Below are 240,561 nucleotides of genomic sequence, written 5' to 3' on the forward strand. Positions count from 1 at the left end.
GTTTGAGATCTCAAATAGCCGGTGCAACTATGAAATGCATTAAGTTGCATTTCTTCAGCAAAGGAGAGACGCAAACCTGCTTCCTGACAATACTCGAGGTGCCCTTTAGCTTACAGCAATTAGGAGATATACAGACCTATAAAATGATGCATTTTATAGCTCAACGTGGTTCCATCTTACTGTATTCTACCCTGTGCTTTTCTCTCGACATAAAAGGTCAACTGGTGAAGCCTCACTCTTTTACAGCCACCTACCCTTGTGGAGATGGACTTAATATCACCCCCCCCCCTCGCAAAGGGGGAAAAAATGTAAATTGGAAGTCTTCCTATAGGGGAGAAATAAACCAAGACAATCCTCAATAGACTTAGCGTGGTGAGCCACCAGATTTTAGATTAATTTCTCTGCAGGTTTGAGACATAATACACACTCAGATTCGGAAAACAGATGGGTGAATGGAACAAATGCAAATGCAAGCAATTGTCAGTGAGACAAACCCCAGAATAACAAGAAAGTGGGAACGAAAGTATACATGATGACTGGAATAAAATGCTTATAAGAGTGTAAAAAATTGAGGGCACATGCACGCATCACAGTGTCTGTCAGCTGGAAATGCTACATACTTGGAAGGACAACAGGGGTCGGGATTTGGCCATCAAGGGTACAAGCTGTCAGTGTCCTCTTTATCCTGTCTCTTGGTACCCCGCGCGTAATCCCCGATTTAGACCTCAAGGCCATTGTGATCTATGTCAGTCCTGTTTATCTATTTCAGCATATCCATGAAAAATGGGAAAAAAGATTTAACTGGTTCAGATTGACTTTTATATTTTAGGTCCTTTACATCGTTTTGAGTCATACTCCTCAAATTGATGAATGGAAAAGTTTACTTTTTTTTTTCCTGCATCTCTATATTTCGAAAGTAAGTGACAATTTTACACAACACCGGGGCCTGAAAAAATAATTCCCACTTTTCATGAGTGTTCAATGAATTTTTCAGACAATTATTGAAGCATCTGTAATTGCCGCCCCTATACTGTAATCCGGTTTCCTCCCACATTCTATAAACATGCATGGTAGGCTGATTGAACACTCCAAATTGTCCCGAGGTGTGATCGAGAGTGCGGATGGTTGTTCGTCTCTGTGTGCCCTGTGATTGGCTGGCAACCAGTTCAAGGTGTCCCCCGCCTAGTGCCCGGAGACGGGCGGGACAGCCTCCAGCACCCCCCACACAAACCTTGTTAGGATAAGCGGATCGTAAAATGAATGAATGAATGGAGTAATAAACAAGTGCAATTACTGGTAGTTAAATTGTACCTCAATATGTCCTTTTGACAGTAAATACATATTATTGCATGGGAGTTCTGAAAAGAAAAGGCACATTCATTACATATTTAAGTGTGAAAGTACACCTACAGTTGAAAATGATTTGAATTATGAACTCCAAATTGCAGTTGTTGATTAATTCACTTCATGCAAAAAACGAGTAGCTTAACATTGAACAAATCCACGGCATTTGTATCATCCATGCTTGAGCAGTTTTTGCAGTTTGGGGTGCAAACGTACGTTACGACAGCTCAATTCAAATTATGTCAAATGTCGACATGTCATGAAGAGTTTGGGGGCAGTGCTTGTGGTGTTTCATTTGTGCAACCATTGTGTCAGTGAGGTTTACACAGATGTGTGAACAAGTCTACCCAAAGACATTGTGAGCTGCCCTTTGCCATTTTGCAAATGGCTTGAGCTAAAAAGTAACACATTTTAGCTTTTTAGAAAAACAACAAAAACAAGACATTAATTGTCATTGTCAATCAATGGATAAAAGACAACAGTCACGCAACCTTAAAATGCAAAATTTAAAAAAATAAAAAAACATTTGGGCGGCCCGGTGGTTCATGTTTCGACCTCACTGTGCAGAGGTACCGGGTTTAATTCCAGCTCCGGCCTCCCTGTGTGAAGTTTGTTCTCCCCGGCCCTGCGTGGGTTTTCTCCGGGTACTCCGGTTTCCACCCACATTCCAAAAACACATCCAAATTGTCCCTAGGTGTGAGTGTCAGCATGGATGGTTGTTCGTCTCTGTGTCCCCTGTGATTGGCTGGTAACCGGACCAGGGTGTCCCCCGCCTACTGCCCGAAGACAGCTGGGATAGGCTCCAGCCCCCCCCCCCTCCCCCGCGACCCTCGGAGCGGGGTGTGCTGGATCGGAAAATGAATGAATGAATAAAAAAATAATTCTCAAATATAGTATTTGATAACAACGTTGTCATACAAAAAACAGTATCTTCTGACGTAGTTCAGCACACAATCTTCCTTTTAATAAATCAAGCCTCCACCACCCTAGTAATTTGTGCCACGGTTTCCACCTAACAGCCCTGCCCTCTGAACACCCACATCAACAAAATGCAAAGCACCTCGGCTAGCTAGTGGATTGTTGTCACTTGACTTGGAATTACAAAAAAAAAAGACTTGAAGCAGTGATGTGTATATGTATGTATGTGTATATATATATATATATACAGTATATATACACGCACACACCCGTATATATATTTTTTTGTTCCACATCACTGCTTCAATAGTCTTCTACCAGAGGCCAGGAAGCTTGAGGGTTCTGTGCAGTATCCTTGCTGTTCCCAGCACTGCGCTTTTCTGGACTGAGATGTCCGATGTTATTCCCGGGATCTGTTGCAACCACTCATCTAGTTTGGGTGTCACTGCCCCGAGTGCTCCGACCACCACAGGCACGACTGTCACCTTTACCTTCCAGGCTCTCTTCAGCTCCTCTCTGAGCCCTTGGTATTTCTCGAGTTTCTCGTATTCCTTCTTTCTGATGTTTCCATCACTTGGGACCGCTACATCCACTACAATGGCTTTCCTCTACCCGTTATCTATGATCACGATATCTGGTTGGTTCGCCATTACCATCTTGTCAGCCTGGATTTGGAAGTCCCACGGGATCTTCGCTCAGTCATTCTCCACCACCTTCGGAGGTGTTTCCCATTTTGACCTTGGGGTTTCCAGTCCATACTCTGCACAGATGTTTCGGTAGAATATGCCAGCCACCTGGTTATGACGTTCCATGTAGGCTTTCCCTGCCAGCATCTTACACCCTGCAGTTATGTGTTGGATCGTCTCAGGTGCCTCTTTGCACAACCTACACCTTGGGTCGTGGTACATCCCGTGTAGGGGCTTGTCCTCACATGATGGTCCCTCTTCAAGCGCCTCATCCTCTGTTCCCCATTGTCTGAGACATTCTCTGAGTACGTATTCATGGAGCTTGGATGTTTCATCCTGGACAGTGGCTCTCACACTCACTAGTCCCCGGCCTCCTTCCGTTCAGATTTGGGATGGAACCCTCCATGCATGGTTAGGAGTTTTCGGGTCTTAACGTCCGTGGTCTGAATCTCTTCCTTTGGCCACCTTATTATTCCTGCAGGGTATCTGATCACTGGCAGGGCATAGCTGTTTATTGCCCGGGTCTTATTCTTGCCATTGAGCTGGCTTCTTAGGACTTGCCTCACTCGCTGGAGGTATTTGGCCGTAGCCGCTTTCCTTGTTGCCAGTTTGAGGTTGCCATTGGCTTGTGGTATACCGAGGTACTTGTAGCTGTCCTCAATGTCTGCTATTGTTCCTTCAGGAAGTGAGACCCCTTCAGTGCGGACTACCTTTCCTCTCTTAGTCACCATCCGACTACATTTCTCAAGCCCGAATGACATCCCGATGTCGCTGCTGTAGATCCTGGTTGTGTGGATCAGGGAGTCTATGTCCCTTTCGCTCTTAGCATACAGCTTTATGTCATCCATGTAGAGGAGGTGACTGATCGTAGCTCCATTTCTGAGGCGGTATCCATAGCCTGTCTTGGTGATTACTTGGCTTCGGGGGTTCAGTCCTATGCAGAACAGCAGTGGGGAGAGTGCATCACCTTGGTATATGCCACATTTGATGGACACTTGGGTCAGTGGCTTGCCATTGGCTTCCACTGTGGTTTTCCACATCCTCATCGAGTTCGCAACGAAGGCTCTTAGGGTCCTGTTCACCTTATACAAATCCAAGCATTCAGTGGTCCATGTATGTGGCATCGAGTCATAGGCTTTCTTGTAATCAATCCAGGCTGTGCACAGGTTGGTATGTCTGCAGTCTTGTGCGACTGTTCTGTCAACCAGGAGCTGATGTTTGGCTCCTCTGGTATCTCTTCCAATGCCCTTCTGTGCTTCGCTCATGTATTGATCCATGTGTCCACTTATCTTAACCGCAATGATGCCTGACATGAGCTTCCATGTTGTGGAGAGACAGGTTATTGGCCGATAGTTGGATGGGACTGCACCCTTGATCTTAGCCTCCAACCGTCTTTTCCCTGGTGGGTAATGTATCTCATGGCTCCCATGGTTGCTCTTATAGCCAAGCATCTCTAGGATCAATGATGCTGAAGCGTATATCAGCTCATTGGTTTCCGTGATCGTTATGGTAGGGATCGCCCTCAGTCCTGCATTTACACTTTCCATGAGACTTTCAGGTGGTACTTCACATAGCCGTTGTAATCGGTTTCTAGGTTGCCCAGCTTTCATTCTCGCCATGAGCTTAGCTTTCAGGTCAGTTGCTGCCTCGCTCAGCATTTCATTTCATATATATATATAAACATATGAGATACAAAATTTGCTTAAAGTACATTTGAGCATGTGTTGTTTTATGTTTCTATCAGGGGTGGAGGAAAAAAAATCGCTCGAGTTTGGGGAGGTGAGGGGCTGACTTTCCGACTCATCAATTCTAAAGGGAATTGTTGGTGGCAGCTCTAGTTATTAATAATGATATATGTTGCTATGAATGTTGCGTCAGAGCAGATAACTCTAGGCACAGCTAAGCTTGTTTACCTTCAATGCAATCATTATATTAATTGAAAGTTTGTTTATTTTTGGTTTCAGTGGCTATGCCTGGAGACTGGAGAGGTACAGGAGGACGTCGTCACAACATCGCTCGTCAATGCACCTTGTCACAAGCGCAATCAATCATTAAAATATTCGGGGGAAACACAAGCTAGCTAAACAAACATGAAAATGTGAATCTCACCTCACAGCAAGCTAGAATCCATCCATCCATCCATCCATCTTCTTGATTCTTGGGGTAATTTGATGAAAGCATGCCATCGACATGTGAAGAACTACGTCACCTTTAAAATTGTACATGGAGATATGAAACAACTAATGATTTAAAAAAAAAGAGTCAAAGCCACCAGAGTCACTTTGAATCGGCATTGTTGCAGTGGACATGTAAATGTGACGTTGAAGGGCTCCGATCAGCCTCTAATGGTATTCATAGTTGCCAGGGGTCTTTTCATAGCAATATTATTGAGATCATTTTTTATTCATGACTTACCCTAAATTGTCCTTGGGAAATCTGCAGATTATGGGAGGCGGCTGACCCATGGGTTGTGAATAAACATGAACAACAATCAAAAATAATCGGTGTTCCATATAAAGGCAGAATTGTGTTCAGTCATATGCCACCAGGGTAGTAAGAAGTGAGAAGAAGCTCAACGGAAAAATAATGATATCATGAGCTCGAGGTGAAAATGAAGGTGGATATCCTCTTATTTTTTGCCCCCAATTGTAAGTCATTTTTGAGTTCATATAAAACAGAACAAGTACAGTAACTTGCATCATAGACAAACTCATGCTCACAATTCCATCAGCAAAAAATTGTCTCATTCTACATTAATTAAATAAATCCAGAAATGGGTTAATCGAATTCAGTATTCCAGAGATAGCCAATCTGTGTTTAAATAGAAATGATCAGTTTTGGACCACAACACATCAACTGCATAAAATCGGCATTCAATTACTGTGCTCTCACACTGACTGTCGTAAGCACGTTACATCTGTGGCCCACTTCTTTCAGTCTAAAAGCACATCGTCGAAAGTGGCACAGTGTTAGGAATGATGAGGGTTCAGGTGCTTCAATTTAGGCCGGCCCCTGTAGCCTCCCTGAACATTCTACCGCTGGGTGTTATTGAAGAAGAGCTACAGATGTGGCTTTGAAAAACACTTTGGAAATACACAAGATCTCATTTGGAAACATCTTTTCAGTAAATATTAAATATCTTCATCATCCTTGGATGACAAATTGTTTTGCTAATAAAATTATTTCGGATTTATTGTTATATTGTTTTGCAAAGACCAAAACATTGATGATTTTCCACATTGAAATGAGTACGGTATTGTACTAGTATGACTTGAAATGAGTAAATCGCTTGATGAGTTCAAAAACAAATTCAAAAGATAGTCCAAAAAAACTACACAAATCAGAGTTAAGCTGATAAATTTGATATATTTATAAAATACAGTAATACATCAGAATTACATTGATCAACTTATTAAATGTATTAATGAAATATAGTATTCATTATGAATATGAGAAAATTGATATATAAATGTGCAAGAATGAGTATGTATATACAAACCGAAAGTTGTATAAATAGATAAGTACAGTACACATAAGGGTAAAAGCATTTGATGATATGTATTTTTCCTTTCTTTTTTGTCTTGAAAAAAGATCAATTCATATCTTACTACATAACAAGGGATAGGACTCGATAAGTTTTTTTACTTCTTCCTACTCCTTTGAACATAAAATTGTGATGATGACTGTTTTTTCTTTTCCTTTTTACAATTTTTACTTACCGGTACCTTCACTTTTGTCAATTTATTATTGTATTGTATGTTTTATATGTTCAATAAACAAACACACAAACAAACTTCTGCAATGCTGTGATCTTGTGACAATTCACATTTAACCCTCAAAATGTCTTGTCATGTCGAGGTGTTTGAATACCAGGTCCAAAGTCACGGCAAGTTATTCAGATTTTTTTTTTTCCAAGCGAGACTCAAGTCCTAAAAATGGCAACTCGGGTCGGACTGTAGACATATTCCCGATCTCATTTTAATCTCATTTACAATCAACAATACACTCTGCTGCAAATCAGACTTGACTTTCTCTGAAACAACTTTGAAAAAAATCGAAAAAAAAATAGACACAACCAGTGACAAATGACTACCCTCCAAAAGTTCACTGTCCACTGTGGCTAAATTGAATGCATTCATCTTCAATTTATCCTAGAATTGTACAGGGACTGGAATGGCCCATAATAGCAGGTCCTGACATCATTTATCATCGATTCAGATCATGTTTACTTGTGGATCATCATGTAATTTTCTCGTGTAGTTTAGCAGGGAAACTATCCCTCGAATTTGAGGCTGTCAAACGCATTGATGCATGTCAGGACAAAAACACTGCTTATAAGAATGTGTCATTAAACACCGCTATTGCCTCGTTAAAAGGGACTATACTCAGTTACATTTGAGGATTTTGTGCATGACAGTTATCATGTTAGGCCAGCTGCAAGAAGACTATTTGAATAATTTCTCCCAATTTATTTCTTCCCATTTATGAAGTCATTTGTAGCCCCTCGTAATCATGAGTGCATGATTGTGAAAGGACTCTTCCAAATTTATGGCTTTACTTCAAGATCCATTAGTTATACCAAGAATAAGGACAAAATTATTGCCTGATGAATTTGACCTCTGTGTTAATAAGATTCTTTTCGACAGACAGCCCTCCTCTGTGCTCCCTAATTGACACGGCACTCCGGCATCTGCCACACCATTTACCTGTGTCAATCTGTGTCCATTTCTCTGAGCCATGTGTTGCAGTCATTATTACAAATGACGGAGCAGCATTTTCTCCCTTTTGCATTTACGCTCTCATTGGATGCACTTTTTTTTTCTTTAGCTTTGACACAGATCACTTTTTGCTGTAAGTCTAGTACGCATACGCATTGTTTCTGTCGCTAAACTACACTTGCAGAGAAGCTGTGACGTTATGTAAAACGTACAGGAAATAAAAACTGAATACAATGGTTTGCAAAACCTTTTCAAGCTGTATTTAATTAAGTACGCTACAAAGACAACATTATTTAATGTTGAATCTGTTGAACAATATTGCATTTTTCTAAATAGTCTCTATTTTAACCTTGAAACATGCAACCCACCACCCCCCAAAAAGAGACAGGAAACAAAAAAAAACCAAAAAAACAAAAAAAAACCCCACCTGTTTGGAACATTCCATGATTGAACTGGTTAATAGGAAACAGGTGAGTATCTCGATTGGCTTTAAAAGGAGAAAGCGCCTCATCCAGCATTCCACCATCACCTGTGACAGAATTATTTCAGCTTCCCACAGCAACACAAAACAAGCAGTCAAAACCCATGCTTACAGAACCACGAGTATATGGCGTTGCCTGTATTTGAAATCCCAAAATGGAAGCGGAAAAGTAATTCATGTGTAAATAAAATGTTGGCTCTCTGAGCCTTTGCTCGAGCGGCACAGGAAAATGTTTTAGCTCAGGCTGTCAGGTGAGCATTTCCTGCCAGGAAACTTCACCAACAGCAGAAATTCGACTTCGGGGACCACCTTTAAGTGGTGTTGGGCAAAACAAAGAGTCCCTGATGACAGCTATGCAAAGGTTTTTTTTTTGTTTCTTTCTTCTTTAACTCTCCCAATTCTATTTCTACCCAACGCCAATTTACTCAACGACAACAACCATCAGTAGAAAGGAAGTACGTAGCAAACTTTTCTCGCACAGGAAGGAGTTCTTCTTCATGGTTTGAGCTGATCTGTTTGAGGTCTGCCTGCCTTGTGGAGTTCCACCTCTGAAAATTGTGAAGGGTCACGGTGACGTTTAAAAACAAATCTACATTTTGTGATTCCACTCCAATCACCCGGTGATGGATCCTCCACTGGGCAGTAAGGATCCCGAAGGCATGCTCAACTACTTTGCAGGTTCTGAAGAGGTGGTTGATGAAAATCATTCCTGAGCATGAGCTGTTTCTTTCAGGGTAGGGCAGAAGCAAACTTGTCTCCCATTGAAAATGCGTGGCACATTATGAAGCGCAAAATACAAAAACAAAGACCCGGACTGTTGACCAAGTGAAGTTGTACATTAAGCAGGAACGTAAGAATTCCACCTACAAATATTAGTGTCCTCAGTTCCCAAACACTTATTGAGTGTTCTCTAAAGCAGCGGTCCCCAACCCCCGGGCCGCGGACCGGTACTGGTCCATGGGTCATTTGATGCCGGGCTGCACAGAAAGAATGCATAATTTACGTTGCTTCCGTTTTATTCATTTCGGAATATGAAAGATGTTTTATTTTGAAAAATTACCGGATCCTCAGTTACATCTGTCGACAATATGTCACTCTTGACACAGGTGAAGGTGCGCTTCTCAGTCACGTGATAGGTTACCGCTAAAATGAAACCCAGGTGCTAGCAAAATGAGGAAAAAACAAAGGTCTTTAGAAAGTTTCTTTGGGAAGGGGGAAAGGCCCAGCCAGGAGGCAGAGGAGGAGCCTACGACTTTCAAGAAAAAGAAGGCTACTACATTTTAGACAGTGTCAGGAGTCCTACTTAAAATACGGATTGATCACAACAGGGGATTCCTACGAACCAAGCCCAGTCTGCATAATATGCGGTGACGGTGAGTCATATTTTTCATGCACTTTGTATTTGCAGTCTCTCTTATTTTGAAGCCACATGTAAATGTAACCCAGCCTTGATAAGGCTGTTATTTTATTGTTTGTTCTGGAGGGTGATATTTGTTTGTGATACTGCTGTTTCCGAGGGACAATGAACGCACCGCAGCGCTCGGAGCGAGGACCCGTTAGCGAGAGAGACAGAAACATTCTCGCACTTTTCCCAGGCGGGTCGAAACGAAAGAACGATAAATGAAAACTAGTCCTTGAACCTCTACCTGTACAAGATAGTAAGTTAAATCCTGTGGCAATCTTTCTTTTTTTTTTTCTTCTCAAGGCAAGAGAAGGGTTTAGAAGAGATAACGTTCCTGGTGAGTGTTTTTTGTTGAATATGTCCGATTAGCATTTCTAGCATTCGATTTGTAACATAAAAAAACAGTCAGGAATGAAGTTGGTGAAAATGGAGATTGTTGTTCTGTTGATATAAGATATAACTGTGCCGTTATAAAAGAAAGAAAAAGGGATAAACCATTGTACCGACACGTGCGCTCCATAGCAAGTGTATTAGCATCGAGCTAAGCTAACGTGCTCACGGCGAATAGCGCTGTGGCCTTCGTTCGAGCCAATTTTAGAAAATCGTTATTTTCCCTAGCCGATTATTGCCACGTTTAGTGAATGCCTTGCGCACTTTGTGCAGGCTGTTTTTTTTTGGGACTCATAGACCATCAGAAGATTGGACTACGTAGTCTGGAGATTGGATGCCACGTGGGACGTTGGTGAAGGACATCTTGGACTTCAAAGCCACCCGTCCGCTGGAGGGTGGTAGGACAGTTGAAAGGATTTCCCTCTTTTTTTGTTGAATCTGAGATCTCAGTCATTTTTTTTATGGGTCAGATCTGATACCAAAAAAACAATTGATAAGAACTGATAACAATTTAACTTACTGTATGTTTTTTTTCCTTGTTCATCTTTATGCATTCTGGTTCAGTTTCCCATCTACTCCTATTGTAAATATTCACCCAATATATTTTTTTATAAAAACCTCAGTCAGTGTGTCTTCTTCCTGTTGGAGGTTTCCCCTTGACTCTAACTAGAGTCTGCTGTTGCCAATCTCGCTGTGACCTTAAGTAGTGCACCCTAACTCAAATAGATTTCATAGATTGACACACTTCCCCTTGACTGACAACTTAATAGAAGGGTGCCACTAGTAGCTGCACCTAGGGTGGCTACACAATTTGGCGAGCTAGCCAGGAGATTGGCATAGCAGCTTAGTTACCTCCAACGCAACCCCAAAGACACAAGAAATGTGTTAGTATTGACGGATCATTTTACGAAATTTGCCATAGCAGTGCCTACGAGAGACCAGAGAGCTAAGACGGTAGCTAAAGCTCTTTGGGATAATTTGATCATTCCATATGGCTTCCCTTGTCGCCTGCTCAGTGATCAAGGCAGAGACTTCGAATCTAAGTTAGTCAAGGAGCTTTGTGAGTTCGTCGGGGTAAAAAAGATTCGTACCACTCCATATCATCCCCGGGCAAACCCAGTAGAACGCTATAATCGGACCCTGCTCGACATGTTGGGCACATTAGAGGAAAAGGACAAATCCCATTGGCGAGACTTTGTGAAGCCCTTGACACATGCCTACAATTGTACAAAAAATGACACAACAGGTTATTCCCCATATGAACTAATGTTCGGCAGGCAGCCTCGATTGCCCATTGATCTTGTCCTTGGTACTTACCCCGGTAAAAGTGGCCCCAAATCACATGCAGATTATGTCAGAACTCTTCGTGACAACCTCCAGGAGAGCTACGCTCTTGCTTCCGAACACTCGAAGAAGATGGGTGAGAAGAATAAAACACGGTTTGACAAAAAGGTAAGGGCTGCTGAGCTCTATGTCGGTGACAGAGTCCTGGTAAGGAATGTTAACATCAGAGGAAAACACAAACTTGCAGACCGTTGGGAACGAACCATTCACACAGTTGTAAGACGCATCAGAGACAGTCCTGTTTATGTTGTTAAACCAGAAACCGGAGATGGCCCTCACCGCACTTTACACAGGGATTTACTTCTCCCTTGTGGGTTCTTACCTGTTGTGGACCAAAGTGAATCAGATCCTCAAGGAGGAAATTTGAGAAAGATTTGGACACGAAGCAAAAGAAGCAAGATGAAAACCATCGACGGTGATGCTGAAGCAGTGTACAGTGACATAGAAGAGAGTGATGAAGAGGACACTTATATTGGCTCGTGGGAGCCACAGATAATCACGAAGGGCCCCTATGTCCAAACTGAAAAGTTTCCCCCAAAATCTCAAGCTCCTACACATATTCAACCCAGAGCGTCACCTTCTGATATTGCAGTGCCAGACAGATCGACACTTGACTTTGAAAAATCTGACAAGGCCTCACAACATGAGATTCCTGGTTTGGGTAGTGGTGAGTTATCATCCACAGACGCTAGATGTCCAGACCAGGTTGAAGTTGATATCCAAAAACCTCACATGACAAACACCCTGACTGACAGGGTTTCCATTCCATCAGACTCTAGACCTATTGCTGAGGCTATCGAACTTGATGATGTTGACGTAGAGACGGTAGGCTTGCGACGCTCTGGTAGAGAAAGACGTCGACCTAAAAAGTTTACCTATGATGAGTTGGGAGAGCCACTGAGCTTAGCCATTAATTCTTTTATACAAGCTTTATGTGTTGCGTTCTCGAAGGCTGCGGCATTGCCTTCATAATGTCCAGGATGGGTAACGGGGCATGAAGGGACTCATGCCGTTTAGAGGGGGAGAGTGTAACCCAGCCTTGATAAGGCTGTTATTTTATTGTTTGTTCTGGAGGGTGATATTTGTTTGTGATACTGCTGTTTCCGAGGGACAATGAACGCACCGCAGCGCTCGGAGCGAGGACCCGTTAGCGAGAGAGACAGAAACATTCTCGCACTTTTCCCAGGCGGGTCGAAACGAAAGAACGATAAATGAAAACTAGTCCTTGAACCTCTACCTGTACAAGATAGTAAGTTAAATCCTGTGGCAATCTTTCTTTTTTTTTTCTTCTCAAGGCAAGAGAAGGGTTTAGAAGAGATAACGTTCCTGGTGAGTGTTTTTTGTTGAATATGTCCGATTAGCATTTCTAGCATTCGATTTGTAACATAAAAAAACAGTCAGGAATGAAGTTGGTGAAAATGGAGATTGTTGTTCTGTTGATATAAGATATAACTGTGCCGTTATAAAAGAAAGAAAAAGGGATAAACCATTGTACCGACACGTGCGCTCCATAGCAAGTGTATTAGCATCGAGCTAAGCTAACGTGCTCACGGCGAATAGCGCTGTGGCCTTCGTTCGAGCCAATTTTAGAAAATCGTTATTTTCCCTAGCCGATTATTGCCACGTTTAGTGAATGCCTTGCGCACTTTGTGCAGGCTGTTTTTTTTTTGGGACTCATAGACCATCAGAAGATTGGACTACGTAGTCTGGAGATTGGATGCCACGTGGGACGTTGGTGAAGGACATCTTGGACTTCAAAGCCACCCGTCCGCTGGAGGGTGGTAGGACAGTTGAAAGGATTTCCCTCTTTTTTTGTTGAATCTGAGATCTCAGTCATTTTTTTTATGGGTCAGATCTGATACCAAAAAAACAATTGATAAGAACTGATAACAATTTAACTTACTGTATGTTTTTTTTCCTTGTTCATCTTTATGCATTCTGGTTCAGTTTCCCATCTACTCCTATTGTAAATATTCACCCAATATATTTTTTTATAAAAACCTCAGTCAGTGTGTCTTCTTCCTGTTGGAGGTTTCCCCTTGACTCTAACTAGAGTCTGCTGTTGCCAATCTCGCTGTGACCTTAAGTAGTGCACCCTAACTCAAATAGATTTCATAGATTGACACACTTCCCCTTGACTGACAACTTAATAGAAGGGTGCCACTAGTAGCTGCACCTAGGGTGGCTACATAAACATTACCATAGCGACCAGAGAGTGTTGCGGCCAGATAGGATGTTCCTCGTGTTGTGATTCGCGTTTATTATTATGTTTCGAAAATATCACACTTTTCATTCCGGTCATATCATAATATTTTGTTGTATTTATCCGGCCTTTAAAGGCCGGTCCCTGAAAATATTGTCTGACATTAAAATGGTCCCTGAGGCAAAAAAGGTCGGAGACCCCTGCTCAAAAGGAAGGGTGAAGTGACACAGTGGTAAGCATGCCAGATTTTTTGAAACACATTGCAAGCATCAAATTTAAAATGAGTAAATATTTCCAAAAAAAAAAAGTTCATCAGTTCCAAAACCAAATACCTTGTTCTTGTAGTCTATTCAATTATACTGTTGGTTGAAAAGGATTGGCGAATCAGCATATTCTGTTTTTTTTTTACATTTTACACAAAGTCACAACTGCATTGGTATTGGGGTTTGTACAATGTCAAATGTTTATGTTTGATTACCGCAACAATTGTCTTGCCCATCTGACAGCTTCACGCATAAGCCGGTGTTTACATGATGTTCGGTCTCTGTGCATGAGACGCACGAATGTACGTACACAAAGGAGGGCTTGTGAAGCCAGTAGGATAATTCATATTTTATAGACAGAACAAGTGAACTGTGTAAAGTTCAAAAGGAACATCAAAGAAAATGAACAGAGGCAGTGACATTTTAATCGAGACGACCAACCATGTAAAAACAGCATTGTTGACAGAGGAATTTCATTTTACCTGAACACATTTTGTACTACTGCAAGCACTCAATTGAGACAGGGAAGATGTAAATGTTTTTCCATGAAGGTCAAACAAGAGCAATAAATAATAGAACTAAGGCCTCGTGAATTGCATCCCACATTTTACATTTTTTTAATGCTTAATATATGAGAAAAATGAATGAATATACTGTACATTGATGTAATTTGTCTTAGTATGAACAATGGTGTCACAACATATATTCTATATCTAAACCAAAAAAGAAACAACCTACAAATACAAGACATTTTACACAAGACTAAAAATTGTACAGCAATCTTCGAAAACTCAGTCACTTCTTTTATTTGGATGGCAAAGGAACTTTAATTCATGCTGTACCCATTTAAACAGAGTAAAGTATAATGGCATAGCAATTTCATACACACACACACACACACACACACATATACGGTATCTCCATATGGGGTTTAATGAGCTGGTCCAAGAGTTTGAGAACATTTTCTCTTTTCAAATCATTGATTTCCTGTAATGTTTCACCCATGCCCACATCTAGTGTCACATTGGAGCTGTCAGGATGAGAGGGTAAATGGAGAGTAGACAGGAGTTCTTCAGATAGTGTCACTGCATTACTGTGAGTGATAAGATCACTTTTCACCATAGAACATACTTGCCTTAAAGAACTAATTCATTCTTGTTTGGTCGTGCCCCCAGTCTGAGTAGACATCAATGACAGTTTTCAATGTACGTTCATCATAACAATCCACGTCACCTTCTAAATTGCCAGCAATGTAATCTTTCAAGATGAAAGACGAAGGTTGATTTTTAATGTCGTTTATTTACAGTACTTCAAGGAAACCTTTCCATGCAGCAACGTGTTTACACTCAACCATATTTTTAAAATAATGCGGTGTGATATTATGAACGGATCTTTTTTTTTTCGCCATCTAATTGATCGGACTCGTGCCTAATAAAAGTGGAAAACACATAATTCTCAGTCTTGTTTTGTGCTGTTGTCAGGTCCACATTAGCCATAGTACTCCTGTTCATGAACCCAGAGTTAGAAAAATTGAGCATTACGATGGAGCTCCAGCAACCTTCAACGCCGCACTCTGCAACATGGCATCTATTTTGCTCATCTCACCATCGTACTCACTTGAAAACAATCCGTGTGGCGGAGAGGACTGTTGCACCTTCCAGGCTTACTCTGAGCTGATGGCCAGAGGATTTCAGATAACTGCTAGTCGGCCCAGTGGAGCAGATCAACCATGGACTACGGCCTAGAGTCTAGGACAGGGGTGCCCATCACGTCGATCGCGATCGACCGGTAGCTCGCGGACTGGTCCCAAGTCGATCACCGGGGGTGTAGAGGAGAAAAAAAAACAACCAACCATTTGTGTGTCTTTGTGCATGTTCGTAATTTATTTTTTGTGTTCATGTACACTGCACCCTAACCATCCTGTCAGTCTCATTTTCACAAAAAGTATTCCAAAAATAAAATAAAGCAGGTAAATCTTTAACCTGCGGTGGCGCGTGACCTGCGTCACCGTAAGTTGCTAGCGCTCAGCAGTCTGCAATTGCAGCTTGTGATCGGAGCTGTTGCGCTATATCTTTTATCGTTATGATTATTCTCATTCAGTTTGTTTCGTGTACAATTCACCGAGGGCACGGGCAAAGAATAGGAATCTGGAGGGCCGAGGGAAGCATTTTCAAACGGTATGCGTGAGCTATGATAGTTAACAGGCTGCCAAAGTGCCTCGCATGCCTCCAGGTCAGGCTGTTCCTCATCATGGCATGTGTTTATGCGTGCGTGTGCGCGGTGACGGGTCGATCGCAGGAGGTTGGTTGATCGAAAAATAGATCTTCGGTCAAAAAGGTCTGGGCACACCTAGTCTAGGACATATTTCAAGAGTGAAAAATACTGAAAACGGGACCTTTGCTTTCGCACCTAGAACAGGGCTCGGCAGCCTTAAATATTCAGATCCGAATTCAAAAAAGGATTGGTTGGTGCTAACCAGTAAACATGGAACAAACAGATAACATCCTTCGTTCAAAAGTGCGAGGGATTCTTCAACACTTTTTTACTTATTCTTTTAACGTATGCCAATTGTGTCATGGATTCCAATATGATTGATAAATGCTATTCACTTTCTAGAATGCACTTTGTTCAATTGTTCACATCCATATAACACCTTTGCTGTCTGTCTCTCTCACATACACACACACACACGCATACGCATACGCACACGCACACACCATTGAAGCTTGCCAGTCAGTGCTGTGTTTGCCCCTGCTTAACACCTGCCTCTGAGTTGTCTCCCTGGTGTCATTTCTCTGACAGTACAATCTGGACACAGTTGGGCCCAGCAGAGCCATGTGGCTGCAGCCACTTGTTCTCTTAGACTGAGATGTTTTTGGAATTTTTAATATTTGGATTTTGCCAAAGTTTGGATTTGGATAAGATTGGCTTGTAGCAGAATCAGAACCAACAAGAACTGATACATTGGTATGGAGAATTCAGTTGTATCGCTTCAGTTCTGTTTGGTTTTGAAATTTTGATTCATTCTATACAAGGACAGACATGCTTCTTGTCAGACTGCTAGTCTCTGTTGTGATATGTTCACCAGCATATATTTTCTTTTCCTTTCACAAGGAACAGAATTGTCTTCACGAAAAAAAATAATTCCATGGGAATTTCTAATTACAAACTGCTTGCACTTGGGGGATTTAGATGAGATGCAGTTTTGTATCTTGGCAGCATATTTGTTCTTCGTGAGCTTTTCATTTTTTAAATTATTTTTTGATTCAGTCTATGCTTCTGCTTACTCGACACAACCGATATATGGCTCTGGATTCCCCCATATGGAAAGGGGCACAGCAGTTCTTCCATTCAATGCGCACAAGGGATCTCCAATTTTGATATAAATTGGAAAGGTCTTTAGGATCAAGGGAAGATAAAGTATTAACACACAGGCGGTGGGAAAATAAAAGCCAGTACCATTAAAAGGGACAAAATGCAGGCCATCCACACTGAGGAGACCGCTGAGAGCGCATTACAGTTATATACTGTATGAGGCCGTGGTTCTCCCTTTGTTTCCAACGCTGTACCTGCAAATATCTGATGTGCCAAAACCCAATGAAGCTGTAGGGTAGAACTCATCTGGCATATTTCAAACCATTTTTTATTGTGTTACTGCACAAAAATCTGCATTTTTCCTTCCTTGTTTGTTTTTATCTGCTTTAATAATTTCCCTCTTCGGCTTCCTCTGTGCGTTGCTCCCTGTGGCCGTTTGTAGCAGTGCAAAAGACTGGCGAAATGATCGAAAAGCTGTCCTGTACATCAGGGTGGTTTGTGGGGCCTGTCCATGCTTTAATCCATTGTGCTGCGCTGGCACACAGGTAGAATATCAAACAGGCAATCCCCGAGGAGCTGAAGAGCGAAAGATGTGGTCGGAAAAAAAACAGAATGAGATACGACACAATTCGTGACTTGAGAATTGAGAAGGAGGCTCATGATCAGATCTTAAAGCAAACAGTATAAAATGAGGAAATGAGAGGTTGAAATAAGTAAGACAGGAAAGCTCTGTGAGGCTTTAACACAGTTTGCCTGGCTGCTTTGCATGGCAGCCCTGCAAAGAGGGGCAGGAAGGTGCTTACTGCAATCTCATTCCACTCCTTTTCTTGATTTATTTGGCTCTGATTAGCTCTGATGTTGTATCTCTGCGTTATTCCCTGAAATGAAAGTTGTCGGTGTGGTGCATTCCGAAACTCCCTTCTAAAATAAAGTGACAGGTCTGTATAAACAGGGCAATTTCTTTGCATCTGTGATGTGAGGTTCACAACACAGATTTAAAGAGTTCTCCAGTTTGCCACTTTTGGGTGTATTCACACCTGAAAAATCTTTGGCCTGCATTTTTGGTCTGGTCTGGACCAAAAGCGGATTTATTTTTATTTTATTTAAAAATGGAACACAGTGCAGGTGTGAATATGTACAGTACTTAGATGGTGTTTACAGCCACACCATCACCTTCTATTATTTAGTCATGTTGCATTAGCTACTGTGTCCCTGTGTAAACAAATGAAGAACAACAAAGTGGAGAAGACAAACAAACAAGACAACAGCATTGGACAAAGGAAAGCAAGACACAACATGAAACAAAACTAAGTCTAATCCAAACAAAGTCAACAAAAACCCTGATCGTGTTTCTGAGAAAAGAATGATCATTTTTGTTTGTTGAGCAACAAGGTCACTACAAATGGAAGACACACAAACATTCTCCTCCAAAAGTCCAAGACAGGACAGCAGGGGTATACTGCTGTAAAATTAAAACATTAAAATTTGCCCAAAGCGACGGCGATGCAACAAGCAATAATGTGAATAATGGCGTTACGAACTGCATGTCTTTTTGTTGACCGTCAAATCTCATTAATTCTTTTTTCAATCAAGGTAACACCAGTGTGGTTATTGTCCAAAAAAAAAAATGTGGCGCATTACGTTAATTATCATTGAAGCTGTTTTCATGAGACCAGCGAGAAAAAGTGAGAGCCACATTTTTATGTTTTGTTTTTTAACTACTGGTACTTTGTGAAGGAGAATGAGACAACTGCAAAAGTGATAATGTTTGACTGAAGTAGAGTCAAATTTCACTGTAAGCATTTGGTAGACTTGGAGACGTACCGATACAAGGATGGTTGCACATATGCGCACACGGCAAGTTGACACACAAAATCAAAAAGAGCCATCCATCCATCCATTTTCCGAACCGCTTGATCCTCACTAGGGTCGCGGGGGGTGCTGGAGCCTATCCCAGCCATCTCCGGGCAGTAGGCGGGGGACACCCTGAATCAGTTGCCAGCCAATCGCAGGGCACACAGAGACGAACAACCATCCACGCCCACACTCACACCTAGGGACAATTTAGAGCGTCCAATCAGCCTGACATGCATGTTTTTGGAATGTGGGAGGAAACCGGAGCACCCGGAGAAAACCCACGCAGGCCCGGGGAGAACATGCAAACTCCACACAGGGAGGCCGGAGCTGGAATCGAACCCGGTACCTCTGCACTGTGAAGCCGACGTGCTAACCACTCGACTACCGGGCCGCCCAAAAAGAGCCAACTTAAATAAATCTATAACAAAATCAGACACCTTTCACTGGAAGTATAAACGTTACTTTTTGTTTCCGTAAACGAAATTAAAGGAAAGAATATACATGACAAATATACATGATACCATGGACAGTGATGCATCTCCGCATCAGAGTCGATCCAACCTGATGAAACATCTTTCACCAGCAAAGGCCGTTTAACGCCAAAGAAGAAAAATACCCCACAACCAAAACAAATGAGGATTAATTTTCTAAGACAAAGCTTCACAAATTGGCATCCGCGGTTTTCCTGGAGGGCATGCTGGCATTGCTCACCAGTGTGTCGGACTCATTCAAAGGACCCGTTGCCAAAATATTGAAATAATGATGTTCTCAAAATATATAAATGCTCAATCAGTTGCTATTCATTTCAAAAATTCTAAAACATCATCTGTCTTATTTATTGATTGATCCTCTTTATAATTATATGTCACTGAATACATAACATTTTTTTGGTGGCAAAACTCACTTCCTCCCACAGAAACAATGAAATAACATGTCGACTGTTTCTGTTTGTAATTTATTGTATTCAAGCGCCCATTTCAGTATTTCACCACTGAGGACCCCATGTGAGTGACTCAAACCTCACGACACATCTCTCACTGATGCACGCAGGTTCAACTTATTGAAATGACAGTATTTTGACTTCAAAACACTTTTAATTTTGGAACCTTTTTTCATACTTGGAAAGTATGTAGCAATTGTCTGGAAGCTACCTGACACCGTTTAGTCAAGTCCAGTGGTTCTTAACCTTGTTAGAGGTACTGAACCCGACCAATTTATATGCACATTAATGAAACCCTTAATTAGTGAAAAATAAAAATATGATTTTTTTTATAAAGTCAACGCAATGTAAGGTGATCATCTGCAGCCAGTGATGGCCAAGCAGGTGTGTCACAACTGATTGACATGTTGAGTCGGGTGTGTCTTAACCTCCATGGCAGAGGCTCTGTCGAAACACTCAGACCGATTCACAGAACCCTGGGGGTTTGATCGAACCCAGGTTAAGAACCACTGCTCTAGTGTAAACTGTTTGTTTTGCCTGTCTTCTGAGCCAGTGTTTGTGCATCTCACACAGAAGGAATTTTAGGTTCCACCACTTGCTGGGTCTTATGCATCGTATCTTATTTCTGTGTAGAGGAGACAGAGAGGATAATGACAATATGATAGAAACAGCAACGTGGAGCTTAATATTACTCAGTTGTTTCCCATGTAGTAATGTACCACATTCAACATCCAATCTTGAGCAAAATCAGTCCTATCTTTGAGTTTTTGAATTTAAAAAAAAAAAAAAGTTTCTCACGCCGGCCTCATCCAAACCATCATCACACATCACTGAAGTGCAGCTCAACTCAAACTTGCCCAAGGCATCATCAGGAAGTTCACAGAGGACACTGCAGATATTTAGTAGACTGCGCATGTTTCCGCTTTAAGTTCATACTGCCAGAACTAATACTGAGCTTAATATGTGTGTCTTGCAGCAAGAGGTTTGCCTTGTATGAATAATGTTTGCAACTGCGTATTTTATGTACACAGTTCTATATTTTAACTAAGTTAAGTGCTGTGTGAGTTCTTTCAATGGGAAGGATTCGATATAAACAAAAGTAGAGATGTTAACATCAACTCAAGATTTCTGCTAGGCTGAAGTACGCTTTAGGCTTCATTTTCACCTCAATGCTGTGCTGTTGCAGTCATCTTTACAGGACAGCCACTTCTCGGGAATATAGCCACCGGGTTGAAGTAAAGTAAGTTAACCTTCCAAACTTGTTGACAAAGAAAGACACAGTGACTGGCAAACTATTGTGTGGACAGATTAATCAAAATATAAGTGTTTGGAAGAAACAGTGCTTTATGTGGAAAAAACAAAGACACCACACTGCCATCAAAACCTTGTCCCAACTGTTTAGTATGGTGGGAATCGCCCTTGAATTTGGACCCATGTAAGGGGCTGGATACACTGCTGTCATAAATGAATAAATCATCCCACGTTCATCAAGACCCTTTTCCAACAAGGTTTAACACAATCTGTCTGCCAGTTGAATCAATCAATAACAGAATTGCTTAAACAGACCAAAATACGCCCCCTGCTGTAGCCCGATCAGAGTGTTGACCTTAAACCTATTTAAAATGCTGTGGCATGACCTCAAGAGGGTATTTTTCACCCGATCCTGAGAACACTGTTGAACTGAAATAGCTTGTAAAGAGGAATGGTCGGAAATTCTCCCTGGCCGTTGAGAGCAGATGGGATCTGCAGCTCCAAAAAAATGTTTGGCTGAGGTTTATGCTGCCAAAGGCGGCTTACTGTATACAGTTATGAAAATCCAAAGAGTCAACATCACATTTTCAAGGTGTGTTCTAGTTGAAGTCATCTTTTGGCATATAAATGTGGGGATTTTTTTTTAAACTGTCATCTTCATCAAGTGTGGCCAGGGATAGCTGGAGAGGATTTGGCAATGGACCATTCACCATCAACATTCCTCCGGGAGCATGACTGCGGAGTCCTAGAACAAGAAATACATACCCTGAACTGTTCCTCCCTTGTGCCATGTGTTCCACTTATGTGGAAAATGGTGTTGAAAGAGCTGCAGGCAGTGCTTAACAATTCAATAGATTGGTAAATATGTGGATGTGAAGTGTATGTTTGTGTAAAGCTCTTTTGGGCAATCATGCTGTATACACACACACACACACACACACACACATTGTACTGTATTTACAAAAAGTTCGGAATATTTGGATTTTGAGTGAAATTTCAGAATGAGCCTAAAATACATTCAAACCTATACAGGTGAAATTAATGTGACCTTCCCTAAGCACGTGTCGAACTGTTACATGTTTCAGTACTTTTTGCATAAGTTGCTGTTCTCTAACGAGGAGCTTAAAATTCACTGCAGGTGTTTGATCCTTGACTCAACCAATAAATGTCCTGGTTCAATTAGAGTTGGTGTTGAAACAGTCATCCTCATCATGCGAACCAACATGGATGGATCAAGAGTGCCGTGCCATTGTGATGCTTCAAATAGGATGCTCTCAAACAGAAGTGGCCAGTGAGTTGAGAGAGCCAGAGCAGGTTGCAACACAGATATCAATAGGACTGGAAGAGTTACAGAAAGATGTAGAAATGGACATCCTTTGGCCACATCCCATGCTGATGACCGCTGTATTGTGAAAAATGCCCTGAGAAACGATGATGATGAGGAATGCCACTTAACTTCAGGCACTTTTCAGGGAGGTGAGAGGCACTCAGGTGTAGCATCAGACCATTTGAAACCGTTAACATCAGCGTGGTCTGCATGCTTGATGACCTGCGAGGGTACCTTATCACATCACCAGGCACAGGCGTCATCGTCTTGCATGGGCTAAGGGAGCATTTACGCTGGATGAGGGACCAGTGGGCCTCAGTGCTGTTCTCTGATGAAAGTCGATTCACGTTGAACAGAAATTATGGCAGCCGACCATGTTGGAGACGTCAAGGAGAGTGCTATGCATCAGTCACTGTTGTCACTAGACGAGCTTTTGGTGCTGCCGGTGTTACAGTGTGGGCAGCTGGTTCTAGTCAGTACAGAACTGCCGTACACTGCCCATACTACCTGAAGATTATGAATCCAGTGATTGTGACCCTGCATGAACAACGCAGGCCTAATTTCATCTTCTTTGGCATTTGACTCAGCATGACTCAGATTTGATCTTAGTTTTACTGTTTGGTGCCCTCTTGTTTCTGATTTATTGCTTTATTGTTGTATATGTTAGTTACTCCATGTACAGCACTTTGTATGCAGCGATGGCTGTTTGAAAGTGCTTTATAAATACAGTTGAGTTGAGTTCATGGATGACAATGCTCGAGCTCATTAAGGTCGCATCATCAGAGAAGGGAAGTTGGAGACTGGTGCACCTCAAATGGAATGGCCTGCACTTTCTCCAAACCTGAATTGAGATATTTTTTGATGTGGTGTACCCACCATTGCCGTTAACGTTTGTTTCAATGAATTGTTTGAGATGAGGAAATCACCAATGCATCCTTCTACAGTCAAACCTCGGTTTTCGAACGTCTCTGTTCTCGACCAAATCGGTTTTCGACCAAAAATTTCGAGTTTTTTATGCCTCGGATGACGACCGAATTTCGGTTCTCGAACAAACTGAGCGCCCTTGAATGCGTCACTTGACTCCTCTTGCCTTCCTTACACGAGGTAGTGACGCTTCCTCGTGTAGCGTTCCATTGTGAACAGACGTGTTCAATAAAGATTTTTTTTAAAAAGAGCGTGGTTTCGTTTTTCGAACAAATCGGTTTTCGAACAGCCTTCTGGAACAGATTATGGTTGAAAACCAAGGTATGACTGTACTTAAATGTCCTACTTTCATGATATGATATCACAATACAAAAGTGTGAAATTTTTACATTTTTCATAACAAATATATACTGTATATATAGTTGCTCCATGTACAGCACTTTGTGCGCAGCAATGGCTCTTTGAAAGTGGTCTATAAATACAATTGAGTTGAGTTGATATATACAGTATATGCTGCATGATAGACTGACCAGCAATCTGGTGAAATTTACAAACGGAAGCGATGACCAAGGCACGGTTAAAATAACCTGAAGGACTGACCTACTGACGATTAGTTTGGTTCATCTTGAAATAACGGCGGATTGACGATGACAAATGGATGCAAAGGCCACTGATGAAGGACGAATGAGTGACCGGCAAAATTTTGAAAATTGCATCGACGATAACTATCTGTATGATGCTCCTGACCGTGATATAATACAGAAACACCGTTTTTAAAATCAATCCTCTTCTGAAGCCATGTTTCTACCAAGACTAAAACCAACCTCACAGAGAAAGAGAGAGCTCTATGCAACAGCCATGATCTTTTTATAGATGGAATCACTCAAAAGGAACACTCGGCATAAGTACAGAGCCCAGTGCAATGAAGGCTGACTCCAGATGGGAATTGGCAAGTGACCCTTGAGACGGGTCAGTCACAATTCACAGACAGCAAATTGTGTGGACGGCATTGATTAATGGGCAAGACACAGCTCGTTATGGCCTTTCGGTGTCAGCCTCCACCTTCTCCTTACTATCGTCTCTTATTGTTCAAATCGGGCTGCTGGCAACGATAACTTTTCACCGATTGACTTTAGACTTTAATGGCACTACAGGTCTTATTTGTGAGCTCTAAATGACCTGATTAAGAAGAACTCTCAAAGAGTACGTACGACGTACATCAGTGTTACAGACAGCATACCATATTGCGATGAGCCATCACTTTTGTATCATAACCATCACGTCCTTGCCTTTCTATGACAGTTGATGAGACATTTGGAGAAGAGAATGTCATTGCTGTTTGGTCAGTGAAGCAAGCAGGAATATACATCCATCCATCCATCCATTACATACAACGTTGATTCTGTTCAGGGTCACCGGGAGCTGCAGCCTATCTCGGCTGACGTCAGGTGAAAGGTGGACTCCATTGTGGATTGGTCGACAATCAATCACAGGGCAGTTATAGAGACAGACAAGCCATGCTCACATTTACACAGTTACTGAATGAAAACTGAAGTCAAGGCAAGTGAACCAGGGCAAGGCACAAGTATTATAGGCATTGGTCAAATACTCTTTTACTTCAGAAATGCAAATGATTAAAATCTCCATTTTTAACTATAATTCATTCTTTTTATTTTCATTCAGGGTGGAGTTTGCCTTTCCCCTGATGCCAAATGGGTAGGCTCCAACTCCCTGCGATCATGAGCATGATAAGGATAGAAAATAGATGGATAGAATAATATTTTTGTTTAGTTTTACTATAATGAACACATTTGATTTTCTGAATGTTTGGTTACAGAATTATATGTCATAAAATGCCTCTTAATGTACATCGCACAAATTCATGGCCACACTTTCAAATGTTCATGTTTCATAGTATCTATAACGTGGACGTCATTGAAAAATATGTCTGGACTAACAAGTCTCTCCTCTTTATTAGATTACTGTATTGTCTCTCCCAACAGCTAAGACAGATCCAGCAATGATTGAGTTTACCTTGTTTTTTACAACATCCCCTGCAAACTCTGAGACCTGATTTCATTGCAAGAGATTGGATTTGAAAGATGGAGGACACGGTTCACCAAGCACTCCTCTTCACATTGTCCATTGAACTATATCTAAAGATCTGGTTCAGATTTTTTTGTTTTTATGCACACAAACTACTCATTTGTGCCCACGAACTACTAATTTTCAGATGCTTCAATCTTTATCCCACTACATGAAATGAAGATGAATTAAATACATCTATACAGTCATGGTAATGGACAACTAAAGTGTTGGCATCCAACTGAATAGTGAGCAGATTTTTTTTAAAGTGAACAGTATGCCCATCTATCAAAAGAAAAAAAGAAATAAAAATCTTTCACGAATTAAGTTTACAGATTCCATAACCGCTGTACTTGGCTTCCCAGGTATCTTTCAGATGTCCCCCTAATTGGACCAGAATATTCCGTAACCCTGTGAACACTGTGCACATCTCATTAAAATCGAAATGTAATATAAATACATTGCTTCTACGTGAACTTGACTGAATATCCCGTGATATTTAATCTTTTGGACAATTGGGGCTCAGGCAAGATGCTCAACTGGGGGTGCGATACACCCATCCAGAAATGTGTGTAACCCTGGTGTCATGTTTTGGCTCTGTCCGTATTTGTTTTCCGCAGCAGCTGAAGTAGAGGGTGTGGCTCTTGTTACCAATCAAGCCAGCCATGTACAGTATTTAAGGACTGCCAAGCTGCCGAGTCACTGTTCGATTATTGACCTTGCTTGCTGTTGACCTTGCATGCTCAAGAGTCAGTTTGTAGACTTTTTGTTCATGTTCATAGCCGTTCCTATTCTGATAAATTCTCATTTTACAAGTATTTTGGTTTGTTTGTAAACAGCTTCTGATTGAAGCTTTCGTCTATTTGGATCCGCATATAACCTGGTTCGTTGTTGAACATTGTCACCTGGTAGATCTCTTCCAGCATTTTATTTTACATTTCAAAGTATTTATGTATTTAATGAAGTTTAACAACATGAAGATGTTCACAAGTAGCCACTCTGTTCCGGTCCGATCCTTGCTTCCCTGTTTGTACCACGCCTGTACACCATGGCGGTGTTATTGTCCACGTAAGGGGGCAAAATCGTGACAAAAACAGCCTATGTGTCAGGTTCATCAATTTGACACTTAGGAATAAAACACAACGAGGAGACAGGAGACTCAATTCTGGTACCAGGAGGGAATGAGGAGAAACGTTAGGTTTCAGTTCTCTGTACGTCACCCTCACGATCTCCCCCTTCACTCCCTCATTTATTGGGAAATCTACTACATAATTGTGTCCAACCTAAAGGGTGGGGGCTGTTGAAGACACACTGAACTTGTTTGACTATGTGTGTGTATGTGAGTGTAAATTACGTACATGTGTGCAATCACTACAAAAACACCCAAGTTGCAGCTGGTGTTGATGGCTCCATCCACTGTTCAACCTTGCTATTGTTTAGTCTTAACACTTATCTCTTCCCAACCACGTCCTCGGAAAGGTGGTTGCGTCCCTAAACTGCCGCACAGTGCACTAAACATTCTTGATTATAAATGTGAGTATATAATGATTAAAAAGGATTATAAATGTGAGTATATAATGATTAATATATAATGATTAAGAAGCATTATATCTTTATTAAAAGCATAAGCGTTCTTCATTGCAGGCATAGTCAATTAATGATTGCAGGCATAAGCGTTCTTCTTTGCAAGCACAATCAATTTATCATTTCAGGCATAAGCGTTCTTCTCTGCGAGCATAATCAATCAATCAATGTCAATATAACATGAATAATAAGATTAATAATAAGACAATGTATGATAACTAAAAATAATCAATCTATCACTATGTCTTTGTTTCTTTTTGTGTGTACCTGGCCTAAGGGAATAAGGCCCAATATAATCTGGCCAATAGAGTTTCGGACGCAAGAAGTGTGGCTAACACGCCATTATTTCACCACCGGGACACAGTTGAGACAATTCCCACAGGAGCAGTTGTCAACAGGCACTTTCAGCTCTCAACCTGTTTTCCCAGTGGGATGTGGTCTCTGAAGGGCCATTTTCCTCACTGCTGCTTTCTCTGTTTTCATCGACTAATTGAGAAAATAACCCCAAAACGGTTTGTCCAGGCAGAGTAAGGCTGTTTTGTGCAGACAAATTGTGTTTGTGCATTGCTTTGCGAAGTACGGAGCCGCAGACATGACATTTTGGGGCGGTGGGAAAAAAAACACAACTTTTTTTGGTTTGTGCACACAAACTACTCATTTGTGCCCACAAACTACTAATTTGTACACAAGTAATTATTTGTGCACAGTAATGACTATTTTGTGCATGCCAATTACAATTTCGTGTGCACGAAATAGCTACAGCATGCACATGAAGTAGTGCTGATGCCTTATTGGACAAGAAGGTAAACAAGTGGTGTGCACCTTCACAGAGTCACTTTTCAGTGACCTAATCAGTTCCTTCAAAAACCCAGTTAATCCAAGTTATTGCATCTGACGTTTTTATTTTGGACCAACATTAAATAGTGATATCATGACAAAAAAACTGCATTTCATATACATCCACCGGTAACAACCCGGAGCGCTGCAGTTGCTGAACAATAAAATCGACCGTCCAAGTCGCACTGGTGTTGGATGGCGGGATCTCAACAGCCTATTCAAATGTCTATCGTGATAATGTTTCTTTGCAATGCCACATTTTTAATGATGTCCTTGTAACTCATCCCAAGCCTAAAATAAAACTTGATCAGATTCTCCCTGTCTATTATGGAGCTTTCCTTTGACTTTTCAACTTTGAAAGAATGTGTGTTTGATTCTCTTTTTCAAGTGACCCAGAAGGAACCACGACTACTTTGTGCGCACGCTCTAACTACTTCATGCACGTTTTAACTATTTTGTACACACGATGTAGCCGTCCATGTGCACGAAGTAGTAGTTCGTGCCCACAAAGTAGTTATATATATATATATATATATATCAGGTATTTTTTTTCAAATGTCATGTCTGACGCTCCGCAGCTCAGACCATGATGTATTGTACCGCAATGAAATTACCACAAAATGAATTGTTATCTATCAAGTGTGTATACACACACACACACACATGCAAGATAACAGGTGCTCCAAAGAAAATAAAACTTTGTTGTTAGGTAAGTGTTTATGTATCATCAGAAAAACCCATAGTACAGCTATATTGTGACATGCAGGGATAAAAATCAGTGCAATTCTTTCTTTGTAGATAATCATCAAAATAAAAACACAAATGTCCTCTCGTCTCAGCTTCTGATTGGATATCAGTGATTTGGTATTAATGGCAGAGATTCAGTTTGATATTACTGATCCATCCCTTTTTCTGCAAGCTCCCTGTGTCTTTTATTTTAAACCTTTAAGATCTATCACCCTCAAAAAATTAACCAACAAAGATTATTTTGTCATTGGTGAAGGTTTTAATATGGTACTATGCACACGTCGTGTGAGAGACTGAGTGTGTGTGTGTGTGTGTGTGTGTGTGTGTGTGTGTGTGTGTGTGTGTGTGTGTGTGTGTGTGTGTGTGTGTGTGTGTGTGTGTGTGTGTGTGTGTGTGAAATTGCTGGGTTTGTGTGGTGGGTTGAGAAGGCAAGATGTGGACACAAATGCGGGGAATCAGGAGCATATATTTTCAAACATACAAAAGACAAACAAGATGTGTGGAAGAATCAAAATGGGAAATTAACAAATTCCAAACTCATCAAACTTTCCAAGTATCAAAGAAGCACAAATATATCAAAGGCAGCAACATCAACATGACTGCAACAGCAGTAATGAACTGATGAAGAATGAAAGATACCAGATTATGCATGTTAATTCACATTCATGCACATAATAATCATAATGTCATGTTTAGAATAGTGTGGCCGCTTAGAACATCCATCCATCCATCCATCCATTTTCCGAACCGCTTTATCCCCGCAAGGGTCGCAGGGTTGTTGGAGCCAATCCCAGCTGTCTTCGGGCAGTAGGCGGGGGACACCCTGAACCGGTTGCCAGCCAATCGCAGGGCACACAGAGACGAACAACCATCTGCGCCTAACACTCACACTCACACTGAGGGACAATTTTGAGTGTTCAACCACCATGCCAAGCACGTTTTTGGAATGTGGGAGGAAACCGGAATACCTGGGGAAAACCCATGCGGGCACGGGGAGAGCATGCAAACTACCGTACACACAGGAAAGCTGGAACTGGAATCGAACCTGGTGCCTCTGCACTGTGAGGTCGACACGCTCGTACCGTTCCACCGGGCTGCCATGAGGTATTAAATTATGATTTATTGGGAATTTTAAACCAGATTAACACTTTTTTGAAGTCTATATTTTATTTCATTTTTGTGTATGATGCATTTCAATGTCATGTAGTTTCATTGTGTCACTTAATAAATTAATGGTATGCGTGTGTATATGATAATTGTCGTAAAACATAGCGCCAACATGAATTTGAATATATTTTCTTCTTTTTTCTTTAATTCTCTTGCACTTCATGGCGCGTAGAGCCAACCATAGCAACCAGGTCTCTCCATCTGGATCTGTTCTGGGCAAGGTGTTGATTTTGTTCCAGGGTAACATTGCAGGCCCCAAATGTCTGGGTAATCTCCAGCCAGCTTGCTAGGGGTTGAAGGCCAAGATGGTGCTGATTGGGTGTTCCTGGGGCATGCGGATGACATGGCCATACCATTTGAATATCACCACTCTCAAAAATTAGGACAGCAGCAACACCAGCAGTTTATTTTCTCATCAATTAAAACCTGCAGACATACAGTATATTGTAAGGAAACTATGCTGTGAAGACATACAGTCGGTTCATCAACGGAAGACACACAGAAAATCATTTGAATGTGTCTGAGTTTTTCTGACTCTTGAGAATCAAAGGATCACAGTCCACAAGGAACCAGCTTAATGCAACAGTGACACACTTTAAAGGCTGTCCTTTTGTTATTTACTTTATGTGCACACTGCACAGCATTATTAAATTACAGTTACCCTCCATAAACCACAAGTGCATCTAATTCACTAATCTATATGCAACATTCTTTTATAAGGGATATCCGTTCGATGCAGTAAAACAGTACGATTGTTTGGGTTCCGCTCCGAACCTGCATGGGCCAGTGGAAGCAGTCTCATTAACTAGTTTCTCATGGTCTGTTGATGCAATTTACGGTAAGTGGAGAATTGCTACTAAAGGTAGTAGAGATCAATATAAATGTCATATCCCACATTCCCAAAACATGCATGGCAGGCTGATTGAACACTCAAAATTGTCCCTAGGTGTGAGTTTGAGCGCGGATGGTTGTTTGTCTCTGTGTGCCCTGCGAATGTCTGGCAACCGGTTCAGGGTGTCCCCCGCCTACTGCCCGAAGACAGCTGGGATAGGCTCCAGCACTCCGCGACCCTTGTGAGGATAAGCGAATCGGAAAATGGATGGATGGATATTATAAACACAAGACCAGGTATTTATTTTTACCTTTGACCAGTTGTTCAATAAAGACACCTCAATGGTCAGTGTCAATCTATGATTCCGCTTGAAGGCAATGAGATAAAATAACTAGAGAATGCAATTTATGGAGAAATTGTGAGTGAAAAGGGAGGCTCAATTAATATTTGTGGAATGATAACATTCAGGCTGAGAAAAATTGTACCGAGGACATTTTTGGATTATGTTGAAGTTGGAACTATTTGAGTTCAATGGACCAAATGGGTACGTTTATTATGTTAAATTAATTAGTTTTATAACATGATATTCAAACATCAAGTATTAAATACTTGATGGACAACCCCCCAAACGGTGCACAACTCCGATGTAGTAACCTCCAATCAACTTCGGGTAACTACTTGTTATGTAGGCATTGAGCCACATTATTTTCCTTGAAAAACCATCAATAGCCCCATTGATACAAATTCCAAATGGCTTCAGTTTGTCATAGGAGTCCATGTGCCATATAAAATTTGGCCCTTTGGAGAAGTAGTTTCGCCGTCTCAGACGTCTTGCTTGCCTTAACGACACTCCTCTCGGATCCAACTCTTTCAGGACCAGACGAACGTCCTCTTTCCTGACAAGAAGTCCATATTCTCTGCACTTACTGTAACCGTGTAGTTGTCCGGAATGCTGCAATTGGTTGCGAATTAAGTCAACCAGGACTCCCAAGTCATTGAACGTTTTCCGACGAAATAGTCCTCTTCGGTTCAGCACTCGCGTCAAATGTCTTTCGCTTATTTGGAAACCGTACTTAACATCAAGAACAGATTTAATGTATTTGTATTGCAAGCCAATTTCAAAGTAAAATTCTATTAAACTCACGAACGGTTGACCACGCTCCATAACTGTTGTTTGCGGTTACATGTACGATGACCCGGAAGCACCCGGAAGCACGTCAACGAGCATTAAAAATAAATAAATAAAGATTGCGAGATCTCGCAATACTTTGGAAGACTTTGCGCAATACTTTGGAAGACTTTGCGAGATCTCGCAAAGGTTTTTTTTTCCTTCCATGTCCCCTTAGGGGCTCCGTATCAGACACAACGAGGGATTAGAGCCTCTAATCCTTCGTCCACAGGTATAAAGTGGGCCAGAGGACCGCATAAATCATAAAGTAATCAAGCAAATCCATCCAGGGAAACCCACGTTGATGACCTTATCTGGCGCTTTAAGAGGGGCGGGGTTGCCACTGACAGTCAGTACAACGTGTAAAGAGCGGCATCACAGTTAGTTTCAATCACGGTTCGTTCCGTTCGCGATCGGCAGTTTAAATAGCGTGTAAAGCCTTTCTGTAACAGTGGTGTCTTTTATTTAGTTATTTTTGCACAGTCGTCACGTTTGTGCGGTGGCACGAGAATGTTTGTTTGAACCAAGTAATTTGCGTTACAGCTGGAGTCAATAATGTCGGCATTTCACTTCTGGGTTTGGCCGTTGGGATTTCCAGTTATGTTTGCTGAATGCTTTCTCATGTTTGGAATAATGAGTATTGATAATACATAGTTTAAAATCATGGTTGATTTAATTATTTATTATTATTGTGAACTTGAAGGTATTAATTAATGTAGTATTAGTGGTAGTGGTCATAATAGTAGTACTCAGAGAATGGTTAGAGATTCAGCCATCTCATTACCTCTGCGTCCCGCGTCCTAGACGCATAATTTTCCCACGGGACGCACAGTTCCAAATAATGTGCGTTTTTGGGACGCAAGGAAATTTCTCAGTCAAAACAAATAAACAAACAAAAAAAAAAAAACTACGGCAAGCCTGAGGATTTCACGTAACAATCGTTATCGGTAGCGTGTTGTTTCCGTGGCGTCATTTTAACAGTACCGAAAAATAGTTTAACCATAAAAGTCACCGCACACGAGTTGACTGTGTGATCAACGCGATTTCACTGTTTCCCATTGGGTAATCCGACAGAACCGAAAAACGGTTAACATGAATTTCCAAAATCCTCAGGCCTGATCCTGAATTATTTAAATTTTTGCAGCATTTGTTTATAATTATATGTATATGTTGTTGTTTGTGTTATTATCGTATGCAATTGAATAAGTAGACCATTTCAGAATTCGAAATTTGGGACTCTCTCAATGCATAATGGGACTCATACTTTTCTGATCAGCGAGTCCCAGGGACTCGCTGCCGGTAAACTGTAAAATTATCACTGAGAGATTACTGCTTTTTCTGCAGTCAGTGATTGACTTCTATGCAAAGTCATTTCTCAACTTGTCTTCCGTGCCATGTCATGCCTGTTGAGTGTTGATTTACTTCATATTAAGAAACTACTGCACTAAAACATTAATTCATAAATGTATATCATATGCTTTTATTTTTGTTTTTCTCAGTATAAATAACACGTACCCTGACTGTTCTACTCTTTCAATAAAAACACTTCATTCAAGCGTTAGGGAGTGCAAGGGGTTATGATGGAGGGGTGTTGCAAATCATGAAGACCTGCCAAGTGGTATGATAGCATTGTTTTATACATGTCCTCGGCTAGGCCTCACCTTAAAACTCAGTCCTTGGTCCTTGGCCTTGGCCTCGGAGGCAAGTCCTTGGTCCTTGGTCCTTGGCCTTGGCCTCGGAAAATTTCTCAAGTCCTTGGCCTTGGCCTTGCCTCGGAAAATTTTCCAAGTCCTTGTCCTTGGCCTTGGCCTCGGAGTCAAGTCCTTGGCCTTGGCCTTGGCCTCGGGTTGCCGGTCCTTGGACACAACACTGGTGCCGGGGCACATTAGTGTGCCGTGAGACCTCAAATGGTGTGCCATGGGAAGTTATCACATTTCACTTGATTGATGAGAAAATTACTTATTAATCACAAATAATGTATCTTTGTCCACCTATCTATGCCCGCAACTTACAAACAAAACAAATAAATGATCTTCCATTAGATGGCAAAAAGTATGAAATGGATATGTGTATCTTCTTTTTGTGACAATTTTGTGCCGTGGGATTCTCGAACTTAAAAAAATGTGCCTTCGATCAACAAAGGTTGAGAACCAATATTATCAATACCCTACAGATGACTTACTTTGCACCATATATTGGATGCTACTGTAGTCTCTTTGCGCAGCTCTGATGTTCCCAGTCAATAGTCTTGAATGTTGCCCTTTGTGACAGCCACTGGCAAGGATTATAGACAACATTTACAGAACTCGTACGCCATCTTGAGTACGTCGATGCAGCAGCCATACTGGACACGGTCAGGTTGCAGCTATCGAATATTTTGGTGTTTGGATATCCTCCAGAAAATTTTATGAAATTAAAAAAATATATGGTTTACAAAAGAACAATTACAAATACAGAATGACCATTTTTTTTCATTTTAAGATTATCAATATTTTATACTTCACTTTAAACTGTGTATAGGAACACACGAGTTTCCTCTCTAAAATCGTTGGTGTAATTTTAGACACATCTCTCCAGATTATTTTTGGTTTATGAGACCAAAGTGGCATAACTGCCATCTATAATAACTAACTTCAGTACCCCCGGTTTGTTAAAAGTACTGTATTTTCCGCACTATAAGGCGCTTTGGAGTATAAGGCGCACCTTCAATGAATGGCCTATTTTAAAACTTTCATAAACAGGGCTCACCACATTATAAGGATATTTTTAGAGGTTTTTGTGAACATAAAAGATGCCCACATATATTTTGGTGAGGAGTGATTGCAGTTTTCTGGCATATAGTATGAAGTGACAAAAGTTTTTTTTTTTTTTAAACTTCTTATGTTGAATTTTATTCTGTGCACCTGTTTCCCAGTCAAATGATACTTTGGACTGGGGGGAACATTAGGAGGTGGTGGCTGGCGAATGCCTCATGAACACATTTGCAGAGTTTTCTACACAGGGACTGTGAAACTTGCTTGACCCCTACAAGGCTTGTCAGCAAAAAATGATCCTAATTTCAGTATGTTAAATGTTTTAAATGTTAGGTTTTTTAAGTGATGTGATTACAGGCATATGCAGTCAGGGGTGGCAAGTGAGTCAGGCCTCACTAGCACCATCGCTGGATGTACTCTGCCATATTATTGTACAGCCCTATATCAGCAAAATGAAGCAAAATTCAAAAAAGGCCATCTCACAGACAAATTTGGAAATGTCACAAATAAATTATTTTCCAAGGTTCACCTGGTAGCACATGTAAATGGATGTTGAAAGTGTGGACTGAAGAAGAAATGGCTAAAAGAAACATGATAGCCAAAGAGATTACATTTTGTATGTCCAGTCTTTGAATCTGCATGTTCTGGTGAAGAAGGCGGTTGCACACATTCCTTCAGGAAAGCACAGCGAGTGTGTTCTCAATGTGTAGGATGACTCTCATACCCCAAGGAAACTAACCCTGTACACCACCTCCTCTACCCTGATCCCCACCTAGTTACTATCTAAATGTTGGCACCTACCCTGTGAACAACAATCTTCTAATGGGTCCTGAGAAAGGAAGTGTCTTCACAACTTCTCTTTTAACACGAGCCCCGGTTTTCCTACACATCACTCTTTATGCTGGCCTGAGTAATAACTTTGACAGCCATGCAAATCCTCTGTGACACCAAAGTAACCTTGCCCCCGTGCACAGTGACCCCACATCATTGCCTTGGTGCAACTTCCTGCCACTAATCCTCCTTCGCCCACAGCACTAAGGCCAAGGGTACCAGTAACATATTGCAGCACAAAAGACTGCTAATGGTAAAGCGGAGTCATGGTTCAGGCACTCTCTTGGAGAGTGCCAAATGTCAGTTGTCCTCTGTCCAGTTCAAGGTCTTCTGTAGTCTTACTCTAAATCTCTGTGGTGAATTATTCCCTCATAAATTTCATCTTCTCTTCAGGTTTCCAGTGGTCATTTGCCCCAGTCATGGTGCATTTGCAGGCCTTTATCCTGTATCCTGTACTAGTCATAGAGTCCAAGACCATTTAAAAGGATCCCCCGTGTACAAGAAGGTCATACAGATAAAACAAGGTAAGATGCATTCGCTATGCCTTTTCTTTATAATTCTTTCAAGGGTTAACATTACAAAGGGCCATGAACATGAACAGGGCCAAAAGTAAGCGTCCTGAACTGCCAGTGTCCTGGATTTGTACAACAGTAGGAAAAGCTGGCACAAAAAGCAGGAAAATTTGGATCCAGGGTAACTGACAAGCTCCACTGTGAAGGTTCAGCACTGAGAACCAGAAGATTCCACCACCAAGTCCAAAGACCCCACATCATAGACAGGTAATAACAGCCAATCTTTGTGAATTCACTTAGTGGCCTGCATTGCATGCAGAAGAATGTCCACTCACTATCCTGTCAGATGGCAGTTGCTTCTTTTCAGAAATTGTGTTCAGTCAGTCAGCTTATACAAATTCATCAAACGTTCACTGAATAAATTATAGTCAACAGAACATTAAAATGCTAAAAACTTTCCAAATGTTTAGCATTTCCTGATATAAACCTGGACCCATGTGCTGCTAAACAATTACACTCACACAGGGTTATTACATATACCGTATTTTCACGACCATTCGACGCACCGTATGGTTGGGCGCAGTCTCATTAATGGGTGCTATTTCTGTATTTTACACATAGACAAAACGCACTGTATTATTGGGCGCGATTTTAAAGTGGTAAAACATACGGCAGCTTAAACATACGGCATGCATGCGCGCACGCTAAAAACACGTTAGCTTGTAGCATACGGTAGCATGCCAAGACATACAGATACAAGCTAAAAACACGTTTTTAAAAAGGCAACGAAGCAAAACGGAGTTCCGTTGTATTTTATTTAGCCATCGTACAATGTACTCACGTTTTTCGATCAATCATCACCCAGAAATCCATCAAAGTCCTCATCCTCTGTATCAGAATTGAACAATTGTGCAAGTACCGGTAATCCATCAAAAACGCCGTGTTCCCTCTCGTTGTCAGTCACTCTCATTGCACAGAAATGATGCCGGCTTTGCCAAAAACTCGAACAACAGTGCAAGCAGACACGTTCGTCCAAGCAGCCACAATCCATTCGCAAATTATAATTCGCTGCCTCTCACTCTTTGTAAAGTTGTGTTTGCCATCGATCATTCATTGTTCCCATGCCGCTCGCAACTTTACTTTGAACGCCCGGTTGATGCCGATGTCCAGCGGTTGGAGTTCTTTAGTCAAGCCTCCGGGAATAACGGCAAGCTCAGAGTTCATTTGCTTGACTTGGTTTTTCACCGCTGCTGTGAGATGGGCACGCATGCCAAAAGCATAACCGATGGCTTGAAGTTTGAACTGAGCTTCGTAGGCGTGTCTCTTTGTAGAATTTATTTTCGGGGGTTCTTAGAAACCAAAACCGAAGTTGTTTTGCAACAATGCACATAGCCACACTCTATACAGGTGTTGGTACCTGCTTGTAGCGTCGCTTTAGCATCCACTTACACGCCCACCCTTCACTCATTGGCGGCCTGCTTCCCCGCATGCCTGTCACTCACGTCTGCCTTTTCTCTCTCTTTCTCTCCATATATGTATATATACACGCCCACCCTTCACTGATTGGCCGACTTCTTTGCCGCATGCCTGTCCACAGTCACTTCCGCCTTTTCTCTATATAAACAGCGTCGGCTGTCAGTCAGGTTTTGGAACTCAGCGCATACACAAGACGCCCCGCATCATAAGGCGTCCTGTCCATTTTGGAGAAAATTTTAGACTTTTAATGGCGCCTTATAGTCGTGAAAATACGGTAATTCTCTGAAAACATGAAATATTGATGACTTTGTATTAACACACAGCTCAAATGCAAAGAGAACAAATATTAACCACATGCTGGCATCTCAACAAACTTTATTACACTTTTATTGTATGCAAAAAGATAACTCAGCGTTCTCAAGAACTCCTGTTCCATCCATTCTCATTAATTTAAATTTTAAGGTGTTATATTTCTTATTTTAATCAATTCTGATTTTGCAGAACCCGATTAACTATTTATTGGCAGACAAACGACGAGGTGGGCAATTCTTCCCACTGTTTAGTATTAAATGAATATTGATGGCTTTCTGGTAAAACATTTAAAGCTCATCACAACTCGTCTCCTTTGGCAAGCATTAAAACTCTGTTGACATTTTTGTACGTAGGAAGGGATTTGAGGAATGTCACTATAATGTATGTTGAACAATTTCATGAAAATGTTCTTTTTAGAAAAGTTCAAAATGTTGCTGTATTAAAATTTGATTGGGACTGTTTAGGGAATAGTTGGAGAAACAGTAACACTTAAAACAATAGTTATTAGCTTTTTGTTGTTTTTGGTACATTTCTGCACAGCTGATGACCTGGCCTCGCTAAGCTCTTCCGTCTAGTCTGAAGCAGTGAAGATGGATGACTGCTGCATAGAGTAGATACTAATTTGCCTCCCCCTGGATGACTTCTCATAGAGCAACAATAAATGTCACACGAGAGATGTTTCCCAACCTTGATTGAGCTAAGGCACCCATATTACATTTAAAAGCTCCCCCCTGCTAAAAAAAAAAAAAAAAAAGTCTTAATAATGAAATAATGGTGATCTTGTTTCAATGTATCCATCCATTCTCTACCGGAGTCGGGTCATGAGGGAAACAGCTTTAGCAGGGAAGCCCAAACTTCCTTCTCCCCACCACTTCATCCAGCTCTTCCTGGGGGATCCCGAGGCGTTCCCAGGCCTTAGGTGAGGGTGGGAACATAGAACGACCAGTAAATTGAGATCTTCACCTTTTGGCTCAGCTCCTGTCTACGATAAACAGGTTAAACCTTCCGCTACGTAAAAGAAGAACATTTATTTGCTCTGCCTGTCATGGTATGTCTCTGACATAGATGATGAAATACAGTGATTCCTCGCTATTTCGCGGTTCGTTGATCGCGGCTTCAGTGCATCGCGGGTTTTTTCAAACATATTCCTTAAAAAAAAATATATATATATATATATATATATACACCTGTATATATATTATATATTTTTTTTTTAAGTCCGCAAAAAGTCCGCAAAAGGTCCGCGAGAAGCAACGAAAGTCAGCAAAACAACAGTGAGTTACATAGAGCAACTTAGACAGTACTACATGCATATGTTTACTGTATTTTGTTATTCATAAACTAACCTCAACTCAAGTCAACTGTATTTATAGAGCACTTTCAAACAGCCATCGCTGCGTACAAATGCTGTACATGGAGCAATTAACATATACAACAGTAAAGCAACCTAATTTATACATGTTTAAATCTATTAGTATACAGCATTAAGTCATGTTAATTACATCAAAATTTACTTCTACATGCATGTATACCATTAAATTTGGCCTTATAAATATTATGTACATAAGAAAAGGTACATGTACCTATATGGAGGGGGGCGGGCGCTACTTCGCAGATTTTCATTTATCGGGGGTGGTTTTGGTCCCCATTAACCGCGATAAACGAGGGATTACTGTATATACAATATTTGTAATTAACAAATTATGTTCGCCTTGTTCAGGCATATGAAGTGAAATTGGATAATTTTCCATGGCACCCCCTGAGGATGTCTCATGGAACACTAGTGTGCCATGGTACCCTGTGTGCGAGTCACTGCACGAGAGTATAAGTGCCTCATAACTTTTCTAAAGTAATTTGTAAAAATAAAAACAGTTTATGCTCATTTTATGTAATCGTTGTGAGAATGCCTACTTTTCCCCCCATGGGGCATCAAGTAAATTGATGTTATGGTGATATTTTGAACAGAACCTTTTTAGGTGTGACATTTAAGAGTCCTCCTATGGTATGTAGCTGTAGTTAGCCTTAAGAGCCGATTAAAGTAACAGCAATCACTCTGGAGGACACATGTTTGTTTGGATTGTTTATCATCATCCTGCTGTAAATGGCCACTCTGTCGAGTGAGGTGAGTTGCAGAGAGTAATCGCCACATGCGGGACATAATCAAATACAAGGTTAATGAGAGGTTGATGGAAGCATATGCCGCACCCACAGCAGTTGTTTTGCTGCACCACAATAGCTGCGACCATGAGTTAATGGTGCAGGACCAAAGACAGCATAAAAAAAAACGCAATCAAGAGAACTGTTGCAACAATATCAATTTAGTTAAGCATGCTCAGCTAACAATATCATCAGCTCAAATGTTCGCCCAGTAACCATTCCACTGCTATTGTCCCTTGATGCCATTCTTACTTAAGGACAAACACAGGGCCTTAGTGAGCCGTGATGACTTTTTGTCACACCCGGTGTAATACATGAACATTTGGTAGAATAAGTGTTACCAATCTCAAAAGATGGCAGATGACAGTAAATCAAGTTTGACAGCAAAGGGCCCTTCAGGAGAATGGGATGTTTGACACTTCACTTCCCTCCTTCCTCATTCCCCATCATTCTGAGGGTTGTCGTCTACCTAAAGCCCAGCTGTGAGGATGCAATGCTTGTCCAAGCATAAATTTAACAACTTAACACTCCAGATGGATCCTGTGCAATGGTGTGCAACACCCACAACCACATGTATTTGGATTATGTACTGCTATTATTTTTGTCACCTGTGCTATATAACCATGATTTTGAGGTTTTGACTTTTTGATCAATATTTTAAATTTAAAGATGTGGAAAGTGTTTGCCACTCTCCATGTTGTTCTTATAAGATCATTTTCTTACATATGGTAATACCAGAAAACTAAAAAATCTCGTTTGCTTTGCTTGAAGCATCAACATCCTGAATTTCACATCACATCACGTATATCTTGGTACCATTTTTTTGTCATTATCCTCAACTCTGAACCACAGTGAGGAACGAACTGAGCACTACATTTGTATTATTCAGCGGATAACTTACTTCTTGGTCCGCTGACAAAGACAGAAATTATTTTGCAGTGGCACTCAACCATGGATACAGTTGTTGGCATTTCCGGCTTCCATGGCCTGTCACTCCAAAGGCCCTGATACTCATTTGCCATCATAACTGCAAGACACCATTCACTTTTTTCTTACCACAACTGTACACTTCACAAAAAGGTCAAAGGTCCCACCATATAGCTGTCCCAGGCTAGCCTGGTAAGCCACACGCACAAAGAAAGTTGGTATGGAGACCAAGCCCTTCACTGCAACTGGGCCTCGGTTCAAGACCAACCATCTAATCAAATTCCTTTACCTGCTGCGGTGTATCTTTCATGAGCAACGTCACTCCTCATAATATTCAAAATGGCGCGTGAGAAAGAAATGCGCTCGATGTGACGAGTCCCCAGACTCAATCGCTGGTACAACAATGAGTCTGTATTTCCAGTCTAGCCCCAAGGTATGCTGATAACAATTTGACAAATATGACAGTCATGCAAGTAAAAGTGACTAAAAGTTTGTAATATTCTCTATGTGTATGTTCTTTGTACAGTAAAGTGAATACCAGCACTGATGCTCAACATTAAAAAGTTGATAAGTCTGCATCAAAAATGAGATTCAGGTTTTATTCCAAAAATGTATTTATAATATCCACTTTTGTCATTTATTGTTGTAAGCTGATTTAACATTCTGCATTTGAATTTATGTTCCATGACTGGCAACCAGTTAGGGTAAACTCCACCGATACAGTGAATGGATGGACATTTAATTGAATCCTGACTTAAGTCCTGCTATTATATATATATATATATATATATATATATATATATACATTCACACACTAAAGGACAATTTAGAGTTTTCAATGAACCTACCATGCATGCTTTTGGAATGTGGAAGTAAACCGGAGTACCCAGAAAAAATCCACATGAGGAGAACATGTAAAGTTCACGTAGGAAGGTCGGAATAAGATATGCTAACTACTCGGCAAGGGATTTGTGCCCCCAAATGTTTTGTGCAGAAACATGAACTCAAAATTGGAATGAACTGAAAGGTCTGTGCAAAAGAGTTATCATTATAAGGTACGTATGGTTGCAAAAAAATAATTGATGACTGCTGACATGAAATTAATCAATGACAAAAACATGTTGCGTATTTTTCTTTCATTATTTTTCCTCTTTGAGCTCTTGCTTGGTTTTTGTTTTGTTTTGCAGAGGCTGTGGAAGTAACCCACTTCTTTATAGATGGACCTTCCATACAAAACCAACATTTCCACATGACATGGCTCGAACTACAATATCCGAGGTCCCAGGTTAGTCCAAGGAGATGCTTATTCACGATTTGAACGGATGCAGAGAAGGAATGCAACAAAGGTGTGTATGCGGCAGAATGAAAATGCAAGAGGCTTGAATTGCAGAAGCCAAGCACTCCCCGATGTCAGAGAAAGTAGCAAAGTTGTTGAGCCTTTCTTAAGTGGACATGAAGTGTTACCATTCCTCGGAAAGAGGGACAGCAAGGTACTTGTAGCTGGGGACCACTTACACCACTGCGTCTCTGATGTGCGCAGCGAAGGGGGCATCTGTTCTTTCCTAAGTCAAGTTCTCTTGCTACATGTAAAAGGATATGTCAACCTGTTTGGTTGCATCTTTGTTTAAATGGCAAACAAAATGCTTGTGTTGACTTCTGAGCTCGTTTTGCTGCTACCATCCATTATAGAGATCGTCCAAGTCAAAGCCATGACATTCACTTTAGTTTCATATACTGTATGAGCTTGTTCTTTGGGTATCTTGACCAAACCCTTTCTTTTTTGAAGCTTTAGCATTTCGATGACTTTTTGGTAATGTGCCATTTCTGGTTTAAAAAAAAAAAGGTACTATCGACAGGGTTACGTAGAAGATGCAGATGTAAATAGAGTGTCCCTGAGAAATAAAACTCTCAATTGTTGATCGGCTATCTCTGATTCTTCTTTATATCCGGCCCAAATGGTCCCAGTCAATAGCAAAAATAAAGTAATTGGGCTCACACTTTTTATTGATCTCAAATCTCATCAAACCCTAAAGGTATTCAAGCAGAAATCAACCATGTTTAAAGGAGACTTACATTTTCTTTTATATGTCATTGCTGTAACTCGTGTTCCTGTTGTGAAACAGTAATTATCTTTCCCCCCGTTGTACGATTGTTGAAGAGTCAGAAGACAAATAGCCCACAGGAGCCGTTTCAAGGCTTTACCTCTAAAGTCATGTCAATAGTAATTACTGACATAGACATGGCCTGGAGATAAACTATGTTCCTCACAGGAATAAATGTTAGCTGTCTCACTGCCAATTTATAGAAGCTGATAGTAACATCAGTTATCAAATGGTATCTTCTGAGTAACAATCCTGTTTTCACACACACACACACACACACACACACGATTTCATCTGGCTTGAAAGAGAAATACGCATTGCCACAGATTTATTCACATCTTCTCTTTCTTCAGAAAGAATACAGGCCACCATAATAAACATGTCTCCACCCCCTGTACATACAATACCTTGAGATATAATATTCAATATCTAAAAAGTCATATGCTTTACATTGTTGGAAGAAAAGGATGATGAGCCTGATAAATTGAAGCACTTATTCAGGTTGGCCACAACTAAATAACCATGTGGAACATTTCAAAGTCAGCACACCTCTATATCAGCATTCATTTTGCCAATAAACGCTGATGGGTGTTACTTCTTGGCTGTCACAGTAGTGCTGACCTGGGATCATGAATTTTATTAGGTCGGAAGAAACAAGAAATTCATACATCGAGCTGTGAGGCTCAACTGATATTTGGGGCAAGACTGAGTCAGCCATTTTATCATCGTGTTTTTAAAAGAAGAAAATTCAACATGGAATTCCCAGCATGACATCAAGGCAAGTCAGCGCCTTTCACCATAGTTGGCCTGTTTGTATATAATTAAAGAAACTCTGTTTGATTGCCTTGTACTCCTCTGTGGCCAGTGTTAATCTTAGAGATCAATGTTTTCAACCAAATACTTGTATATGCTGAGCACAGCAATCCATCTGTCTGCTTGCCCCCATTTCATTCTAGTGGGGAAGCAACCATAAATAGTCTTTTCTATCCACCAACATAATACTGACTTTTTCTCATAAATTGGGAGATTGCTTGTACATTTTGACACTGCCAGGTAGATCATGTGGCTGTTACCATTAAGAAGGCAGTAAAGTTGGTCACACCGGCAGGATTCGAAATGAACTTTAGAAGTGGCCATTGTGGCTGGTGACTCTCCAAAGTTACCAGCCAATAAGAATTTCCACGAGTCTTTTTTCTTTTTTTTATTGCTTTGGTTTTTCTTTAGTTTTTAATCTACGCCCCCCCCCCCCACACACACACACACACGCACACACACACTGTTTCCTGTGTTGGCTGCCCTGTAGAAATATCGGTATTCGCGCAGCCAGTTTGGGATTTTGGGAAAGTTCATTTTCTACACAAGTAATTCAAAGTTCATTTCACCTTCCAATTCTAAACCAGTTCAGTTCATTGTTAATAATTCAAAATTTTAAACGAATTTCACTGTTCCAAAAATAAACCAGGTCCTATTTTTTTTGTGTGTTTTGAAATCAGTATGTTGCTGTGAGTCATTACCCTCGAAGTACTGGCATTTTCCCAGTACTGTACCTGTAAATGACTGTGCTAACGTGGTCAATAACCCTTTCAAAACTCGGGGTTATTGACACTAGCGGACAGCTGGAAGTTTCACCCAACAATCTCATGAGGAAAAATGTGTTACTTGAATGCTTTTTTTTTTTAATGAGGAATTAAAACAAAAAAATGGGACTGTAGTCTTTAATGTGCAAGCACACGTACAATAAAGGGACCAGGCTGAGGTGGAAAATGGAAATGAACTGCCGGACACACTCATTAAACTTGCTTGCACGTATACAGTGTGTATGTGTGTGTGTGTGTGTGTGTGTGTGTGTGTGTGTGTGTGTGTGTGTGTGTGTGTGTGTGTGTGTGTGTGTGTGTGTGTGTGTGTGTGTGCGCGCTAAGCAGTCATTTTTGGGATGAAATTGTATGAATTTCAAATTTTCTTGGGGGCCAGGGGGGACTTTAAGGAGTTATATAAATAGTTATTTTTAGCCAGGACATTAATATCAAATCTATGAATTTGAATTTGTCACGAGAGCTTTATTTTGGGGAACCTCAACAAAATACAATAATTCAGTAGGTACTTCAAGCATGACGGTTGACCCCACAAAGGGCAACCGTTGTCACTACGGGGTCCCAGCAGGCGCCGACAGACCCGCCTTGACCAACGGGCTTATAGTACCATGGGCTGCAAGCCCAGGGAACTACGCTATTCAAGGGCCGATCAGATTTTAAATCCCAATTTTTGGATTTTCTTTCATTCACTTTACATTCTTGGCACGAGTTCACCAACGCACGCACAGGTGATTCTATGCAGCGCTGTGGCCGTAATGCGAGTGTCATAACCTCTTTATAGTTTCATATTATTCTGCTACTTGTTGAACCTTCTGTCAGTCACTTTGCTGACGCAAAAATTCACAAAGAACTCCATTGACCTAGAATTTAATGCCAAAGGGTCTATCGGACTTGTGTACGCTTGGCAGGCTAAACCACATAACCTTCTTCCATGTCTCATATATAACCAGATGGTCACTGGCAAACTTCAGAGCTGTGTGGACACATGTGGTCTTGGGGAGAGAGACCCATCTTGGACTGCAGGATTTTAATCCATGACGGCGTGGTGTCACACACAGAAATACTGTACTAACAGCAATAAGTGTAATAATATTTATGTCCCACACCTCCCTCCACGATATAGTGTTGTAGGGGTTTACTCTAAACACATATAATGTATATGTACCGTATATGTTTAGAGTAAACCCCTACTACACTATATTGTGGTTCACAATTCATGGTCCCTTCTATAACTTTCAATTTGAAATGCTTAGAAGGGCAGAAGTGTTTTGTCAGTTCTTCCATGCGCCCTGTAGTTTCACAAACACAATTGTAATTTAATGCTCCCAGAGATGGGGTGACTCACACATTTTCTGTATTCAAGCTGATGTGGCACTTCTGAAAATTATTTTAAGAAATGTGGCTTCCAGACAAGTATTATGATCTGGATCATGAAAAGGAACGGGAGTTTTTCCTGAGTAGGACATACAGTATATTCTCGCGTTTGTGCTCTGTTATGCAGGGAGCTAGATGAAGACACAATAATAGCAGACATTGAAATGGCGTATCTGCAAAGCATTATTTTTCCAAGATTTGAAATGGAACGGAATAACTATTTTTTTGTCATCGGTAAATTTAAATATATATATATATATATATATTTTTTTTTTTTTTTTTAATGTCCTGTGCAGCGACATTATTAGATGTGATTGTAAATATCAACATTGTTGATTGTATTAGTATAGTATATATATTTATCTTTGGTAAAATGTTTGAAATGTTATGCTTTGCTGAGAATAATACTTATTTTCCTATTTATCATCTGTTCCACGGTGCTAATTGAGGAATTACAGTCTGCTAAAGTTTATCACCTAATATATAAATGTAATTGCTAGCAGTTCATTCGTTTAATAACTCAATAACTTTGGTGTAAAAAATCAGCAGTTTTATCAACTAATCAACTAAATCTTACAATCAAAACACACGCACGCACGCACGCACGCACGCACACACACACACACACACTCACACACATATATTTATATTTATTGGAATGATATGAAAGCGATGCCCTGTTTCATTTAACTAATTCTAACTGTGTGGCAATTGGTTGTACGGCCCACACTGCATGATACTAGATTAAAAACATGGGACACCATGAATGGAAATCTGCTCTGGGAGAGCACAACAACAATTTTCACCATAGAATGAAATAACGCAGATGTGCAGAAATGCAGGATTGAAATGTGTTTTGTCAAAGGTGACATCACTCCATCTTGTGAGTGGCACCATGTCAGTACTTCGATCATTCAGAATCTCCAAAACTACATTGCTGAGTAAATTACATTTTGCCATACTTTTATAGTCAGTTTATTTTTATTTTTATTTATCTTTTTAAATTATTCTAATTGGATTAAAAACCCGAAATCAGCCATCACAATTTGTCCAGGTTTGCTAAACCACACAAATAAATTAATTTGAAATTAAGATTAAGATATCCTTTATTTGTCCCGCAATGGGGAAATTACAGTCGGAATTCAGAAAGGAAAACACTGGGTAGGGAGAGGGAAAAAAAACACGCTCGAACTATCCTCTTCTGAGGATAATTTAAATCCAGGATAAAAAAGACCCTAGCACATGCAGCATATGACAGTTACAACAAGTCACAAGACATAACATGTAATAAGGGGGGGTGGGGGTGAATGGGAAGGGGGGGATGGGGGGGGGTGACCGCGACGCGGCAGCTCTGGCCAGCTGCACGGACCACCTTGCGCTCCGCAGATCGTACCACGTCACGGGGGAAAAGAATCGGAGCGATGAAGACGGTGATAATAAGGATGTGTATGCGCGTGTGATTGTCTAGTTGTGTATGTGTATGCGTGTACAGGTCATAGCTACTTCGTCGAGGTCTGCTCATGAAGTCAGTCCCGGCTTATCAGTCCATGGCCGAGAAGGAGGGGGGTGATGGTGGGGGGGCACTAGCTTCCATGCATACTTCCATCCAGGGGAAAGGGTCCAGATAGCGTTGTTTGTTTTGGAGGGAACCTGCTAACACCAAACAGCAGCATACCTGCTATCAGAAGGTCGATAATGTAGATGTCTTCCACATCCTCAACGGACAGTATTGACAGGCACACCATTCTCCACTTTCTCCATGGATCAAGGGCGTATCCGGCAGCAAATGTCCCCGAGGGGCAAGCAGGCTCCCCACTGCCTGCTCTTTTCGTCGAAAAAATTTTGTTGATTGCATCGAGAGACCAGCCAACTAATTCCATGGTTAGTTCTTCGGATGGAAATACGGAAGGAGGCTAGGAAAAGTTAGACAAAGACAGCACAAAGACTAAGTGGCGAGCAAGGAGAGGGTGGGGGTGGAGGGCAGGAGCTGAGCAAAAAGCGTCCGCCTTCGTCGAGAGCCAAGCAGGAAAAGAAAAAAAAAATTAATTAGCATTAAATTAATCTCTTTGAATATACACCTCCCAGAACGTGCAAAATTAACTGTGTGGCAATTTACAGGTACATTTACATGTACAGGAAAGCGAGTGATTAGCGAATAAAAAGAAACACCAAATTTGGAAAACACATTATTACACATTTATCTGGAATGTTAAAATACAGGAGCACCTAGAAATGTGCCCTTTAAAAGAATATAAAAATAAAAAGCTCAATGTTTCTAAATAGTAATTTGGAAAAGTTTGGGCAAATGGGTTGTTTGAAAGTGATCCCACAAATGTATCTTAATTTTAACTCTCAAAGCCTTTATTTCATTGTAGAGGTGACAACTAAGTGGATGTATTTGTTTGTTTTCAGGCCACAGAAGAGCCAGCGTGTGGGTGGGTCCCAGTGACCCTGTCCCCACAGAATGCTCTGGCCTGGATTCTAACTCCTGTCCTTTAAAATAGGGAGAAGGGTAATGGCCTCCCCAAGGCTTCCTCTTTCACCCTGACTGTGCTGCTTGCATCAAACCAGTCACACTTGATTTTCCAATTAGCCCCGCTTATCAACTTTCCATCTCACCTGGAGAGGAGAAAATAAATTAGCAGAATAAATTACAGACAGTTGCATTATATTTTTTTCATTTAATTTTCCTTTTTCTTCTTCTTCTTTTTTTTTAGTTAAAGGTAAAAAGAAAAAAAAAGTCTGTATTAAATAATCCAAAATTAAAATCACCGGGCAAGTCCCCTTTTTTAGTGAACTAAAAGCATTTCACTATGATGTTCATTCACACACACGTCATGTTACTTGGCCCACGCCCAGGGGCGGTTCTGGATCAATTTCACTGAGGGGGCCGGGCTGGGGCTAGGGGTTTTGATGGGGGGGCGCATTCAACCCAGGGCTAAAAAGACAAATTCGAAATCTTATTTGACTTTTTATTTCTTCAGACTTTGAAATTGTAGTCATAACATTACAGTGATGAGAAAAAAAACGTAAATTACAAAATTAAAATTAAAATGTAAATTACCTTCTTCATCCATCCATCCATCCATCCATCTTCTACCGCTTATCCGGGGCCGGGTCGCGGGGGCAACAGCTTTAGCAGGGAAGCCCAGACTTCCCTCTCCCTAGCTACTTCTTCCAGCTCTCCCCGGGGGATCCCGAGGCGTTCCCAGGCCAGCTGGGTGACATAGTCACTCCAGCGTGTCCTGGGTCTTCCTCGGGGTCTCCTCCCGGTGGGACATGCCCGGAACACCTCACCAGGGAGGCGTTCAGGAGGCATCCGAATCAGATGCCCAAGCCACCTCATCTGGCTCCTCTCGATGTGGAGGAGAAGCGGCTCGACTCTGAGCCCCTCCCGGATGACCGAGCTTCTCACCTTATCTCTAAGGGAGAGCCCGGACACCCTGCGGAGAAAACTCATTTCGGCCGCTTGTATCCGGGATCTCGTTCTTTCGGTCACGACCCATAGCTCGTGCCCATAGATGAGGGTTGGAACGTAGATCGACCGGTAAATTGAGAGCTTCGCCCTTTGGCTCAGCTCCTTCTTCACCACGACAGACCGATACAACGTCCGCATCACAGCAGACGCTGCACCGATCCGCCTGTCGATCTCTCGCTCCCTCCTGCCCTCACTCGTGAACAAGACCCCAAGATACTTAAACTCCTCCACTTGGGGCAAGATCTCTCCCCCGACCCGGAGGGGGCACTCCACCCTTTTCCGACTGAGGACCATGGTTTCAGATTTGGAGGTGCTGATTTTCATCCCAACCGCTTCACACTCAGCTGCGAAACGCTCCAGTGAGAGTTGGAGAGCCCCGTTTGAAGGAGCCAACAGCACCACATCATCTGCAAAAAGCAGGGATGCAATACTGAGGCCACCAAAACGGACGCCCTCAACGCTTCGGCTGCGCCTAGAAATTCTGTCCATAAAGATTATGAACAGAATCGGCGACAAAGGGCAGCCTTGGCGGAGTCCTACCCTCACTGGAAACGATTCCGACTTACTGCCGGCAATGCGAACCAAACTCTGACATCGGTGGTATAGTGACCGAATAGCCCGTATCAGGGGGTTCGGTACCCCATACCCACGAAGCACCCCCCACAGAACTCCCCGAGGGACACGGTCAAACGCCTTCTCCAAGTCCACAAAACACATGTAGACTGGTTGGGCGAATTCCCACATACCCTCGAGGACCCTGCTAAGGGTGTAGAGCTGGTCCACTGTTCCACGGCCGGGACGAAAACCACACTGCTCCTCCTCAATCTGAGGCTCGACTTCCTGACGGACCCTCCTCTCCAGCACCCCTGAATAGACCTTACCAGGGAGGCTGAGGAGTGTGATCCCTCTGTAGTTGGAACACACCCTCCGGTCCCCCTTTTTAAAAAGAGGGACTACCACCCCGGTCTGCCAATCCAGAGGCACTCTCCCCGTTGACCACGCGATGTTGCAGAGGCGTGTCAACCAGGACAGCCCCACAACATCCAGAGCCTTGAGGAACTCCGGGCGGATCTCATCCACCCCTGGGGCCCTGCCACCGAGGAGCTTTTTAACCACATCGGTGACTTCAACCACAGAGATAGGAGAGCCCACCTCAGGGTCCTCAGACTCTGCTTCCTCCAAGGAAGACGTGTTGGTGGAGTTGAGGAGGTCTTCGAAGTACTCTGCCCACCGGTTCACAACGTCCCGAGTCGAAGTCAGCAGTGCCCCATCCCCACTGTACACAGTGTTAGTGGTGCACTGCTTCCCCCTCCTGAGACGTCGGATGGTGGACCAGAATTTCCTCGAAGCCGTCCGGAAGTCGGCTTCCATGGCCTCACCGAACTCTTCCCACGCTCGGGTTTTTGCCTCGGCGACCACCGAAGCTGCGTTCCGCTTGGCCAGTCGATACCCGTCAGCTGCCTCTGGGGTCCCACAGGCCATAAAGGCTCGATAGGACTCCTTCTTCAGCTTGACGGCATCCCTTACTGCTGGTGTCCACCAGCGAGTACGAGGGTTGCCGCCACGACAGGCACCAACCACCTTACGGCCACAACTCAGATTGGCCGCCTCAACAATAGAGGCACGGAACATGGTCCACTCGGACTCAATGTCCCCCGTCTCCCCCGGAACATGGGAAAAGCTCTGTCGGAGGTGGGAGTTGAAACTCCTTCTGACAGGGGATTCCGCCAGACGCTCCCAACAAACCCTCACAATACGTTTGGGTCTGCCAGGACGGACCGGCATCTTCCCCCACCATCGGAGCCTACTCACCACCAGGTGGTGATCAGTTGACAGCTCCGCCCCTCTCTTCACCCGAGTGTCCAAAACATGCGGCCGCAAACCCGATGATACAACCACAAGGTCGATCATCGAACTACGGCCTAGGGTGTCCTGGTGCCAAGTGCACATATGGACACCCTTATGTTTGAACAAGGTGTTCGTTATGGACAATCCGTGGCGAGCACAGAAGTCCAATAACATATACTTCATATACTGTATATTCATCATGCCACAAACCAAACACATTAGCATATGGAAAACATTCATTTAGACAGATCATCATGTTACCATTTGTTTTCTTAACCTAAAAAGGTAGTAAAAGAATTGATAATACAGTGATAGTTCTCTTTGAATAGTGCCAACACAGTTTTGAAAAAATTTCAATTCTTAAAACAAATATAAACTCTGAGGAACTTTTAGCCCAAAACAACACAAATATTTACTAATCTATCACCCAACCCTCAAAGGAAGAAACATTCTACTGTATGACACACATTTTACACCAAGTAACACCTAAAGAAATACTTTGCGCTCCAATTACTACCATTAAAATACAGTAATGTAGCAGGCCTAAGTGTTATTAAAAAAAGTAATGTTTTATTCCTGAAAAGTACATTTCATATTGTTTTAACATTGTATGTAAAATGATACAGTCTGTACATTAAGACTGTACTTAAGTATACGACATAAAAGTAGTGCTTGAATAATTGTTCACATAAAATCGCATGTCCATACTTTTTCTGGACAGCTTTTTCTGACTAGGTCCCGCGGGTGTGCTTGATCCGATTCCAGCTGATTTTTGTGGGTTACACCCTGAACACATCGACAGGCCATCGCAGAGCACATATACTGTAGACCAGTATTTTTTTAAATTTTTTGAGTCAAGGCACACTTTTTTCATTGAAAAAATCTCACGGCACACCACGAGCTGAAAATGTGAAGAAAAAACCCCGCTTATTTTCACAATTAACATGTTATATTGTTACTATAAACGTTTTTAAAATTGAAGAATGACGTTATAACAGCTTGAATTGGAATCAAATGAACACAAAGAAAAAAGTATTTTATCATCTTTCATATTTATTGTTTCACCATCGTCCTGCATTTATGCGTCACAAATTCGCTTGTCGCTCATCGAAACACAAGGCAATTGGCTAGCTGTTGCTGCTCCTTAGCGGTATGGGAGGGTCCTACACGATTACTTTCTGGGCAATAGACTGCACAGGCATACAAATTGGATATTTTCCCGCGGCATACCTGGCAAAGTCTCGCGGCACACACAGGTTTTGAAAAACACTGCCTGAGACAAATCATTCACACTCGCAGTCTCACCGATGGATAATTTAGAGCCTTCAATTATCTGCGGGAGGCAACCAGAGTACCGGCAGAAAACCCATGCAGTCAAGAGCATAACATGCAATCTTCACACCGGAAGACCCAAGGTCAGATTTTACACAACCTCTGATCTGTGAAGCAAATGCGCTAACTAGTCATATCCCATATCAGTTAAGAAAACAAAAATTAATTTGTACTTTAAAAGTTCTCCAAGATGCAAATGCAAATGTTTTAGTTCCTAATAGTGAAATACAACTGAACTGTACTTGGGCCGTGATTCTGCGTACAACTCGTGGCATTAGTGACACACTTTGAAAGTCAATGCGGTACACAAACCAATTAATTCAAATCCACTGAGGCTGCTTTGTTCGGAATCATTCACTCATTCCCTACTATTGTTTTTTTTTTTTTAATATTGTGGACGATGAAGTTCACTCAGTAGTTTACAAAAAAAGTTTTCAAATACGACTCAATCATTCGGTTCTGACATCATCATAATTACAACCCACTGATCAATGTCAGTTGGTCGATCGTCCAAAATAAATATTGAACAAACGAATGAATTACAAGAATATTATATTGTTTTAAGACGAGGGTAATATAAATACAATCAGAACACTTAATGGCCATGCTTGTTGCTCTATTTACAGTATATGAAAAATATTTTCAGGACACAATTCAAGAATTTGTCTCGTACAGAAAATCAAACCATATACCCAGAATCTTTTTTAGTGCAATAAATTGGGATGTACTCGATTTTCCAGAGACCATTGCTGTCCACTACTTTGTAAGAAGCATTATGGGATTATATCAAAGTCATAGGGAATTACCAATACTACACATTCAAACAACACAGCCTCTCATCAACTCCCTGAGAGGCACTTACCGGAAATATTTGTGGGCCATTTCAAACCGGATCAACAAGGCACAGAGAAAGGGTTCAATGTGAAGACTCATCCTGAGTCAGCACGAATGCAAATTAGAGGTGACAAATTACCTTCCTTTTTGGTTCACATCTTCTGCCCAAGTTTACTTAGGCAGGAACTCCATCAAAATAAGAGCAAATAAAAATTATATATTCACGAGTAGGGCTGCCCGGTATTCCAGTGCTTAGCACATAGACTTCACAGTGCAGAGGTACCGGGTTCAATTCCAGCTCCGGCCTCCCTGTGTGGAGTTTGCATGTTCTCCCCGGGCCTGCGTGGGTTTTCTCCGGGTGCTCCGGTTTCCTCACACATTCCAAAAACATGCATGGCAGGCTGATTGAACACTCTAAATTGTCCCGAGGTGTGAGTGTGGGCGTGGATGGTTGTTTGTCTCTGTGTGCCCTGCGATTGGCTGGCGACCGATTCAGGGTGTCCCCGGCCTACTGCCCGAAGACAGCTGGGATAGGCTCCAGCACCCCCCGCAACCCTAGTGAGGATCAAGCGGTTCGGAAGATGAATGAATAAATATTCATGAGTCACTCCTTTCAGGACACCTGAATCTAATAAAACCTAATACAAGTTCAGTAGTAACATTCTGTCTCTATAAAGAAAATAATGCCCACTTTTGAAGGACAGCCATTATTCAGTCCTCATGTGTTTCGCTAATTGAAAGGATTGACTGGAACAAGCTTTGCTCTAACCAATCAGAGGACAGAAAAAAAATCCTATCACCAGATGGCGAGGAGATGAATTTGAAATCTGATAAGTTAAAGAGACTGTCTCATTGCTAACTGGGCATATTAGCCTGACATAACTCCACATAAAAGTTGAAATCAGATTAGACAACAACCAAAAAAAAAAAAGCATCCACATGAACTGGAAGCAGTGCGGCTTTGGCAGCCGTTTTAATACCTAAATGCTCGTAGACTGGATAGCTGTTAAGAAATGTGTAATTCAGTTTTGAAGCAAAAAGAAGGTTTTAGATATTAATCATTTCGTTTGGACTGGGCAACACCGAGTTGCAGATACCTCTTTCTGTTGTTTCAACTCATCACAATTACATTACACACATATTGAAAGCAGGGGTGGTTCTGGATCAATTTCACTGAGGGGGCCGGGCTGGGGCCAGGGGTTTTGATGGGGGGGCACATTCAACCCAGGGCTAAAAAGACAGATTTGAAATCTTATTTGACTTTTTATTTCTTCAGACTTTGAAATTGTAGTCATACCATTACAGTGATGAGAAAAAAACAGTATTAGGAGGGCTAAAATGTCTGCAAGCGTAACAATACGTCTGTTGAGAATATTCAAGCCAGGGGATGATATGGTACCAGCCTGCCGGGGACAAAAATTGCAAATACACTGAAGCTAGATGTTTTACATGCATATAATTATCCAAATTTTAAAAGGCAATGTCTTATATATTGATCCTGTTAAATAAAAATTTAAATAAAAAGGGAGACTAAAAAAGTTACACACACACACACACACACACGCGCACACACACACGCGCACACACGCACGCACACACAAACACGCGCGCACACACACGCGCGCGCAAATAGCACTCGTGTCGTGGTAATTTCCTTCTCTGCGGACTGCTTCTCATTTTCCCGCTCATTTTTAAATGGCGCAGCGCACTAAAGGGTCCGACTAGAATGTTAAATCACGCACTTTGGTTCCACCTTTCGCGTCGGCGACTCGGCACGACTGCGTAATCTGCGCTCGGGGGGGGGGGCCACAGGGGGGGCCAGAATCGGTGCTACAGGGGCACTGGCCCCCATTGTCCCCCCCCCCCCCAGAACCGCCACTGCCCACGCCATCATAAATATGTGGAATATGTAAAGTAAAAAAACGGGCACATTCCCAAAGTATGCAATGTAGTTTAAATGAAGACTTTAAATTGCCCGCCCGCGTATTTGTGAGTGTGAATGGTTGTTTTTTTGCATTGTAGTTCGGCTATCTGTGTCAGAACCTCAGAAGTGTGAGGCGGATGTCGTAACCAGTCATCCATGGCTAAAGCGACAACAACATATATCACAATAATACAGTGGAACCTTGTTTCAACACACCTCGTTGACGTTTTCACCCCATTTCACCATTTCAAAGTCCCGATTTCACGTAATTCATTTTCCATTTGACAATGTTGTTTCCATGTAACACCTTTATAACTAAACTAAACTTCATTATCACGACCAGATTTTTCCCACAAGATAGTGCAACGGCCTTTGTTATGACGAAGTTTGGGAAGCTACCTGCCACCGCGAGCTTGCTCATGAACAAAATGTACAGTGCGGGATTCTCCTATGTTACTTCGCAACGCTCCTGATCGATTCAGTACATTGTTGTACTTCCTGCCGTAACTCGGCATTTCACATGATGTGAAAACGTAAGCGAATCTCGCTGTCTGTGAAAGCTGAAATTGTATCTCACTTTCGAAAGGGAGTTTCACAGTTGCTGGCAGTTGCCTCTGACGGGTAACATTTGCTGTCTGAATGTTTTCAGAGATGAACGCTGCAGTTGTTTGATTCATGTCTTATGAAATCATTTTTTCTTCATCGACGCATATTTGTAATTGACAAGTTTATACTGTATTACACGTTCATGTTTTTGCATCTTTAGATGTTCATACTGTATGATACATTGTAGTTGGTGGCTATTTTAAAGTACATATTCTTTATGTCCCACGAGGTATGTTGTAACGAGGTTCGACTCTACAAGGAAACCGAAGGAACACAGTAAAGGAAGTTGCTTTTTGGGGCTGCAGGGTTAATGTGTAGTCTTACTCTGTTCCCTCTGCTTGCTTGCTAGCATGAGTAATGGATGTCTGTTGGTCACACATCATCGAATGGTGACACATTTTATTCAGTTTGAGTTTTTTCATTGTCCACTTTTCATACTAAAGTCAAACTTCAATCAATGGCTAGACAGTTAATAGAGCTTTTGTAATTAAATATTGACATTGAAGCAAATTATATTTAATTTAGAATCATTTGTGAGTTGACCAGTGTGAAGAACGTCTAATGGTCAGCTTTGGAGCTTTGATTCTATGGTGTCAGTAATCAACTCAGATTTGGGAATGGATTATATTCTCCCATTCGTGTGGGCGTCCTTGTTTAGGATTTGTGTGCTTTTCAACTATGTATTTTCTCTTCTCCAGACCTTTGCCCCACCAATTGTGTGTGAGTTGTGAATGGATGTAAAAATACAACAAATGGACAGCGCAAGAGGAAAAATGCTTAAATTGATTGGAGTATGCACGTGAGGCCAAATTTCTCAGGGAACACCCACATTTTTGAATTATGCCGCCTGCAGTGTGTATCTGTCATCAAGCTGCGTAAATGACGAGCTTAAGTGGATGGGAGGATCTGTGCAGCCAGAAATGTGTGCAATTAGACACCTTTTAAATCTTAGACACGTGAAAATATGGCCCGTTGTGAGACATAAGACAACATTCCTCAAGCTCAACATCAAACTCACTGTGGATGTCAGCAGGAAAGTGGTATATATGTGGCTCTAAATCACGCCCTCTACACGCCATATAGTCTTTAATTAAGAGTTGATCACTCTTTCCTGCCATCCCTGAATTAGTGTGTTTAATTTCCTGCTGTCACATAGCCTTCCATTCAGGATGTATTATTCATCATCCCGACACAGAGAGCTTCTGCGTTGCCAGTGGCAACAGGATGACTGCTGATTTTTAAATTGTCGCCTTGACAGTAAAGAAAAGCTTTTCAGCCCCCAATTCCTTTAGTTGTTCCGCTCAGGTTCCAATGTCAACATTTCCAGTAGATAACAGTGCTATCCATTCGGCAACCTCAGTGGATGAGGGATGCAGCCCTAAATTGATGAATTTTGTCTGCCACTCAACCTGGAATATGGAACTGCTACATTCATTTTATTTATTTATTTATTTGGTGCTGAGATGCTGCTCTGCTGCGTGTCTGCTCGTCGGTCCCTGTCCCGCTTCCCTTTCTACGACAAACTGCAAATACAGTGCCCCAAATGACTAAAGTATCAAATGTATCAACATTTTAGTTTGAGATTCAATCTTATTTGTAGCTAGATGCATCAACAGCTAAATGTTGATCCCCACAACACTCCAGCAGGCATACTGTAATGGCCTTCTCGTCACAGCAGACTTGTTGTTCTTTTTGTTATCTTTGTGTGTACTTTGGCTTGGAAACACCACTCCATGTTGAATAAAGCCCTTATACAGTCATCAGAAGATTCAGAGTTTAGCATTATGCTGCCAAAAGACAAGTGCGGGAAGGGAACCAAAGCTGGAGTGCCAGACTAAGAGCACAGCGATTGATTTAATACCCCTGGCCCCATTCCCACCATGCACATTTTAGAGAGCATCATGCTATTAAACTTTTAAACGTTTTAAAGTTGTGTAAATTATCTTTGTGAAAGTAAAACAAATAAAATTTAAAAAGAGATAAAATAGCCATATGCAACTGTTACGTCCCGTGTCCGACATTAATATAAATACCATACAACAGCATAGTTCACCTTCCCTTCATGCAGCTGGGGTTTGTTAATCTACAGGTTTTTCAACGAAAAAAATTTGAAACATTCCAATTAAAGTATCTACAGTAGTGGTAATTTTATGTATTTCATGTTTTAAAAGCAGGGACATTGTTATCCTAAAAATCAGGTTCTGCTTGATTGTTAATGAAAAAATGTTTACGAGTTAAATCACAGCGTTTTCTTTTTAATTTTCTTTCTTGGGATATGGCAAAGCTTGTTAAACATAGGGAATAATGCACGAATATACATTTGTTGATACTCCCTAAACAATGCAAAAGTATATGAAGTAAATTAACAATTTATTTAAATGGATATATTGCTCCATATTGTGATCGGTTCAAGTGAGCTCGCCGATTGGTGATCGTCCCCAGAAATCTTGATCATGTAGAGTCTAATGTAAAATGACCTTAACGTCCACACACATTCTTTTTTGTGCTTGATGGAGCACTCCAAAAAGCAGCACAAACCCCAAATCACTGCTTCTTTAAACAGACAGCTGGCGGTGGGTGATGCACATGGCTTTTGCTTTTCCATTTTCTATTTCAACATGGCAGAGAGCTTCTCTGTTTGTTCAGAAAGCCAATAAAGTGTGGCAACTGGCCACCGACTACTGTGACAGGCCCAGAATGAAAAACAGTCAAGAGCATGACACATAGAGGTGCTGCCACCCGTCAAAAGGTTGTCTTATCGGTGCGACGCGGGCTGTGAGCACTTGAGTGAAATCACTCGAGAGGCGCTCTGATACGAATGGAGGAAAAAGTGTTGCTTCGGCTCTGCTTTATTGGCAGAATAGTGAGTAACGGAGACCAACAAGGAAGCATGTGGGTCAACATGCCTGCACAATTTTACAGTTGAGGTGCATTTGTCACTATGGATGCCGGTGCTTGCTGCCTTGCTCCAAACTTATATAAGTTGTACTTGAAGCCACTGAATGTGACAAAATATGGGCTCTGGTGTGAGCATTTTTTTTAAAATCCCTTTTCCCCTTTTGTCGCTACTGCCGCCACATTTGTTCGGGCATCACGGCAACACAACTTGGCATCGAAATTGTATTGCAGGGTTGACTGACACCTTTGTAGGTCGAAAAAAATCGTACAATCACAATAAGGACAATTCAAACTGAGAGAGAGAATGGCTGATAAGAAAGATTGTCAGTGCAACGGAACATAATTAGGGAGCATAAACTCCCCTAAGAAAAAACAAAAAAGTTATTTTGCGTCACCGTGGTTCTTTTTCAAAGCTATTGAGTGACATGCCCCATTGGAGAATTCCTTCATATGCCCATGTCATTCAGAAGTATTGTCATTGTTTGATATTTAACATGTGGTCTGAAAGGTCTTAAAATGCAATAAAAGTCAGGGGCTAATCTAGGTTGATTTATTGCAGTCTGCATCAGTTCACGTTGCTTGGAATTGCAAATGTCATTTGGACTTCAGCTTGTGAAAATGATTGCATACACAGCCATATTTAATTTCCCTTCAGTTAACCATCACTATTAATTGCACTTGGTGGTGGCCTCAGGCACTGTGATGGATCGGCAGCAAAACATAAATTGGGGGGCTGAATCAACTGAATAAAGATTTTGATGGAACACATGGGTGAGTAAAAACCATCAGGCACATTTGCATTTAAATTTGGATGACAGCGGTGTAATTAGAAGTTGATGTCAGGCCTTGATAAAGGTATCCAGTCACATCCAAGTTCAGAGCATGTACAGTCTGTTATATGCAGAACAAAAGCAGGCAGGTGCATCAGACAGACATGATTCTGAAATACGTGAAAATATTCTGCTTTGTTTGTTTTTAATACACGTGGAAACATACTGTACGGAGCAGTAAAGGCAGAGACGCGTGTTCCGTTTTCTTTTGTCGAATGAGATACTGTATGCTGATGTATTGGGAGATTTGTTGAGGTCTCACATAAGTAGCAGTTGTAACTCCATTTTGTCCTGAAAATGTTGGTCAAATTCCAGTATTTCTCTTATGTATTTGTTTAGATTACATTTGGTGTTGTCCTCTCATGTGGCCTTTTTGTCTCCACCTGTTCTCGTCTTCCGTGTCCCTTGTGTTTAACCAATCGTTCCCTCAACCCTTTTTGTCATGTCCAGGTGATTCTCGTTGTCTCGTCACTTTGCTGGTATTTAGTTCCCTGCGTTCTGTCAGCCTTTGTTGGATCATTGAGTGTGTGTGTGTCTGTGTGCTCCACCCTAAACCTCCATGCCGCTCTGATTTTGGGGTCCTCCACCACCCGTCATGCCAAACCTGACAATTTCCAAGAATATGCAACATGTGATATTAACCCTGACTGAGGCATTAGACAAAATTGTTTGAATATACCGTACTTTACATGACTCCACTTTATTCGTCCCATGTGGCCTGTTTTGGTTAAACCTCACTGCAGTGTAAGGAGAAAAACAATGGAATCGGACAACCTGTTTGGATTACAATTTGTGTATGGTTCTTGTGTTGTTGTTCAATGTCACATATAGTTGTTGTTTTTTTGTTTTGTTTTGTTGTGTTTTTTTGTTTTCTAACCTGAGTTTTATGTGTTTGCACATGCAGGGTTGCTTCGGGTTTTCAGTGGATGTAAAAAAAAAGATCAGATCATGGGTTACTTGAAAATAGATGCCTTCATCAGATTTGGGAGTTCATCTTGTTGGATGAATTTGTAGATCTTAAGGACAATATATGACGACAAATGCAACCATTCTTCATTAACTGCAGTGTAAAATGCACAATAAAAAGTTCCATGGATCAAACAGCCAGCATAAGCAAGGCTTATTAGAGAATGCACATCTGCATTTACCTCAAAGTCAATGATGGGGACTGATCGGCCACCGATGCTCAGTCAGCATTGTTCCCGTCTCCTGGGAGCCCACAGGGCCTGTGCCTTGTGTCCTGATGTTTGGCCCACGGGTGGCCTCTCGATGAAGAGCGGGATAGAAATCACACACGCAAGGGAAGGTGTTTCCTTTGTTTCCTTTCTGGTTCAACTCCCAGTTGCCATCACGTGCTGCTGCTCTGGTAGCACAAACCTGGGTGACATCAGATGGTATTTTTTTTTCGCCCGCCCCACGGCACTCCGAGGTTGCCCTGCAATCATTCACATCCGTGCAATTTTGACACGTCTTTATATAAAAGCCATACATCATAGGTTAAATTTTAGTCTGTTAAAAAGTTGGAAATGTGGCAAAATGAAAGACAAAGTAAAAATAAAAGTCACAACATTACATGATATGACCTGCTATCGTGAAAATTATGGTTCAATGTGAATATAGTAAGGCAGGGTTGCTAATTTAGCTGATGTTATCCATACATACATACATACATACCTGAATGTTGTCTTTGCTGCTCATAGCTTTGAGTCACAAGGAAGGATTAAGATGCAGGATGCATCTACAGTATATGGTTTTGTTTTGTTTTGTTTTTAAACCACGGGAGAAGACATGAGACCAAAACAAAAATCAGCAGCAAAAGATTTGGTGTAAAATCTAAAGAAAGCACCACATTACAGTGCAAACTCAGGTTATTGATTATTTCATATGTGTATACCATACAATATACCTAGTTGGTGAGAGATATATGTATTTTCACATAACCCACCCGTCCATCTATAATCTGATCGCTTAGCCTCACGAGGGTCACGGGCATGATGGAGCCTATCCCAACTGCCTTCGGGGAGCAAACGGGGTCCACCCGAATATGGTGTGCTGAATGTGGGAGGAAACGAGAGTACAAAGAGACAACCGACGCAGGCACGGGGAGAACATGCAAACTCCACACATGAAGGATGGATTTGGTATCGAACCCTGCACCTCTGCACTGTAAGGCGGACGTGCTAGCCAGTCGTCCACCGTGCTGCCCAACACATTATCCATTTTACAAAAATCACACACAGAAGAATAATTTTTTTATGGGCTAGATGGGAATATCAAATGTTAGCATTTTTAATGATGAATGATCATATTTTATAGATACGATAAAGAAAATTACTAAATGGTTCCTAAATGGAATATGTACTGCAGAGCAAGGTCATTAAATACCATTTTAATCTGAACAGGCAGCCTGAAAAAAAACCACCTCTTATCTCCTCAACGAGGATCCCATATGTGATCAAAATATGAAATTGTTTAAAACTTGGAAATATTTGATGGCGATAGAGCTGGCTGAAATGGCCTTACACGGCACATTTAGTAATTTGCACACCTACCACCTCTTCAGAGCAACACAATTACCAAGCGTCTTGAGTGTCGTCAATGGCACAGCTGCACCCGAGCTCCATCCCTCTCCTGGGGCCAAGCCAGAGCCAGGCCAGGCCGCTGACATGTTAGTGTGAAATGGCTTTTAATTCCTACCACTATCTGTGCCACACAGATCAGTTTTCTTTTTTTAAATGCATGAATCATTTTGAATCGGAACAGTATATATAAAACATGATAATTACAGGAACTCAAGGACAACATCAAGTGACTATGAACCAAATTAAAAAATTAAAATAACTCAAATGAACAAATGTTTCATCATCAAGAAAATGTGCCAATTAGTGCACAGTTCTATCACTGTGTCCGGTTAATTTGTCGAAGATGTTTGAATAGAACATGAACACAGCACTGCCTGCCTAATCACTTTGATGACAAAAAAAAAAAAAAGCTCTACAGTATCTGAGATCTGAGCACAGGTTTGATGTCGCTATTATCTGAAGTCTGGTCCAAACAATGTTATTTATTTATTTTAGTTTTTTTCTTCAGGACTGAGTCAATGCACTGCTGAAAGGATGTTTTGAACTCAGTAGGATTTGGCACCTGCCTAGAAGGTTGCAAATGAATATAGCAGCATGCATATGAACAAAGTGCTAGAATAGACATTGGCACCTGTCATAACATATTACACATTACTTCTAAAATTTTTCTGTACGCATTGCATTGTAAAATATCGTGACAAAATTTCGGTCCATTCAGGTCTTCCTTTGCGCCCCCCCCCCTTGCCATGCAATTTAAAAAAAAAAAACAACTGAATTTATGGAAGAATAGTAAGGCATAATCTTTGTAGCTCCTGGCTCCTCCAATATTTGAACTGATGACAATTTCCTGAATGAAGATGAATTTCTTTCCACTCTCCATCATTACAGTACTCCTGGCTATTAAAGTAGTTAATCCAGGAACTCTGGGGTAATTTATACCCTCTATGCTCTTTTTTTTATATTTTGTCGTTGTAGACTTTGTTTTGTACATGCATCCATTTTCTGAACCGCTTTATCTTCACGAGGGTCGCGGGCGTGCTGCAGCCTATCCCAGCTGTCTTCGGACAGTAGCTGATTCAGAGAAAGAGGGGGTTCACCCTGAAAAGCTTTCCAGTCAGACTCATTGAGAAGGATAATCATTTACAATCACCGACTCATCGACACACACCTACATTCAATTTAAAGTCTTCAGCTCATCAGACATGCTGTTCCAAGTTTTGGAAAGTGGCTAGGTGGTGTCACTTCTCACTGCTGAAATGTGCGGGTGTTAAAGTCCAGCGCTGGTCTTCAGCATTGTCACTCACAACTCCTCTTGTCGCTCAAAAATCGTAATTGTCACACAAAAAGCCACACCAATTGATTTTTTTGCACAACACAATGAGCAACTGACTATGAATATCGTATTATTGATGGATGTTATTCTTTGTTAGTCTTTTTTTCATGTTACCCAAAGCGCAAGGCTTTGGTTGAAGAAACTTGCATAATTTTCAGTTCTTTTTCAGTTCATGGGGAAAGTTGAGCACTGAGTTGGAATAAGAAGTTTGGGATGTAAATGATAAGGTTGACAGACAATCTTTTCAAGCATTGTGCAGATAACTATGATGAATGGGACTCACACTCACATTTTGGTCTGATTCATCTCAAAGGGTTGCAGGAAAACGATGGAGAATGATCAGTGAGCCTCTTCAGTGCATGGCACGAGTGAGAAGATTGTAGTTTCAAACATGCAACACAATGACTGGAACACAGGGTACAACTTCATTCCCTGTTTCGAATCGTTTTTCAATTCAACATGTTCCAATAGGTGTGAGCTATAATGAATCCATCAAGGTACTCGTAGCATGAGACTCATCCTGCTTGATGTTTTTACATAAATGGACCAAAGCTTCCGTTTCTTCTAAGAGAACAGACCACTTGAAAGCCTTCACAAGAAGAAATGCTAATGCTTGGTTTCCCTCTACTGTTACTCAGTGAAACTGCCATTCTACGCCACAGTTTGTTGTTTGCATATTTGTACATTTGTGCACACAATTGAAGTCATCACATTGTTTCAATATACAGCAGCAGTGACAGTGCGATCAATTGAGGAAGAACAACCAAAGAGATGCATAAACTGAGTGGAGGCAGTGCTGACAGATGAAACAACAAGGAAAACAAAACGGGGAACTAAATGGTGTGTAAATGCTCTACACTGGCAACTCTGCAGGGATCAAAGTACTGTATGGAATTCTTCCTAAATAGAGTGGTGGGCAGCAGCGCATGGGGAGCCTTTGTTTTTTGTTTGTTTGTTTGTTTGTTTTGTTTTTTCTGTGCCTGTTCTTCAGGATGCGTCCTATCGGGGATGGGCTGTCAACTGCCAAGGGATCATTTTGATGTTAATTGATAGGATGATAGAGACAGGCCAGGAGATAAAACGACTACCTGCAGAGTACTCTGCTGTCTTTTTCCCCTTGCTGTATTGTCTTGTCTCCCCAGAAATCCCCCCCAGAAGCAGTGTCTTACCATGCAATGGGACTGACTTATTTTGGAAAAAGAGGTGGTCCATGCTGTCGGTGCTGCCCTTGAAGGAAGTGTTTATCCATCCATCCATTTTCCAAACCGCTTGATCCTCACTAGGGTCGCGGGGTGTGCTGGAGCCTATTCCAGCCGTCTTCGGGCAGTAGGCGGGGGACACCCTGAATCAGTTGCCAGCCAATCACAGGGCACACAGAGACGAACAACCATCCACGCCCACACTCACACCTAGGGACAATTTAGAGCGTCCAATCAGCCTGCCATGCTGCCATGCATTTTTGCAATGTGGGAGGAAACCGGAGTACCCGGGGGAACATGCAAACTCCACCCAGGAAGGCCAAAGCCGGGATCGAACCCACGACCTGTGCACTGTGGGGTCGACGTGTTAACCACTGGGCCACCGGGCCGCCCGTTCCATAAACACATATCTATTTATCTATCTACACACATAGACAACATATGGTGGGAGGTCCCTTTTAGCCAATGGGACACCCCGAACCGGTTGCCAGCCAATCACAGGGGACACAGAGACGAACAACCATCCACGCCCACGCTCACACCTCGGGACAATTTAGAGTGTTCCATCAGCCTTCCATGCATGTTTTTGGAATGTGGGAGGAAACCGGAGCACCCAGAGAAAACCCACGCAGGCCCGGGGAGAACATGCAAACTCCACACAGGGAGACCGGAGCTGGAATCGAACCCTCTCGAACCTCTGCACTGTGAAGCCAACGTGCTAACCACTGGACTACCGGGCCGCCCGGAAGTGTTTATGTGTGATCTATTTTCTCATTATTTATTTTTACCTCACATCTGAAAGGACAGGGCAGTAGTTTGAACATAAACACACACATGTGGTACAACATATTATCCACAAAGAACACCATGGACACAAAACACGCAAGGCTACTGGCCACACAACCCCTGCGTGATGAGCTGATGCTGGTGTGGCAGTGTGAGGCCAAGGTGATGTCGATTTACTCCTTTATTCCCTTAATCCCCTATGTTGGCTGGGTGAGAGGCCTGCTAATGGCCAACACCTCCCCAAAAGGGAGCCATTACATTGACGTGGACTCTTGAGAATCCCACAAGCTCCCACCCTATGAAAAGAGCATTACACATGTTCTCTATAATCAATCAACATGGTTAATTAGGCCCCAACCAAATCCCACAGAGGGGCATTAGGGGTGGAACCGAAGGTGTGGTACTAACAATCATCAGTGAAGAGTAAAATTCTGGAATGATCTGGTTTGTTGAAACAGAACAAGTCAGAATTGCTTATGAAAAAAAAAACAAAGTTGTGAAGACATTCTACATAAATTAATACTGTGAAACACACTGGCTGAAACAAATGTGCTATGGGGGGTTGCTTTTTAATTTTTTTAAAGAAACCAAGACACACGAGTAACAACAACCTATGGGGCATAGCCGCCTCAAGGAAGTGCAGTGCTCCCTTAAATCAAATTCATGCAAGCTTCTGCATTTTTGTCTCTTCCACTTCACACTACGTGCCAACTCTCTGCAGTGAGACTGTAAAAATGCTACAAAGTTATTTTTTGGGTAAAAATAATGTATGTATTAAATCTTTTATTGGGCAGGTTACCATATCTGGGGCCTTATGTGCAACGAGTGCGAACACACAAAAATGCGGCATACACACTTTTCTTTGCTCATGTTCAGATGTATCAAGAGTGAAAAGACCGTGGGAATTAGCTGTGCTCCACGGCAACTACTTGACTCGCAAGCGTATGTTTTTCTTGCTTGAGTGTCTTCGGGGAGACGCAAATATGATGCTGGGCATTGGTGGGTGCAGTGTTTTACATACAGTACAGTATAGTCGATGCCTGGGGTCAACGGCCAGTTTCGATGCCCCCCAAAACTATTTTTGTTGACGGGCTCGGGGAGCTCACTAAAAATCCGGGCCGCCATCACTGCTCAGCACTCGATTAGAAGGTGCAATCAACCATAAACATATATTCACTCTCATAAGCAAATTAGAGTTTTCAACTAATTAACATACAGGGTGTCCATAAAGTCTCTTTACCATTTCAAAAATTTATTAAAAATGCAATTGATTAGATATTTTATTCAGATTTGTTCTATTGTATTCAGTGTTTATTTATTTATTTATTTGGTCACACTGCTTTTGTGTTTCGGGGATCCTGTTTGTGAAAGAGGTGATGTTGAATGAACCCCTACAAAATGGCTACCCCTCAAGAGAAGGCGCAATGTGCATCATGGTTTATTGAAACAAAATCGGATAGTCTTTCTATGGGGCTATATTAAAGAGAACGTGTATCGAACAAAGATAAGAGACATTACTGACCTAAAGCAAAGGATTACTGATGCCATTGCCACAATTGATGAGGCTATGCTACAGCGAACATGGTAAGACATTGAGTACCATCTTGATGTGCTTCGTGCAACTAATGGTGCCCATGTAGAAGTGTATTAAAAGAGGTCAAACAAAAAACTTTAATAAACCCTGAATACAATAGAACAAATCTGAATAAAATATCTAATCAATTCAATTTTAATACATTTTTGAAATGGTAAAAAGACTTTATGGACACCCTGTATATGTATTTGGACGATGGTAGGAAGCTGCAGTACCCAGAGAAAACCCATGCAAGCATTGGTGTGACCAGGAACTCCACAAAGATCAGAGCCAAGATTAAACCAACAGATGAGCCAACCACACATACCACAGCGCTGTCCAATAATACACAATTTTTGAAATCCTGGGTTTCTTAATATTTCTCACACAATCCATCACAGAGGAATAGTTTATTAGTATATGCATACCTAATGTTCCGGCTCGTGACTAAAAGACTGGCACGAGGATATCCGGTGAAAATAAATACATAAAAATATGAATCTGAATTTCTCCACGATTCATCCTAAATGCAGGGTTGCCTTCAGAAGATGCAGTCTATCAGTCTTTTGCAGTGAAACGGAAATGATTATAAATGGATCTGATACAATGCACATCATTTATAAAATGATAAATCTTGGCATCTTGGATGAAAACCCTCTGGCTTAGTTCTGGCATGAAGCCAACATTTATCACTTTGGTGTACCAACGTCATACAATCTGCAGGCTGGAAGGTTGTTGAAAGAGCAGAAGTCATATGTGTCTGACTTTGCACTTGCACCACAGTAGAACCATTCTAAGCACGGCTGCCTCACGGTCAGGAGATCTGTGTTCTAAAAGTGAAAAACATCTTCGTGTGGAGCATGCTGTCCCTCGAGTTCTCTGGATACTATGCTTTCCTCCGGCATCCCAAAATCATGTTGTTTCAGTTAATTCAAGACTCAATATTTGCACTTACGATTGACTGGTGACCAGCTTGTATGGGCTCAGATTAACTCTAACCCAGCAGAGGACAAGAGGCATTGAAAATATATGGATGGAATAATTAAATCCAAGCTCATTTTATCAATGAGTTACCAAAAAAAAAAAAAAATGGAAAAAAAAATCATTGATCACAGATCACAGATTAGAGCTATCATGCTGAGATTACAACAACAGAGTATATCAAGGAATCCTTGAAAAGTGTACAGTTATGGTATATTCATTGACTGTATTAGTAACAAAGGAAAGCCAAAATAGTCGTGTTCAAATATTATGCAAAGTAATTTTATAAATACAAATTATGATAAATGTTAAAAACAAAAATACAAGATTACATATATTGCTGATACTGATAGATCACTTGTTGGTTTGTTTGTTTTTTTAAACACAGCAATTTAACATTGTAATGTCAGTCCTGCCTGAACCGTCACCAACACAGCGCACACAAGTTTTGTATTGTGAAGACTGTATCTCATAATTGTTTTTTGGTGAAACAAATGGTCCTTATTCACCGATTTCAGAGGACTTCAAGATGCACAAATAGGATTTTCTAAGTGTTCTCTCTTGTAGTCCTCAGATCAACAATCTGTCCTCCTGATAGGCGAGAGAAGTCAAGCAGCCGAGAAAATGGTTTAGATTAAAATGAGGTAATGGCACATTTGCTAGGTCTTTTCTGTCAGCAGTGCTTGTATTTTAAGGGGCTGCCAGTATGGCAGCTCCTTAAATTGCAATGCACAAGTTAATATTTCATTGCATGCCATGAAATGAGGATGGAGAGGAGGGGGAAAAAAGCATACAACTCATTCGACTCTCTGATTCTTCCCAGCAAATCAGCAAGAGCTGGTGTCATTTCATAATGACCATTCACCGACCATACCAAGCTTCCAGCTGCCATGCTGCCTAACTTAACCCCTTCATGACCAAAATAAGGTACAGTATCTTTTACATTACATTCCACAAACGCACAATCAATGAAGTTGCGACATTGTGGTAAATATAAATAAAAACAGAATACAATGATTTGTAAATCATGTTCAACCTATATTTAATGGAATACATGATAAAGACAAGAGATTTACTGTTCAAACTGATAAATTGTTTCTATTATTTAATTATTGTTTTTAGCAAATAATCATTAACTTTGAATTTTATGGCTGCCACGCGTTCCAAAAAAGTTGGTAGAAAGATAGAAAGATAAGGAATGCGCATCAAACACCTGTTTGGAACATCCCACAGGTGAAGAGGCTAACTGAGAATAGGTCGTTGATTGGGTTCAGATGGAGCTTCCCTGCGTCGCTCAGCCATTCACAAGCAACAATGGGACGACGATCACCTCTTTGTGAACAACTGTGTGAGAATATAGTCAAATACTTTGATTATCTCCTCTTTCATCTAGAACTGCTTCAAACAACAAAGTCTATGCGGGAAAAGTGGTTAAGATTGCACAACTGTCCGTGTTTTTATGTAATTGTTTATTGGTTGAATTTATGTTAACTGTTTTGTAAAGTGCTTTGTTGCAGCTCTTGTGAAAGAGCTATATAAATCAGGATGCATTATATTGTATTTTAAAAAGGTAAAGGAGCCCAATCCAGCCGTCATCGGGCAGTAGGCAGGGTACACCCTGAACTGGTTGTCAGCCAATTCCATTGACCTGCCATGCATGTTTTTGGAATATGGGAGGAAACCTGTCATGTTCCGTATTTGACAGCAGGGGGCAGGCGTTCATGCTTGCCGCCAGCACACCTGCTACCCATTTGTCGGTGATAGCACCAGCTATATCTAGGCGCTCCGGCAGTCGACTCACTGCCGAAGTATTCCACGCCGTGCCATTGCTGTTGCCTATACCTTCTCGATAGAACGCTAATTTAATACTATTGATAATTGTTGCATTCCTTGATATCTCTCGTGTGTAATTATAGTATTTGCCTAATCTTTCTCCTTGCCATTTTTTCGCAAGCGCTTTCTGTTGTCTCGTTATAATTATTTCCTGGTTTTCATTTTTTAACCAGTGTTTTCTGTTTTCCGTTTAGATGGGGGGGGTTTTGTTGTAATAACTGTTATTTTTGTGACAAAGTTCCTTTCTGTGCCTGCTATTTCGGTGATCCACTTATTCCCAGTTTGTTGTTACGCACGAAGCGATTACTCTGTCGCTTCGAGCGCAGCGTGACAAAACCGGAGTACCCGGAGAAAACCCAAGCACACACCGGGAGAATATACAAAGTCCACACAGAAAAGCCGGAGCCAGAATCGAACAAGCACATCTGCAATGTGAGGACGACGTGCTAACCAGTCGGTATATGTTGGGACTGGACCTTGTAAAAAATTGGAAATAGGCGTCAAATTCGAGTGAGGCACTTACAACCTACTGTGTAAATACAATGAATACAGCGTCTGAGTGCTGTTTTTTCGGTCTCTTGAATTCTATTTCCTTTTCTTCCTCTATCACCACCTAGAACGAATATATTTCTTCCCTCACCACACCTTTGCCTTAACCTAGGCTGCGTGCCAGAGCCAAGATGAGGCATAGAATGAAAGGCGCTGATTGACTAAAACGCTGAGATTGAATCCTGTGCTTGCTGCACGCTGGGGCAACGCTCAGTTTGTTGCATCAAAAGCTCATTTGTTTGTATTTTAAACCACATTTCAGCTTAGACAAACCAGTTTTCACATCATGGCTGTCAGTGACCCACTTTGACTCCCTTCCCCCTTAAACCCCCCATCTGCACCCGCCTCTTGATTTATTACTGTTACTCTGCACTGGATGGATGAGATTTAATGGAATATGCCGACAAAGTAGTTCAGTGAGGAAAATACAAAGTCTGCTATTCTACAGCGTTACTTTCTCTTCCATTGCCTCAGGCACTGCTGTGCCGCACGTTTGCATGCTAGCGCTGTGCTTGACACCACTCTGACAGCACTCAACACATCACAAGGAATTAAACTCATTTGGCCCGTTAGGGGCATAAACAGTGGTTGTTCAAACTTAGTTGGTGTGGTTTATGTGAAAAGAGAAGAACCTGAAGAGATGACATACATTATGGATAAAGTGCCATACATTTACAGCACATCCTTTTTGGAGCTTCTTTCTAACCTTAATGGTGATGGGATCAAATACTCTGATCCAAATACATGTCTTGTATATATAGATATAGATATATATCTATATCTATATATAGATATAGATATATATACTGTATCTATCTATCTATCTATATATATGTGTGTGTGTGTGTGTGAAATTTTAACACTGCATCGTTCAGATCTTCTATGAGGGGTCAAAGATTTCCAATCCTCCAGATTGTTAAGAGTAATGTCAGTCCATCGGTCCCATCAGGTGCAAGAATGCTGTTGGGCAGAGATGGGACTGCCGAGGGACCAAATGGGGCAAAGAGGCTGAATAAATCACTGCGGGAAGGATGGGGCCTCTCAGTCGTTCTCCTACCACCCACGAAGGCATCATGGAGAGCACCTATGATAATTCAGGGAATTTAATTTTACGTTTACACAACACACATCGATGCCGAGTAGCAGTCTTGCAGGCAAAAAGGAGAGGCCAACATATTTTATGAAAAAAAATGCTCATCCTCACTCCCACACTGTTGGGTCTGAATTTCACTGACTGTTCAGTTCATTCGCTATCCACAGTCCATACTTGTACTCTCTCCCACTTCCCTCTCCCCATCATCACCCCATTCATTCCTCCTCCACTTCCGTTCCAGCGACAGCACAAGCATGGATGGGTAGTAGCTTGCCTGTGTGCCATCCATTATTCCTAGGCAGGAGTGCATTAAAGATTCATCTCTGCATCTCAACCTCAAAGGAAAGACTACGACCTCTGGTATAGCTGCTGAATTATGGAGACCGGCAATAAAGATGTTTGTGTTTGATGTCATTCTCAGCTTTCTCCTTCCCAGGTGAATGTGGACAGGTGATATACGGGTAACGCAGCAGTCACACAAAGTTATCATTGCAAGTCATCATATGCTGTGTGTATATATCTAAAATACTTTTGTCACTTTTCTAAATTTGCTCTCGTGTTCTTTTATTTCCCTTTCTCTGCCACTCACCCCCTGTTTTTATTTGTTGTCAACATTTATTTTTATTTGTTGTCAACATTTCCAGTAACACAAGACAATGTGCCTCAATAAAGCAAAACAAGTAAAACAAAAAGATATGAATAAAATCACATTCCTGAAATGATGAAGAAGGAGAACGTATGCAAAAATAATTGTGGCTGTCTGCACTCTGCACACCAAGAGACGGTCTGGCAATTGTAAATTTCACAGCAACCATCATTACCCTCCTCCCTCAACCAAGCTAAAAGGGCTTTGCAGCTGCAGTGGCTCTGGTCGTTTCTATTGCATGTGTATGATCAATGTCTAGGGGAGGGCCCACCTTAAAATGGCTGTCATTTGTCTCATGCATTAATAATTTTGTCACGTGGGCACAGAAGATGGCTTAATTGAAGCTATTGTTTTTTTCTTAATTTTCCTTGCGGGGTTAATAAAGTATTCATGCATACGTACATCATCAAAACAAAACTATTACGACTACTAGGTGCATTTTAATTAAGTTGCTCAATCCGAGGTTCATACTTATTCATTCTTTTTGGTAAGACAGTTGGACAATTATGTGCTTTCAACTTGGATTGGGGAAATCCATTTTCTATTCTGGCATAATTTTGCACCGGAGAAAATAGTAAGCTCCATAAAAGACACAACTAATGTTGTTTGTGTGTGCCTCACAGACCAAAATCTGCAATAGAACCTTTACCCTTTCTCTGCCTTTTTGTTGTTGTGGTTGGATGTTTTCATGTTGCTTGGGAGGGTTTTCTCTACGACTCTGTCCATTGGTGTGAATGTGAGCGTCAATCGGTGTCTAAATAAATGTAACATTCCTCTCGAAAAATGTCAGGTGGATAGCATTGGGTTGATGGCTGCAATGCTGGAATTGCAAATGGAAAGAAACTCAGTGGCAAAAGACCCCAAAATGTTTAAAAAGTTTATTTTTGTTTTGTGCTTTGATTGGCTACCAATTGAGGGTGCAGTGCTCTTCAGCATCCCCCGCAACCCCGTTCAGAATAAGCGGTGTTGAAAATGGGTGGATGTATGATGGTTTATTTTTATTCTGTCTTGACAGCATGTGATAGTACAGATGTGCAGGAAAACTCAAATTATGTCAGTGTCTTCAAGGGGAGGAATTACAGAGTGATGACACTGTAACACAGAGGCTACAGCATGATCGAAAAGACCCTCTTCACATGAGCCCAAATATGAAGACAGATGGGCCCGTGAAGTACACATTATGTCAAAACAAGTTGCGAATTCAATTGCTCATGTGTTACGCTTAGTAGACACCCGCACTTGTGGGAACATTATGGGACATAAGTTCTCGTCATGGGTTCAAAGGACACACTTACAGTGGTTGTGTGTGGCCTTGAAGAAAACGAGAGGTGCGCTCTGACTGGACTGTCCCAATTACAGCGTCCAAACCTGCACCCAATTATAAACACACACAGCCCTGAACATGTTTTTCCTCATACACACCAATTCTGGAATGTGTGATGTGTTCGGCCGCACCGGGCAGCATTTCTAACCTCTTATAGAACCTGCACATACTGTATTTTCAAGGATTTCACAAATACACTTTGCAAAAAGGTATCTTTGTCAAGGAATTATGACATCATCATCGTTTAAATATCTATATTTGCCTAAGGAACAATGGTTCACTTGTTGTTGGTGGTTAGTGTTTGGGAGTGCCATGGCCACAAATGTACTTTGGCGGCGATAAGGCGAACAGGGAAAAATTATGTGTCCTTATATCTCGTTGACAATGGGATTCTTTCATCGAACAACAGCCACATGTGCACTCTTGCAATAAGCCTGCCACTTATGGAAAACGGGCATTGTGTAACTACAAAAAACACCACCCATACCCACTGTACAGCAAAATCACAGCATGACAAAACAAAAATCAACAGGGAAGTAAAACACACAGACAATTACCTATTATTATGTTGTTTTTGGCTGTGGCGATTGTTTGAGCACAGGCTGTTCCCAGAATGCCATTCAATACCATCCACCAGCACGTAGTATGCCTTCCTTTAGTGTTGATAGATTTTGGGAAATTGTTACCAAGGATATAGGTGTATAGCAGCAGAAAAAAAGACAATGTCTTCCTTGTCGATTAATGAGGTGTGACCAGTCTTCAGCATGCTGATTGAGTCAACTCTTTTTTTTTTTCCTCATGGGATTCCAAGGGAATGAAAGAAAGCAGCACACATCAAAACACTGGCTGCTCAACTCCCTGTGGAGTTCCTGCCCAGTCCTTGTAAGAGTGCACATGTTGACTGGAGACAGCTAATGGTGTATTGCTGTGTTATGTTAGTGATTTGGAAAATGGAGGAGTAGTTTGTGTCATACGCTAAAATGAATTCAGAGTGGCAACTTCACCAGTCAAGGGCAGGTGATCGTTGGAGGACACCAGGTGGAGGAAAAGAATGTCGGTGGGGGGATGACAGAAGAAGGGCAACGACTCATACATGCAGTGGAGGGGGACAAAACAAAGTGAGAGCGTGAAGAAAATGATGGCCATGTTGTGTTGTTTTTGCACATCAGGAATAACAAGGTGGTGAAAAGCAGTGTAAGAAAAATACATTTCTACTGTCGGGGGGAAACGGAAGTTGTTTTCACACCAGCGTTTTTCTTCCTCTTTTTGAAGGTCACGCAGACTGTGAATGAAATAGCAGGTAAGGACATCCTCTGCATGAGCCTGGCCTCAAATATCTGTCAGTGGCAGTTCATCAACGGAAGCTGCCCATCTGAATCACGATGAAAGCGACATTATGTTATAAAATATAGATAAAACTTCAAAATGTTTCCAGATTTGTGTTTTAGATGAGCAGGATGAATAGTATGACATTAATGGTTTAACATGCACAATTGATCCTTGTGTAATATAAACGTACTGGACACTGTTGGGTGTCTACATTCAATAATGTTTCAACAGAGTTGCTGTTCAAGCTGATGTCATTTCCTGTCCAGTTCTGGACAATCTGCATTTGACAGATACTTGTCACATCCAACATCAGCCAGGCATCTACAGATATCTTGTGTGGTTTTGTCTTCATGTTCAACTCCATGAAGTCACATCAACATACACCATTCTAGGAGTGCCAGGACAATGGCCAAGAGTTCACGGTTTCCCACATCGTAATTAGCTTTGGCGGAGGTGAGAAAAAGGCTCAGGGGTAGAGTCTCTGGTCGACCGGAGATTGCGAGGTCCCCACTCCTCAATCCGAAGCGTCAACCTCAACCACAAAGGACAAATTAGAATTAAGATGAGTCACTACTGGTTGACACGTGAATAATCTCATGAATTTATTATAAGGGGACTCAACACTAGTATTCGTCAACCTAAAAGGCAGGACAAGGTATTCTCAATGCCCGAGAGGAGTTTTGAATTACGACAGAACACAGCAGTGGCGGTTCTGGGCAACGGGGGCCAGTGCCCCTGTAGCACCGATTCTGGCCCCCCCTGTGGCCCCCCCTCCGAGCGCAGATTACGCAGTCGTGCCGAGTCGCCGACGCGAAAGGTGGAACCAAAGTGCGTGATTTAACATTCTAGTCGTACCCTTTAGTGCGCTGCGCCATTTAAAAATGAGCGGGAAAATGAGAAGCAGTCCGCAGAGAAGGAAATTACCACGACACGAGTGCTGTTTGCGTGTGAGTATGTGTGTGCGTGTGTGCGCGCGCGTGTGTGTGTGCGTGTGTGAGTGTGTGTGCGTTTGTGTGTGTGCGCGTGTGTGCGTGTGTGCGCGTGTGTGTGCGTGTGCGCGCGCCCGTGTGTGTAACTTTTTTAGTCTCCCTTTTTATTTTAATTTTTATTTAACAGGATCAATATATAAGACATTGCCTTTTAAAATTTGGATAATTATATTCATGTAAAACATCTAGCTTCAGTGTATTTGCAATTTTTGTCCCCGGCAGGCTAGTACCATATCATCCCCTGGCTTGAATATTCTCAACAGACGTATTGTTACGCTTGCAGACATTTTAGCCCTCCTAATACTGTTTTTTTCTCATCACTGTAATGTTATGACTACAATTTCAAAGTCTGAAGAAATAAAAAGTCAAATAAGATTTCGAATCTGTCTTTTTAGCCCTGGGTTGAATGTGCCCCCCCATCAAAACCCCTGGCCCCAGCCCGGCCCCCTCAGTGAAATTGATCCAGAACCTAAAATGCAACGCAGAGCTTACGTCCCCACACCAGAGTTGTTGTTCGAAAAAAAAAAATCAGTGAGTGAGTAGGTAATTATTTTGAATGTTGCTCTTTGGATATGAAGGTTAAGTCTCGGTCAACAAAATAAGTCGACATATGCAATGAGGAAAGCAGTTGGATAAGATGTTCTGTGTTGGCAGATGACTCTTGGCTAGTCGTCTTGGTCAATCTATCTGCCAAAACAAGCATCATGACAGGCCAAGCTGCGAATCCAATGCCTCTTTCACTGTGCAAAAACAGAACAAGGAGGCAGCAGCACAGTCTCTCAGGCTGTTGTCTTGGGGGGGCTGAAAGCAGATTCAAGATGCACTGTGGATGATTATATAGTAAAAAAAATAATGAATGAAAAAATTTTAAAAATGGAAATTGGGACGGGTTGCTAGAGAGGGGCCAAACAGCAGAGGTATATTTGAGTGTTGAGGAGAGTCAGCTTTTCGTTTGCTTCTTGCTCTCCTTGGACACAAGTCCTTTTATACCTCTGTAAGGTGGAATAAAGACCAAACACCACGTCGTACTTTTTCAGTTTATCACAGCACAGCACAAATCGATTTGGGCTTCCGAGAGTTTCAGATTTCTTTCGGAAGCCTCAAAGAAACACATACATGAGATTATATAGGGACAATATGATAATGAGAGGCGGGGAGGTACGCCTCTCATGCAAATCCCTGAGACAAAGAAAGTAACATGTCATCCAACCCGGCGTGGCTGGAAGAAGTTGGGAGCGGTGGGGTTCGAGGGCACTAAAGGTAATTGTAAACACAGCGAGCAGAAAATACCTTTAACAGCATTCTACATTGTTTCTCTCAAGTGCCTGAACAAACACAACTAGCAGAGAGGAATAACACCATAACCATTAAGCCTACCTAAGCAAAAACTAGAGACAAAGAAGGTCAAGCAAAGTTCGACCTTGAAACGATGACGAAGTATAGACCACTGCTGTTGGTCACAGATCTTGAGATTAGGGTTCCTCTTTGAGGGCACTTGACAGCCTTCAGGGATTTATACGAGGTGGTGGAGGCAGGAAAACCCTCGGGGGCTGTTAATTAGCCAAATGAAAATAGGACCTAAACTTCACACTACATTCTTTGTTTTAAGTACTTCAGCAGATGTTCAGGACAGAGACTAGTGTCAATAGTTCTCATAGCAAGCTGAAATTCCTTAACAATGTTCTACTACTACTTCTAGCGGAATATTTCCTTAACATTGAGCAAGCTAGCAAACATCCTACGTAAGATATACGCTTCCTAATGCTGACGTACCTTGTCATAGTGTAATGATATTTAAAATAGGGTGAAAGTGATGAAACACAAACTCCTCTGGAAATGTTACAGTAAATAGAAGGAGGATTCAAGAACCGTCATGTTGCGGAAATATATGGTGGATAATCCCACAATGATGCAAAACAATAGCACAGCGCTCACAAAGCTGCTGCTTTGTCTTTTGTTGAGGCTTGAATCACAACCAAGGCTTTGCCACTTGCATTCTGATATATAGGATCACTTTTTTGTATGCCTCCCCATAAGGCAACTCGCAGAGAGGATGACACCCAAGACACCTACAGTAATAAAGTATTTAAAGGTATTGGAGTTGCAGATGACAAAGTCTAGACAGGGGAAGGCTGTCATCTGCAGGGCCTGTCTCTGTTTATGGGCTGTTAGAGTGTTTGAACCGCAGGGTCAGTCCAGCTGTGGCGGCACCATAACACTACATAGGCAGGCCACAAAGTGAACAAAAATAAATCTTAATGAACCTTTTAAGCCTTCCTAAGGGTGGGACCGCTATGTCGAAAGAGTTAATGTGAGGGGACAGGGGGAGAAGTGGTCTGCCAGCAGGGAGAATGCGAACAAGTTGAATGGCTGTCACTGTGAGCTAAAACCTGGTGATCATGCTTGGAGGTGACAGATGCTGTAGAGGTGTTAGCATACTGGCACACGTATTATCGGGTGATTTTTGAGTGTCTAGTCGGCTATTTATAGTGAATAAAAACAAAAGATTGATTAACATGGCATGCAATCTGAGGGTGTTTCCTGATTTATCACAACTAACTCTGTCAGGAACAAAACATCACCTGACAACTTCCTTCATAAACAATCACATCAAGCCTTGCCGACTGTCCAAAAAGTTGCTAGAAGTCATCAAGTGATGTTGTCACCTTAAATTACAAATTTATTTAATTGATGTTGACAGGCTGGTGGGTTTCACCAAATACAACACGGTTTATGTTTTCAAGTCAAACACAATGTGACTGAAGTCGTAACCTTGGAGGCGGTGCGGATACGAATAGAAAGAGATGAGGAAAACGTTGCCAGATTTGTCACTTGCCACTTTTTTGAGAAGTAAATTTGGAGAAATAGTTGCCTGAAGGCTAGAGAAGTTGCTGAATACAGCAAAAAAAGTTGCAGTTTCATGTTCCTCTTCCTGATATTTTCTGTCATTTAGGATTTCTTATCACAGTTCCGTTACAAGTGAAGACGATCTGCAAGGAATATTACACTATGTATGTATACACACACACACAGGCAGGGTACACCATGAACTGGTTGACAGCCAATCACAGGGTACACAGAGACAAACAACCATTCACACTCACAATCACACCTACGGACAAATTCGAGTGTCCAATTAACCTACCATGATGCATGTTTTTGGAATGTGGGAGGAAACCGGAGGATTCGAAGAAAACCCAAGCAGGCACGTGGAGAATATGCAAACTCCATACAGGAAGCCTGGAGCCCAGAATCATACCCTGCACCTGTGCAACTTGAGGCAGATGTACTAAAAATGTCATGATTCGGTTTGGGGACCAACGGGTGGCGCTGTAGGGCTCCCCCGGCAGCTGCACACCTGTTGGTCATAGGTAATCAGGGCTTTAAAAGGACTCCCAGCCTGAACACTCAGTGTCGGGTCATTGTTTGCTCTTGCTACTGTCATGTTTGTTTGTTTGCTGTTCCTTTGCTGCTGTCATGTTTGTTCTAGTAGTGTTTTGGTTATTGATAGTTTTTGTTTGTTACTTTGGACTTTGTTATGGATTTAGTTTTCTTTGTTTTAAATACAATACTTCAAATACACCCTGCTCCTCCCTCCTGCCTGCTTTTTGGGGTCCACCACCACCTTGCAACGTGACAAAAAAGTCTTCCACTGTGCTCTGTGTGTGTGTATATATATATATGCATATGTGTTTGCGCGTGTGCGTGTGTGTGTGTGTGTGTGTGTGTGTGTGTGTGTGTGTGTGTGTGTGTGAGAGAGAGAGACAGAGAAATAAGGGGTGTTCACACGGCAACCTTTATGTAGCACTGGGGCTGCCCCCTGTACAGCGTTCACACTTACAAAGTTATACCGGTGTAGCCCCTGGAAACAGCTTAAACCGGAGCAAATTCAATCCTGCTCAGGAGGTGGTTTAAAAATTTACTCCGGAGTAAATGCTAGTTTGTGGGGCAGCACCGATATAAAATGGGGCGTGTGAACGCTACAGGAGTAGACTCGCTACGTGTGAGAAGAATTGATTACATATGGGTAGAATGCGTTGCTTTCGTGCTCTGTTGTACTTCCGTCATCTTTTCTTTCTCTCATCCTTTTACGGTGTCTGATCGACCACAGCTTTGATTTGTCTGGAAAAGTATAAACCACGGTTTTTCAATATGTCACAAACAAGGCGGGGAAAAGGAAGTACACTTTACGCATTCGCATGTTTTATTTCCGTATTATTACGTATTGCACGGCCGCAGAAACTGCCATGTGAATGCAAGTGGGGCTGCACAGGGGTTAACACGCTTCTCTTTAGTAAGCAGCTTTTTACGTGTGAACACTCCACAAAATTTACACCGGTGTAAGATATATTGCAACAAAACATCGGTGCAGCATTGATGCAAATGTGTGCCATGTGAACACCCCTATAGAGAGAATATTTTTAGTTTGAAAAAAATGAACACTTGTAGTGTGCATAATGTCCGAATTGATCAAATAACATCTACCAATCTTAATGAAAAAAGAAAAAACATTGTTGCTGGCTAATTTCATGCAAACCAAGTGGCAAAGTCACACCAGAAAACACCTAATGCCTAATAATCAAGTGGGCCTGTATTTCTTATAAGTATTTGGAACATAACCTCACACAGTTTTTCAACAATATAAATCCCCCATCCATCCCTTTCCTGTACTGCTTTTCCTTACTAGTGTCACGGGTCAACTGAAGCCTATCCCATCTGATTTTGGGTGAAAGGTGTTCACCTTGACTCGCAGGGCACACGTGGGAAGAAAAAAAAAACAAAAACAAAACATGCACACACATTCCAGTCCACATCAATAAAAATTTAATTATATGGAGTCACACAAAACACATTCTAATAATAAATCCGAATTGTATTTTCTCTTTTCTCTTTCTGTCTTGAGTACAATGTTTCAATGATACATGAAAATATGTTTTGCCATGAAATGACGTTCGTAAAAATAGGCTGGTTTATTGATATGTTGTTAAAAAGGCTTGGCTATGGGAATTGCCACCATCTGCACCACAACGAAGAAAAATGAATTCATATTAAGCTTTAATCACCCTCTATTGTCACCTTCATTTCTTTTCATTGTCTCTTCATTGGATTAGAGAATCAATTCATCACTTTAAGGTGGAAAGTCGCAGCTTTGCCACTTCACCTCTGCAGTGCTCCCTCCGCCATTCTTCCTCCTCAATCAGAGAATGTGTGAACAAAGACCCAGTGAAGATGGGCACCATCTCGGCAGGCTGTGGAGGGTGGTAATTTTTGCTGTCTCACCTCAGCGCTTTCCTCATTCTAGTCTGATTAACTCCAATAATGTATCTCAGACTTTCAGCTGTTCAAAAGGACAAGAGAATGAAAGTGGGTGAGTGAGAAGGCCATGATGTGGAAGAACACATCCTTTCATTCACAGTTCCTCCATATCATTAATCTTTCTTTTCTTGCCACCGTCTGGAGAATTTTATAACCCCGGTGGCGTAGAGTGATTATGATGGTCATTGTGTTCATGAAGTTATTTCTCAATGCAAGCCTTTATTACAGCGGGCTGTCTTTAGAAATGTAAAATGGGCGCATTCTCTATGGTAAGTGGTCAAAAATAAACATTAAATTGATATCTTGCATGTTACATCCATGCATATCAGCCCAAATGGCAATGCACATGGGGTTCCTATTCAATAAATAAGTAAATCATCCATTTACAATTTTAAAAATTAAATAAAAACATCAAAGTCAACCTGTTTTAAGCTTTACCTTAAGAGTTAGGTCAAGAGTAATTTCAATGACAGCCAGTTGACCAAATCTGAAATTCTTCATGTGTTGAAAGTGCTGCACATAGAAAACACATCAGTTGAGCTAATTGGATGATTGTTAGTCAAAGTTTTAATTTACTAGAGTATGAAGTCGTATTCCAAAAGGAAAAGAAAATATATGTGCTGTATGTTCCTGCCGACTGCTGTCAGGCTACTGATTAGACACACCTGAAAACCTGGACTCGCCCATTTTAAATAGCACAGCCACCTTATGCAGCAGATATGCAGCTGTATATATGCTTATATCTTATATTTTATATTTTTTGCATTCTGTACTGCGTGCAGTTCATTTTTTAAATGTATTTTGTGCATGCAAATACATCATGTTTTTCTACTTTCTTCCCTCCAAATTTTGCTGCTGTAAATTGGGAATTTTGTGAGACAAATAAAGGTTTTCTTATCTTATCTTATCTTATGTGTGCAGAGGACCTCGTTAATTTCCACAGCTATTCTATTTATTTATTTATTTTTAATTAAAAAGAAAAGAAAAACGGGGACCAACAGTAATTTCTAACAAAGTCATTATGGAGTTGCACCATGGCCACTGTTCACCCATATGACTTCAACAAGGTAGCCAGAGGTCATTAAGAATTGTGTCTTTCCATCAGGTCAGACAAAAGCTTTTGACATGTTCATTAAGTTTCAGTGATCTCTCTACATTCCGACAGCCTTTCTGTCACAATGCTCACACGTAATTAGTACCACGCACAGCCTCCGGAATGCTAATTGCTGCTCTCCTCACCTCACTCTGTTATTTCTTTCAATATAGTCTCTCGTATCCTCCTCCTTTCCACTCGTTTGGTCACTCTGTGGGAGGTGTAGAGCACCACATTTAGACTGTCGAACTTGTTTGTCTGAAAGCTTTCAGTTTCAATTTGAATGCCTCTGCTGTGTATGTGCACAGAAAGAAAAAATTGGACCAGTTTAAATGATGTATGCAAGAGCGAACGCAAAATGTGATTATGGGATGTTGTGACCAAAGGGTTTGGCCACATAAGACAGTATATTTACAAGGACCTTTGATTCTTTAATTTTCCGATCCGCTTTATCCTCACAAGGGTCACGGGGGGTGCTGGAGCCTATCCCAGCTGTCTTCGGGCAGTGGGCGGCGGACATCCTGAACCGGTTGCCAGCCAATCGCAGGGCACACAGAGATGAACAACCATCCACGCTCACATTCACGCCTCGGGACAATATAGAGTGTTCCATTAACCTGCCATGCATGTTTTTGGAATGTGGGAGGAGACCAGAGTACCCAGAGAAAACCCACGAAGGCCCGGATAGAACATGCAAACTCCACACAGGGAGGCTGGAGCTGGAATTGAACCCGGTACCTCTGCGCTGTGAGGTTGACGCGCTCACCACTGGACCACTGGGCTGTCTAAGGACCTTTCAAAACACTCAATATCATTTTAAAAAAAGATTCATTGTTGTCTTTAATTTATTTCTTGTGACATTCAATCACTGAGATTGGCTGGCGACCAGTTGACGGTGCATTCCGCCGAGTGCCCAAAGACTGCTTGGATAGGCTTCAGCACGCCCGCGACCCTCATGAGGAAAAGCGGATTCGAAAATGGATGGATGGGTGGACATTCAATCAGATTGTCTCAAGGTCTACCCAACACAGTTCACAGCCCTTGGGGGCATATCTGGATGCTGTCTTGGGATTGCATTACATTGTTGTGAAGTTTATTCATTGTTAGAGTCATAAATCATGTTTTTGCTATTTTTGCCTTCATGACATCATCATCGTTTCTGGGGAATTATGACCTAGTATACCCATAATTGCTATTCCTACTGTATCTTCATTTGAAGAATATACTGTGTCTAAAAGGTGCTTCATAATTTGGCTTAACAACTCACTACACTTGAAAACAGAATAGTAGATCATATTGCAAGATTGAAATGATCATTTTAGCGCTTTTTATATACTCCATCATTTCCCAAGGAATGATTGATAAATCTAATGATGTTTCAGTAATATGCAGCAGATGAGGTTGATAATCTCTGATATGGAAAAATCTGATGGCAATTCAAATTAGGATCATTCGGTCATGTCTCATTAGTTTCACCTGCAGTAGTCCACTGTTTCATACTTCCATGTCGGCCATTCAGTTCGTTCCCTTGAGTTCTTCACCTACTGTCTCTCGTTTTGCCATTGTTCTGTAATTATTAAGTCCCTTGGTGTGATCTGGCTTGGTCTGTTCCTCGTCATGTGTTAAGTTGATGTTAGTTTGTAGTGACCCCACCCCCTCCCCCCTGTGACTTTTCACATTTGGAATTTACTTGTACAGACTATGTTTATATGATTTACTTTTTAAACTAACTTGGAAACCATATATGGATGAAGATGAAGAATTAGTGATCTGATCTTTCTTTGTACAACCTTTGTGAACTTATTTTGCACTGACATATTTTTATATTTTCTAACTCTATTTATAGTTGTCCATCAAATGATGAGGGGATGATGATGCTGCTTTGTTGTTATCATTGTTTTAGCAGCTTCAACACAAAACCGATATTTCATCCAGAAGATATATACGTGATGACAGTTGGCGACAGTTTGAAATGTAATATTACCACCACCTGCAGGAAGAAAATGGAACTGCACAGATTTGAACAGTGTAAACTGTTGTGATTTTCCATTTTGGATTGTAGGCACTTTATTCATTTCTAAGTGACATACACAGCCTGTCAAAATTGGTATTCAATTCCTCAAATGCACTATTGGTGGAGGTTGGACACATGGTGCACGTTTATACCCCAAATTGGAAATAGTCTTCCATTTTACATGTCTGTTATTTTAAGTTGAATGAATCAGTAACAGTCTTGAGGTTCATAGCAAAAAGCACCAACAAAACAAAATGTCTCTGCCACTCGCTTCTCAAGTAAGGCAAATGGCTATGTCTGCATCTGCGTGTACTGTATGTAAAATACTGTATGAAAATGCGTCACAGTAACCTGTGGAGTTTTAACAGCATTCATTGGCATTAGTGCAGTGGTTCTTAATCTTTTTAGAGGTACCGTACCCAACCAGTTAATACGCACATTCACCGAACCCTTCATGAGTGAAAAATAAATATATATATTTTTTTACAAATTCAAGATATAAAAATAACGCATTTATTAAAAACAGAAAAAAGTAAATAACATTTCAGGAGATAAGTATACTTTTTTTTTGAACGACGTACTACCACAACAGTCACACGTTGACTACGAAGCAAACTAAATTTCCCACAGCACTGATTGGACAAGCAATGTCATGTGATCATCTGCAGCTAGTGATGGCCAAGCAGGCGTGTCATAACTAATTAACTTGTTGAGTCGCGTGTGTCTTACCCTCTATGGCAGAGGCCCCGTCGAACCCCCGAGAACAACTCACCGAACCCCTGGGGTTCGATCGAACCCAGGTTAAGAACCACACTGCATTTGTGTGACGGCCTTGGCCGTCAGTATATGAGGAAAGAGTGCCACCTATGGGTGGATGAGGAATGTACACGCTACCTCTTCAAAGAGCTTTCCATCTCCATCATACAGTGCGGCAGGGAGTTTGGGGTTAAAATAATGTTTTTTTTTTAAACTTCTTGCAAAATGTGTCACTCCATGAACTTGACACAGGGATAGGACAAGCAAAAGGTGAATTGTAATAAATACCACCAGTTCCATGCAATACAAAATCAAAATCATGTTTGTGAATAAATCATGTTTTTTTTCTTTTTTTTCCCTTCTCATTACATGTCTCTGCAGTGTAATTACATAGCCCCTGTTGTTTGACAGGGAGAAAATAAAATACAATGTAGTTGGTGAAATGATCACTTGTAGCAGTAATTGACACTCATAAAAATGATTTTTCCTACTTGCCCTGCAGATCAAATGCTAATGAAAATGTGAAATATGAAAGATGACACGAACAGGCGTGAGATGAGCAGCTAATGAAAGGCAGTCGGCAAATGGGACAGTATTAGACATACTGCCGCTAATAAGTTCCTGTTCATTAGAGCGTGCAGACTCCTTGCATCTTGTCTGTTTCCTCTGACTGACAGCCTTGACAGCATTTCCTGTCAAATGGAGACTTTTTGACGCATCCTAAAAATGCTAATTCATCACAGTGACACCAAATATGTTGAAAGCTTCTTTTGGTTAAATGGGTTGGTGCACTATAATTGGGTGATGACGTGAGCCTCAACAGTGTGTGACTCAGAGTTTAAAAATAGAAGCCATTGTCTATAACGGCAGCAATTTGATGACATTTTCTTGTGTCTGAGTAGATCACTGCCTGTTGTACAATGACTCATAAGGAGTAGAGTCGACTTTTTCAGGGGCGATGTGGTGCAATGAATTGATTTTTAATAATTGTTATTCTCCTTGAAAGAAAACAATTGGCTTGCAATTGCAATACCAAGAAAAAGTGTAATTATCTAGTAAAAATAAGATGAGCAAAACCTAGCTTGTATTATAAGTGTGTTTGGCAAGGCTCCAGATATGTATGAATTTTATTTCATGAAACCATAACTCTGGATCAAATGAGAAACAATTACTTCTTGGTTACAGGGACCGCAACAAGCATAAGTGTGCACACCTACATGTGCTTGTGTGCCGATGCGTCACAAATCACCCACAGATATACTATTTAAAACCATACAGTAAAAGTCAAGTCAAGTCAGTTTTTATTGTCAAATATGCTCTATGTGCAACCTACAGCACAGATGAAAGTACTTTCTTCTCTCAACCACAGTGCAAACATTGAAACACACGCAGCTAAAAATAATGGCAGATAAATATCAACAAATAAACAATAAATAGCAACAACAGACAACCAAGGGCACTTGTGATCATTGCATGTTAAAGCCTAGGTAGTGAATTGTTCGAGTGCAATAATCGGATGACAGATGCTGAGGGAGGCAGGGGTAAAAACAGCTAAACTTGGCAAAGGGATTACACGTGGCTTTTTGTGGTGATGTCACTTAACATCATAAGTGTTGAATGATAATTATGGTGTGTGTGTGTGAGGGGAGGTGTGGGTGTAAAATCATACGATTTTTTCATTTCACTCATTAAAAACCAGAACTTTATGGTGCAAGCAAATCTACTTTTCCTCATGGGTTGAATGAAGTACATAGTAACACAGTATAAAGTAAGAGTAACACTGCCTAAAAAATCTGGGATTTACAGTCTGGATTTTGGGTGCTCTGGTTTCCTCCCTCAGTCCAAAAGCATGCATGTTATTAAATATTCATAGGACCAAAATGTCCAAACAAATATACAGTGTCGGGATACATATCTTTTTTAATTTATTGGCATATATGATATTGGTATGACCCATGTCAGAATTTGGTCCTCATTTGAGGTGCAAACTGACGACTGAACACTTTCCTTCAGAATTTTCTTGTAAAGCGCAGAATTCACGGTTCCGTCATTTGCAGCAAGTCATCCAGGTTCTGAAGCAGAAGGGCAGCCCCAGACCATCAGACTCACACCAGCATCATGTTTGAGTGTTGGTATGATGATGTTCTTTTTTCTGAAATTACTGTGTTTGGGTGGCTGTGGCTCAATTGGTAGCAAGTTGTCCAGTGACCGAAGGGTCATCTGGGTTAATCAAGTGTGGTAGTATATGTACACAGACACGCCATTAACGTTATGTTGAATTCATCAAATGACAAAAATGGACATATTTCTTTGTCACATTTCACAAGACGAGCGATGTGGTGTTGATGGCATGCAAAGTTGAGTGGGGCAGAACAGGGGCCACTTTACATTCACAAGCAGAAAAGCCTAAACAATAAATTCTAGTTCTATTCATTTGTATTCATAGTCTTACAAATTAAGGCTATGAATAAAACCTTTGAATGGTTCAATATACAACTCCATCCATCCATCCATCCATCCATCCATCTTCTACCGCTTATCCGAGGTTGAGTCGCAGGGGCAGCAGCTTTAGCAGGGAAGCCCAGACTTCCCTCTCCCCAGCCACTTCTTCTAGCTCTTCCCGGGGGATCCCGAGGCATTCCCAGGCCAGCTGGGTAACATAGTCTCTCCAGCGTGTCCAGGGTGGTCCTCTGGGTCTCCTCCCGGTGGGACATGCCTGGAACACCTTACCAGGGAGGCGTTCAGGAGGCATCCTACCTAATCAGATGCCCGAGCCACCTCATCTGGCTCCTCTCGATGTGGAGGAGAAGCGGCTCGACTCTGAGCCCCGCCCGGATGACCGAGCTTCTCACCTTATCTCTAAGGGAGAGCCCGGACACCCTGCGGAGAAAACTCATTTCGGCCGCTTGTATCCGGGAATGAATATAGACCTCACCAGTGTTATTCATTTCTTGCATAGTATACAAGTCGATCATTCATCTGGGCAAACTTGTCAATAACCTGCCTGTCAGAGTCCAGAATGAATTCATTTTCAATGAACAACATTGCCAGTGCATTTAATTTCTGCTGCCACAGTCATGGGACTTCCCTATTGTGTTTATTGATGTCTTGATCAACTTCAGCATTGAAAAGTTTCTCTCAGACTAAGCTGTGGTCATTGGTTTTGTGATCATTATTTTGAGCAGTGACACAGTTGTGGATAAGGCATCCCATAGGTTGTGGAACTAAATTAACTGCAACAGAGACGGAGTGTTGGCAGCATGCAACTCGGAGTGTCTGTAGAGGGACTTTAGATCAGTTTCTATCTTAAATTCATTTCCAATTGACCCGATTTTCTTGGCTGCTTCAAATTCATCACAGGCAGCCCGGTAGTCCAGTGGTTAGCACGTCGACTTCACAGTGCAGAGGTACCGAGTTCAATTCCAGCTCCGGCCTCCCTGTGTGGAGTTTGCATGTTCTCCCCGGGCCTGCGTGGGTTTTCTCCGGGTACTCCGGTTTCCTCCCACATTCCAGAAACATGCACCGCAGGCTGATTGAACACTCTAAATTGTCCCTAGGTGTGAGTGTGGATGGTTGTTCGTCTCTGTGTGCCCTGCGATTGGCTGGCAATTGGTTCGGGGTGTCCCCCGCCTATTGCCCGAAGACAGCTGGGATAGGCACCTCCCACGACCCGAGTGAGGATAAAGCGGGTCTGAAAATGAATGAATGTAATTCATCACATGGAAATCATTTGCTGAACACAAGCTATGCTGCTATAAGGTGATCACTCTTGCGAAATCTCTCCTCCACTTGACCCACCACGGGTGTCACAAGCTATCTTCAAAACTGCTGCAATGTTTTGTTTTGTTTTTCTCTCCGTTTCTTCAGTGCTTCCTCTCTCTCTTGAGCAATGACATCCACTTTTTTTTCTCAGTCAGCTCACACTGTGTTTGAGGCTATCCATAGCATGGTTGACACTTTGTTTTTGCAGTGTGCTGTGCAGAATATCCATGTTGTGGCAAAAGCTGACAGAAAAAACTGCAAAAACTGTGAAAATGTCTCATCCTCCAGGTACATGGCATGAACATACGCTTCAAAAATCGTAAAGCTGTCCCATTCAGGTACTGTAATGATATTATCCAGGCACTCGTTGATATCTGCAAGGTTCTTCCAAAGAGCATTCACTATTCTGCTTTTGAAATTTCACAGAGTGGCTGCTGGCCTCAGGCTGCCCCGAGCAGATGTGTCAGAGAAAGTGGTGGTTCTTTCTTTCGTGAGAATTTTTTTTAGCAAAGGTGGACACATCAGCAAAGAATACTTTTAGATCCGTAATTCTTGTTGCACACGCCTGTTACAAAGTCCGATTTATCTGGTGTGCATAGCAAAGCAAGAATTCTGTGTTTGAGTACTTTACGTTTTGGAACACCATGGATGCGCCCACTCATGACTGCTGCAATGTTGTAAATTTGTGCAAATAATTTCTCTTCTGAATTCAACGGCTCGATAGCTACTTGTATTGCACGAGCAAGACCTGGTACTGTTTTGTCCATCAATTCAATGAATCTCCAGAACCTCTCTTTCACCACGTGGTTCATGAAATGCCGTACAATTACTACCTGCAATTTACATGAGACATATGTTGTTTCATCTGCTTGTACAGCCACAAAGGGAGCATCAGACATCTGCTTTACAAATTCTTCCTGATATATGTTAAAGATACACTACAGAAGTTTGTTTTGAATAGTTGCTGAAGTGTGATTCATAATGCCTTTTAGTCTGGAATTACCTTAACACATTGTCTCAGAAATGCTCTGGATAATGCCTGGATTCATTGAATCACACCCACGTAAAGCAATTTTACATTCACCACAGTTTTAGGCATATAATAATTCTTCCAAAGCACCGACCTGTTTTCCTCAGTTTGTCGATAGTGTCGTTCAGTGGCATGTTTATGAGTGGTCTTCAACAATGCAGCAATGTTAGTCGTGTCAAGTAAACCCAGTTTTAGGGGAATGTGAGCTACTGTTTTATCAGACGTTTTGAACGATGCTTCAAATCTTTTAATCCAACTGTTGACCATTTAATGTCTCTTCCAAACAGCAGGCAAGGAAAGCGAAGCAACGATTTTTCTGATCACATAAGCAGTTAGTCAGTTTTTTCTTTTGAACCATTCGGGGTGAAGGAGCGGATTTTCGCCAAGTGTACTCTATCAGTGAATCTACTTCATTCATATTGTTGGTTTGCTATAATAGTCTTTCTGCTCCATATGAAAACCAACTCTGTTGTATAACGGCAAGTTTATATACCGGTATATATTTGTAAACAGCACAGCCACCTTATGCTGTGTATTCTATTCTATTGCTAATTTATTATATTTCTTCTACAAATATCAAATATACTGTATTGCTAATGCTATATTTTATATTGCACTTTTATTGAACTGTGCAATGAAAGTTTTTTTTCTCCCCCCAATTTTGCTGCTGTAGACTGCAAATTTCCCCAATGTGGGACAAATAAAGGTTATCTTATATATATTTATATAAATATACTGTATATCCTCCTCATCTCACCCCTCGGGTGGTGTCCGTCCCTCATTCAGCTCGGGTCCTCTACCAGAGGCCAGGAAGCTTGAGGGTTCTGCGCAGTATCCTTGCTGTTCCCAGCACTGCACATTTCTGGACTGAGATGTCCGATGTTGTTCCCGGGATCTGTTGCAACCACTCATCTAGTTTGGGGGTCACTGCTCCGACCACCACAGGCACGACTGTCACCTTTACCTTCCAGGTTCTCTCCAGCTCCTCTCTGAGCCCTTGGTATTTCTCGAGTTTCTCATGTTCCTTCTTTCCATGTTTCCATCACTTGGGACCGCTACATCCACTACAACGGCTTTCCTCTGCCCTTTATCTATGATCACGATATCTGGTTGGTTCACCATTACCATCTTGTCAGTCTGGATCTGGAAGTCCCACAGGATCTTCGCTCTGTCATTCTGCACCACCTTCGGAGTTGTTTCCCATTTTGACCTTGGGATTTCTAGTCCATACTCCGCAAAGATGTTTCGGTAGACTATGCCAGCCACCTGGTTATGGCGTTCCATGTAGGCTTTCCCTGCCAGCATCTTACACCCTGCAGTTATGTGTTGGATATATATACACATACATATACTGTATATATGTATATATATATATATATATATATAAAATGATGGCGGCCCGGTGTCCAGTGGTTAGTGCTTCAAACTCACAGCGCAGAGGTGCAGGGTTCAATTCCAGCTCCGGCCTCCCTGTGTGGAGTTTGCATGTTGAATTGAATACAACTTTATTGTCAATATTTTTGTTTCTCCCCGCCTGCGTGGGTATTCTCTGGGCACTCCAGATTCCTACCACATTCCAAAAACATGCATGACAGGTTAATAGAACACTCTGAATTGTCCCTAGGTGTGAGTGCGAGAGCTTGTGATTGGCTGGCAACCGGTTCAGGGTGTCCCCCACCTACTGCCCGAAGACAGCTAGGATAGGCTCCAGCACCCCCCGCAACCCTTGTGAGGATAAGCGGATCGGAAAATGGATGGATGAATGGATGGATAGATGGCTCTATATATGTATGTATATATATATATATATATATATATATATATATATATATATATATATATATATATATACATACATATATAGAGCCATCTATCCATCCATTCATCCATCCATTTTATATATATATATATATACACACACACACATATATATATATATATATAGAGAGAGAGAGAGAGAGAGAGAGAGAGAGAGATGACAACAATATGATTGCATTTGTTGAGTAAATATTATTACTGTCACGCAAAAACGTTATGAACTCTATCTTCTAGCAATTGAAATTCATCACAGCAGCATGCCTTCTGGACAGAGCCCACAACATTTTAATGATTAATGATGAGGTTTAATCATTAGTCCTTTGATTGAATGATTTCTTCCTCTGCCAGTGCTACAACCCCCAACATCATAAATACACACAAATGTGTTGCAGAAAATACTTCCTTAACGGTGCTTCGTCTGTTGTTGGCTTTAGCTTTTCTTTCACTCACGCACCTGCAGCGGTGTGTTTTCAAGTTATTTTAAGATTTGACAAGTCGGATTGAAATGTGGTGAGCTCATTCAATGCGCTGGAGAAGATTAACTTGTCATTAAGTGCTACCGCATTGTAGTAGGTTCACATTAATAATTAATTAGCAGGTTTATTGTGCAAATCCAGAGCTCTAATAACACATGAAAGAATTCCACATTCAAAGCTCACGTAATATTTTTCACCCCATTTGTTGTATAGGTGAAGTGACTTTTAAAAAGGAACTGAGAGCACTTGATTTCTCAAGATGAAACATAAACAGTCAAGTCAAATATTATTTCAAGAGGTTATTTGAGCAACTGAATTTTCCCTCTGTGGAGCTGGATCCAAGTGAATGAGATTCAGCGAGTCTCTTGACGAGACTTTTCTCTTCTGAGTGAGCGATAGAAAAGAAATTGGGAGCTGAGTCAAAAGGGAAAATAAAAGTAGTAAAGTGTGCCAGGCCTGTGCATGTGTGTGTCTATGCAAATATCTCCCTGTGTGGAGCAAGCAAGAACAGCCAATTGGAGTGTATAAGGAAGTTAGAGGTATTAAATATCCATTGCAGTGGGAAGCACTTACGGTTAGCAATTCAAATTCTGTACTTATCTTTCTGTCAACCATTGTAGTAAAAGTAGTTGTAATCTGTGAGAATTTAAATGATCTTCATTCAACGCATGTGGAAGTGAGACCTCTTGCAGGCCTGGTTGGATCAATCTACTGCACAGGTAGGACAAAATTTTGACTGAAAATTATCCAAATCAAAACGGACTTGTCTCATTCATGTCAAAAATGTTTTATTATTTTATTGTACATGTCATTGTCTTGATGGGTGGTAAATGTAAAGGACACTGAAAAAATACTGTTCGCTCTCCAGATGCCAACCAAAATGAAGTCCAATATATTCAGATGACCGCACCTTGATTTATTTTTCTTTGTCTATATATCTACTGTAGCCACTGACATTGGCCAGACTTGTGTAGCAGCGTGTGTTCAGTTCCCATTCAGCGACACTGTGAATTTGAGTGCAAATGGTTGCCCTGCAGCTGACTGGTGACAGTGTCATCTCACTTTCGCCCAAATTTAGCTGGGATAGTTTCTCGCACCCATGGCCCAGCTCAGGAAAATCAGTATTGCAAATAGATGGATATATCTATGGGAATATATACTGTATATATATATGTAGTTATTTATATATAAAGAGAGAGAGAGAGTGTAGTATTGTTCAGTATAGCTCTCTGTACTGACAGAAATTGTAGCTACAGACAAGACATTAGTGCACTGTATTTACGAATGCAATATTCCGATCAGTGTCACATCCAGCAATTAGATCAATAAAGTATTAAAACAGCGTGTCAGGAACTAAATTTAGAAACCAAACAAAGTAACATTATCCTTGATTGCGGATTCTGAGACACGTGTTTGTCAATGTCAATGCGAGGCCGATGTCTACTCATACAATACATACAGGATGCTAAATGTCCCACTGGTAGGGAATTTTACAAACAGGTGTGGTTTCGGTGTACACTCATGCTCTTGTTTGTTTGGCTTGAAGGGTTGCCTTTTGGTAAAACTACAATCAGTGTGATCTGTGCAGGAACCAGATTTGCCAGATCTATCTGTTTATTTTCTTGAAGGCGTGACGCAGATCTTGAAGGGAGAAGGGAAGACAAAAGAATCCAACGCATTATAGTTCCCATTAGATTCTGTAATTGAATTATATCGTGGTCAAGCTGCATCCATATCAAACATTCTATTGTTGGTTAACTTTTGGAAAACTGAAATATATGCAAGAATGGCAGTTATTAAAAATAACAGAAATGTTATTTACTACCAGTTTGTTGCATTTAAAATAATAACTGTCTAGTTAACATCGTCAGTGAAGACTCGCACATTTTGCATGTGTAACCTGTGCCCAGTCATTAAATTTGAAGCAAATTGAGGTTGAATGAAACATTTCATTATTTCTCCTATATTTTGTTGTTCTACTTCTTCCTTTCATAACTTTGATGCTGTGAATTGGGAATTTCTCCATTGCGAGACGAATGAAGGTTTTCTTATCTTGTCATTTAACAAGTACTTTAGTGAAAAAGCAGTATAAATATAGGACTGCTGCTGCTGCATTAGTTGCAAGAAAGAAAAAAAAACATAAATCATCACTTTAAAAACTAATATTCACTGAATACAAACCAGCAGTTGTGTTGAACGATTTAAACTGTTCTTAGTTTTCATTTAAAACTACTGCAAACCTGCAATATTTTGCATATAAATCTAATTTGCAGTGGGTGTTCAAATACTTCTGAGTGTTTTATGTTGCTTTCTTACTTTTAGAGTCATAGTTTCACAGCCTAATTTGCTTTTGTTTTTAATTCTGAAAGTTGAAATAACACCATGTAGCAAACAGCCAAATGGGATACTGTGCTGTGATAAGGCAAATGGTTTGGCGCTCATTGCTGAACCAGCAATGACACTTCTCATATTCTCTTGTCTCCTGTACAAAAAAATATTTAAAGCATACTCAAAATTCAAGACGTTGTATTGCTGACATGCTTTGCTACCGTATACTGATTGATTTGACTTCTTCCGTTTTGAATGTCTCTTCTCCTACTGCATTCTGGCTATGTTGAACGTGTGTTGCAGCACTATGAGCCTAACTTCAAACGCCACTCCAGACAGTCAGCTCACCAGTCACCACTGGGCTTCGACCAACTTCTATGCTGACGGTGAGGCATATGACACACGCCATCCTGAGCATGGGATGTGATGTTGTTACGAAGGAATCAGAAATAAATAATCATACATTCATATTGTGTGCCTGTTCCCAGTTCCAATGGTGATGGCTGGCTACGCAAGTAGTCGCCTGTGGCCTCATGAGTCCCAGCCACAATTCTGGAGTAAATATCAAGTGTGGGAGTGGTTGCAACAGGTCATGGACATAAACCAGATTGATGCCTCCAACGTCCCCTTCCAAAACTTTGATATGGATGGTCACCAGCTCTGTAACCTGACCTACCAGGACTTTGTCCATGCGGCGGGAGACCTTGGGCCTTTTCTCTTCCACAGCATAACACAGCTCAAGTGGGCCGGTGCGTGTGGGTTTGATTAAAAATCTAGTGAATTTTACATTGAGTAATAATGTAATAAACCCCCACAGGCTTTTCATTTAAGCTTTAGCAGCATACTGTATAAGCATATGCCAATGTGAAAATGATTTACGTGATGATAAATTACAGGTAGGGGCAGCCCCAGCCTATGTGACGCCCAGGGCGAGATTTTATATAAGTACTTTTGTTTTTTTAACATTTCCTATAATTTATAAAATAATGCCACATCATTTCAAATATAAAATACAACATTTTCGTAACTTCATGATTGTTTCATTACTGTCAAACAAGTTATGCGAGTGACTCGCTGTTCATTGGACACACCAAATGGAGCGACAACTTGCCCTCTCTTTCTCCCATTTACATTCCTCATTTACCTGCCTCCTCTATTTTTTTCTTCCTTTTGATCTGGATGGTTTTGGTCATTTTGATTCTTTTACGAAGTGGTCAGTCAGTAAATTTGCCTCTCCTCCCACAGAGAGTGAGCAGTCTGATCATTTGTAGGAATTTCAATTGGGCATTACGTTCATTTTAATCGACGTTAGTTGTTCCGTGTTGAGGGTTGGTTGTCAAGTAATTGTAAATATGATCAACTTACCCACCTGAGATTCATTCATCCACTGGCGATTATAACTTGGATTTATTCAAATGATCTAGCATATTTTTCTCCTTTGACTTTAAAGTTCAGTAGTTTGACAGTTGATCAAGGAATGTCATTCCTTACATTCATCCCTGGCAATGAGGTGCACAAAGTGCATTGGGATTTGAATTAGATTTGAGATTTTGAGAAAAATCGCCAAAAATAACATGAGAAAATGTTATTTTAAATAAGCGTAAGTAATCACAATATTTTAATTCATAACAGCCTGAGACACTTTTCGACCCAAATAAAGGTATCACTGTTATTTGACCTTTTGTAGTTTAACAGTATATAATGAATGTACCGGTAGTTAAATGTCTTATTGCCCTTTTATATGAAATAGTTGTCCGAAGCTTTGATTATTTCAAAAGTTGCTCAATCCAGCTATACATTTTCTTAACTCCACGGAATCACTTTAGTTTCAGATATCATTTATTTAATCTGCAATCACCATGATAAAATCAGAAATATTAAACAGCTAACAGAGGCACTCAAGAAGGAGGTGACGCACAGTGCGTCAGATGCCGCTATTGCTGGACAGGAATGCTGATTTCAAAGTACTGTAATTAACCTTGCTCCTCTACCCTCTTTTCATTGTTTATATTAATTTCCATTGACTCTTCTTTCTTTTTTAGAGAGTTATTAGGAATAATGTATTTGAATATAATAATCGTGAAGGTGAGTTTTCACCTGACCGCCACCATCACCGCCCTCCACAGTCACCAAAGCCCTTCGCATCTGCCTAGCTACTCTAATGAGCGAGCCGGCCCTGATTACACCTGTTATGAGAGGCATTCCGAAATGCATGCCATGACGTAAATAGTCATACAACAGGTTTGAAGGCCATGCTGGGACATTATGCTCTGATGTTTCTCTTTTGGCAGTGAGGAAGCAGCTTAGTTTCATTTTGGACTACCGTATGACATTTTTTATAATAAAGTACAGAATATTCATGTAACCAACCCATAGTATACTGCAGCAGTATTAAGGCTAATTAGATGTCTCATATTGCTATTGAGAAAAAAAACAAATGCTGTCGTAGATGGTGGATGAATACCAATTTTGCTCAGTCATTTCATGTTTTCATATTTGTACGATCAGTCTCATATGCATACAAATAGCTGGGATCAATGTGTAAAATATCAAATATGTTTTCTGACATACTTAACAATGTACAAGGGGTGATTAATTTGTTTCACACTAATTAAAGCCTGGGCGGCCCGGTAGTCCAGTGGTTAGCACGTCGGCTTCACAGTGCAGAGGTACCGGGTTCGATTTCCAGCTCTGGCCTCCCTGTGTGGAGTTTGCATGTTCTCCCCGGGCCTGCGTGGGTTTTCTCCGGGTGCTCCGGTTTCCTCCCACATTCCAAAAACATGCGTAGCAGGCTGATTGAACACTCTAAATTGTCCCTAGGTGTGAGTGTGAGCGTGGATGGTTGTTCGTCTCTGTGTGCCCTGTGATTGGCTGGCAACTGATTCAGGGTGTCCCCCGCCTACTGCCCGAAGACAGCTGGGATAGGCTCCAGCACCCCCCGCGACCCTAGTGAGGATCAAGCGGTTCGGAAGATGAATGAATAATTAAAGCCTTTGCACAAATTTTCTTTTGACCCTCTCATTCGTATGCAGAATATCATATGGAAATCAGTCACCTGGAACTAAAGCCAGAATGTAAGAAATTAAATTTTGCCAAGTTGGAATTCATTATTTACGTCATGTAAAGTAAAAATTTAATTGTCCTATCATTGTTTCTTTGCAGTAGAAATTTCCTGTAACTTTTCGGAGGTCAGCTATCCTCAAACAGGTATAGTAAATGCATGAATTTGTTTTTTTTTAATTTGATTTAATTTAAAACACATTCTTATTAATTCAAATATTTACCAAAGCATATTTCAATCAATTACCTTATCCTATGTTGACCTAGATGGCTATGACTCATCGATTCAACCTCATGTCCCGGCTGTCTCACCTCCCCCTTCCTGCAGTCATGGTTAAGATTTTAAAATATTTCTGAAAATACTGTGTTGATATAGGATTTTTGCAATACATGTATATTCACACCTATAATAAAAGTGCATGAAAGAAAAATTCACCTCATCTCTCTTTCTCAGAAATGAAAATGTCCTACCATCGCCAACATCAGGTCAAAAAACACAGTAAGAAGAACACAAACTCACATTCATGTACAGACAAATGAATTGGGACAATTCTTAAACAGTTAATTCATCTTTGATTGGACCCCTTAGATCACATACGGTATGTCAAACTTAAGGCACATGGACCAAGACCAGCCTGACACACTATTTTATATGGCCCACCAGTCCTTAACACACCTATGTTGTCTTAAATGTCTATTGTCTAGACTTTTATTCGAATAGACCAGGGGTGTCAAACTCATTTCACACTGTGGGCCGCATACGGCCTCGGTAGATGTCAAGTGGGCCGGACCACTAAAATTACACCATACTCTGCTATAAATTACCAAAATACCATGTCTTTCCTTTGTTTTGGAATAGTGAAGCACAAGAACATTAGGAAAATATATTGAAATTGAATGAACATGTATCTTTTACAAAAGATTTCATGAAGCACCTTAGATTTCCTTCGACAAATGTGCAATTTACTTTTATCATTCACATATATGCATTGCAACTAAAATGAAACATAAATGAAAGGGAGACCAGTGGAACGGTGAGGTTACAGGGAGCAGAGGTGGCGAAGGTACAGGAATTGAAGTACCTAGGATCAACAGTGCAGAGCAGCGGAGACTGTGGAAGAGAAGTGAAGAATAGAGTGCAGGCAGGATGGAACAGCTGGAGAAAAGTGTCAGGAGTGATTTGTGATAGAAGAGTGTCAGCTAAGGTGAAGGGATAAGTGTACAGAACAGTTGTGAGCCCAGCCATGATGTATGGTCTAGAGACACTAGCAATAGGCAAAAGACAGGAGGCAGAGTTAGAGGTGGCTGAGTTAAAGATGCTGAAATTCTCCTTAGGAGTGACAAGGATGGACAGGATCAGAAATGAGGTCATCAGAGGGACACCTCAGACAGGAATGTTTGGAGAAAAAGTTAGAGAGGCCAGACTGAGATGGTTTGGACATGTACAGAGGAGGGACAGTGGATACATTGGTAGGAGAATGTTAGAGATGGAGCTACCAGGTAGGAGACAGAGAGGAAGGCCAAAGAGGAGATTCATGGATGCCGTGAGGTAAGACATGCAGGTAGTTGGAGTCAGAGTATAGGACGCAGAGAACAGGGAAAGATGGAAATTAATGACTCGCTGTGGACACCCCTGAAAAGGGACAAGCCGAAAGGAGAAGAAGAAGAAGATATGCATTGCAACTGATCCCATTGATTGTACAAAGGCACAAAACTTTCACAAGTAATTGGTATTGAAAATTGTTGTAATGCATTTTAAGATTAAACGAGATTTATGAAGAAAGGAATTTTTAAACCATTTACACATGTGCATATAAAATGTAAATTTAATCCCTGCTTACACTTTACAAACTAAAGAGAAAACAGTGGATAATCCATGAATAGCATTTTATTAAAAATATTCATTCAGTGTCTTTTATGCATTTGGTCACTTTTAAATTATCCTGCGGGCCTGATCGAACCTCCTCAGGAGCCGGTTCCGGCCCGCGGGCCGTATGTTTGACACCCCTGGTGTAGACTCAATAATATGCACCACCATTTTAGTCATTGTCCAAATTGCAAACCATGTGGAGTATTTTTATGTCTATAAGTAGGCTACGATTGTCTTCAAATATCTGCCGCTGTTTTCCCTTTGCTTCTGATCTGACTTCAAAACCATTTACTGGTAAAGGTTACTAAATCAATGCAGGGCTCTTTGTGTAACGACGTACATGAACACATGTATGTTTATTTCCAGGGTTTGACAGTTTATCCGGGTTGGGAATGAGATTCTGCCCCAAATAGATGAGTTCAATTATTTTAGGGTTTGGGGTAGAAGAAAGCAAGTGACAAAAACAAGGAGATTGTTTCATTCTCTGCAGTGACTGAGACTCTATAGCTGTCCGTGGTTGTGAAGAGGGAGCTAAGATGAAAGGAGAAGCCCTCAACACACTGGATGATCTACTATTCCAACCCTCATTAAAAGTCACCAACTGCGGGTCGTGACCAAAACAACAATATCACGGATGCTAGTGTCCAAAATGAGTTTCCTCTACAGGGTGTCCAGGTTCTCCCTGAGAGATTGAGTGAGAACCCCATGGAGCCAGATAAGGTGGCTGCAGCAACTAGTTAATATGCTCCTGAACGTCTCCCTGGTGAGGTGTGGGGAGTAGGAAGTCTTGGCTTCCTTGCTTAGGCTGACACAAACCGACCGAGGATAAGCGGAAGAAATTTGATGGATGGTTTCAGATTTACAGCCAGCCCTTTGCGAGCCTCTTTAACTCTAATGTCAAATGCTTTGTGTTGGATACCCTTTGACTCTTTAATTAACCCTCATTGTTTTATTTTAAGTCTTCTTCCATTTCAGTTCATTTTCTTTGGTTTGATAGTCCAATGTCCCAATACATTTGTCTGTTTAGTTGTTTGATTTTGTTGTTTATTTTGACCTTTTTCAAACTTAATTCATGCAAATTCACCTGTACTATTCAATCTTGATTTTTCCAAAACAGATCCAAGAGGGTCCCATTTGTGGGAATTTATCAGAGACATTTTACTGCATCCCGAACGCAATCCAGGGCTGATCAAATGGGAGGATCGGACAGAAGGGGTATTTCGCTTTCTTAAATCAGAGGAAGTGGCACAGTTGTGGGGCAAGAAGAAAAACAACAGCAGCATGACCTATGAGAAGTTGAGTCGGGCAATGAGGTACAACCACACAGCCTACACGCACTCGCCAAGAATAACTTATAGTGTATAGATTTTCGTAAGTTGTCAATACTTGGCTGACTAAATTATTTTAGCTACAGTAAAATCAATTCATGTGCCTGGCTAATTACAAACACGCAAAACACATCTAAGACTGCTCAACATTACTTTCCTTAAATCAGAAGAGAACTCCAAAAATATCTTCCTATTTCATCATCAATAATTCATTTCTTTAGTTGAGGAGTAATTTTATTTTCCCTGGTAATAGGCTTGATTTTAGCAATACAGTTATAGATTTATATTCAAATGATCTGAACTAGTGGCCTTAATGTACTAAATCACAAAGAGGTAAAAACTGCCTGTAGTTCTCCCGTGCATTTTGTGTATGCCACATCACACCTGTCTCATGCTTTTATGAACAAAACTAACAAAACAAAAATTCCTTCCGATCCATAACAGAATGGAGCCTCTGTTCATGAACAACCCATTTCAAAAAAACTGTTGTGATATTGCAACGTTTAAACAGTCTCCGTATCCACGCAGGATGGTCCATATTTTCTCCTACAGATAAATATCTTTTAGTTTTCCTTGCTCCAAATTAACCTAATATTTTTTAAGTAGAAGGTTGCATTGATGATTTCCTCATCTTAGACAATTCATTGAAAGAAAGTTAACAACAATGGTGGGTACACCACAACAGCCAATCGCAGGGCATGCATAGACATTCATGCTTACAATCACACCGAGGGACAATTTAGAGTGTTCCATCAACCTACCATGCATGGTTTTGAAATGCGGGAAGAAACCCACAGAAAACCCACAGAGGCACTGAGAGAACATGCAAACTCCACACATGAAGGCTGATGCCCGGAATCAAACCCTCCACCTCTGCACGGTGAGGTGGGCGTGCTAATCTGTTGACCACAAAGCCGCCCATGTTATTTATTTGCAGAAAATAAAATACAAATAAGAGTCCCAACCTGATCAGAATATAAACAAGTGACTAATATGTTTGAGTATTTAAGTAATTCTTTAAAAAAAAAAAAAAAAATTATATATACTGTATATATATATATTTTAGAGAAGTATCAATCTGGGTTTCGGACGAACCACAGAAGAGAGACAACCCATTGAAATATTTTAAGTGACATTAATTTACCCAGGTTTTAATTGTCCTGGAAGCAAGACAGAGAAACTGTTAGCAAAACTAAACTCTCATAATCTGAAAAAAAACCATGGGCGTCACTTTTGACTTGCATCTTAATTGTATTCCGCACACCAAGAATATAAATTTAGGATTTTACCAATTTGAGAACACAGCTCGACTCTGCCGCGCCTATGTATGCTATTATTTCCTGTCACTGAGGTTACTGCGCTGCCCTTATCATGTTATCAGGTTACATGTTGCATGGAAGGGTTAATTCTCAAATCCTCTTGCTGAATCACTAATTTGTACATCTTTTTTTTTGTTGTCACAGATATTACTACAAAAGGGAAATCTTGGAACGAGTAGATGGGCGCAGACTGGTGTACAAATTTGGTAGGAACGCCAGAGGATGGAAGGAGTCTGAGAAATAATTAATTTTTTTGATAGACTTGAATGCTGCAAGATTTTGATAAATTTGCTGGGTCTTGATGAGATCAAGCCACATTTCTGACTTTGTACTTTTGCTGAACACATGAGAAAATTTTAATATTTTGCAAATAACACATTGTGTTGCATGATTGTGAACCAGATAGACCCAAATGAAGACATGTTCATCCATGTCGGATGAGTAATATTGTGAATGAGGCCACTTGTGCAAAGGATGAAGGACTACTGTGTAAAACAAACAAACAAAAAGGTAAAATATGTAGCCAAATATAAACATGCTCTAATTTAACTTCTTATTTGGCATGCTGCATTTCTTGCTGTGCGGGTGTATGCATGTATTATTATGATTATTTTGTTAATGTTTGATACAAATAAAGCTGGTCATTCCTTTGTATCTTTGTGAAAGCAGTGTCTTACAATATAACTTGAAATATTGTGGATGAATCTTCACCCATGACACTCACCGTAACTGAATGACTGAACCTTTTTGAGCTCACCTAGAGGTCCATGGTTCCATTGTGATTGCCGGATTGCAGGCCATCTCCATCACGGTGCTGCACACAGTGGCAGCCAGCAAGATAATAGTAAAATGAACAGATGCTCCTTGTGCTACTATTCTCACATGCAAATGCGGTGTCCAATCTCGACTCCGATTTATCTCTGTCTTACATAACCCATCATTTGAATAGTGGGCTTTTGATTGGCACCTCATTTTATTAACTGACTGTTTCAAATCTATCCCACAGCGGTGTTGCACCTGTGATGTTTGCCACGTGGTCCTCATTGTCATCTGTGGTCATTAAAATGGTGTGGATACCCACAGGAGTCCATCTATCCATTTTCCATTAGCCTTTTGCATATCTTCATGAGGGCCGTGGCTAACACATGTGTGACTCACTAAAAATAACTAATTTATATAAACTAAACTAATTGACGGACTAAACATTTTGTTTGTACTGAACCAAGTCATTTACCCCAACTGACTTGGGATGAATGGCAGGGACCTGGTCGACAGTCATTTACGGGACTGCGAAACATTTTGTTGTAAAAATGGAATAGATGTATCTCAAATATATATACCGGTATATGCAGTATATATATATATTTTTTTTTTTTGATTACGGAATGACAGTCTGTTAACATGCCTGTTTCCTGACTGGGCTGGGATGACAATTACATAATTGATACAGTAAAAGAATCAAAAACATGCAACCATTTCTCATTTCATGCATCACTTTATGCACTCTTGTTTTGTTTTTCTACACTGACTGAACACTATGATGATGTCACTTGTGATAAAAGGAGTTCTACTTTTTTCAGTTTACACATGCAAAATGACAGCTGTTATTACAAGTGAGATTAATTTAAATATCTTGGTGTCACCCTTGACTCAAATTTAACTTTAAAATACATGTTATAAATGTATGTAAAACTATAAATTTCAATTTGAATAATTGTAGACAAATAAGATAGTTAACACACAGACAGACAGAGTTGAGAATTTTAAAATAAAATGAAATTTCTTCATTGTAAGTCCCCCCAACATAGCCACCTCGTCACTGGCAAGCTTAAGTACACTAAATCCAATAGAATTACTCTCCAAAAAACCTGTGAAGGTATTGGACTGGAAATTCATTTCCATCCATCACTGCCCTATTTTCCAGAAGGATAATATTTTAAATTTTGATCATTTTCAAAAGTTTAATTTGGCTTGTTCTATGTATAAGATTCTGCATGGACTGGCTCCACCGCCTTTTAAGTGAGTGCATGATACTAATTTCCGGCATCAGTGGGAGAGTAACCAAATTTGAGGTGACTGTGCTGTACCACAGAGAGAAACCCCCTTGAGTAGTCAGGTTTTATCGGTCAAAGGTACAGAGGTTTGGAATTAGAGTACAACTCCACTGAGAGCCTAGACCACATTAATCACCTTTAAAACCAATCTGAAAGAATGGCTGAAAAGAAACCAGATCTGTCGGCAGTAATTTTAAATTCAAGTTTCTATGTGTTCCTCTCACTATTTTTGTGACTTGTTGGTGTCTCTCTCTCTCTCGCTCTCTCTCTCACTCTATTTAACAGATTCCGACATTTAACATTTCCATAAATTGTGTCTTGTCAACATGGCGGTCCTCCCGATGATAAATAACAAAAATCCTGTGGAATAGATCATCTTCAAAAACTCCCCTCCACACACAAATCACTATTTACCACACTGCCGGCTCAAATACCCATCAGCAAATAATTAAAAACTGACCTAATTCATCCCATTAGAATCATTCCAAAAAATTGTGAAGGACACTAGACATGATCACTGCACTGAATGAAACTTGTATTCACTGTGTGATATCATATAAGTAATGTATTTTATAGATATGAACTGTACTGTAACTATCATATTGTACAGTTTGTACATATTGTCCAGTTTGCTTAAGCATTTGTATTTCCTGTTATTTTGCTTTGTTTTACTCTGCATTCTGCAGTCACGTCGGCGTTACTAATGTGACTCCGTCCTCAATTACCTGACCTAGATCGATAAAGGTTGAATAAAAATAAAAATAGGACCACTGATGGTGTAGTGGTACACTCGCCGGACTTGGGAGCGGGCAGCATGGGATCAGCTCCCACTCGGTGTGACGGTGTGGATGTGGATGTGATTGGTTGTTTGTGCCTGGCAACCAGTTCAGGGTGTACCCCGCCGACTGCTCGAAGACAGCTGGGATGGGCTCCAGGACGATTGTGACCCGAGTGAGGACAAGTGGATTCGAAAATGGATGAATGGATGACATTTTTCACTTTACGCCATATATTTGAAACAGATATCTGTATTTTCTGCTCCTTACTCCGTCAAAATAGTATGGTAACCTTTTTCAACCTTCGCCAATGACAACACAAGAAAAAAAGATTTATAGAAAAAGGTCAAGTGAACCACGGTTGAGATCTTGATTGACTGAGATCTCGAGGTCTGATCAGGCACACATAAGACAACAAAACAGAGAGATAAACCTGAATGACAATAGCAACATATTGGGGATTAAGATATTACTCGACTATACTCCAATCTAATAGAGTAGTTTGCAGTCGGTCAATATTTTGCATTTTATGCAAATATTATATCGCTGATTGACTGTAATGTCATAATTTGCACTGTCTATCAATGATGACATTGATTGGATCTGCCAAATAAGACATCACAACAAACACAACCTTGTACACACCAGAATCGTTTTGTGCTGTCATAGTGTATATGTGAATCCAAAAGCATATCGTTGACCTCATCGTTTAGAGTCTGTACAAACGTTTTTTTTTTAGAGTTTCTTTTTACAAACGTATCTATACTTCTATTTTGGTCCTAGGTGAGAGTACTTTTGCCACCTCGCTCTCCCATCAGCAGTCGGGATTAAATAAGCAAAACATTGACTCTAAAATGATGACAGGTGTAGGCCTTTTGTGGTTAGGGATGCACTAACTGGCAGAGGAGTGCTGGAAAGATCTGTGTAGAAAGGGACTGGCAGAGCTGCGTCAGGCAGAAATTACCAGCAGGAAGACCGCCAAACCTGTATTTCAAGTATGGACAGTGCATCAAACCACAAAAGAGTTTTGGGTAATGACTGCAGTCATTTGAGCTCTGCTGCTCTTGTTGCCAAATCTCTGACTGAGGTCCACCGCTAAGCACTAAACTGGCAAAACCAGATTGTAGGTTAGGATAATAACACACAAATGGTGACATGTTAATTGGTCATGATTAGTGTACTGTATTTTCCGCACTGTCAGGCGCACCTAAAAGCATTAAACTTTCTGAAAAGCCAACAGGGCTCTTTATAATCCGATGCACCTTATATATAGTGTTATGGTCTCTTTATATTCCCCAGGTAGTTGTTTCCGGGTTAGTGTTCCGATGCCGTCGAGTGGTGATTATGAGCACGTAACGTAATGTGCATACCTGTCAACTCATACGGTTTAGCCATAGTTCATACGGATTTTGTGGTGAATCTTACGTATGTGGCCGTATCGCACAAATCATACGGATTCTGAAATTTTCCGTTTTTTTTTTCTTCCCCTAACAGGTAGTTCCATTTGCTTTTGCCCAGAATGGTGCTAGTCTACTCGAATGCTTTCATTTCCGGCAACTTTCCAAAAAAGTAACGCAGGAATACAACTCTGAACACAGTAATGCTACTAAGTAGAATGATGATTAAACATTAACCAGACATTGTATTATGGAGATCTACAATAAATATCATTGAAAATTTCGTGGGGTTTTTTCTGCCGTTATTTTGACATATAAAATGCTTTGGTATGTTATAAGGATTTTTTTGCTCTTTATAAGGATTTTTTTGGTAGTTTATACAGGTTGGCACTCCGAAAAGTTGACAGGTATGAATGTGCGTTCTTCAACACACACTCAAACAGACAACTACTTTGTGAGCTCTGCGCAAGATTATGAAACAAAGATGATACCAAAAGCATAGTTAACTACTGACTAATTGAAGGAAGAAGGATACAAGCAAGACTTTGAAGGATATTTAGCATCAGGCGGGATACACCCTGAATTGGTTGCCAGGCATTCACAAGGCACACATAGACGAACAACCATTCGCGCTCACACTCACACCTAGGGACAGATTACAGTGTTCCATTGTCCTGCAACACGTGTTTTTGGAATGGAGGAAACTGGAGTACCTGGAGAAAACACACGCAGCCACGCGGAGAACATGCAAACTCCACACAGGAAGGCCAGAGCCGGAATCGAACCCTGCACCCCTGCACTTTGAGGCCGGCGTGCTAAACATTCCTCCACCATGCCGCCCCTACAAGAATACTTATTTTCCCAAATTAAAAAAAATAAAACATTTATTTATTTCATTGGATAATAGAGATGTCATTTATTTAGGTACATTTTAGAATATGGAAATAATATCCATAGTACAATATGCAACACCCATAATCGTATATTGCATGTTTTACCAGTATCATGCACACCTACTTTAAATATATTGAAGACAAAGAAAAACCTTGCAGTGCTAATGTTTGAGTATCATTTCATAATCTCGAGGCTGGTCTGTGTGCTATCTTTTTTGGGTAATCAAAATATGGTCAACCAACTATACTGTACTGTATTATCAGCAGATCAAAAGCTACAGATTTTGTGTTTGGTGCTGTTTCTCATAATATTTGGTATACAATATTAATGTGCCGATGGGGGGCGTGAAGGCAGTAGTGATCGTGGTGGGGGGCATTATGTTATATCTGTACATTGTCGCTTTCACGCGTTCAGTTTAATTAACTGCATTAGTTTCCGGGCAGATTTGCCCCATCCAATATGGAAGACGCGCTGATGGCGGATAAGGACAAATCGAGGCGATAATGCGTATACAGTAGGTCTTTGGCCAGGGTCCTGAAATGACCTACTGTGAGCTCTCCGCCTGTCGAATTGTCTAAAAAGTAATTAATGTGAAATTCAATCACATACTACAACAATAAAACACTTGCGCCTTTTACTACTATTTCTTTTCTTAAACTCTATGATTAGACAAGAAAAGACAATATTCGACTCTCTGAAATGTAAACATTTTGATCAGGCACCTTTACGTCTCTCCGAATGAGGACATCAACATGGCGGCCTCCTTGCGTCTGGGTCGTCAAGGAATCTTTTTCGGCCTGAAATTATCGAACATTCACAAATCTTTGAGGAGTACGCAGTCACTTCAGGAGAAAGCCAGGCACTTCTTTCACTCTCCATGGGTCTTCGGTGAGTATTGCCATGTGCAGTTTTGTCCATAACGACAGGTTGGGGACTCTTGGCATTTAGCTCGAGCGGTTTTATGCGCAATAAGGTTATTTTACAATTTTATAACATCATTTCAGTACAGTAATAATCATTCGGAGAAAAGGTTTGATTTTTAGTCTCACTTCAGTGACCATAACCGACACTTTAACGTGTCCTCGCAGGCTAAAGTATTAATAAGTAAATGTCAACAATGCGTACACGTTTCGCCTCCAATGGAATTATAATTGATGAACTTATTTTTGTTTATTGTGACCAAAAAACACAAAAACAAAACAACAATGCAAGCGGCCTGGTGATCCAGTGTAGCGTGTCGACCTCACAGTGCAGAGATGCAGGGTTCGATTCCGGTTCCGGCCACCCTGAGTGGAGTTTTCATGTTCTCCCTGTGCCTTGCGTGCGTTTTCTCCGGGTACTCCTGTTTCCTCCCACATTCCAAAAACATGCATGACAGGGTAATGGAACACTCTATATTGTCCCTAGGCGTGAGTGTGAGCGTGGATATTTGTTCGTCTCTGTGTGCCCTGCGATTGGCTGGCAACCGGTTCAGGGTGTCCGCCGCCTACTGCCCGAAGACAGCTGGGATAGGCTACAGCATCCCCTGTGACCCTTGTGAGGATATCGCGGATCGGAAAATGGATGGATGGATGGAAAAACAACGCAAGGGGGAATCTTAAGACAGCCAGTGTTAGACTTGTTATTGGAAGTTGCGTGCGTGTCGGCGTGTTAGACTTGTTATTGGAAGTTGCGTGCGTGTCGGCGGACATTCCGACTGTTGCCTCAGACATCAGACATCAAATTTTACGTCTGATATGAAGTGTTTTTTTTTTTTGGAAATGCCCCAATACCAAAAGTATTCTACATATCTGATTTGTTGCAGGAAATGTTAGAGAGGCTGTGTTTTGAAATGAGTACGATAGTGACCTATGAATAAGTCATGTTGCAAGCAGAAATTAAAAAGTATACCAGTAATTACCATCCACCAGCAACCCCCCCCCCCCCCCCCCCCTCCGGACTGGGCCCCAAATTCCTGTCAGCGCTATTGCGGTTCTTGTGGTTCGAACAACTCCCTGGCAACTCGTATAAATTAAATTTATAATTGTGCAGTATCTCATTATGTCCAGCAGATGCCAGCAGAATAACACATTAAATGTGATGCTCTGCTGGCACAATAGAAAATGGTTGTCCCAAACAAAGTAAACTTTATTCCTTAAAAAAAATTGAAATAATTATAATAATGTCATTATTATTTTGTATTATTTATTCTTATTTATACTGCACATTCCAAACACAGTGACATGTGATTCAGCCATCATCTTTGACATAACATTCCATAAAATTACAAATAAAAAGTAACATTTCCAACAATTTTAGAAGAAGGCTAAATGATAGACATGAGTTTTAGGAAGACATTTGAAAGTAGTTACCTAGCTGGCCTGCATAAGATCTCCACTAACACAGTTCCATGTCCAACAGCAACTGGACCAGGCATATTATCTTTCCTTTTTTGATTCACAAAAAAAAAAACCAACAACAACAAAAAAAACCTATATTTTTTATTTGTTCTGAGAATCTTTGAATCTGCATGTGCTGACCCACGTGTATGTAGGGGTCCAGTGTTTAAGATGCATTGTAGTCATCTTTTTTTCTTTTTTTTTTACATTGCGGTCTGAAGTTTCAAAGAAGTATTTCTGCATTAGCTTCAAGTGCCTGTTAAATGCTGTGTTCAGTAATGCTGTTATGATCTTTGTGCCCGGTAGGTGTCGCCCCGCTAAACGTGCAAATGCCTGCTCTCTCACCAACCATGGAGGAGGGAAACATTGTCAAATGGCTAAAGAAAGAAGGTAAAAGGAATTTACAAATATTACCACCATCCCAAATTTTAATGTGTCATATAACGTTAGCGTATTGTATACTTATTCAGCGTGTTGTTTTCTATTTTTTTTTAAATTGCCTTTCAAGATGACATGTCTGTTCTAGGGGTTGGATTTTATCACATAAATTTCTCCCCAAAATGCGACTTACGTATGGGGGTTTTTTTTGTTCTTTATTATGCATTTTATGGCTGGTGCGACTTATACTCAGGAGCGACTTATAGTCCGGAAAATACGGTACCGAAATGAACTTTATGAATGTTATTGCATGATTTTATTAACTGATAGTTTTTAATTTGATGACAGGATCAAATTGATGATTTCGCACAATAATTAGGAAATAGATAAAAACCAATATGCAACACTTTATTTCTTTGAATTGTAGCCAATGCTCACATGTTGATTGACATACAGTATCACTTCTACAACATTGCTCAGAAATCACAATGTACCATAATTGGTGAGCTATTTTTAGAACAGGGCCTCGTGCGACTCATGTGGTCTTTGGTTGCTGCCTGGTGCTCGGGGGCATCATTTTGATGACCCCTGTTATCGATAGTACATTTCAATTAAAGTACCGGTAGTGTTGTTAGTATTTGTTGCTGGACCACTAATATGATATAAAAAGATTTTATTTATTGATTTATTTATTTTTGCTTGCATTTAAACCACTGCTGCACTAGATTTGTAGCCATTCCAAAAGGTATTATGTTGGGACACTATCAAAAAAAAAAAAGGGAAAAATAAAACAATTGAGACAAGTTGGATGCACTCCCTTTTTTTAACTTCTTAATCCATTGCTGAGGTACATGTATCGGATCGGACCTGATCGCAAGTGCCTGGGACTTGGGCGTCAAAAATTGTGATCTGGACAGCTGTAATCTAAATATGTAGTCATACTGTTCATTGATGTCAAATACAGCTCAGATGGCAATTTGTAGGAAAAAGATAAATATATATTTTTTCTCACTCTCTACTTATATATGAAATTTCGATTTTCAGGTAACATGCTGTCATGAACCAATAAATTGTCACACCGTTATTTGTCACATAGATTCATTTTCTTTTGCTCGTAGATTTAAATAATTGTAATTGAAAAAATTGTTTAAATTCATTTTTCACACTCTTCAGAACTAACATTCTTTGTCCCTGTTATTCATCCATTTTTTTTTAAATTGAGCTCTCACAATGTTTAGAATAAAAAGTTCAATTTAGATCATAGGCGGCCCGGTAGTCCAGTGGTTAGCACGTCGACTTCACAGTGCAGAGGTACCAGGTTCAATTCCAGCTCCGGCCTCCCTGTGTGGAGTTTGCATGTTCTCCCCGGGCCTGCGTGGGTTTTCTCCGGGTGCTCCGGTTTCCTCCCACATTCCAAAAACATGCATGGCTGATTGAATGCTCTAAATTGTCCCTAGGTGTGAATGTGAGCGTGGATGGTTGTTCGTCTCTGTGTGCCCTGCGATTGGCTGGCAACCGATTCAGGGTGTCCCCTGCCTACTGCCCGAAGACAGCTGGGATAGGCTCCAGCACCCCCCGCGACCCTAGTGAGGATCAAGCGGTTCGGAAAATGGATGGATGGATGAATTTAGATCATATATTTATGCATGTGTTTTACCATTGCAGGTGAGGCAGTGGCAGCAGGCGATGCCCTTTGTGAAATTGAGACTGACAAAGCTGTCGTTACGATGGAATCTAATGATGACGGTATCTTGGCAAAGATCGTGGTGAGAAAAAAAAAATGCCAAAATTAAACGTAATACTATATGCATTTTCTATTTACTGTCAGACAAGATTTTTTGTTTTTAATTGTGTCGTTAAAATGGTTCTTTTGTGACATTTTTATTTGGCTTTCCCTGCACAGTAACAGTTACATAAAAGGATTTTCTTTCGTGGTAGACATTTCTCTAGGTCCATTCCCCACTGTAATGTTAGGTGTTTGAATTTTTAATAGGCTTTCAAAGATGGAGCAATTAGTTGTCTTCTTGACCTCTCCACGATACCCAAATTATGTGCTGCAGTACAAATATAATTTGACTACCTTGTTTCCCGATCTGATTGATAGGGTCGGAAATGGGGGCCAATCGTTTGGTATCAGTTAAAAAAAAAAAAACATTTTTTACTTTTTCTAATTTTAAGTAAAATGTTTTAGTCCTTGATTTGAACCACTGATGATTTATTCACATATAAAATGGAATCGTCGTGGGATACCCTCATTCACAAAGTGAATCGGGTGATGAAGAGAATTTGGATGCAGTCTTCTCTTTCTTCTTCATTGCATTTCATTGCAGAGGTATTGATTGGGACTAGATATCAGCAGATACTCAATATCAAGTGACTTGGGAAAAACTATGAGCACGACAGCCTTAAATTTAATATTTCCGTGCATGGGAGAGAATGGACTATTCACCTTCACACACTGAAGACAGACCCCTTTTCTAAGTGACACAAGGTGCCTGAGCTAATGAGAATGTCGATAAGATAAGAAAACCTTTTTTTGTCTCACAATGGAGAAATTCCCCATTTACAGCAGCATGTCCTGGGTACGACGTTAAACTGCATCCAACTGGTCCTCCAGGTTGGGGGTTGGGCGTGAGGTTAACAACCTCACCCTGTAAAACAAAACCTGTTACAGAAATGACGAGAGGAAGCCATTCCGGTAAACCACGGCGAAGAAGAGACGGCACATCCTTGGATGTATCTATGACGGGGCTGGGTGAAATCCAGCAGGAAGCCCGACCCCTGATGACCCCGATCTTTGGAACCAAAACCAACACCAGAGTAGGCACCTGGAATGTGCGCACAATGTTCCAGTCTGGTCGCATGGACCAGGTGCTGAAGAATATGAGGGACTATCGCCTGGACATCTTAGGCGTTAGTGAAATGAGGTGGACGGGGCAAGGGCGTCTCGTGGTTGATGGAGCAACTTTTCTGTACTCTGGGAAGCAAGACCACCATTCCCATGGAGTCGGCATCATCCTCTCCAATAGTGCAGCAAAAGCATTGATTGGATGGAAGCCGGTGAATGAACGGATTATTACAGCAAGGCTCTACACCAGATATGCCAAAGTAACCATCGTACAAGTCTATGCCCCAACCGAAGCTGCCTCAGCGGACGATAAAGACACCTTCTACAACCAGCTCCAGACCGTGCTTGAGGAAATCCCCAGACATGACATCAAAATGCTGATTGGAGACTTCAACGCAAAACTGGATAATGACAGAAGGGGCCTGAATGCCACAGTTGGACCACATGGGTCTGCAGGCTCCACGAACGACAACGGGGAGAGACTGTTGATGCTAACCAGTACCAACGGCCTCAGCATTGGCAACACCTTTTTTGAGCACAAGCGGATCCACAAAGTAACCTGGGTTTCACCTGGTGGCGGGACCCAGAACGAACTGGACTACATCTGCATCAACACAAGGTGGCGCTCGTCATTGCTCGACGTTCGCTCCCACAGAGGTGCAGATGTGGGTTCAGACCACTTCCTTGTGGTGAGTAAAATCAAGCTGAAGCTGAAGAAGGTGAAAAAGGTGCAGCCCAAGAGACCTTACGCAGTGGACAAGCTAAAGGATAACAACATCTCAGAAAGCTTCTGTGAGGAGTTGAGTAGGAAGCTCAAGGTATCACAACACCTTGCAAACATTGAGGAGCAGTGGAGTATGTTCTCTTGTGCCATTGCTGAAACTGCAGAAGCAGTTATCAGCAGAAAGAGGGGTACCAACAAAGAGAGATGGATAACAGACAACACCTGGAAGTTGATTGATGAAAGGAAAGTGGCCAAGATAAAAAGAGAACAAAAGAGGAGGCTCCGGAGCTGGAGGATGGAAGACGAGGAGTACAGGCGCTTGGACAGGGCAGTGAAGAAGAGTTGCAGGAAGGATAAAAGACAGTGGCTAGAAGAGAAAGCAAGAGAGGCACAGGAAGCAGCCGAGAACAACAACACGACGACCCTATACAAGATCGTGCGGGAGCTAACCAACTCCAGGAGCAGCTCTAGCGTGCCAATCAGGAGCAAGGATGGCAGGACACCTCTAAGCGACGAGGAGCAAGAAGCAAGATGGCTGGAACACTTCACGGAGGTTCTCAACCAACCAATGCCTCCCGTGCTCTTCAATTTCGATCAAGAGACACCAGCTCCAGCTCTAAATATTACATCGAAAGAGATATCCGAGACTGAGGTTGCCAAAGCAATCAAGGGCCTTAAGAACAACAAGGCACCGGGACTCGATGAGGTAGCTGCCGAGATGTTGAAACACGGCCAAGACGCTTTTGTGGAGAGCCTTACCCACCTGTTCAACCTGATTTGGCATGCTGAAGAGGTTCCTGCCGACTGGAGACGTGGGGTCATTGTCACGCTTCCTAAGAAGGGAAACCTCGCAGACTGCAATAACTGGCGGGGCATTACACTGCTGTCAATCCCCAGCAAGGTATTCTGCAGTGTCCTGCTACATCGCCTTAAAGATGAAGTGGATAACATCTTGAGGGAAGAGCAAGCCGGTTTCAGGAAGGGAAGGTCTTGCGCCGAACAGATCTTTACCCTTCGAAACATCATAGAGCAGTGCCAAGAACTTCAGACACCACTCATGATCAACTATATCGATTTCAAGAAAGCCTTCGACAGCATCCACCGGGAGTCACTGTGGCAGATCGTCCAGCTGTATGGTGTACCCCTCAAGTACATCAACATCTTCAGGTCATTGTACCACAACTCAACCTGTTGTGTCAAAACCAACAGTGGCACAACTGATGATTTTGACATTGTCACTGGTGTAAGACAGGGTTGCATTCTGTCACCCCTACTCTTCATCATCATAATTGACTTTGTGATGAGGAAGTCCATCACAGGGGAAAAAGTTGGTATCAAGTGGGGAGGGAGCAGACTAGCTGACCTGGAATTTGCAGATGATTTGGCTCTGTTAAGTCACACCCAGCCCGCACTCCAGGAGTTGACCAACAATCTGCATGAGCACGGAGTTAAGGTCGGTTTACGAATTAGCCAGGAAAAGACCAAGGCCATGGCCGTCGGACAGCACCAACACCTTCAACCACTCACTCTACACCAACATGACATAGAGTACATTGACAGCTTCACATATCTTGGGAGTAACATCTCAAATACAGGTGGTGTGGAGAAAGACGTCAACAGTAGACTTGGTAAAGCTGCGGGAGTGTTCCAACGCCTCCGCAACATCTGGTCATCGAAAGCCATCACTACGACCACCAAGCTACGCCTCTATATGTCAGTGGTTATCCCAACAGCGATTTACGCCTGTGAGACATGGATGAAGACAGCCAACATTACCAACAAGTTAGATGTCTTTCATCGGCGTTGCCTGAGATCCATCCTGAGGATCTCATGGAGAGACCACATCACCAACGAGGAGGTGATGAAGAGGGCAGGAGTGGCTGAACTGTCAGACATTGTCTCTGAAAGGAGAAGGAAAATGATCGGCCACGTACTCCGGCTGCCAAGAGAGAGACCGGCAAGTGTGGCCATGGACTGGATGCCAGAGGGTGGAAAGAGGAAGAGAGGTAGGCCAAAGAAGACGTGGAGACAGACTGCCAAAGAAGACCTCAGTGAGATGGGTGTCAGCTGGCATGGAGCAAGAAGGGTCGCCAGTGACCGGAACAAATGGAGGAGGCTCGTCGCCCAATGTTCCAAATAGGAGCGGGCGGAACTAACTAACTAACTAACTAACAGCAGCAAAATGATGAAAGGGAGAAGTAGAAGAACAAGAAGTATATAAATATATATACATTATAAAATATAAATATAAGCATGTTAAAAATGGGTGAATGAGGGTGAGTCCAGGTTTTCAGGTCTGTCTATTCAATAGCCTGTTAGATGTTTGCAACCTGAGCCATTTTGAACATCATGTTGCTATAAACTGCAGCCTTGTGATTCAAATAAAGGTTTGCACCTAATTTAAACCACTGGTCTTTTTGGTTTTCTTTCTTTTCCTTTTCCACATTCCCTTACACCCATCTTCCTTTGCTACTGTAGGGATGGTAGTTTCCATAGCAACCACTGAATAATTGGGGATAGGGGCTTGAGAGCTGAGGCAGGCAGAGAAACGTGGCCTGTATAAACCCCTCTGGATGAAAATGCAATGTGTTGTGGAGAAAGCCACCAACTAGAAGCATTGCATGTCCAATGTGGGACCTTTTTTTATTTTTATTTTTTTAATTTGATAGATTTTTCTTAGTTGAACCATAGATTGTGTTAAATATTCATCTCTAACTGTGCTTTCGTAAGGTCCTAACTGTTGTTGTTTATTTAAAATGGATATTGACGACCATACCATTTGGTCGAATGATTATGAAGATTGCAATTGGCATAGAACTCCAAAGTGGTTATGTATCAGTGACATTTACCAATATCCAACCATGGCTCTTGGGAACCTGGGTTAGGCTGAATCGATCGCTTGTGCTGCGGCCACAGATTATTAAATCTCATCATGCTGTTAGAGCATTCTTCTACTCTACCATGACCCAAGCATTTTAATCTTGAATCTCTACCATGACCCAAGCATTTTAATCTTGAATCTGCTTTGGGTACAATCAATCACACAGGTTTGTAATGACACCGAAATACAAAGCTTCCCTGCGTTCACTTGAACTGTTCATGCCATTATGTGACTGCAATGACTATATTTGTTAACTGTTGCCAAAATTTGCTTGACTTTCATTTACCACCCAACAAACTGAATGGCTACGTAGAGGGGAAGTCATGTCCAACATTTTCTTCACAATAATATCTTATATGCGCCCCTACTCATGTAAACATGATATTCAGATTAATACTATGTTTGTGGAATAGAATTTAAGCAGAAAAATCCACACATTTTTGTCTTTCTCTGGGAGAAGGCATTTTGCCACTTGCTGTTGAGTGAAAATGACATCACAGTGACTAAGGGCTCATCTTGAGAAAGCCACATAACTGAACCCAGAAAACATGCTAAATTGTCTCTCGGTGTGACTGTGACTGTGACTGTGAATGGTTGTTGTTTGTCCATGCGTGCCCTGCGATTGGCTGGCAACCAGTTCAGGGTCTCCCCCGCCTACTGCCCAAGGACAGCTGGGATAGGCCGCGAGCCTATCCCAGCTGACCCCCCGCTGCCCTTTTATAGGATAAAGCGGATTGGAAAATGGATGGCTGGATGGATATAGATGTACATATGAATGAAACCAAAGATTAAAACTTTGTTCAGGCTCAAGAATTAAAAAAAAAAAAAAGTAATTAAAAAAAATCTGTGAAAGAGTAACAGTGGTACTGTATAGCAAGGATTACACATGAAGATATGTATATATGTATGTGTGTATATATACATATATATATATATATATATATGTATATGTATATATATATATATATATGTATGTATACATATATGTATAATACGTTAATGTGGATATGTTTGTGTGTGTAAATGTATATATACATGTATATACACACAAACACACACACACAAATATATCTATATATATAGATATATATATAGATATATATCCAGCATTACCGGCTGGATAGCTCAGTTGGTAATGCATCGGTTTGGCGTACGGGAGACGGTGGTTCAAATCCCGCTTGGGGCAAAAATGAGCACATAACACCATCCAGTGTGGATCCTTGGGCAAGATCCTTCACGCTAATGCCTACCTCATACAATGATGAGAGACAATAAAACGAATGACATGCCGGCTCAGACGTCGCCCGGCCAAACAAGGTCTGCGTCAGGTGCTGGGGAACCAGAGCACCTTGATGAAAAATGGGCTACTGGAACAAAGCGGAGATGGGCGAGATGCGATAACATGGCTCTGTTGGAATGCTACTACTCAAGCAACCCTAATCAGAGGGGTTACATGCAGAGAATGTGGGCTAAATGGCTACTTCGAAACCCAAGTTTCCAAAAGTAAATTATAGAATTGGTTATTCTATAATTGTTATAACTGTTTTATAATATTTTTCGTAGCGATTAGCCTATAGATCTAATGACCAACTTGCCTCGGAATTGTGCCTCCCATAGTATCTCGCTCTCATGTTCTGTGCCTTCGTCACAGGTGAGTTTAGTGATACGCCCTTCGGACAATTCATACGGAAAATCAGACATTAAATGTCGTAATTTGTAGTCCTTTGTGAGTTTTTTTTCGCCGCCATTTCAAATTTTCATCCACGCGATTCCTCAGTTTGCGGACTAAAATAGCAACTCGCATGCGCACATGACGTTATCTGCTCCGTCCCCCGCAACACTGAAAACAAAACAAAACAAAAGTAAATTAGAAGAGACACACTCACACCACACCACAAACTCACATACAGGCACAGTGAAATCGCGTTGATCACACAGGAGAGATTTGATCGCGTACAGTCAACTCGTGTGCCGTGACATTTATGGTTGAACGATTTTTCGGTACCGTCAAAATGATGCCACGGAAACGACACGCTACCGGTAATGATCGTTACCGTGAAATCCTCAGGCCTGTCATAGTTTTTTTTGTTTTGTTTTGTTTTGACTGAGAAATTTCCTTGCGTCCCAAAAGCGCACATTATTTGTAACTGTGCGTCCTGCGGGAAAATTGTGCGTCTAGGATGCGGGACGCAGAGGTAACGAGATGGCTGCAGTCATGAACGCCTCTCAAGTTGAACGGACGCCTCTCGAGTTGAATGGAAGGAGCGTAGCACCATCTAGTGGAGGCATTGTAGATTGCGTCTTATAATGCGAAGCGTCCAATGATTAAAAAAAAAATACAAAATAGCCATTCATTGAAGGTGCGCCTCATAATCCAGTGTGTCTTTTAGTGCGGAAAATACGGTATATCTTTATATATGTGTGTGTGTGTATGTACATCTATGTCTATGTATAAATAAATAAATATATATATTTATATTTATATATATGTATATATATATAAACCGTTCACGTTGCTTCATGTATTAAACGTTAGCACTGAATAGTCATCATAACGAACAACAATATGTTTCAGCAAACAGTATTTGACTATTTTAACGGTACCCTGTATTTTACAAGTCTGCAAAAAGCAGATTTGTAAACTTTCTCCCTACTTCAACCATTTGGCACCACAGACTTTGCAAATTTCTTTTACGCTGTATTGACGGACAACAAGAGACAGTTCACAAAAGGAATACCTTTTGAAAACTGATCAAGTGCATCCAGCAGTCTATTACGCATGGCCTTTCATTTCGACTGAACCAGGATTGATTGATTGACCATGTCCAGTAGACCGTGGAGAGAGTTGTAAATGCCACAGTGTATTTAGATTAGCTCTTAACAGGATCTTGAATCAGTGGTGACAGAAAGCATACTCGTTACACTACACAACAGCCAATTATATATCAGTCTCGTGTTTCAATTACAGTGAGCTACAGCATAGCATGCATTGTTATTCTTCACTTTCTTTCTTTTTGATGAACATGTTTATGTTAATGTGCTACCATTTTATTGAGAACAAAAATACTTATAACTCCCTCATTTCAGATTGAGGAGGGAAGTCGCAACGTACGCCTGGGAACTCTTATTGCTGTTATGGTGGAAGAGGGACAGGACTGGAGACAGGTTGAGATTCCCTCTCCATCTGCACCTCCACCTGCTACCCATGAAACTATTGCCACTGGTGTGTCTCCTCCTGCTTCTTCACCAGCTCCTCCAAAAACAGTCCCAATAGGATCGTAAGTGCCATCGAATGGTGTTGTCACAATACCAGCAATCCGACTTTGATACGATACCTGCATGCATATACAGTACCCTAAATGCTGATACTGAAACAATGTCACGGTAAAACTTTAAAATAAGTAGAACACAGTGGAATAATTGCTGACAGTTCAACAGCTTAAAATTCTGCAATTTATAAGGATGCTAATTAAAATACATTTAATGAAATGAATATAATATACAGTACAATCATTGAGGGAGGTCTTTTTTTTTATTGTACTTGTATTACATCACCAATTATTTATTGATTAGTCTAGGCAATTACCTTGTCACCCTCATAATACAGCATCTACGTTCTCAGCTGTTTTTACCGTTGAAAGGTAAACCTCCTGAATTTCAGAAAGCCTGTCTGCCCTTGTTCACACAATAGGCACTATCTGCCACCATTTGCTGAGTGTTATGCAAACATTTTGCAGTGAGCCACGTGACACATAAAGATTTGAAAGTTGGCATCAACTTGTTGAAAATGGATTGGGGTAAAAAAAAAAAAGGATCATTTTGATTTCGAGTCACAGGAGTATAATTACCGTATTTTCACGACCATTTGGCGCACCGTGTTGTTGGGCGCAGTCTCAGTAAGGGGTGCTATTTCTGTATTTGACACATACACAAAACACACTGTATTATTGGGCGCAGCCAGGCATGGTAAAACATACGCCAGCTTAAACATACGGCATGCATGCACGCACGCTAAAAACACGTTTTTAAAAAGGCAACGGAAGCAAAACTGAGTTCGGTTGTACTTTATTTCACCATTTTACAATGTACTCACACGGCTGGTACCTGCTAGGGGCATGCCTTTAGCGTCCTCTTACACGCCCGCCCTTCACTCATTGGCGACTGGTACCTGCGAGGGGCGTGCCTTTAGCGTCCGCTTACACGCCCACCCTTCACTCATTGGCGGACTTCCGCATGCCTGTCGTCACTCACTCCGCCTTTTCTCTATATAAACAGCGTGTCGGCCAGAGGTGCTCTCAGTCAGGCTTTGGAACTCGGCGCATACACTAGACACTCCGCATTATAAGGCGTCCTGTCCATTTTGGAGAAAATTTAAGACTTTTAATGGCGCCTTATAGTCGTGAAAATACGGTAGCTTATTAGGTAGCAAATCTCCATCAGAGACTTGTATTAAAGGAATAATTTGACACAAAATAACGAGGGCCATGAAATAAAAGATTTTGGTCTAACAGCAACTTGTCTTCATGGCTCATTTTTTTTAGGTTACGACTAAGCCCAGCAGCAAGACACATCCTGGACACTCATGGCGTTGATCCAAAATTGGCCACACCGACGGGACCAAGAGGACTAATCACTAAAGAGTGGGTTTGAGTAGAGACATTGTCTGTACATTCATGCCGAACGTAAAATCTTAAGCCTTAAGGGGGCACTAGGCTCTGGCGACTGGTCTGAGTTTATCCAGGGTGGAATTTCCAACTTCCCTCAGTTCTTCCACAAGCACATACTCCTATCAGTAAGGAAACAAGGCATTTGTGTTTTACAGGAAATGTAAGAATGCACGAACAAGGGAGGGGCAAAACCGCTATGGGGCCTAGACTACATGGTGAGGTCAGAGGCAGCTGATCCATACAAAAGGGTGGATGCATGTGGGTACAATGGACCCTGCTGGACTGAATTGGAAATGGAACTCTTCAAATAATCTTGCATGGTTTTGAACAGAAATTGTTCTGCTTCATGTTTTTAATTGTATAAATCCTGTGTACTCAGAGCAATAACATACCGGCTCTCACCATTTTGTCATGCCTGCCTTTTGTATACTGTAGGAAAGAATAGTATGGTGTTGTACATATCGAGACCATCACCAGTGGTTGACTAATTAGTAACATCAAAAATGATTGACTTCAACAAAGCTTTGGTTGTTTCATGCAAATAAATATTCCTACCATGCACTTTCATACGCAGTAGTTGAGCGTGACACTAAACATAAAACTTGTTGATTGTCCTCTATATTTAAGTAAGCTCCTTGAATGTGGCAGGTCAGTATCGGCCTGCTTATTAAAATAATCAGACAAATGGAAATAGTTTTTTTCCCCATGTTTCCCGATGAACCGGCAATGATAATAATCGCATCATGAAAGTAAGAAATGCACAAACAATGCTGCACCTCTGAGGTAGGGGCTGTGGGGTTAGTGCCTTGCCCAAAGATACATTGGTGGTGCTCAGATAGCAGAGTGGCATCTCTTGAGCAGCTCATTGTCTGCAGCGCTACTCGAACCGTGATCCTGCTATTGCCGTTTCTAATCTTTTTGTTCTATTTTGGTTCCAACAGAGATGCATTAAATGTTTTGAAGTTGACCCCGAAGCCAAAAACGACACCCATTATTGCTCCTCCTTCTCCGGGTCCTGCCCCAGTCGCAGCAGCTATCCCACCACCACCCGGCAGCAGACCCAACATTCCTCCTCTTTCTGTCCCGGGAAATCCAGGCACACCGGTGGGTTTTAAATTACACATACCTGTCAAAAGTACTGATTGAATTTTTACCAATTTGCGGTTGAGTGTTTCTTTGAGATACAGAAGCTGAGAAGAATGCTTGTTGTTATGTTACCACTTTGGGTGTGCTCATCATTTCATTGACCGTGGCTTTGTGCCTGAATGATACCCACCTTCAGTACACTGGACGTGGGCTTCCCCACGTCACTGCACTCCCAGAATACGCCCACTTTTGCTCACATGACCGGGGCTTTGCCATGCGACAGCGTGCACTCGGAATCGACCTGCTTTCGAAATAGTCACACATGAATAGCAGCTGGGAACAAGGATTTTGTCCACAAAAAATGTAAAAAAAAGACACATGTAATGAACAGCAAGCTCACTAGAGAATGTTTGTTCCTAATGTGACGCTGTGGGCATAGTGCAACACGGATTTTAGGGAAAGCAGAACTTGTATGCATTGCTAACATTTTAGCGAACACAGCTGTTGTTGCTAAATCTTTGCCAATGTCAGACACATTTGACTTGGTTTCAATATCCATTCTATTTTAAGACATAAATCTGTTAAACATAACCTTTGTATGTAATATAATGGGTTACAATTAATCTAAATCAATGACTGTTCAGACTTACCATCAATTTACTGTAACAGGGTGTCAATTACTTTGTAATAACCTGGTCCATGTTATAGTTGATGACCGTTGGGTTATGTCAGCATTAGACTGCACACCATTCTTGTTGTTGCCTTATTTCCCAATTGATTCCCCTAAAGTGCTATTTTCCATGCGTGCAGTAATTCACAGACTCTTGACTTCTACAATGTTATTCCTCAGGGCACTTTCACAGAGCATCCAGCCTCCAATGTCCGCCGCGTGATCGCTCAAAGGCTAACACAGTCCAAAACCACCATCCCCCACGCTTACGCCTCTGTTGACTGTGATATGGCTGCAGTAATGAAGCTCCGTGAAGACTTGGCCAATGGTAAACAAAACACGGCTGTACACTTATGCTGTATCTTATGTCACCTCTGTATAATAACATATTTTAGCTTTAGTTGACAATATCATCATTATTAATTGTTGTCCTTGATGAGAATTTCAAGAGTTTCACATGACAACTCATTTGACAAAAAGATCAGTCAGTAGCACTGGAGAGAAACACTGGTACATAACTACTTGGTCACGCTTGTTGGAACTCTCATTCCACGCATCGCGCAAACATGTTTTGCCAATGAAAATGGAAGGTGCTTGTCAAACTGATTGAAATGGATTTGGATGTACGTAATGGAAACCTCCAAGAGTTAAGAAAAAAAAAGAAATTCCGCTGAAAAAAGAATCGTCAAATTTTGTATCTGTTTTCTGCAAGTGTATATTGTAGTCGGTATGTCATTATGTTGGCACACTCAGTACAGAGTACTGTGAATAAATTTTTCCAGTGTCCTCAACAAAACATTGACTGCCAGTAACGTCATAAAAATATAAAACAAAGTTAAAGAACTGTTTTTTTTGGGGGGGGGAACGGCTGGTGAATGAATGAAGTCCTTTCTTTCCAAGCATGTGATGACTTTCAACGAATAAATTTGTCGGTTTCAGTTGCCACATCCTCTTAAGCTGTTTTCACTGTTTAGCAACTAAGTTTAATTCAAGAGTTTGTTTTGTATTTGTGTCTCTCATGTGTTTTTGATAGTCGCTCCTTTTGTCACTTTCTTGGACACCAGCCAAGCAGAATGGAACCCTGAGAGCTTAGGCAGCCCCCCTCATCAGCTGTCTGGCTATCATTGTGTCTCATTGATATGACTCACACATTCTGTTGTTTCTTTGTTGTTTCAGACCAGATCAAAGTTTCTGTTAATGATTTCATCATCAAGGCAGCTGCTGTTACGCTTAAAGTAAGTGTTACTCATTGATTTTACTTTTAACTTGTCATATTTTAAGTTCGTTAAGCGTGTTTACACGTGGATAGTCAGTGTCATAAAGACAAAAAAAAATTGTGCCGACGAGCTACAGTGCCAGGAACAGGGATTTTGTCTTTTTTTTTTTGCACAGTTTCCCCACTTAGTTTAAGATCATCAAACAAATTGAAGCATCATAGATAAGACAAATAAACATAAAATATAGTTTTTAAATGGAGATTTAATTTATATTTATCATTGTAAAAAAGAATTTTGTATATATTGTTGGAGGATGATCAAACAGGGGGAAGCGTGTTGTTGTCGACACGGCGGGATCCCTTGACCGTTCTCCACTTCCCCAGGTCCTCCGCGTGTTCGTTTGATTCGGGCTGAGTTGATGTGCAAAAGTCAGAGGCTGGAAATGGAGAAGTTCTTGCAAGATGTTTTACTGAACGTTCAGGGCACAACACGAATCGATTCGGGCTCCTGTGAGTCTCAGATTTCATCAGGAAGCCCCGAGCAACTACAGTCACACATACATATAGGCATAGTATGTTAATTATATTAATTAGGGGCGGGCAGTCCTTCCCCTCATGTAAAAATCAGAAACAAAGAAAGGTCAATGCAGTTCGATCTTGGCATTTTGACAAAGTACAGACCATATCTGCTGGTCCACAAATCTTGAGATTAGGGTTCCTCTTCGAAGGCACTTGACAGCCTTCAGGGACTTTTACGAGGTGGAGGAGGCAAGAAAACCCTCGGGGGGCTGTTAATTAATCAAGTGAAAATAGAATCTAAACTTCACACTACATTCTTTGTTTCAAGTACTTCAGCAGATGTTCAGGACAGAGACTAGTGTCAAAGTCGACCTGTCTATGATACAAAGTTTTAAGCTAAACATATATAGGTGATATCTTCAATATCAAGTCAAGTACAACTTTGTCAAATGTGCAACATTCAGCACAGATGAAATGTCTTCCCTCTCAAGACAACATGCAGCAAGAGGAGCCGCTGTGGGTGCCCGTGCCGCCATCAAAGGAAACGTTAACATAAAATGACAAAATAATACAAGACAAGACATTAGACGTAGACAATCGTGCAATCTTAACCACTTTCCTGCATACACTTTGTTGTCTGAAGCAGTTATAGATGAAAGAGGAGCGAATCAAAGTGTACTTTTCACCAGTGGATCAAAGACGTCAATCTGAAATGTGCACGTCTGCTACAAGCTAAACTTGAAAGCAACAAGAAGCTGTCGAATCCATTAACGAAAAAGAGATTGGCTCTCTTCTCCTGTCCCATGTAAATCCGCTTCAATTCGAAGCCGCGACTCACAGTTCCACACACATATACTGTATATATATATTGTGTGTGTGTGTGTGTGTGTGTGTGTGTGTTTTGTTTTGTTTTTGGGGGCGGGGGGTCAAGGCTTCCTAGCCCTGTGTGGAAAATGCATTTCCCTCCTTGTTAAGTCATGAATTAACTATGGCTAATCACATTTTTGGGAAAGCTGAGTTCTTTTTCACTGACCACACCAAAACCCGATTACCTTCAGGTCCGTTCAATCAAGAAATAAAAACAAAAGATATGCGCTGCCCATCTCTAATGTTTAACGGCCGTGTCCGAGGGGAGAGTGAGAGAAATCGCACCGTTGCAAGACTTTCTATGGAACATAATGTCCTTATTGCAATAACGGGAGCCCACTTTTACACAAAACAAGACATCTGGTATGACATTTTTGTCTTTATCTATGGCTGTTTTCTCCTTCCTCACCTCGACCCTTTTTGGGACAACTCTTACTTGCATGCTATCTTGATTCTTTGTTTGCAGTGAAAATTATGACAGCTAAAACTGTTAGTAAGATAAGAGAACTTCGCTTTCCACAAAAAATGTGCCTGAAATAGGGTTGAACAATTAATTGCATTTGCAATATACTGTAATCATGACTTTCTAAAACGCTACTTTCGAATCGCAAATGCTGCGATTTGATTGGTCATGAGTTTATTGAGTGGAGGGGTTGAGGCGTGGGCGTTCACAGAAGACAAAACTGTAACACGCCGACTTTCAGTGAAGTTTCGGTCTCATGAGACGTTGAGGTCATTATTTAACGTGTTTGATATATTTTGCCTTGCCAGGTTAAAAAAAAGGACGATTTACGTGTTTTGTGTATTTTGTGTAATTTTGGCTGCCATCATATGTTGGAGAGTATGTGGGGTTTACTCCCCAACCACGAAACTCAATGACTTGTGCTGTGTCATACAATGACAGCCTAATTAATTTGATTTTGCCGGCTCCTGAATAAGCAATCACAATTTAATATGCTTTTGGGATGGCATTGTTTTGATGTTGGTAGGCATGTGATGTGATGGCAATAAAAACTGAGATTAAGGTCAACCGAAAAGTCATGAGGATGAGTCAAGGCAGCTGTCACTCGACCATGCGTTGTGAGGGCCAACTTCAACATAAAAGCCTATTTAGGCTATTGTATTGACAACCATGTGTTTTCAGCGCCCCCAGCCATGTATTTTTCCGTCCATCTTTCCAAGTGTTAAAACATTAAAAACTTCACAAGTAGCCATTCTGTTCGAATACAATTCCAGTTTGTGCTTCATCTGTAAGTTTGTGTTTGTGATGACAAGGAGGGGCAGGTTCAGTTACTTGCGCGTTTGGTTCGTACACATTCAAAGTATTTGCAAACACATTCAAACATATTTTTAAATTTGTAAGGGCACTACAAATAAAAAAACCCCACTAAATTAACATTGATGATTTTGTCAGGCTTGTTGTGTGTGCAAAGTTTAATTAGTTTTACATAGAGTAGCTTTCTTTCACACTGTTGTTACAGTGAAACTCCTCTACAACGAAATCATGTTTGCAGCAAGAAATTTTTCACAACAGGGTTTTTTTCTTACACAAGAGAACGTGGCCTATCCCATATCTTATACAACTTATTTTGTCCACCAACAAAGGACCTTCAAAAGGCATATTAGGGCAAGCATGTGTTGGGTAAGCATATAGTATTTCTTTTCCAAGTTCTCTGACCAACTACAGTAGAGCCCCATTATCTTTCCGCTTTCAACAAAAAGAAGGCTAATAAACATTCAATGTAGGTTCTCCATAAACAATGGATGGTAAATGGCGAGGGGGGGAGTGAAAAGCAAACAAACAAAATAACAATTTTGAAAGAATATAGATTCAAATTCCTAGAATATGCAAATCTGTGTGTACCAAACGGTAAGTATCCGGGGGGACTGTGTTCTGTAGAGCTTTCCATGTTTTTCAAAGGTCCTCCATTTCCAGTCCCATTCCTTTTGTACTATTTTACTTCCAGCCAAATGGAGATGAAATGGGTCGACTGACAATTTGATTGCCATTAACTTTGTGATGATAGGAGCTACCAGATGTGAACGTGACATGGTCAGATGACGGACCTCGAGCACTTGACTCTATTCACATTTCAATTGCTGTTGCAACTGACAAAGGCCTCATTACACCCATCATCAGAGATGCTGCAAACAAAGGAGTTCATGAGATTTCTACGAACGCAAAGGTAAAAGTCTGAATCTGAATCACTGCTCTGTTCGCTTATTACCTACAGTCATTGTCACTATCGACATTGATCTTTGTATGATTGCGTTAGGTGTCTTGACTCCCTAGTCTTGAGAGTTTCTTGCCAGTGCGGCATTCGGCCATGCACATTGGACAGTGTCATTCCAATTGTCCATTTAGATTTGTTTAGCATGATTTGTTTTTTTGTGTTTTTGCCTTTGTCTGGTCTTTTTTCCGTACAGACTAACACCTAACAAATCAGTTATTTTGGTCACAGGCAACCGCATGGTCCAGGATTTTTGAAAAAACACAATACTCCGCTGTCGGGAAATATCCATGCATCCATATTCACTACCGTGTGTCCAGTTCAGGGTCGCAGGGTGCTGGAAAGACAGATCTCACCCTGAACTGGTCACCGGTTGCAGCGCACATATAGACAACTATCGGAGCTCACATTCACACCTTCACTGAGTGGAAAGTGAGCACACGCTGCCTCAGGCGAATGTACCAATACACTATCCGTGACTTGAGTGAAGAAACATTTTGGAAGGTTTTTGTTTTTTAATATTTCATACCAAATATAACACTTAGCCACTGGCGTTCTGGAGGCATGTCATAGAACAAAATATATATTTTTAACAACATCTTGCATGCCTTTAACTTGACAGCTGTAGTACTGGTACAGCAGTAATTTCAAGTCAAGGAATCTTCAAAAAAAAAAAAGACTTAACAGTTGGTGCACATAATTCTTCCATTCGAGGCAATCCCATGGGCACACTCATTTTCATGCATTGTGATGTCTCCACAGTTACTCTACTCAGTCACGCTTTGCCATCAAACCCAGGCCACAGTCATGTGTTTGTTTTGTTTGCGAGATGCCTCATCATGTGGGTCATTGTCGGTTCCATTTCCTCATTTCAGCAAGATACAAGCTGATGGTTTCCATTTGTGTCAAAGCCTGCTATTAGACAATTTTTTATACTTGGAACACCATGTTCCTGTTTGTGGGTATATTTTTTGTGTGTTTTTGTTTTTAAGGAGATATGTGAAACAGGTTTTCTGTTATGATTCTTTAGGTAGACCTACAATTATAATTCTTTATCGTGAAGCAACATTTTAGCTATGGTTATTATTTCGTATTCACTATTATTGCCAAGAAAAAGGCTATTATTTTGTTATTGTGTGTACTTTGTGAGGCCACTTCTAGCACCACCATCGGATAAATAGTTGACCGATGTCTTATATACAGCTAAAAATGACAAATAATGTATGCTTCATAGGCATTGGCCCAAAAGGCTCGAGATGGAAAACTCTTACCCGAAGAGTACCAGGGAGGCTCATTCAGGTAAAACAAAGACAAAGAAAACAACATGACAATGCCAAATGTATTTTCTGTGTATCTAATCCTGTGTTTTATGCACTCATCATGTTTTAAATTCTTGAGTTTGAGAGTTATTGCACGGCAATTCACCGAGCGGGTTTAATACAAAGGTCAAGTAAAGAAAAAATAGGTCATCATATTTGATGTGATTTGTCAAATTTGAATCTATAGTGCATGCTCCAACTGCACTATCGTCACAGTGTTGTATTGCACTTTGTCAAATACGCTGATATCCCCCCACCTACCCCCACCCATCAAAATGAGCACTGGTACACGCATGCTACCGAGAAGGCACAACCATCAAGCACAGTTTTTTTTTTCCTCCTCTCAAATGCCACAGCCAAAACACTGAAAACAGTCCACAGCAGGTCCTCGAACAAAAAACAACTAACACCATATGACAATACAAATGACAAAAGCAACAAAAAACAGCATCGCTCTTGAAGATGACTGCCAGCTCATGGCGCCATCATTGTCATTCATATCTGGTTGCGTATTATTCTGTGTACTGATACACAGTACAGTGCTTGAAGGGAAAGTCAACCCAATAATGTTATTTACAACAGTACGTTCTCTGTAGCCCCACTCGCCAAGACATTTGACTATTGAGTTTGTGGAAAATGAATAAAGCAGCAAAAATCCATCCGTTTCTGTCCAACCCAGGGGGCGGCCATTTTGACAGTTGCTCTCGACTGAAAATTACATTAGAGTGGCTCAGGGCTCAAATAACGACTAATCAAGGCTCAACTTGCAAACGTCACATGACCAACCTCAGAAAGCAGATGGTACAATCAGATGGTACTGATAGTGATACTGATACTGATACTGATACTGATACTGGTAATTGCGAAATTTACAATCAGTACCATCGGATGATGGTACTGATCGTAAATTTAGCAATTTCTTTCCCTTTTTTCTTTCTACACTAACTATATGAAGTGTCAAATAAGTGTGTGCTCATACTTATGCACTATTGGAATAAAAAAGAGTACACATACGATTGTGTGTGCGTGTACACATTCGTTTGTGTGTGTGTGTGTGTGTGTTTACATCTGAGATCAAATTTGCTATAGTGAAAACCCCCCTGTTGTGAAAAATTTCTTGCTGCAAACATGATTTCGTTGTAGAGGAGTTTCACTGTATTCTTTAAATCTCACATTAAAGCCCTTTGTCATTCTTTGCTTTTCAACTCAGTATGATACCGGTGTTTTAGTGTTGTTTTTAAATTGTTTTAATGACTTTGTCTTGTGTTCAATGCATTCTCTGATATGAAATTGATAGTTTTTGTTTTTTTGTGTTTTTTTTATTCACTATTGCATGTATTTCTCCATCTTCTACACTTCGCTCAGTATATCCAACCTGGGGATGTTTGGCATCAGCGGCTTCAGTGCTGTGATCAACCCTCCGCAGGCTTGCATCCTCGCCGTTGGGACCTCCCGGTCTGAATTAAGTCTGTGTGAGGACAACCAGACCCTGCGTACCCAACAGCTGATGACCGTCACCTTGTCAAGTGACGGGCGGCTTGTTGATGATGAACTTGCCTCGCGATTTCTTGAAAGATTTCGCACCAACCTAGAGGAACCTCAGCGCATGGCTTTAGCCTAAAATATGCAGACTGCTAATTACGTGGATAAATCAAAGGCACACTTATGTGACAAAGCCTGCCCTCTGCCTCATTACTCTTCGAGCAACTATTAGTAGAGTAGGTGCAGGGTCTCTTTTGTGGTCGTTGGCATTCACCGGGCTTTGTGATGGCAGCATCAAATTGAGCTTCTGTTAGTTATTGAGGAAAATTTGTAACTGCTACTTTAAGTAGTGCTTCATCACACCACTTGTGTTTGTGTATACCTCTTCGGACAGGATACTTAAAGCTGTCAGTTGTAATGTGTCTGTGCACTGTTAAAATCAATCAATGTAATATAAATAGTATTATCATTTAAATGTCCATCATTTAAATTTCTAATATTTATTGCACCCACTTGAGACGTTTCCTGTTACATTCAGAATTCAATAATTTAATGTTGAGAAAAAACTAAATCACATTATAGTTATCAAGTTAATTCTCAAGTCCCCATGTGAACATATTGCAATCAGTTTGAAACGAGTTGCTGTACCCTGCAAATAAAAAGGCCATTTATGGACTATTAATATATGTTGGGGACTCATTTCACTATGTGTTTACAACATGTCAGTTTAGCACACACTAACAGCGCAACCACAGATGTGTTTGTGTGTTTTAATTAGAATACAGAGTATGCGTCAAGGAGAATAATTTCATAGAGGCCAATTAGGATAATTTCCTGTGGCAAACATACTGGTCAGCCTGCACCAGCAGATGTTTATATATGCCCCAAGTGCACTGAACAGCTGTCCTGTCCAGATCTGTATCAGTAGGTGGCGTGGTGCTTATTTGATTCCATCCCAAGTTGGGCATCACTGTGATACCAGGCTAGGCCATGTTTTGGTTGCATAAAACAAGAGTGACTGGTTAATGATGATGATTATTACCACTGGTTTTGAGAAAATCTGTTTGATCTCTACCATTCTACCCTGAACGCCCAACACTTCACACACTGCATGCATATTTGCTCTTTGTTTATTGTGGTCAGATCAGAATGCACAAATGAAAAATCATGTGTTGAAAAGCATGGCAAACATTAAGATTTGAGTCCCAAACACGCAAGAGAGCAGAATTTTTGATGAAATCTGACTGAACTAAATTGCTTTCAAAGATAGCTAACCTATTGTCTGTTCAAAAGGAAAGAAATGGCTTTTTACCTCAAGCCACCCATCGAGATCTTTTCTTTCCAACATAAATTATGTATTTTTCATCTCAGTTTTATTGTGTTGTTTTAAATGAAACATATTCCTTAGTGAGTGGCCTATATTGAACTCCTAATCCAGCGCTAGTGCTCCACGTGTGTATAGCTGCTAGCTAGAGATAATGACACCTCACAGATGATCCAGAGCCCAGGTCAAATGCAGAGACCAACACAAATGTGGACAAGCGTAAAATACATTTCCGTAAAAGGTGAAGAACCCACCTCAATATGGTGCTCTCACAGGTACAATATCAGACTTGTTCACGTAATTCCCGGACTATAAACCGGAACGTTTGTCACAAGCTATCAACGCTGCGGCTTATTTAAGGAAGGCGGCCTATATAACGATCTATTAATGGTCACCAGTGTATCGTTGTTTTCTTTGTATATATCCCATGTTACAATGTGGGCACCTGCAGCTAATAGACAGGTGTGGCTTATGTGTGTACAAAATGTTTTTTCCTTTAAAAATGTAGTGGCTTATAATCACGTGTGCTCTATAGTCCGGAAATTACTATAGAGCATTACTATTGTAGTGGAATATCGCTGCTTTGCATCATTGGGATGTTGCAAATATCTTTGGCTAACTGAACTCCAAGATAGAGGCAATGCAATTCTAGATTTATAACACATGACACACTTAACAACAAAGTAAAAGAACAGAACAACACATCAAAGCATGTAGCTACCAGCAGCTAATAAAAGTCGCATGTCCTCCACTTTGAACAACAAGGCGTTTGTATCGAAACAAAGTCCATGTGGAAAGCTGGCGCATTTCCCCATTGTAAAACGACTGTTGTCGAATGAACGGATCCGCTTTAGACAATTTGGACATTTTTGTGTTGCAGACGGAGTTGTAGACATAAATCAAAGATGTTTGTTCCAGCGGATATTTTTCCTGAACTATGCCCAAGGTTGCATATACAGTGCTGTGAAAAAGTGTTTGCCTCCTTCCTGATTTCTGTTTTCATTGCATATTCACCGCACAAAAAGGTTTCAGCACTGTATCGTGTAGGGCTCAGCGAGCAGCATAGGTCACGCTCATGGTCACACAGCATGGAGCAGTGTGGAGGCAGTTGCTTTGGCAGCAATGTGCACGTTCATCGTGCCAATATTGGATGCGTTTCAACTCAAGTGATGATTTACCAAATGCAGGAAGATCCGAATGACAGTCTTTACTGCCCATCACCTGAGTGGCAGGAAAGATCCAATTGAATAGCTCTTTGATAAAAATATTTTTCTAAAAGACTCAATTTCAGCCCACACTTGATAGGTGTAAATGTATTTGATATTGACATACGTCATGCTGAGACCTTAGTTGAAGTGTTCACCCAGTGTATTCTTCCTCTGAAGAGGCTTTGTGACGGATCACACTGACCCAGGATCGGTTGGAGTCTTTCCCTCATCCGTGTGATCCCACGCGCAATGTTTGTTCAACCATTGTTGACAGGATTTCCTCCGCTTAGTCCATTTTCCCCTTGCAAACAGTACATCAATGTTGTTGTTGTTGTTGTTTTGGTTTTTTTGTAATGGCAATGCATCGTTTTCATCACGCACATATTCCTCCTTGCCATGTTATCGTATTTAAATCCATGTGTTCAATGAATCAAATGATCAAGGTTTATATTGCCTGTGCTGATTCAGAGTGACCGAAATTGGGGGCAGGGGGCTTGTGACGCAGGGCATTCCTGTTGGCTATACGGTGTTCTGTGACACTGTCCAAACAGGGTGGGTCTGCTGTCCCGGCAGCCAAAACCAAGCGAGGGCTCTAGCTTTGCTGTCATTGCTCAAAGTCTAGTCTTAGTCCTGTCATGCTCAGTCAGGCCAGGACACTGTTGCGGCAGGAAGGACACTCTTTACCCAAGCAAAGTTGTAACCGTATCATGAACAACAGGAAATAAGGAGTTTTCATGGTATGCCCAATTGATCCGCAATTATGGTCGAGTACATTAGGTAGCCAATACTGAAAACTGTTATTCACTACAAGCTCCGCTGACCACGTTATTGTGACGACTGAAGTACGGATCAAAATTTCAGATGACTTTGCAGTTCTGTGCAATGAAACAAGCTTGCACTTGTTTTTCACGCTTTAGGTCACTCTAGGCTACTTCTGGTTGGCAAATGCCAAGTGAGGCAAAGTCGAAGAGCACAACCCCATTTTGTTTGTCACATCCGTCCATCTGTTCACATGCAGTGCCTTGAAAAACTATTCATATCCCTAGAACTTTTTCACATTTCCACACCTCATTTTTATCTATTCCACCAATCAGAAGTAGCATGTGTCACATATTCGCTGCAATTACAGCTGCAAGTCTTTTGGCGTAAGTCAGTGAGTTTTACACATCTCGTCATTAACATTTTGCCCATTCTTTATTGAAAGGAAAAAAAAAAGATCACAATCGCTCAGCCAGATCAGCAGGAGAGTGTTGGTGAATGGCAATGTTCAAGTCTTGCAACCGATGCTCAATGGGATTGAGGTCTGGACTTTGACTGGGTCATTCTAACACATGTATATTCTTTGATGAAAACCATTCACATTGTAGCTCAAATGTTTTATGGCCTCCGACCGATTTTCATCCGGGATTGCCCTGTTTGTAGCTCCATCCATCTTCCCATCAATTGTGACCAGCTTGCCTATCCATGCTGAAGAAAAGCAAACCCACGGCATGATGATTCCACCACCATGTTTCACAGTGCATATGATGTGTTCAGGGTGATGAGATTTCCTCCACACATGGAGCTTTGCACTTAGGCAGAAAAAAAATCATCATCGGTCTCATCTGACAACAGCAGCTTATTCCACACGTTGCACACGATGGAAAACGTGACTTCTAATACAGTAATCCCTCGTTTATCGCGGTTAATGGGGACCAAAACCACCCGCGATAAACGAAACTCCGTGAAGTAGCGACCAATTAACATATATATAAAAAATTACGTGGGCCTTTGCGCTTGATCAGAGCGCACTAACACACACACACGCACACACACACACACAGGCCCGCGATCTTGCGGGTGTGCAGCAGACGTGTTTATGATTAGTCAATTAAGGTTGTTTAGACAATTAAGGATGGAGAGACCTGCTTTTGTTCTTATAAGTCTCTCTCTCTCTCTCTCTCTTTCTGTCAGCAACACACATACACTCACCTGTGTGCCCATGCGTGCACGCCCACACACGTGCCCCACGTGGACCTTCACGCTTGAGCAGAGTGCGCACACACTCGCACGCATGGTAAACAACACTTAGACACTGATTTTTGCAGACTTAAAAAAAAATGTATTTTTTATGATTGTTTGAAAAAATCCGCGATGCACCGAAGCCACGATAAACGAACCGTGAAATAGCGTGGGATCACTGTATCTTTCTTTCAACAGTGACTTTTTTTTCCTTGCCATTCTTTTACAGAGGCTAGATTTGTGGAGTTCTCAACTTGTAGCCGTCCAGTGGACAGATTCAGCTAGCTGAGGGGTGGATTTCTGTAGCTCCTCCGAAGTGGCCACGGGCCTCTTGGCTGCTTCTCTGACCACCGCAGTAATTTAAATTACAGCTATTGTACCTCTCTTGCTTTGTCCGTTTTATGGTGGACAAAACTACAATGCCTTCTTAGGTTTGCAGTTGTGCCATACTTTTGGATGATTGAATGAACACTGGCCCATGAGAAGGCATTGAATCTTCTATCTGTTCATCAGCTCCCGAGAAGTAGCTCTCAGCTTCACCAGGGCTCGTGATGCACATTCAGCCGTTATGATATCATTACACTGATTCGTATGATATTCACTCATTGTTTGAATTGTAACTGGTTCAATTTTCTCTTGCAGTTTCATAAAACCCGATCTGTTCTTGTCACTTTGTGGTGATTCAGCTCACCGGAGGGAAAAAGTCATGTTCCATAAAAGGAATGCTGTAAAGATTCCATTTGTCTGCCATCACACAGATTTCTCACCGCAGGGACGTCTGATGAGAGTATATGTGTGTTCTCACCGACTCGCCGTCATGGAAATATTTTCTTTGCTGTATCGGCTGAGTCAGCAGTCTGATGTTTAATTTAGGACTCGGTCATTTTGCCTGAATACAGTCGCTGGTCACCTCAGCTACTGTTTGAAAAAAGAAAAAAAAGTGATTATGGAGCTCCAGTATTTACATTGTTGGCAGTCCTTCGTCCACACTTACAAAATTACTTTGTCTTTCTTTGAGTCATGATCACATGAAAAGAGCACATTAGTACTACAGTTCTATGCAGTTTACATTTTTTTGGATTGCCTGAATAGAGTGACAGTGAACGAGCCTTCCGTGGTATAGAGTTGACCGGTATGTCTGTACGTGTCCTTTCAAGGTAGATCACTCCAGTATATGGGATCTTGTGTGTGCTCAGCTTTTTTTTAAGTGGCTTTGTCAACTTCAGCCAGACTTAGACACGGATTCTCCAGTCATCAACTCTTAGTTTCAATGATTTTCCACTGAGCGAAACTAGGACAGATAATTCTTCTGGCAGGGAAACCAACTTTGCCTGGATAATCATTAGCTTAAAAAAAAAATCCCTCCTTATATTTCATTGACAGAGGAAAACTGGTGTGCAGTTGTTTAACTTGAAAGAGGAAACTCCAAACCAATTTCATTCTGGTGCAAGCACGCTTGTTGGGTTGTTTGTATCTCACTATAGTAACCACCACTGCTTGGGACTGTGACTCTATGGTGGCTTTGACCGTTATGTCCCCAGTAACGAGAAGTCACAGGAAGTCAGCAACTACTGTACCTAACTTTTTGTTTTTGTTTTTTTTGGGTGGGGGGGGGGGGTTCTTTTTTGTTGCTAAGTACAGCAATTTAGCCCAAAGAGGATGTTCGTAAAGGTTGGAGCAAGTCCCCTTGCAAGTATATTGTTCTCAATTTCATTTTTTTGCCCAGCCAGTTCACTAATGGCTGATTAGAACTTGGATAATATGCCCAATGACTGTGGTTCGTTCTGAGGAGTTTTCTTTTCTGTTATTTGACTGCTACACACTTCCTGCGTTTCACTTTTCAGTGGGTTAATCATTGCTGGGCATTCTTCACATTTGGGATGTCTCAAACTTTAATTCATAATTGTTCTTTCTGAATCATTATTTACAGGTAGATCAAAACACATCAGAATTTCCTATCGTAACTAAAATATAAAATCGTAGCCCCACCCGCCTCCAGTTAAAATTGAGGACATTTGAATCTATTTCACTGAAAGAGCAAGAAACAAGGCATAAAGTTATGTGAGGATCCCATGCTGAGTCACTGACAAGTCATTGCTCGCGCTTAGACATTAGACATCCTTTAGTGCTGGTTGATTTGGAAGTTACATAATTGCAAGCTGCAAGCAGTCATGCTTTGTCACCATGTGCGTTCATATGAGTGTTCCAAAATGTGTGTTGTTATAAAGACACGGTTCATTGCACCAGTTGTTGAGGACGGCGTCATGGTTACAGTAATCAATACACAACGCCCTCCATAATTGTTGGCACCCCTGGTTAAGGTGTTCTTGAGCTTTTAATCAATTCATTTTTCCTTTCATATAATATAGGGCCAACATTAAAACAATGGGGCGCTGGAGTGACTTCCACCTTAAATTCAAATGCAATTATTCAGTGGGGAAAAAAGTCCCACAGCATTTTTTATTTTTACATCAAATCATGTGTGCCTCAATTATTAGCACCCCTGATGTTAATACTTTGAACACCCCCCCCCCCCCCCCCTGCAATCTTCTCCTAATCCTTCGTCTAATTCTATGATTGACAAGGTTCGGAAACAAACCAGATGGTGTGCGGATCCCACAAACAAAGGTACAAAAAGGTTTATTTGCAAAAAAAAATGAAGGATTGGCCAAGTGTGAACAGAAATCGCTGGCAATAAAGAACCAGGAAAATCAAATAAAGCGTTATTGGTGATTTGTGTTCCTCATAATGTCTTGGAAAGTGATAGACTAAGATCGAGCTAGGTCAAAGATCCTCAGAATGATGTCGAAGAAAAATGTTCGAACAGCGACCGGGACTGAACATGAACATGCTCTGCTTAGGAGAATGCTAACATGATTATTTCCTCTCTTTTATTTATGGCGGCCACAAAATTTAAGATACCGAACAGGTTTTGGTGATTATTTATATATGGTATGTTTGATGTCAATTAGGGTTGGGGTTAGGGCTGTTCTGTTCTTCCACACCAACGTCCTCCAACTATTGTTTATCCCCCCAGCTTGGGGCAATCGTGACGGAACAGATAGAGGCTGTCCCCACAAAGTTGAAGGTGTAGAATTGATTGATTAGATACATGATATGTCCCAATACTTTGTGCATGTCCTTTGGTTGTATTCCACATTTTCCCCATTTTTGTTTCTAACCTTAGTCTTTTTCAAATGATGTGTGTCTGTGAAATGGATGTGACCGGCTCCCATTGCTGCCAACCGATCACACTGTGAGATGCACAGCCACAGTGAAAGGGAGCAGAGCCAAGAAAATCGGGTTGAATTGAAAATGAATTGCGGCGGGAACAAAAGACCAGATGGGCACACTGAAACTGTTGCTGTCTGAAAAGAGGAAGGAGGGGAACAGGAGACAGAGAGGGCGGAGGTAGACAAGGAGCCCGATGAGAGGGAGCGATCACCTTCGCCTTTCTCCATTTGGACTGTTGGAGTGGTGGAAAGGAAGAGCGGTGGAAGCAGAGAGGTGGGGCAAGTGGGTGTGTGTTCACATGAGGCGCTCATCCTCTCCTAGTGTGTGGGTGCAGACAGCTGCTGCGGTTTGCAGACGCAGAAGAGAAAAGTTGAGCAAAGTCTGAGTGCTCTCCAGCTGCCAAAGCACACAGCAACTCCCTTTCAGCGGAAGCTTCCTTTTTGAAGCGCCTTCTTACTCATTCACCCTCTTTTCACCCACTTACACACGCACACGGCCCATTCCGGTTGAGAGAGAACAGGACTACTTGAGGCTTCATCCTCACCTTTACCTTCAGCTACTCTGCCAGCCATCTAGACAAGGCTTGCCCAGGATGTGGACTCTTGTCTTGGGGGTCACTTTAGGACATCTGGCCTACTGTAGGTCAGAGCAACTTCAAGGTGAGGTGACCATGCCTTCTTCCATTGCTCTTTTGTTTAAAATGAGCGTTTTCTTCTTTCTTTCTGCCAGACGTACTTGCCTTTGTTTGAACACATAACTGTTAAATGTCTGGATCTTCATGAGAATATGAGTAAAACTAAAAGAGACTTTTGTTCTGTGCGGTTTGTGGAACAGAAAAAAAAAAAGATTGGATGCCGACAAGAGTGACTGTGCATGCGCCACACCAGCGGAGGCAGCCCCATGTCTGGCAGTCTGAGACTCCCGTCAGACACAAAGAAAATGTTTTTTTGCTGTGTCTCTGTCTCACACACGCTAACGTGCCAGGCAGTCGAACCCATTAATCGAATCTGAACATTAAAAGCAGCCTCCGCAATGGACAGGCATGATTTATTTTTTTCAATACTTTTTAGCAGGAATCACACAATGCTTTACAGTCAGCCACAAAGGATGTTCAGCACCAGCCCTCCATGCAAATGTCATCGTTTTTTTCATCTCATACGTGCTCCATAAAGTTAGGTTTTGATTGGATTTGTTGCCCCCAGCGATACATCGCTGGAGGTGCTGAATCAAACAGGTCCATGTGCATATAGCGTGGTCCCACAGGAGATGGTTGTCAGGTTGTTCGCACACATTCCCTGCGGCGCCACGGCGCTGAGCATTACGCTCTCTAAATGAGACCTCATTTAAAGGCAAATAGGAGTGTTCCTCGAGACATCATCTCTGGCTATGGGAGGACTGAAACATATTTGCTCCTCACAAGGCTTCTTGTGAGCAGACGAGGCGGCTTTTGTGTTTGTGCCACCCCCCCCCCCCCACAAATGTCAGAGTGCTCATCATGGCCCAGGGCAAAGTCTTTGAACATTAACTCTGTGGTCGCAAGTATATCATTAGTTCAGGCAGTGGGATTCTGTTTCCAGGCTTTTACAATGACATCTGTTACCCTGTGACTTCTCACAGCATCTTTTATGTATTTAATGTCCATATTCCATGATTGTAACCCTCTTGCTGGCCAGATGATGATGATGTTATGATTCATAGCGAAGAGGAAACGCAAAGCTCAAAAATGCTGTTGGAGAAGAGAGGAAGTTAGTGTCAACCACGTAGACCACACTTTTTAATGCCTTCATCTCTTTTACAAATGACTTCTCTGACCAACCCAACCAAAAATATCTAGCCTCTTATTTATCAGATGTATCATGGGTCAATGTGTAGTGTGGTCAGGGCCCCTATAATCAGAATCGGAATCATCTTTATTGACCTACTATTTAAAAATACACGGCGAATTATCTTTGGTAGTTTCAGCCACACTAGTATTACAGTCAACAATCAATGATATACATAACACAAAGGGGAAAGAGAGTCTCAACGTAATGTAGGGGTACCATTAGTGTTGCTCAGGGCGTCACAAGAATGACAGATTTGATCAAGCTAAAAATAAAGTGACCAGTAATGCTGTAATTATGATACAACAACAAATGTGCAGTCATGTCGAGAGATGTTGGCACCGAGTCCAAACCAGGAGGCCTTTTGAATCCACTGGCTTCCCCTTTGCTACTTCACCCCACGTGTTTGCCTCATTCACCAAGGTGCCATTAGAGAAGACAGCTGTACGCTTTGGCTTTGTACCTTTTTTTATCTGTTCTTTCTGTCGGCGCAGAACCTCCTTTGGTATCGTGCAGCTCCTTTACATAGCTTTGAGTTTTAAAAGACAACTCTTTTCAACATGGGGTCAAATCCTACAACTGAAATTCAAGTCTGGGTAGAATGCGAGATGTGAGAGCCAGTGTGCATCAAGTTTAGCCTTTCATGGATACTGTATGCAGAGAGGAAGAACTAGCCTTTGTTTAATGTTAGCGACTAAGCTAAGATGGTTAGGGTATGCCACAGCAACAACTACTCCGGATATGCCTGTCTAATAAGAGCAAGTACACAAACTATGCCAAATAGTGTGAAATTAGCGTGTGAAGTCAATGTCATTCTAGTCAATCCTGGTTGGTTAGTCAAACTCAGTTAGAAGTCCAATAATTATTCAAAAGACATTTTCAATTTGGGCTATTTTAGGAAAATATGACAAATGAAATCATGTACCAACTCGTGCCAACTTCTTCATGTGTGTGGAAAATCTTTCAACACCTCTCGGCATCATTTGCAGCACTCACTGCTTTTCAGCAAGACTACCCACAAACCATATTCACCAACTGCAACTTTGAGTGGTAGCCAAGCAAAGGAAGTATGTGGTTTTGACACCTTTTTGTGTTACTGCAGTGCATGCATCCTCATTTCAGTTGTGCTTCCTTGATCACTTCCAGTATTCTGAGCACATTCGAAGTGGATGGAATAGGTGGTCATTCTTGTGACTTTCCACTGTTCTCGCAAGAGTGTGTGTGTGTGTGTACACCAAACCTATTTTCAGTAAGATCTCACATTTCACCTGCCACCTATTGTTGTGGTAGGACATGACTGCTGAGCACAGCAATTCACTAAGATGGATGATGCAAGATAGCGTAGCCTTGCTGAAGTGATGCTAAGAGCGCAAGTCCTGCTTCTAAAGCAGCTGACGAAATACAACGCGACAAAGAACAAGAACGTGTCTGTTTGAGCATGACATCCCTGCTGCAGCTTTAATTCTGACCTTATCAATAAAATGTGACCGTGAATGGCGAAGAGCACAGAGAAGACTCAGGGCGATAAGTGAAAACAACATGTCTTGTTGATCTTTATGTAGAGGCACTTGGTGTCCTGGTTATATCCGTGTTTTATATTGACGACAGATCGTTGATAACGTTTCGGTATTTGACACACAAAAACTATTGTAACAGAAAAATCTGATCAGACAGGACAAGGAGAGAAAATGGAGTGTGCCGCTACAAGCTATTACACTCCCGTTACTTCTACATTAAGTTACGGTAGAGTTCTTTTGCTCCGGCTCGAGGCACCGTGCAGGAATGATCAGTCTCCTTGGCTTCAACTTGGTTCGGTTACAAAGGGAGCTTTGGGGTGGTCACTACCTCAGGATGGCAGGCGTTGGGGCTGCAGAAAGATTCCCATGACTGCTCCCCCTGCATACCAATGAATCCCCTTTTTTGGGGCAGTTTTTGCTGTTTGTGCTCTTGCTGGCTAAGTTTGCAAGGGTGTAACGACTGATGTTTTTCAGCCACACTTTCAGGGACACTGTGCTGTGTGGCAGTATGTGTTAAGATTCTGTCAGGTGTGTGTGTGTGTGTGTGTGTGTGTGTGTGTGTGTGTGTGTGTGTACTGTGGGTAGGGAGAGGCCTGCAGCAACCGCCTCTTGTTACCCAACTGCCTCTAACAGCAGAGACCTCAACTGATGTCAATAGTTTACGACCAACCGATAATATCTTGTCAAATGATAACGGGTTAAATGTAACTTGTATCTTATACACAAGCTGTGTACTCAAAATATATTTAAAAAAAAAGATTTTGCGGTCGTAGTAGTAAATCACAATGCGTTTGCATTTATTTGTTTCCTTTGCCTACATGTTGTCATACAGGAGTAACATTTATGAAACAGTTATTTCCTCAACGATGTACTTCCTTTTTTTACACTCCACCAATAGAACCGTTTGCCTTTTGTGTTCTCGTGAAGCTTGTGGTACAATGATCTGCAATACGCATGTCATGGCGTCCAATACATCATAGGCCACTTCTCGAAATCCCAAATTGGTGGCTAACAATATTTTGAAGGTCAGATTTTCTCTTTGGGAAGTTATCAAAAACAATTCCGTTAAAGTACCGTACTTGGAACTCATAAGTCTACTTTGTTAAATTATGAATTTTGTTCTTTTTCATTTTTGAAAACGTAACTAGCTTGAGCTGAGGAATGAGCTACCCTCTTGTTATGTACGGGTTGCCATGGTCACCGTAGGCCACAATCTCCAACCTGACTGAGTAAAGTGGTGTTTGTGGGAAAACAACTCCAGAATGTGGTGTGTTAATTCTAATATCTTATATTATGACCTAGGATGATGAATTACGCCAAACTCATCAGTACATCCACTGAATATCCCAAATCATCTTGTTCACGTTTCAATGAACGGTCACGCTTTTTTTTGTTTGTTTGTTTAAGGAAATGCTAGCTTTTAGTGTTACTGCTGAATTTTAATCCGTTTATTTTAAAGATTTCAATGGTCAGACACAAACATTGTCATTGGGGATGATGAGATACTCATTGTGTAAGTTATTTCAGTGACTGTTTTTTTATTTTTATTTTTTTTACATTTCCCAACTAAGTATCTTTTCTCACTTTCATTGTGAATGCAAATGCTCGCCTCCTCGTGTCAGGGAATCCCCTCAACGTTTAGTGTGATTGAAGCCGCCACTAGCTGCTGCCTGTTTTTTTCTTTTTCACACTTGCTTGACAGACATCAATTTTTTTCCACCTGGACTGGTAGAAGTCATTCTCATTCCATTTGTAGTTTAACAAGAGTTTCTTACATTCTAACAATCAGGCTACACGTGCTTATGAATAATGCAAATAAATACATTATTTTATTTTTACTTTGTTGAGTCTGTGTGTCTGTGTGTGTCTTTGCCTGAGGCCCGACACTGCAGACAAATGACGCTTTTGTTTTTCGCCTCATCCTAACATTGTCTCATGTTGAACCCATGTGTATGTCCATGGAATGCGCCGTCCCCGTGTCAAATCACTTATTTGCTTATGAGCCACTGAATGGTTGTAAAAGGGATCTCGTGGCCCATGGCCTGGACACAAATAAAAAGACTGGAAGCCACCAACATATCAATACTAGGATTATGCTGGCATGCACATGATGTGACAGATCTAATTTAATGATTAAATTAGATCATGATGATGGGCTAAAAAACAAAATGCGATACAGAAGAGAAATGAAAGAGATGAGGGTTAGTTGTTTTCAGTCTGCATAATGTCCACAGATCTATCGTTGATTCTTCTGTATTTTAATTATTGTTATTCTTTTTTAATGGCTGGTTTTCACTGAGAGTAATTGTAACAAGGTGATTGTCCTAATTAGGGTTGCGGGTGAGCTGCAGCCTATCCCAGATGACTTTCGGCACCTTTAGACGGACACCATTCACACCTTTGAGATATTTATTAGTTGTCAACTAACTGAATGTATGTTTTTGGAACATGGGAGGAAGTTGGAATGCCTTGTGTAACTCCTACAAGCACAGGGGAAACACGCAAGCTCCTCACAGGAGTGCCTGAGCTGCGATTCAAACATGGAGCATCTCAACTGTGAAGCAAAACACGCCAAGCTGCTCATTTGTACTCAAACTACTGTCAAATTGTTCTTGATACATTCTCTCTTTTTAATCACAAATCCTGTTCTGTTCAATTCTTCCCACAGTCAATTCTCGCAGCTGCAGCTATGCCGGAGTATTTATTGCCGAAGGTGAAGCTCGTCACTCTCTCACCTTTGAGAATGCTCAAAAAGTGTGCAAGCAGCTACAGACGACAATGGCAAGTCCAGAACAAGTTGAATGGGCCTTTGAAAAAGACATGGAAACCTGCAGGTGAAAGCACAAACCTTTGATACGCTCGCCCCACTCAACCAATCAGCTCCTTTCTTCACCTGCTCAACTGTGCCTTGTTATTAAGTTCTCTGTTTCTGTTCATTGACTGTTGGCCTTTTGTCACTTGATGTTGTCATGAAGCCTGCTTTTTATTTTTTTTATACTGTTTTTGGGGGGTTTACATTTGTAAATGTTTCCCCTGCCTTCACTTCTAATATGTTCTGTTTCATTTGAGTCTCAGACATAACAACATGGGCCCTATTTTGGTAGACTGGACCGTGTGCTCGACTTGAAAAGTTTTATCCCAGTCTCTTTGGGGTCGTGTTGCACTCATGGGGCATGCCGGCGCACAAAGCAGTCTTGCCCTCGACGCACCTGGTAATTTGCTGACACAATGTCGTCTGCGCTTGGCATAAAAGCAGGAGCATTGTCATTTTCGTGCAGTCAGATACACACCAAGATAATGAGTACAAAAAGGGTTATAAGAAACATTTGTAGCAAATCACTTCCCAAAATGTGCCACACACGAGCCTTCAAGATCAGTAAAGCGAATTTACTAATCATCAAAGTATCATATGTTTTTATATGGGACCACTTTCAAACTGGTAGGCAATTCAAACGCAATCACTTTGTTCCAGTAAAACAGCTAATCAGCACTTCAACCGTGAGGATCACCGAATAGCATCAACACTTTGGAAACTAAGGGCCCATGCATCATTGAAGTGTCATTTTCCCTGGATCCACATCAAAACATATCGAATCTTTTGCACACTTACTTTGAATGGCGTACAGTGTGTGAAGTCATTCAAGAGATAATGCAATGTAACGAGTCATTCTCAGAAGATGTCAGCCAGCAAAGGAGCATTGGATCAGCGTGACAAGGTTGTATTGGAGAGCATTCGTCATGCACGTATTGAACAGCGAATGTTGTCGGTAAATAGGCCAAATCGGATGTTTGAATGATGGTGTGAATTTTATGCAATTGATCAGACAAATGCTGTGATGTTGGTGAATTTATGAAGTCGGCCGCGATCACAGTCGTTCTTCAAAACTGGTTTATTTTAGACAACAATATTACTCTTCCACTTCCGGCTTCCACATGTCTCCTTTGTCAAATTCACATACTTTCTGTCTCTGAAAATGATAGTTTGTCAGTCATAGTTTGTCAAGGTCAAATCTTGTGTCTTGTCAGGAACGGCTGGATCAGCAACATGAGCTTCGCTATCCTCAGACACACACCCCACGAAAACTGTGCTGTGAACACGACCGGTTTATTCTTTCATCCTCGTGACGACCTAAATGAAGGTCTTGATGTTTACTGCTATGATGAAACAGGTTGGTTTTTCGGCAAGATTTTTCTTCCCATAACTCAGAATGTTGTTCATATTCATAATCTGCGTCTCGCTGATTACCTTTTGTTTCCGTCTCAATTTTTATTTCGTCTATTTCGTCCATGTGCTAGCTGGGCCCGAGATCAACTGTGAGAAGGCATTTACAAACCATGAACAAGGTAAGAACAGCCATCCATGGATGCACCTGTTTTGAAATGATACACAAAAATATGCCTATGTCACATCATTTCAAGAATGTAAAATGATGAAAACATTTCATCAACTACATTTCAATCTACTTGAAATTGAAAGAATAATGAAGTACAACTCATGCAACTGAATAGTGTTAAGTGTACATTTGGTAATCGGCAAACACAATAAACATAGGTACAGTATTGTGCTAAACGTCAATAATACTTGTAACATCCTGTTTGGAAATCATTTTCATGACTGTGATCAATGAATGTAATAATCTCCGAAATTATAGGATGTTTTTACTTGTCAATGTTGTCGACCATGACAGAATGCCATGGCGATATAGAAACACAATTTAAATGCAGTGTACCATCCAAATGATTTTGGATTAACGCCACCGTTTCCCGAGTTGAAAATCGGGGATGAGATTGCATTTCATGGGTATGTAGGAGACTAATTTGATATCAATGTCATAATTGCACAATTGGGCCAGACAAGTTAAAACAAAACATTGATATGACTGTTTTAACTTGTCTGGCCCAGTTGTGCAATTATGACCTTATCTCAGCTCATTGTATGTTATTGTCTTAATGGGGGCACCAGTAGCTGAGTCCCGAAGTGACTTTGCTTTCACTCCGGAAAGGCTGAAAATGCAAATCCAGCTGAGTCGAGACTTGAAACAGAAACACTAGGCAAGACATCGAACCGTGCCACGCTCTGTATTGAAAGGGCTTTTAAATGTGAAGATGAAGAAAATGTTGAATCATATCAATTGTATTGGGTGTAAACTGACGAGCACAAGAGTTTCTATCTATGTGTCATCAATGGCAATGTTTTTAATGGTGTGGTCTATGAACTATATGTGGCCCAAGAGTAAAATTGCTATGCAAATTTTAAATTGAATTCTTTTTTAAATGGGTAAATGGGCTTTTACTTCTACAGCGCTTTTCCTCCTAAAATGCCCTTGCAGCGCTTCACACTGACTCCTCATTAGCCTCCTGATGATGCAAGAGCAACTGGGTGTTCAGTATCATGCTCAAAGAGACTTTGACATACAATACATCCTGATTCAAATAGCGCTTTTACAACCGCTGCAGCTGTAACAAAGCGCTTAACAAAACAGTTAACTTAAAGTAAAATAATAAACACAACACATAACATAAAACACGGACAGTCGTGCAATCCTAACCACTTTTTCCTCAAACGCTTTGTTGTTTAAAGCAGTTTGAAATGAAAGGGGAGAGAATCAAAGTGTCCTTTCACCAGTGGATCAGAAACGTCATCCTCAAAATATGCACACGTCGGCTACAAGCTATGTTTCAAAGTCAACAAGAAGCTGTAGCATCCATTGACGAAAAAAGAGATTGGTTCACTTCTCCTGTCCCATGGAAATCCATTTCAATTCCGGCGGCGACTCTCAGTTCAAATACGCATCTGTGCTCCGCGCCGACGCTCCTCTCTCCTCATCCTCAACTTCAGCAGCCATCCATCCAGCCGCACCAACGCAAACTGTACAACAGCGCCGATATCTCCACTGAGCAAAACGGGGCTGTGAAAAATGCTGCCCCTTTACAGGCGCAAAAAAACAAGCACGCCGGGGCTGTCCAGCTCCGACAGTCAAATGGCGCCGACATTCCTCTCAATCAAAATCTGTGCTGGTACAGCCATGCTGCCGAGAAAGCGCAGCCACCAAGCACAGATTCTTCTCCTTTGACGAATGTCATGGCCAAAAAAAACGCTGAAAACAGTCCACATCAGGTCCACACGACGAAACAACAAACACCATGTGACAAAACAAAAGACAAAAACAACAAAAAACAACCAAAAAGCAAGGCTCTCGAAAAGCACTTGCTGACGGCTGCCTACTCGGGCGCCATCTTGGGGGGAAGAAAAAGGTCACAAGGGCCGGGAATCGTTCCTACAATCTCTGGGGTTGCGAGACAACCACTCATCCACAGTGCTGTTTTAGTCCTGCCCAAAACATCTGGAAAACAGTTTAGCACTACCCATCCATTCATTTTCCACACCGCTGATCCTGAACAGGGTCACGGGGGGCTACTGGAATGTATCCCAGCTGACTTTGGGCGGAGGGAAAACTACACCATGAAGTGGTCGGCAATCGGTTGTAGGGCACATATAAAGAACATCCACACCTTTACCGGGTGGTAGCTGATCCCACGCTGCCCGCACACAAGTCAGGCGAGTGTACCACTACACTGTCAGTGACCCAGTTTAGAACACTACAATTCAGTTCTACATAGTTGTCAGACTTGGCACATGTTTTTGGCAGTTATCGTCAAACACGGATACTGTAATGTATTTAGAAACAATTCTCTGCATTCACTTTACAGGATTTTTTTAAAGTCAGTTGATTAAAATCTTCCATTTCTTGAATTTGTGGGATCTTTCTATAGAGCCAGACAAAGCCTTTCCTGTTGAATTCTAAGTCCATTTTGCTGCTGTTATTATGCATTATTTTAATGAGGACTAATGAGCCTTACCCAGAAGAATTAATTTTTCAGGCTGGAAATAAAAGCGGAAATGATTGATCTCTTCACTCATATTCATCTTTGATCTCAAACAAAAATGTCTTTTTCGAAAGCAAACAAAAACAGAATTTGCCTTTTCAATATAACTATAATCTAACTATATTTATTTATCTACTTTAGTCTTCTACTTTCTCCCTTTCATAATTTTGCTGTTGTAAATTGGGAATTTCTCCATTGTGGGACAAATCGAGGTTTTCTTCTTATCTTTTCTTATCTTAAGCTTGATAGCATAGTATAGCTGTGTGATTGCATAAACATTTCTTCTCCTTTGTCTGTGATTGCTTCCACAGAGCCTGGGCTGCAGGTGTCCACCCCAGCAGAGTCAGGACACTTTTTTGGGGGAACTGTTACGACACCATCCCCTGTGTCGGAGGAAGCCACAGAACAGCCAACAGTTGAAGATAGTTCATTCGGATGGGGCGACAATGAGAGTGCCCTGTTCCCATTCACTCCCGGAGGCTTCGATCAGTCCACCGGATCTGGGCTGCAGCCACCCGTGTCTGAGGAAGAGACACTGTCGACCCTCGCCCCTGTAAGTGAGACCGATGTCCCACAGCCCCTCCCAGACGACAAAGAGGAGAATGTGAATTTGCAGCCTGAAAATGAGGATGCCATAGTGGAGCGTAAGTAGCACCGCAGCAAGCCGAGAACATGATTTTATCACACACTTGACTATGCAACAATTGCATATGAATAACTGGCTGACTACTGGAAGTAATTGTTCATAGATTTGAAAGAGAAAAGTCACTGTTGCAACAACTTTATGATTGTACTGAATACAGTATTAATAACATGTGGTGCCCTCTGGTGTTTGAGTCTTTGACGCTCATTCCTTCCTCAATGCAAACTCGACTAGACATACTGGCTGTTCATTTCCTTCCTTCAGACTTGATTTCAAATGCATACTTTTGAGCTTTACGAAAGATTGTTGAAGCCAAACCAAATGCACAATGGTCTGAATCCTGACAAAAGGAAATGAATTGTACAAATTCACTTTATGAAGGGTGTCTCATTTGGTTAATAGTCATTTTGAGTCTTTCTAAAGACTCACAGAAACGTAAAAGTCATCAATTAAGTCGGGAAAGACGGATATCCTGCACAGCTTTCCAATCATTTCCAGGTAGCTTGCGATCAACGTGTAGTAACCCATTTAACAGGGTACACTGCAAGACGGCAGTTTCTTCATGATGTTAATTGAGCTCTGCTGATCAAACCCTGTGAATAATTTGATTATAAATAAATTATATATGTACAGGCGGGCCCGGTGGTCCAGTGGTTAGCACGTAGACTTCGCAGTGCAGAGGTACCGGGTGCAATTCCAGCTCCAGCCTCCCAGTGTGGAGTTTGCATGTTCTCTCCGGGCCTGCGTGGGTTTTCTCTGGGTACTCCGGTTTCCTTCCACGTCCCAAAAACTTGCATGGCAGGCTGATTAAGCACTCTAAATTGTCCCTAGGTGTGAGTGTGGGCGTGTATGGTTGTTTGTCTCTGTGTGCCCTGTGATTGGCTGGCAACTGATTCAGGGTGTCCCCCGCCTACTGCTCGAAGACAGCTGGGATAGGCTCCAGCACCCACCGCGACCCTTGTGAGGATAAAGCGGTTCGGAAAATGAATGAATGAATATAGATGTCCAGTATTTTTAAACATGTGAAAAAATATTTACGAGTTGAGCCATCAACACCGTTGAGTGAGTGCTTGTAAAATACTTTTTGCTGAGTGATTACTAATTACTTTAAAGTAAGAGATGAGTGAAATTGCTACTTTTTTAAATTATTATTATTTTTTTTTTACCTGAAGCTACACAACAAACCCCACACGGCAAGAAAAGGATGAATGCAGTTGTGCCAAAGGATCAACGGGAGGGCAGCAATTCCACGAGTGAGCAGCCACAATGTGTTTTTGTCAAGTCATTTGTAATTGAGATGAAACAGCAATTTTTCTTGGTACGTCTCCCTGCAGACTGGCTCGTCATCGTCGTGGTGCTTATAGCAGTTGCCGCAATCCTCTTTGCGTGTGTGGCTGTTGCCAAAAGAAAGAGGTAAGCACCTATAATTCCAGTCAGACAACATGGAGAAATTCATGTGGATGTGTTCTTGCAGCTGGTGCGGCAAGAAACAAACTCTGATGATCACCTCCAAAGAGAGCGAGGGGAATGGAGCAGCGGGAGCCGGAGCTTCCAGCTCACAGGCCCAGGAGAGGGAGCAGGAAATGGTGACCCTCATGAACAAGGAGAAGATCCAGGAGAACGGCAACACTGAGGAGTTCACCGTCATCAAGCTGGAGGAGACGCCTGATAAAGAGGCGTGAGGGTGAAGGTGCAGGCAGTGGAAGCGGGATTTGGGTCGGGCGGTTGGACAGGTGGCGTTCGAAATTGCTTTGGTGGTCAGCACTGGATGGACACTGAGTGGGTGTTAGCGCATAGATGTGATTGAGTGTGTGCGCGTGCGTTTGCGTGTGAGACGTCAAAATGTAAAAGTGGCACTGTACTGCAGCAAGGTTGCTGGGTCTTTCCAACCCTGGTGTGCAGCATATTGTTTCTCCAGTGCGACGTATTAAGTGAGGACGGGGATGTGAAGTGGGTGTGAGCTTGTCGTGTGCTCATGTTTGTGCATGTGTTTTGTGTGTTTAGGACAAAGGGGATGGGTTGGGGGGGGGGGCAGAGAGACAGATTGGAACGATTTGATCAATGAAGATGTTGATTCCATTTTTGTTTGTTTGTTTGTTTGTTTTAGAAGCGAGCGTCAAAATGCACATCAGCCGACTTGACAAAATGCCCTATGACAATGACATTGCATTTGAAAAAAAACCCTGTGTCATATAAAATATGAGCAAAACTATCTTTTGCATTATTTCATTGTTTTGATCTATTTGCCCTTTTTGTTTTCCGCTGAACTCGTTAGTGCCATTTCCGGCTGTCTGGAAAAAAAACTATTTTGGATTTTGTTGGTCTGTACAGAAAACTTATTTTCCTTATTTTTTTTCAACAATTCAGCTTGAACTGTCCTTGCCATAATAGCTACCAGTTTTCTAGTATCTGTATAGCTTTGTATTCCTGTTCAATAAAACAGTGTGGCAATTTCCTTTTTGAATTCTTTGACTGAGGATGTTAGTTGATATCAAGAATATCTTGTTGTAAAGAACACCTAAAAATGTGAAAGAAGGGAAAAACGTGACATACCGATTCTACTCTAAAAAAGGAGGAAGCCGGGTTTCCATGGCAACAGGGACGTGATCCCTCAACATGCTTGCACAGGAAATCAAGATTGAAACCAAGATTCATATTGTCACCGGAAGAGATCTAAAATAGTTCCGTACTGCGTCAAGATGCAGGGCAACTTGTTGCGCAAAGACATTCATCCGTTTTCAACGGGGCTTGTCCTCATTCGGGTCGCAAGGTAAACCCAAGATTGGTACATCCTGTCCAAGTGCTTAGTCTAATGCATTTTAGCAATGTATTTATCTCTCTATCATGTACTTGAATGTAATGCACAGTGCAAATGTAGGGGAAAAAGTCACTTAAATCACAGGATATATTTATTACTAATATATTCTTGGATATATGAACAATAAAAAAATCATTAAAAATAACAAACAACAGTCAATATTAGTTATGAATCAACATTTATTAGTTATATTTGTATATGTACACCAAAGGTACAGCACATTTAGATATGTAGAAACAGATTTTTTTTTATAATGGATAGCATAAGATCAAGGAAAGAATTCATTCATGTACTTTTTTTGTTCTTTTTTCTCAATATCGCCCTCACATGTACTTTCTGCCTTTACATCAAAATAAAAGCAAAAGCTTTACAAAGAAGGGAAGGCCTAGAAAAGTAACATTAGGAAGGCAACTTCCTGTCGGTGAAGTTATGATTTTTTTTAGATGTTTCTTCCGCAAAAGAACAGTAGAAAATAGCGGCGATGGAATTAAGGGCCCGTCACAGGAGTACAGTTTCCTTATGAACTTTCAGCAGGTTCCAGGAGGGTTTTGTGCATATTGCGCATTGCGTAGAAAGTGAAAAAAGGCATGCGGGTAGAGGCAGGTTCACTAATGGATTTGTTGGCGATGGCATGACGGTCTCACGAGAGGTTGCATGTGTGGCACTTCAAGAACCTGAAAGCAATCTCGAAATTCGTGATATGCTACGAACAGAGCACCGGACCAAACGTCATGCCGATACTGTGTATGAGAAAAAGGCCAGTCCTCGCCCCAGTAAACAGACAATGATTCACCTGAGGAATGTTGCTCAATTTTGTGACGTGAAAGTGCTGAAATCGTTCACTTATCAACTACTAGGCGCCATTCGACGCTTCACTCGAGCCTACCTACGGACATTTCACCTTCTTTTCTGCAACTTTTCTCACAGTTTCCACCAAATAAAGTCATGTTGGCCCCTTTTAACAAACGCTTCCTTCTCTGGCTTACTCTTGTTCACACCCTCTTGTGTTTTTTATTTTTATTTGTTCTCCTCATGCAAATGGTGCTTCAGGATATTCTGCATTGCCACGGGTCAGAACATTGACATATCTATTTCTGTACAATGACAATGAATGAACACTGCTTATATTGTCATGGCACAAACATTCAAAAAGGCTTACATTAGATACAAAAAAGATATTTATACTGTATATTTTTGAGTGACAAATAAGTAAAGCACCTAATTATTAGCGAATAAAAAAAAATGAAACGAGCAATTTAATACACAATTTCCTGCGTATACAGTTCATTTTGGCTACTCTAGTTCTACTCAAGACATACATGATATTTTTTCTCTAGGATTACATTTCAAATGTAACACCGATAAAACTATATTCCTACAAACCATTTCATCATTCCCCAACAGGGAGAAAGGATGAAAACAAACACCGACAACAAAACACTGTAGACTACAATATATACACAAAAGTGCAAGGAGGCACTTCATATATCATGCTTTTAAGATAGTGGTGCGAAAAAAAAAAATCATCATCTCATTTTATTCATGCTTCTAAAATAGTTTGAACATAAATGTGGTCCAACTCTCATCATGATCGTGCTCATGGCCTCCTAAACGGAGAAACTTTGTTCCTGGAGGAAACAAAACCATAAGGTCGAACTGGAAGGGCCCGTTAGGGTGTCAGCGCTGTGCTCTTCAGTGTTTTGTCACCTCGGTGGTTTGTATAAGCGTGTTCATATGCTAATGTGTGCCACAAATGTGCATTGTCGGGTATGGAAGCCAACTACGATGGCTTGTGAGCGAACTCAACTATACTGAGTGGTGCAATAGGTATTCTGTTAGCTTTTCTATTGTTCCGTCAACATTTAGTCGTGTGCCTTAGTGTGACGTAGACATCTTCGATGCCGGGTTGTCGTTAAGCACAAATGGAGAGAAACCAGACAGGAAGGAATGACAAGAAACAGAAACAGAATTCTCACTCATACGGAATAAGACACACAATCGCGCCGATGCTTGTTTGAGGGATCGAAATTAATATTACCTGATTTGGGTGAAAAGTGAGGGAATATACTGTATGTCCACTTTTCTGTGTAGTGAAATCATGCATATGGGCACACACTGCAGCATCAAGGGTTTGCAGAAACAGTCTTGGGCTCTGGCGGCTAAAAATACGGAATCGTTTGCCTTTGTACAGCTGGCAAAACAAGAATCTTCGGAGGCTCCTCAAGGATGAGTATAAATATCTCTGGTCTGTCTCTGTTTTTGTGCATGTCAACAATCCCATCTGACGTCCATTAGCTGCACTTTCTCTCATCTCTGTCTGTGTTTCATCCAAACTAATGTGATCCTAAGCGCAGGTAGAGAATCCGTCAACCGCCGGAATGTAACATTCAGGCGGGAAGCCTCTGCAGATTGTCAGAGTTAACATCGGGATGCGTTGTGCGATTTAGCCATCGTTTCCTGATAGGAAGAGCTCAGGTGAGGAAGTTAGCAGGATTCCTGCAAATGTCTTCTTTCTAATTTTACAGCAGTAAACGTCAAGGCCTGAGAATCTCCAGTTTTCTTTTGCAGTATTTGCATAATTTTGAACGCGCCGCCTACCGGCACGTCAAGTCGATGGCTCGATAGCTTTATTTTGTGCCATGTGCTTTGTGCTTTACATCATTTAGTGGTTGTGCCATCGTGGATTTTAGATAAGCCAATTCATCATTGGCGTTCCAATCCAAATTTCACTTTAATGTCATTGGTGTCACTCAATTATTTCGGGCAGTGATAATGCTGTCTTTTAAAGGTGGAATTTCATTGGAATTAGAGATTGTGTCAATTTAACCAGACATAAATTCTGGTCTCTGATATGACTGTGGCAGTTTGAACACCTTTTTAGAATATTTCCTCCTGCCTGTTCGGTCCCAGAAACTCACTTCACCTTTCTTCTGAATGCTCGAACACACTCACACAGACACACACACACGCGCACACACACACACACGCACACGCACACGCACACAAATTCCCCTTTCCTAAATTAAAGTGAATAAAAAAGGAAACACATAGTGTTTTGAATTTGTCTTCATGGTACGATTTGTGCTTTACTGTTCTGTCATGAATATTGTGCTATAAGGCTCAGTAGAACCTGCCCCCAACCCTTTCATCAATTCTGGCAAATAATTGATAAATGTAGCCGGGTGCATTCTGAGACTAAGAATAAACATGATCTTGGCACACGTGCTTATTATGGCACGAAAACGGAAGTAAAGCGAGGAAGTGACGACTCCCACTCTCGTTACAATAATCAATCTCCCTCTGAGATGCTTGAAGTGGAAGTGGAATGTATTGCTAGCAATAGTGTGTTTCTCACGTTTTTCTCTTCCTTCCCTCCTTCGACATTGAAATGTATTGTGCAAGAGTCTGCTATTAAGGACGTAACTGTGCTCTAACAGGAAGCGCGTCCCGTTGTTTCACCGTTAAGTGAATTAGTAGTAGTTATCAGTCAGAGAGAGAATTTAAAAAAAACAACATCTTAAAGGGACTACTAATAAAGAAAACTAGACTACATCAAAAACATTAGTAGTTCTGTTCATACGACAATTTTTTTTTTCATTCACTCATTTTTTTTTTCCATCACCAGAAAGGAAAGCTTGTGGAGCCCAGGAGCAGGAGATCTCTTCACTGCCATTATTCATGTTTCCATGGTTCCTCCTCAACAAGCGTGCACTCCGCAGCAGAGTCGTTTGTGGCAGAGGTTACCTGCAAGCAGTTAGCACGCAAATCTAAACAACACGTCTGAGAAAAGGATGCAACACTCTTACATCCACGTATTTACATTTGGGAACTTAGCGCCACAGAATTTGCAGTGCCCAGAGGCAGTTCGAATTAATTCAGCTTTTGGAAATGTGCCACTAGGGAACATCTAAAGTTGAAATGTCCAGAAATTCTACAAATTAAAATTTTAATTGATGTGGTGTGACATTACTCTCGTGCGATCTCGCTATATTATGAAAGGGTTAAATCTGCCTGTGTACTTATCTTTATCGTTGGCTTTCTATGACACTTGATCCAAAGAAGTACTGTCTCAAAAAGGGGTGTTATAAATAGGAGAATATACGAGCAGACTCGCATTCCAATTATATAAAGTTGGATCAAAAATCAGCACCTATTCTTAACGATGTTATTTTTTAGTGTTGAACAATTTTACAGTTGACAATGTGCAAAACTGAGATTCCCGAGGCACATTGTGCCTCATTCATCAATAAGGTGTTTTGATATTCACAATTATCGACGTATTTTATTTCGAATAAGGATGTTAAATTCAATTCATTCGAATGAAGGCTTTATGATGGCGAAAGACTGAGAGGACTGTGTTCAATCTTAGATGTTCCGCTTAAACTGGAATATCATGACGACATATATACTGTACAATCAATATTCAGCTAAATCCACTGATTTCCAGTAAATATGATTGCGAAGCTAGAATGGTGGTTCACACATTCTTTTTCATTTTGGGCTCCATGATCATGTGTACTGTTCATTGCAGTATTTTGACAAAATAGCAGCAACAATATATTTAAATGCTATGAATGGAACTGGAGGTCCCAGAGGGCCGCTGATGAACATGCATATAGTGGTCTTATGAATGGAGGCACCTGGGGACAGACCAAACATTTAAAATAACCAAAACTAAATATACAGTACATGAAAAAAATTGCATGCAAAACTGTGGCACGAAAGTGACACGAACACTACAGATTGAATGCACATCGGATATTTTGCAAACCCGCTACATCATGTCCACTTTCAGCAGGTGAGTCATGCCATGAAGAGACAACAAAATAACTAACCCAGGCAGAGAAGCAAGTGGAAATAGCAAGCCTTAGGTCTGTTTGGAAGGGATGTAGATTATCACTTTGTACAGATTGCTGGTGCCAGTGTTACCAGGCAACACCTTCCATCCTCGAATAAATGAATAGGATACATACATGTTGGTGTTCATGCATGTGATACATATGTTCCTGTATTGTTGTGAAACCTTCAACACATTCAAATAGAGGCCTGAATCTGCACTGTTTTTACACCACACCAACTTTCGCAATTAGGCCAAACCTGCTTTTGTCTAATATACTCATCCCTGTGCGGAAATGACTCAATGACTGGGTGGTAGGTGTGTCTCGGGAATATATGAGCTGCCAATTATCGGCAACATTTCCCATCTTTGGATTTCAAATGCCATTGCAGCCATTGGAAATCTGTTAATAATTAAAATGAGATATAATTAGATGAATGGAAGGGTCCACGTGGGACACTGCACACAGGAAAAGAAAAAGTGTCTTCAGCAACTGAGACAAATCAGGGGAACAATTTCACATTAAGTTGGGCTTTAAAAATGGATGCAGCGGAAACTTTTGATCGAAGTGAGATCCGCTGGTCCAACACTGTTCAGTGACGGCCTTTTTGAGCCAATCTTCAACTTTTAGAAGATTATAGGCATCAGAAAATGCACAGGATGCTTATCAAATGTGCTGTGACAATTTGATTTCTTAGAAGTCATTTTGAATGAGTTGTTTTCTACACATTGACGAGACAAAAGCCGCTGTTCCCAAAGAAGTACAGAAGAACATGCATTGTCCTCATGCATCACTTGAGTTATCAAGTGAGTGTGTTAAAGTTAATGAAACAAAGGTGCAGCGAATTGAAAGAGCCAAGCAACAACGTAGAGTGACCGTGCAATCAGCGAGATGGTTATATACAAGTCTCTAGATCAGTAAGCATTAATTGTACCTTGCACTCATCTACTACGACAGAATTGTTAGCATTTGTGGTAGGCGTTAAGACGCACTGGTTGGAATTGTTTTCGTGGTGGTTCTTCATCTCGTCGTAATACGACTGGGTCTTTGTCATTTCAATGTCGTCTGATTTAGCCGTGTGCGCATCCAGCTCTTCAAGCTCCGCCTTGGACATGTGGTACACGATGCCTGCACCGTAGGAGTCCCCAACCACATTCACGGAGGTCCTGAACCGGTCCCTGAGGAGACAATTTGCATTATAAGACAAAGCAGGATTTTGAGTTGCTGTGGCTGCTCTGCAGTTCAAGACTGGATAGTGGGCAGCGCCGCACCAGATTGCATTGGATTTCATTCTCTTTAGCTCATATAGATCATTTATTTAATTATGAGATTCAAGGGTACAGTTTGCATTAAGAAACATGTCAAATATTGCTTTAAATTATGTGTCTGTCTGTCTGTCTTCCTGTCCTTATTGGCAGTCTCTCCTGCAGCTGAGTGAGGGTGACTGTCATTTTTAAGCAAGCAATCAAGTTACAAAATGTTGTGAATGGTGTTGAGTAAAATCTTTTTTTTTGTCTTTTTACTGACGGCAATCGAGACCTCAGACACAGACAACACAAGTGGTAAAATGCTGGACCGTGACGGAGTGAAATCACACAGTGCTTGCAAAGTCCCCCTGTTCAAGAAGGCACATGTACAGGCCTGCATTGTCTTTGCCAAGAAACAACTCTAAATTGCTCAGAGCAGGCTTGGCAGAATGTGGTGTGTTCAGATGAAACGGAAGTTGAGCTATTTGGCATCAACTTGACCCACCGTGTTTTTAGATTGAAAAATGACCCCAAAACACCACAACCACAGACAACCAACCCTAGAAGTGGAAATATTGTTTCGGTTCTGTTTTTCTGCATAGGGTACAGACTAACTTCAGCACATTTAAGGATGGATAAAACTAACTTTTTCTCAGAACACTATAGATGGCTTGTAGATGGGTCTTCCAGCATGACAGTGACTCAAAAACATCTTAACAGGGCTGCAATGGACTGGTTGCAGAATATTCATTTCGTGGCGTGGCCTAGTCTATCCCCAGACTTCAACCCAATCAAAAACTTATGGGGTGTCAAAGACTTGAGTTTCCAAGTGGTAGCCAAGAAACTTGAAGAATCTAGGGATTTTCTCGAATTGGAATTTGACCAAAACCATTTCTGGGTCATGTGCAAACCTAGTGAACTAAGCTAAAAGAAACATATCATCTCAGTCGTTCCCAATAAGGAATATAATTAGTATGCTAAACACTCACCAAATATTTATTGCACTCAGTAAAAAAAAATGTATGAGAGTTTATAACCTTATTTTTATTTTATTTTTATTTTTTTTAAATACATTTTTGGCTGAAATGTTATCTTTTTCTTCAATAGATCGACAGGCGGATCGGTGCAGCATCTGCTGCGATGCGGACTTTGTATCGGTCTGTCGTGGTGAAGAAGGAGCTGAGCCCAAAGGCGAAGCTCTCTATTTACCGGTCGATCTACGTTCCAATCCTCACCTATGATCACAAGCTATGGGTCGTGATCGAAAGAACGAGATCCCGGATACAAGCGGCCGAAATGAGTTTTCTCTGCAGGGTGTCCGGGCTCTCCCTGAGAGATAAAGTAAGAAGCTCGGCCATCCGGGAGGGGCTCAAAGTCGAGCCGATTCTCCTCCACATCGAGAGGAGCCAGATGAGGTGGCTTGGGCATCTGATTAGGATGCCTCCCTGGTGAGGTGTTCCGGGTAAGCGTTACAAAATGGATGGATGGATGGATGGATGGATGGATGGATATAATAGATCTAGAACATACATATATTTTGGACTGCTCGTTTCTTTGCCAGTAAGCAAACTTAACGGTTTCAACGAAAGCCATTACTACACAATGAAACAGAGACTCACAGAAGCCAGTCTACAGCAACTAGCAGACTGATGTCCTGGGTTGGCAGCCCCACAGCAGTCAGAATCAAGAGCATGGTCACCAGTCCAGCACTGGGAATACTGGCAGCTCCAACACTGGCCAGAGTGGCTGTGAGACTGGATGAAGACAAATACAAAGTCAATAATCATTCTTACACAAGCCTTATATTGAAAAGCCTTATACAGAAAAGGACTCCAAATGGTGCTACTATGAATAGCAGCAACTAAAAGGCTTTCACGTGGGTGATTCATGTTCAGAAGTGCACAAATGAAAGATGAAGGGCTTCAATTACAAGTGGGTCGAGTGATGTGATAATGAATTCTCAAGCTGAAGGTCACTCAGTATTGACTCTCACAATCGAGCCAATGCCAATTACTTTGAAAAAATTATATTTGGAGACACCAGTAGTTTTCGTACTGTGTATTTGTTCTATTTCTGTCGTTAAAATTGTCTTTTTCAATTCCTTTTATTTTATTTTTTTTTTTGGTATACAAAGCTTTTCTGTGTGTGTGTGTGTGTGTATGTGTGTGTTGTACCACTTGTCTTGGTCAATAGTCCTAATCTGCTAACTCAACCCCGCGTGTTGACCGACACCTTCCCTTGCTTTGTAGTTTGCTTACCGTCCTTCATGTTGCAAATACATTAGTTACCCGTATTTGTGTTTCGGCCTTGGTCTCGCTTGGTCCTCTCGTTCAGCATTGCCTCTTTTATTGCTTGAACTTCTGCTCTCAGAATTTTGCTCTGATCCGCTATGTTTCGGATTTGTATTTATTTTTTAAAATATAATTTACTGCGCAAACTGTTTGTATCTGATTTTGCGTCCACCTTCCAAAAATATTCTGTCTTCCCTTACCAGAAGGCAACTACAGTTTGCCTTTTTATAAAACCGAGTAATTGCAGCCTCATAGTTGTACAGCAATTTGTATACCTCAGCAATTTGAGCTAATTTGATTTAAACCGACCTTTTCTTGCACCAGTCTAGTGGTTCTTTTGCAAAATAACAATCAGCAGCAATCGAGCAACATGTTTGGTGCAACTTTAGACTTTTGACGAATTTGAAATTCCCTCCTGGATGAGTGGGTGATGTTGACCCCTCCATGTCAAAATGCTTGGTCAAAACCATTGCTGGCTGATCTGTAACAGTTTGTGTGGGAAAAAAATGTAGCTCCCCAACAAGAGTCTCTGTCCACTCATTCTTGCATCGGTGAGAAAACGAGTGAGTCTGAGATTCCTTGACTTCAGGGCTAGTAGCAGACATAATTTTGTCAACAGCCTCAAGCAGGAACCACCAATAAAACATTTTTGACTGTGTAGAATTCATCCAGATGGAAATCTGCAAGTTATTAGTGGTCAGTTTCCAGAGGCTGTGAGACAATCCTTCTGGGACCAATGTTAGGATGTGATGCATTGTGCCAAATTTCCTCTATTTTGATAAGACCTTTCTAGTTTGGCTTCCTTAACTCCTCTCATAAACCATCAAGATCATTGTCCAGGATTATGACATTGGTATGTGTTGGGGACACACCCACTAAAGACTTAAAGAGAGGAACTGTGCACCTAAAATGCAGCATATTTGATTGAAATTTTGGTGTGTGTTTCTGTGATGTTTTTTTCCCCCACATGTCTTACAGCAGTTTTGCAATGATAATCATAATTCACAATGAGAAAGTATTCATCTCTAGTCCCTATAGGACAAGATTGTATTGATTTACCTATTTTAGACTGTTGTGAGGATGAGCAGCTCGGAGAATGGATGGATGGATGGACTGTTTGGTTTTTTTTCAACAGATTTATTGAATAGAAATGTTAGGCACAGTTTATCACTATGTATGGTTTCTGACCTAACGGTCACAATTTGACCGGGGTCCAGGTGGACACCGTTCATCTGGGCAATGAAGATAGCAGCCACGGCCTCATACAGAGCAGTTCCATCCATGTTGATGGTGGCACCAACTGGGAGCACGAAACGAGTGACTCTTTTGTCGATTCCCAAATTCTCCTCCAGACAGCGGAAAGTAACAGGCAGTGTCCCGGCGCTTGGAATAAAAACATTGTACGTTGAGGTTCCTAGTTTGCCTATTAAAAAACATGTTAGGATACAGACATCTATGATCTTCAATCCTGACCTTGATGCAGTGCCCAGGGCGGTGATCCAGGCCTGGAAGATCCCCAAGAAGAATTTGAAGGGGTTTTTCCTGACGATTACAAAATAGATACTCGGCAGGAAGATGGCTCCGTGAATGATGAGGCCAACAATCACAGTGACCATATACATTCCCAGTTGCCTGCCCACCACTTCCAAGTCCTTTATGGAAATGATCTTACCGCAGATCAGGCAGGCAATACCAAAGGGAGAATACCTGGCAAAAGTAAAAAAGGCTTATATCTGCAGACATAGTACAACCTGAGTTTATATTTATAACACATTTCAAGACAATGGAAGATCAGCCCAATAGTCGTTTAAATGTAGTAGTTGTTGCCCCCCCCCCCCCCCAATACTAACCACATGATCATGATGACAAGTTTCATCACAATCTCGTTGAGAATGTTGAAAAATTCAATCATCAATCTGGCCCGCTCTCCCATCTTGCCCATGCAGATGCCAAATGCAATAAAGAAACCAATCAGACCTGTGAGGAAAAGTCACACAACTGTGAGAGTTTGACAATGAAAGTGGACAGGAGAGGGAATTGAAATCAGACAAAACCATTTTATTACTGTTAGGCTTTGTAATGTGATACAGACCCAAGACATTCATTCCACTCTTGAACTGCAGGGACTTTTTAATGGCAAACTGAGGTTCCTTGGTAATATTTGCCAACAGGCCCTCCACAGCAGTGGCATTGACATCTTCCTCAACAACCACCTCCACCTTCTTAGTCACCGTCTGGATCTAAAATGGAAATCCAATGTTCATTGATAATCTGGGTGATTATTACAGTATGAAAACTGTACATACAGTCGGCCTACATACATATTCCCACTCCCTCATTTCTCCCTCTCATTTTCTCCCCAGTGCCTTTGCATTAGCACATGATGCTGGTTTGATTTTTGTTCAAAACCTATTTCATGTTGAACACATATTGGTTTAACCTCAAAGTCAATTTGTAATGTGAAATTTGAGGAATAGTACATCTGAGAGTAAGAGAGAGTTCTGTCGTCTTCCCATTTTGTAACCTATGTTGTTGATCATGTTTTTTCCTACGACTGTTTTCAGAGGATGCTTTATTTATTTCTCAGTCACTTCCAAATGGGTGTTCCAATTTAGCTCTTTGAAATCCCCCCCAAGGGCCCTCTGAAGGGACGAATAGTAAGCAAAGCCAAAATCAGTACTAATGATTGCGTTTCTCCTCTGCCTCTCACCCAAAGTCAGCTGGGATACGCTCCAGTTCATCCATAAGCCTGGACACGATTTGGAGGAAAAACTGGATGGATGGATGTTTTTGTTTCTCACTTACCTGCTGGAAACAAGCCTGCACCAGGTTCTCTGGGAACAGGTTCCTGATCAGATCAAAGAAGGCATCCAAGCTGGACACATCATCATTCTTCTCTCCCTCTCCGAGATTCTCTTTGAGTTTGGGGTTTCCAGGGTGGATAACCAACACGAGGATGACTCCCAAGATGGCAGCGATGACCGTGGTGGACATGTAGTAGACCATTGCTCTGGTACCCAGACGACCACTAGATTTGGCATCCAAACCAGCCAGTCCTGCAGCCAGGCAAAGACAGAGTGTGCACTCAACGTTTCATACCTAAAATGTCTTTTCATGCACATAATGATGCGATATTTTCCTCATTTTTGTTCCATCTAATAGCATCAGCATAGGCACAACGGCACATGCATGTGTATTTTCTAATTTGATCCTTAACTTGAAAAGTATCACATAATCTTACCTTTGATTATAACACACGTTTAGGTTTACCGTGTTTAGCTGCATGCAAGGTGGAAAAAAATATTTGAAAGACCTCTCATACAAAATGTAGAGCATCGGTCGACTGTAACCACAAGGTTATAAATAGCACATCATCTGACAAGTCAAAACTGAGCATTACTATTTTTGTAAAAGTCGAATTTGCAGTACAACACGACTGGGCCTCGTCAGGTTGTCCGAATTGGTGCAGTGAGTCTACATCTACTGAACTACTGTGCTGAAGTGTGGGGCAACTAATTACACTGATAAATCAAACAGGCAAACGGTTCTGAAGTAGATAATGTACAATGTGTAATCAAATGTCAACAGTGCACTATAATGTGTACTGTATTTGGCTGACCTGTGATTAAACTGGAGATGATAAGAGGCAGGATCAACATCTTCAGCATTCTCATGAGGATATCTCCAGGAAAGGCAATGACCATGATGATGTCCGGGTGAATTGGGGAGGCAACACGAAGCAACATCCCTGCCACTGCTCCTAAGATCACACCTGAAGTAGACAGACAAGGAGGGATGTCGCAGTAAAGTCTACACAGGCAAAATGACAGAGGAGTCACCGAAATATTGTCCAGACAAAAAACATATTGAAGTTATCGTTCACTGAAGATATCTGAGACTATGAGTAAAACATGAGCAATAATTTCCTCAATAAAGAACCGTTTGTACAAGTCATTGTCAAGCTGCAGTCACACAGGATGTGACAAGGACTGATGAGTAGCACAATGGCGGTGAAAGAAATCCACTGACAGGCCAGAGTTAAACTAATGACGTTGCTGGCAGTTCTACTGAAGGGAGAACGATGTTGACTGACTGGCGAGCATAAAGGGACATGCGCAACACTGTTACCCCGGTAACCATAGCCTGGGTTGTCAAGTGGCAGAGCAATATAAAGCACGTGATTTTCTATGTGCTTAAGTAAAGTGGTTGGTTGAGAAGATAAAACTGAAGACAATTGTTTGTGGGATGAAATATATCATTGCTTGTGGAGCAGCCGTTTAAAAAAATCTTTTCATTCCCTTCTCAGCGTTTGTTTCCTATTTTATCAACGCCATTACTTTATGACCTGCTTGTGGGATTTGTACGTGCCCATTGGCAGCTCTGGGGTTTGGCCTTTGGATCTTCCTATCTCACCAAGACACAAGCTACCCTCTGTCAGCCCCCCCCCCCACCCTCCCTCCCCCGCCAACACACACAGCCCAGTGCCACACTTCCTACTCTTCAACCTCTCCTGCCAAATTCGCACTGCCCAAGTGGAAGTTTTATAACACACTGGAAAGAGAAGCCTCCCATCTTTTGTTAGCTCCTCAATCCATCTTCCAGTGTAGCGGCATACTGTGGACTCCTGACGTGCAAGTGTTTTTGGATGCCACTCGATTTCCTGTGGCTTCTCTTTGGCCCATTTGCAAGGAACACCCCACCCTGACCCTCACTCCCTTTTCAGGCTCTTACGCGCCTCGTGACAGATTATCAATGGTACTGGGATCTCACTCCTTCCGTGCAAGTACTGCCAAGCAGAGGTGAGGGACTCAAGTCACGTGACTTGAGTGGAATTGAAAATATCGGAATGAATCAACTTGACTTACACTTTGAGACACAAACAGACAAGAACTGAGCTCATGTCATATAGTTTGCCTGTTTATAGTTTGAAAAAAAAACATAATTCACAACATTATAATTATAATTCTGTTTTCAGAGAAACATATATATTTTTTGTCCACACCAAAAACCACAACACAGAACTTTGCTGTCTGCGAGAACCACCTGCCCTGTCCCAGCCTTCTTCCACTTGCACTCGCTGCCCTGGCCTTCGCATCCAAACATAGTTTGGGCCTCAGTCTTTCACATTCACAGCTACACCGCCTATTAGCACATACTAACTGTAGGGTTGTCGCAATACAAAAGCTACAGTATTAAAAATGCATTCCTCATGCAACGTGGGACATTGTTATAAACACTAATGCAATTCAGCTAATTAACTAAGAAACAGTTAATTAGCTTAAATTTTGTTTGGTAATGTATGTTTGGTCATGTAATAACCCTTTAAATTACTTTGGAGGACAAATATAATTTACAGAGCATGTGTTCACTATGAGCCACCCGAGTGAGTGATTCAATGAAAGAGAAAAAGGTGAAATGGAAATCTCTCTCTCTCTCTCTCTCACTATATGTGTGTGTATATATATATATATATATATATATATATATATATATATATATATATATACCGTATTGGCCCGAATATAAGACGGCCCTGATTATAAGACGAGCCCCTCTTTTTCAAGACTCAAGTTTGAAAAAAGACTTTGTGAACACCAAATTCATTTTTATACAGAAAATAATTACACTACATCTGAAACCAATGATTATAACAATATATTTGAGAGAAAGAGCATGTTATTTTGCCTGATTAAAATCTAAAGTGCAATCACATTCGTAAATGAATGGTTTCTGGTTTTTGAAATGTAAATTACATTACACTTCTCCTCAGCTGCCGGTTAACCTGGCTGATCTTCGACCCACTTTTCTCCAGATTGTCACTATGTTTCTCCATTTTCTGTTATCTCTTCTATTATTTTCTTCTTTTTTCCTTCTTGACACTATTTTTTATTTTTCCTCTTCGTGCTACCACTATTTTTATTTTTATTCTTCGTGGCAGGGGTTCACTTTGGCCCGGGGAGTCAAGTTCAGCATTTGCTTCAATGATATCGGGCGCCATCTAGCGTCGTGAATGGTTATAATATCGAGACCCCGAATATAAGACGACCCCCACTTTTTCAGTCTTATTTCAATGCAAAAAACACTGTCTTATATTTGGGCTAATACAGTATATATGTGTGTGTGTGTGTGTGTGTGTGTGTGTGTGTGTGGGTGTGTGTGTCTATACATTCCCGCTTCCAATCACACCTAGGTACAATTTAGAGCATCCAATTATACCATGCATGTTTTCGGAATGTGGGAGGAAACCGGAGTACCCGGAGAAAAACCATTTAGGCATGGAGAAAACATGCAAACTGCACAGGCAGGCCATGGCCCGGAATCAAACCCATAATGTCTGCACAGTGTGGCAGACGTGGTAACCAGTTAATCACCGTGCTGCTGTGTATAATAAACAAGATAATTCTATGCTCAAACGTACCAGTGCCCTTTTTATTTTTTTCAGGTTTTTCTGTTATTAAACTTTTTTTTTTTCAAACGATAACTCTCTTCGTTTATGATTGTGGAGCACGCAGAGAAGTGCCTTGCTGCCAGACCATGCAGACCAGGGGTCTCAAACTTAGGTCCTGGAGGGCCGCTGTCCTGCATGTTTTCCAAGTCTCCCTTTTGCAACACACCTGATTCAAATGATCAGATCATCAGCAAGCTCTGCGGAAGCCTGATATTGAACCTGTTCATTTGAATCAGGTGTGTTGCAACAGGGAGACTTGGAAAACATGCAGGACAGCGGCCCTCCAGGACCTAAGTTTGAGACCCCTGATGTCGACCAAATTATATTTTTGAAAATGCAAGCCTTTGGCAAAATTGTTTATTGTTAGCTTCAGTAGTGAACATAGCTGGTTAATTTGCTGCGAAAATACACAAGTTTAATACTTGTGAATATTTTTTTGTTCCACAAAACTTTTTTTAAAAATATTGTTCAGATATGTGTAGCACTTTATCTTAAGGATTTGTTTACATTGATGTGGTAGTGCAAAAAAGAATCAACTTTTTCTGATCATAAGTTAGTCAATAAAACGAGAACTAGCTTGTTGTGTTTTACTTTGTTTATGCTCAAATATTAGGATAACTATCTTGTTCATTTTTTTTTACATTTTGGAATCAGTAAAGCTGAGTTGGTTTTAAAGTAAAATTTTATGAAACAGCATTCTATCATGTTGATTTGGAGTTACCTTTAATTTTTGTTTGTTTTTTACTTTTCACGACAGTGGTGATATCACTTTGTGTCGAATCATTCGGCCTTATATTGATACGTTTTGATAATTTGTGATCAATCTCAAATTGAAATAATGATGAAGTAATAATGATGGGTGGGTGGCCCAGCTGCTGGCGAATGATGAATGACTGACCGTCAAAATTAACTGACATGCCCATCTGTGTGTGTGTGTGGATAGAGATGTACAACTAGTGTGGTATTTAAATTTGGCTTTGCAAAGTGTGCAAATTATTTAGGATTTCTTGAATGAGCCATCAAGGAACTTCATGTAACAGTCTGTATTCACACTTGTGACCCCCCCCCCCCTCTAAGTTTGGACGCAAAGTGAACAGAACTTAGCCTTAAATGTATTTATATTGCACTTAATTGAACGGTGTTTGTTTGTTTTTTCTTCTTCTTTCTGCCTACATTCTTGCTGCTGGAGGCTGTAAATTTCCCCAGTGTGGGACAAATAAAGGATATCTTATCTTATCTTATCTTAAAGCGAGTAAAAAATTTTAAACATGGTTTTAAAAATTTGGATTAATCTCCAAAGTTAACGTTTATATATATATATACAGTATATATAAAGTATATTGCCTGTTTGCCATGGGTGACCCTGCCAGTGGCTTAAAGCCCCAGACAACTTAGCTCCTCGGATCATTGTGACACACAAACCCCTCCACCACAGTAAGGTGACGGCTCACGGAGGGAGAGGGAAGTCTGGGTTTTCCTACTAAAGCTGCTGCCCCCGGATAAGCAGCGGTAAATGGATGGATGGATGGATGTGTATATATATATATATATATATTTATAGATAAAGTGATAACTTGTTTGACTTTTTTCTACAGTATCATGTTCTGTCTTGATTGTGTTCCAGGTCCAGCTGGAGTGAAGGGTGTTTCCCTCCAGCAGGTACACCTGTACCCCGTTTCCCCCATCAAGCCCAGCCTTGTATTTAAGGACTGACTTCTGCCAAGTCTTGTTGGATTACTGACCTTGCTTGCTGTTATGGTTCAAGTGTGATCTTTGTAGACCTCTCAATGCCAGTGATAGTCACTCTTGTTTTTGTTCATAGATACTTGTTTGTCAATATGTTTGTTAATCTAGTATTGCTCTTTGTTTTTGTGAAATTGAACTTTTGGATATTTCATTTGTGTGTTCAATTGAACCTTGTCTTTGCAAGCGCTTTTGGTTTCAAGCATTGTTTATCCTGGTGCCTTGTGACCAGCGATTTCAGTTTATACTTTGTTGGTGCGATTTTCTTTCATAAATGTTTTTGTAATTACACTTTCTCTGAGTCTCTTTTTGGAATGCTAAAACATTATTTGCTTCAGTCAGAACCGAACATACTGTACATTAAATTAAGACTTATGAATTCCACATCTGCATCCAAGTGGGATGGGATGTGCACATGTGTGCACAAATAAGCACGCTATGCACCCACACATTTCCAACCTACAATATGTTTTGCATACTGGATATGTAGAGGTGGCGTGAGACAGGCAACATAGTCGTCAAACATTGTAATGCAAATGCCATGTGTGGCTGCAGGCCCTACATTCTTGCATCGGTGCCCTTTCCTAGTGTCAAGACAAATCCCAGTTCCAGTGAACCTGTTGTAATCACAATAGTTTTTATGCACCACCGGAGACTGTTTGGGTGACTGGGTGGATGCTGCCGAGCGCTTATAATTGCAACAGGTGACAAGGATGGAAGAAAGGTCACGACAGATTGTCATCTCACTGGTACAGTACATCTAAACAGTACAGATGGCTGCTCCCATTTCATGTGGGTCTTGGAACAGAAGACATCACAAAATGCTCAACAAAAAAGGGACAAAAAGACGTCCTCAATACTGACCGAGGACAGTGAGTGTGAGCAGAAGGTTCTTGAACATGCTGGAGCAGAGTCTGGCACATTTGGACTGAGGCCGGGACTCAATTGGCTCCAGGTGACTCTCGTGCATCCTCACCTCCACTTGTTTAGGCATACTGTTGGCACTGTGAAACAGAGAAGACAATTAGTTCAGCAATGCACCATCATGGAACAAAAATATCTCACCTGACAGTTTTCAGCACTCATTATTTTCAGGTATGTCAGATAGGTGTTGTTGTTCACTTCGTGAAGTGTCGCAGAAATCCAATCGTGTGCTCATTTTGAATAGCTCTAAAAATCTCAATATATTTCAGGAGAAAATAGCAACTGTTAAACCATCCGAGTGTGATGCCGAGCTGTCATTCTCATATAACCCTTCGCGGTTGCTATGGCAGTCAACAGATGGAAGTTGACAACAAGCTGCCGCCTATAAATTTGCAGCTCCTTATTAAAAGCAGTTTCTTAATGCTCTCCAATGTGGCTTTTTGTAATCGACGGGACACTTTATTAATGTGATCCATCGCGGCAGTGTGGCCATCAATTGTCCCAAGACATTGACGATTTTGTCATTTAAACTGTATTCACTGGACATCTGGTTAGGGGGAAAAAATACTTTAATGCAGTGTCCTTTTTGTTTAAATTTAATGGACATCATGCATTTACGGTGTTCAGTCAATTATCCATGAGTTAGTGAAACAATTTGGGATGTCACATGAATTTAGTGATGGGGGAAGAGACTCAAAGCACTCTTTCTTTTCCACTCAATTTCCATGACCGTACAATTTCAATCATCCTGCTAAAAACTCAAATACAATTGTACAATGAGGGAAATTAGTCACACAGGCTTATTCATTAATTGAGCAATCATTTCCGCAGAAAGCACAAAAGATGTTTCTGCACTTTCCTTGTGTGAATGCGATACGAGAGCAGGTGGACAGCTACTTATTTTTTTTTTCAAAGAAAGAAAACGACTAGAATCTAGCATTGAAAATACTGTTCTTCTATGTCTGACCGGAGATGGAAATGTCTTTGGGCCCTATTATCGTGTTTGCCGCAAAGTGCATTCTAACTGTGCGCATGGGTGAAAGCGGCTCCCTTCATTCATTCCCTTTAAAATAATTGCAGGACAAGGCGTAAACATGGCGGAAGCAAAACAAACTCATTGGAGGTGTTAAGATACACGCTGATGTCATGTTTATGAAGGAACTATGATAACATCCATCACACATATCAGTAGAGCGCAGAATCTGTCTACCTGCAGTTGGATCAAAACCACCAAATTGTGTTACATCACCTGTGACACAACACTTGGTTTGCCCTGGTCTCAAGTGAGTCTACTTTCTCTCACTAAGGTGTGCCGAGGGAATAGAAAACACCCTCGACCCGCACAATGCCCTGTAAGGCATGGCTGCCAAATTCCCAAACACAGTTGACTAGACTTGCACCATTCTGAGGACTTGCCAGGTTTTACGCAGAGCGAATGCACGCCAGTCTACAAGCTAGGACTCCAAGTCTTTCCATTCACCTGCAAGAATCCCATTGCAATGGCAGCAGGGACAAATTGTCGAGAGGAAATTATGTGACTCTGACATTTGACCTCACCGCTGGAATTCAGGGCCGGAATAAAAGTCTCAGCGAAGAACATTATTATTTTGTTGCCCTTGTACCCACCCCCAGCGGCTGGCTGTGCAGTGAAAGAAGTCATATCTCGATTTGAGAAATGAAGCAGTCATAAATTGCGTTCCTGTCAACTGTTCATTTTAATGATGATGAAAGTCCGTGTAGGGTGTTGTCACATTGTGACAACCTTCTTCGCAATAAAAACGATTTTTACAGTATTACTGTTGTTGCCCAAGTGCAGTGGACGTCCAGATCGACCATATTGCAAATTATTTTCCAAATGATGTTTTTCTTTGTTTTTTTTTTATCTATGCAAACAACGCCTTGCATAATTTTCCAGACATCAAGTGTTTTACCTGTAATATCATTTGAATATTGAAACAAACATTTCCTTAAAATGCTCTGTTCCAAATGACGATGCACAGCAGTGGTTCAAGAGATTGTATAGGTTGTAAAAGAACAGAAAATAGTCATTTGTTGAATTTACAGGGTTAGGAGGGTGCAGCAATCAAAAGCTATTTCAATCAAAAACATCCTAACATATCAAGTTCAATTGTAACATAGGAACTCTTATTAGATAGCAGCTTCGACATTCTTGCATCCATTGAACTTGTAAGTTTTTGGACGGCTTTTGCTTGAATTATTTTCCTCTCAGAGATCCTGTTAGGATGTGAACTGCCTCACACCCTCACCAAGCATTTGTTTAAAGATACTTCAAAGGTTCTCAGTAGGGTTGATCACCGGGGTAGGATGAGGACCACACACAAGTTTTCCCTCCTTTTATGCCTATAGCGACCCATCGTGAATAGGAATTTCTTGTGACATAGGATGGCGCATTGTCAAAGATCCAAAGATGATTTTGTTTCTCAAAGTTGTGTCCTTAATTTTGTTGCATGGAAGAAAGTAGCCAGTCGCAAACTGCGCATACTTTTATTTTCCCACCTTCAGGTACCCGATAGGTGCCAACCAACTCTCTCAAGACTGGAAAAGCTGCTTTCAAATATGAGGATCTATATTCCAATGTAACTTTACCTGTTAGGACATTTTTCATTCCAGTAGCTTTTCATTTCAGCAAATACAACCTTCAAAAGCTGTAAATTCATCAAATGACTCCATGCAGTTCTTTACAACCGATACAATATGTTCAAACACTGCTACGCTTAATCATTTGAAACAGTGCATTTCAACAAAAACTATCTTTTTATTTATTTTATATTTTAAATACTTTTTATCAGGTCGACTGTTTAGCACGTTGCAGTCACAGTGCAGAGGTGCAGGGTTTGATTCCGTTTGAGTTTGCATGTTCTTCCAGTGCCTGTGTTGGTGTTCTCCGGGTACTCCAGTTTTCTCCCACGTTCCAAAAACAAGCTTGGCAGGTTAATGGAATACTCTATATTAGATGGAAATACATTTATCATTGGAAGGTTTGTTTGAAAACATGAATATGGTGTATTTTCTGTTCAGCCTGTGCAAATTCGCCTATTCTCTGATTTCTTTCTTATCTATGATGTCATGCGGTGGAAGTAGTGCAGTAGTCTTATTGGTCTGCGATGGGATGTAAACGTCCAACGAGCCAAACACTGAACTCCCTTTGGTCAATTAAACCATGATCCCTTCACAATTTGATGAGCAGAATGTTTCCTGAATGTTTACACATCTTTAGCTTAGCAAGTAGCCAGCCTGTCTTTCCGCAAGTACGTCACATTGGTTACGTAATCCGACGGCTACTTCGTCCGCTTGGGTCAGTGCTTTCAAAGCATGCGGCATATTCCTCAAAAGTACTGGAGCTGCATGGGACAGGCTAACACGGGTACACCAAACTGCCACTAGTAACTGGCTGGAAGTGAGACTTTCCAATGTCGAAAAGACAAAAATGCATTTCATTGTTGTATTTAATTTTTGAGTGTGGTGGGCAATACTGTTCTGATTTTATATTGAAGACCTGACTTTACCGGCAACATGATGTTTTGCACCGATGTTGCCAGAGTGGTGGTGAACTGACCCAAAGGCCCACGTGGCTTTGATTTGCGCATAAAAGCTTGTATTGTGGAGTACACTTTGTCGTCTCATTGAAGCCCTTCATACACACTATGCAGTAAAAGTACAGAATTTTAGATTCAAACAATAGCATCAGGAAAAACAAAAGGCGTTGTGGGGAACCTGTCGCAAACACGTTAGCCATGCAGGGCGCCATTACAATGATACAAGGCTGTGCTTCAGGGAAAGCTGTTTGCTGCACTGTATTTTTCAGGGTTAAAAGGTGTTTGGATGTGTTTGCAAGCATTTGATTATAAATATGTTTCAAGTGTTTATGGGATCACAATTCGTGATAGTACTTATTCTGATAATCACGAAATTCTTTATTCGCGGTTGGGCATAGTCCTTCTCCATGAATAGTGGAGGCTACGGTACTGTAGTTACTAATTATTTCATAAACACACACACACACACACAAGCTCACAACAACATCTTAAGCTTTGCGCATTGCTGTGACTATGGGAAGACCACCTGGGCAGCTTGCAGGCACACAGATGGAGTGTTCCGATCTCCTCTTATTAACTTCAAAGTGAAGTGTGAAATACAGAATGAACATGCAAACAGACGGCGAAGCATTGCCATTATACTCCACCTCGGCTTGTGTCTCATACATCAGGCGAAGAAAGCTGAATTAGTCAAAGCACAAAAACAAACAAAAAAAAGTTCAAAAAAATATGTTGAAAAATTAACAGTACTGCAGAATCCTGGTCCATAGGAGTGATGAGGAGTTAATTAAACTCTTTCGCACTTCCCTCCCGGTCACATTATTTTTAGCAGTGAGGAGAGAGGAAGCACATGTTAAATGTCATAGAGGTCGGATATTATTCCGTCATGAGACTCATTAGAACCCTTCTCACGAAGACACATGATGGCATGAACTTGCATAATTATGCAAAATTATGCACAATGAAGACATTTTTCATCAGTAAGCAACAATTTGAGTTGGTTGTGTTTTAAAGATGTATTTAAGGAATTTCTTATCCCTTAAATGTGTGGGTTAAAATGGAAAATATCACATAATTCTTACAAGATGAATATAATTCATACGATGGATCTGACAGTTTTGTACATTTCAATCCTTTGTACCATTCTGAAGGATCCTGGCATGTTCTAAGGCAGGGTTGTCAAATTGATCTTTGTCGCGAACCACATGGTAGTTACAGTTTCCCTCATATTATTACTTATACACCACAGATTGACCGATAACTAGTTTTGAAATCAGAAGTCAGGAATTATAGCTTGTTCAACTATTGTTCAAGTTACTGTTAAAAGGGGCTTGGTAAAATGAAAATGCTTGCAATACCTCAACGTCGTTATTCATTAAACGTAACAATTTGAAATTTTGGTACAGAGTTTGGTAAGATTCATGGAAGCTTACACACTTGATTTGCTGTCGCGAGCCAAATAAAATTATGTGGCAGGCCGGATCTGGGCCCCAGGCCATGAGTTGTGACCCCTGTTTTACCCCTTCTAATTAAATCAGAATTTAGTATTGAAATGAAATGGCTTGCGAGTACATAATCACTTCAAAATAGTAATATAATCATCATCATCATCACCATCATCATATAAAAGATTTTGGACTGTTACAAATCTTATTGGACAATGCATATACCGTACATTATATATTAGGCAATATATTTCTGAAAGAGGCTGGCAAAGGGAAATTCTGAAAAAGTCTGGAAAACCGAAATAAAATGTAAATTGTGGTAGGTGTGTCTATTTGATTATGGGGATACCATTTTAAATTTACATAGGCTATAGCAGTACAGTCCTGAGATAATTATTTAACCTGATGTGATAAATAAAACTGTCGTGGCTTTTATTAGGCATTCACAGAACCTCATAAATCAGTTATCATATTATGCACAGGTGTGCGTGTGTCTGTGTGCACAGACACACACACACAGGGGAAGGTCTCAGATGGATAAATCAATTAATCTTGGCTGAGATTAAATGTACATGGCAATGAAGCCAAGAGTGAATTAATGATGATCTGAATAAATCGGCCGCACGTGTTTGAGGGCTCCACGACATTAACGCTCAAAATGGCACCACCCACTGCTGACCTTTCTGAATGTGTGAGTGCCAAATGGACTTACTTCATTTCAGGTAGAGTTGCGGTAACAGCTATATGCATTGACCGGGGTCACTTCACCAGCTTTGGTATTCAATCAGTCTCTGTAAAAATCACACCTGCTCCATGCAACGAAAAGAAGTAGAGCAGCAGAAGATAGGGTCCCAAGTATGGCTGTTGGCTGCGGCCAGCAGAGATGTGCTGGTAGCTCTCAGCTGTCCACCGGCTCCTCCTGAGCATCCACAGAACACGATTCCTTTCCCCTCGGATCAGACCACAGAACAAGTCACTGCAAGAGACCACCTGAATTGGCCTGTCCTGACGTTTGCAGACACCCACCCACGCGAAGCTAAGTCCCCACCTCCTGACTCCACTACCAAGACCCCATGCCATTCCCCCCCACCCCCTCACACACACACACATATATAACATAAATACATTATTTAACAAATCAGATGCGAAGGGGGACAATTTATATCAGTGCTTACGAGCACAATCCCTGGGACCCTCCATTCCCTGGACACTGTAATCCCCACTCCCAGACTGATCCACCTCTGGAACATGGCAATAATGATGCCCACTAATGGCTCAATATGCAGAGCTTTATAAGTAGACATCAGCAATGTTTGCCGTCCTGATGGGCAGCAGATGGGAGTTCATGCTTACAGTTCTTAGTGATTATGCAACAAAATGCAACATTGTCTTTGTGGTCGGGAAAGCCAAAATGCAGATATCACTTCGCAGGTGAGAGGGACGGTTATTACACTTGAAGGTAAACCATCAATTTTATGTCTGTAAAACCCACCAAAAAAAAATAAAAAATAAGCTGCAATTGAGCCCCAGAGGACAAATAACCACCGTGATTCATGTGAGGATGGAGTCAAACTGATTTTTCTCCCATCTCCTGGCAGCATGGGGCTCGCATAGCATTCAGCAGTATCACATTATTCTAATTAGGGAAATGTGTTGGAAAGCTATTTCCTTTTTCAACAAATGGCCGGCTGCACAACAGAAGACGGTGGAATGTCATCCTTGTCGGCAAAGATTGTGTCATGAGAAGTCGCCCATCCTTCATCTCTTGACATGTCATACCTATTCAAACGGCTCTCTCGGGGAAATGTGGCATTTTTAAATGAGAGTTGGGGGTGCCGAGAGGAAGGGGTTACAGGGAGACACTCTGGAGGAAAGGGGTTGCTGCGATCCCACCACCTCCTCTTAGCCAAAAGAGGCGCCTGAGAGGGGCAGGCGGAGGCGGCCATCCCTGCTCTTGGCTGGTCCCATGTGAAGCGCTCTGTTTCCTCTCTCTTCCTTTTGAGGGGCTTTGTTTCACAAGCAAACAGTGGATGTGCCCCCAAGTTGCCCGGCCAAGCTCTGCATCCAAACTGGCAGGGGTGAGAAAAAAACAGAGGGAGGGGGGCGGAGCTCAAATTGGAATATAAGAATATAGCAAGCGGGGAGGGCACGCTGGTTCTTTCAGTCCACTGATGTCATGCCTGTGCCCACCGTGGGAGAGCAGCGGCGGGACCAAGACACCCCTTTCTCTTTCTCTTCCTCCACAACCTCTTTTTTTTTTTCCCCCAAGATGAATGAATCTTTCAGAAGCCGCGGCTCATTGTGAGCCGTAATCGACGGCGATTATCCCGATTTTATGCTGCCTTCCAAGTGCGCGGAGGTTCCCTGAGTACTGGCTTTGAGGGCTGCTGTGATGCAGCCAGGACCACAAGGGGTTGTCCTGGCAACACTTTGCAGCTTAGAGAGAAGGGGATGAAGGGGAAGGAGCACACTCCCAGCCACACAAATACACACAGCACACAAACATGAGCAGACACAGCCAGTGCTCGAAACCCAGGATGGCGTACAACATAATTCAATGGCAAATACATAATTGTGAAAATATCAAAAGATAGCAATTGTGTCTGTGATATCTGCTTAATTGCAAAATCTACTTCAGAATATAGACTGCGCAGATTTGATTACATAACTAAATACCGTAACTAACGAGTTTGCATCAAAGTTAAGTTGTGTGGGTGTCTTAGTTTCTTGTCAGTTGTACTTCTGAAAAGCAAGCACACCGAGGAAGATCTAAATGAGAATACACATTTCCCACGAGTGTCTGTGGGGCCCAATGCCCGTTCTCATGACTGGAGCATCACAATATAATGTGAGGTAAAGACAACTGGAGTTGGGCCAGGCTCCGGATATATCTGGCCCCACTGGGCCTCACAGCTACTTTGTTATGTAGTGGGAAGAAATGGGCTCACGCATTCTGGCTGCCTAGGAGCTGTGAAAAGAAAAATGAAGCCCTCAGCAAACACTCCGGGTTGTGCGGCGCATGTAAGTGGGAGATCAATTCCAACAAATCTCGAGAAAGGGAGCCTTTGTCATTCTGTCTTTTAATTACACTTTTGACTCAAACTTAGTCACATGAGGCAAAGTAGTTATAGTTATGAAGTCCAGTCAATTCCATCTGCAGGTGTGGGCCCTTTCAGTTAGTACATATTGCATGGCTGGAACCAATAAGAAGAAGCAATTGGGCCTGTAAAAATATGGAAGTAATCCTGAGGGAGATCACCATCGCGATATTCATTTGAGAAAATTCTTATTCGATCCATCCATTCATTATTTGAACCGCGTCATCCTCACGAGGGCATGCTGCAGCCTATCCCAGCCGACTTTGAGCACTAGGCAGGGTACACCCTGAACTGGTTGCCGGCCAAACATAGGGTACACATAGACAAACAACCATTCACAATAACATCCACACCTAGGGACAAGAGTAATTAATTATCCTACTGTGAGGGTTTTTGGAATGTGGGAGGAAACTGGAGTGCCGGAGAAAACCCACACAGACAAGGGGAGAACATGCAAACTCCAAGCAGGCAGGAATCAAAACCCTGACCTCTGCATATATACATATGTATGTATATATATATATATATATATATATATATATATATATATATATATATATATTTTATATATATTTATTTATATAGTTTACAGTGCTATAAACACACATTGATAGGTGTTGCTGAATTATATATAAGCTTCAACTATAATAATAAGGGTTTTTTTGGAGAACAATTACCAATATAGAATATACTTTGCAAACCGTATTTTCCGGACTATAAGTCGCTTCTGAGTATATAAGTCGCATCAGCCATAAAATGCATAATATAGAACAAAAAAACATAAATAAGTCGCACTGGAGTATAAATCGCATTTTGGGGGGAAAATTTATGTGATAAAATCCAACACCAAGAACAGACATGTCATCTTTGAAGGCAAATAAAAATAAAACAACAGGCTGAATAGGAGTATGATATGCTAACATTATTAATGCATAAACAATGAACTGAGAATGTGCCCGGTATATTCACGTAACATATTTAGTTATTCAGACAACTGTAGCATAATGATCATGCAAACAAGTTTACCAAACCATCAGTGTCACTCCAAATCACTAAATCCGATGAAATCTTCATCCCCTGTGTCACTTTTAAGCAACTCTGCCAACTTCGGAGGTAGAAGAGGCGGTGCTTCCTCTTTTCGCTGACGTCAGAGTCATCGTCGTTTGTTTGTTTTTTTGTCAATGTGGAAAGCATCAACACAGGCCTAGAGCACCCCTCTTGCGGTTTAATGTGAAAATAACATGTCAAATGATAGAATGTGTTAATTATTTCCCACATAAGTCGCTCCAAAGTATAAGTCGCACCCCCTGCCAAACTATGAAAAAAACTGTGACTTATAATCCGGAAAATGCGGTACCTCTCCACAAACTGTTAACTTGTAATTCAACAAAGTGATTACTGTACAAAGTAAGATTTTGTTTTCTTTAAATTAAACCAGTATATGCTTGTTAAAAGAAAAAAAAATATTTAGGTCATACTTAATAAAGTTGACAGTGATTCCATTAGCAGCCTTGCCTCCATTTGGCGTTTAGTCGGTTTTAGCCCATGACACTGATGGCCAGACAACCATTTCCATTAGTAATCAACAATTTGACTAACATGCACAAGTACAAATATGCATTTTCAGTGTTCTTTCATTTCTACCAGAGTGCAATGGTATCTAAAGGATGATGCCTGACTCACTGTATTCAACTGACTGGTGAACAGAAGCTTGTAATGCTTCTCTTTTTTTCCTCAAATGTATGCATTAAACTGTGTTGCTCTGCTATAATGTCACATAACGGACTGAGAGCCTCATCGGTATGTCAAGATCTTGCCTGCGCATCCCGCATCACGGGGCTACACGGGTCAGATCGGTGTGTACCATTGCACTGTCATGACAAACTACCTGTGACTTTGCTTCTGAGATTGTCAGCAAGGCCAGAATTCAGTACCATGGTCAGTGACCACCTCGTGCTGAAGGAGCTGGCCATCTTTCTTGAGGAACACAAACAAATTGAAAGATTTCGAGCACATACAAATCCAAATGTCTATACAAATCCACACGGACTGCAGACGCAGAGAATTCCTGTTCTACCGACAATCCCAGCTGTGTGACTGAACGTCAACTACACCAACTTTCAGTTAATCACTGCTGAACCACTGCAACCACGTTTTTGTATTTTCATCACTTTCATTCCATTTTTACCGTTCAATCCACGAACCGGCTGCCTCTCATCTTGGCCACATATGACAGATCAGTATTTCTCTGCCTGTCGGCATCCTCTAAGTTTTCTCTTTGTTTCCCTTTGTGTTCATAATGAGGCAGTCATTAGAGACAGAGCCTCTGGGAATCCTGAAGCTCGTGTTGTAGTCTGTGTAGGTCTCTCACATGTGACCAGTTCAGCTCTAATTACGTGCTAACGGCCTATTATGCTGGAGAGGGTTTGGGATAGACTGAATTGGATAATTTCCATTCATTTCCATGAAGGACCAGAGATACTAGAGTTGTAAATGTAATCCAACCACGGCCCTCTTCACTGCTGCATCTACAGTTAAGTGATTTCCAATTACTGTATGCACATCACTTGACTGCACCTTACATTTGTTATTCCCTCTCTTTTATTGTGGCTGTTGTTGAATACGGATCCCTCTAGGAGTCTTGATGTCGAGGCTCTTTTTTTCCCCCGGATGTTCCTCGAAAACGGTCTTTTTTTCCCCCCCAGATTCCGAACTGCCATCAATCTCTGACTGCGGCACAGATGAAAGGCCAATGGAGAAAAGAAGATCATCCATATTCATGGTTACTTTCTCTCAGCACTGTGGAGGGCTTCCACACCTACCACTGGCGTCCTCATCTCTCATCTCTTTCTTTATAGCTGTGCGGCCGATCATGAGATAACAAAGCAGTTCTGCTATCAGTAGTAAAAGGCACATCTGTGAAAAAGATCTGGGTATACCGAGTGGCATCACATAGCTTTAGTGATGGCTTCAGCTGATTCCCCAAAGGAGCTCATTAAATCAACTAGTAAGGCAGGACCACCCCACCCCCTACTACAGCACCAATATTATCCACCGCATAACTGAGGGAGGAAGGACAGAGGATGATGGAGAGGTGTATAGAAGACAGACGGAACGGTATAAGGGGCAGGCAGAAATGCCACATAAAGATAGATGTGCAACCATGCATGGAGGAAAGGGACAAATAAAGGGGGCAGGGTGTAGGGGGGGGGCAAAAGGTGTGGCTTCTGGTAAATGAAGGGATGGAGAGTTTAGAATATCAGTGACGTTCGAGCTCAGATGAAAGCAATCATTAGAAGTGCCGCACATGCACAGTTCATCGAGGGAGTCTTTGTTATTCGGTAATCTGTTGGCTACGTAAAGAGCTGACAGCTGTGTTGGTGACGTCCGTCTGTGAAATGGCATCACCACGCAAATCACATTTCATACATCAATAGTCTCACCTGCCACGAGCAAAAATAGACACGCAGAAACATTACATGCCTTTACACGGACCGTCTCCCCATTTCCTGCACATTAACATGTAATTACAGGCAGCCACTCACAAGAACAATATATTACATTGCATAGGCGTCCCTTGTCAAAATTCTCGGTCCGAGTTCCGATGCAGGGGCACGTGGTCTCGGCTTCATTCGGGATTTGTCAATAAGAGGACTAAGGAGGATGGATGTTCTCTCACTAATTAAACACCGGAGTCTGTTGGGACGGAGCACCGCCAGCAGCAGTAGCAATGCCAGGCTCTCCTTACACCACCCCACGGTATTGACAGAAAGAGCATGCCTACACACGCATGCACAACTCAACAATTAAACACACACACACACACACACTGATGATTACTGTGTGAACTCCGAAGTACCTCACACACAGCTTGCTTGAACATGACAAACCCTCACTTAAAACACAAGCATATTTCCTGTATGCAACACCACCTTGGAAATAATATTCAATCTGTGTCTGCTCAATCTGCTGTTTCTGTTTCCTCTGAGACTTCATGTCAAAGGTGCATAATAGCCCACAGCCGAGGCGGTATCGTTTACTGAGCGGTATCGTTTACTGAGCACACATAATTGGATTTATTATTTATGATTTTTCATCATGATTCTTGAACTCCCATTGGAAAATATGCATTTGTTCTTATACATTAAAATTCATCAATCAAACAAAATATTTTTTCTCTTTTTCCTGAAAGGGAATTTTATTTATTGAGCAATTTTCAGTATTAAAAAAAGTCCATATTTTTTCCATAATGAATGTAATAACTTCAATATTTGTCACGTTCAATTAATACCTTTAAAAACACATTTGGCCACTTGCTGTGACAAAATCACACATCACATGTACTCATGGGTCCAGAAACAACCAATCAGCTTGTGAACATCACGTGAGCCATAGTTTATTGTTTCCTGTGAAGTCATCAAATTCATTATTTGCTGCTGAAAATGGCAAAATTAGTCATGCATCCGTTTAACCTTTTGTCACTAATCCTTCTTTTGTGGGGTTCTCTTACAAAACATTGATATACGCTTTCAGCGAAGGCAAATGTAAACCTCTGCAAACAAAAAAAGAACATATTTTTGACAACACAAGATTGGACAAGCTTTCTCAATTGAACAATTTTTAAAGATCACTATTAATTCCATGTTTGCTTTTTTTCCACTACCACCACTATTTATCATGAAAATGTGATCCAGAGATACGGTCTCCTTTTCCTTGGAAATGAAACCCATCCGCACTAACAGTCGTGGCTCTACATTTTTGCCCAGTGCCAGTCTGGGGCATAGTGTAAGTATGTGTGTGTGGGTTTTACCGAGGGCTCTATTTTTGTGCCAAGCTGGACTTTCCACAGGTAGAATTGGACATAATGGTGCGTTTCCAATGTTGTGCACCATAGTGGGATGGAACAAGCCTTCTCTCTGTCAATTTTGGTGGCATACCTTATTTGCATTAAAATCAGGTTGGAGTGCAGGATGCCCAAGTACGCCATGCTTGACATTGCAGAAACAGAAATAGACTCTGGAGTCGATGCATGACACGTCAGTGTGTGACCTCCTCCCAATAGTAATGGGGGTGCTCTAAAAATATGATAAAGATGATTGTGATTATAATTTATTCAATGAATTGATTCCTACAATAATTGAAAGGGTTGGTGCCATATTTATCAACGAAATCTGGTGACATCCACCACACACGTCTGCAAAGCACTGAATTTATCGCCTGCGCCTTGATCAAATACACCAAAATTGTGTTGCACCGCCTGCACTGCTCCACAGACTTCGGGTTAGCTTGTTTGAAATGTTCTCTACTTTTCGTCACCAAATTGCGAGATGCGCTGGGGGGGAGCGGAAGTAACTGAGGATGCGCCCGTTTTTATACCAAGGACAGATTGTCTTCTGTTATCACATATTCAGATGAGTAGGGGCAAGTAAAGTCCGTGCACCGGAAGGCCCAGAGGCACAGCAAGGCCCCAAAAACGCAACTAGGCTTGCGCTGACACAAAAGTGAAGTTACACCCATTTTTACAGAGCGCATGGGTGCCGCTCGATCAAAATAGGGCCTGAAGTGTGGGTATTTTCAAAGAGGCACACAGCTCGTTGCAGTTAGAAACTCGGGGTTCTGAAGCACTGTAAGTGTCAACACAATTGACTGGCTTCGCCACCAACCAAACCAGCTTTCTCCATTCCCTTCAGAATACACGAGATGGGCAAAATCCTTGACATGATGGAAGCATAACCTAATTTGCAGGAGTCCATGGAGAAGGTCAAAGTGCACAAAATAATTTTATGAGGAAAGCAGACTTTCATGGGCGGATGGTGTTATCGTCTGTGGAGTGTGAACTTGGAGACTGTCTTCTACTGCGATAGTACATGTCCATGCGTGGGTCCCACTGCCCCACAACAGCTTTGCCGCAGCCTGGGGTGTTATTTATATTATGACAACAGCAGTAACATAATCATGTATTCAACCAACTGATTTCTAAAAAAGATTCATAGGCTTCATCGCACACTATTGTTCTCTTTCTGAATGAAATACGATGACATCACCACACGCATGCGCATCCTGCACATCAGTCACATTCACCAGGGTCTAATCCCCAGAACTCGCTGGCCTTAACTTACTCAGGAGGCTGAGTAAGCTTACTTACCAAAGCCCCTTCGGTGGAGGAGTAAGCTCACAAGACAAATTCCACAAAATCCTGCCTGACCATTTTTCTACTACTAAGTGCTGAACAGGATTTTGGGTGATTTCACAATGGATTCATCTGTCACAGTGCAAAAGCTATTTTGTAAATTATTGAAAAGTAATTATCTTTTCTCTGTAACTGTCCAACATCATCAGAATGACGAAAAGCAAGGATTAGGGTATACAGTAGGTTATATATTTGCCGTATGGATGGATGGATGAATGCAGAGTTTGAGTAAGAAAGAGAGAGAGAGAGAGAGAGAGAGAGAGAGAGAGAGGACAGAGAGATTGATAGATAGATAGATAGATAGATAGATAGATAGATAGATGCTAGTCCTAATTAAGCAGTGTAGAACGCAGTGAGCCAAAAGCTACAAACAAAAACCCCTCTGTGTTAATCAGCCATTGAGGCAGAGCGCTCTTGGAACACGCCATCCCTACCAGAATAATGGGCCACTTTACAGGCCTCCAAGTTAGTTCACAGAATATCGAGCTGGGAAACCGCTAGCATGGGGTTCATGGGGAGGAGGGGTGATTTTAATTGTTCCCTTCGTTTTTGTTTTTCAGTCCCCTCCACTCTCTTCGCCTTTCACCCCTTTTGGTTCTGAAAGGGGGTTCTGACAAACAGGCAATGAAGGGGATTGTTGTGTGTTCCGTTGCCCAAGTGGGTGAGGTAAACAAACTAGACAGTACGCTCCATCAGCTGGATTGTGGGGATGGTGATAGGCTGAGCGGGGGGGCACAAGGCGAAGGATGATTGGTTAAGCATCGCGGGGTAAAAGGGGTGCAGGGTGATGGGGGAGAGAAGGGGAATATTAGTGGGGTATAAAGGGTGACGGTAAAGGCTCCTAGGGAGAGCGTAAAAAGGTGGTTATCCTGGAAGAAGTTGGTGTGTGTGTGTGGGGGGGGGGGGCATACATGGACGCAGGGGTCTCTCCTCCAAGTGTGGTCATTGTGTTCATTGCCACGGTTCTCATGCATGGAACCCCTTTGGCTTCCGCAAACGTCCACAAGTGATGAAGCACTCCCGTATCCGAGCAGACAAGTGGCAGCTCGGCTCTTTGCTCCCACAGCTCAAGGCCGTTAACATGCTCAAGAGCAACATTAATGCCTGCCGATGAACAAAGAAGCACACAAACCTTGTTCGCAGGCCCATTGCACATTTAATTGAGGATTTGGGAAGAAGGAGGGCTGGGTGAGGCAAGCAGGGCTAAAAAAAAACCTACCTGTATTTTTTTTTTTGATGGTCAAAAGCATTCCTTAGCATTGAAGGTTCATAATGATGAACCTTCAATGCTAAGGAATGGCTTCTTCAAATTTCAAATCTACAATGGTCAAAAGGCTACTTCCAACAAACATGAGGAGCACAGTTTTCTCCTCAGGGCGCAGTTTATTTGTCAAAAGAACATGTCGTAATACTTCTTGGTGGAAAAAAAACAAAAACACTCATCTCCTTAGATTCGAGGATGTCCATAGCGTAAGTATTCTGAATTGTGATGTTGATTTGAGTGACTCCTGTATGAACAGTGACTATATATAACGGACTGTGCTTTGCCATATCTCGACTATTCTTCAGATCAAGTCTTCTATTAGTTTTTTTTTTCATTCACTCAAGTGTCATTTCAGTCTGCACTCAAGATAAACATGTGGACAACGTCTGCTAAAGTATTACTACTGTTCATGAAGTCTTCTCTTTGTTTTGGAAAAAAAAATAAATGACTCATCTTCAATTATTATTCTTGGTTTTAACACAAAGGGTAGATTGTTCTCAGCAACTTGGTCTTTGGAGTCAGGAGGAAAAAAACAAAACAAAATGAGACCACGCCCCCTCCATTTACCCTCAACCCCTTTTACCATTCATTCTCCGAGCAATTCCGTGACTCAAACCGCTGACCTGAATTCTGATGGAGCAGGTGCCAAAGGGATGTAGCTGGTGGACAACTATTAAAGGTTGCGTCTGGTGTATTGACGTAAACACATGTTCAATCAAAATTTCTGAGTTACTCACTCATGTTGACCGTTTGGAAGTTTGCCACATTTCCCGTAAAAGTGAATTTTGTGTTTGAATCGGTATATTCCGGCTTGAAATGCAACATGAAAGGGGTAAGACTTGTGCTTCAGGAAACACTCATGTAAAAATCTCCTAGCTATTTTCATTGTATTTACAATTATGACATAATCAGAGATGAAAGTGGACTTTCCTTTCAATTCCTGAAACTATATATATATATATATACAGTATATATAGGATGTATGATATATGATTTTAACTGACTTACCAGGTTTGTCGACCTTTCTAATGTATGTAAATCTCCGTTCAAGTCCTTTTCCTCAAGCCATGACCACTTGAACGCGTTCCTAACACTCGCGTCTATTGCACGTATGTCAGCTTGCCTGTGTACCTGTTTGAATATTGCGCTGTTGCCGTACCTGGCCGATCACGTATGAATTAGTTTACACAAAACGCTATTCAAATACTTGACATTCAATGATTAATCTGTCTTTTGTGTGCACACGTGCACCCTTTGTGGCTTCCGTTCTCGCCGAAATTTTGAAATCTCCAAGATATGGCGAGGCCATAAGAATGCGAGGGGAGGGGTGTTACGTTTCCTCATGTTAGTGCCTCAACATGGCACTAACATGAGGCAATTTTCCCTCAATTTTCCAGAGGAATTTTCATGAAAATTTGAAAATCCGGAATTCTGTAAAAATCCGAAGGACTTTCATCACTGCATAATTAGCCATGTCTAAAGTTACTCACTCATTCTCAGTACGGTACGGGGATATCAAACGTTTGAATGCACAGTTGATTACCATGTTCTAATTCAAAGTTCTATGAAGATTTTGTTGACTCAAAATTATCTGGGATACACATTTTCAAAATAGTGATTTATATAAATATTTCTAGGACAATTTCATTTCCTTGCCAATTTCTTTTTTTTTTTTCCCAGCCAGAAATAATGTAATATACAGTATATCCCTTGAGGGGCAACATGGCTCAGTACTATTGTGGCCATTTCCCAACCCGTAGGTTGGTGGTTCGATCTGCAGCCACTGCAACCACGCTGAAGTGTCCTTGAGCAAGATACTGAACCCCCAGTTGCATGTCTCCGAATGTGAAATATCTCCGTGCAACTCCGCAATCGAGGCTATGATATTATTGTTCATTCTGTATTCCTTTGGATGAGGTACTGGCCACTGAGCGTTGTTAGTATTCTAATATGTCTTTGGCTTTTCCTCTGGGCTTTTGACAGTGTCAGTGTTTGTGCGGCTGCCAAGGGTCAACGCCCACTTTATGACCCGTTCACCAAGGCCCTGTGATGGACTGGCAACCTGTCCAGGGTTTAATCTGCCTTTCATCCTGTATCACTTAAAAGATTTTCCACACTGCATTCTGACCTTGCACAGATATAGAAGTCTAGAAAGAGATGAATATATTCATTGGCATTATGGAATAAGATTTTCACATATTATCTGGTCAGTTAGATAGCAGTTGTCTCATGGCAAAACTAAAGTAAAGCCTGAACCATGGCCATCAAGAGGGCTATCAGCCTCTGTGGTGAATGCTTGTGTTGTCCTGTTCCTGTGCAGTCAAACAGAAGTGAAGGGAGCCAGGCTCTTTGTTTGGTCAAGCCATGGGAAAGACCCCACTCCGTGCAGACCTCTGAGAACTAAAACACCGATTCTATAGGCGGGGACTGCATTGGCAAAATCAAAAAACAAAAACGAAGAGGGCACAGCATGGATTGGAAGATCCACACGAGGATTCCGGTGAACATAAATTCAAAGAATTTAGGCCCACGCAAATGAATACACTTAGAAATGGGGTGATATGAATGCAATATCCAAACAACCGAGAAATAAAATGAATGAGAAAACCAACTGACAGATGTCATTAGTACAGGCATGAGAAAATGAGAAGCAGGACAGACAAACATGAGGATGTTGGAGAATGAAACAAGTACCGGTAGTTGGATGCTACTTTGGCATCTTCCATGTGTTCCCAGGAGGATTACACAAGCAGCGCAAGCCACACAATGACAGGAGGAACTCCATGAATGGAAAGATGGGGCATCGATGTGGATGGTGAAATCTTGAGACTAATTTCACATGCTGTATCTTTTTTTCTTTCAATCGAGCTTTAATTTCATTATTTCCCAATTTGTTGCAAAATAAAAGTGCTGGTTGCCCCGAGGTGGGGAACATATGTTGCACCTTTATGCTTCTTGTGGTATCCTTTTACCTCACCGTGGACATTGATAAGAAGCCTCTCTGACATACATAATAAATCCACATGTGATCATTTACACAGAAAATTTCTTCCGATTTGAATGTCTGCACTTTTTTTTTTGTCTCTCCCACTTTGTCACCCACTCTTTATCACACGCATGCCAGTGTTACATCTCAGTTTTTCAGGCTGAAACATTTTATTTTCCTCAAGTTTGATTATTATTTAAAGGAAAGCTTGAGGGAAACAGCCTGAGTAAAGGCAGAAGAAACAGCTTGGTGTTGGCTTTCGTCAAGAATAAACATGTTCTTTCTCAAATGATTGTCATTAATGCATGTTTGAAGTAGACTCATTAATAATGCATGCAATGTATCGCGTAAAATATTACCCCCAAATTTATTGAGCTTCATTTGTAAAATGACATTTCGATTTTGTATGTTCCTTTTTTGTTAACTCCTATTTTTTCCTTGGTATTATTTGCTATTAGATGACTTGTGTGTTTCACTCATAGCCCCCCATGTACGTTCAACTATATATAGCCTTCACTCACACGCACACACACACACACACACACGTAAACATAAAAGTTACCCTGAGCACTGTCTACCCTAATTAAAGCATTGTTTACCCAGATGGCTGGCATTAATATGTGGATGCTCCGTAGGGTTGACATGTTCATACATATTGAGTTTATAAGCTTTGTTTATTATGGTTGATGTGACCAGCATTTGTGCATGTATAATGTATACGCGCTCACACACACACACGCGCACGCACGCACGCACGCTAATGCTGCATTTTTTTTTCTTTGATATTTAGAATTCTTGAGCTGCTAAAAGTCTTTATACTATAATTGCTGGTATCCACATCCACTTGAAATATTCACCTTTATATGACATGGCCAAAGCTTAACGTTATAACGTGAACAAATGTAAATTGTATATGAAATTGATTGACAAGCAACTAATTTTTTTCACAGTATTGTCTTTCTCCTCAACAAAGACCTGTGTTATATTTACAAAATGATCCTCAACTCCCATTGATGCGATTCTGATCAGTCACTGTGACACACAGACACACGCGCACCCACACGCACACTCAGCGATAGGACATTTGTACATCAAAATGACTCATCCCGCCTTTCAGCATGTGCCTTGGATGTCTGTGCTCATTCATGTAAGGAAGAAAATGCCACAGTACAGTCGTTTAGAGAAGTGCCTCTGGGAAAAGGACAAAACGCATTAGCTGCATGGACACTTTTCAATACAGATTCTCCCGGCAATTACACTGAACACCAGCTCCCTTCAGACTCCACCCCGTGACAAAATGGCCATGGTCCAGCCAGTATGTCTCACCGGGCAGAAGGTTTTGTTAATAATCCAGCATCCACACTGATGTCCTCCATGGACGCATCCGTCAATGTGCTGTTGTCAGAAGCGTCCGCTCACACACCCCGCGCACGTTTTCTAAATTGATGAGCCGGAGGTGATCAAGTCATGGTGCCAAGAATGCTGGTTTCCATGGTGACCCTGGTGCTGCTGTTGGGAAACTGTAATGTGCATGTGTACCCATGACTATTGTAGTGCATGCGCTTTAAAATGAAAGGGAGGCAACCACTGGCTCCTTAAGGCGGGCGGTTTTACGTTAGAAAGGTTGTGATTCTTCAGTTGTCTTTGCAGGAGCGGTTCCTTCTTCTCTCCGTTAATAAAAATGCTTGTTCAATGGAATTGTTTTGCACACACAGAAGGCTAAAAACACTGCAGGTTTCCAGTCAACGTATTTACATTTCGCGCTGATTAATTTCCTTGGCCAAGACTTAATCTTTTACCACAAACCCACATTGACCCAACTTGTTGATTATCAGAATGCTCTTCTGCAAAGACAGTGAAAGAAGTTATAAGAAGATGTACCTTGCTAAAAAGCCAAATTCCATATCGTCCCATTGCCTCCAAAACAAACAAGACTACTCGTGGATGAGGGCTGGAAGAAATCAATTTACAAACTTGCTTTACTCTTCAAATCTAACTTGGATTTAGGTGTGATGTCTAAAATGGGGTGTTGGATTTACTCAATTTGATTTTGTCAAGTGGCTGCACACAATAGAATCATCTGGATTTCCATATATTTTTCAGTAGATATAAAGTCGAACATAAAGTGATGCAAGAACAAAGTGGCAAACAGTGCACACACATTTCAACCATGCGGTGTTATTTATTCTCTGTGACAGGGCATACAAAGAGGTTAACGCGCATCAATCATCTGCAACAAATTGCTTGGAATTCTACATGCATGTCTGATCATTTTAAATTAATGAACCCAGATGGATGAAAGAGTTAACCGCGTCTCTGATGGAATTCAATGTGTCGCGCGCACCTCTACATCATAATGTGTGCGCTGCAATGAGAGAAAACCAAGCAAGAAAATTACTTGCAATAAATGCACGCCCGAATGGGATTAAATGATTCGATTATCCGATTTGTCGCGAGTGTTCTCATGCTGTTTGTTGAGCATCGCACCGTGTGTCTTTAAGAGATCAAAAGCAGCATCTTACCTTGATTGCAAACCTCAACGAAGAAAGTTTTGGGTGCACCCGCTTTGCAGGGTCTTGTTGCATCCGCGTCACGGAGGCTGAGGCAGCAAAGGCGAGCCACTGCGGTTCCACCACAGGAGCTCTTGACGGAGAGATCGTGGTGAGGGTTTTGGTCTCAGTAGAATCCGAGGAGCTGTGCAGCTAAACGAGTCCGCGGAAAGAGCTATGCCTCACCTCACCCCTCGGCGCTTGACTCCCCTTCTCGCCGCGCCCGCCCCCTCCTCTTTGTGTCCTTTCAGTGGTGTTGCCATCTCCAGTCGGTGAAAGATGCACCTTATCGCCTCCCTCCCTTTAGCTTTCTCTCTCGTGCTCTCATTTGCATATTCCATTTACGAGTTGATATACAAACGCAAACCCAAACAGAAATACTGTAAATGGTGACTCGCTCGCGGCAGGTCAGGGGCCCTCCAATAAAAGTTGCAGGCGTCCATTTTAGGATCTGCTGTCAAGGTAAAGTCCTGAACACGCGCACTGTACTACACTGCAAATCGGAGGTGTTAATTCAACGCCAGAGGTATAGTGGTTCCCAAATAGCCATAAGTGTAACCCCGGGGGGGGTTACGTGAATGCACTTCAGGGCGTAGGCGAGATTTTAAAATATAAGTGTATTTAAAAATAAGCATCTAATCAAAAAAGAAAAAAAACAGTGACAAGAATGACAAAGATCCTCAGTGAAGCACAAGCACAAGACCAAGTGTCTCACTAAAATACCTCAAAGCAAAATCTCTCGGTTAAATGGAACAATGCAATATTCAATGTTAACAGTTGGTAATTCTGTAGTTCATTTTAAAGTTATTCATAGATTTTTAATCGATATGTTTTCCCAGTTCTGCTTTTATTGAGAATGAAGTTCATGATTTCTTTTTTTAGAACAGATCTGTACTATGATCCCAAAGGAGGACACTTTATGTTGATAATTAATTTTACCTGCACAAATCTTTACTTTTCATTAAATAAGTTATCCCTTTTTTTTTGTATATTTTTTCATTTCCAAATAGTTTTACAGATACCACGACAAATAGAGTTCCAAAATTTAATAAATCAGACACTCAGTTGTAGTCTTTTTTTTTTTTTTTCCTAAAATGCTTTGCGCTGGTTTGGGAAACTTGGCTGGAAAAATATTTCACAGAAAAACAAACAAAGGTTTCGGGACGAAACATGCGATACTACTAAGCCTATTATCTGCATGATTCACCAAGTCAGCCCCAAATTCAGAAAATTCATCAAAAAAGCCACAGGGGGATAGTAAATAAATACTGTACAAATTGAAACAGGAACAAGTCTGTGTGTGGTTTGCATTTCGAGAAATGTGACAAAAGATAATTCCATTTGAACGATACAAAATACTTCAAAGCATTTTTTTTTCAACCTGAGTACTAACATTTGGGATATTGAGGGCTGTGATTATAAGTGATTGTAAGCATGTATAGCATAATTGTGTAATTGAAAGCTAAACATATTCATTAAAATAGTAAGATTATCGAGGAAAGGGTTAGAGCAGCGTACAGTTGACATTTTTTCTCTCTTTGTGACAAGAAGCTGCCATCCTGGTACAGTTGAAATTACAGGTGGTGCATACATATAAATAAAAAAAAACCACACACAAGATTGAAGTATATTGACATTGATGAATGCTCACTTCTGACTGGACTTACACTGTGAGTACAAAACACAAAGAGAAAGAGAGAGAGCGAGAGAGAAAATCCAAGAAATACCACCTTAGGACATGCTCGTTCATCGGGCGCACACAATCATTTCACCAAAACAGCTACTAACATTTTTAAGAAAATGACTGCAATGAGATGGATACTCAAAGAAATTACAGGCTATTGCTTAGTTATAATTCGTTTCACCTAACATAAAACAAACAATGGCTACCTGCCAATTATACTTGGGCAATTGTATTTTAGATCCCGTAAATATTGCACAGAAGACATTTTACAATGCACACAGGTACCACAGATGATGCTACTCTGCGCAGACCTACCTTCTGTAAGACTTTCTCAAGCTATCCTTTCAGGTACCACTGAGATGGGCTATTGAAATTGTTGATAGTTTCCATAGCAAAAGTACACAGTTGTCATTCCATTGCATTCCATTCAAATTTTATCCTGCCAGTTTCGTGGTTACAATTTACCGCACCACTCAGGGTTGAATTGTGGTTCAGGATTATGAATCAGGGTTCAGGATTGTGTTGCCTTTGTGTGGCGCTAACCGGTAAAAATAGAGCAAACAGACGTCTAATTCAAAAAGCACGGACAGATGGTGGAATGCGTCACAAACTACGATGCCAAGCAAAATGTGTCTGTGTGCGCCATTTGCATTTGCGCATCTCCATTTGGTCCAAAATGCCGCTGCTGCTGCTGCTGCTGCTGCTCGCCTCCTAACTGGAGCTTGTAAGAGGGAGCACATAACCCCAATTCTGGCTTCTCTTCACTGGCACCCACGACATTTTAGAATTAATTTTGAAATACTTCTATTTGTTTTCAAATCTTTAAATTCACCCAAGCTTGTATCTATGTTGTTTGAAGACACATCTTTATCCCTTGGCTTTCGACCCAATATGAGACTGACACCGTTCTATTGTTTTCTGGTGTCTACTGTATATGAGTATGAGTATCATTTCTTTGTGCTTTTAATTAACTTTTCACTTTCTTTTGTTGCTTTATTGTTGTTATTCAATGTTATTTGTAAAGAGTGTAGTTTCAGCTGCAGCTGTTATGAAATTTGCAACATAAATAAAGTTGTATTGTCTTGTATACGTAAATGAGGTCATATATTTGCCGGAGAGATTGACCACCTCTATGCACAGGAGCCTCATTGATCAACAACATCTAATGCACTAAAGCCAGCGCGAATAGCCACACAATAGTGACACAAATAACGCCTATCTAAAGCTACAGTATTGTAAACATGGCACCCTTCTGTGAAAGCCTCACGTGCAGACGTTGCAGCGGTCACGGAAGCAGTGACTGTAGCATGGAGAAGGCATCACCATGCAAGGTGTGCTTGTTAGCGAATACAAAGAAGGAAATATCACTTTTTGAATTTATTGAGGTTGAAATTATTTGTAGCTACAGGTTGCCATGTCAAGTAATTGTTGATATACTTAATGATATCAAGGATAAGACCGAGCCTGCCACACAAAGGATCTCATGCATTTCCATGCGTTATGAAACTGCTCTCAACGCTCCAGGTTCTTGCCTCTGGCTCTTTCCAGGCACTCATTGCTGGTGCGCCTGGCTCAGCGGCAGGGTTGCTATTGGGAATTTCAGGAAAATATATAAATTTTATGAGATATGAGACAAGTCGGTTGAGTAAAGTATCACAGGTTTATCACTAATGAATTGATTATGTTGTACTTACGACTTAAGCTAAACCTTTAGCTTTACATTGTACTTGCACTGCATTTGCATTTGTTTAATGAAATCAACTTCAAGCTTTATTTTGGGAAAGAGGGTCTTTTTTAATATGGAAATTTGAAAATAGTGATGATGGTCACTGATTTGTAAAAATAAATTTATTTTACGTGACAACTTTGAGCAAGTACCACCTCAAAATGTACATGACTCTCCAAGTACCAGCATTATGACCAACATAAAAATACACTTGCATAGTTGGCCTGTTGAGTGAAAAAGAGGAAGAGGTTTTAATCCTAAATATGTATTTGATATTATGGTAATCCTCAGTGGTCAACTGTTTAGCATGTCGGCCTCACAGTGCAGAGGTGCAGGGTTTGATTGTATGGAATTTGCATATTCTCCCGTGCCTATGTGGGTTTTCTCCAATGTATTCCAGTTTCCTCCCACTTTCCAAAAACATGCTTGGCAGGTTGAGTGGGCACTCCAAATTTTCCCGAGTTGTGAGTGTGATGGTTGTTCGTCTCTTTGTGCTCTGCAATTGGCTGGCAACTAGTTCAGGGTGTCTCCCGCCAACTGCCCGAAGACAGCTGGGATAGGCTCCAGCATTCCCGCGACCTTCGTGAGGATAAGCGGCTCGGATAATGGATGAATAAATGTAAAAGTTCAATCGAAATGGACCAGCCTGATCACCATTCCATCACAGGGCACAGGCAAACAACAATTTTCACTCACAGTTCCACCAATGGGCAGTAGAGAGTCATGCAGGTTTTGGGAATGTCGGGAGAAGCTGGAGTATTCGGAGAAAACACAAGCATACAGAGACCATGCAAACTCAACAAAGAAAGGGCAGAGCCGTATGAGATCAGATACTTTTGAATATGAAGCAGATGCACAGGCCCCACCTTGCTGTTCAGCAGTGGCATTCCGTCAGGGCCAGCAAGGCCTTCTCTGCTGGCCTAAACATTCTCAGAAAAGTAAATTTAATAAATGTACTTTTCTGAGAAAAACATAAATTTAATTTGTTATTTAATTTTCATAAATATGTAATCAAAAATTTTCTCTGTATTCTTTATGTCATATTATTTCCACTTAGTCGAGTGGAAATAATATATAAGTTACTCGTTAAAATGACTTATTTATTATGGTAGAGTTTTTAACCAATCATATTTCAGCTAGCTTGTGTTGCCAGGCAAATTAAACTTGCTCGGGGCATTGAGATTAAACAGAGCAGGCCCCTGTGCGTTGTAAGTGAAAGGGCACAGTCAGGTTGCAATAGCCAATCAGATCACAATTCTGAGACTCGTGATCTGACTCGTCTGCGTACTGCGTACACTGAATGCATACTTGATGGTTTTAAATGCTCCTGAAATTAAGTGCTGCTTGACGAGCCTATATTGTGTATGTACAGTATGTGACGTCACTGAAGGCCTAAGGTTGAAATGCACGGCCCGCCACTGCTGCTCAGTATGCCACAAATTGGAAGGCTTTCTTAACAATGAAGGATGGGTGCTTATCTTTAAAGGAATATGCAAGTACACTGATATGAAAGTGTCACCGACACATTCTGCCTGAGGTTTACAAATTGAACGCACCTCTTAAATTATCAAGCAGCTCCTGAAATAGAATGGAAATGTAATTTTATTGCCTCCTTTTGCAATACGCAAACTGAGTAATGGAAGCGGGTCAGGTTGGATGTAATTGATTTAATTTGAGCACAGAAGAATGAAATGATATGTGAATAATATGCTCCGTTTATGGTTGTGGGAATGGTGCTGCTCTGACCTGGATTCATTTGCTTCATAACACAGACGGTGTGCTTCACAGAGTGGGCAGTTTGTTTGTTTTTTTTCTTTCCTCCGAGCATTCATGTAATTCACTCTTTTTTATGAAGTATGAATAGTTGTATCAATGCAGCACTGTATGGCATTTTACACTCAGACAAACATCACACTGACCAGAATTCCCCCTCCTTTCTTTAATGAAAAAACATCCTGTTTTTCTGTCTCTCAATAAAATATTTACATCACTTTCCATCACACCAGTGTGTAGAAAAACCTACATTACCTTACAACATGCTGTATGTACAGTACATACCTGTATAAAACATTACATCCTCTTTTTTAAGGATGCACTTTGAGTCATTTTCAAGTCAATAACCTCAGACTGACGAACTAGACGTCCTCTGATCAAACACATTTAATGTGTGAGCATCCCTTCACTTGGAGCACTGTGTTGTCCAGTGTTGCCCTTGTGCAAGATTCTACAAAGAAATCAGACGAGAAGGTGACGAGAATGTACAGGCAAATCAAAGTAACAGAACCGAAAGATAAGCGGTATATAATTATTGAGTCATACAGTAGTAACGTTTCTATTTCATACTACTCTCAATCCAGATTTTGAAGTTTGCTACATGAGTGTAGACTGTATAGAGTTCAGGATCACACTCCCCTTGGTCGTAGCCAAAGCTTACTAGTCCCAGAAGTCTCCAAAGTCTCTTCTTATTTCCTTTTGGGGTAAAGCCGACAGAGGGATTCTCCTTGTTGTCAGTGAGCGCAGGAAGAATAAGGATTCCCCCAGTGTCAGATGGACATATGGTAGAGGGCCCATAGTTCGGCTTCTGGCTTGCACACAGCATGTTGTCAGTAACACTGACCGGCACCCCGTTACGGGCGTATTGCTGCTCGCATGGGACGATGTCAGCCAGGTGAACAAGGCCAACTCTTGCTTTTTCTTCTGCACCCAAACCTGAGTCAGGAAGTGGAGACCAGCCAGTCACAAGCCCTTGTCCAGACATCTCACCCTCACCCGGAATGTCTGACAGGCAGAGGGGTTGCACTTTCTCTCCAATCTTTGCTTTGTCCAGTAACTTGATGACAGCTATGTCCGAGTCAAGGATATGAGGGTCGTAATTTGGGTGAATAACGATGGTAGCCACCTTTGGGAGCAAAGAGAATGCAGTCATTATTGAAGAGCTGAATCACCAAACTATAAAAGTTCATCTTGAGCTTACCCTCAAGTGTTGGAGACCTTTATTTTCCCTGTGATCATCACGATAGTGTTTCCCTACCACCACCTTGATTTTAGCTGCATCCAGAGGATAAACCTTCCCCAGCTGTGTCACACAGTGGGCTGCAACCACAACACTCCTTTGGTTCACAAGAGCCCCACTGCACACCAGCTGCCAGACAGAAGCCCGGATATGATTGCTAGCTCTTGCACTGCCATCCTTCTTCACAGACCCAGTGTGGCTATCTGCCTTGGTCAGCTTGGTCTCTGCACCGTTGGTCGAGCGACGGTAGATGGCCACTAGCCAAGGCCAGTGAGCTTCTCCTGGCCTCTCAGGGTCAAAGGTTGGATGCTTCCCACACACTGCCAAAGAGGAGGTGACAAGGAGGAGAGGATAGAAAGGGAAAACCATGATGAAGAGGGAGGACAAACGTGGCTCACATTGAAGCTGTGTCAACACAAAGTATTGTTGAACGTTTTTTTCAGTTGTCTTCTGAAGGCCTTTTACTCTACAAAGAACAGAGCATTGCTATTTTGAAACGTGTTGACCAAAATGCAAAGTAGTTCTGGTTAGGAAATGTTGAATGGATCACAAAAATGCCATGCATGTCTCAGACCCATAAAAGGACCATATCAACCATACGTTTATGGACCTTGCTTTGTGCCCTTCCGGCCCACAAAAATGGTCTCAAACTGAATCCACGAACTTGGTAGCATGAATTTTAGACAACAGGGGTGTTCACACGGCAAGATTTGGTCCGGTGCTACGCCGGGGCTGCCCCAGTAGAGCGTTCACACGTGCAAATTAGCTCCGGCGTAGCCCCGGAAAACAGCTTACACCGGACCAAATTTGATCCACCTCAGGGAGGTGGTTTAAAAATTTGCTCCAGAGCAAATGCTCGTTTGCGAAGCAGCACCAGTGTAAATTTGCACGTGTGAACGCAACTGGGTTAAATTTGCTCCAGAGCAAATGCTTGTGAAGAGTACGTACGGCGAGAATGCGTTGCTTTCGTGCTCTGTCGGACTTCCGTCATGTGTTTGTTTAATAACGACACAAGACTTGGCTGGTAACATCTTTCCTTTTGTAGGAGACTGGACTGTCTCGGAGTTGTTTGTGTAGTTTGTTCCTTTGTTGTGTGTTCACAACCCCCCGGCCACCATATAATTTATTTTGTGATTTCCTCTCTTGATTTTCTGTTTGGCGCATTACGTGTTTGCTTTTCTGAGTGTCATTGAAGTCATCGTTGATTTACGTTTTCGGGGGCGGTCACTCTCGAGCAGAAGGCACGGAGACCGAGAAGGAGAAGGACGTGCCTGTCCAGTAGTTGCTTGAGTTGTGCGTACGTTTTAAAAAGAACCAACACGACAGCTCATTTGTTTTCTGTCGTTTTGCTCCGCTGCAGAAACTGCCGTGTGAACGCAAGTGGGGCTGCACCGACGCTGTGCCGGTGCTGACACGCTCAGCGGCTTTGTACGTGTGAACGCTCCACACAATTTGCTGCGGTGCAAAATATATCGCAACAAAATACATCGGTGCAGCGCCGGAGCAAATGTGTGCCGTGTGAACACCCCTGTTGTAACATGTGAGTTTTGTGTAATGGTCAGTGTAATGAGCCATATTGGTTGTGGCAAAGTGAAGCAAATTGTCAATATGGTTTCTCCTTGGAGATGTATCATCAAGCAAAATAGAGAATTGATGCTTTTGATTGTATGATGTTATCCTCGCTCAGTTTGACTATATTATTTGCACTTATATCTAATATTGAAGCCACATACAATATGGCAGATGGGCTGACGCATCGCTCTGAGCCGGTTCAACAATTGTCTGCTACAGAATTGAAAAGAAAAAAGAAAATTATATTTATATTCATTTTAGATTTTCAAAGAGTTTATGGCTGCCATGGAATCTTGTATTAAACGGTTTGAATACCTCTTTGGTTGCCGATATGTAAAATGTTCTTTCTCACTTGCTGTACAGTGATGCAACATGACAGTCTAAACACCGTAATGTAGGAATTTAAACGTCGCCTAATGTTCCAACCTCTGAAAGTATCAGAATGATCGCTCAAGTATTAGGGATTTTAGGGTGTTTTCCTCTTCATAGAGGCGCTCATTACAAAGTTTATGTCACTCCACGAAAGAAACAAAATATAAAATACATGACGTCTTGCAACATTACACAATGCCAAACTTTGAAAAATGTGCAGGACTCTCGCATGCGAACATTGATGTATTCATCGCGTATATGCCTGCCGACCTAACCTCACTTTCAGTAACACCTTGAAATTGGCTGTGGCAGATGAGACTGGCCATCAATCAAACAAAAATTACATAACTGGTTCTTTATATATTAAATGACTTTGTGATAAGCAACTCAACATTAGCATCTCACAACACAAAAATAGTCACTATGATAAAATTAAATAATTATAATAAACCCTGTTAGAAATCCGAGCCTTCAGCATGGTGGTCGGGTACTGTACAACAACAGTCATTTTTCTTAACCAGCTGGATTATCATTAGTGAAATGGGTGTCCGTAGGAACTTTATTGTTATGTTCTCTGACTGTACACTCGGTGGCAGTGTTGCTGTAAAAGTACTGTTCAAATGAAATAGCCTTCTAACAAAATATGATGTTTGGCCAAAGACCACATACTGAATGCGATTAGCGACGAATAAAGGGATGGATGAAAACCTACTTTCATCCTTGTGTAAAAATGGGCGCTGCATCTGGGACAGATGGACGGACCGTTCCGTCCCAGGGACGGAATGCCCAGCTCTGGTAATGAGTAGTTCAAGCTATGAGCTTAAGTGATTGGAGAAGAAGATTTTGTTTGGTTATTTATTGTTGAAATATTATCAGCATTTTGAATGTTGTGTTATACTGTTACTGCTGGGGCTGTGCTCCGTCAATTGAATGAGGAGAATATTTTACCATGGTAAATCATTAACCGCTTAGCAATATGAAGCCATTTGGAATTTATATCAACTTTGGGCAGTTCAAACAAAAATCTATAGTCATTACAATTTGAACTTGTAACATATGGCTAAGATGTCATTGATGGTTTGAATAATAGTGGAAAAAAAATCAGACAGACAAGTGACCTTTCTTAAAAGAAGTACACAGCTTTAAGGTTTTTGGGCTTTAGATTCACTGTATTATTGATTTTTTTCCTATTATTTAATCTGTTTTTTTTCTCAGTGCATGAAAATAAAAATAAAAACTTACCACACTGACTTTCTATTTCGTGTCATTAGTAAACAAATGCATGTAAGGACCTCAATAACGAAATGTGTGTTAACATACATTTAAAAAACATGTTCTACCAAATGGTTGAGCTGGAATCGAAGGTCCTTATAGCAAATGAATGTATTTTCTAAGCTCAAAAGTACTGATGATGTACTTTTGAGCGGGTAGTTAACCGGTTATGACCCATGTGAAGTTAAAAGGAACAACTAATAATGGATAAAATGTGTATTTCTACTGAATCCAAAATTCCATGGGCATAATTGTCCATTTCTTCTGTTCCAGTTGGCTTCTCTGTATATTTATGGTCTCCTTGCATCATGATGTCTATATGTAGAAAATGAAATGGTCTCATACTTCCAACCTGACCCTGGGTTAAGCAATTAAGAGACACCTAATGACAATGTTCCCATTTCTCGAAACACCAGCAATTTAGCTTGAAGCGTTCCATGATGACTGCAGTGTTGCCACATATCATTATGGAGCTCTGCTGCCCTCACCTGGTGAACAAGATACATGGCGCCCACTCCATTTGCCTGTCTTGAGGCAAGTACGACGAGGACTGCCGTTATGGTGGTAGAACGGAGACACACAGTCATATTCAATGTGTGTGTAAAGGTGGTGGAAACCCGCAGCCAGCTGTGAAGGCACTGGTGGCCCTTTGGTGGGGGCGTCAGACTGGATCTGTCGGCCCACTGCAGTCGAGTACAGCTTGTGCACTGGTGTCTTTCTGAGGGCCAAGAACAAGAGGAGATACACCTGTTCAAAGCATTTTATTGCATGGATTGTTTTGATTGTGAAAAAAGAAATTAAATTCAAGTTTTCTTTCTTTCTTCTGTTTGTTCATTTTTTCATCGACACTTGGGTCGGGGAAGCTTGCCGATTCCACAATAATGGTAATCTTTCAATTTAAACTACACTTTGAAGCAACAACACAGACATTGAAACAAACAAACAAACAAACCTGAATGGTGCTTGAGGGGGCAGGATTCTCTGTCTGACCAATTCTGAAACTTTGGGCTCCCGACATGCTGCAACAAACAAATTAGAATTGTTCATTTCAGAAGTTCAAGTCGGAAAGTGAAGTTCATATATTACAGGCCTTATAGATTCATTAACCAAGAAGCTTTGCAAATACATGTCCCAGTACAATGTTGTTTTTTTTCCACAAGTCATTATATAGCATCGTCCAAGACTTCACCACAAATATGATCCAAAACAAGAGCTGTGTGAAACCCTCTGTAAATATGACCATGGTGTACAGTATGTTATACTTGTTGTCAAAGGTGACGTTGTGTGTTAATTTTTTATGGTTTCCTGTTCAAAAATATGAAATGTTGCTTCATCTGAGGACATCAGGTTAACCTAGCGCAGGGGTGCCCATTACGTCGATCCTGATCTACCGGTAGATCTAAGACAGGTCCGAAGTAGATCCGAGGAGTGTCAAGGAGAAAAAAAACAAACAACCATTTGTGTGTCTTTGTACATGTTAGTAATATATTTTTTTGTGTTAATGTACGCTGCACCCTAATCATCCTATCAGTCTCATTTTCACAAAATAAATATTTAAAAAATAAAATAAAGCAGGTAAATCTTGAATTTACGGTGGCGCGTGATTACGTCACCAGAAGTTGTTAGCACTCAGCAGTCTGCAATTGCAGCTTGTGATAAGAGCTGTTCCGCTCTATCTTTTATCGTCATTATTCTCATTCAGAGTTTGCTTCGTGGCCAATTCACCGAGGGCACGGGCAAAGAATATGAACCAAGGAGGGCCCAGGGAAGCACTTTAAAACGGTACGTGTGAGCTACGACAGTTAACAGGCTGCAAAAGTGCATCGCATGCCTCAGTTTCAGGCTGTTTCTCATGATGGCGTGCGTGTGTGTGTGTGTGTGTGTGTGTGTGTGTGTGTGCGCGCGCGTGCGCATGCCGGTAAGGGTAGATCCCGTGAGGTTAGTTGATCGAAAAGTAGATCTTCGGTCCAAAAAGTTTGGGCACCCCTGACCTAGCGCAATATGCCTGACACTGTTAAAATATTTGGTAAAATATTTATCCATCCATTTTCCGATCCGCTTATTCTCACAAGGGTCGCATGGGGTGCTGGAGCCTATCCCAGCTGTCTTCGGGCAGGAGGCGGGGGGACACCCTGAACCGGTTGCCAGCCAATTGCAGGGCACACAGAGACGAACAACCATCCACGCTCACACCTAGGGACAATTTAGAGTGTTCAGTCAGCCTGCCATGCATGTTTTGGGAATGTGGGAGGAAACCGGAGTGCCCGGAGAAAACCCACGCAGGCCCGGGGAGAAAATACTAACTCCACACAGGGAGGAATTGAACGCGGTACCTCTGCACTGTGAGGTCGACGCGCTAACCACTGGACTGCCGGTAAAATATTTAGTTCTTCATCAATAACGATTTGTACTTTTGAGTTCCAACTCCAGGTACAAGTTCCAGATTGGGACTGAAAGTGAATATCCTCAGTGCAACCATAACAAATGTTCTCCATCCCCACAGACGTCTTTTGCCTTTTATAGCATCGTCTTCTGTCGGTTGTGTGAAGTAAATATGATAAAGCATCGTCATTACCTCGAACACACTGGGGCTGTTTGCCACTCCAGGTACCATCTGGTTGGCACCTTCGCAGGGGATCTCCACTCAGAGCGTAGGAATGATTACAGGAGAACTCCACTGTTTCAGGCTTGGCCCCTGGCATCATCACGTGATAACCATGGTAGAGGCGAGGGGGAGGTGGGCAGCTCCCCTCTGGAGAAGAGCACTTCATGTTCAAGGAGGGAAATAAGGGCGAAGAGAAACTTACTTATTCACATTCTTTCTTACCAAAGAAGCTCTGGTTTACGTCCTTCTCTTTTTCCTTCGCCTTTCGATCCGTATCAGGTTCCTTTGGTTTCTGGGTAGGACTTGTCTCCGCTTTGTCCTCTTTAATCGTTGGACTTTCCTTTGGCATCCCACTTTCCTCACCTCCTGCCCTATACAGCGTATACTGTGTAATATTGACTCTCGAGGGAATGATTTTCCTTCCTGGTAAAGCTGTTGTGTTGTTTTTACTTAAGTCATTCAGATCATCCGTGACTGTGTTGTTCTTTGCCATTTCCTGTTCAGAGATCTCTCCTGCGTTTATATCCTCCGAGACGACCGTCCGCAGTTTAGTGTCGTTGGGTCCAACTTTGCCAGAGTCTTTTTTTCCATTCACTTGCTCCTCTTTTCTTTCCTTCTCGCCTTGCCCTTTGTCTTTTATCACCACTACATCAGTGGTAGCCGTCTCCGACTTTGAGGACTGGCGGTCGTCTTTCTTCCCAGGTTTTACTATGTCAGCTTCTTTATTCTCGGCTGTGTCCAGCCCATTGTCTGGGCCGACATTACCCACTTTATCTCCACCGCCGCTGGTGGTTTTCTCCCGGCCAATACTTTTTTCGTCTTCATTCCTGTCCTCAGCCAGAGTTTTCCCTGGAATAGTACCAGTGGTTGTGTTGTCTGCTGTTGTACTCCAATGATCACTTTCTTTTTTGACACCTGTGTTCTCCTGGTTCTTTTCTTTAGATTTGCTGTCCTCTTTCTCACTGTCTATGTCTTCTTTGGCTGTATCTGGACCTTTTGCAGTCTCTTTTGCAGTTTCCTTGTCCTTTTCTGCTTCAGTGAGTGTGTTATTCACTGCAGACAAAGAAGGTGTGAAAAGATTTCTTTTGTCAATTATAATTTTGAATGTTGTCTCGATTGGCACACAAACAATTTCTAATTTCACAGCAAAGGCAAAGCTTGGCACATTATAATGGTGACACATGATAAACTCTCACTGACTAAGACACGTTTGTGTAAATCCATAAAGTGTGAGATTGTTTTTCCCTGTTACAGAATTGCTATACTCTTAATCAGACTGTCTACATCTTTCCTGATATCCACTACCAGGCAATGCTCAACATGATGCAGCACTATTAAGTCCATTATTAAGTTTAGCATAGGTTTTTCATCTTTTTAAACAAAATACAGTACTCTGCAATTGAGCAGAATTACGACCAAAACATGGACAGCCTTAAGGACAACATATTTTAAGAAATAGAGCTTCATTGCAAAATATGAGTTTGTTCATAGTTATGTCTGCAAAACTCCTGAGAAGTGATTATCATATTCTTTTTTTTAATGTACCACTAAAGCTAAAATAATTTAATATAATAAAAAGACTCAGAGGAGGTTCTTGAATTTGACTTCTCCTGCAGAACAAATTATGATCCATTATTGTTTTTTTGCCCTTGAGAAATTTGTGTAACATGAGAAATAAAGGCTTTAGAAAAGAAAATGAAATATTCCAATTACTTGACCTGACCTTGGGTACAAACAGGTTGAGTTCCGCTCCAGGTGTTGTTCGGAAGGCAGGTCCTTTGGGAGACCCCACTGAGTTCAAAGGGCTGATGGCAAAGGTACTGGAGAGCAATTAAAACATCATTGGGACCGTAAACCAAGAAGTGGTCCCCGTGTCTTGGCTTTGGTGGCAGCGCACACAATCTGTCGACTGGAACTTGAGGATATAGAAAAGGTATCAATTAAATGATGGTATGTTCAGTGATTATTATTTTCCATTAAATCAATAATGAATCAAGCCAAGTTATGGTTTACCACACTGTGGGGCAGGTGCACTCCAGGTGCCATCACTCAGGCAGATGGCAGCCCCTAATCCCTGCAACTCAAACCCTGCATCACATTGGAAAGCGATCCGTGCCCCTGCGTGATGAAACACTCCCTGTGTGGATCCATGGGTGGGCACCGGCGGCCTATGGCATCCCACCACTGAGCAGAAATACAAAGCGCATGCTCAGATCCTTTCTAAACAATTTCTGTCTGGAAAGAAAATGCTCAATTGTGAACAGAGACTATAAAAGGGTTCTCTTCCATCCCTCAAGCACTGATTGAGTGTACTTCGCTGCTGTAAAAGGCCACACAAATCCACCAATGTGTGACTTCATTGACTTCTGTTGCTTATTGGCCACAGGCAACATGTAAAAGTAATCCTCTGAGACTTATTCTTTTGTCAAGAATGTCAACACTTTGAAAGCAGTAAACCACACAGACTCATTATTGAATTGTATGAACAGTTCACGGCACAAATTGGAGCACATGGTTTGTAAACGCTGAAATGAAGAGATGCAGTAAAAAGGATTTTCGGCTAAATGTTCCATTTGCAGAGTAGTAAAAGTTGATTGGATAAAGTGCACTTGAATAGCTTTGGGAATACTTGATGGAAATGGAAAATGATCTGGACAGCTTCAGTAAATAAACACATTATACAAGAGGTGTAGTTCCTAACAGGCTGAAGGGTTAAAAAAAAAAAGTTATGCAATGCCATAAAAATATCTTAAATTCATAGAGTAAGGAGGAAATTATTGATGTCAGTAAGTTTGATGTGCTGTTATCTTTTAGTTGGACCCGGTCAACGGCATTCGCTGTAGCCTGATAGATCCAAACCAAGTATCCTTCCTTCCAATCTTGTATTTTCCAACACATTCAATTTCCAATCTTTTACTCCCTGATGGAAGGGAATGTTTTTGGCTAACCACCGGTGCAAAAAAGAGTGCAAAATCTGCAGTTGACTTTTTTTTCAGGGTTGTGAGCGGCTTTTAGATCTGAGGTTTTCCACCGCGGCTCAAGGGTGGAAAGCTTTCATTTTAAGAATGTAACACTTCCACGAAAAAGACAGCTACACAGGGTTACCCTGGCAGCACGTCAGATTAACACTTGCAGGCTTCCAGCAGCGCAGATTCCTTAGTACTGCAATGAAATATCCTTCATGTTTCTTAAAACTCTTTATGTGATGACATTGGGACACAAATTAAGACAATTTCTCAATGAAACGTGACATAGGAACATTACTCGTGTTTCTGAAATAAAAATGAGAGGCTGGAATTCCCGATGGATTACAGATGAATGAACCACTTGGCGTTTTATGGGAAGGCTGCCTCAAGAGAGCGATGCAGACTTGTTTTACTATTTATTTTATAGCCTTGAATGTAACCCTGAAAATGACACCACAACAAAACTTCTTTTTGCTGGCTCTTCTGGGAGATGTGTAAAATATAAAAACACAAGTTAAGTTCCAGACACCCATTAACGCAAGACAGCCAAAATGAGGGAGCACAAACTGACTTCTTCCACTGCGTTGGGGGAAAAACTTTGTGACATTAACAGAACAACACACACGCAGTATAATTTTCCTCTTCCTTCATGTACTTGCCATATTTCTGCAGATTTTTTTAAAATCTAAATTCCAGGACAGCTCATCTCCACCCAGCCCAAATTACAGTAAACGCTTCCTCCCCTTAAAATAAATAAATTAAAAGAAAATCACCTTTTCCGATTCGAGAATAAATAATCGGGGTAGAAGACTTTGCCAATAAACACCATCAAAGCAATGTTGAACAAAACACATTTGGTAAGCCCAAACTAAAATAAAATACTTGACATTTGACTATGAATAATCACTTGCCTCTTAGAGTCCACAACATTTTTCACTCATAAAATTCACTGAAAATCTCACCCTGGAAGTTAACAGACTTGCAACTATGCAACTGAAATTGACCTGCTGCTGGTTACTTATATAAATTATCAGACCCCAAAACACATTTGAGACATTTCTTTTCAGGAGTAAAACATCGACAAGTGTTCATTTTAGGGATGGATGAAGACTGTAGAAACTATGTCCAAAATGTAATATACTGTATTTCATTTGACTCGTTACTTGCATTTAAAATTAATATGTTTCTTCACAATATTACCCTCCATGTATAGCGGGAGTGCCCAAATCCGATCCTTGAGATTATCTTGTTTTACATGTTTCGGAGATTAATTGATTGAACCCTTTGATGCACCCTCGAACCTGATAACATGGTAAGATGCCCACTGCAGTAACAGCTGTCCCTGAAAGGGTTAATAATGATTTCGACATTTTAAAAGGAAAATGCAACATTTGTAACTATTGGTGGTAAAGTTAACTTGTTATGACTTGTAATGTGTCACTACATTGAGTGGCCAGTGGAGTAAATATTGACGGTGCAATCGGTGTGATTCACTGGATTTTGCAAATAGAATAGCTTGGGGGGGTGTCAGTCATGTGAGTCGTGTGGCCTGCATGGGAGGAAGAAATGAGAATTTATCCAATCAACTGTCAGTCACAATGAGTCTCATTGAATGCACATGGTGAATGCAAAAAAAGAATAAAAAGAAGCAAGATTAAATCAAAGCCAGGCAGAAAGAAGCTATAGCGTCTCACAGGAGTTGAGCGTCAGTTGGCCAGCTAGCTCCATCACCGAAGCGGGATTGAGCCTACCGCTGTATCTCGCTTCTCTGAGCGGTCAAAAGGAGAGTTCCACGCCACCACAGCATCAGAGGACAAATTCGGCACATTTGCCTCTGCCCACCTGTGCACCTGCTGCAGGGACTATTCTGTCCACACATCGAGGACGCTCCCATTATATTCTGCCTTCAGACACCAATGCCTAAAGCGATATAATAGCAATTTGGCTATGTACTGTAGGCCTCGCAGACAATACCCCAGAGACAAAAAACAAGACCTGCTGAGTACAAAGCCCTCAAGATAAGCTTCGAATGTGTGAGTACAGCTGATTGTTTTTGCTTTTTTTTCCCAAATGTACCTGGATGGTTCGGCACATCTGGAAAAGCTCATTTTACCCATGTCAAAACTAACTTTCTTTCTCATCTGAATACTCGGTGCCCCCGATCGTCCCATTTGGGATTGTGGAAGCACAGTTAAGTCAAAATGCCAAGATGTTTTATCACGATGGCAGAGGTCGAGCAAACAGGATAAACTTATGTTTAAAACAGGGTAGGGGTAGAATACAATAGACCAGCATGGTTTTGTTGTGTTTTTGTTGTGGCCATGATGGTTTCGCCAGAAAGAGCAAAACTACAGCAGCAAAAGCAAGGCAAACCTCCTAATGTTCAAAGAGCCCAGCCCTCGGTCAATGGGCAACCCGCTCTGTGAACTAAGCCACAGCCGCATAAAGACTGTCTTTTTTATGTTTTTTAAGCTTTATTGTTTTACTCATAAAATAAACGCTGGGATTAGTGATACATCATCACTCATTTTGTACTTTATGTGTTCAAGTGATGAGACATTAATTATTGTCTTTGTCTGAAATATTGTCAGTTTTAATGACATGGACTTAATTCATGTCACAGCAGGGGCCACGTTAGGTCTGTGGGAATTGTGCCAAACTTTGCTTCGTTTTGACATACAAAAAAGTCTGTCAAAAATAAACATCCAATACATTTTTATTCTCCTTAGAACGTAAAATAATTTCAATATACACTTTACACAAATTGACCATCACATGTGAGTACACTGCACCTGAGATGTTTTGACAAAAGCTATCACACAAAATAAAACTGAATTAAAATTGGTAAAACATCTTAAAAAGCTTAATGCTTACCGTGAATCTCAACAAATAATATCTATATATTTTTTAAAGACTATTATGAAATTATCACCTTCACTTTTCTTCTGCCACTCAGGCTTTTAATCAGGCAAATTAGCATTGAGAAAAACGAATGCTCTCAATTTTTCAGGGTTGAGGCGGTTTCTCCTTTCAGGGAATGTCTGTCCCATTCTCAAGAAAACTCTCTGAAGGCCTGAAGTTATAACAATGCACATCCTCTTCATCATGAGTTTGCTAATCCTATGACACGCAAGTTCTCCGGCAGCTCCTCCTCTGCACCTCTGCCCCGATTTCCTCCAACACTGCTGTTGTTTACTCGACCTCTCCCTTCTGCTCAGGCCTTTCGTGTCTTGCACTGGTGGAGCTCCCATTGCACTCAAAGAGTTTACAAAGGCTCCATTCCCATCTTTCACTTTAAACAGCTCTTCAAAAGACTCCATTTGTTCGTGATGGTCACATGGCTACTAATTAACTGCTTTCAGGTCTACTTTTGATGATTAATTTTGTGTTGTGGTACTGTAGTGTGGTAACTGTGATGTTACAAAAATATGATGAGCAACTCATATTACTGTACTTTCTTAATGCCTATCATGTGTTACAGCAGCGCATTACTTTTGTAAACCACAACACTTTTCATAAGCAACAGCAATGGTGGACAACAGCGAACGGAAACAGTAGTGTATGTGTGTGGCGAGAATGGCATCTGTGTGTAGGCAACATGCACCATTTCATAACATCACACTCGACTACAGGGGTTGTTCCTGCGATACCAATTGACTAATGATGACTCATTTGACCCAAGAATGAATGTCAACAGTACCCTCCCAGCAACAACTAAAAACAGATGTTCGTGGGTTTGGTCCGTTTTTGTGACGTGTTAAGAGACTTACCATTTTCACACCTCTTGCCTGTATAGCCAGCCAGACAGGCACAGTGATATGTGGAAGAGCTGTCGAGGATACAAGTCCCATCGTGTAGGCAAGGAAAGGAGCTGCAGGCTGTCACAAAATAAATACAGCGTCAAGGTACATAAATCAGGATTGTATTCATTTTAAGGAGAAACATAAAACCGTGATCGCACTGCAGAGTCTGAAGTGGTAGAAAGTGGGGTATACTTCAAGCTGGCGCCATTTCAATGTCATTTTCATTTTCCGTTTCTAAATGTGCGTGGTCAAGTCGTGAAAGGCGTAAAGCTCTTTTTATGAGATGTGGCTTTGCAGTTTGTACGGTAAAAGTGTGTCCGATTTTGAGCACACTACTTTTTTTTTTTAATTGAATGCTCTGACATAAACCTGCTGTCAATCCACCTCTGTCAGTCATGTACAATTGCTGCGATGTTGTGCATCTGAAAGATGCTTGTTAAAATCTGGTTAACCCTCTTGACAATCTGTATGTGATGAGATTGACAGGCTCTGCAACACACTGTGAAACTTAGCCCGAAAGCTATAACCTTCAGTTTCGCATCTCAAAACAGACAGGACTTTCAGTCAGCATACACCAACAAAACCAGTACTTTCGATTCTCGTTGTGAGTCGCTGAAGCTTTGAGAGGCCGTTGCATTACAAAGTCAGATTGTAAAATTGGCTGTGAGAAATATCGTATTTATTTGTTACGTAATTGTGGAATTTATGCAAACTTAAGGGTTCCATGCAATAATTGCAAACAAAACACGTAGAAAAATATGTATTGAAGACAGAGGTTTTTGTTTGATATCATATATAAGGGAAAGGGAAAGCCATTTTACAGTTGTAGTTTTACATTTGTGGTGGATTATAAAGTTGTATGAATGATTATACCATCAAGGACAAGCAGGCCTAAGTATAATAAATACTAGCTCGGTGCGTTTGATAAACACTGCAGTTTTGTTCCTGTAAGAGTTAGTTGCCACAAAAATATAGGCACGGGCCCACAAAGCTGTTAATGTGAAGTGTAGAAGAAGGCGAGGTCACAAATATGATTATGTAAAAAACGTATTCTTCTGGGAGAGGTGACTCGTTGGTAGGCGTTCCTTTTTCCATAACTCTTTGTTCCATTATACTGGCTCACCTTATCAAAGAAGACTTGGGTGGGTACCCACGGGCAGTACCTCGACTCATAGAGGCTTGACTTACATCATGTGACAAAGTGAATTCTTCACACTGTCAACACAACAATAACACTGAGCCTGTGCTCTAATTATTCGAGATTCATCACAGTTGATTTGCCTGTCTTTTGTGCGTGATTTCAAGTCGCACTCAGTGAATGTGTGAGTGTGAAAGGTTGCCTTGTCTCTTTACGTGCCCTGTCATTGTCTGGTGAGCAATCCACATTGTAGTCTACCTTTTGCCCAATGTCAGCTAGGATAGCTTCCAGCTTCCTCTGACCCTGATTGGGATAAGCGGTGTCGAAAATGGGAAGATGGATAGGTGACGTATAAAGGAATGTTGGAAACCCAACTGATGACTTGTCTTACACCCAGCAGTATCATGTTGTCTAAAATTGGGACCGATAATCCAAATAAATCCAACATCTCTAACCATTTCCAATGAAAAGCTTGTTTGTTCATTTTGGCTCTAAATGGAACTTTTGCAACGTTTTCATTATGCTATGAATTCATTGTTTTGGTCATTTGGGATCATATTTGTTACTGAACATGCCATACGCCTCACAGCATTTTCCTTTTAATAACCCAACAATTAACTGATTGCATAGTGCTGCACTTTAGTATTGCTTTAGTGGGAAGCAGATGCACATTAAGACATACCTGAACTCTCCTGGAATGTAGCAAAGAAGCCATCATAATTCTTGTAACCATCAGACTCAAAATGTATGTGGAGACTGTTGCCAGAGCTCCGAATGGGAGCGGGTCTGTTGTTTCCACAGAACCGACCTATAACACGAGAGTTGATGCTGTCACCATCTCTGACCTCCACGAAGTCATAGCGACAAGAATGATGTACCTCCAAACTCAGCATCATAAACCTGTTGGCATGAAGACCGACATGAATGGAATAAGCAAACAAACACAATCCAACACCTTAGCAACTGCTGCGATCACACCCTCCCGCCTTATGCGAGCACCTGTGTTATCTGGCAGCGCTCCACCAGCTGCCACTGCAGTCGTCATGCTTCAGATCACTCAGAAGGAAAACAGGCAATGCACAGTTACGATTGACAGCAATTACTCTAACAGCTGCAGAAAGTGACTGGAACTCTGAATACATAATTTGCTGATGTGAAAGGTGATTTAGATGGATGTTCCATTGTACTTGACGAGGAGTAATTTACTACTTACAGTTTTCATATTGGAGATGCAAATGAAAGAACGCGTCCATTTGTGTTTTATTCTTGTCACTGCAAACACATTTCTTTCTGAGGCCAACCATTTACAAGCCTTGCACTTGACTGACTTTGGAAAGCTCAATGATCTTTATCACTCTTCACATTAAGAAGATATTTATCATGGACACTCTTTTTGTGCCTGTTAAACAGGGAAAATGCACCTATAAATACTTTTCTGTTTGTGTGACTGACGATTATTATTGCGAATAAACAGCATGACGGCTCTAGCCGAGATAAACGTCTTAACTATGTCTGATCAGTAGCTATTAAACGTCTATTTTAAAAAAAAAAACTTCAATCAAAACAAATTTTGGGGCCCATGTTGGTGCTTCAACACACCGTGGTTATAGAAAAGATGCAAATGATGTGAGCATAGTTTGCCTCACCATGATACTCGAAGCCATCATAACTACATGCTTATCCATAATCCATCCCTCTATTTTCTTTATTCCATCTGAAGGTCAAGGATGAGCTGGAGTCGACCATCGCCTATCTTGGACTAAAATGTGGGGTACATCTTGGGCTGGTCAACAGTAAGTCAAAGATGGCTTGGAATTCCTATGACATCTTCAAAATAGAAGCTAAACTGGAATTCGGTTGACATTTAGAAAAACAGCATCCCACCAAATAAGCCTCTAATGTCTTTTAAAATGTATGCATGTCTAATTTAGCATCAGACTGGAAACGTTCACTGAAGTGCTTTCAATCATTTCTTAACATTCAGCATCCAGCAAACTATTTTTCCATCCACAGTGCTGCTTTTTAACTGTGAAAGCCTGCACAAACACTTGACTATTAAAAAATGTATAAGTAATGACGCACTGGAAAGGTTCTCACTCAGCTGTAAAGTAATTAAAGGGGGAAAAAAATCCTGCTGGGTTTTCCAAAGCTGTAGACTTTACAAATGATTCGTATTGTAGAAATATCTGAGCTGAACAGACATTTGATCTACTGCCAGCGATTAATCACTAGTACAGATGGCCAATTCATATTCCAGGGAAGGCTATCATACCAATCGAGGACAAGCCTTGACCTGAACAGCAAGTTGAAGCTCGGAGAGGGAAGTTCTAATCGTCTAGGAAAGAGACGATTTATTTTGTGTGCCACATAACAGAAGTACCACCTTACCTGAGTTCGATTGTGAAAGGTTGGTCCACCTGTATTGTCCACTCGCAGCGAGCGTTGTTGGGGTAGCTCTCCAGAACTATGTGACCCTGGCGTTTGCGGATCACCCCACCACACTCTGTTTAATACAACGAAAAGATCCTTTGGACACTTTTGGACACTTGCACAGAAACTGATATATCTACTGTATAACATTTTACAAGCTTTTAATGACAGCTGATCTACTATGTTGGTCTATAGGCTGCACATTGGTCTGTTTTGGCTCTCATTATGAATCCAGAGTTCTAATATGCTTCACAGAAAGAAAAGAACACGTCATACTGTACAACAAACAAATAAGTTTTTATCCTTTAAATGGGAAAAAAATGCATTATATTGAGCGGGAACAAATGGTGAAGCCGTGGAGTCCAATTCTTTTCCATATGAAAAGGTATCTTCAGTTTTGACTGTCAAGAAGACCTCGTGGGCATGGCCATTCTTCCAAGAGCGCATAGACATCCCAGATGTAGAGATGTGCAGAGGGAAGGAAAAAGCATTTACTTCATCCCACAGAAATGGATGTCAGTGTACAGTCATGCGTTTCTTCAGAAATGTGCGTCACTTACTCATGCAATCTCCACCAGACCATCCAGGTCGACACTCGGCACAATATTGGCCACGGATGAAAAAGTCATCTTTGGGACCCCATGTCCCGTTGTTGCACCGCTTACAGTTCTCAAAAAGACTGCAACCTGAAAGAGACACAATGGAATCCAAGAGCCTAATCTCAAAAAAGGACCAAGAGTCTTCAACAGGGGTGACCAACGTGGTTTTTGCAGTCACCAGGCTACCCTCAAAGATCATTTGCTGTGTTCTAAATATGGCTCATCTGTGATGTGGGAGGAAACCGGAGTACCTGGTGAAAATCTACACAGGCATGGAGAAAAGCAAATTCTGGAGCCCTGATGTGAACACATGCACAACCTCACAACTGTGAGGCGGATCTGCCAACCATTTCCTCATCAAGCCACCCAGAGTGAATTAGTATCTTTCAAAAAGATTTTAGGACTGCAAACGACATGAAAGTGGCAAAAGACAAATAATAATAATAATAAAATAATAATAGATACGAATGAAACAAATGAATTTCAACTCAAAATTGCGCAGGCAGTGAATCATTTTGGGCATACCGTATTCACGGAAAAACGAATCTTGAGTCAATAGTACCATTTGATCAGCTCACCAAAATATCATCCGTAGCTTCATCCTGAGGCCGTGACTTACCCTAGCACACAGCACTATCTGCTTATTCTGCTTGACCCCCATGCTTGTAATGCAGAGTCACCACTGCTATAGACACTCGATACATTTCCTTTATATGAACTCTGCTAAACTCATTACTCTCATCTTTAACTGTAAATGGATGCGGAAACATTTTTACTCCTTTTATTCGAAACATGGCAAAGAAAAAAAAACTCAAAACGGTTTTCTTAAAGGACGGATTTTAAGTGGCTGCTGAGTAAATTGAGGGGGAGGGAGGCAAAGTATGACAAGTATAAATTGGAACAGCAAATGGGAACTTACACATGGTAAATTATGACTCGACTGTGCATTGTCCCTATGAGTACATTTAGTTTTTTTTACAGCTCAACACAGGGGACTTGTGTCCGCCGTAATTCCCAACATCTGTTTTTCTTCTATAAAAGCACTTTCGTTCTATGTAGAAAACATGACATTCTTCTGGAGGAAATTGGCATTTCAGAAAACAACTTGAAGAAGAAAAAAAAAGATTTTGCGTCAAACTGAACATGTGTGCTGAAATGACCCGTATTGTCAGTACATAGTTATGCATCTCTCCTGTGAGAACCAACATAAACACCATGAGTTGCATTAAACACTCTCAAGAGATGTTGTGATGTGAGGTTGGTATGGAAACAAATTAGATCAGACATAATATTGTTGCTTTCCAGGTTTCCCAGCGCGTTTATTTGTCTCCCTGCATTGTAAAGGCCAAAGGAATCAGACAGCTCTTGGTGTTGTGCCAAGTACATGGCACGCATTATTGAAAGACTTTAAGATAGAGCTGACTAAAATCAACATACCCTCGCAATCTCCTATTTCCGTGTCTAAAAGCATGCCACTCTTGTGTCGAACAGCATTGAGATGGATGATGAATTGAGTTAGTCTGACTTTTTTTTTTTAATCTGCGGGTGTAATATTGAGAGAAATCCACATTCTACAAAAGAATCAGATAGAAGTGCTGTGATATTCTAAGTAGATGGCCATATCTTAAAAAGAAGTTGTTGACTCTGGTTGTAAAATGTCCACCATATTATGTACTTGTGGCCAAAGTTGGGTCACGTGCCTTGCACACATAGAACAGCTAATATGGGATGTATTCATCAACCTCCACTAGATGAATACAACATATTATCAACTAATTTCGCAATGAGACATTCAGCATCGCTGCTTCTGGTCGTTGATTGTGGGCCAGGCGCTCTGTCAGATCCAACTTAAGTCATATGTGACAGCTGACCTTTTTGTGATTTGGGATGAAAGGACAATAAATCCCTCAGAGACATTCAAAACATATATTTAAAAGTCTACCCAAAACAATGGAAGCTGTATTTGTGTTATGTTTTTGTTTAGGTTACATTTGGGTTTGTGTCCTTTTTGACTGCACCTGTTCTCGTCATCCGTGTTCCTTGTGTTGAACCAATTGGCTCCGTCAACCCTTTGTGTCTCGTGCAGGTGTTTCTCGTTGTCTCGTCACTTAGCTTGTATTTAGTTCCCTGGGTTCTGTCAGTCTTTGTTGGATCATTGTGATTGTTTGTTGTGAGTGTCTGCATGCTCCTGTCACATCTTGTGCCTGTCATAGTTTTTTTTCTTCACTACTTTGGTTTGTAGTGATTTTCAGGATTACGTTCGAGTCAGTTAGTTTTTTTTCCCAGCGTACTCCTGTTTGTATTTCCTGTCCTATTCTACCACCACGTAAAACCTGACAATTCGCTTCCTCTAGGAGTAGTAGATCCATCCATCCATTTTCCGAACCGCTTAATCCTCACTAGGGTCGCGGGGAGTGCTGGAGCCTATCCCAGCCGTCTTCGGGCCGTAGGCGGGGGACACCCTGAACCGATTGCCAGCCAATCGCAGGGCACACAGAGACGAACAACCAAGCGCACTCACACCTAGGGACAATTTAGTGTGTACAACCAGCCTGCCATGCATGTTTTTGGAACGTGGGAGGAAACCGGAGTACCCGGAGAAAACCCACACAGGCCCGGGGAGAACATGCAAACTCCACACAGGGAGGCCGGAGCTGGAATTGAACCCGGTACCTCTGCACTGCGAAGTCAACGTGCTAACCACTGGACTACCGGGCCGCGGAGTAGAAGCAAGCAGTCTCAATTTGTTTTAACACTGTTGACTGTCGATTTGAATACATCTTTTCTGTTTTTTCATTTCTAAAATGATGTGGCCTGACACTAGGGATGGCATAGGGTTCATTGAATGAGGAAAATGTTGGTAAATGTCAAAACACTTCAGAACAAGATTACCGAATCGTGCCAATCGCCTGGCAGCCACTGATGAAGTTGTACCTGGATGGATGATGCAGGGGTCACACTCATCGATCGCGTTGCGGCAGCATGGTACAGCGTAGCCCACTGATGTCCCCTGCAGGGGGCATTTGCAGCGGATCACATCATACTCGCAACATCCCCTGCACATGATGTTCCACTCCGGGCCTGGGCAGTGGTTGTACAAATACCTGTAATCTTAATAAGACAATACAGTACTTTAGACCGACAAGCCTCATTTTAAACCACTCGGAAAATATCCACAAAAGGACTGTGTCATGAGTACACAAACAGAGAGGATGATAACCGTGGTTGAAATGGAAGATGTCGAATCGAGACATTTGCATGAGCAGCCTCGACTTTGATGTCCACAGACGGCTACTGTGTTTACTGGTCTTGTGTTTATGTGTGCTGCTCCTGAACGGTGCTCTGCTTATTTACAAAGCTATGTGGCCTCAAGCTTCTCTTTGGAGTTACCGTGCGTGCATGTGTGTGTGTGTGTGTGTGTGTTTTGTGTAGGAAATCAAACATCAAGCATGCTGCTACAATATGAAAGCCACCATGACTGACAATTGAATCCATTAGACAGTTCTGGCGACATTCTAGGTACTTTGAGCATTTTTGTGTGATTGTGTCAAGGTTTTCTGTTTCATTTGGGAAACAGACAGGGGCATGTCCTTGTGGCAGAAGAACAGATCCAGCACTTTAAATTTGGCAGCGTGTTCTTCCAACATTGAGCTCATCATTTCAATTCTTATTTGACACATTATTTGTACATTAAAAGCAGACTAAGTCCCTTCAAATAGTATGAATGTTTCCTAATTTTATCAAAATCTTCCACTATTTTTGCTCCACAAGCATTGGTACACGTGTCAAATCCTGGTCCAGAAAAGTAAAAACCCTGCCATTGTGTGACTATAGTCGCAGGTGTTTCTGCTTTGCCCAAAGGTAAACAACCTTACACCACTGCGATGATACAATGAATTTGATATCAATCACCTGCAATTGGGGAAATGTATTTCCCGGAGGTTAATTTCTATGCAGGCATGGCAGATTTTATAAAGCTGCTTGCGGGCTTCATGCTGTTTTATATCTTCTTTTCCCTTGCCGAAGTTATTTTGTATTTGACGACGTGGGTTTGGTTGAATTTGTGCTCGAACGCTCCACCAGTCTTTGACTACATCTGTCTGTGCTCACAAAAATATGTAATGAATGCCTCCAAACAACACAAACACACCAGGCACTTCACACACACACACACACACACACACACACACACGCACACACTATTCAAGCTTTCATACCAACCACTAGTTGCAGATTGTTGTTGTGGCAACAAATATAAACTGACAACCCCATCAATTTTGTTTTTGTATACTGGCAACTTTGTGTTGAATTATTATATTTCAGAACGTCTGTCTCCGTTTGACCAAAACGATAATCTTACACTTCACGTCCAAAATGATCATCCTTCGGGGATTTCCATGCTGGAACCACAAGCATGCACTGTAAGCGTGGACAATACTTCTTTATAGAAAAGTTGATGAAACAAAACAAAATAGCATCCAACACAAGTAAATCCTTGTGTGTGTGTGTATGTGTGTGTGTGTGTGTGTGTGTGTGTGTGTGTGAGAGAGAGAGAGAGAGAATTAAAAACAGCATATTTGGCCAACAAAACTAATGAGTGATGTTTTGAGGCAGAGGACAATGATTTGACGTCAGTCTGTGAAAAAGGAGACCATTAACACTTTTCTGCTTTCGGTCACAAGATAAAAATTGTTGTGACCAAGTGCACTTCAGATGACTGATGTTTTGTGAGTAACATGACTCGAATTATATCCATTGTGCAACGCGGGATTAAAAGCATCAGACAAGTTACTGATGAATGTCAGCATTCGTTCTGTTTACTTTGACCTTTAACCAGGAGCAATGGCCCCCAGCACAAGATGAAAAAAGTGTTTAAAAGGTGTGATGAGTGCCATATGGTGATTGAGGGGGTGCAGCAGACCCCATTTCTTCTCATGAGACCACTTTACTTCTTTCCTACGAGGTAAAGGACACTGGTCCAAGAGAGTTGAAAACCTGAATTAAGGCCACAGAGCTAGCATGGTAATGTCATTAGACGGGATGGGGCTGTGTCCCTAGAGAGCCGACCCACGGTTGCCTTCAACCTGTTGAGGTATCACTACCTCAAGTTGAAAATATGATACTACATTGTTGCATTCTTTCTTTATCATATTTGCAAGAGATGTGTTTGTTAGCAGGTTTACACCAAAAACAAACAAAAAAAATGTCGTCAGGATTGTTGAGAGGTGGATGCGCCAAGCAGGATCACATTACATTTTCCATACATCTTGAAACTGCGTATGGAAAAAAAAGCAAAATCAAGGAATTTTTTTAATTCAACTATTGTCCTCTCCGCGGAAGCAAAGTGGAGAGTCCACCATCTGAGATCCAAGGCATTGTGTCATTCTGCATAAATCAAAACGAAGTCTGAAGACGGCCGGGGTAGACTCCAACACGCACATGACCCCACTGAGGATAAACTGTGAATGTTTCGACTTTACAACAACAAGTTGATTGCAGTGTTTTGGTGTGTGTACTGATGATGATAGCGTTCTCTCGCTGCCTTGTAAAAACACACGTGGTGGGGACATCCAAGTCAACACCTCAAGCTAACAAAACCCTTGCATAGAAACAATTGTGTGAGTAGTTTTACACAGTTTGGGTTGTGCGAGGATTATTCCTTTGCCAGTGTGCACGTAAATGGAATGTTACTTGAGTTCAGAAAGAAGTACTGTTTTTAAATTTATTTGAAACAAACCACGCCATTGATTCATAGAGCAAATTATATTAAGATCCAGATTTCACGGAGAGTTCTGACAATGTGTTCCTTTACATCTGTAATGTAAAAAAAGGCAGCCAGTGAGCTGCATGCCCAAGGCTAGCGTACTACATTTATAGCTAATGTCAGACAGGTAGTTGTGCTGCCATTTGGGGGGTGGGGGAGGGCGGTTAAAGAGAGATTCCTCACTGATCTTTGGCAAACATTCAAAGTGTCAATTCTTTTGTTGTTTGATGTTTTTAAGTAGATGTTTATTCGATACAACCTCAAGTATCCCAAATCCAGAGTTATGTGGAAGCCAGTGGGACGAAGGATCAGCAAGGAGCACCTAAGATCTCATATAAAGACATTCAGTTTGTTGATGTGTGCTTTATTCATGGTCAAATTGTTATTTCATTGGGGGAGGGAGGATTTTTCTTCAAGCAAAATGTATTATTAACTATTTTCACTTGTGGATTATAACCCTGGTGGAACTTGATCACCCAAAACCATGACAGTTTGATTCTAAAGCTACAAAAGTTGCAGCAGGTATCGTAGTATCCATGCAAAAAAAGGACACTGAAAACGGATGTTACGAGAAACAACATGGTGGAGCTGGCCAAAATCACACTAACACTCACAAGCAACCCTAAGGAGAACATACAGCATAAAGCATGGAACAATCAGTTCCATGGAAAAGCAGCAACGTGATCATGAAGTCCGGGGTTTAGGGTTTTAGGAGGTTCATTATTTCATGTCTCCTCTGAGTGCAAAAGAAGAGTAATATTTACCCACACTAAAATAGTGTTGTTTTGGGATACACATTGTATTATTTTACTTCACGGCCCATCACTGTTTCTTTTTGTGGTTTTCTTATTTGGTTTCATTGCACAGATTTTTATTACTGGGCGGTCACTTGGAGGCTGAATGTATTTGTTAAATTGCAGTGAAGGCACAATTTCTTGTACAGAATCAAATCTCGGCTCTGTGCTTGTGTTGGTTTTCTCCACTTAGACTGACCTTTACGTTCTTCTCTTTTGATGTCCAACCCAAATGTTTACAGCAAAAATGAAATAATCTGCCTCACCATTTCAATACATTTGGAGGGGAGTGTAGTTCAAGCACTACTAGAATCACAGTAATTATTATGGTAGTTTCCACTTTGATCTGAATGCAGACTGTGTTACGGCGGCTTCTTGAAATGGGAAGTGATGTTTGATCCTCCCCACCCCTACAGATGGTGGAGACTCTTTACAAGCATGTGAAAAAGTCAGACAGAAGAAAAAACAGTCATTGTCACACTTTTCATCACCTGGTGGAGACCTCCTTGTGCCACATGGCACTCTGATCCAAAAAAAAACAGCATCTGCAACTCAGCTGCACACCTTTTGATCACCCTGACATCATTGCCGACACAGCCGGAGAAGTGATCATGGAAAATGAATACTTTGCACCATGTATCAGTTGAGTTTGATCCACAACGCAGTAAGTGTAGACTTGGGGTCAAACAACCTCTAAACCCTGACCTTTGTTGTCAGCAACCATCCATCCATCCATTTTCTAATCCGCTTATCCTCACGAGGGTCGCGGACTCGCTGGAGCCTATCCCAGCTGTCTTTGCGCAGTAAGCGTACAACCTAAACCGGATGCCAGCCCATCGCAGGACACACACAGACGAATATACGTTTGTGAGGACAATCACATATAGGTACAATTTAAAGTTTTCCATGAACCTATAATGCATGTTTTTGTGATGTGGGAGGAAACTGGAGTACCCGGAGCGAACCCACACAGACACGGGGAAAACATGCAAACTCCATACTGGAAGGCCGAGGTTTGGGATTGAATGTGAGCGTTTGTTTGGACTGTTTCAATAGTTGGCTTTCACGTCAGATGACAGTTCGGGGAAAATAAGATAAATCAAGAGTTACCCCATTTGCATAATTCAATACTGATACCCAAATGCACAGGAATGCCTCTGTGCATCCCACCGTCTGTGGCGTTTGCACCTGTGATCATATAGCTTGACGTTTTCTTACAATTTCTTGCTGCCGTATCTTATTTTGCATGGAAACTAAATTATAATTATTTAATACTGGATCACGTAAAGGCTAAATGTTGTCTAGCTGTCGGCCAAAATATTGACATATGACTATAGTAAATTGCAATCCCTCACACATAAACCACTATTAGCTATTGATACACTATCCAAGTAAGTATATTCACACAAGTTTATTTTTTTTAATGATGCAAATATTATTATTATTATGAATGTATTATCAAAGCTGCCTAGCGAAACCATCCTTCCATTTTCTTACAACACATTCTGCGCGGGATCATGGGGAGTTGAAGCCCGCTGACTTTGGGTGAAGGACAGACAACATCAAGACTGGTTGACAGTCAATCACCGACTCGAGTGGAGAGCAGCAATCACTCACACTCACACCATCACTTAGTGGGAACCCAAACCCACACCACCTGCATGGAAGACAGGTGAGGGACCCATATTCAGTGACATCTATGCCCAGAAAAACAACAACAAATGAAAACACATGGTTAAGTCAAGGTTGGACTAATGCATACAGATGTATTGACGACATCCATCTATTGTGATTAGCAGAAAGACACATAAATAGAAACGCTTAACTCCTAATTACCCAAGTGGATGTTTGCTTTGAAAACTTTAACATTCGGATGCTAAATATATCTAAGTAGTGTTGTTTGTGGGGGGTTGTTATAAAAAGCTAAATTGGACTATATTTTTATGATACGATTCAGAAAGCAAAATGTAATTTTCTATTCACTTATTTTAATTTCATAATTGGTGTTTACTTTATTCTTAATATGCAATCAGAATATTGTACAAGTTTTCCTTTGCTCAGTTACATCAATGTTGGAATGCATCATAGCTTTTCAAGGTTGTAATTACAGCAGGGTGTGAATTGCTTTTGATTTGCACCCACACTGCAAAATGTCGACAATAGAGAATGTATTCTGAACAAAAACTCATGCAAAACTGCCTTGTCAAGTACAGAACATGACGCAGTTATTATTATTATACAGTATACAATTAAACCATTTCCTCAAGGCAAAATCGTGGTTATTTTAACCATGACATACTATGGAAAATGTTCCGTGCGCGAATGTGCAAGTGGACTTTTGCGTAGTCGCCGCAGCAGCAGCTGCCTGGTATTTTGAGGTCAGTGTGATTTAACCATCATGGAACAAGAAAACCCCCGAGGGAACATTGTGGGCACTGCAGATCTAAGTGTGGGCTTATCCCGCCGCTCATCCTGTTCATTGCTCTAATGAACTTCCTCTGCTCGGAAAACCCACAAACGAAGTGCAATATCATTTTATTATCCACTTGGAGGGTGGAATGGTTGAACATACAGTATAAGGGTATGTCGCACTGCTAAACTTTAATTGTCCTGTTTTATTTTTGTTAAATGCTGACACGCAGCACAGGAAAGGACACAACACTATGCAGTAAAATAACCCTGCTCATGCACGCCCTTATAGAAGGACATTCTAAACATTTGCATTCAAATTGTGAAGAGAAAATTCTCTTTGCAGCTGCTGCATTGAAAAGATCAATGAGCAGATGACAAATAGTCTCCAGAGTGACTCAGCTGACAACACTCTATGAAAGAGGCAAGGAGCTTTTGTAATGACTGCCAGTCAACACAGACGAGCTCACTGGCCAACATGACTTTATTGTGTTTTGACTGCTTGGAGATGTGCAAAGTGGAGTCGGAGGCCAGAGGAGACTTTGGCACATGCATCACTGCAGTCATCATGATCGATTCAAACTTTGCTTGCTACATCCTGTAGAAGTCATCAAGGGGGAATACACAGAGACTATTTCAAGTGAGACAACTTTGACATTTAAGGGGAAATTGTTGCACAAAGACGTGTACCAAGTCTGAACAATGCTATGAAAGGAATGTGCCGTAACAGCACTTTTTTTGTTTTATGCAAGACCAGATAAACAATCTTCACATGATCATGAATGTACCAAATTATACCAAACTCTATATCTCATCTTTGCAAGAGACGATGGACAAAATCACCTCTGTTAACAACAGCGCCATAAATCCTTCTGAAGATTTGGGCATTCCAGTCCTGCTTTTGTGCTATTAAGAGACGTAAAGAAAGACTGGATCAAGACAAAGATATTGGCTTTTTGAGAACAAAGGATCGACAATGAAGAGAAAGCGTTGAACTATATAAGTAAACTTGGTCTCTTACTGTTGGGCCAGGAGCTCCCCTGAGGTACGAAGATAAAGATGAGGAGGAAAATGAGAGGGAACCAGCCTGCCCTCCCGCTGATAATTGTGCTGGTCCAGGGAATTGCGTGGGAGCCCCCATCGGTCTGCCCCAGCTGTAGTCCATGTTCCGCAGACAGCATGCTGCAGTCTGGAACTCTGTTTACTTTCTGAACTTAGCTGACATCACCATCGCAAACTCTTTCAATGCTTCCTGCCCCCTCCTACTAATTTTCTCTTGCTCACTACCGCCCCCCCCCCCCCGCTCTCTCTCTCTCTCTCTCTCTCTCTCATTATCTTTGGCTTCAAGTTACAGTCCAAGTCTCCAAATGGTCTACCCTATGGCTTGCCATACTACCCTGCTCCTTCCACATGGAGGTCCACGAGCATTACTCTTAAATGAACGCAGCCTCTAACCTTTTATGCTAAGCCCATTGTGTCTGTCATTCTTTTGTTCACACACACACACACACACACACACACACACACACACGCAGATGCACGCACACACAGACGCACGCACACAGACACACACACATACACACACACACACAATGAGGCTAAGCACATGATCGTTGTACAAATGATGTGATGGAATTCATGTCTGGTGGACTACTCAAGTGAACTAAAAAAACTCAGTCTACCGGTAATTTAATTTTCGCAATACAGTAGTCTGATACTGAAAACAAGTGTAAAAGTGCAGCATGTTTCACTAAATGACATTAAGAAATTTTCACAATATACAAACAGTGGCACCTATATTATTTGAATGTGTCTGGATTTACTGTCGAGTATCTTATTAAATAGAAAAATAAAATGTTTGTACCACCATCATGAATCTCTCTCTCTCTCTCTCTCTCTGTATATACAGTATATATATATATATATATATATATATATATATATATATTATATTTAAACACACACACACACACACACGCGTGGTAGGTGGCACGGTGGTTGACTGACTGGTTAGCATGTCAGCTTCACAGTGCAGAGGTACAGGATTGGATTCCAGGCCCCGGCCTTCCTGTGTGGAATTGCATGGCAGCCAGTTCATGGTGTACCCCGCCTACTCCCCAAAGACAGAAAATGGATGGATTACCATCCATTATCTGAGCCGCTTATTCTCACAAGGGTCACAGGCGTGCTGGAGCCTTTCCCAGCCGTCTTCAGGCAGTAGGAGAGGTACCGGAGTCCCCGGAGAAAACCCATGCAGGCACAGGGAGAACATGCAAACTCCACACAGGAAGGCCACAGCCCAAATTTGAAACCCAGACATCTGCACTGTAAGGCAGATGTGCTAACTAGTCATCCACTGTACTGCATCTATCTATCTGTCTGTCTATCTAGATATATTTTATTACCACCCTTCTTGTGAAAACTCCACAAGCCGCCACTGATTCAAATGTACTCTCATTGTTTCATCCATGTGTCTTCCATTCTGCTTATTCTCACGAGGATCAAAAGGGTGCTGGAGCCTATCCTCGCTGACTTAGGGTGAGAGGCGAGCTACACCCTGGAATGATTACATTCTTTTCGTGAAATTTAATTCATTATTTAATTTAAGGTCTTGGTCTTTTGAAGAATATTGCTTGTTTGTTGATCATTGTCTTTCTCTGAGGTCATCATTTGAGTCAGCTGTGTCATGGAAGCATGCCCGTGATTGCTGCTGACAAGGCCCCAGTGTGTTTAATCAGCCTTTTTGGTGGCAGGCCAAATTATTCGAGGAGAAAGCAGTTGGAAAAGAATTGGATTGACTGATTACACTGTATGTGTGTTTTGGCCAATAGCTGTAATTGAGTGTCCTGAAATGACACTAATGTGAGACAATTATTTTATGTGGTGGTATGTATATCTTCGAGATGTTTTAATTGTTTTTCTTGGTCTTCTACACCTCTTTTGTGTTTGTTTATTCTAGTGTCTTCATATACAGAGCAAATTTATTTGGTAATAGGTTAGAATTGGTGGTATGTTGGTGGACCTGATGCACAACACATACTCACAATCGGGCCAAATTTGAGCATATTGCCCTCTTGCAACCAAAGTCAGCCAAGGTCAAATCTTGAATGTCTTTCAAAGAATTTTCTGAGTTGGGTGGGTCAAAACTGATTTTTCTCCCTACCTAATCTACTCAGAAAGCCTTCAGAGCTTGCAATTGTAAACGTTAAACTTGTTCAATATTTAAGATCACTGAGTTTGGCTGAGTAATTCATGACAAAACAAAAAATCGAATGCAGTGAGCAGATAGATCTGTTTTTTCCCAGTACGACTACATTTTGACCTTGTTGGTAATTGTTGCCTCTCAGTTTGTTTGTACCTCGACAGGCACCAAGTTTGGGGAATATATCTTGTGTGTGGTATGCTGTGTTGGTCATTGCGAGTACTGTATACCATGCCTGATTAAAAAAAAAAAAAAAGCATAGACCAGCACATTTTTGTTGTGTTTTCATGCTGGTCTTGCTGTTGTCACCAGCAAGAACAAAATAGTGGAAGCAACAAAAGCAAAACAAAAAGAGTGAAGATTAAAAAAAACTGAACCTTCACTCACAAGGCTTCATGGTCTGAGTCAAAGCCACGCATGCCACAAGACCAACATGCTGTTGTTGCCTTGCTAGTAGCTGGCGACACAAGCAAGACCAGCTGCTCACCTGCGCCAGTTCCTGGCTGGGCCCCAGCAACATGCTGCTGCTGCTGTGTGGCTGTGGCTCAATTCATAGAGCGGATTGACCTGTGACCAAAGCTTTGGCTGTTCGAGTCTTGGCTGTTTTGCTTTGCGCTTGCTGCAGCAGCAAGAAAACACAACAAAAACATTCTCGTCTATGCTTGATTTATTTATTTAAAACATGGATACACTATAGGAACAGTAAGAGCACATATGGCTTGTGTGAGGTCTCATTTATTTCAAAGTCAATTAAGAGTGGTATAGGTGTGCCCTGCTTTAGTGTACATCTTTCATGTATTCAAGCTATATGAAGTGCATGTTGTAAACAAACAACAACAACAAAACAACAATCAGAGCTTTAACAAATTGCAGTTGCTGGGCTTCTTCTTATTTTGCTGGTACCGTTATCAACTATAGTGAGTATTTTCCTTTCCTGCAAACCAATATTCTTCATATTATTTGTATTTTTCCAGAAGCAGTCGAAACAAATTATAAATGATATTTGACAGATTTGGCACCAGAAATGCAAATGTCTTTTCACAGCCATCACTGAATCTTGAATGTGTGAATATATTTATCCATCCATCCATTTTCAACACCGCTGATCCTGAACCGGGTCACGGGGAGTTGCTGGAGCCAATCCCAGCTGCCCTTGGGCCGAAGCAGACTACACCCTGAACTGGCCACTAGTCAGTCGCAGAGCACATATAGAGCCAAACAACCATTCACAACCACATTCACACCGTCACTGAGTGGGAACAGATGCCACGCTACCCGCATACAAGTCCGGCGTGTGTACCACTACACCATCAGCAACACGTGTATATATTTTGAAGCGGATATTGTACGATAATAATGATGATGACAAATCTATGTAGCTTGCAGTTTGGAATAACGTGTAGCAGGGCACTGAGAGCCTCACCCCTGTTTTTGTACATGGATGTATGCCTTGCAGGTTTGATGTGTTTGAGACACCAGCAGCTGCACCTGATCTGACAAATTACATTGATCGTAATTAGAGAGCTCATAACCCTTTCTGGGATTCCACTCATCACCAGATTGCCAACGGCCGATGTCGAGCTGGTCCCCGTTCTGGCTCACACTAGGCCAGCTTTGCAGCTCTTCCCTGCCAGGTAGGATTCTGCATACGGACATCTTTCAACACACCCATCACCATCATAATCTGCTGTTATTCCTCTTGTCTCTGCGTTCGAGCCCTACGCATGACCAGAGCCTGAAAATGTCTTTTTCAGGGTGTTTAGTAAAAGAGTGCAAGTAATAGACTGAGCTGCCAACAGTCCAGACCTCTGTCCCATTGAAATTGTGTGGCGCATTTTGAGACGCAAAATATGACAACAGAGGCCGAGGATTTTTGGAACGTTTTACAGGCATCAAAATCAAAAATGTTCAAATATTTTGAACAATAAAAACAACAAATCAAGAGTGTTTAGCATTTTTTTTATGTTTTACACAGTGTCCTTCATCGGAACAGGGGTTTGTCCTATCCATTCACCTCGTCCCCATTTCCTTGTGCCACCCCTTGTAGTCATGGTAACAGAAGCCATACTCGGTATTGCCACCACAGTATAGGTGGTAGGAATGTTTAGCAGTGACTCAGTTGTATGAGGATAAAAATTTCAGCAACAAGTTCAGGAAGTATCAAAGAGAGGATGAAAAGTCCTTTAGAGAACTTCAAATCCCTCCTCAAAACCCATCTGTTCAAACTGGCTTTTCTTTCATTTCTGTTGTCTGTTTTATTGCTGTCCCTGTTTTTTGTTGTCATTGTTTTTCCCTTACTCTGTAAAGTGTCTGAGTGTCCCTTTTATAGATCCCATGTATAATTAGTATTATTAAACTTGTACAGTGTAATTCTTGATCCTTTTCTTTTGATAAAGCCTTTGGCATTCCCTCTCACTGAAATGAGTGTCACAAGGAAAAGCAAACTGTATGCACAGTTTATCATTTGGCTTCTGAATTTGTTGTTGTCTCACGTGACGTCATGCACAATGAAGGTTTGAACTCTTAAGTTTTGTCTGATCTTCGAAGCAATGAAATTTTGGATGAATTGTATGACCTGTAGGGAATTCAAATGTGTCACTGTAATGTCACTGGTAGTACATAAAGAGCACAAGGGGGGTTATTTGTCCCTTTCCATTACTAATGTTCTGGGAATCTCATTGGAATTCAACACTTTTCTCTTTTACATTAGAAACAGGTCAGTTAGCACCAAGGTGGCTACAGCTGGTCAACGAATATAGGCTCATTACGTGGCACAATTATTCCAACTTAGACTGATTTGGCTTTTACACAGCTCCAATGTTGCTCTCAAAAGTATCATTATATGTGTGGCTTGTGTGGGATGATGTATTTGTCAATGCATAACCCATATTACCTTGTGATTGATGTTAGTCCAATTCCAAATGGGCGTGGAACTGTTGAAAGTAAGTAACAAGTGATTTTCAAAATTAGAGTGTAAAATGTATAACAACCTCAATAAAAAAAACTGTTTGAAACAGCAGCAGGATACATACAGTATATTTGACAATATGATTACGTGTTGCGTAAATTGTAACTGTAACCACACTTCAAGTGCAATGTAATGTTTCACCTTCACCGTCAGAGCATAAGAGAATATGCACTCAATTCAGTTGGAGAATATGCAGAAGGCCAGATTTGACAGGGAAGAACACTATTTTATAGTTGCTACACCAAGAGCGCAAATCTGGAATGAAGGCAGTACAATGAAAGTCCTCTACAATGAAATCATGTTTGCAGCAAGAAATGTTTCACAACAGGGTTTTCACTGTATCAAATTTGATCTCAGATGTAAACACACACAAACGTATGTGTACATCCACACACAAACGTATGTGTACTCTTTATTTTTATTCCAATAGTGCATAAGTATGAGAATACACTTATTTGACACTTCATATAGTCAGTCTAGAAAGAAAAAAAGGGAAAGAAATTGCAAAATTTCTTTCCCTTTTTTTCAACATTCACTTACATCAATTTATTGGATAATGCCTTTTATTTTGTTTCCTCCGCTTTTCATTTTGATCACGTTTACCCTCTCTTCCAGCATCAGAGCTCTTCTTGTCTTAGCTCAGGGGTGTCAAACTCAGGTCCTGGAGGGCCGCTGTCCTGCATGTTTTCCAAGTCTCCTTGTTGGAACACACTTGATTCAAATGATCAGGTTCAATGTCAGGCTTCAACAGAGCTTGCTGATGATCTGATCACTTCTTTCCCTTTTTTTCTTTCTAGACTGACTATATGAAGTGTCAAATAAGTGTATTCTCATACTTATGCACTATTGGAATAAAAATAAAGAGTACACATACGTTTGTGTGTGGATGTACACATACGTTTGTGTGTGTTTACATCTGAGATCAAATTTGCTACAGTGAAAACCCTGTTGTGAAACATTTCTTGCTGCAAACATGATTTCATTGTAGAGGACTTTCATTGTACATTTGAATCAAGTGTGTTCCAACAAGGAGACTTGGAAAACATGCAGGACAGCGCCCCTCCAGGACCTGAGTTTGACACCTACTGTATGTCTTAGCTGCTTGACATCCAAAGGTCCGTTTGGTCGCAATTTTAGCAATGCAATGTTCTTGCTGCATCTGAAATGAACAATAACAAATACTGCCTGGACTACTGTGCATGTATAAACCAGTGTGGTGGTTGCTGTTGCCATTCCCGAATGAAGCAGTAGAGGTCGCTGTTGGATTAGACTTTGTTGTAGTGAATCTCGTCGCGAGGCAAGATCAGAGAAAAATATTTCGTATAACGCAACAGGGTTTTTTTAACGTTGTATGGGGCAGGAAAGTGGGAATGGTGTTAATGCAGGCATGTCCAGCTCCGGGCCTGGAGGGCTACTATCCTGCCTGTTTTCCATCTCTCCCGGCTGCAACACACCTGATTCAGATGAGCAGCTGCTCAGCCAGCTCTGAAGCATTAGAACGATCCTGATGATTTGAATCAGGTGCGTTGCTCCTTGGAGAGCTAGAAAACAGGCAGGACAGTGGCCCTAGAGGACCGACTTTGGACACCCCTGTGTTAATGCATGAAGATTTTTTTACACGAGGGGGTATTTTCGCCCATGTAGGTTTCATTGTAGAGGAGTTTCACTGTAGCACTCCCTACCAGTAAATAGCAGCAGTGTGTAAGGGACTGGCAGCAGACTACGATGAAGCTGAAAGAGTGACCTGCGAGTAGGACAGAGGGGAGAACAAACGAAGGAAGGGAACATTCTGCTACAGAGATATGTCGGTGAGTGCTGAATATAAAAACCTGAGTTCCAATCCTATTACTAAGTGACTAAACGGTTCGTGGTCTCCTCCTGATCATTCACCAACTCAACAGGTACATAAATGACATACTTAAGTGGATGGGAGAATCTTTTCCATCTTAACTTGCTCTGGAGAATCCGCTTGTGAGCAAATTGTCTTGCTCAGCAATTGCGAAATGTAGGGGGACCAGAAATCCTCTTTACCCCAGCCACTACTTAATGACTATCATCATCACTGTCACTTAGCAAGCATTCTTCCATAGCACATCTTCCAAGCCGGCCTTGTAGCAGTGTGTCTCTTCAACCATGCACCTCTCTCACTGTGCATACAATCACTGTGATTACCCTCAACACCAGATGAAGAGGAGTCATCTTCATTGTCTTTAATTAAACATGTCATTTACAGTATATTGCATATCAATGACAATTGTCCTCTGCATTTGATCCACCACTAGCACGCACTAAGGGGATTTTTATTGGGAAGGTCAAATCTTGAATTGGTAATTGACAAATTTTGAAGTTAATATTGGCTCAAAAGGGAAAGGGTTTTTGTTTTTTTTCCAGACTTGAATGTTATTGTGATGTGGCGCAGTGTAGACTGGTTAGCGCGTCCGCTTCACAGATTCCGGGATTCGGCCTTCCTGTGTGGAGTTTGCATGTTCTGCCCGTGCCTGTGTAGATTTTCTACGGGTACTCCGGTTTCCTCCCACATTCCCAAAAACATGCATGGCAAATTCATGGAACACTCTAAATTGCCCTTGGGTGTGATTGTGAGTGTGAATGATTGTTGGTCTATGTGTGCCCTGTGATTGGCTGGCAACCGGTTCAGGGTTTACCCTGCCTGCTGCCCGCTGAGAGCTGGGATAGGCTCTAACACACCCACGACCTTCATCTGGACAAGGATGGATGGATGTTATTGTTATCTGTGGCCTATTAAGAGTATTTAGCCAAAAGGCATTGTTTTGTTACTTCCTGGAAGGAGCAATTCTCCACCCTGACTTCTCTACTGTAGTGCTGCAAGCGAAGGATGGGAGGGCTCCCTCACAAAGTTCTGAATTCCTAATTCAATGTCATTATCAAGTTGGTCAGAGTACTGTGACTTGCTCGTTGACGAGTCAGTTGCTCCAGGCTCAAGGCAGAAAACTACCTGAATCAACAGAACTCTCTCCTGGTAACTACAGAGTAGTGTACTCTACTTGACCTCCATTCCTTCCAGACAGAATTACTTTAACAGAGACGGTCCTCATTAAGAGACAATGCAATTAAGCAACACAAATAATAATTACATTGGTTTTCATCCATCAAGTTCCCGCTCACAATTCTCACACGTTTAGACAACATTGTTTAATCAAAAGCAAAATCAAGGCAGAAATCCAACATATATTAAAGAATCTGTCTCCCAAAGATGTTCCAAGTGCATGATTTTGTCAATGCAATTTTCCCATGATCATTTTCCAAATTTAAAATGGATTTGGTGCTCCTTGGTCCGGATTTCCAACAAAAACAGACAAAATGATGAAGTGGTTTTAATGTCCAGGAAAATAATCACATCACATCTCACCTGTCGCTATGGCAATGCACCGGACAAAGAATAATATTCCTTACTGTATTCTTACAGCTCAGCCTGCTAACACCATTAGATTGGTGGAAACTCTGCAGTCAGGTGACATGAAAGACGGAAGCCTGCAGCAGGCTTTTAGCCAAACCAGTCATATTGTTTTCCAGGAGTGAGCCATGACTAGTCGAAAAAAAATGCAAAATGAGATGCGGTTTGGACTATGAAAAATAAGAGTACTTTGTCTTCTATAGAGCCACTTTCAAGATGAATCATACCTCACTCTTTTCAATTCACTATTTCTTTGTGCATAAAGGTATAGGAGTAGTCATCACCATAAAGAGGCTGGTGTCATTTTCTTTTCCTGACGGTCAACAGGAGAGTGATTTGAGGAAAAACAAATGTTGGTTAAGTCATTACTTTAGTAACTATTATATGAGTTACAGCACAAAATGTATTGAGAAAAAAAACTGGAATGGAGTGACAATTAGCATTGTATGCTTTTGCATTTAAGTACAGTATTAGTTTAGTTTCATTTATAAATTTGTTTTCCTTTGTAAGGAAAGGGGTTGCTTTCATTTTGCACGTCACTGTGTATTACGATCTTGAAATAATTCTCCTTTCTAAAAGAGGACGTTAGATTAATGTTTGTCTCATTGAGACAGAAACATAATATGCCCTTCTGGCTTACATGTATTTAGGAATGTAAAGTGACCATGTCTGGCTTTGGTTTGTTTCAACATATGACTAAGGTCAAATATGTGACAAAGAAACAGCCCATATGACCCTCTAAATATGTTTTTATTTTAGTTTTGTGAATCTCCACCCAGTGAAGCAATTATAGGCTTGTGTGCCCTAACTAGGACAACGCTGTGGATTTCACATCCACTCTGCTCATCCGACAGCAAGAAATTCCAGCTTGTAAAAAAAATAAATAAATAAAAAATCTCTGTCTTATCCCATGCCCCCTCTATAAGAGCTTGTGTGACCTGATGTAGTTCCCTTTGATCCCATCTTGTGATATGTTGAGCTCTGGATGAATGTTGAATTACAATATATGTGATGTGAAATTTGTTATACGGTCCAAATGCTAACTTAACTTGAATATTCACGATTGTGCATTAAAGCACGTATGCTGCTGACTGAAACTGAAATGGAAAACACATCTAAATGAGAAAAGACAGGGTAGGATTGCTTGCCTTGAAAGCGCAGAAGGATTCAGTCAGTAGCTTCATGATGTCATTCGGACACCACTGGCCTTCACAGCGAGATCTTCACAGCAAGGGCTCATCAATTTTGGAAAGAGCAAGTATTGAACTTCATCAAATGAAGAAATAGCAGGGGAGATTGGGGATACAGTATTGGTAACACTTTTTGTTCGAGCAAGTGTAACTCAGTGGTTTTTTGTGCTAGAGATCTCAAATTTTGTTGTGGTACCCATATACTGCTACACTATCACAGATGTAAATGTAAATTAAACGTAAAACACAGAGGTAGGTTGTCACAACCTACCCCAGGACCATGGTGAGTTCTAACACTACTTGGAGATGGATGTAACAATTCAATTATTATGCTTAAAAACCAATAGTGAAAAATAAAGAAGAACCTTAACTTGTAATACGACAATGATGACAACAACAGCAACAATCATAATATAATAATAATTAATAATAATACCAGTGCGAAGACAGCTGGCATAGGCTCCAGCAAGCCAGCGACCCTCATGAGAAAAAGTGGATTCGAAAATGGATGGATGGATAATTATAGTCATAATAATGAAGATGATGATGATGATGATGCCCAGGCCACTGTGGTAAATGTAGCATCCTTGCTTAAGGCTTTGTTATAACGATCCCCGGTCACCCCTACTGTATATAATTTTGGAACCATCATTTCCCTCAGTAAGCTGCTTCCCTTGGAAAAGAAAAAAAAGTTTCACCAAGGTTACATTCTCATCTCCTTTTACCAAATTAAAGACTGTAAATCTTAAAGAAGTCATGTTTACAAGACGACTTTAGATTCTGCTGTGCTCTGTGCTTCGGTGTTTTATGAGTATAACTGCATATCCTTGGGTTGCTTAGTCAGCTCCCTGCTTGAATGATGTCAGCACATAATGAGCAAGACGTCATTCTTATAATGCCCTATTTGAGACTGAAGCACACGTAAATGTCACTGAGGGGGAGCATTTCCAATAGGGCCGCTCACATGTTGCTACATGGAGCCGCAAGGTCTCTGATATGACACATCCAGACCTCAGCTTGTTGTTTATCACTCACTTCCTTCCTTTTGTCCTTGTAGACCATAAGGTGACTGTTGCTGGGCGATTGAGGAAAATAACAGCACATGGACACGGCACCAGACAGCTACTGTTTCCAACAATGTCAATGTGTTGTTGTTTGTGAACCATGACAACCAGCAGTTTGTAGTGGGCCTATTTTTATCTTCTTCCGGCCTCCACCAGCAGGTCATCAATGCTGTATCATTATGTTGGAAGGTGTAATATGTGTGGAGAAAGACAAATGAGAGAGAATGAGCTACAGAAAGAAAATGGGGCAGTTGATGTCATTGAGAAGCTGAATGTGACCCATAAGGAAACTGTAAAGTTGAAAAACACCATCTCAATGGCCATTAACAAAAACTACATATTTTAAAGCACATCACCTCCTCATTCCAGTCTTCTTTCTTCGGTCCGACAGTGCCACCGGAAGGTAGTTTACCCTCCCCAAGCTCGCTTTGTCATCCGCATCAGAACGTTCCATTGACTTGTAATTCTCGAGGAGTGTCCAGACAGGAGCCAGTGATCTCAACAAATTCTCTGTTATTCAAGAGTTGTGTGAGTCGTTGTATGCTATACAATGACAATAAAGGCGATTCTGATTCTGATTCTGAGCAAGGCTGGACAGAAAATAAAAAATGCACTTTAATCAACAAGAAGTCACTCAACAAGACCTTACATGGAAAACAAACCGGGACGCAGTATCACACTCGTCGTAGGCATGCCATCCAACCGGGTGTGCGAAAGAGCCTTTTTATAATGTGCTTCATGGGAGGGTTTTGTTTGTCTTTATCTTTCTCTGTGCCTCAATGATTTAAAAAAAAACACAAATGTATGCAGTATGCACAGAGAAAACATACACACACAGGACTGTGTGTGTATGTAAAATGTACACACAGTCCCATGATTAGGTTCTTAAATAGTAAGACGACTATAGTCATGCATGCATTATGTAAGATGTGATCCCCAAAAACTAAATGATGGTTTTATTTATGTCTTTTTATGTAGTTCAGTTTTTCTACCCTTATTTTTAGCTGTGTGTGTTTCAATGCACTGTAAGTTTGCACTGTGGTTCAGAGGAAAGAAATGTCATCTGTGCTGTATGTTGCACGGAGAGCATATTTGACAAGAAAGCTTGACTTGATGGTTAATTTCATACATAGAAATCATAAAAGACGCCAAATTCATCAGTGCTCTGGCGTAGGCAACACTAAACGCTTTAATTTTATTCAAGTTTAGCCTGTGACTTTATAGACAGGGGATTTCAGCCTGCAACCTCAATAATTAAAGTGTGCATAAACTCTCTTAAATCTCTTTTTAGTGCCTGACAAAATATTTTACAGCTCACTGTGCATCCCCCATCAATATGGTAAATACCCAGCAGATATGCTTGACACATTTTCACAGTGAACATGGGTGTTATTGAATGGATATGACTCCCTTCGACCGTAGTGGCTAACAATTACCACTCCCACAAAATCAGTGAAGAAAGTAATCAGAAATGAAACTAACATTCAGTTTTTCTTCTCCATCAATTCCAGTAGCGGCTCATTAGAATCGAGCGCATAGGAATTTACGTTCAAAGCCAAGGTGCAGTTCACACAAACAGAAATAAATTTATAAACACCTTTCTATAATTTATTAGAGACCGGGAAAGTCCAAGATCTTTCCGAAGCGGCCCAGTGTGACATGTGCAGTCGGTCCTCGTGTCACATGTATTGTGCCCCGTTGGGCACTGAATTCCACTGCCCACAGCCAAGAACGTTTAAACAGAGTTACCATTGAAGCTGACGTCATTTCCTTTGGCTGAGTGGCTCCTGTCTCTGACGGGAACGAGCCCAATCCAAAATGGCTTGCATGGAGACATGGTGGCTGCCTTGCTCAGCCAGGCTTGTAGAGCTAGTTTTCTTTTTGTATTTAACTCGGTGAAATCACCGAAACAAATTTTGTGAGGACAACGTGGAGCCCGGGCCACATGGATAAGGAAAGTTATGGTAGATTTATGATTTTAAACTGTGTTTCTCAATGAAATTACAGATATGCTACAGAGATGGCATTCATCACTCTTGCCGGCTGCTTTAAGAAAGGCATTGGCCGGATTTTGTGTACCATGGTGATAGCAAAAAGACTCATTCCAATGACTTTATCTGTGAGGGGTTGTGAGTTAAAAAAAAAAAAAGAAATGCCTTAATCTTATGTTATAAATAAATAACGCAACCATAAATACCCCACCACTCATGCCCCAGGTAAAAAATAAATAAAAATCCACCGCAGCCGCCATTGCATTTGAAGACTTTTAATTATTATTTTGGGTGTAGTTTGCTGTTTGGTATAACAGCACTGTATCATCACAAGGTAAATAATTCCACATTGATCATTTTGGTAATCAATTTCTATACATCACTGCAAAAGATGATCATATATGTATTAATATCTCTTAAATACACAGTGTATCATGAATGCTTCAACGTTTAACGTCTCCTACAAGTTTAACTATGTGAAGTCGAGCAGACTCTGGTGGCAAAACATGGAAACATGCATGCAAAAAAAAAAAAAAAAACGCAACAAAAACAACACATCAAAAAAGTTGCTCACAAGTGCTGAATATTGGAAAATGCGTTAATTGATTGCTACAGAAAAGTCATACTATGTCTGCACAATTCACTCCTTTCAAAGGCATCGCGTATATGTTTTTTTTTTTTGGTAATTTAATAGTATCTATTCTACATAAACTATATTATGCAAAAAGTCTCCAAAATAAAAGGTCAAATCTGTACAACCTGTACATGTATTAAATCCTTGAGTAACACAAAAAACGCTACAGCATCAAACGGAGATATTTGAAAGCGCTGGCGATATTTGCCAGAAATAACAGCACTACATGCACTCGAGGAACAAAACGAAATTCCCCAGATAACTGCGGATGTATTTCTTTTTCGAATTTGCATGTACAAAATTGTGACGTAAACTAATGCGCTGCAAAGTAGTTTTAGTGCCTTCATGCTCCCCGTTTTTATATGCAGTACGCTGTCGTCGATCCACATCCTCCTCCGCCCCCTCAGCAATAAAGGGTCATTTGTCACAAAGACTGTCCAAGCACAGCTGCATATAAAAAGTTGTAGCTTGCATGAATGAACAAGCATTCCCGCTCATGGAAATTAGACACATTTAATTATTGACCCTTTGAAACTCATTGACATTCGCAGTAAAGAGACCACAGGGACTTAATTTTTCAAATAGCCATGGGTGAACGCTGAGATTTCAGCTAATGTTAATTAAAGGTCATGTTTAATCAGCAACATGCAGCGATGAAAACGTTCTCCTGAGCGCGATTGGAGATTTTTATGTTGTTTGACTCTCACTCTCTCCCTCTAGAGGGAGTCAGAGACTATAAATCTATAAAAATGGCCTTCAAGGGATCCTGAGCAGAATCCTAAATAGCCTTGGATAGTAAATAATCCATGCCTTGACTTTTATCAATCCATAAAAATATTCACTGATCAAAGCCATAAAGAAAATAATTCATGCACATATTGTACAATGGCACATCCCTGTTGATATTTTCCCTCTTTTTGCCATCTGTTACGCCGCATCAACTTGCCAATAAGAGTAGGAAAGCGGAAACAAGAGATTAGTATCGCAGTCTCGCAGCTAGTGAAAATGGCATTTCTCACTGGACAACCAGGTAGCATATCTAATAGCTTTGATTTCATTCTTTCTACTTCTATTCCCTTCTGTCTGTGCGGGCTGACTGTTTGCTCAATTCTCTCCGCCCTCCTTTTATCAGTAAAGAGCCATGTACTGCCTCTGCCCTCACCCTTCATTTATTCAATTGGACCTTCTTTGCTGTTAATAGGAGTGATCACTCTTTCTTAAACAGCATACCGGTAATCTATGTTCTGACAGCCAACAGTGACACAAGCTTTTCCCGAGGGGCAGAAATCAATCACAAGTGATATTCCAGCTACAATGGAAGTAGACGAACTGCAACACCTACACTTATGGCTAAGGCTCGTTCCACGAGGCCCACACAATAAATGACATAAAGCTACCAACCCGCCACCAACCTCGAGTGAAATAAAGCAGATTCCAATTGTTCAGCAACCTCGTGTGACAAGATGAAAAAACATCGTACATCGTGTTTTCAGAATCTGTCAGACTTGGTGATGGAACAAGGGAAGTGGAATGTCAAACATACTGCATTTTTCAGACAGATAAAGATTAAATAATCAGGAATGTTGATGCCTGCTCAAGAGCATTTTTTTTTACGAAGACAGCTTCAATCAGGCAGGACTACATTTATATTTTGCGACACTGGGCAGATTCATTTAGTTACTTAAATGACTTTTCCATGTGGCTTTTTTGTTTGGCTAGCGGTCACCCCACCAGGGTGCTGTCAACACAGTCCACCTTTTAGGTCAAAGGGGTCATGCTTGTGTTCCTTCAATAGGGCCTCTTACTTTCCTCAATTCTTCATCAGGAGAAGCGAAGAAAAATAAAAACACGGAGCGTTTGCATCTATATTAACTTTTGTTAGAATTTTGTGCTTCATGTACTCGACTTATGCGCTGTCGTAAATCCAAGCCAATATTAATTGATCCTTTTTTTTTTTTTTAACAGACTGTCATTCCAATTGTTCATCTTGTATGCAAGGACATGTATTGTTGAGTTCAGGACCCATTTGTTTGATCATCATATTGGAGCAACCTTTTTCACTCGACCTGGCTCCATGTGTTTTTTCTTTTTTGTTTGTTTTCCTTTTTTCCAGAACGAAAGAGAATTATCAATGTATATATACAGTATATATACTGCATATATATATAATAAAGACATGGACCACCTCAAGATGGCAAGAATGAGAGGAAGGGATCCCTAAAGACTCTTTCCAGTATTGACAGAGAAGGCTCGGAATTGTGCATGAGACTCCAGGGAAAACTTGTAGTGGTGGAGTTTGGATTTAAAATACATCTTTTGTGACACACCCTGGATATGCATCATGATTTTTATCAACAACAGCGAACAAAATATGAAATCATACATTTGCCATACATAAATGTGACACTTTGGAGGCACGTTTAAAAATAGCATCTCAACAAATTGGATTTGGAAAGAACAGCCCATGCTCATGCACATGAATCCTCGTCAAAAAATTAATAATGTATATGCTTTTCAGTTTATAGCGACAAATTGTGCATTTATTACATTATTGCAAGTATCTGACCCACCGTGAACCAGGGAGTCGTCTAATTCTGTATATAAACAGACATTTTTTTGCCTCCCTTGTACATAGTTCAGGACAGGCAGATGGCTGTATTTTACTTAACATTGTGGTTAGTTATGTTACGGCCCTTCTGGCATCGCTCAATAAATGTAAGATGTCTGCATATACGACATAGCAAATCATGATTTTCTGCCTGAGCTCCTTCTGCTCTCAGTGTAATTTATGATTGTGGCTGTTTGGTTTGAAATTTACAGAAGACACGAGTAACAAAAGATTCGGCAGCACATGGCAGGCAGCGAAGATTCATTCAGCTCTGATCTGATGAGAGCAAGCAGTTCACGCTGCCCGCCCATTAAGATTCCAGCTGTAACATGATTGCTGAAATGTTAGAAGGACATGAGATCACCATCTCAAATTCGAACTGACCGCCTGGCCCTTGTAGAGCTGGCAAACACAGGAGTAAAATTATGACACGGTGCATTTTATCTGTACAAATGCTTGAAAAGCTCTATTAACAAATGCATGTTATAACACTCTTGACAGTCCTTTAAACACACAAACTGACACAACACACGAAGCGCACTTGAGTCACTAAGGCATTTAACGGGAAGGTAAAGTCGAACACTTCACTGATTTATTTAACAGGGGCTTTGCCATGAAGGTCAAGGGGTGAAGTCCAGGAGATTGGACACTGATTCTTTAATCAAGTGGGTGGACGCTACACGCTCTCGTGATTCCTCAAACATGAAAGAGCCCCCACGTGCATCGGGATGACAATCGGTCACTCTTCAGTTGGTTATTACCACCACTCGCCAGGTGTACTTTGTGCCACCACAAGACAGCAAAATGCATCCTGCGTTTTTCTCCATGACTGGGCGAGTAATGCAGCATTCAGTGGCATCTCTATTTTCATTAGCAATCATTAAGTGATTGGTCATTAGCTTGAGTTTGAGAAAATTGCCAAAGACACGGCACTGAAATTGCACA

At 41.3% G+C, this 240,561-nt stretch overlaps 6 protein-coding genes across 11 annotated transcripts; 4 read left to right on the forward strand and 2 right to left on the reverse strand.

Annotated features, from left to right (window-relative positions):
* Positions 1-10,815: 10,815 nt before the first annotated feature.
* On the forward strand, positions 10,816-13,454 carry LOC147205854 (uncharacterized). The gene is made up of 2 exons (XM_086110019.1): positions 10,816-12,612; positions 12,939-13,454. The coding sequence occupies exon 1, from the start codon at positions 11,089-11,091 to the stop codon at positions 12,253-12,255; it is 1,167 nt and encodes a 388-aa protein (XP_085966145.1). The 5' UTR covers positions 10,816-11,088; the 3' UTR covers positions 12,256-12,612; positions 12,939-13,454.
* Positions 13,455-92,585: 79,131 nt separating this feature from the next.
* On the forward strand, positions 92,586-102,608 carry ehf (ets homologous factor). Of its 4 annotated transcripts, XM_086109545.1 has the most exons (9): positions 92,586-92,770; positions 94,683-94,765; positions 94,868-95,128; positions 97,412-97,453; positions 97,542-97,586; positions 97,707-97,772; positions 97,894-97,938; positions 100,427-100,622; positions 102,101-102,608. In XM_086109545.1, exons 2-9 carry the CDS (start codon positions 94,687-94,689, stop codon positions 102,198-102,200), a joined length of 834 nt encoding a protein of 277 aa, XP_085965671.1. In that variant the 5' UTR covers positions 92,586-92,770; positions 94,683-94,686; the 3' UTR covers positions 102,201-102,608. The 4 variants fall into 4 exon arrangements, with proteins under 4 accessions (XP_085965671.1, XP_085965670.1, XP_085965672.1 ...); XM_086109544.1 differs by lacking the exon at positions 92,586-92,770 and having other exon boundaries at positions 94,663-94,765; XM_086109546.1 differs by lacking the exons at positions 92,586-92,770; positions 97,412-97,453 and having other exon boundaries at positions 94,663-94,765.
* A 5,183-nt stretch (positions 102,609-107,791) lies between these two features.
* Positions 107,792-131,029, forward strand: pdhx (pyruvate dehydrogenase complex component X). The gene is made up of 11 exons (XM_086109622.1): positions 107,792-107,965; positions 109,762-109,845; positions 111,499-111,599; positions 119,374-119,564; positions 120,828-120,926; positions 121,895-122,057; positions 122,890-123,037; positions 123,886-123,944; positions 127,339-127,497; positions 128,777-128,841; positions 130,227-131,029. Exons 1-11 carry the CDS (start codon positions 107,830-107,832, stop codon positions 130,480-130,482), a joined length of 1,461 nt encoding a protein of 486 aa, XP_085965748.1. The 5' UTR covers positions 107,792-107,829; the 3' UTR covers positions 130,483-131,029.
* A 7,315-nt stretch (positions 131,030-138,344) lies between these two features.
* Positions 138,345-151,436, forward strand: cd44b (CD44 molecule (IN blood group) b). Its single transcript, XM_086109669.1, has 8 exons — positions 138,345-138,769; positions 144,119-144,284; positions 145,477-145,619; positions 145,747-145,794; positions 148,650-148,982; positions 150,154-150,234; positions 150,316-150,394; positions 150,456-151,436. The coding sequence occupies exons 1-8, from the start codon at positions 138,703-138,705 to the stop codon at positions 150,661-150,663; spliced, it is 1,125 nt and encodes a 374-aa protein (XP_085965795.1). The 5' UTR covers positions 138,345-138,702; the 3' UTR covers positions 150,664-151,436.
* A 524-nt stretch (positions 151,437-151,960) lies between these two features.
* Positions 151,961-190,560, reverse strand: LOC147205858 (excitatory amino acid transporter 2-like). 3 transcript variants are annotated; one of them, XM_086108884.1, is made up of 11 exons: positions 190,353-190,560; positions 169,231-169,370; positions 163,795-163,947; positions 162,981-163,231; positions 162,268-162,415; positions 162,026-162,152; positions 161,649-161,882; positions 161,364-161,558; positions 159,504-159,638; positions 157,572-157,815; positions 151,961-155,543 (listed from the first exon to the last, which is right to left on the reverse strand). In XM_086108884.1, the coding sequence occupies exons 2-11, from the start codon at positions 169,358-169,360 to the stop codon at positions 155,472-155,474; spliced, it is 1,689 nt and encodes a 562-aa protein (XP_085965010.1). In that variant the 5' UTR covers positions 169,361-169,370; positions 190,353-190,560; the 3' UTR covers positions 151,961-155,471. The 3 variants fall into 3 exon arrangements, with proteins under 3 accessions (XP_085965010.1, XP_085965009.1, XP_085965011.1); XM_086108883.1 differs by lacking the exon at positions 190,353-190,560 and adding an exon at positions 175,005-175,253; XM_086108885.1 differs by lacking the exon at positions 190,353-190,560 and adding an exon at positions 175,005-175,251 and having other exon boundaries at positions 157,630-157,815.
* A 5,162-nt stretch (positions 190,561-195,722) lies between these two features.
* Positions 195,723-223,716, reverse strand: pamr1b (peptidase domain containing associated with muscle regeneration 1b). Its single transcript, XM_086110143.1, has 14 exons — positions 223,548-223,716; positions 216,494-216,670; positions 213,521-213,646; positions 212,919-213,033; positions 211,213-211,430; positions 209,360-209,467; positions 204,637-204,807; positions 204,347-204,538; positions 202,846-203,676; positions 202,594-202,770; positions 200,971-201,037; positions 200,507-200,736; positions 196,764-197,122; positions 195,723-196,688 (listed from the first exon to the last, which is right to left on the reverse strand). Exons 1-14 carry the CDS (start codon positions 223,705-223,707, stop codon positions 196,122-196,124), a joined length of 3,498 nt encoding a protein of 1,165 aa, XP_085966269.1. The 5' UTR covers positions 223,708-223,716; the 3' UTR covers positions 195,723-196,121.
* Between the last annotated feature and the right edge of the window lie 16,845 nt (positions 223,717-240,561).

The sequence above is a fragment of the Hippocampus guttulatus genome, chromosome 4 (genome assembly GCF_054856545.1).
Source record: "Hippocampus guttulatus isolate MCC_2025c chromosome 4, RoL_Hgut_1.0, whole genome shotgun sequence".
Taxonomy (NCBI): domain Eukaryota; kingdom Metazoa; phylum Chordata; class Actinopteri; order Syngnathiformes; family Syngnathidae; genus Hippocampus; species Hippocampus guttulatus.

Excerpts from the sequence above, each read along its gene's own strand:
- LOC147205854 (XM_086110019.1), top strand. The coding sequence starts at position 11,089 with ATGTTGGGCACATTAGAGGAAAAGGACAAATCCCATTGGCGAGACTTT.
- ehf (XM_086109544.1), top strand. The coding sequence starts at position 94,663 with ATGTTGAACGTGTGTTGCAGCACTATGAGCCTAACTTCAAACGCCACT. Across the intron at positions 94,766-94,867 it reads GACCAACTTCTATGCTGACG|TTCCAATGGTGATGGCTGGC; the intron begins GTGAGGCATATG and ends GCCTGTTCCCAG. Across the intron at positions 97,454-97,541 it reads CCTGGAACTAAAGCCAGAAT|TAGAAATTTCCTGTAACTTT; the intron begins GTAAGAAATTAA and ends GTTTCTTTGCAG.
- pdhx (XM_086109622.1), top strand. The coding sequence starts at position 107,830 with ATGGCGGCCTCCTTGCGTCTGGGTCGTCAAGGAATCTTTTTCGGCCTG. Across the intron at positions 119,565-120,827 it reads AAAACAGTCCCAATAGGATC|GTTACGACTAAGCCCAGCAG; the intron begins GTAAGTGCCATC and ends CATTTTTTTTAG. Across the intron at positions 128,842-130,226 it reads TACCAGGGAGGCTCATTCAG|TATATCCAACCTGGGGATGT; the intron begins GTAAAACAAAGA and ends CACTTCGCTCAG.
- cd44b (XM_086109669.1), top strand. The coding sequence starts at position 138,703 with ATGTGGACTCTTGTCTTGGGGGTCACTTTAGGACATCTGGCCTACTGT. Across the intron at positions 138,770-144,118 it reads TAGGTCAGAGCAACTTCAAG|TCAATTCTCGCAGCTGCAGC; the intron begins GTGAGGTGACCA and ends TTCTTCCCACAG. Across the intron at positions 145,620-145,746 it reads TTACTGCTATGATGAAACAG|CTGGGCCCGAGATCAACTGT; the intron begins GTTGGTTTTTCG and ends TCCATGTGCTAG.
- LOC147205858 (XM_086108883.1), bottom strand. The coding sequence starts at position 175,042 with ATGCATATAGCTGTTACCGCAACTCTACCTGAAATGAA. Across the intron at positions 157,816-159,503 it reads GTTGCTGTAGACTGGCTTCT|GGACCGGTTCAGGACCTCCG; the intron begins GTGAGTCTCTGT and ends TTGTCTCCTCAG. Across the intron at positions 155,544-157,571 it reads TCGTAGTAGATGAGTGCAAG|GTAACCTCTGCCACAAACGA; the intron begins GTACAATTAATG and ends AACTGCTTGCAG.
- pamr1b (XM_086110143.1), bottom strand. The coding sequence starts at position 223,707 with ATGCTGTCTGCGGAACATGGACTACAGCTGGGGCAGACCGATGGGGGC. Across the intron at positions 213,647-216,493 it reads CCCCTGCATCATCCATCCAG|GTTGCAGTCTTTTTGAGAAC; the intron begins GTACAACTTCAT and ends TGTCTCTTTCAG. Across the intron at positions 213,034-213,520 it reads GTCTGGTGGAGATTGCATGA|AGTGTGGTGGGGTGATCCGC; the intron begins GTAAGTGACGCA and ends TGTATTAAACAG.